The 288,358-nt window shown below is 39.4% G+C and overlaps 4 protein-coding genes, 1 long non-coding RNA gene, 1 other non-coding gene and 4 pseudogenes across 8 annotated transcripts in view; 4 read left to right on the plus strand and 6 right to left on the minus strand.

Moving 5' to 3' along the window:
• The window catches only part of DYNLRB1 (dynein light chain roadblock-type 1), a 20,479-nt gene extending 12,198 nt beyond the window's left edge, over positions 1–8,281 (minus strand). The window contains exon 1 of the mRNA XM_054573865.1: positions 8,174–8,281. Within this exon, the coding sequence (XP_054429840.1) occupies positions 8,174–8,176 (3 nt within the window). The 5' untranslated portion in view covers positions 8,177–8,281. The remainder of the gene's footprint in view (positions 1–8,173) is intronic.
• On the plus strand, positions 3,506–3,645 carry LOC129070988 (small nucleolar RNA SNORA29). Its single transcript, XR_008529159.1, has one exon. It is a non-coding gene; the product is annotated as a small nucleolar RNA SNORA29 (small nucleolar RNA).
• A 5,932-nt stretch (positions 8,282–14,213) lies between the features above and the next one.
• ITCH (itchy E3 ubiquitin protein ligase) lies at positions 14,214–136,001 on the minus strand. Of its 2 annotated transcripts, none has more exons than XM_054573867.1 (25): positions 135,914–136,001; positions 132,059–132,142; positions 90,088–90,178; positions 79,517–79,658; positions 76,502–76,626; positions 74,563–74,700; positions 67,066–67,111; positions 59,900–59,946; positions 58,473–58,662; positions 56,765–56,860; positions 55,446–55,620; positions 51,773–51,842; positions 46,261–46,345; positions 41,522–41,650; positions 38,038–38,110; positions 37,145–37,216; positions 34,369–34,457; positions 33,483–33,642; positions 33,094–33,227; positions 32,673–32,813; positions 25,661–25,781; positions 25,128–25,232; positions 22,927–23,023; positions 19,073–19,145; positions 14,214–14,569 (listed from the first exon to the last, which is right to left on the minus strand). In XM_054573867.1, exons 3-25 carry the CDS (start codon positions 90,155–90,157, stop codon positions 14,470–14,472), a joined length of 2,478 nt encoding a protein of 825 aa, XP_054429842.1. In that variant the 5' UTR covers positions 90,158–90,178; positions 132,059–132,142; positions 135,914–136,001; the 3' UTR covers positions 14,214–14,469. The 2 variants fall into 2 exon arrangements, with proteins under 2 accessions (XP_054429842.1, XP_054429841.1); XM_054573866.1 differs by having other exon boundaries at positions 59,900–60,057.
• Positions 80,739–81,351, minus strand: LOC129070563 (40S ribosomal protein S8-like; annotated as a pseudogene).
• A 4,049-nt stretch (positions 136,002–140,050) lies between the features above and the next one.
• LOC129070470 (BCL2/adenovirus E1B 19 kDa protein-interacting protein 3-like) lies at positions 140,051–140,756 on the plus strand (annotated as a pseudogene).
• Positions 140,757–145,754: 4,998 nt separating this feature from the next.
• Positions 145,755–150,950, plus strand: LOC129070925 (60S ribosomal protein L9-like; annotated as a pseudogene).
• A 5,676-nt stretch (positions 150,951–156,626) lies between these two features.
• On the minus strand, positions 156,627–177,423 carry LOC129070471 (uncharacterized). Of its 2 annotated transcripts, none has more exons than XR_008529135.1 (5): positions 177,364–177,423; positions 173,404–173,500; positions 159,903–160,051; positions 158,469–158,553; positions 156,627–156,868 (listed from the first exon to the last, which is right to left on the minus strand). It is a non-coding gene; the product is annotated as an uncharacterized LOC129070471 (long non-coding RNA). The 2 variants fall into 2 exon arrangements; XR_008529136.1 differs by having other exon boundaries at positions 159,903–160,055.
• Positions 177,424–186,312: 8,889 nt separating this feature from the next.
• Positions 186,313–201,128, plus strand: AHCY (adenosylhomocysteinase). The gene is made up of 10 exons (XM_054573868.1): positions 186,313–186,469; positions 190,368–190,558; positions 191,641–191,716; positions 193,051–193,200; positions 194,330–194,442; positions 194,894–195,101; positions 195,192–195,279; positions 195,378–195,495; positions 196,302–196,496; positions 200,233–201,128. Exons 1-10 carry the CDS (start codon positions 186,442–186,444, stop codon positions 200,362–200,364), a joined length of 1,299 nt encoding a protein of 432 aa, XP_054429843.1. The 5' UTR covers positions 186,313–186,441; the 3' UTR covers positions 200,365–201,128.
• Positions 201,129–206,746: 5,618 nt separating this feature from the next.
• ASIP (agouti signaling protein) lies at positions 206,747–211,217 on the minus strand. The gene is given in 3 exon segments (XM_054573431.1): positions 206,747–206,866; positions 209,850–209,911; positions 211,028–211,217. Coding segments are annotated over 3 exon segments (372 nt in total).
• A 34,653-nt stretch (positions 211,218–245,870) lies between these two features.
• On the minus strand, positions 245,871–247,161 carry LOC129070473 (tubulin alpha-1C chain-like; annotated as a pseudogene).
• Positions 247,162–288,358: the final 41,197 nt, after the last annotated feature.

Below are 288,358 nucleotides of genomic sequence, written 5' to 3' on the forward strand. Positions count from 1 at the left end.
GTTCAGAGTGGTTCCCAAGCCTCCGGCCGCACCTCAATCATCTATTCACGCCCCCGCATGGGGCTGGGCTCCCCTTGGCCCTTTGCCTGCCAGGCATCATTACCCCTCCTGCCTCAGCCACTTGGGAGCAGAGTAATAATACCATTCCTGGGAGCAGAGACACAGCCATGACTCATGTTATCTGGTACCCCTAAAGGGCAGGACGATGATGATGGTATGAAAAAACCCAAACAGTGGTGTCTAACAGGAAGGAGACACACTGTCATTTGCGGCCCAAACAACACAGCTGAAAACATTCCAAAGGAAGCAAAATGACCCCATGAGGACAGACTCAGTGACTTAATAAGCTAGCTTCTGAGGTAGTATGACAGAAGGCTCAGCCACAGGAAATGTGCCTGGGGCAGGGGGTCATCAATCCTGATTCTCCAGAAACCTGTCAGGGCGGGACGCTCTGGCACGTGGAGCTTGTAAACCGAGGGGACAATCAGGGGCTTGGATCCCTGCCCTGCAAGGCCTTCTCTATTATCACTCGCATCTCCTACCCAACCCCCCACTCTCCATCTACATGCCTAGGCCTCTCTGTTTCCACATCTTTTTATCTTAACAAGGCCTCTTCTCTGCTGAAATCCAACAAATTCTTCTAGACCATTTAAGACATCACCTCCTTCAAAAAACCTTTACTGATCCCCAACTCAATGGAGTCTACCACTCCTGAGACGGCAAACTCTTGATTGTACCTCTGTGGGGATGCGTAGAATGGTCTGCAGAACAGAAACTCAATAAACAACTGCTCAATTGAACTCCTCCTGTGGATGGAAAACTGGCTTTGAAGTTGTGCTTGTTCTCTGAAGACCCCTTCCAGACGGGTCCAGAATCCAGCCAGAACTCCCCAAAGGCTGAGAGTTGGACTATGCTGGAAATAGAGGCTCCATTCTCCAAAAGAGAAAAAAGTTCCACACCCCAGAAGCTAATGAGTTGGCCTGGGAGGAGCTTCTAAACAGTGGATGGAGATAACACAATGAATTATTGTCTTTCCAGTAGGCACAAGGCTAACATTCCAGTCGCTGCCACCCACTCCCCTATGATGTAAGAATACTCTCCAATGCTGGAGGGAAGGGCAAACAAGTTCCTCCTACAAAATAGCCTGTCGCCTCTAAAATCTGGAGCCTGTGTAAAAGAACAGGCTACATGAGAGCACTATACAGTGGGTCATGCATGTATCAGATCACAGTTCATTCAACAGACTGTCACTGAGCTCCCACTACATAGTATTCTGGAGTGGAGTGAAGTGAGAAATGATCAATACCACACAGTATTCAGTCTGACCTGGTAACCTTTCTGGAAATCCATCCTAAGGAAATAATCCAGAGAACTAGAAGCAAGATGCAGTGACATCAGCATTCGTGAAAAGCAGAAAAAGGAGAAAATGGCCAATAATTAGGGAAAAGGCCAAGTAAATTATGGAACGTCCATTCACAGGAATATATTGGGTTAGCCAAAGAGTTTGTTTGGTTTTATTCCATAAGATGGCTCTAGTAGTGCTTAGTTGTCTTTAATTTCATTTGAAAGAGTTTTATTAGATTGTATTGTGACAGCTGTCATATCACCATGCATTCAAAATAAAACTTATCAAAACTGGTGAACTTTTGCGTAGCCATTTTAATACTGAAGATGGAAGAAAATAAGCAACATTTTCAGCATATTATGCTTTATGATTTCAAGAGAGGTAAGAATGCAACTGAAATGCAAACAAAGATTTTTGAAGTATATGGAGAAAGTGTCAAAAGCGGTTTGCAAAGTTTCATGCTAGGCAAGGTCAGGTAGAACAGCTGAAGCTGATAGTGACCAAATCAAGATGTTAACTGAGAACAATCAATGTTCTACCACACGGGAGAAAGCCAACATATTCAAAATATCCAAATCGATCAAGTAATTGGTAAAAATGAAATACATATGTGTCTTTTACGGAAAAAACACATGGACTTTTTTGGCCTACATAGTAATACATACATTAACAATTATGATCAGAATAAACCACAGAAGGTTTATGATATAATGTTAAGTAAAAACAACTAAATGCAAAACTGAAGTGCTTGGTGACTACAACCACATGAAAACAAGGTTAGATGGATTATGAAAAAAAATTAAAAACACACTAAAAGCAGGGAATTCCAGATAAAGTTTTTTTTTTCTTTTTTAAAACAGCCTCTTTTTATTCTATTGTTTCTATGTAAAACCTTTTTTTAACCCCTCTCCTGGCATCTCCAACAGTGACATCTCTGATACAGGACCACAGGGCTCTGACATGCACAAAACTGTAAGAATAAGACTGGAATAATAAGCTGGATGACAATTTAGGGTAGCTCAGTAAATCTGCAATCAACCTGAGGATGAGGGAAGAGCTAAAGCTAAAGATGTCAGAATCAAGGCCCAAAATGTCTCCTGGAAAATGGAAAGTGGGGCTAAAATGAAAAAAGGATAGAATCGCACAAAACTGCTCTTTATTCAGTAACTTATGGGTGCCTTCTATGTGCCAGATGTTGTTTTAGGCCTGGAGATGCCATAGTGAACAAAACATAACAAACATCCCTGCCCTCATGAAGCTGGCATCTAGGGGGTGGAGAGCCAGACATTAAACAAACAAAAAAGTAAACTATAAATTTACTCAGACAGAGTAAGGAAGGGGGATCTGGAATGTATGGGCTGATGACCATTTTAAATAAAGTGGTCAGAGAAGTCCTCACTAAGGTGAGATTTGGGTCAAGATTTGAAGACTATAAGGCAGCTAACCATGCAGAGATTTCTAGAGAAAGTGTTCCAGACAGCACAGAGAACAAGCACAAGAGCCCTGAGGTAGGAAAGTGGCCCGCTCCAGGAAAAGCTAAGGAGCCAGTGTGGCCAAGTGCAGTGAGTTCCAGGTGGCCAAGTGAGCGGTAACCAGGATCAGGTTAGATTTCAGAAGGCCTGGCAGACTACAGTAATGCCTTTGGTGTTTAATAAAGATGATCGGGGAAGCCACCAGCAGGTTTTGATGTTTCAAAAGGCCGGCTCCGGCTGCTGTGCGGAGGAGGGACTGCAGGGGGCAAGCACAGCCTGCTTGAGCAAGGTGCCCAAGGCACACGATGCTCCCTCTGCAGGAAGCAATCTTCTCCCTCCCTCACTACCTGATCTAACTTCCTCCCAGCTCTGGACTCAGCTCATGAGCCTCCCTGGGAGGCCTTCTCTGACACCTATATTCTTCTAAGCATCTAGGGCACCCTGCCTTCATAGCACTTACCACAATGGGGTGTAAATACCTGTTTCATACCTGTCTGCCCCAGACCCAAAGCACCCTGGGAGCAGGGACGTAGACTTTATAGGCCTAGCTGCTGGCACAGTTTAGGCTCAATACTTAGGGAACAAATAAAAAGCATTTCTACAACTGTTTGACAAAAATCAACCTTTCTAAGTACAGGGCAGGGGACATGGCCTTACAGTACCCAGTGTAAATAAGAGCTAGGGTTTTTTTCCCATTTGACTACCACATTCTCTCCTAATAGTAGGTTTTAGTGGCTATGCTTATGGGATAGAGTAAAATTGCCATGATCTGAGGGGGGAGGGTCTATTTGTGCCCTCCCCCTGTATGAAATGGCCGAACAGAAAATTGGTGGGGGAAAAGAGAAAAAAAAAAAAAGAGCTAGGGTTTTAGGTGATCGTAAGTTTAATAAGAACCAGCCACTGAGATATGGTTGCTTAAAGGAAACACACTTACAGAGAAAGGAAGTACAAGGATACGATGACCTATTCGGTACCTGCTACAGGTCTGATACTGGGATGAATGTTTTCAGATACATCTGTCCTCTGACCCTTCCATGGCTAGTATGATCTCCATTTTACATGAAGAAACTGAGGTTCAGAATGAAGAGATTTGCCCTAGGGCACATAGGTCAAGAGGGGAACTGAATATACCTTTGACCACAACTGACAGGTCCCTCCCCTCAGGGAGCTCCTGTTCTGGTAGAAGGGATCTTTAAATAACACGTGACCAAGATTCCTGCAGGGGAGGGGAGCAGGGGAATTATAATTTGGCCAGTGTGGTCAGCAACACTTGAAGATGTAATCCGTTAAACCAAGAACTAAATGAGGGAAAAAAAGCACTCCAGGCAATGAAATAAAAGGAAAGGCAGTAAAGTGTGAACAAATTTGGCAGGTTCAAGGTACAGACATGACCGTATTGCCATGTTTTTTTGATTCTTTGCTAATCTGATAGGCAAAGACCAAATAATAGAAAGCCAACCTTTCTTCAATTTTTAAGAGTTATCAGTGAAGTTAAAATGGAATTTACTGACTGCATCTCTCTTCTTTTGAGTCTTATTTTTCTACAAATTTATTGATTTTCAAAAAATCTTGTATTGGGTTGGCCAAAAAGTCCGTATGTTTTTTTCCATAAAATACATTTTTCATTTCACAAACAAGTTGATTGATTTGGATATTGTGAGTATGTCGTCTATCTCCAGTGTGGTACTGTTCTCAATTAATGTCTTCAGTTGATTGTTAGCAACATCGATTGGTCTACCTGACCCTGGAGCATCATCCAGAGAGAAATCTCCAGCATGAAACTTCGCAAATCACTTCTGACAGGTTCGATGAGTCACAACACCTTCTCCATACACTTAAAAAACTTTTTTTCCATTTCAGTTGCTTTTAACTTACTTGAAATAATAAAGGATAATATGCCAAAAATGTTGCGCATTTCCTTCCATCTTCAATATTAAAATGGATATACAAAAATTCACCAATTTTGATAAGTTTTTTAAACGCATGGTGGTATGACAACCGTCACAATACAATCTAACAAAATTGTTTTGAATGAAGTTAAAGACAACTAAGTACTACTTGAGCCACCTTATGGAAAAACACACACACTGGTTTTTGGCCAACCCAGTATGTTAGAAATAATACTTTTGTCCATCATATAAATTATACTTCTCCCACTTTTTTCATTTAATATTTTGATTTTTTTCAGTAATCAGGAATTAAAAACTTTTTATGTAGTCAAAATTTTTTGTTCCTGTAAGACCAGGGAAGAGCTCTTCTACCTGACCCCAACCAGTAGGGTAGGGCTAAGGCCTGGGTGAGTAGGAGCCATGAAGTCTAGAGAGCTCTCCATGAAGCACAGGGCACCAGCTACCTGTCTGGGTTCAGGAGAAACTGCTTAAAACAAACTTCAAGATCAGTGCTAAAGGAGCCAAAAAAAAAACCCCAAAAAAGAAAGAAAACAAATGTTGCCCCAAAAATACAACCTGCAACAGGGACATTTGCAGAAGGAAAAGGACAGCTCCATTCAGGCATCCAAGTCATGCCAGCTCTGCCTGAAATTCAAAGTTTGTCTTCCCTTCAGTGCTAGCCACCTGGTACCAGAAATGACCGATTAGATGTGCAGCCCTCCAGGGTCAGCTCACAGAGAGAGCCCAATTGGTAGCCTCAGTATTCTGGGTATGTAGTACTGTCAACATGGATGTCTGCCACTGGGAAGGACAAAGCTCTGGGGTTATCAGTTTCCAGGGTGCATGTTGCTGACAGATGGAAAAATAAATAGCAATAAAACGCCAGGATTATTTACTGGTTCAGCATAGGAGAAATTAACCATCTGAAGCAAATGATTCACAATGGAACTGTGGCCAATTTGACTACTAACCATAAAAATTTGAATTTTTATAAAAAAAGACTCAAAAGGATAGACAAACATTTCCATCAAACAGAAGAGACAGAAGAGTGATTCTAAAACATCACACAAAATGATTAAGAAAAACAGCAAGTCTCTAAAAGTGGGCAAAAAGAATACTAGTAGAAAATACAACGAATAGAAGTTGAAAACACATAGAAAAATGTTCATTGTTCCCTGTAAACAAATGAAAAATTATAGCAATACGGAGGTAATTCTTTTCATGTTGACTATGTTACAGCAAAACTGGTACAAAGGCAGTATGACTTTTTGGGATAGCTATAGGATAACACTATTGCAAGAACCGAAAAGTATTGGTCCTTTTGCCTCAAAAATTCTTTTCTTGAGACTTTTGCCTAAAGGAATAATCTGATAAACTTTATTTTTATATTTTTTATAAACTTTTTTTAAAAAAGAAAAATAAACTACACAGAAGCATTCATTATAGCAGTGTCTCTACTAATGAAGAACTAGAAGCAACACAAGTGTATACCAGCGGAATGTTTTGGCAAATTATGGTACAGCTATTTCACTGATTATTACACAGCACAAAATATTCATCACAAAGATGATGCAGCAACAAGGTTAAAACAAACAAAAAAGAAAAAGCTATCATATACATCTTGAGAAATACACATACGTGAACACAGAGAAGGGACAAGGTACAGAAATGAAAACAGTTGTGTGGTGGAGTAAAACCAGATAAGAAATATGGATGATCATTATTCCAAAGGGCAACTTGGCAGTTTCTACCAAAATGTAGAATATGTATGCCAGAAATACCACTTCGAGGAATCTATCCTACAGAAACAGTAATCACTAGCATAAGTGGGGCGGGGGGAAGACGAGAACAGTTACTGCAGCATTGTCTGAAGTGAAAAACTGTAAACCACTTAAAAGTGTATACTGCAATACTATACAGTCCTTAGAATAAAGTGGATCTGTTGTACTGACATGGAAAAATATTTGGTATTTTTAAATGAACTAAGGAAGTTGCAGAATGAGATGTCTATACATAGCCTAAAGTAAACTTAGTATCTATAAACAGGTGCATTCCAGTTTCATGCAGTGAACAGCTTACATGTAAGTGTGCTTATGCACTAAACCAATATGGAAGGAAACACCCAACTGCCACCAGCTGTTACCATAGGGGAATGAGATGGGACTACCTGCACTTCCTACATTGTATACTTTGGTACGCTTGAATTTTCTAAGTATGTTTTGCTTTTATGGCTTTAAACTCAACAGCATGGTAAAGGTTGCAGTGAACTACAATTTGTGTAAGAGAAAAAAGAGACACATTGCTTAAATAAGGCATACAAGAAACGTTTCAGAATAGACTGAGACTGGGGGTCAGGGTTCGCTGGGTGATTTATTTTTCACTTAGATCCTTTCAGATTATTTTTTACTGTATACCAGTATTATGTGTTAAAACTATTTTTTACAGTTTATAATGTGAAATAAAAAGTGGTGTGAAAAACGAAGTTACATGTTTAAAGCATTATCACATATTTTTAGCGACGTGAAGACATTCTTTGTAGTGTAATAAATGAAAACTCAAGAGTCCACAACTGCACATTCGGTAGGAGCTAAATTAAACCCTACACAGCAAAAACTGAACAGGAAAATCACCAGAATATGCCTAATTTTACTAGGTTGCCTCTAGGTTATGGCACTGTTTCTTTTTCCTTTTCAATTTTTCTTATAGGCTTTAAATTTTTAAGATTTCTGAAAAGTAACCCACTCATATGGTTAAACAGTTAAAAGGTCTTTTCAAGTTATTTTTTACAGGTTGGGAGGATTAAAAACATGAAGAAACAAACCTGTAAAGGGGTAAGGAGCCCACAGTTCCAGCCAGCAAAGCAGGGATCCCCCAGGGTGGACCCGCCCTTTTCTGATTCATGCACCAAGTCCCAGCGGCATGAAAGAACCACAAGGACAGAAAGGCAGGAGTCAGTTCCTAGGGTTCCAATCCACTTCCGCCATTTCCTGGGACAAAGCATTAGGTTTCCCCGGCTTTTGATTTCAAGTGTGTAAAAACGGGTACAATGCCGTCCCTATCTCAGAGATGTGATGAGGTGGAAAACCAAACTACATACAGCGCTTATTAGTGCCTGAAACAAATTAAGCTTCCAGGAGCTTTTATCGCTGCTGTTGTAATCGCGCAAAAGGCCCAGGACAGTAGCATGCACGGGCCGCTGAGCCAGCCTCCGCATCCCCATCAGACCCTAGCCAAGGCCTGAGCTCCTACTTCCGGTCAAGCGGCAAGCGGGATGCCCTCGCCCTGCTTGCGTCCCCTCCGCTGGGGTCTGAAGGCCCATGCCGCTCGTGTTCCGCCCTCCGTCAGCTCGGGCCCAAACCAGCCCGCCTCACTCGGGCACCCTCGGAGGATGGAAGGCCAGAGGCACTGTGTGGGGCCGCCTTGCTCGGACACGTTCCAACCGCCAGCTACGAGTTCCAAACACTCACCATAGCGGACCGATCGGGTGGCTCGGGTCTTCACAGCACAGCCCAGTCCGGATGCGTTTCCGCGCCTGCTCAAAATATTATGTCAAAACAGACACTTTCAGTAGCCAATCAGGAGCCAGTGTGAGGCGCACGGGTAGGCGGACCTTAATCCCCCAGGGCTCGTGGGATATTTGCCCTACGCCGCCCGAAAGTGAGAAGCAAGGGAGCACTTTAATTATGGAAAAGTCCCAACTCTCGCTGTGCCGAAAAGGTGCTGGTTCGCGGTGTCGGAAGAGGCAGGCTTTCAAATCTCAGCGGAGGCCAGAGCTGGCTCTGAAAGCCCTGGGTGGAGGGTGGTGGGCAAACACGAAGGCGAGGAGTGGGGGTTGCTGAGACGCCCCCACCGCCTTGGCGTGCAGATTGAGGCAAAATGAGGCACGGAGCCACAATGCGCCAAAGCTGTGGGAAGTCCGCAATTGGGTCTGTCTGGACTCAAGCATCTTTGGGGTCTCAGAGCGACCCCGTTGGGAATATGCAGGCTCTGAGATGAGGCTAGCCCTGAAGGGCTAGCTTGGGAGTCTGCAGACGTAGGACTGAGTTCAGCCCCGCTGAAGAAGCCACTTCACATCTCTGCACGCCCTCCTTTTCTCACCTTTAAAAGGGGGACCCTTCTTTCTAAAGCTCCGTGTTATCTTCTCCCGCCGTCTTTAGCCTACTACTCCAGCAGACCACAAAAATTTCTGGGTTTTTCTAGCGGAATGTTAAAACAAACTGCCATTTAGTGAACCTTGTTCCTCATTGCTGTCCTGAACACTTATGCGTGCTATGTCAAGCAGCCTCAGCATCTTTTTACAAATGCTGTTTCTTCGAGGCACTGGAGGTTGCTGTATTCAGCACACGACTTAACTCCAATTTTTCACTCCACCCTAGCTTCTTGTAACTGGGGAAGGAGTTGGTGCTCCTTCCAGAGGTGTCTTGTACTATAGTGACTTCACAGTGAGGCCATCTGGCAGACACTGTCGTAACTGTAGGATCAAAGATAACATTACTGGTAATGGGATATATTGATGTGTGTCCCCTACATCATGCACTAAGGGCACATCCACCTCTGTGGTATTTTTCACAAAAATCCATGACCTTATTTCGAGAAAACATTAAACCAAATTTGAGGGACACTTTACAAAGTATTTAACTAGTACTCTTCAGAAAAAGCCAAGGTCATGAAAGGATGATGAACTGCCACAGACTGGAGGAGACTGAAAAAATGTCATTCGTAGAAAAATCGGTGAAATCTGATTAAGGTAGTTAGTGTTACTTTACCTATGTCAAGTTAATAGTTTTGATAACTTGTGGGAGGGACTTTTCAGGTCCCTGTACATCCCTGTTCGGGCACCAGCTGAGGAAGGGATGCCAGACGCTTGATCTGAGGGTCCCTGTCTGGGGTCAGCTGAGGTGGGAGCGTGGACTCTGAATCCCGCAGAGCTCGTCGCAGGGTCGTCACAGATAGGGGGAATATAATAGATCACTCCAGACCCTTCTCTGTCTGCCAGGAGAGGGGTATGGCACTTCCCTCTAGTGGAGAAGGCCCTGAGCCCGTGTCCAAAGGCTTTTATTGAAAGGGTTATCAATGGAGGATAGGTAGGAATATACAGGTGATCTTATTACATCAATTATGTTAATGTTTACATAGAATAGGTGATGTTTTGAAGAAAACAAATGGCAGGAACACACCGATTTACATGGGTCCGAGAGGAGACAAGTAAACATGAGAGTGTAAACATAAAGGGCGCCAAAGGGTTTAGGATCAGGGTCTGTGAATAATGTCAATTTCCTTCCCAGCATGAGTTGGTTATCATACCTTTTGAGGGAAAAACAAAGCATGCTTTTAAGAATTTACTCCTAGGCCTGATTTCCCCTGGCAACTGCCTGATCCAGTTTAAGGCTGTCCCCAGTATTGTTTCAAACCTGAGCCAGGTCGAGGGAGGGCAGGCAGCCAGGAAATAAAGAGACTGCTTTCAGATAGAATGAGGACCTCGGCCATATCAAACCTGAGAGTTGAGGGTCTTTCTGCCCTTTCTGTGTCCCCCAAGCTTTCCCTGATGCCCATTGTGGCTGTGCCCGTCTTAGGTTGCCCCTTCCATCGAGGGGTCTTACCCATCACTGACTAATCAAATATCCTCCAGAGCCAAGCAGGGTGATGTGAGGGAGGCAGGGGCTGTGCCCCCGCCAGGGACACAGGCTTTGTCTCCTCAGTGGCCTGTTTTCCCAAGGCCTCCGTGATTAGCTCCAGCCTTGGGGCCCTCTTGCCTGTCAGCGGGGCTATAGTTCCTGAAACCAGATGGGGCATTTCCCAACAATTACTGTACCAAGTTATATAGGATGTTAACACTGGGGAAAGTTGGGTGAAGGGTGTGCAGGATCTCTTTGTACTCTTTGCAACAGTTCTGTCTCTGTAAGGGCTGCAGAGACTGGATTTCCAAACATCCTGGAAAGTAAGTACACAAGGGCTCATCATCCTCACATATAAAGAACCAGGCTGAGAGGGGTGAAGGGATTTAACAAGATCACAATCACAGAAGCAAAACAGACTGGCCAGTAGTTCATGTGACTGGAGCCATAATGAGGGGGAAGGAGGAGATAACTGTTAGCTTAGAATCACAGGCTTCTGAGTTCTGGAGTTTATTCTGTGCTGACGGGGGAATCATTGTAAGCATTTAAGCAGGGAAGAAGTATGAGACTAAGGTCTTCCACAGATCATTCTGAGACTGCACAGGTAGACCGAGGGGAGAGAACGAAAGCAATGCCAAGAGGGTGTTACAGTCAACCAGAGTACGGATGAAGATGTGGGCTGTGACAATGGGAGCGGCTCTGGGAAGTGATTCAAAAGGACTTCTGAAGATGGATTTGACAGGATTTGGAAAACAATTAGATCGAACAGCTGAATCAACTATGGAAGACTCCAAGGGCTGCAGTTTGTGAGTAGCAGTACAACAAAATGTTTAAGCATGCAGGCTTTGGAGTCACTCCTGACTCGTTTGCCCTCTCACCACTTAATAGCTCTGGACATTTCAAGCTAATCACTTTGAGCATTATTTTTTAACCTGTAAAATACAGATAATTATCCCTCTCTGAGAACTGCCAGGAAGATTAAAAGATTGCATGCAGCGTATCTATGTTGGGATGTAGTAATAAATGTTGACAGCTGTCCTGAGACAAGTGAACATAGGCATGGTATTTACTGGTTGCTGGCGCCTCACAAAGAGACCAGCAATGTCTGAGGTCTCCACTGAAGAGCCGCCTCTCCTTGCCAACCAGGATGTTTCCTCTGGATCCTCCCCACAAATGTCCTGACACAAAGAAGCCCTGTAGACACACAGGAATTGACAACTGAAATGGATTAAGACAGCTTTCTGTTCTGGAGTTATATGATGGGAGACACTCTTCCTAGAAGTTCAGATAACAGCAGCACGTCAGCAACGGCTCAGTCCAGGTCCCAGTTTGGGGCTGGAGAGTCAAATGGTCAGTAAGATTTCCCTATGGAAGATTTTCTCATGCTGTGGGGAACACCTCTTCCCCTCTTTTCCTAGCTAAACTGAAGCTAGAGTTTTCTAGATGCTTTTATGGGACAGATTAGAGAGAGGGTGTACTACTTTTCAGCACTGGTGATGAACCTGCAGTTTCTGTCCTCCAGTCACTGTTAGATTATGTATTAAGAAATCCTACTTCCCTTAGCCTCTCTCCACTGATTCTGTTTTAAATGAGAGCTTCATCACCTTGTTTTCCAGTAAGAAAAAGGTCTATTGAAGCTAGTGAGCAGGAAAGCTTATTAAGAGCAGTAAATCTTGGTAGCTAGCTGGTGGTTCTCTACTCAGCATCCGTGGCTAAGGTCCTGACTTAGAGCACCTGTAGCTGTCTCAAGAGAAGCAGATGCCTTCATCTTGGTTCTCTTTATGATAGACACCAAATCTCACCTTGGTGGATCTTTCCAGTTTGTTGCTTTTTCCTATCCCTTCCACAATACAGACAGGCTGTAACCCGGCCACTTACAAAAGCAGTCAGAAATCTGTAAGATCTGGTCTTTTCTACAGATGGGGAAAACCTTAAAAGACTAACAGAAAAATGTGCAGATGAAAGAGCAAAGAACTTTAATTACAAACAGTCTTACATCTTTTAAGGAAATGCAAGTGAGGCAGCCCCGAAAGGACCTTTATAAGAGCACTTGACTCCCTGTGATATCTGTAGTTACCTGAGTATTTGAAATTACAGTTCAAGGAGGGAAAAAAAAAAAAGGAATGCAAATACAGTAATATACAATCCAGTGTCCAGTGCTGCTATTCCCTGTTTTTAGTTAATGAAAGCGTAGCATATATACAAATAATTCTGTAAATAACTCTAAAAGAGAAACAAACAAAAAAAAAAAACAAAAAAAAAGAGGGGGCTGGAGATACCAACTATTAAATAGAAATAGTTAATCTTAAGGAGTTTAATAGGATGGGAGTTGCATCCAAACCGAGGAGGGATATAAATATAGAGAAGTCTAATTCTATGAGTCATCCCTGATAACATTTCAGATTATTAACCAGATAAAGAAAAAAACGGCAGAGTGGGAATGACTGAAATAGCTCATTTAGCATGAGCTTTTTGTGGGCAGGTGAATCATGTTTCACTTAAATTTCTGATTGATTGACATTGGTATGTCAATCTTTTGGTGGAAAATTAGTACCTCAATCTTAAATAGAGTTATTGTAAGTCTTACAAAATTAGATTCTTCTGCACCATATAAGATCATAAAAGACAAGATTAGGAATTCATTATTATGAGCAGCTGGATCAGTTTTAAACCACTCTATCCAATGAAACAAGTGAGGTCCTTACCCACTGACCCAGGCTGTGAAATGCTGCTTTCCCCAACCCCCAAAAGAGCAAAAGAATAAGGCAATTGCTCATTTTACTTTGTTTTTATTTCAACATAACATGCAGTTTAAAAAAAATTAACAGAATTTATTAGCATTTACAATGCTTACAAAGAAAAAGGACTCTAAAAGCAATTTAGTTCATATTTAAGAAATCGCTCTAATTAAACACTTACAATAAATCTATTTCCAAATGTTCAGTTTGGACCAAAATTTAAGATAGTATTTGGTAGATATTTATGTCTGCTGTCTATTTGCAGTCTTTTTATAAAACCTCTGATTCTTGGGATATCCAGCCCCCATTTTCCTAACACAGCAGGGAAGACATATACATGTGGCCATTTAAATTAAAGAAAGAAATGCAGTAAGGGAGATCCCAGGCTGCAAAAATATATACAAGCATTTACCTTTTCCAGAACTAAATGTTTCTTGCATAAAAATATTAAATAGCCAAGCCCTATAGAACTAGGGCCGGGGCTACTTAAAATATAACTATTCTGTATTTTAAAAATATATAGGGCAGAGAGCCTTTTGGGTGATATTTATACATTTTCACACAATATTTCTAGGTCCCTAATTAATCATCAAGCATTATGTAGAACCAAAAAAGTCTACTTTCTTACATTATCTCTTAATTTAATCTCATAAATCTCTAGTAAATATTGCAGGTAACTACATTTCAATATGAGAATTCACCTCTATAGGAAGTCTTTATAGAAGGCTTAATTTCCATAGCCATACGTTACCAAAGGTCAGACTTATACAATGAATGGGCAGGGGCAGACATTCGCTCTGTAAGACAAAGCAATTGTATTTTTTCCCCTACCAATAAAAAGGTGGAGTCTCGAGTTTGGGGAAAAAAACTAGGGCTTTAAGAGACCATACTACATACATTTTCCGGAGTACATGGCATAAAAAAAATCGAATGCAGGGTTGGGTGGAACCTAACCGCCCCCTTTATGCTGACAATTTCTGGATGAGGTGATCCTATCACTTGCATCAAGTCTGCTATAGGAGGGCAGTGTGAGAGCAGACACATGAGGTTAACAGTGTTTCTGTTACTGCTGTAGGATGTAGAAGTAAGAGCGAGACTTCTGATACACATATACATAATTAAGGAAACAATCTAGTGGAATAAGACAAGGCAGATTTCATTGTTGTGTTAAATCTCATGTTAAGTAAGGTTCTGACTAGTCATCTGCAGATTTGATTTCTGGAAACATTTGAGTAAAAATCCAGAAACAATGGGAGATAAACCTCAATGATAACATTAATTTACTTACACTCAGATAACTCTCTAAACAGTCACAGTCCAATATTACAACTAGATGTGCAAAGGCAGAGAAGGAAAAGGACAAACATTGCAAATAAGTTCTTGTCCTTCAGTGGTGCAAGTTTCCAGAAGTTACTCTTGTCCAAATCCTTCTGTTTCTTCAATTGCAAATAACAGCTTTTCTTTCAGTTGCTCATAGCTCTTATAGGGTGGCAGGTCCAGGCGGTTAAAACTAAAAGAAAGAATTACTAGTTTGAGGAAACAAAATGTACATAGAATCTCATACAGGCAGTGTATTATACAACAACACCGTTTCCTGTTTTTTTAAAAAAATGATTTAGAGAGAGAGGAAGGGAGAAAGAGAAAAACATCAATTTGTCGTTCCACTTCTCTATGCATTCATTTGTAGGTTGACTCTTTTATGTGCCCTAAGTGAGGATCAAACCCATAACCTTGGCACATTAGAACAATGCTCTAAGTAACTGAGCTATCTGGCCAGGGCGCAACACTGGTTTTCAAAGTCAGGCAAAACCGAATTGAATCCCAGCTCTGTCACTGGGCCTTTGAACAAATGCCATTATCATTCTGAGTCTCAGTTTCCTCTTTGGTAAAATGGGAATAACAGTGTTTACCTTTCAGGGTAGAGTGAAGAAGAAACAAGCATACATATGCAGCACAGTGCCTGGTGTTCAGCAGTAACTCAGTAAAATGCTAGTCCTCTCATGCTCCCCCATCCACTCTAATCTAGATCAGTGGTCAGCAAACTTTTTCTGTAAAGGACTGATAGTGTATATGTTAAGCTTTGCAGACCACAGGTCCCTTACCAAAAGGTTTTAAATATACCACTTTAAGATTAAGTAAAAATTTTCTGCTCTAATTCTAATATTATGCTCCTACTGAATGAATTTTTCTCTGTCCCATTCTTAGCTGTGAGGTTTTTTAAAGGGCATCCTCTAACTTTGGGCTGTATTAATATCACCCTCATAAGGTAACAGGTAGTAAATCCACCCTAAAACTTTGGACCTCTGCCATATTTTTAGCATAATGCCTAGGCAAATGTTTGGCAACAGAAGAAATGATATTATCCACAAAGGAAAAATACATTTACAATTATAGCTTCTGTTCTTACAAATGGAAACATGGAACTCAGCAAAGTAACTAAGTAACGAGGCTGATTCTTATACATAACTGAGATAAGTTGTTTACAACAGTGTAATGGCACAGTCTGTTCTAGATTTCAGGGGAAAAAAAGGAAGGGACAAGAGGTCAAATCAAAATACATGTACAAGATACATATACAAAAGTCAGTTGTGTTTCTATACACTAGTAATAAAGAATCTGAAATGAAATTGAAAAAACAATTCCATTTATAATAGCTTCAAAAAGGATAAAATACTTAAGAAATTGAACAAAAGAAATGCAAGGTTTGTATAATGGAAAACTATAAAACATTGTTGAAATAAAGACCTAAATAAATGGAAAGACACCCCATGTGTATAGATCAGAAGACAAAATACCGTTAAGATGCAATATTCCCCCAAACGGACCTACAAATTCCTAGTAATCTGCATCAAATTGCAGCTGACCTCTCTGCTGAAACAGATAGGCTGATCCTAAAATTCACATGGAAATCCAAAGGACCCAAAATAACCATTTCAAACAATCTTGAAAAAGCTGGAAGGCGCACAACTCCGAAGCTGAACACTTACTACAACGCTGCAGTAATCAAGGCAATGTGGTATTGCCATTAAGGATAGACATATGGGGAAATGGTGGAAAGAAGGAGAAGGGATGAGTCAAAGAACATGTATGACTGACCTATGGACATGGACATGACCTATGGAGGACTGACTGCAGGAGTGGTGTGTGGGCTGGGCAGGGGACGGTAAAGGGGGAAAACTGGGACAACTATAAAAGAACAAACAAGAATTTTAAAAAAGAATACTTCAAAAACAATAACAACAATGACAGACATATAGATCAATGAGAATTGAGAATCCAGAAATAAGCCAGTGCATTTAACCATCAATTAATTTTCAACAAATGTCCCAAGTTATTTTTTAAAAAAATCACATGTACAGATTTCCAGTCAAGATGGAAGCATAGGTAGACATACCTGGCCTCATTGCACAACCATAAGAAGGAACACAAGTACTTAAAAATGAGAAACACCCAGAGCTGCCAGAAAATCACCCAGAAAAACACACAGAACTGCCAGGAAAAATTACCCAGAAAAATACCCAGAACTGTATGGAAGTCCAACAACCAAGGATCTAAAGCTATATTCATCCAGGCAGGTAGGAGGGGCAGAGATGGGGAGTGGGGTGGACAGGACTCGGTGCGGCAACAATGAGGTAGCGGTTGGCAGAATGGGCAGCCCCACATTCACATGTAATGGATAAAAATTAGGGAGGCACCTCACGAGTCCAGTCCCAGGCCAGACTCCACAGCCCAGGGTTCCAGCGCAGGAAAAGAAGCAGCCTCATAAATTCTGGCTGTAAACCCAGTGGGGGTTGGGGTGGCAGAAGAAACTGTTGGTTTCTCAGGACAGCAGTTGGAGGGGTGCCAGTTGCAAATGGGAAGCAGGTGAAGTGACCAGAAGGTCACTTGGGGTGAGGGCCAGGCAAGCACCCAGAAGTCAGCCAGCAGTAGCACTGTCCCCTCTTCGACCCCTTCCCCCCACATGGAGCCACAGCTGCCACGCCCTGGTGGAATACCCAAGCCTCTGCCCCATATGACTTAAAAGGTACCCTAAAACAGAATCAAAGCGGTTCTACCTAGTACACAAACACAGGGAGGCTACCAAAATCAGAAGACAAAGGAATATGGCCCAAATAAAGGAATGTAACAGAACAGAACAGAACTCCAGAAAAAGAACTATGCGATGTGGAGATAGTCAACCGATCAGGTGCAGAGTTCAAAACACTGGTGGTTAGAATGCTCAAAGATCTCATTCAATATGGCAAATGAATAATGGAAGAAATGAAGGCTCTACTAAGGGAAATAAGGAAAAATCCACAGGAAACTTAACAGTGAAGGGAAGGTAGCCAGGATTCAAATCACTGATTTGGAACATAAGGAAGAAATAAACATTCAACGATAACAAAATAAAGAAACAAGAATTTAAAAAAAACAACAAAAAACTGAAAATGAGGTGAGTTTAAGAAAACTCTGGGGCATCTCAAAAGGGCCAACATCCAAATCATACGTATGTCAAAAGGAGAAGGAAAAGCAAGAAATTGAAAACTTACTTGAAAAAATGATGAGTAGAACTTCCCCAATCTGGCCAAGGAAATAGACATACAAGTCCAGGAAGCACAGAGAGTCCCAAAACAAGTTAAATCCAAAGAGGTCCACACCAAGATACATCATAATTAAAATGCCAAAGGTTAAAGATAAAGGGAGAAAGGCAGAAAGTTACCTACAATGGAGCTCCCATAAGAGTATCAGCTGATTTCTCAAAAGAAACCTTGCAGGCTAGAAGGGGCTGGCCAGAAATATCCAAAGTCATGAAAGGCAAGGACGTACGACCAAGATTACTTTATCCAGCAAAATGATTATTTAGAATGGAAGGGCAGATAAGGTAAAGGTGAGGTAAGGTAAGGGTGCTTCCCAGAAAAGGTAAAGCTAAAGGAGTTCATCATCACCAAGCCCTTATTTTATGAAATGTTAAAGGGACTTATTTAGGAAAAAGAAGATCAAAACTATGAACATTAAAATGACGACAAACACAACTATCAACAAGTGAATCTAAAAATCAAAAACAAACTAAGCAAACAACTAGAACAGGAATAGAATCATAGGTATGAAGATCATGTGGAGGGTTATCAGCTGGGAAGAGGAAGGAGAATGGGGGGAAAAGTATAGGGATTTAGAAGCATAATTGGGTAGGTACAGAATAGACAGGGGGATGTTAAGAACAGTATGGCAATGGAGAAGCCAAAGAACTTACAGGCACAATCCATGGATATGAACTAAGGTGGGGAGACTGCAGGAGGGAAGTGGAGAACTGGGCAGAGGGGCAAAGAGGGAAAACTGGGACAACTATAATAGGATAATCAATAAAATATACTTTAAAAAACCCCCACATATATGAGTAAGAAAATAAAAAGAACAAACAATTAAACAATCAAAAGGACAGATGGGGAAAATAAAGAAATGTCCATAAAAGACTACATATGACCACAGAAATGTCTCACAAAATAAAGTTCAAATACTTCTGAGATTTAGGTCAAATTCCAACATCCTGTATTAGAGTTAAGAGTACAGTTGGTTTTTCGTTTTGTACATATTTTGAAATGTGGTTAAACTAAATTTATGAGAAAATAATATTTTTGTTCACCATGTTAGAAAGTAGCTCTCCCAATAGCTATCTAGAATTGACTTCTTTCTGTGCCTTCAGAGAAAAGTTAAAAGCTTTCTAACTATCACATTTAAAAAATAAACTCAGGGATGGGAAAAGGGATTGACTGCAAATGGGCAAATGGCTTTGGGGTAATGAAAATACCTTAAACCTGGACTGTAGTGATGGTTACTACTCTGTAAATCTACTAAATATCACTGAATTAAAATGGGTAAATTTTGTAGTATGCATTACAAATTATACCTTAATAAAGCTGTTAAAAATAATTTAATACAATCAGAGAAATATTTCATTTCCAATTTCTAATAGGTTTTAATATCTACAAAACAACTGGAAATGGCTATTTTCTCTAGTCTTTCTGTTTTTACTTACCAGGTATGACTCCTGGGTAACCAATTTTCTTTCCCAACTTTTTCAATGCAGAATTTTTGTGGTCCGTTGCTCCCTAAAACATAGTAAAATCAACAGTTTGATAGTACAATAGTTCTCAAATTGTGATCCCCAATCCAGCAGCATCAGATCAGCATTACCAGGGAACTTGTTAGACTCACAAAACTACCTATCAGACCCCACTGAATTGAATCAGAAACTCTGAAGGTGAGGCTCAGAAATATGTTTTAATACGCTTTCAGGTGATTTTGATGAGCATAAAGGTTTGACGACCATTTTGCTAATGTATGCACACAAGAGGAGAAAATGCAGTTTAACATTCTTTAGTCAGAATAACGGAATGTTATAATCACATAACAGAACACACAAAAAGCTTACTTTTAGTTTTAAACACAGTAGGGAAAGTACAATCCACTGCCTTATATGATAAAACATGATTAAATATAAATGGTTAAAACTTTATAAAATGTAAACAAACAACCTAATGAATTCATTATTAACATTGCTTGTGCATATAGGTCCTGTAGGGCATATCCCTACACACACCCGATTCTTGCTTCTCATTTATCTTGTTGGAGACAGCTGTGAATAGCGATCTTAAAACAATGGTTTTGTAAGAGGCCACTACTGCTTCCTCGGAAGCATTTACTGGTGGTCACTGACTGGTAGTGCCACTGCACTTACTCGTCAGAAGGGATGAGGCATAGTAAATGTTCTGCAATGTGTCAGGACAGCTATACTCAGAATTTTTTCATGTCCCACCAGAATAAACCTTGTAGAAATATAAATTTGTAGTATTTTTGTATCTAATAACATCCAAGTATTTTCACAGGTAGTTATGTGAAAAGCCCAGTAATACAGGAAATGGTTATTATTTAAAAGGATAAGTAATTAAGTTAGAAATTATCAAATAATTTATTCACACTGCACATTTTCTCAAGATATTACAACATTTCTAATCACACAGATGAAAAAGTTTCATTTAACAGTGCTAATTAATATGGAATGGTAAAACACCAAGTTGTAAACATTATATACTGAAATTATTTTTAGGTTGCCTGTTGTTTTCATTCTTACTCTGACACTCTCCCTAAACTACACCACTTCTATGTAGACTCGTTCTTACGTTCCTATTTTCAACCTATTTAAACTTTCAAATGACATGGTCTCTGAGGCCTTTTTACATATCAGAACCTTGGACTGTAGTGTAATTTCATGATAGACACTACATCTGAAGATGTTTGTATTATCTTAAAGAGAGAGGAGCAGGGGAGAGAACGAGAGAGAGAAAGGGAGAAACATTGATTGGTTGCCTCCCATATGCACCCTGACCTGGGACTGAACATGCAACCTAGGACTATGCCCTGGCTGGGAATCAAACCCACCACCTTTTGGTGCACAGGGCAACGTTCCAACCAAATTGAGCCACCTGGCCACGGCTAGACACTACACTTTGAGATCTACCTTATTTTTCTCCACTTTGATTATTTATAATTTATTCTGGCAGGTATATTATCCCTACTTCATTTAGGTTATTTCCCTCTTTTTCTTACGGTATTTATTTAAGTCTATTTTTCTTACCTTTTCTATCTGTTCTTTTATATTCCAGTGCTTGTTGCACAGAGGGGCCTCTGATCTTCCCTTAAACCCAAACCTTTTAAGTATAAACAAGTATCTGACTACTTATTTGTGTCTTCTAACATAGCTGTTCCCAAATATACATGTATTGAAATAAATATTATTTCATTATAAATTACTTAATTTTCCCTTTATATTACAGTTAGTGCTATGTATATGTATTTCTTGGGAGATGAAAGATATATTATTTCACATCCACAAATTTCAATCCAGAATATTAAAGGGGAGATCATAAATATTGTTATAAAGCCCTGGCTGGTGTGGCTCAATGGACTGAGCACTGGCCTGTGGACCAAACTGTTGCCAGTTCAACTCCCAGTTGGGCACATGCCAGGTCCCCAGTTGGGGGTATGAGTGAAGCAACCAATCGCTATTTCGCTGAAACATCATGTTTCTTTCCCTTTCTCTCCCTCTCTTTAAAAATAAATAAATAAAATCTTTAAAAAATATTGTTATAAAAATGGAATGTTAGATCTAATAAGTTCAAGCACCACTACATTACATTATTATATACATCACTCTTACAACTTTATCCTCCTACACTGGGTGGATGGTTAAACCAGATGGCTTCTAAAATTCTATGAACCATTATCTTGCTCTCTTTTGCCTTCCACAGGTATCCTTCTGTGTTGTTTTAGACAGCCCCACCCAACCCCAAATATTATTCCCAAAAGCAGACCTAGTTCTCATCTCTAATAATCAGATTTCCAGTTTATAGTGAGAAGCTAGAATCATTTTCTTTCCTCATTGTGGCCACTACTCCTTAACTTCCTAACCCCCAACATGTTCTCTCTTTTTCAAACTAGAAAGCATTCTCAAAGGTGTCCCTAATAACTTACTTAAAAATCGTCTTCTGTAGGACTGGATTAAAAACCTCCCTTCTATATTCCTTATGAGAAATTAGAATATTTATTTCTCCTCTTCACTCTGTGGTCTCTCTTCTAAGTGTGTTTTTAAGCTATTTGTCTCATCCCTAAATACAGATGTCTGAAATATCAACTATTTTATTCTTTTTGCATAAGCCCATTCTCACAGTTTCAAATGTCAGACTCCACCTTCCCTGCCTACTCTTACCTCTAAAGTCATACTGTAGTAACAGCTGTAAAATTAGTCCCTGCCTCCTGACTATTTTCTACTTGGTTGTCTGGCAGTCGCCTTAAACTCGGTAGATTTTAAGCAACTCATTATCCTCCCCAACACCCCCAAACCATGTACTTTACGTGCCACAACTTCTCAATTTTTCCAGATTTCATAACGTATTATCTTCGACATTATTCCTTCTTATCTCATCTTTTAATCAAGTACTGTTTCTACCTTTGGAATTTATTTAGCATTTACATCCCTTCTTTTCCATCTCTACTTTCATCTCCTAAGATTAGGTTCTCATCACTGCTCCAAAAATTTCTTCCTATCTCCAGGTTCTCCTATCTTTTGATGCATACTATGCCTTGCCGTCAAACCTTCCTAAAATGCAGCTTCAGCAAGTTTTCCTCTCTTCAAAAAGTTTCCATAGCTTACAATACCCTCAAAGTAATGTCCAACTTCTTTTGGTCTGGCTTTTAAAAACATTTAAACTGGTTGTACACTTTATCCAAAATTGCCTAGTTCTTTTTATTCTGAAGCTCTTTGTTTTAGCTGAACTAAGTTTAGGGATCAAAACTTCTCCTCTATCCTCCTGTGGTACTTGACATAATACTGGTGTTAAAAGAAGACTTGAATTTATTATTTAGGAGCAAAATAAATATTCTCATGATCATTCATTTCAAAACAATGCACTTTAATCTGGCTACTATGTAATAAGCATTATGCTAGGTGCCAGAAATAAAAAAAGATGAAGATCTATATCTTAAGGAACTCTAGGTATTAGAAGAGTGGTAAAAACATCATTAAAATACAGTATAATACAAACAATAGTGGCTCATAGGAGACACAAAAATGTTTGCCAAATGACTGAATGAACAAACAGATTTACAAATAGAAGACTCCTATCCTACTGAGTTAAAATGTGGGGTCTAGTCTAAAGGTTTAAAATTTCTAGAGGTAAGGAGTACAAAGTGATTTAAAAGTTTATACAAACCTACATTAATTATGACTAAGAAAATGGCTACACTTATCTTTCTTATTTCTGATATGTATACACAATGATGTAATAGTAGTGTGATAAACAATTTTCAGGAAAAGTAATCCTATGCACATACCCATGAGGTCAGCAAATCCTCCAACTGGTAATCGGCAGGTTCCAGTAACAAACTGTAGAAGTCTCATTCTCTTCTCATTATCAATTTCTTTAACGAACTGTTAAAGCACATTTAGAGATATATAGCCCATATGTTACATTTAGCATACTAAACAAGAAAAACAATCATTTCAAATCGTAAATGATCTCCCAGTGTCAGATGCACTAGATAATGACTGCACCCACTACTGTGGATTGAGGAGCTTCTCCATGTTTGTCAAAGCCCCATCAATCTTTCCCTATGTAAATCTTAATGCCACATTCTTATAGGGAGATAGAAAAAGAGGATGCCCTGGGCCCAAGAGCCCCTACTCATACAGTCTCAAGATCAGTTCTTCTCAGGCAGCAACTCCTTCCCCAACCACAGATATGCCTATCTTACAGAAGTTTTATATCATTACCTAAGACACAGAGCTTAAGGCAGTATAGACTTTTGGTTTTATGAGCAAATGAAATCAAACTCAATGGAATTCTGATCCAGATATACCCTAATAAGCAGTATCAGAATTATGTGGCTTTTAACTCCTACATAATAACTCTGACTTAAAACATTAGGTTTCTGGCCTCGCTGATGTGGGTCAGTGGATTGAGTGCTGGCCTGTGAACCAAACGGTCGCTGGTTCAATTCCATATCAGGGCACATGCCTGGGTTACCGGCTAGGTTCCCAGTAGGGGGCACCTGAGAGGCAGCCACACACTGATGTTTCTCTCCCTCTCTTTCTCCCTCCCCCAATCTCTAAAAATACATACATACATACATACATACATACATACAATCTTCAAAAAAAAAAAAAAAAAAAAAAAAAGGGTTTCTGGAGGATGCTTTTTAGCCTGTAGCACAAGTATTTTGGCGTAGCCAATTTTTTTTGGTAAAGAATAACTTTTATCCTATTGTACTACTGTCAAGTATTTTTAAATGCTAATCTGATTTGTTACAGAACCTCAGTTCATCTGAGTTTCTTATGAATTTAAGTGAGCAGCAGAAATGTAAATTAAAAAAATTTTTACTGTGATATATGTAATATACTTAACATTTTAAGTATACAATTCAATGGCATTAAGTACATTAACTCTGTTGTGTAACTATCACCACTAATTCCTGAACTTTATCACCCCAAACAAAATCTCTGAATGCATTAAATTTATCTTCCCGCTGTCCCTTCTCAGCTTCTCCCCAGCCCCTGGTAAACCTCTATTCTACTTTCTGTTTCTATGAATTTGCCTATTCTAGATACCCCATATAAGTGGAACCATACAATATTTGTCCTTTAGTGGATGGCTTATTTCACTTAGTATAATTTTCTCAAGGTTTATCCATGTAGTAGCCTATGCTAGAATTTCCTTTCTTTTAAGGTTGGATAATATTCTATTGTATGTATTATCTATACCACATTTTGTTTATTCATTCATCTGTTGGTAGATACTTACAATGCTTCCATCTTTTGACTATTGAGGTTAATGCTGTTATGAACATAGGCTGAATCCCTGCTTTCAGCTCTTTTGGGTATACCCTAGGATTAGAACTGTTGGATCATGCTAATTCTAATGTTTAACTTTTTGAGGTACCACCAAACTGTTTTCCACAGTGGTGCACCATTTTACATTCCCAGAAAAATGCAGGAGAGTTCCAATTTCTCTACATCCTCACTAAGGATGATTATTATGTTTTCTTTGGTAATAGCCACTGTAATGGGTGTGAAACAGAATTTCATTGTGATTTTGATTTGCATTTCCCTAATGATTAGTGACGTTGAAAATCTTTTCATGGACTATAGCAGATACTTTTTGAAGAGAGACCATTATGATTCCAAACCAAGTATCTTTCTTGTTTGCCTGCTTAACATTATGTACTTCTTCATGAGGTATGAATGATAAAAACCGTACTTCCATTCTATAAAACTTCAAAGCATTTAGATTAAATGCAGAAGAATCTTGTTATTTGGAGTTATCCTATACTCTGGGCAAAGGTGCAAGGTATGTGTAGCTTACTAGTCTTAAAAAGATGCTGTTATAATCTGTATTCATTTATTAAAATGCATAGGATGGAATGAGGAGCTTGAACGTAACTGGTACATTTTTTCCTGTGATTTGTTTTCACATTTGGTAAAAAAATTTTCTAAAAAATTATGGTGTGTTTGTACATAGAAAAAAACTGGAACAAACCTGCCAAAACCACATGATCTGTTTGCTTGTCCTAGTGTAATGACGGTAGATGGCATGTCTTTGCCAGTCATTCAAATCAATCTCTTGCATTCCACATAAAAGGACCTTTAGGTAGGAAAACAAACAAATGATTTCTATAGGTAATTTTATAACCTATACAGTAATACTAGACATAGATAAGAAAGGACTAATATTAAACAACTTTCAAAAGCAGATTAATAAGGAGGCTTTGGCTTGTAAACTGTGTATCAAGAACTGTATCTATATTTCTTAAGGCTGAGTTTTCAATGTATGGTGTCACATATACACAGATTAGGGTAAATAAGTCATTCATTGCACAGAGGTTCTGACAGTAATACTTTTATATATTTGGGTAAGTTATGGACCTTTTAAGCCACAGGGGATGCTTCAAAACATTGTGCCTGCATAAAAAATACTACTGCCACGGGAAAGATAGGGAAGTGAGCTGAAAACAGACAACTGAAGGCAGTATTTATCAGCATGCTACAGAGGAAAGAAGAAAAACTCATTACCTCTAACTCCTTTGCATCAAAGTATTGCAAATACTGCTGGGGGAGAATTTCATTAAAACCCTCAAAGAAAGCTTGTGTCTGTTCTTCAACTCCTCGAGACAACCTCCATTCAGCTACCATTCTGGTAAATAAATACAAAAAAAGCTATCAGGAAGTATAGATTTTATGTTTAAATTCTGAGTACAAAAATAATTTTTTAAAACTTTACTATTAGGAAAAACTTCATATACAAAAGAATATAGGCCCTGACTGGGTAGCTCAGTTGGTTAGAGTGTTGTCCCAAAACACCAGGGTTGCGGGTCTAATTCCTAGTCAGGGCATATAAAAGAATCAACCAATCAGTGCATAAATAAATGGAATAACATCAGTATTTGTTTCTCAAATCAATATAACAAAAATAAAGAATATAATAAACCCCATATATAGATATCCCAGCTTTAATACAATACCAATCTAATTTCATTATGTCCATATCTATACTCAAGATATAATTTCATTTTAAACATAATTATTTTAGTATGTATCTCTGTAAGATGGGGTCTCTTTCTAAAAACAAAATTACAATTCTATTATCACTCAAAAAAGTGAACAATAATTTTATATCAAATATTCAGTGCCTAAATTCCACTGATTGACTGATTTTTTAAACGTGTATTTCCTCAACCAGAATCTAAAGAAAGTTCATACATTGCCAAAGTCTCTTAAGCTTCTTTTAAGTTATAGGCCTCTTGTTGCAATTTTTTCAATGAAAATATTTTAAAGAAAATTCTCCTTTATTAAATATTGTAGATTACAACCTGTACTTTCTTCTAATCTTCATATACATAGCTATGTAGCTAAGACATAGAAAAAAGTTAAAATCACAGCAAATATAAATTTTCCCATTTTATTACAAAATATTTTTTAAATATTTAATGAACAAACAAATGTGATTACTTAATGGCAACTTAAGGCAACTAAAGACCTAAAGTTTACTTAAAACTCTGAAATTCTGGAAAATGGCAGCATATGTTGTGTTAGACTAATCCTCCTGGTAACTTCAATTATAAACTCTCGAAAAATTATTTAAAAAGTATTTGTTTAAAGTCATCAGAGAAAAACCAAAGGCAGGCAACAGCTGGTGGGGATGAGATTCTTAAAGGATGTTGGGACACTGGAGCAGATCCACATTTAATAGGCTTTTTCCCTAAGGGCACTTGCCAGTTTACACAGAACAAAGAGTAGCAATAGTGTTACATGTTAGAGGTAACATGACTTTGCAAGCTTGAAGCTGCCAAAGCTACTCTGGCAATATCCCAGGGAGAAAGAAGACAAAGAAAGGGAGTTCCCAAATCTGCACAGAAGAAACGTACTTCAAATCCTTAGCTGAGCTCTAGCTGGTATGGTTCAGTGGACTGAGCGCTGTGCCTGCAAACCAGGAGGCTGCGGGTTCAATTCACAGTCAGGGCACATGCCTGGGTTGTGGGCCAGGCTCCCAGTTGGGGGTGTGCAAGAGGCTACTGTATCTCTCACACATTCATGTTTCTCTCCCCCTGTTTCTCCCTCCCTTCTCTCTAAAAACAAATAAATAAAAATCTTAAAAAAAAATTCATTAGCTGACTCCTAAATACACATGTATAAAATGATGAGATTCCAAGGAATCCCACACAAAGCAGTAAGCCAAAGATCAAAGCAGAAATTTCAGCAGCTACCTAATGCTAGAGGGAAAGAATTTAAGTGTTTATATTTCACAAAATTACATGGTAAGCACCTTGGGCTTTCCACAGTAAGAAGGACCATATTCTAGGAATAAAGGTTATGTTTTAGGATTAAAGGCAAAATGGAAATAGACCAGTTCTAACTAGCTTCCACAGGATCAATTTAATTTCACTGCTTGTCAAAACAAAACTCAACGTTCTTATAGAGGAAGAAAAAATAACCCAGAATCTCTACCAAGTACCACCCAAAATAAAAAATGTCTATAGACTTCCACTCAAGATGGCGGTATAAAGGCAGTACTCGTATCCTCTCACAACTACACTGAAATACAACCAAGCTACACAACCATTATTTAGAACCAAAGAAGCCACATCAAGACTGGTAGGCAGGGGAGAGAAATGAAATGGGCTGATCTTACTCATACACTGTGTGGCAGATAAAAACCCAGAGGGATATCTCAAAAGCAGAGGTCTCCTGTGAGAAGGAAGCGGCCCCAGCCCCACACAGGTTTCCCGGCCCAGAGAGAGAAGCCCCCATATACTGGCTGTAAAAACCAGGGGGATTGTGGCTGAGTGAGATGGGGGGCTTCTGCAGTCCCAGGCAGTTCCTCTGAAAGTGCCTGTACATGGACTTATTCAGAATCACTCCCTGTGAGTTCCAGCACTGGGGCAGCAGCCTGAAAGGCACCAGGGACATACAGGGAGGAACTGAACTATCTGGTATCACGGTGAGAGCTCGAGGGGCAGCTTTCTGCCAGACAGAAATGCTGGTGGGTGGGCACCATATCTGGGTCTCCATCAACTGAGCTATCACTGCACCCTGACCTGGTGATTCCCTGAGACCCCACCCCATCCAAACTGTGTGCCCCTCCAAACCCGTTCCAGTGGCTTTTCCATACAAATCCTGTTCTTGGCTCAAGCTTCAGACTTTCCTAAAATCTATCAAACAAGCAGCATCTGGCCTCAAAGTACCCCATACCTCTTTGTAAGCAACTCCAGGTCTGGTACTAGCATCAGCCAGCCCTGGTTCACAGCTTGGCATCCCCTGGGTACCTCCAGCCCAGCACAAGTAGTAGCCATCTTCGGATAGTTCTGTATTCATGCCAGGTGGCCCCAGACAGAACAAGGGGGTAGATGACCTTGGCCTACCTCCTCGGAGGTCCCAGAGCCAGTGTACCCAATGAATAGCTTCAGACCACATTGAAGCACCACCCAACCACCCCACAAGCAACATACTCAAGGGTAACCAGAGCTCTGCTGAAGTAAGTCCTGCTCCATGGGGTAGGTCTCTGCACAGCTGATTTGTCACGACCAGTCCTTGCAGGCCCCCTGGCCTGGGAGTAAATCCTTCCCAATGACATGCTAACAACAATCAAGACTCAACTACAACAGGAAGGTGTACACAGCCCACATGGGGCGAGAAAAGGGATGCAGGGTACATCTGGAGTGTGCAGCTCTGGCAAACAAGGAGGCTGTGTCCCTGGACCCTACAGAACACCTACTACATTAGGTTACTCTACTAAGCCTGGGAGACATAGCAGCTCTGCCTAATACATAGAAACAAACACACAAAGGCTGCCAAAATGAGGAACAAAGAAACATGCCCCAAATTGTAGAATAGAACAAAACTGCAGAAAAAGAACTAAATAAAATGGCAACAAGCAATCTACTTGATACAGAGTTCAAAACACTGGTTATAAGGATACTCAATGAACTTAGGGGAAGAGTAGACAAATTTAGAACTTTAATAGCATAAAAAAGGACATGGAAACCATACAGAAGAAGCAGTCAGAAGAATATGTTGTAAGGAATAAAGAGTCAAACAGATGAAGCTGAAAATCAAAACAGGAATTTGGAATATAAGGAAGCATAAAACACCCAATCAGAGCAGAAAAAAAGGAAAAAGAGTAAAAAAACATGAGGATAGTGTAAGAAGCCTCTGGGACAACTTTCAAGCTATCAACATTCACATCATGGGGGTGCCAGAAGGAGAAGAGAGAGCAAGGAATTGAAAACCTATTTGAAAAAATAATGAAAGAAAACTTTCCTTAACCTGGTGAAGGACATAGACATACAATTCCAGGAAGCACAGAGAGTCCCAAACAAGACAAACCCAAAGAGGTCCACACCAAGAAACATTATAATTAAATGCAAAAGGTTAAAGACAAAGAGATAATCTTAAAAGCTGCAAGAGAAAAGCAGGTGGTTACTTATAAGGGAGCTCCTGTAAAACTATCATCGGAGTTGTGAATAGAAATTTTGCAGGCCAGAAGGGAGTGGCAAGAAAAATTCAGGGTTAATGAAAAGCAAGGAGCTACAACCAAGGTTACTCTATCCAGCAAAGCTATCATTTAGACCTGAAGGACAGACACTTTCTCAGAGAGAGAGAGAGAGAGAGAGAGAGAGAGAGACACACACACACACACGAAAAAGGAAAAAAAACCCCCAAAACTAAATGAGTTCATCATCACTAAACTAGTATTACATGATATGTTAAAGAGTCTTCTTTAAGAAAAAAAGTACATAAAAAATACGAACAGCCCCAACCAGGTGGTTCAGTTGGTCAGAGCACTGTCCTGTACATCAAGAGGTTGCAGGTTCAACTCCCAGTCAGGGTACATACCTATGGGAGGCAACTGATCAATGTCTGTCTGTCTCCCCACCCGCCCTTCTTCTCTCTCTAAAATCAATAAACATATCCTTGGGTGAGAATTAAAAAATAAAAAAAGCTATTAAAGACATATTAAAAATATACAGAATAAGATGGACAAAATGAGTAGAGATGGAGATTCTCAGCAGAGAAACTCTTAAAAGAACCAAATGGAAATTACAGAACATCTGAAATGAAAATTTCATTGAATAAGCTTAAGAGAAGTGAATTCAAAATGATCCAAACTGAAGGACAGAGAAGATAAAAAAAATATATGCAGCATTTGAGAACCACAGGATGATATCAAAGGATAAGTATATATGTAACTGAGGTCTCTGAACTATGTAGAGAGAGAAATCAAGGAAAAGGAACATCTACAGAGATAAAGCCCTAAAATATTCCAAGACTACTGAAATGGCATCCTCTGCAGATTCAATAAGCTCAGAAAAGCCAAGTAGGATAAATTTATGTACAAGAAATCACAATTTACATCAGAGTCAAAATGCTAAAAACCAAAATTAAAGAGAAAATCTTTTAAAAGCCACAGGGGGGAAAACATGTCATTCAGTAAAAACAATGGCTCACATAAAAACCAATAAATGTCAACAATGAAGTGACATTATTGAAGGTGCTCAAAAAAGGCAATGATATTGAGAGTGCTCCAAAAAGGTGAAAATACCCTTCAAAACTAAAAGTAACATAAATATGTTTTCAGGTAAAACCTGAGAGAATTTACTGCTAACTGGTATACACTAAGATAAATGGTAGAGAAAGTTTTTAAAGCCGAAGGGAAATTACCCCATATGGAAAAACAGATCCGTGGGAAGAAATAAAAGGGAATTGGAAACGGTAATGTAAGTAAACATAAAAAGCTAGTTTTTCTTAATTCCCTTGAAAATCTACTGATTACTTAAAGCAAGGCTGCTAATAAGGTATTCTGGGTTTGTAACAGAAGAAATAAAATATGACAATAGTACAAATGGCTGGCGTGAGAGAAATGAAATTATATCAGTATGAGCCTCTTATACTGTATAAGTAATAGAGTGCTATTATATTATTATACATTATTAATTTTAATAGAATATTAATTCTAAGTGATAAGGATGCGTATTTTTATAACTGTTAGAGCACTCACTATAAAATGAGAGATCATTAACCAACAGAAGAGATTAAAACAGAAAAGTAAAAATTACTCTATTAATTCAAAAGAAGCAGAAAAGGAGGAACAAAGGAAATTGGGAAAAATAAGAAACAAATAGCAAGGTGGCATACTTAATTCCATCATCTGTTACAAAACTAAATGTAAATGTACTAAACAGTGAAATTTAAAAGTAAAAATGATCAGAATGGATAAAAATAACAAGACCCAAGAACATGCTGCTGTTAAGAAATATATGAGTATTTTAAATACAAAAACATAGGACTGAAAGTAAAAGATAGAGGAAGATACATCATGCAAATACTAACCATAAGAAAGCTGGAGTGAATATATTGATATTTAAAAAGTAGAAAAGCAGGCAAAATACCCAGAAACTGGAATGCAAGAAGCAGATATGTGAAATCTAACCTTGAACTGGTGTTAAGAATATATGAAATGAACCAAAAATTCTTGAGACTGAAGTATGAACCAATGCAAAGCATAAAAGAGGATATACTACAAACCATCATTTTACTTACAAATTTTACCTGCTCTTATAATATCCCCCATGAAAATAAATGCATATAAATTTGAGATTGTTTTCAATGACATGTTACATGGCACAGCGGATAACAGAATTGGTTGTTTAAAGGAGTGATCTAGTACTATTTTCTACCATTAACATTCCCACTTTTGGAGAAAAAGTGTAGGTTTTATATAACCAAAATTCTTTTCTATCACTTCATACATCTTCAAAATTTTGGTTAAGTTAAAAATATAACAAAAAGGGTATAAACCCATGAATACCAAAAATACATCCTTTGTAGGGTTTAGTTTGAATTACCTGCAGGATGGTCTCTTTATCTTGCTGCCTCCACAAAAGTCTGTCCTACCTCTCTCTCATTGTTTTGTTGCCAGACTTGTCGAGGACAAAATTTAGACTGTCTATTGAATTTAGTCCTAATTTCTTATAATCTGACCTCTAAACTACCATTTGGCTAACTGTTCTCAGTATTTTCTTAAGGGTTATCGCAACTTATTAGCCTCTGCATCTTCTCAAGATTCTTCCTTTTCTTTGTATTCTGAAATTCAGGACAGGACAGAACGGGATATCAACTCTGAACTGACTTCACACACCATGGATACTCTTCCCTATTACTGAGTGTGAATTGTGCTTTCCAGCCTCCATCTCTCTGTCAAAACTTTTGCTCTCATGTCTACACAAGTGAAAGGCTCAACCTAAATATCTTCAACTAATTGCTCCATGATTACAACTATATGAAATGATGTCTTGCTCTTTTGACTTCCCATAGCACTTTCCTTATTCTTCTCTCAATACTTACAAGATAGAAAAAGGGATCACTCATGTCCTTAATAACACATGATCAGTTCTCATGATTAGTTTTTACTTTTTAGGCAAAAATTATTTTTAAACATTTTCTGTACTAGTATTACTAGGCAATTATCAACATGCTGTAGTCCAACAGAAAGGCTACCAACTATGTCAAAGGGAGCATTCTCTCTCACCTGATATATTCCTCTTTATTTTCTTCTGTTACAAGAATATTGCCGCCATTGGGTTTCAAATCATGACTCTTGATTTCACCTAAAATTTCTTTATCGACGGAGAAGTACATTTCCAAACCACATTCCTCAATATTGTTTTCTCTGCACAAATGAAATTCGTATTATTTGTTATACTAATTCAATTGTTTAAAAAGTTTTTAACTAAAGGACTATGTTCTTAAATAACTAACACCAAAACAACAAGAAAACTAAAAAATTATGTTCTAAGGTCATCACATTTTGCCTAATATCTTGGGTATATTTCTGTAAAATTTATCATGTTGAATAATGAGAAGGTTTAACACAGACCATGCTTACAGTTTACATATCAATGCCATATATACAAACTATATTTTGATAAAATAAATGGAAACAAACTTACTTAACCCAGATGAGAGAATTGTAAAATTCTGGATCTATAGATTCTAAGTCCTTAAGTCCAACTGGTTTGTTCAAGATACGCTTGTAGAATGGCAAAGAAAAACCTGTGTCTATGAATTTCCCATGGAACAGAGCCTATGCAAGAAAAAAAAGTACCATTTAAGGTAATCTTATAACATTCATTGTATTTCAGAACGTTAGATGAGTTCTTCATTAAAAAAAGGCTCCCTTGATATATGATCCTGTTATACCTGTCCTTTTTCTAGAAAAATGGCAAATAGGACAAATCCAATCTTAATGATGAGAACATTTCAAATGAGAAAGTTAAAGAAACAATGCTTTAGTATTGCTGAATTGGCAAAGTAAACACAGTTCTCTAACTGTACTTACCATAGCAATAAACCTGCCAATAAAACGAAAATATTTCAGGTGATCTGGATTGATATAAGAAGCGGGGTTTATCTGCAGGCAGTAGTTGTCCTTCCCTGCATATTCAAACAGGCAATACATTGGGTTCAACACCTCATGTGACAAAAGAAAGAACCACTCTCTGAAAAGAAAAGAAAATTTTGGGTAAAAAATTGTGTAAGTGACCATGCCAAAAAATCAGAGGGCAGTGGTACAAAATTAAAAATCTATGCTCCTCAGCTGGCGATAGTTACCTAATCTATCATGTTGATTTTACTGCTTGTGTTCCAACTGACACCTATTTTACAGAGATGATATCGACACACTGCTTATCATTATATTTAAAAGATCTACGATACCATCAACTTTAAAGACACCATTATTTGATGAACCACTAAAACTTTTTCCCCCAGTTATAATTGTGATGCACATCCCAATTTCAGAGATGTTAAAAAACAAAAATGTTAGTCTTAGAATTAATAAAATACTATACATAGTCAAGTTTAAACTTCACTGATTGACCCATGTGGTTAGAGCAGCTGAAACAAGTCTAATATTAATCCAGCTATTACTAAGTCCCACAGTGATCCTCATCAGATACCACTGCTCTCTAAATCTTAGACAAATATGAAAAACAATCCAATTTCAAAGACTGATGTGGGTGAAACCAACTGGCAGTAGTACCTCAGAGTTACCTTCTGAATTAATGTTGTTGAAATTCTATAGCTGCAGGATTATAAAGGTACAATAATGTCCTACATTTCATTTTCCTGAAATGTAAGATTTGAGAAAATAGTACTTGCAAGCAAACTATAATGATACGTTTGAAGGAATGAAACTAAGTTCTGAGTATTCAAACTATCACTACCTTGCTACACCTCCATAATCTAAACCTTCTTCTCCTGGAAAAATCACCCACAAACGTCTTCGCAGATCTTGAGGACTGAAGCTCATTATCTACAAAAAAATAAAGTAAAAGAATTGGTAACAGCAGTTGGTGAAACGCCATTCTACCACTTCCAGGTTTGAAATCTTCATGATAAGTACTTAAATTCCCCTTGACAGAGAATGGTGTTTGTGGTCTAATCAAAACCACATATACAGAAAATACATTAACACTTCATAGTATTTTTTTATATTTTACATATCTATGTACTTATATACTTTATACATATTAATTTTTTTGCAAATGAGTTTAATACTGACATAAAGTTACTTCTCTCACTTGCTTAGAGCAGAGTAACTGTGGGCCTGGCCAGAGGTTAGGTGCTTAGTTTTTTGTTCTGTTTTGGTTAAGTCTGGGTTGTTTAACAGTCAAAAGGTATACATCATAGCTAACTGGCTAACTTGGAAATGAAAACCAAGGGCTGCAGGGAGAATATAGTTAACTTTGGAAACTCACTCTCAGTAGAAACTTATAAATACCTAGAAAAACTACTCAAATTTTGTGTCCCACTACAGTGGTTAATAACATCATCTTCATCTTTGAAGGACAATACCATTACTGAGCTACAATAAATAGGTTGTTTGGGTTCTTTCTTTGTAAAACTACTTACCTGTCAAAAATTGGGCCAGTGAAACATTACAAATATTAATTACCCTTAGAAAAATGACAGGGCCTGGAGAGAGAGAAGCCGATACAATGCCTCTATTTTATGAAATGATAGGAATGAACTCTCACATTTAAATATCCAGAGAGGCTCACTAAGTAACTTGCTTATGCCAGGGCTTCTTTTTCCCTACTCATATTCATATCCCACTCAAATTCATATCCCACTCAAAAAAGAAAATCCAAGACATAACAAAAAATTCATGCTTATTTCAATGTTTATGACAGTCTATAAATACCATAGGCTAGATACATAGCAATGCAAGACAAAGAGATTAAAAATATCTTTTACTGTTGCCCTGGCCAGGGGCTCAGTTGGTTTGAGTGGCATCCCCTACAGTAAAAGGTTGTGGGCTTCATTCCCAGTCAGGGCTCATACCTAGGTTACAGGTTCAATCCTCTGTATGGGAGCCAATTGATTGGTGTTTCTCTCTCTCTCAAATCAATAAACATATCTTGTATTGCCTTACTTCCTCTGGTTATTCTTTTGTCCTCATGGTTTCTCCCCAAACCCGAGAGCTATACCTGATCTCTCTTGAGACTGTTCCCCCAAATCTGAGAATGCTCTCCTCGAAATCCTGCTTGTTCCTTTGCCCTGTGCCTGATATCTGGGGATTCATTCTTCCCTGGAAAAAATATCTTCAAATATTATCCTGCAATTTTTATCTTGCAATGTCCCTGACAAACAGCTGTGCCATGTTAATAAAAACACTATTATAAAACAACTTTATCCAACAGTTACAAAAAAAATCTGATGCTAATTTTGCTATCTGATTTGTCATTCTTCCAAAGCAATCAAAGTTTTCTCAGATTTTAATTTCACATTTAATTCGATAAATGTCAAATCTAAGATGACAATTTTACACAACTGTTTTAGTACCATCTGGTCTGTCATTCTGCAAAAGCCTCTGGTTTCAGAACCCAAAAGATAAAGGGACATTTAAACACATTTTGCATCTTTTCAGCACTGGCCGCCCACCAGAGACTGCATACTCAGTAACTACACAGTGGTTACAAATATGAAAATTAGAAAAAGACAAAATGGAGTAGGGAATGGCCTTGGGAGCACACATTATATCAAGGGAATGACTCATAATTCTTTAAATAGCCTTTAGTCAAGCTCTGCTGCTAAAAAGCTAACTGCTGCATTTCCCCCTTTCAATATTAATAACCAAGGTTTCATTAGGAAATGAACATAACTGTTTCTGAAATGAAGTAGGCAGCTACTTTCAACTATCTCAGACAATCTCTTTTTCTTTTGCATTCAGGGTGACACTCTTTGAAGCTGTAGCTATTACAATTATTGCAGGGACTTGATAATAAAGAATCACATCCACATCTGGCCATAAAACAAAGACTAACTGCATGTCTTCATATTAAGGCATTTTTTTCCATTGGTCATTTAATCTTCCCTATAACAAAATCACTTAACATTTAGTTGCATTTGGTTGGTAAGTAAAGTTGCAAAATAAAGGTAAGGAATAAATTAACTCAGGTTCTGAGAAAAACTGAAAAAAAATTGGCAACTCCTGAAAACATGTTTTTTAAGATGTCACCAACGACCACTTTTCTTCCTACATAAAACATTATTTTTAATTATAAGAGTACCACGCTTATTGTAAAAATGCAAATATTACAGAACTATAAAAACTACAAAGTTTTCCTCTACTCCTTTTCTACCTATTCAAGAACATTCATATGAATATTTCCAGGCTTCTGTCTACCAAAAGCCTATTTTCTTACTTAAATATATATTTCAAATAAAATACTAAGCTTAGAAATGGAAACTTGAAACTCATTAATTACTTTAAGTGACTCTGACATTTCAAAAATACAAAACATACACATACACAAAACACACAGAAAACTACCTGCATGTTCCTAAATTTTAAGCAATAAAGTAGCTGGCAATGAGATTAGACTTAACAATTCAAGGACTCCCACTCAAAAAGTTCTAAACCCTGTAAACTGCCAATACCAAAAGACGGTTTTGGGCTGCAGCCAGGGGGCAAACTACTGAGTGGATACACAGTACCTGCTGAAAGGAATCCTCAAACAACGTTTTTCTTGTCACTGTAATCTTTATGTGTTGTGGCATGGCCAGTTGCTGAAATATAAAAATGACTTAAGTCAACTCTCACCATTTAAAATGGCCTATCAAAAACCAAAAGGATAAAGTTTTATTTACTTTTATCTCTGCTTACAGAAACAAGTAGACTTTGAATATGAATTTATATTCAATAATGTTTAACTATGCATTTGTGAGCCTTCATGATAATTATAGGTCATTTGGTATATAAAACACAGAGGAAAACAAGATCTCATAGGCACAGCTTACTGAGTCAAATCTTTACTTAATTTTATTTTCAAAACACTAATTCAGGTTCTTCTGCTTGTCTAGTTGATTACAAATATGAAGTTTAGAAATATTAATCACAGTATTTCGAATAGTACATTGATTTTATTTAAACCCATAATGAAATTATTAATTCAGTAAATATTTATTTATACATCAGAAATAGTTGATCACATCTGAGAAAATTATCCTGAATAATAACCATATATATGTATCTGTTAAAGTCATATATGTATCTATCAAATGCATAAGTATGAAAAAGGACAGTTATAATTTATACATCAGAAAATGTTTCAACTCATTTGAGGATTTCTGCAATCTGAACATAACGGATACTGGAAAGAAAATAACAATGTTTTCTTATTTAAATGGTTTCAAATTTATTATTCTGTACAAGAGAGGTGACAAATTATCTAACTGATAAATCTATTTCTTTGCCTTAAAATAGGAGAGACTCTGATGCATTCCATTTTACCTGTTTTCCTGTGAATTATGTTCACAATCACTGACTGTGTAATATAAGCAACAAAAACTAAAGAAAGGGAGTATAGAAATACAGTCCTAATACTAACCTGACACCAGAACCGGAAATACTGAACCTTTGCCTTGAAGTCCCGTACATAGGCTATCTGGGGTCCATTGTCTCTGAGGAAGAATGGTAATATGACATAAATAGCTGTCTGTAAGATAACATTTGGAAGAAAAGCAAAATACCATACCCCCTCACTACTCAGCAGTGAAATACAAAAATACCCTAGCACAAAATATTCCTACTACCTACCACCTTTTAAAGTTTTTATTTCCCAAGACTATTTTTAACTAAAGGACAGAAATAAATTTCCATCTTTTTAAAGCCACTGTTGTGGGCTCTGACCAGTGTGGTTCAGTTGGTTGGGTGTCGTTCCTCAAACCAAAAGGTTGCCTGTTCAATTCCCAGTCAGGGCATATGCCTTCGTTGTGGATTTGGTCCCTAGCTGGGGCGCATGCAGGAGGCAACCGATCAATGTTTCTCTCTCACACTGATGTTTCTCTCCCTCTTTCTCCCTACCTTACCCTCTCTATAGAAGCAGTAACAGAAAAAAAATTAAAGCCACTGTTGTGGCATTTTCTCTCACATATAGACATATCTAACAGGCCTAGGTAAAGTAGATTTCATCTGAGAATGTTGTCTATTCCCCAAATCCATTCTCTCCTTTGTCCTTAAATCATACTCTTGATATTCACCTAAACAGTATTTATGCAAATAAAAGTATTTGATAAAATTCAACATTATTTCATGATTAAAAAAACACACACACAACCAAATACGACTAGAAGGAAACTACCTTAACATAATAAAGGCCATATAACAAAATCCTACAGCTGATCACACTCAATGATCAAAGAATGAAAACTTTCCAAGATCAGGAATAAGGCAAGGGTGCCTGCTTTCACCACTTATATTCAGCATAGTATTGGAAGTTCTAGCCAAAGCAATTAGGCAAGAAAAAGAAATAAAAAGTCATCCAAATTGAAATAAAAAGGAAAAATGATCTGTTTGAAGATATGATCTTATATACAGAAAACCCTAAAACTTCCCGACATAAAAACCCATTAGGTCCTGGCTGGTGAGACTCAGTGGATTGAGTGCTGACCTGTGAACCAAAGAGTTGCTGGTTCAATTCCCAGTCAGGGCACTTGCCTGAATTGCAGGCCAGATCTCCAGTAGGGAGCGCATGAGGAAAACACACATTGATGTTTCCCTCTTTTTCTTCCTCTCTCTGTGTTAAAAAAAAACCCCCACTAGAACTAGTAAGTAAATTCAGCTAAGTCAGATATAAAACAACACAAAAATCAGCTGCAGTTGCATTTTTATAAACAATCAACCATCTGAAAAGAAAATTAAGAAAATAATTTAATTTACAAATAGCACCAAAAACAACAAAACATTTAGGAATTAACCAAAAGGATAAAAGCCTTCCATACTGAAAAGTACAAAACACTGTTGAAAGAAATTAAAGAAGGCAAATAAACATAAACATAGTCTACGTTCATGGACCAGAAGACTAAGATGTCAATACTAACCAAAGCAAACCACAAATTCAGTATAATCCCAATGACTTCTATTTTTTTTTTTTTTTTGGCAGAAAGAGAAAACCCACCCTAAAATTCATATGGAATCTCAAGAGACCCTGTAAAGCAAAAACAATCTCAAAAAAGAAAAACAAAGTTGGAGTGTTCACATTTCCTAATTTCAAAATTTAATACTGAATACGAAGCTCAAGCAATCAAACCATTGTGGTACTGGTACTGGAATAAGGCCAGATATTATTAGACCAATAGGACAGAGTGCCCATAAATAAACCCTCACATATGTGGTCCAATGATTTTCAAAAAGGGCGCCAAGACAAATTTGATGGGGAAAGGACAGTCTTTTCAACAAATGGTGCTGGGACAGCTTGATATCCACATGCTAACACCATTGCAAAAATTAACTAAAAATGTATCCAAGACTTAAATGTTTAAAACTCTTGTAACACAGAATGGAAGAAGCTATTTGCAAATGACATATCTAATATGGTATTAGTATCTAGAATATATAAAAAATTCTAAAACTCAACAACAAAAAAACCCCCAAGCAACTCAATTCAAAAATGGCCAAAGGACTTAGGCATTTCTTCAAAGTCATACAAATGGTCAATAAGCGCATGAAAAGATGTTCAACACCATGACTCATTAAAGAAATAAAAATAAAAACCACAATAAGGCACTACTTCATACCCAAAGGATGGCATTATAAAAAAGAAACAACTAAAAAACAATTGTTGGCATGGATTAAAAAAAGAAAGAAAGAAAGAAAGAAAGAAAAAAGGAATCCATGTGTATTGCTGGTGGGAATGTAAAATGGTATACCTGCTGTGGAAAACAGTATTGCAGTGACTCAAAAAACCCCCACAAAACTACCGTTTGATCCAGCAATTCCACTTCTGAGTATACATACAAAAGAATTTAAAGCAAGGATTCAAACATTTATTTGTACATTCATGTTTACAGCAGTATTATTCATAATAGCCAAAAAGTGGAAGTAACCCAAATGTCCATTAATAGATGTATAAAAAAATATGGTATATACATAGACTAGAATATTATTCAGCTTTAAAAAAATGAATTCTGATACAAGCTACAACATAGATCAATTTGGGGGACATGATGGTAAATGAAATAAGCACCAAAGAAGAAATATTGTAAGCTTCCATTTATACTGAGTAGTCAAATTCATAAAGAAAGAAAGCAGAACAGCAGTTATCAGGGGCTGGGGAGGAGGATTGGATAGTTGTTGCGTAATAGGTACAGAGTATCAGTATGGAATGATATGGTTGCAAAATAATGGGAATGTAGTTAATGCCATTAAACTGTACACCTAAAATGGTGAATTTTGTTATGTATGTTTCACTGTAATTTTTAAAAAATTTTTAAAAGACTTATTTATTTTTAGAGCGAGGGAAAGGGAGGGAGAAAGAAAAGGGGAGAAACATCAGTGTGCTGAGAGAATCATCAATCAGTTGCCTCTCACATGCCCCCAACTAAGGACCTGGCCCGCAACCCAGGCGTGTGCCTTGACCAGGAATCAAACCGGTGACCTTTTGGTTTGTGGGACGACATCCAACCCATTGAGCCACTCCAGTTAGGGCTACCATAATTTTAAAAAACCCTAAACAAAACAAAGGGTGTTTTTCAAAAAATGAAAGAGAAAAACGAAGTTAAGGGAGCTTTTAAGTTAAAAGGTAAATAGAAATCAAAGAAAACAAGCATCAGAAATCAGGGATTAATTGTTGAGGAGTACTGTATGGATAATTTCTAAATAGTCTCATTAGTCTGTGTGCACAGATGGTAACAAATATGAAACGTCTATAAGGGAAAATATTCAAGAGACTAATGGAAATACAAAACATTTAGGGAACAGAAATCTATAGGCAGGCCAACTCAAAAAGAACTGCACTTCTTGCTAAATCAGATCTTTACATCAAAATCTTGGAATCAGTTTTTCTTTTAATGTACAATGTTTAAAGGACTTACAGGGCAGATTTTCCAGTGCGGGGATCTATATAGGTGGTTGTTCTTCTATTGTGGTCCACAAAATATGGAATACCATCCACTGTGAATCTCATTTCCCAGCCTTCGGGTAAGGGCTTTTCATTTAATTGACTAAAGAACGGAGGGAAAAATATAAACAAACAAAAAAAGTTAAAAAAGAGTTACTTGTCTTTCAAATACAGAAACAAAAACCAAACATAAAAGCAGTGGAAATCTTCTAGAAAACTGTTTATTCCAGTGATATATCCAGTTGTTTACAAGACCTCTTTACCTATATCCTCTTTATGCTAAAGCATGTTTATTAACATGTCAACAGGTCCCTCAGCCACTACTCAGTCTTCTCTCACCTACGTGACTTGTACTCCCCATCTATCTAATAACCAGCCTAAACATCCCATGGCCACCAAGTTCTCCCCATTCTGCTTTGGAAGTCATCATGTTCATCGCTATTTTCAATCCCCAGCACCATCTCTATTCTGGCTTTATTCATCTCAAACTTTTGCAACAGCCACCTAACTGGTTTTTCCTGCCTCTAGTCTCACTCTGGTCCTACGCTTGTTTATTTCATGTTGCTGACAGAGTACTAAAACAGAGGTCTGATCCAATTTGTTCTCTCCTTAAGGTGGTATCACTGTTCACTACTACCAATGATAAGATCTAAACCTAACTTACTACCTACCCACACCTCACACTCAATCTGGCTCTATACTCTGCCCTCAAACCCCTTCCCTGAACTCTGTGATTTCGTAGTGTTTAATAACAACATCACCATTTCCCTAAACATGACATGATCTGTCACACCTCCAAGTGAAGCTTTTTCTCTCGTCCAGAATCTCTACTATTTCTCTGTTCAGACAACTCAAATGTTCTTTACCAAGGACTCCTATCTACTTCCTGTTAATACCTATCTTTAGACCTTGCTTCATTTCTCTAAACTTCAGTTTCTTTGTCCATAAAATGGAGATAATATCTATATAATAAGACTATACGAGCATTTAGGCAATACAAGTAAAAAGCTTAGCACGTAGTTTTATGTCCAAGATGGGGAAGTACGGCGAAAAGCTGTTCACGTTCCAAACCTGAGCAACTCAGGGGAGGCCTGCATGGAGGCCTCACAAGCTCAGAGACAGAAAATACCACACAGGATGGTCTGAAATTAAAACTAACTAGAAGTGGTTCATGGTGGGGGGCAGTATTTTTCCCTGTCAAAGGTCAGTTTTTACCTTAACAGAGCCTGTCGTGTTTTTGCATCTGTGATAACAAACCTGATTAAGTAGCCTTTGGAATAACAAAGCAATTTCCGCCCCCACCCCCATCTCTTAAAGCACAACCACACCAGAGAAGGAGACCACAAATCCCCTTAGTATAATTATTACCGAGTTAATTGTTGGCTTTCAACTGTCCTGTACCCGCATATGCAAAAGAAGTATGTGTAAGCCCTTAAACTGTTATTATTCCTCCTATTATATATTGAGCCTCCTTTTCAGTCTCTGAAAGTACTTTCTTCATACTGCTATCACAATATTTAATCAAGTATTTCAGCTTGTGTTATCTGGCAACAACTTCCCTCCCTGAAAATGTTATTATACATGAATTTTAAAACAGGAACTACATTATAAAGCAACAATGACTTAACCCGATTTTCATTTGTTATATATTAAAATGATTGAGGTATTAGCACACATATTCAAAACTGCATATTCATTGAACCTAGGAAATTTATTTTTACATTTCAAAATATTACTACAATAGAATACTAGAATGAGTGGGGAACTACTGAATACCTCCAATGGGTTTGGTTAGAGACAGAACAACGGAAATATTCAAGTTCACAGTAGAAAGGAAGAAATGGTGGAGTTGGAGGCATTTAAGTTCACTGTTTCAGAGAGGCACAGTTATGGACAGGAATGTCATTTTCCTCAAGTGTACTTTAGAAGAACAAAAGTCGGAGAACCATTGCACAGAACAGTTATTTTGTAAACTATCAAGAGGTTAAGAACATTTAGTTGTATTCACAGAACTGAATAACATGTCAGATAAAACAGACTACCAAAATTTGTAAAAGTAACACTTATCATTTGTTCGAAATACATTTTCAAGACAGACTTAGTAACAAGTTGTTGCCTTAAAAGCAAGCAAATAAAACTGGGTTATTTGTATTATATATTAAAATATGATTCTGACTTTAGCTCTGAAACTTTAAAGGTCCAAGGGGGAACAAAAAATGGTAGCAAATTACAATAAGGTGGCATGGTCTGCTTTATTCTTAGAGATAGAAATTTTTTCCCTAATCCTCACCAGAGGATGTTTATTGATTTCAGAGCAGGGCAGGTGGTCACAGAGGGGGAGAGGGAGAGAGAGGGAGAGAGAGGGGGAGAAAGAGGGGGAGAGAGAGAGGGAGAGAGAGGGGGGGTAGGGGGAGGGAGAGAGAGAGAGAGAGAGAGAGAGAGAGAGAGAGAGAGAGAGAGAGAGAAACATTGATTGGTTGGCTCCCATACATGCCCTGACCAGGCTTTGAACTTGCAACCTATGTATATGCCCTGACTAAGGATCAAACCTGCAACCTTTTGGTGCACAGGATGATACTCCAACTAAGCCCCCTGGCCAGGGATAGAGATGGAATTTTAAAGAGGAATTAGGAATGTTACTTTTGAAATTCTTAATTCTTCTTTTTAGGGAAATTAAAAATATTTATATAAATACCATAACTCCATTAAAAAAAATTTGTGATTTGTAAGTACCCACAAATAGATTTTAAATTTAAAACATGCCTTTAGAATAGTTTTATTGTTGTTTTTTTTTAGATTTTATTTATTTATTTTTAGAGCACGGGGAAGGGAGGGAGAGAGGGGAGGTTCAATGTGTGGTTGCCTCTTGTGTGCCCCCTACTGGAGACCTGGCCCTCAACCCAGGCATGTGCCCTGACTGGGAATGGAACCAGCAACCCTTTGGTTTGCAGGCTGGCACTCAGTCCATTGAGTCATGCCAGCCAGGGCTAGAATAGCAGTTCTTAAAACTCTGAGCCATGAATGTGTTAAGTGAAGAATTAATCATACCTAAAGAGAGGTCTGGCCTTTGCCCTCAGCTATTGGGAAGTAATCTCTAGGCCCCTGGAATGTGCTTTATGATGGAGAATTTGGGATATTCTGTATTGATTCCAACAACTGAAAACTACAGGTTTTAGCCCAAACTCTGGGAACAGCTGGAGACTAAATGTTAGTCATTCACACAGTACACGATGGAGCCTTAATAAAAACTCTCTGGATACTGGAGACTCAGGTGAGATCCCATGATTAGCAATACTCCATACATACTATTCCACATCAATTCTGGATGTTTGGAACCATCTCAGACTCTGGCCTTTCCATCTCTTCCTTCTGTTGGTTCTAATTTGCAGCCTTTCCCTATAATAAATGTGACTGAGTATAAGAGGCTTCATTTAGTGAGTTCTAGTCTTTCTAGTGAAAGTGGTTGTGGAGACCCTGAAATTTGTAGAATTTGTAGCCAGTTGGTCTGAAGTGAGAGTAGTCTGGGGACCTTTCAGCTTATGACTAATATCTGGTGTTAGGGCAATCATGTGGTGACTGTGCTCTCTGACTGTCTACCTTGACAAATTCCTTGAAGAATGGAATCATTCTGGCAGCCTGATACATGCACAGTATTTACATATTGTTATGGGCCAAACTATGTACCCCCTGCAAATTCGTATGTTGAAGGCCTAATCCTCAGCACCTTAGAATGTGACCTTATTAGGAAACAGGATCATTGCAGATGCAATTAGTTAAGATGAAAATGGTGGGCCACTAATATTATGACCTGTGTCCTTATAAGAAGGGAAAATTTGAACACTGAGATACATACACACAGAAAGAGTGCCATTTCAAGATTGGAGTTAAACTGCCACAAGCCAAACAACCACCAGAAGCTAGGAGAGGCTGGGCTAAGTTCTTCCCTACTGCCTTCAAAAGAAGCATAGGCCTCCCAACAACAGCCTGATCTTGTAGTCTCCTCAACTATGAGATATATTTCTGTTGTTTAAGCCACAGGTAATTTGTTAAGGCAGCCCCAGAAAATTAATACACACACCATTACATACTGTTACCAAAAAAAAAAAAAAAAGGAATTACATATATATATAGTAATCAAAACATTAAAAAGACAAACTTATAATACTGTGTCTCTATTAATATATTAACTAGCATGATATATGTAAACAATATTTGATATATCTCCAACTCCAAAATGATATTAAAAAAACCTGTGATTTCTGCTGGTGGCAAAGTTCTAGGCATTGCTAATTTTACTATGGTTGTAGCCTACAATCACAATGGAAGAAAACACTCAATTTTGGGTCAAGTTTAATGAAAACGAATGTTTGATTTTTTTCTCCCTAAGTCATATACTCCCTGAAGTTTATCCAGTGGATCTCAGGTTGCAAAACCTTGCTCTAGAATTACTTATCTGATTTATTAATAATAAGTAGGTATTTTTTAAATATTCAAATATATTGGCATAGATCAGTGAGGTTTTTTTCCCTTTACTTAAGAAACCCACATCTATTATAAGAAATAGTATATTTTTTTCCTCTTTATAAGTATGTGGGTGACTAATGTTTAAGGCCTTTGGGAAAAGAACATGTCATTGATCTTTAAAAAAACTGAATCGAAATAGGGTACAATTTTTAAGAGGTTATCTATAAGCTAGTAACTCAAAGCTCTTACCCTTGACTTCTGGGGTCTTCCCATTGGGTAATACGAGTGTTGTGGTTGACAAAATATACTCTACCATTGGTGTCCGTTCTCTTCTCTTATATTAAAAAAAAGAAAGAAAGAAAGCAAAGCGTTAGAGTTGACGTAGTCTTGTTCCTCAAACTAAAATAATAAAATGAAATGAATTTGCCCATTTCTTACTGTACTGTTGGCTTTGTAGTTTTTTAAATCACAACTTTAAAAGGTTTAATACATTCTTTCACTATTAAATTCACATACTTGCTAAAGTTATAAAAATATGGTTACTTCCTAGAAGCTAAGTAGATTTAATTCATAATGTTCTACCCACAGAACCTTTCTGCTCAATCTAACCAACAACAGCATGATTGACTACTTTAACTTTTCATAGATGACCTCATTAATCCTTAACCAGTCCCATGGGGTAGGTGTTTTAGTTTATTTTGATAATAAAGACAGGTTAAAGGTTCTGCCCAAAGTCTCAGAATTAAGTGGCAGTGACAGGATGGAAACTCCAGCCTTTAGTCAGGGATATTTTTTCATACCAGACCATTTCATTTCTTAAAATGTAATGGGGGTAATACAACTTAATTGTTTGTTATATGCTTGGCATTATTCAATTGAGGAAGACATTGTTTCAAAGTATGTCCTGTTCCTTAATATGTCCAGGTCCCAAATCCTAAATATCTTATAGTAACCTTCTACACAAGGGAAGGTCATCTGAAGCTGCTGCTTGTCCTACCCACTCCCTCTTACTTTAGGAGTCTCCTTATTTTCTTGTTCCCTTTCTAAAAAATTTCCCTGCTTCCCTGTGCTTTCTCATTAAGGTCCAGAGACAGGCGAATGCCATTTCCTCCTTTAATAACCAAATAGTTTCGAAAACTTTTAAAATCCTCACCTGAGGATATGTTTATTGATTTTAGAGGGGGAAAGGAGGGAGAGGGAGGAAGGGGAGAGAGGCATATCACCATGAGGGAGAAACCTCTATCGGTTGCCTCCCGTACGTGGTACATGGTACATGGTACATGGTACATTGTACATGGTACATGGTACGTGCCAGACTGCCGATCAAACCCACAACCAACTGAGCAGCCCAGCCAGAGGAGAGTTTCAAAATTTTAATATTGTTCCTGTTGTTCTGAGCTATTGACTTTTCTGCCCCATTACCACTGATTCTTCAAAAGACGAGTCTCTTCCTCTACGTGAATTTTAAAAATTTGGCCAAGATGTCTTAAAATAACTGAAGTATTACAGAGTATAGAATGCATTCCAACTTTTTAAAAAGGATTTTATAAAAACAATTTTCAACCAAAATTTTAAACTGAATTCCATGCTGGTAAAACCAGTTTTTACTTCCTGTAGTTTGAAAAGTTTTATCTTTTCCAAATAACATTTATTTAGATCCTTTGGATCTTTCTTTAAGCAAGATATTCAAGAATGAGTCTTAGGCCAAATTATATAGCCTCGTCAAATTAGTATTTGTTAACTTTTAACTATTTCTCCAGCACTGACTCCATGATTTCAAGTAGCAGTGATGATATGGGGAGATTAAGGAATAGATTTACGAGTATCACGAACCCACTCCTGACATATCAGCTTATTTCTACATCAGCTGAGACTAAAATGGAAACAGAACTCCAGGTGTGCATGATATACAAAAAAATGGGACTCCGCATCCTGTGACACACTGAATATTAACGCTCGCTTCGCTGATCATGGCATCTTGAGTGTGGAAACATGTAACCAACTTTAAGACCCATCCCGAGGCAAAAAGAAGCACCCAGAGTGCTACAGCTGGCTACATAATAACAAAGTAAGTTCATGTTCTTGGCAGTCACATTAAATTTAAATTTCTAAAATATACTTGAGAATCTATATATTTCTTGATTCCAAAGAATTTTACAGAATAATTTTTATCATCTAAAAATAATACCCTTAGTGCATAGCTAAGCATATATTCATATTTTATCTGCCATGTAAGTTCAGATTTCAGAGCCACAGATTTTCTCTTCAAAAGCTAACATGAAGCAAGATAAAGTTAAAAGAAAACTTATTTTCTATTATGTTCTAAGTATATGCTGTTAATATCAGTTTTTATTGGAAGATGCTATAAAAAACAAAATTTCAAAGGTGGGGGCACTTGCAAACTGAACGCTCATCTGCTCCATGAGAGCAAGAACTATGGCCGTGCAACTGATTTTTTACTTTGTAGAAAAATCACATGATAAACAATACTGAAATTAATGAACATCAAAACTGAATGCACATCAGAACACTTCTTGACTTGATGAATAAAACAGTAAGAAGCAGAAGCTTCTTGTTCTATGTATTTTTTCATAGTAACTCTGAAAATAAGGAAATATCTTTATACTTGATAGGTAAAACCAGCTCTACAAAGGCCTATTAGACTACATATTTGAACTAAAAATATTCTGTTATCTCCCTATCGTTTGCATGTGCTAAAAAATTCTTCACTTCAAGGCAGTACTGTCTAGTCCTAGCATATAAAGGCCTGAAAGGGTAAAAAAATTGGATTTAAATATATTTGGTGTCACAAAAATAAAGCTGTCAATTCCATAACATAAACACAATACAAATTGTGATTTTATTTCCTGGGTCAATCCTGAGAGTATTATCAGTTGGATCTCATCTGTCACAGTACCCGTGTCATCGCTGGTTCTACAAATAAGACATATGCCCCCAATGCAGAAAGTCATAAGCAGTGCTTAGTCTGAGTAATACGATGTTTATGAACTCATTTGGGAAGGAGGGCACACTTCAACTTGAGGAGTGTGACTCCTAAAAATAAGCAGGCTGTACATAAAATAAGCAAGGTAACACTCTTATAATCTGGGTAAGCTGGGACTAGGTCTTTAGAGGAGGTATTTTAGGGAGATGTTGGCTAATGTGAAAATGAGAAAGACCTTGATGATGATAATAATGGTAAATAATGGCAGGACCAGCTTGCAAGAAAAGCTTTTTGAATAAAGGCAACAATGCTTGCAATTTCTATGAGCAAGAGGCAATTTTTCTTACAACTACTCTGGAGGAGTAAAATGGTCTGTGTTTCTAACAAAAGCCAGTTGGATCATGGCTTTTCCATAATAAAATCAAAATTATAAATACATAACCTTCACATTTATCCCTTCAGTGCATCAATTTCTCCTCTGTAACATGACAAAGACAACTCAAGAAATAAAACTGAGAAATGCATCCATGTCAGGGAATACAATCTGACCAATCTGGTTCAATGTGCCTCCTAAGGGCAGCATCTCTTTTAAAAGAAGTTAATGTTAACCATACACTGTCCAATCTGAGGCTCCAACAGAACCAAAAGAGTCCTTACCAAACTACCAGGCTTTGATGAAGACAGAAATTTACAACATTTTTATGGTCTCCTTTTGCTTCAAGCTAGTAACAATAAGTTAGAAGTATGACTTATTATATTTTTTGACTCACAGGAGTATTAAGGATAAATAACCTCTTAAGAGCAATGGAGTTTCTCAAAGGTATGTTTTCTACAGCCCATATCATTTATTCCCCAGATTCATGTGATCTTCACATATCAATGTTTTCCCTCCATTTCTCAATAAAGTAATGTTAAAGCAATCTATCTTGAGGACCAGTGTTTCCCAACAATGCTATCTATAAATATCACTTTCTGAACTGATCCCAATATTATGAAATATCTGCAGCTCTGTTTCCATAACAGGCCTTACTTTCCTGTTTTCCACTTTCTATATTCTCTTTGGTGCCCATGAAAAATTGTTTCTGTACTGCCAGACAGTATATTCTGGAAACCTGCTCCAGTGCTATGATACATAAAACAGAATCTGGTGTATCAATAAAGTTTTAATAATTAAGGTATCAAATGTACTCAATAACAGAGCATGCTCATGTGCTCTGTGATACAGGACACAAAGTCACCACCCTTACATGTTCCCCTTCCACTGTTCTTTCAGGTAACATCAATTCAACCACGCTCTGAACTGTGTTTTGAAGGCACTGATGTGATCAAAATATTTTTTAAGTTTAAAAAAATAATTCTTATTCACAGACTGTGGCTAAAATCATTCAAAGAATCTCATATACCCTTCAACCAGTTTCCCTCAATGGTGACATTTTATATAGCTACAATATCAAAGTCACAAAACTGACACTGGCAAATATTCACTATAGAATTTATTCAGTTTTCACCAATTTTTAAAAAATTGATTTTAGAGAGAAACGAAAGGAGGAAAGGAGGAAGGGAGGAAGGGGAGGGGAGAAATACACAGATAGAGAGATACATCGATCAGTTGCCTCCTATATGCACCCTGGCCTGGGACTGAACATGCAACCTAGGTATGTGTCCTGACCAGGGGTCAAATCTGCAACCTTTTTGGTTCATTGGATGATGCTCCAACCAACTAAGCCACTTGGCCAGGGCATCAATTTTCACCAGTTTTTAAAGCTGAATCCATTTATGTCAACGTATAGTTTTATACACTTTTATCCCATGTACAAATTTGTGTAATCACCACCATGGTCAAGATATAGAACTCTTCAACCACCACATAAAAACCACTTATCTTCTGTATGTGTACTAAGTTATTACCATTGGCTCTGTCTCCTGGTCGCTATTAATCTGTTTTCTATCTCAACAGTTTTGTCATTTTGAGACTGTTATATAAATTAATTCATACAGTATATAATCTTTTTTTTAAATCCTCACCTAAGGGTATATTTAGTGATTTTAGAGAAAGAGGAAGGCAGAGAGAGAGAAACATCAATGTGAGACACAAACATCGACTAGTTGCCTCCTTTACGCAGCCCAACTGGCTATTAAGCCCTCAACCTTTTGGTACATGGAACGATGCTCCAACCAACTGAGCCACCTGGCCAGGGCACAATATGCATAACCTTTGAGACTGACTTTTTTCACTATGCATAATGCCCTTCAAGTCCATCAGATTGTTAAAAATAGCAATAATCCATTTCTTTTTATTGCTGAGCAAAATATTTTTTAAACTTTAGAAGAATAAAATAATTCTGGACTCCAATACAAGTTTACTATAATAAAGGTCAACTTAGAACTTTGGGAAATTTAATGCCTATTCAGCACTCTGAATTAAACCAACACACCCAAAAATATTCCAAGAGATTCACTCAAGCAAGAGCAAGATATCATTCATAAATACCTGGTTTTAAAATGACCAAATTCGCCCTGGCTGGTGTGGCTCAATTAGCTGGAGTGTCATCCTGTAAACCAAAAGGCTGGGGGTCTGATTCCCAGTTAGGGCACATACCCAGGTTGCCAGTTCAATCCCTGGTTGGGGCACGTATGAGAGGGCAACCAATCAATGTTTTTCTCTTACATCAATGTTTCTCCCTCACTTTCTTTCTCTCCCTTCCTATCGCTCTAAAGGCAATTTAAAAATATGTCCTCAGGTGAGGATAAAAAAATTTTTTTAATAAAATAAAATACAAATCACAAAATTCAATGAAAAAAATTCAAGCGACTTACCCCATCCAGGTGGCAGGGGCCCAAGGGGATCAAATTCTTTATTTTGTGATGTAGCAAACAAATCTTGAGTCTAAAGAGAACATCAAAAAAGGCGAGATGCTGAATTTAGACAACTAAATTTTGATATGCCTTCCCTGGCCATGTGCAACATAACACACTCTTAAGAGTTCACATCTTAGAGAAGTGTCACACCATCATGGATAAATGCCAAAACACGCTGGTGGAAAAAAAAATTGCTGCAAACAATATTTAATGGCTGAAATTCAAATATTACAAATAAATAATCCTCATCCCAAAATTCTGTTTTTATCCTTCTTAGCTGTAAGTCAGTTAAGTTATAGAAACAGGGGTGGGCAAAAGTAGGCTTAAAGTTGTGAGTACATAAAACACAGTTTATTCTTGTATTATTCTTTATTAATTATTGTATTATTTTCCATATGAACATATGGATACAGGGGTGGGCAAAAGCAGGTTTAACAGTAACATGTTTAACCTATATATAACCCTCCAAAAGTCATTTATAAATAACTGTCAATGGAGAACTGAGAAAAATCTTGCAGTTCTAACTCAAAAAGAGAGGATCACATAGAGAACATAGTATACACAAAGAACTGTAGGAAGAGAATTGGGAGAGCAGCAAGAACAAGCTGTCAGGTGAGTAAAAGGAAAGAATTGCAGGTGAAAGGAGATGACAAGCTTAGAACTACGTAGAAGACTTCTTAAATTTCTGTTTGTAATTATCACAGTGGTGGAGAGAAAGGTTTGGCTAGATAAAAGCAGGAGTCAACCACTGGAAAAAGAAATGCAAATGTAATACTGACTCTGTGTAAGGTTAGTGAGTGTCTTTGCTTTAAATGTATAATGAAGTACGGATAATTTGTGGTGTCTTATTAAGATTTGGTTAAGCCCTTTCTCCTTAAATAAGGCAAATAAATAATAGACTCTGCTTTTTTAAAAGAAAATTATTACAGGAAAAAAATACACAAGTAAAAGAGGACAGTGCAGCCTATATGTGCAGCACCAAGATGCAACACATTTCCTTATTTTTGTTTTCCTTTCTTTGCTAAAGAAAATCTGCCATCAATTCACCCCTATGTATTGTAGTATGCCTTTCTAAAAGGTGTAAACATATTCTTACATAACCACAATACCATTACTACATCTAACAAAAATTGATGTTGGTTTCATCATCTAATACCCAATCCCTAATTAAATACCTCTAATTGCTTATTTGTTCACATTGGAATTCAAAGTTCTCCATTACATTCAATGCAGTCCCATAAGTCTCAGTCTATATTAGTTCCCCCCACTCTCACTGACTTATTGCAGAAACAGAGTTAACAGATTAAAAGTTTTAAAGCATATGACAGATATTCTCATTTCTGATTAATAGTTCTTGGAAGACAGACCTATCAAGAACTGGCCTTACTCCTCCTGATAGACACAATTATGAGAAGGAGTAAGAGTAGGGAGGCCAGGAAGGAACACAATATAAGGTTTGAACCCTGATTATAGAACAGGTCTGAAAAGTTTGGCATATGACAAACTGTTTTGATAATTTTCTAATCCAAACCTTTCCCTCTGGCTCTCCCTGGACAGATAAGCTGCGAAGCCATGGACTAGGAAGAGCTATCATACGGTGTTACATCATCAACCCTATACATTCTGAAGCTGAACATGCTGGTGTGTAAGAGCTTATTGCCCTTTAATCAGAGTCAGAACAAAGGCCATCTCATATGCCAAATAAACAGATTTTCTCAGCAACACCCCACCACCCCAAAACTTTGTAAGTAGCTGGTATTAAGAATGTTCAATTCATTCAATTAATATCTCTGGCCAATTTAAGGGTAACAAATTAAGTTCTTTATGATTTAAAACCATTCTATAGCAAGAGCAAAAAGGTAAGAGTTTCAGAAAATTGGTCAGATTATTTTGGATAGGGGAAAAGGAAAAAAACAACAACAAAAAACAAACCGTGGACAATGAGGTAAAAGCGGCAATTCAAGAAAAGTTCCAAAGACTCTGGGTATCAAACTGGTCAGTTTACAATGAAGCAGTACGCTGTAGGTGCTCCAAAAATTTGCTAATCTTCCATCAATAGAACATTTTAAAAGACTATGCATTGTAAAAGTGAGATAAACAGCAAATTTACAATTGTGGATATGAAGGCAAGAAAAGATGAAAACTAATACTTCTGTGCACGTAGTATGTGCAGAACATATAAGAAACTTTATTTTATAGAATCCTCAAGAAAGCCCTCTGAGGTAATTATATGTAATTTATAAGGTAATGAGTCTTGATAAGGTTAAGTAACTTACTCAAAATCATACAGAGCAAGTAACTGTGGAACCAGGATTCAAACCCAGGTGTGTCTGGCTCCAAAGCCCATGTTCTTTCCACTGGACACTCATGTGGAAACTAGCTTTAAAGAAGGCAGGCAAATTAGGTATTCAAATCTTAAAGAAATTTGTCCAAGCATACCAAAGGTGATTAAAATTTAGAAAGAAAAGATATAAAACAGCATAGGGAAAAAAAGGTAAGGTAGACATGAGACAAAAATTAGCCTCACCTCTAAAACCACTGGGAAGTGGCTACAAAAGGTGACAGGAAAAATTGTTATATGAAAAAAGTTATCTTAGTCATAACAGGGAAGGCTGATAATAAAGGTGAATGTGTCAGTGAGTGGTCTCTATTATGGTGATGAGGTGAGAAATACACATGAACATGGAGAAAAGAAAATAAGGTACTGCCTAGTGAAAACAGATGAACTTACTCTGATGGATTCTAACAGGAATTGGACCGATGGTGGTGGAGGGGAGATAGCAATGGAGAGGGTCAGCTTCTCTTGAACTCTTGGAGAGTTGAGTTTCTTCTGTTTCAGTTCTACATACTACTCAAAATAAATCCCTCTTGTTTGGCACATAGAATCGAATTTCTCCAAAGACTAGCTTCCTTTCCCCAGACAAAAGATCTGTGATAATTTATGACTAGAAAGACTGTAAAATTCCTAGCACCAAATATTGTGTAACAAACCATTAATACCTTTTGGTGCATATCACTATTGTTGCGATATTACTCTAAAGGAAAATATGTAAAATTTAAACCGTTTCCAAAATGGAAATATTTTTATACCAAAGATAATTTGGTTTCAAAGCCAGAATAATATATTTAGCATAATCCTATAAGGAGTTAAATTTCTGTAGTATCCCAGAGGACCAAATAATTTGAGGTATACTTTACCTTTATACAATACAAAGTGATTCAATTCTATCATTAGTTCCATACAACCACTCAAGAGTCAGGTGTTCTTGGACTCAAGCTTTCAAATGTTCTGCTAAGTTGGGCAGTACTAAATTTAGAACTATTCTAATTCTTTTCAAATTGCTTGGGTTTGTTTTTACTATTCTTTTGACCATCGATTTTAAGTTACACTAGTTACTTTTATTTTTGACATTAGACAAAACAGAACAGTTGAACTTAAGGAAATTTCAAAGAGGAAAAAACATATCACATGCACAGGATACTCGAGATAAAGTCTAAAAATATTATCAACAGCAACAACTGGGTTGCCATCCTACTTATACCTTCCTTGTACTTAGCGCTTTACATTTCATATGCAGAAGGTTAAAAGCCAAATACTCTTTATTAAGCTTATAATACAACAGGTTCTCACCCCATAAATAAATCTCTGATTAAACTGCTGTATTGCTCCTTGACGCTGACTACGGTGGAGCTGCCATTGTTCATAGTTCCGGACGGATTCCAGTGTTGGCCTCTGCCACGTTGTTGTTCTTGTGAAATGGTCAACATAATAGATACGTCCCATGTTGTCAACCCTGCGTTCCCAGCTAAATCAGAACAAAAACAACCTAATTCAACAAACACTTGTGAAACAGGTAAGAATTAAACAGGACTTTATCTTGGTCCTGGTGCATGTTTGGTAACATTTTACCTTGAGAAACTGCTTTTTATTTACCTGAAGCCTTTTATTTTATGTATTCTTAAATGGTATACAAGTGAACTTAAACACAATGTCTATTTAGTAAGTTTCAAAGAGTCATTAAGGAAAAAGTTCTCATTTTCTTTCCAAAAAGCATTTTCCACAGGAATACAATGATCTAATTTATCATTCCAAATGGGAGCATAATATAAACACTGATACAGTAACTTTGTCATTTCTACCTGGCTGATTGTTTCAGGTTCTTTCCAATATTCTGATGATCGCAAATAGTAAAATAATAATGTATCATAAATTTTTTCTTCCTTTGCATTATTTCTTTAAGATAAATTTCCTGGAAAGAATTACTAAGAGTATGTGAATTATCATGGTTATATACACTCTCTGCAAGAACCATAACTATCACAAGCAATGTTTGAGGTAAAGTTCATCTACAATTTCACAATGAATATTATCTGATAATTTAACAAGTAAAACAGCACCTTTTAGGTATGTATTTAAGATTACTAGCAAGATTAAATATTTCCCCATGCTTGCTGACTTCCCTTGAATAAAAATATTTTTCTTCCAATTATATAATGTAAATGTTCAATGCTTAGCACCCTATATTAATATAGTTTATTCCCAACTATTTTGCATGACTTCATTTTTATATACTGAATTTTTTTTACTATAATAGGGACTTTATCCTCATATATATGATATGGGCTACAATTCTTATTCAGTTAAATAATTACTCTTGAAGAAACTAATCCTAAAACCCTACGGTTTGAGGTGGTTAAAATTCAGAAAGGAAAATTTTGGAGTAGGAAGACCTATATAATCTTTAGGTCAGAAATGAGTGAAAATTAAAATCATTCATTATGCTCAATCAATTCCAACTCTCTTCTTTCTAGTTTGTACCTCCCACAAAACAACGTGGATAGAGAAAAGACTGACAGGAAGCGTAAGAGTAAGAAAGGAGTGAAGATTTGGTACAGACAATCTACAGTTCTGAATAAATATATTTTCTCTTCTTTAATTCAGATACTTACTTAGGAGGTAGAGGTTCTGGTCTATCCCACGTTGTTCTTTTTTCAATGTGATCTACATAGTAAACTCGCCCATGCTGGTCCACTCTCTGCTCCCAACTTAAAAACAAAATTTAAAAGGCTGGTATGGTAGTTGCATGAGTAGCCTGGCTCTTTAATCCTGTCCTTGCCTTTTTCTCTTATATGACTATATTATAGAATGGAGACAAATAAGCATGTCTGTATATAAAAAAGGTACAAAAAGAATTTAGGAACAAAATCAAGAAATGTTATCCTGAGGGTGACACACAGTGGATAAGTTTACTTCTGCAGAAATATAAGCTCTAAGAGGGGAGTCCAATCTTTTGGTGCTGCTAGGCCACATTGCAGAAGAGTAATCTTGGGGTACACATTAAGTACACAAACACTGATGAAAACTGATGAGCAAAAAAAAGGTTTTAAGTAAATTTACGATTTTGTGTTGGGCCACATTCACAGCCACCCTCAGCCACATGCGGCCCGTGGGCTGTGGCTGGACACCCTTGCTAGGCGAAGCCTTGTATTTCTAAAGAGGCTTGAGGTTGAAGCACTCAGTAGACAAAGTTTGTCTCAATCTGATCATGGTATCTGCAGGGCTTGCGTGGAAAAGAAGGCTGTAATTAATGCTATGAAATCTGAAGGAAAACTAAAGAATTACTAACTGCAGGACAAAGAATTGTTTGAGTTCTAGAAACGTTAAAATCAAAGAGTAAGACTTTATCAGATACGTTTCTGCACAGTGCAAATTACAAAGTCATTCTAAGTATTTTAGTCTTGGTAGGTTATCTCCAAAGTGAAGAATACTTGAAGAATAGTAAACCATCACAGCTTAGAAGTACCAATCACTTCTAAGAGTACCCCGTTTCTCTTTAGTAATCCCTTGCATAAACAACTTTCTAATTTGGCTCCCCATGGAGACTTTCCAAAAGGAAAATGGCCAAAATACTCACACAGGTATTATATAATCTATTTAGCAATTAAAATTCTCATCATGAGTTTATTAATATAGGTGCCAGCTAATGTGGATTAGCACTAAGCTCTAAATTAATTTTAATAACACAATGTATATACATATGTAATCTATTAGAGTATTACTAATTTAAAAAATAACCAGTAGTGATTAAAATGGGATTATGAGCCCTGGCCAGGGCACATTCAAGAATCAACCAATGAATGCATAAATAGAATAGCAAATCAGTGTTTCTCTTTCTCTCTCTCTAAAAGTAAATTAAGAATTTAACAGCAACAAAAAAAATGGCATTGTGAGTACCAATTTTCTGTTTCCTAAATTATTATTACTTTGCTATAATGACTTTACAATGGAAATTTTTTTTATTTTAAAAAGTGATTTTTCTTGCCTTAAAAAGAAGCAATATAGAATTAGGTGACTATTTCACTACTTGACCTTGGTTAATTTTCTATGGTCCAGTGCCTTTCATTTAAAAAAATTAAAAGAATAAAAGAATTCTTCCACTTTTCCACTTTTCCCTGGAAATGAGGGAGAAAGTTTCAAATATGGTGAGTTTTTTGTTTCTTGTTTTTTGATTCAGTTTGATTCTAGGTCCCCAACAAAATCAGTTACAACTGCTTGAGGGCGGATTTTTAAAGAATGGAGCTTAGTATTATTTTCCTTATTAGTAAGTATATGAAGAAACCTGAAGAAAACAAATGTTAACCAAAAACAGTTACTCACCCAGGTGGTAAGGGAGCTTGGGGTACAGGGTTTAACGGCCTAGGGCCAGAACCTCCAGATATAGTAAGAGGAATTATTAACCCAGACGTTGCTCCCTCAGATGTATTTGAATTTGTATTTGTTGCAGGCAGAGAGCCTGTACTCGATCCATCACTTTCAGAAGTGGCAGAAGGTGAACCATTGACAGATGCTATAAAAGATTTGGGAAAAACAGGAAAACAATCTTTTATTTTCAAAAATCAAGATAAAATTTTAACTTTAAGAAATAAAAAGGCAGATAAAAATATAAAATTTAGTATGTGGCTATGCAGGTGGAAATTACTTAAATAAAATAATGAGAAATATAGCCAATGGTCCAACTAAGCAGGCTTGTTCACATTTTTTTCAGTTCTGTCTACCCCATGCCCTGTTATTAATTATAAAGCACAGATTCTGATTTCTGATGCCACAGGAAATAAAAACTTTTAGAATAGATTAAGTGCTGGTATTCCATGATATTTTAAGTTCATTTAATAATTGTCCAGATCCTTAAAATTATCTTTCCTATGAGAGCTTACAGATCAGAGACCAATTTTTGATGTTATAATATGAAAGATCTGATAAACCAATAATATTCTTATAAGTAGTTATTAAGTACACATTACATCTTCAAGAAGTATTTGACAAAAAAATTCATGAAGGAAGTCACCAATATTTTGACAAAGTAGTATTTGATCTTAAAGAATGGGAATATACTGTTAACAAAATTATCTACAAAAAAAGGGGGAAGATGCGTAAACACAAAGTCATTTACTAAAATAATTTGTGAACAGCCAATTTACTTTTCTAGTAATATCTGGTTTAATTATTTTACATTCCCTGTCCACATACTAGCAGAGGAAAATCATAAAAGATTAATGATTTGTTCTGGCTAATCAGGAATAAAATGGATATTCTACCTGTAGATGTTTACATTTTTACTCCATGAAGTATGTTCATTTGTTGTAATAATTTTTGCTTCAAAATCTGAATATCACTTAGCATCACTTGCCACTTATTAATTACCTTTCTAAAGGATATAATGAGACTAAGCAACCAGATCCTTGACTCTATGGCATACTTACACCTACATAGTTATAAACCCTGACAGAAAGATGCAATCTTATCTGTACTGCCTATACTTTATATAATGCACATGTGATTTTTCACTCTGAATTGAGCACGCGCCTCAATAACTTCACCCCTGGATAAAATAACTCAGGGAAAAGGCACATCTTAATTATCTACAGAAAGATCATTCCTGGCCAAAATTTTAAATGTAAGAATACATGTAGACAACCAATCTAAAAGGTGCTCTTGACACTTACCTGAGGATCAATTCCCAACAGAATATTACTTACAATCACAGTGTAAGAGCTATATCCCTACTGTATGGCTGGAATACACACCTGGTCTACGTGGAGTAGGTGGTGGTGGTCGTGAAGGTCTTGGAGGCCTAGAAGGTTTAAAACCACCATTTGAGAGTGATGGAGAATTATTCCCATTGACCCTCCTATTTTCACCAGACCCTGCTTCCTCAGGGTCGTCTGATCCATTTGTGTTCACTCTGGGTAAGAAGAGGGTAAAGAAAAGGGAAATGGGGGAAATGCTCTTTGAATTTAGCAAAAACCAGCACAAAGACCAAAACTGAAAAGTTTTAGGAGTTTGAGAAAAGCTATCTAATTTCTGGCTAGCCTTAAAGATATAAACAGCCCTTGGGTAGGGTCTTATATATAACCCTCAGAGCCCATCCAGAAATAGAATAAGGAATCAGGGCATAGAAACACTTGGGACCATTAAAAACCATTAGGTACGCTGGTTCAGATTTGAAATAAGTATACAGAGGCCCTATATAAGCAGAAACTTAGTCAAATTTTAAAAATCCCAAATGCCTTAGAAAAGGGCACTATTTTATCACAAGCACAGATAACGTCATAATTTTCTTGATTCCCATTGGCTTTTAGATTTGGGAAGACTGTCCCATGTAAGGAGTAAAGAAGTACACTTATTTCCCAGGGTATGCACTCCAATTCAAATGGTATAGAAACTCTTCAAAGTTAATGACATCGATTGCAGGGAAAGATAAAGGGAAAAAGGGAAGAGAACACTAATAGGAAATGTCATTTTGAACTTTACTACTACTGCCAGCTAAATATTGATTCTTTTTCCCAAGGGGAATCTAGTCATGAATTAGAAAGTAGAATGTGAGTGCCCTAGTCAGGTAGCTCAGTTGGTTAGAGTGTAGTCCCAATGCACCATGGTCTCAGATTTCAATCCCCAGTCAAGGCTCATGCAAGAGTCAACCGATGAATACATGGATGGGTGGAGCAACAAATCAATGTTTCTGTACCCCAGCAAAACAAAAAAAAACAACAACAAGAAAACAAAAAAAGGCACACCATGAGTTAGCCAGTTTGCAGATGTCTCAGCTAAGGCTGAGATCTGATATCTACTATTTGATAAGTAACAAACCACTATACAGTATTAATCCACAATCCTAGGCCATGACACAGAACAAGCCTCAACATATTAAAATAGTAAATGTTTTCAAACTATGTTCCCAGAAGTAATTCAGAACCTTTCTTCTTTTTGAAAATTTTTAAAAAATCCTCACCTGAGGTTATGTTTATTGATTTTAGAGAGAAAGGGGGGAGGAGGGAAGGAGAGAGGGAGACAGACAGACGATATGAGAAAGAAACATCAGTTGCCTCCCATATATGCTCCATCCAGGAATGGACTCGACAACCTAGGTATGTGCCCTAACCAGGGACTGAACCCACAACCTTGTGGTATATGGGACGATGCTTCAACCAACTGAATCACCTGGCCGGGGCTAGGGCCTTTCTTATTAAAGTATGGTCTTTGAACCAGAAGCCAAGGGCAAAACACATGAGCCTGTTAGAAATACACAATCTTGGACTCCACTCTCAACCTACTATATCAGAGCCAGCATTTTAACAAGATCTCCAGATGATATGTGTAAATAATAGGGTATTACAAACTACTTTGGGGATTCCTCAAATGCTTATTTTGAATAAAGAGAAAAGCTTAGTAACTGGCATTCAGCACCTGGTTAGTGTTAACTGCCTGAAGGAAGGCCAAGCCACCCCTGGCTTGATTATTCTAACACCTTACTTTCTGCTGCAGTATTTCAAAGTGTTAAATAACCCATCTTTTAGAAGCATTTTTCTCAACTTCTGTGACAATACTTTTCTAATCTTATACTCTAACCTCTAACCATTCCTTCTTCAGTTTGTCCTCTTCCTCCCATTCATTAAATATACGTTCCTAAGGTACTGTCCTTGTCTTCCTTCTCCTTCTCCATGGATTTTCCCCTACCGTCTCAAATTCCATGATTTCAAAGATTATCTCTAAAATGATCCCCAAATCAGAATCTCTAATCTTTGTCTTGTTCCCATACTCTGGTACCAAATAATCAACTAAATGCAGGAGATACTGGTTCTGTAGGTGATACTGCTATCCTCCCAGGCAACCTGACTTTTTTCTCTCCTGTACCTCTTGACACTCACTAGGTCCCACTGATTTTACTTCCACATTCTCTCTATTCTTCTACCACCACTGCTCCAGTTTGAACCCTCAGTGGATTACATAACAGCTTCCCACATAGTTATTCCCACATTCATGCACCACCACATAATCCAAGTTACATACTGCTAGCAAATAATTTTTGCTGTAGAGTTTTGATCATACTGATGTCCTACTCAAATATTTTTAGAGACAGTCCTCTCTACAGAAAAAGATTCTATAAGCTTATACTTGCAAACCAAAATCACCATCTAGCTCCAACCTCTGTAATACTAGAAATAACTAACACTTATTGAGGGCTGAACATTTACATGAAGAAGAAAGGAAAAAAAGCATTCCATTTTAGTCAGCAGTAAAGCATGATAGGTATGAGCTCAGGCTTTGAAGACAGTCTCAGGTTCAACTGTGCCACTTAAACCATAAACTCAGGCAAGTTCTTTTCCCGTTTGGAGCCTCAATTATATCATCACCTATAAAAACGATGCCTATGTACCTCAGAGAAATGTCTATGTCTTCCAGGTCTCAGAAACCTAGAAGACACTGTCCCTCCTATTATTTATGGTAATCTGATTCTTAATTATACTATTAGTTGATTGATACTAGCCTCGAATTCACCAACTGCCATTTCCTACTTTCATTATTCTTTCAGCCGAACACTGACTAAAGATTTCCAACACTCTGCATTCTTCCCCATCTCTGTGATTGTTCTTCTTCCTTCCATCTAGAACTTCTTCCTCTCTCCAATTCCCCCAAGACATGCACACCCAAATAATAACTATGCTCTATGATCTCAGGTCAAATGCTATTTCTTCCATGAAGCTTTTACACATTTTATGCAACTTGAATTTTTAAAAACAATCCTGTGTTATTTTTTAACAAAAATAAAAACAGTTCAAAAAAGAAAAAAGATTAAAACTAGCTCTGAGGTAAAAGTATAGGGATTAAGATGGAGTGACATTTCTGGCACATTCCTCAAGCCTGAATTTTTGAGAAACACTTTGTGAAGCAACTGAATAGATTTTCCACAATAGCTTGTTGTAATCTAAGAAATGTCTTTATCCTGGCCTAGTAGCATCAGCATCACCAGGAAACTTGTGAGAAATGCAAATCTTGAGCTCTACCCCAGAAGTAACAAATCAGGAACTGCAGATAAGATTTAGCAATCTGTGGTTGAACAAGTCCTCCAGAGGACTCTAATGTATGCTAAAGTTTGAAGAACATGCCTATACGAAAATAGGACTATTGGTTTGTTTTAGTTCTTTAACAAATAGATGTGAAACTTAAAGCCTGAAAGGGGATCTTGAAAACCAACAGGGAAACCAATACACTAAACGGAATTGTCAGTGTGAACTCAACAAACTATTGTCTTTTAAAGCAGTTAACTATTTGCTGTGGCTGATGTGGCTCAGTTGTATCATCATCTTATAAATCGAAAGATGACAGGTTCAATTCCTGGTCAGGGTACATGCCTGGACTGAGGGTTCAGTCCCTGGTCAGGCACGTATGGGGGGTCTCTTAGAGATGTTTCTCGTATCTCTCCCTCTCTCTCCCTCCAAGATCAATTAATGTATCCTTGGGCGAAAATTTAAAAAAAGAAAAAGCAGCCCTGGCTGGTATAGCTCAGTGGGTTGAGCACCAGCCTGAAAACCAAAAGGCTGCCGGTTGAATTCCCAGCCAGGATACATGCCTGGGTTTCAGGCCAGGTCCCCATAAGGGGTGTGTGAGAGGTAACCACACATTGATGTTTCTCTCCTTCCCTCTCCTCTCTAAAATAAATAAAATGTTTAAAAAAAAAAGATAAAAGCAATTAGTTACTAATTATGTGCTACTGTAGCTTTGTTCCTTTGTTCCACAATCTTACAAACCTCTGCTTATTTCATCATACATAATATATCTGACCTATACATAAGATGGGTAGGATAAATAACCCTGGAGAACCAACATGCTAATACAATAAGCTCATAAGAAATACACAAATCAAGAAGTAATAGTCAAGAAGGCACATCTATCTAACAACAAAATCTTGAACATCAGAGACCAATCATCTTGATACTTTATAAAAATCACAGAAGACAGCACTAAGAAATATAAAATATCCAAACATGCATGGGGGAAAGCAGACTAACAAAACTACATTCACGATACAAGGAGGGCCCCAACACCCCCACCCCTGGGATTATCTTCTGGAGGATGCACAGGCTTCCCCGGCTAGATGAGTGATCTAGGAACCCATCTGTAACAGTATACCAGCTGGCGTTGTTCTGAGAGGCTGCTTTTTGCCTCAGTGACTTTTTAAAAAAGTTCTAAACACTCTTTCATCGTGTTTGCCCATTTCATGATGGGTGATTTACGGGCTCACCTACCCACACTTAGCTAAGTATTCAGCAGTTTTTGACCAAAAGCAGCATGACATCCTCATGCCCCACCCTCCCTATTCACCAGATCTTGCCCCAAGCAACTTTTTTTATTTGTTTCCCCTGAGGAAGAAAGTCCTCAATGGGAAACCTTGTGCTATTGTGGAAGAGCTGAAACAAAAAAATGGCAGAAGCACTAAAAGGCAACAAAGTTGACAAGTTCAGAAACTGTTTTGAGCAATGGAAAAAACATCTCGATAGGTATACTGCATCAAGTGGAGAGTACTCTGAAGGTGACTGAAGTTTAAACATGCAAGAATAAAATACACAATTTTTTAATAAACAAATTCAGGGTTTTTTTGGGTGCCCCATTGTACACCCAGTGCTTGAAGTAGGACAAAAAGGTAAAATAACACAAAGTTGTTCAGTAAACTTCTTAAATGATAGCCAGGGCAGGGGAGGAGTGGAAGCCATTAATCACTGAATATATATTGTCCTGCTTTTTAGTCATACAGTTATGAAGTCTGCAAATAAAAGCAAAGGGGAAAAGCCAGTCATGGTCATAATTATTGTGTAGCAACATTTATACAGCATTTTGACAGGTTACAAAATGCTTTTCAAATCAATTATCTCAGAAATATGCTCTCTGAAACAAAAGCTAATGCAAAGGAATTCGTGCTTAACATGCTCAGCTCTGGCCAGGTGGCTCAGTTGGTTGGAGCATCATCCCACGCACCAAAAGGTTTTGGATTCCATCCCAGGTCACGGCACACACCTACGGTATAGATTCAATCCCTGGTTGGGGTGCATATGGGAGGCAACAGATCAATATTTCTCTCCTTCTCCCTTCCTCTCTAAGGTCAATTGCAATTTGAATATGTCCTCGAGTGAGGATTAAAAAAAAAAAAAAAAAAAAAAAACATACTCAAAGACTAGTCTAGCAGTCTTAGAAACCCAGAAGACACTGTTACTCAGATTACTTATGACAATGATTCACTTGGGATGATGTGGCAGGAGTGTCCAACCCACAGGCCCAGGATGGCCATAAATGCAGCCCAACACAAAATCATAAATTAACTTAAAAATAGTATGAGATTTTTTTGTTGTTTTCGTTAGTGTTTGTGTATTTAATGTATTGCCCAAGATAACTCTTCTCCTTCCAGTGTGGCCCAGAGATGCCAAAAGGCTGGACACTCTGAAACATTGATTAAATAAATGGCATGAAGTTAGACGTACAGCAATGCCTTCACAAGAAATATACAGATGTCTAGAGTGATTTCATAAAAGTACTGTAAGAAAAAGATTTGCAAGAAAGAAACAACAGAGTGGCATAACAGAATCTTTCAATGGGCATACAAAATTCTGTCACATTATCACTTATTAATGGAAAAATACAGGTTTATTACACAAAAGAGGAATTATTTAGCCAAAGCAAACTGAAATAGTAAAACATTTTTAGGGGAATAACTTCAGGAATTCAAGAAATCTTCCATTAAACATAAAACTAAAAAGAGGCACGAGAGGCATAAGTTGTTTTCCCACCAGTCCACAGAAACATTTATGTAATTTTAAAAACCATTTCGCCCTGGCTGGTGTGGCTCAGTTGGTTGGAGCACTGTCCGGTAAACCAAAAGGTCAAGGATTCAATTTCTGGTCAGGGTGCATGTCTAGGTTGTGGGCTCAGTCCCTGGTAGGAGCAAGGCAAGCAATCAATGTTTCTCTCCCTTTCTCTCTTCCTTCCCTCCCCTTTCTCTCTCCCTCAAAACACACACACACACACACACACACACCCCACCACCACCTCCACCACCGCTGCCCCCCCCCGTCCCTTGCTGTTTTAATCCCAGTGACAAAGAAAATAGGTTTTTTCCCTCTGGCCAAGAAGCTGTTACCCCTTATTACTCTACCCTTCTTGTGAGATTAGTATAGGACATGATTCTTTGTTACAGGGCTGACTTGGTGAAGGAAGAGCTGCATATGGTAAAACACAACAGCTTTATAAACTGATTTTCCTAAAGACTTTTTAAAAAAGATTTATTTAGAGAGAGAAGGGAGTGGGAAAGAGAAGGAGAGAAACACCGATGTGTGAGAGATACATCGATTGGGCTCCCCTTGCATGTCCCCAACTGGGGGTCTGACCCATAACCCAGGCATGTGCCCTGACCAGGAATCGAACTGGCAACCTTTTGGTTTGGAGGCCGGCATTCAATCCACTGAGCCACACCAGCCAGGGCCCTAAAAATCTTAATGAGTTGTCATTTAAAACTTTTTATTATGAAATTTTTATACATTACAAAAGTAAATAGACAAGTACAATATTTCCCATATCCCTATCAACTCAGCTTCAACTACCCTCATTTTGTTCTACTTGCTCCACCTTGCAGTATCTGATGCTATAACAACTCATCTTTCTAGATATTTTCCTTTATGTTCTGTGACACTGCTTTGCCGGTTCTCCTCATCCTCCTCTGACTACTGCTTCTGTGGTTCATCTTCCTATGGCTAAAAGTCCTGAAACTTTTATAAATACTACCTTTCTTACCTTGAGCCCTGATTTTTTTTTGAAACATTTATTCTTATATCAATGTGAACTTGAAGTTTTGAGTAAAGTAAATATTTATACATTTTCCCTGTCTCTTTTCTGCTTTCTTGATGAGCAATAAGTAAACGCTTACCTTGTTTCATCCTTGGGTCTGGAGCCATCATCATTCTGAGAAGCACCTTTAACATCAATAAAATTTAGATGGAAAATGAGTTTCAGAAGTAGTTTTCATGGTTTTTCTAAGCATGCTATGTAAGCAAAGCCTTTTATTAAATCGTTCTAGTGAAGAAGAAACCAGAACTTAAATTCCAATATGACATTTGAAAGGAAAACGTGATAAATGTTCATATGGTTGAAATAAAAGTTTTACCAACACTTTTCACAAATGATTATGTGTAAGAGATATTAATTAGTCAAGGTATGTAACTCCTGGGCTACTTCTGCCTTTCCTGAAATATATATTTGCTTGACTCTAATATAAATCTAATTATTCTAGCCATTTTTGTAGTCCAAATACCTTTCAAAAAAAGTGCTGATCACCAGCAGAATGATTAATAAAACAGATTCTGAAAACAGAAAACCAGTAACATCTCTCTTATACTAGGGCCTGGAAAACAGCTTCAAGAATGGAAAAGGCACAGTGAGTCTTAAAGCAACCAAAAGGAATGCCACAATATTAATACTTTCTTCAAATTTTATCCATGGGTAATATCCCTAGAATTCGGGAAGGGCCTGTATACTACAAAACATTAGGAGGAGGCGGCCAGAGATGGGCACATTGCCACAGAAACAGAGAAGGAAAAACTATAAAATGCAGAAATAAGAACTCAAATTTAATAGTCTAGGTCCATTTAAAGAACAGCCCCTTATAAAAAGTCATAATTTCAAAAAGTGAAATCATTACTATATTACTTGAAAGCATAATTAATAGGTTAACTCCTTAAAGAGATGCTGAGTCGCCACTATACTATACTGTACAGCGAGGTTGGCAAATATCTCATCTAGTCTAGAAATATTACATTTAAAAAAAAAATGGTAGAGGTGAACAGAGAAAATACGGTATATTTACGCAATGGAAAACTATTTAGTAATAAAAAGGAGTAAACTAATGAAACATGCTATCATGGATAAACCTAAAAAACATTATGCTAAGTGAAAGAAACCTGACACAAAAAACCACATGTTGTATGATTCCATTTATATAACACGTCTAGAAAACACAAAATTTTAAAGACAAAATACATGAGTGGTTGCCTGGAGTTCAAGGTGAGAACAGAATTTCCTATAAATAGTCAAGAAAGATCTTACTGAAGAGATGAAAATGTTCTAAATTCAATTTGCAGTTAATGGTTGGATTACTCAGTTAAATTACTAAAAACCATTAAATTGTATACTTGAAATGGGTGAATTTTTGAAATATAAAATACATCTCAATAAAACTGTTAAAATAGTTTTTAAAAACATGACACAATGAAGAAAAGGATACAATTTGGTCCTATAAGAATTATTTTTATATGGAATATATTCCCCTAAAATAGCTGATAAATAAAACATAAATGAAATCACAAACCAAAATATTGACCATAAGTTACTAAAATAGGTCAATTAGTAGCCTACTTTTCTCAAAAATTAAGAAAACTATTTTGAATAATCCATTTAAATCTAACAGTAACTGCTACTTCTAAACTTTCTCACTTACTATAGTGAAGCATAGTATTTAATCACATGGACTCTGCGGCAAGACTGCCTATGTCTGTATCCTAGTTTCCTCATGCACTAACTTCATGACTTTAGAAAGTACACTTGGCTTTCTTGTGTCTCTTAACTTATGCACAAAATGGGGGCAATAATGGCACCTACTTCATAGAACAGTTGTAAGAATTAAACACATAAATATGTAGAACACTGGCAAACAAATAAACACTCCATAAATATTTGTTATTATAATATTTCTCACAAGTTACATTTCATCAGCAGTTTAAACAAGGGCCATTTATGTTCAATCTTTTATTTCACTTCAATATGAAGCCATCACTACGATTTACAGCATGTTTATTTAGATCTAGTCCTATGCTTTCATCCAGAGAACAGTTTAAAAACACACATGCACGTATAAAATACCTGACACTTATACAAAGAATATCTGAGAGAACAACGCCTGTACTAAAAGTTTGCATTTTATTGCTCTTTAAAGTATTCCCAATCAAAATTTCCTCAAGAAAAACTGATCGGATTTCTAAATGCACACATTTTACCCACAGGACACTGGAAAATCCACCAAGATCTCTTCTATTCAATGAGCTACTACTACTCAAAAAGGCTCTCGGGCCACAAAGTAACTAGCTTTTAGATGAAGTAATTTAACACAGTGTTCTTATTTCCTGGGTACCTAGCAATCTCAAAAGAAAAACAAAAAAGTGAATTGATACTAGAGCAGGACCAGGGTGCACTAAGCAAATGTGAAAGAAAGGGGTGCTTTGAGTCTGAGGGCTATTATCAGCTCTGAGATGGATCAGGAAGGAGAGCTTGGATTAGCAGCAAAGTGAGGGGCCTGAACCACAGACAGTCACATTAGGCTAGGGATCCTGGAAAGGAGCTGAAGTTTTCCCAGGGAGATGGCAAACCCTGGCACTAGCAGATGCAAAAGAAATTTTCTCTGGAGCAAAGAATCCCCAATTGAGGCCCTTAAGATTCCCACACACTAAGATTAAATAAAAACTGGCAATCAAAGAGCAACAAACACATAAGAAAACAAGCCTAAGAGACATGTAACATTTGTATCTCCAAAGATTTCTAATACTTGAATTTTCAAATAGAGAACATTAAAAAAAAACAAACCCCTATATAGCAAAACAAAATTATCAAGAAACTGTCAAAAACAAGTATGAGCAAATCCACTCCTAGGTATATACCCAAGAGAAATGAAAACATGCACAAAGAATCTTGTACACAAATGATTATGGCAGAATCACTTATAAGTCCTTAGTAGACAAAAAAATGGAAATGAGACAAATGTCCATCAGTGGATGAATCAATGAATAAATTGTGACATACAAACATGCACACACATACACAGGAATACTATTTCACTACACAAAGGAAGTGTACTGATATATGCTTCGATTTGGATAAAGTTCAAAAACAACATGCTAAGTAAAGGAATCCAGACACAAAAGGTCAGATACTATATGGCTCCATGTTTATGATATATCCAGACTAGGCAAACCCACACAGACAAAAAGCAGATTAGTGATTACCAGGGGGTGGAGGAGAGGAGGGAATAGGGAGTAGTCTCTTTTTTTTCCTGCGGTGATGAAAAAGTTTTGAAATTAAAGGTGGTGAATATACATTATTGTTAATACACTAAATGCTGCTGAAATGTTCACATTATAAGGCTCATTGTATAATATATAAATTTCACCTTAATTAAAAGAATCACAACAAAAAAAGTATATTTGAAGAAACAATGCTATAAAGCTGAAAATACACGTATCATCATATCCCAACAATTTCAGTCCCAAATATATATATATCCTACATAGACCCTTCAACCTGTGTATCAGAAGACACAGAAATATACAATATAAATGCAAAATTGTCCAATATATCACTATATGTTCATAAGGCAAAAAACTACGAACAATCCAACTATTCTTTGACACAAAAAAATGGGTAATTATGGTATATTCACCCAACAGATTCATATACAGCAGTGAAAAGTTACATATACAATAATATGGATATATCATAAAAGGGAGCATCGATATTTTTTCATAGAGCTCAAGAAATACACTGTTTAGGGTCACATACGTGATTAAAAAGTTTTAAAGCAAGGAAATGATAAATTCAAAATTCAGAGTAGTGATTATCTTCGGGGAAATAAAGGAATGATAGAGGGAGGAAATTACAGGTGGATATAATAATGTTAATGTTCTAATTCTTAAGCTATGTGGTAGTTCATGGTGGTCATTTTATTATGCTGGTTTATATCTTAAACATATTAAGTACAAAAATATCTGCTGTATTTTAAATATGAGAACATAAATCAAAGCCCTTTCTAAATTGCAAAACTGAATGAACACGGTATTGTTAAAACCAACAACCACCTTATTATAGCCTTAATATTTGGATTTTTAAAGTAGCACTGATAAAGTAAGGTAAAATAATAAAAGTGTGGAAGGGACAGTTTACTGGCTTTTGGGGAAAGTAAGTTAATATTATGGGCCTACTGGTTCAAATGTAAGTCAAATTTTAAAAATACCACTATAGAAGAGTTTCTCTTTATGAAACAATTAGCTGGGGCCCTGGCCCGTAACTCAGTCGATTTAGAGCGTCTTCTCAATACACCAAAGTTTCAGGTTTGATCTCTGATGATGACAACCAATGAATGCATAAATAAGTGGAACACCAAACTGATGTCTGTCTATCTGTCTCTTAAATCAATAAAAACAATTAGCTGGTACCCAGACTCAGTTGAGATCTGATAATTTCAAGTAATATTTAGTGAGTCAAAAAATCTAGGCTAGTTTCTTAGATTTTATTATACTGGTAAAAAAATTACAGATATATTCACACATGAAAATGGTTAGTTAGCCAAAAATTAATGCAAGAAAGAATGAAATAAAGTCAAACTGAAATGGAACATACACAACAGGAACCAGAGGTCATATATGCCAAGACATATCCCTAAAATAATTTTAGATACATTTCCAGAGTATACATGGTATAGAACATAGATCTTCACAAGAATATGTTCCTATTTTATAATAATAAATTTAAAAGTAAAATTTCTCTTTAGGAAAACTAATGTCTTTGACAATAATAATTTTCGGTGTTTCTTGCTGGATGTCATATTTGTGAAGACAGGTATTAAACTAATGATCCACTACCACCCTCTCCAAAACTAAAAATAAATGAATGGGAAGTTGTTGTAGATATGAACTGTCCATACTCAGTTTGTTAAGTTAATTTATTGATATATCTGAGGGCTTCAGCAGTGAGTCTACCAACTTGCTATTTAATAAAGGCTTCTTCCCAGAGACTTACAAAAGCAGATTAACTCTACACTTAAGTAGAGGAAAACATCTGAGCAAATTATGTAGTGACTTTCTAAATCAGCAAAATAAGAAAGAGCATCAGAACGTTACAACTGAGACTCTCCGCTGAATGTTAAATTTGTTCCCTGAGTGAGGGTCAGGGTAGGGGAGGTGAGGACATACAGTTCTCTGGTTTTTAAATAAAGTTTGAAGAAAAGTGGGAAGAATAAACAAAAATGCTGAGTAAATTTTGTTTCACTTGGAAAAGGTTTAGTTATATAACTGCCATTTTTAGAAAATTTATCCACTGAAAAGAATGAACCAAAAATCCGTAAGTACCAAAAGACATAATATTGTCTCACTGGGAAAATCCAGTGTTCACAGTCTATCCAAATATACTGCAAGCTATATTATTTGGTTATTTTTCATACCAAAATTCAGACAATAGTTCTTTTTATAAAGATTACTTAATTAACCAAAAATATCAAAGTCTACAAGAATAGATTTTATTATAAGAACCAACCAAGTGCAGTTCCCACCACACTGCTTATAGGCTGAACTGGGTTTTGTCTGCTCACAACTAACTCGTGATGTAATTTAAAGTTGCTGGGTTTTAAGTGGGGAGGGGGGGAGGGGGAAAGCAGGGGGAGGGGGAAAGGGGAAGGAAGGGGGAAGGGGGAAGGAAGGGGGAAGGGGGAAGGAAGGGGAAGGGGGAAGGAAGGGGGAAGGGGAAGGAAGGGGGAAGGGGGAAGGAAGGGGAAGGGGGAAGGAAGGGGGAAGGGGGAAGGGGGAAGGGGGAAGGAAGAAGGAAGGGGGAAGGGGGAAGGGGGAAGGAAGGGGGAAGAGGGAAGAGGGGAAGAGGAACGGGGAAGGGGGAAGGGAAGATAATGCTTTACAAGGCTGTGATGGTTAAACGAGCATACATATAAACACCCAACACTGGGCCTGGCACATGGTAAGCATTAAAAAAAAAAAAAGAAAAAAGAAGTAGCTATTGTATCTGGCAACTCTAATCCTAAAATCCACTGTGACTTTCCAGTTAAAACCTTTTTACTTCAAGGAATCATGTTAAATTCTGCCAACTATTTTCCTACTTGAGCAGAAAACATATGACATAGATGACATAGAAATGTCCACTTCTGTAGAACATAAACAATAACGTTATAAATATAAATAAGCAGCTTAGATCCTACTCTGAAATATGAAGACTGACATATCTTACTTTTGTTAATTGTTACTATTCTGCATTAATAATAGTTTCCAAATTTTAGGGGAAACAACTTAAAAACTGAGGTTTAGAGCAGTTTAACAATGTAATTTAACCTGTGTATTCTAGAACTCCACTTTATAGAAAAATGTAACTACCATAGAGTTCCCATAAATTGCTGTCAAGTAAAATGAACGTATCAACTGTGAAGCAGTATGACCATTTCAGAAACATCTCTTCACTCTCATTTACCCCAAAGAACCAATCTGGAAGATACACCAGCACTATCTGGAAGGTCCTGCTATTAAAAAAGGTCCTAAGTTAAAGAAGTAGGAAGTCTTCCAAAGCAGAAACAGGAGAATAAGAGCACCTAACAACTGCAAAATGTTTCATAATGCAGTTTCTAAGTAAACAAAAAGATCTTTTATCAGGCTAATCAAGGAAATCATAAATCTGTTCTCTCTGCTGTGGCCTCTAAAATCAATGTTTCAAGTGAAAATACAGTTAACACATGAAAAGTGATGGAAATATCTAAAGAGAATCCACTAGGAAGTAGTTTTATTAAGCATGAGAGCTCATCCAGCACAATTTGGGTGCCATCAAACTTCTTTCAGTTTAAAGCTCCCTTTATAGTCCAATGTTCATTCCCTTTAACAAATACCAGTAAATCATAAATTCTAAGATATGTCAGCATACCTATAATGAATTGACTTTGTCATTATTATAACACAAAAATATCTCTGTAAATTTAACCTACAGAAATAGAAGACAAGTAGCAAATAAATTTAAGCTTGTATTGGCTGTCTGGTACCAAGAAGGATTTTGAATCAAATTTAATCTCGACCACACTGCTACAGACAGAAAACTATGTCTGCCACATGCCACATTAACTGCCATTGTCGGCCTAGAGAATAAATACTTTATAAATCAATTCATTACCCATAGGACCAACTGTGGTTCAACTTTTATTTGGCTAGCCTTTCAACTTAGAGAAAAATGAAAAATGTTGTATTCACAGAACAGAGCACTAAAAGGAAAATGTTTAAAATTATCAATTTCTCTTTTTAAAAGGAAATTATTTAAGGTGAAAAAAATAGTAAAAATTACGTATAGTATACTAGAGTGGCTAATGTAAGAAGGATCATTAAAGACGCTATACAAAAAATAATTATGTACATCCTGGCTCTTGTGGCTCAGTGGGCCTATGAAACAAATGGTCACTGGTTCAATTCCAGGTCAGGGCACATGCCTGGATTGCAGGCCACATCCCCAGTTGGGGGTGTGCAAGAGGCAACTGATTGATATTTCTCTGCCTCTCTTTCTTCTCCCTTCCCCTCTCTCTAAAAATAATTTTTTTTCTTTAAAAAAAAAAAAGGTAATTACTTACTTTCTGAACATGTAGTTTCACCATTGGTAACAACTTCAGACTCTAATTGCAGCCCGTCAAGACACACTGACAAGTCTCCTATTGTTTCTGTTGGCTCTCTGTCTCCTACAAGCTGTAAAGTCACAACTACTTCCTCAACTGGAAGAGAATAAATTATAGAACAAATGGTCATTATTTTTTCTTTAAATCATATTAACTGTTAAAAAACTGTCATAAAAGTCTACATAATGGTCACTTATTTTTAAGTCATCCTAACTGTTAAAAAACAATGGGAGAAAAGCAATACATTTGTCTTAATATCTTCACCCAAGGTTTCTGGGCTTATGACAAAACATTGTAAAAGTATAAGAGAATTTGGTGATATTTAATATTCATAATGTAAAATGCTAAATAGCTCAATCATCTCATTTATTATACAAAGGAGGACCCAAAAACCTGGAATTTATTTACAAAAAATCATGTATTTATTCTTACATGTTTAAACTTCAGTCACCTTTAAACTACTCTCCATTTGATGCAACATACCTATCGAGACTTTTTTCTGCTGCTCAAAACGGTTTTTGCATGTGTATATTTTGATGCCTTTTAGTACTTCTGCTGTTTTTTTATTTCGCCTCCTCCACATGAGCAAAATGTTTCCCACTGAGGACTTTCCTCATCCCAGGGAACAACAACAATAAAAAGTTGCTCTGGGCAAGATGCGTAAATCACCCATGATGAAAGCACTGAAGCCAAAAGCAGCCTCTCACAATAATGCCAGCTGGTACACTGATACAGATGGGTTCTTAGAACACTGACCTAATGAGGAAAGCCTTTACTACAAAGGGCCTACCCTCCAGAAGATTTGAGTATTATATTATGAAACCTCAGGTTTCACACTGCTGGGTTATTTGGGGGGTGGCCCCTTGTATAAATTCCATCCTTGTATAAAATGAGCCAGCAGGACAATCAAGATTATTCAGCAATATGCCTGAATAATACTAGCTGAAAATTTATCACTTAACAATGGATTGCCACTGGTTGATGTGGCTCAGTGGACTGAGCGCCAGCCTGCAAACTGAAAGATATTTCGTTCAATTCCCACACAGGGCACATGCCTGAGTTACAGGCCAGATCTCCAGTTGGGAGTGTGAGAGAGGCAACGAATCAATGTATCTCTCGCACAATGCTGTTTCTTTCCCTCTTTTCTTTCCTCCCTTCCCTTCTCTCTAAAAGTAAATAAATAAAATATTTAAAAAAAAACAAACAAAACAACCCAGAATGGATTATATCTCTCAAGTTCTAAATGAGAAAGAAAATTCTTACATGTTTTAGTCAAGGGGTTGAAAACATCTGTTTTAAAAATCATAATATATTAGTCATAATATATTAAACAAAAACAAGCATGTTTCAAGTTTTTATATATCTCTATTTTACATTTACAAAGTAGGTTCCCAGTTGTAAGTTTTTAGAACAGAGTTTATTCTTGTATCATTATTTAATATTTTATTATTTGCCATATGAACAACTGTAAACCCACTTTCCTTCACCCTGCATAAATTTTAAAAAAAAATTGAAAATGAGGGAGTTTTTAAAATTAGCATTTGGAAAAGGAAGTCTGTCAAAATATTAATTATATTTGTCTTAATGAAATGGGATTTTCCCCTCCTCATCTCTGCTCTTTATTTTAGTTTTCTATAATTAAGTATGTAGTATTTGAATAAATATCTATTTACTAATTTACTATTTAATATTTATTTAAAATATTGGGTCCAAAATGAACGGCCAAACCAAGGTTACTCAAAATGCTTTAAATAGTTCAAGATTCTTCTCCCTGTTAATATATAACCAAGTAAGCTCAAAAACAAACAGTAAACGTAATCATTCTATATGTTTGGCACATGAATTTCCTGCAGGGGGAAAAAACTGAGCATAATTTCTATTACTTTTACATACATACGTTTCATATTGTTTGACTTTAACGTTTCATAGATATCTAATGCAGCAGTTCCCAACAAAACATCAGATTTCAGTGTTTGGTGACTCCATACACGAAAATGTAATTTACTCACAGGGGTGACAATACTGAAAATGAAGAAAGGTGAAAAAATTTTTTTCATTAAATATCACAATGGGATACTACATAAATAACTTATTACTACATTAAATTAAACTTTAATGTATAAAATCTTACTGCACAACTCATAGTTTACTGGTCAACTAATATTGCCTATATTCTACAATATTATGAAAAACATCTGAATGCTACAATGCTGGAAAGATCATTTTCCCTTGTGACTGAACTGTAGGGGCAACTTCATCCATGTACCATCAACCAAAGTGAAACTGCTTATTGTTCAACAAACCACTGGGAACACTATATAGTGCTATAAAGAAGTGAATTTATAGATTAAATCCTTATTTTATGTAACATAGTATGCTGAGCTGGAGGTTACTTCATTTGATTTTCAAAACAACCCTATGAGATGGGACTTGTCACCCCCATCTTCAGATACAGAAACTGATACTCAGACTGGTTAAGCAAACTGCCCAATGTTACAGTTAGTGGCAGACTATATAATCTGAACAAAGGTCTATCATTAAAATTTATGTTAAAATGTTACTCAGTCAGCTACATAATGATTTGAGTATTATGTTATGAAACCTCAAGTTTCACACTGCTAGAGGCAAGTGTCCAGGACAACTGTCAAATATTGCTTTACTCATACCATGGTAAATGCCAATAAAAAACACTATCTGTAATGGTAATTTCCAAAGCAAACTTTGGGAAATTTGTACTAGCAATAAATTGTATTCAAGCTATTTTAGAGTCATCAAATAGAAAAACAGGAACTCTATATAAATCTACCACAGTCCTATGGTTCAGTGCTATAAAGGCAAATTCTTGAAACTTTCAATTTCTCTATACCCCATTCTCTCTAAAATGTGATCCAATATGGGGTGACAAATAAACACTTTCCTTCTTTTAAGTCCACCTATGCCTATAACCCTGTCATCATATTTTCACCATCATTTTAATAGTAACAGGTATTTTAAACAAACTAAAAAATTTTCACTTTCACATTGCCTCTCCTTTTTTTTTGGTGGTGGTGGAGGGAGTACAATGTATTCATTCTCTTCAAAATTCTCAAATGTTATTTTCAGTAATATAGAGTAAGGAAACATTTCTCTATTAGTCATCTGGGAAATCATTAAGGAGATGGAATAAAAAAGCTGATAAATTTAATTTGAGAGAGGACAGAATATACTGTCACAGATGGTCTCATCTAAATTATTTTAATTCAACTCTAGACAGAAGTCTGGGAAGTCTGCTATACAGCAATGGAAGTCGTGTTAAAATCACAGGCCAACCTGCTGCAAATTAAAAATTCAGGAGAAGAATGTGAACTGTCTTCCCCCAAACATCTGGACTCAATAACAGCACTACCATAAGGGGCTACAAGGAGAGTTTCTTTTTTCTTAACTTTTCAACCACTAAGAAATTCATGTCATTACAGGCTTAAGAGTCTCAAAGTGAATATCTAGTGAGCACAGATAGCAGCTGATAGAAAGCCGATGAGCACTCAATCTGCTATTCTGCTGAACATCTCTAGTCATGGTGGCTGTGACGTTTTAAAGATTTCATTTGATTTTTTTGAATTACTTATTCATATATTGTTTAATTTAGATTTAATCTCTAATGAGCCACTAGTTAAAAACAAAGCCTAAGAAAATTAATGTTGAAATGAATACAGATGAGGAACATTAGAATACTTCTGCAAATAGGCCTCAAAATGATCTTCAGGAAATTCTTGCATTTTACTCATTTACTCAAAATCATCAGGAAGTACATTAAGCTGCCTCAGACCTTCAAAAATCCATGTTAAAGAGTAATATAGGTCTCTCCAATTTGTTTTGTCATTTATTAGGAATAAATGCTACTCACATAAGCATGTACCATGTGAAGAAAAGAGCTTATAATTTCAAATGTCTCATCTGACCACTTAGAAGTAACTTCTTTTTTTTTTAATTAGTGTTTTATTTATCTGAGGGGGGAAAAAATGCAAGAACTCCAAATGTTAGGTAATGAAAGCAATTTGTGTATATTTGATGTGACAACTAGTTCACTTGGTCCCCAAACCAAATATGTGCTATTATTTTAAAATTCATTTGTTAATAAGTCATGTTTTTTCTTTCATTTTAATAAAAATTAAAATTCACCTGTAATTTCCTACAATGAGTACTCAATACCAACATTTGGGGCCTTGTCAATGAGTGCTAAAATTGAGCTATATCCTACTTTTATGAATCCATACTGGAGAGAACGCCAACATATAGACATATGTACATGGATATATGTTTTAATAATGTCTAAACGCACATTAGAAACCAACTGATCAATAGGGAACTGGTAAAATAAGAGATAGTCCATCCATATTAAGGAATATTATGTAGCTATATAAGAGAAATCAAACCTGTATGTACTCAGATAACCATGTTATATATGTGAGGTATAAAAACAGAATTGTAGAATAAAATACATATTGTAATTTATTTTTAAAGGAAGAAAATCCCTGTGTAGGTTCTGTGTGGACATTATGATTAAGGAACAAAAACAAAAACCAAATTATTTTAAAAAATTAAAAATTAAACTGAGTTATTCATGGCCCTCTATTTCCTAGGTTAAGGAAAAAGGTACTAAGAACGGTCCATGACCATGGACTCTCCCACCTGTTGTCCAGGGGCAATAATGATATCATCTTCAACTAAACTGGAGAAAGTAAAAAAATAGGAGAGACCAGAAAAACAGAAATATCTGAAGAGAAACAAAAAGAGGGCTAGAGGAAGAAGTTCTAAGACGGGAAAAAGATGAGAGAAGGAAGAAGCATGGAAAACAAGTGAGGAACTTTTTTGAAGCTACGTTTCTGCTCACATACTAAACAAAATATACTGTAGAAAATACTTTCAAACCTACACTGTAAGGGGCTGCTTCCATTTGGGGCTGCTCGTATTGTTACATTTTTCTGTCTTCTTTGACTGTCCATCTACTGTGACTTCCACATAAGGACTTGGTCCAAACCAATTCTTTTTATTTTCTTTAAGTTTTGCTGAAATGACTAAAAGAAAAAGAAAAATAGTTCAATATTTGAGATGTTAGTTCATCTTCAAATCACTTTAACTTCATAAAGGGTATATAAAACATTATTATTTTTACTCAGAGAAGCAGCTTTACTCTAAAATATTTACTAATTTTTTTTCTCTCATGACCCTTGGATTTCCTCCCATTGTAGTAAATAAATATTGGTCTTCCCCACACCATCCTCCCCAATTCCCAACAGTATCATCAGTATAATTGCCCACTATCATAATTAATTGTCCCAGAACTCCAAATTCAATTAAAAAGGACATTGACAAACTTGGTCAACAAATATTTAAACGCCTACTATGTATCAGAACTGTGGATAGAGCTATTTACAGTATAGAAAAGGCACTGGCTCTCAAGGAGATAAGTTAGAGAAAAGTCCTTGTGATGAAAAACAGGCTAATATGGCAGAATGACTTGACAGTAAAGGAGGCCTCTGAGGAAATACTTCTAAGCAACCTTATAAATGACAAGTAGCTAGTCAGGTGAAGACTGGAGTTGGAAACAGACCAAGCTTGACATGAGAAAAAGTAAAGAGACCAAGGAGGGAGGGTAAATGAGGTGAGATTATCGTTAGCCAAGACAAGGAATTTGGATTTTATTCTAAGTATGCTGGAATGGAAATCCACTGGAGGAAGTTACAAACTAAGATTACTTTCAGCATCTCATATATCTCACATTATCCTAGCAAAATCTTCCTACATTGCGCATGTTAAGATACTGACTCCTTAGCGTTGACCCTTGAGTTAGTCAGTTTTGCCATAAAACAGCCTGGCTGGGTAGCTCACTTGATTAGAGCGTTTGTCCCAATATGCCAAGGTTGCAAGTTTGATCCCATCAGGGCACATACAAGAATCAACCAAGGAATGCATAAATAAGTGGAACAACAAATCAGTATTTCCCTCTTCTGTCCTCTCTCTCTAAAATCAATAAATAAAAAACATTTTATTTTTATTTACTTAAAAAAATTATTTTTTAGATAACCCAAGAATGAACACCTTTTAATTTTTTTTTTTTTTTTTTAATCGTGAGCTTTAAAGCAAGGAGGGAAGATTTATTTGCCTTTCCGGGCCTTAATTTTCCTCAGCTAGAACTCCAGTTCCTTGCCTTCTAGCCCATAGCCATCTGCTCGGCTACACCGGCCTGGTCTTGAAGCGATGCGTGCAAGAAGCTTGCCCTGCTGGAACTGCTCCTCTAGAAGACTGCTGATTTTGGCATTCTTTTTCCTTTCATCATATTTCTTCTGAATTTTCTTTGATCATTTTTTGTTTAAAATCTCTTCCTCTTCAAGAGTCAGCTTGGCCCCCTTCTTGTGGCCCAGGGGCAGTGCATAATGGGATTAGTACCACTGTTGGTATGGTGCACTGTCAATGAGCACGACACAGTTCTTTGCTAGGGTCTTGGTATGACCAGTTCATTGTTGGATGCACTGCAGACAACATTGATAATCCTTGTTTTGCACGTACAACACTCTGAGCCCCAGGAGAAGTTGCCTACATCTAGCCTCAAGGCTCGGTACTTCTTGTTGCCTCCTCACACATGAACTGTGTGTATGGGACGGGGATCAATTTTACAGGGCGCCGCAGCTCCTATTTTCGCTTCTTGTGGCAGGGCTTCCTCTTACCCCCAGTCTTGTGGCGCTTGTGCCAGCTCGAAAGAGCTACTTTTAATTTTTTTTAATTTAATTTTTATTATATTTCCCCCCCATTACCATTTAGTCCCCTTATACCCTCCTCCCCCCAGCAACCAGGACTCATGGACATGGACAACTGTGTGGTGAAAATTTTTTTAAATAGCCTTCTCCAAGCCCTGTGGAAGGTACAACAAATAGATTTCAATCTAACAGAGTACCCCATGGTTTCCACATGTGACAACTCACTGCTTCCCTATAAATGACATGATCACAGCCAAGGAAAGAGTCTACCATCTGGGTATCTACTCCAGCAGAAGAGTTCAGGGGATGCCACTGCCTGTAAGGTTAAAGGACCCTTAGAGTTGCTAGAGGAGTTTGCATAGTGGCTACCCAAGCTCAATCAATATACAGTCAAAATCACTGATAGTCTGGACATCTTAGCAGGCAACAGTTCCAGTTGGCAGCCGTGAAGCTATTAACTTCACCTAGATCAAATATCTCTGTCCTTTTGTGCTTCTGTGTCTTTTTGGTAGGATTCAAGCCAGCTATTGTGGACTTGCTATTCTAACAATATATGCACATTCTATAAATTAGAGCTTTGTCATTTTTTGAAATGTGTGCTATAATAAAATTCAATCTGATTTGAAATCAATATGAATTACCCCCTGCCAAAAAAAAATCTGTCAAAAGAAAAGAAGAGCTGCTAGAGATAGTGCCAGACAAGAAGGCAATAAGGAGCCACAGAGGGCATTTAGGTAAAAGAGTGCTATTCGACAAATTTACTGGGTGCCCACAACATACCAGGTATTGTTATGGGCATTGAGGAAACAGATGATCAAATTAACACTGAAACATTTACTCTACTGCTGTGGGAAAAATAAGTTGAAAGAGAGACAAAAGTAGAGGTTAAGAGGCTAATAGTCATCTAATCAAGAAACTGATGGTAGTTTGGACTAGGCTGGTAAACATGGATATGGGCAAGAATAACTATTTTCTAAGGAGAACCAAGAGGATTAGATTGCATGAGGAAGTTGGGAAAAGCAGCAAGGATAAGGCCCAGGGCATGAATAACTGCATGGAAGATGGTATCATTTAATAAGATGGAAAAGAGTAAGTTTGAGGAGGGTGGCACGGGAAGGAAATCAAGAGTCTATTATAACGAATGTACAAAATTTAAGATGCCTGGAAGGTATCAAAGTGGAAACACTAAGAAGTCTTTTTCAGAACAGAATGTATTCGAGTGGGGACCAGGCCTATCTCTAATTAATGTGCACTATAAAGTGCTAGAACTTAATACAGAGCCAAACTTAATCACAGGCTTGCCATAGAAAAATGTAATATCCCTATTTTCAATTCACGTCTGGTCTAAGGGGAAACAAGTCCAAACAATTATGCGTAAACCCATTATACTTCTGGGGTCTTGTGGTCCTCTCAAACTGATTAAATCTAGAACAAAGAGCAACTGCAGTCCTGACAGGAAGGAAATAGTCTGTCCTCAATGGCTTTTTAGGGTTCAAATTTTTGAAAGCTACTTTGCCACATAACACCACACAACCCCAAAAAGCCATTTCAAGAAGCTTTAAATTGGGAAATAAAAGAGGTAAGGGAAACTAACACCAATTATTAGTGTTTACTATGTGTCTGATGATTAAATATTGTCATTTCAATACTCATGACTGTTCTGTGAGGTAGGTATTACCTTAATTTTTACACATAAAAAAACAAGCTCATCAAAATTTAAAAGTTTGCCCGAAGCTCACTGCAAACTCTGGACAGTACAGTCCTAATATTATAAAATACATCAATGTACTACCTTACTGAAATTTAAATTGTCATAGTAAATTAACAATAAAAGAACTGTAAAATTATAAACTGGAAAAAAGGAACCAGAAAAAAGTCAGTATTATCTGTCACTTGGGCCAAGGCAAGAAATCTCTAACAACTGTCTGTTTTTACTCTCATTTCTAATCCAACCCCTCACAGCTCTTAGAATTATTTTCCTAAAACAGATGTGATTATGTCAATACTTTTCAATGATTCTCTAATGCCTGAAAAACAAAGTTTAAACTCTTCTGGAGCATTTTACATTTTTTACTATGTACTGTTCCAGCCTCCTCCTCCACCAAATTCCATCCAGCATCCTGGCATTCTAACCACCACTAGCTGTTTGTTGTACTCACAAGTGCCATGCACTTTCATGCCTCTGTGTGCTCTCTACCTGTTAGAGACCACTTTGTGTGGTATTGGGAATTGCAGCCCCAGTAGAACCAGGCCTTCAAAGAGGGGCAAGTCTCGACCAGAAAACTGGAAATGCTGTAAGGCAGACATGATCCAATGCTAACACCAAGGGTTCCTGTGGGAGATTTGGCCTAAAGAATGCACTGTATCCACTGAAGCTTGCTCTGCTTTGCACGGCCCTGATAAGGAAAAACCAGATGATTAAGCTCCAAACAGAAGGAGTGAATTCCTGAATTTAGGAGCCATACTTTAATGACCATCTGACTACCATTTGATGTCAGCATGTCTTACAGATCCTGATTTGAGGCAAATCTCTGTGTTCCTTCAATTGTTATCCATGATCTCTATTTGTTTTCTGTAAATATAGCTTTTAGGCATTGATTGATAAGCTTGGTATGCATGCTATACATATTGTTCTCAATAAAAGCCACTTCAGAGAAGGGCCCCAGACATTCTCCTCTAGAGGGAATCGCCTTCCCCTTTTCTTGACAGCTCTTGGTGTCTAGAATGACTTGTTATTTCATCTGCTGCAAATCGGTGGACTGTGAGATGGTGTCCACCACATCTACCTTTCCCCCTTTTCCACCCAATAAAATCCTACTTTTTTTATCGTCAGCCAAGGACTTTTTTTTTTCACTGCTGAGGGGTAGGGGAACTGGGGGCAACGGGAAAGAGAGATCAATTGGTTGTCTTCAGTTGTCTTCTAAAATGCGCCCCAACAGAGGATCTAACCCACAACTTGGTTATGTGCCCTGACTGAGAATTGAACCTGCAACCTTTCGGTCCATAGGACAACATTCCAACCAAACCTCATTGGCCAGGGCAAAAAATCCAACTTCTTAAAAGACAAATGGTCCCCTCTCTTTGGTTGAATGCTTCTGTAAACCTACAAAGTTAATTGTTCCTGTCTCTAAGCTTCCATAGCATTTTCGTATTTATGTGTGCCTTCTAGAGCTTTTCATTCCTAGGTTTTTAGAAAGTTTGTTAGTTTAGACTTGTTTAATTCACCCTGTAATAACCTTCATGGCAAGGATGTGTAGTCAGTCTTTGTAACTCCTATAGCATTTAGTGACTTCAACCTCAGAAACATTTAACACATTCGTTGAACCAAATGATTAGTCACAGTAGAAAACAAGTTTTCCTCCTTTATAGTCAGTTTGTCTCTCTCTCATACACACACAATATATATTTCACATATATAGTTTTGTGGTACACATTAGTGTTGTTTTGATCAATCAGTGCTTTGATCTAATTTTCAGTTCTTCATCTTCTCCAATACAAAATAAAAACTTTAATAATTTAAATATAAAGGAAACAAAAGTGACTCCTTAACTTATCCAACCTATCTTTGGAACCAGGAGGCTACAGTATACAAGGTAAAACAAAGGTGCTGAGACTAGGTAAATTACCCATATGATGAGCTGGTAAGACATAAAACCGATTAGGCAAACGCTATCTCTGCTGTCAAAAGACAGGACAAGCCTCTGTGGCAGAATTATGTCTTGGCTGGGTAGAACTGGATATATATTCTTGACTTTAAATTTTAATTATGAAGGACCAAGCAATCAGAGCTAAATATATGGTATTCCAGTAAATTTGGGAAAATATAGTAATATTTAATTTCAATTAGTACTAACTAAAATAAGATTGTTTCTCTTCCTCATATGAGTTTTGAGCCCTGGCCGGTGTGGCTCAGTTTGTTGGAGCACTGTCCAGTACCAAAAGGTTGTGGGTTCAATTCCCGGTCAGGGCACATACCTAGGTTGCATGTTCGATCCTTGGTCCCGGCACTTATGGAAGGCAACCAACTGATGCTTCTCTTTTGCATCAGTGTTTCTCTCTCTCCCTTCCTCTTTCTAAAAAAGCAATGAAAAAAATGTCCTCAGGTGAGGATTAAAAAAAAACAACTGAGTTTTGAGTAAAGACAAAGAAATTTCTAGAAAATATCAAAGTATTTATTTTGTCAACATAGTATAACAATAGCATACAGCAAATATCAAATAAAAAACACAGATAAATTCAGTATAGCTGAGGTTATGTATAAAACATAATTAAACAGGAAATGGCTAAAGACAGAAAAGGATGTAAGAAAAGAGACTTACATCCAAGGTAAGGGATCCACACAACAGGATTAGGAAAAAAGAATAGATGATTCAGGAAGTGCAAAAGTAAAAATCAGCATAATCTAATGATGGACAGGGATGTAAAGGGTAATAAAGAAGTAAAGAAAATATAATTTTCACATCTATCTGCCAAATTATACAGGTAAGATATTGCCCAACACCAGGACAAAACAGGTACAATACCAAACAAAATGTTAAAATATTATTTAAAAGCCAATGGAAGTTCCAAAAGGGGATACCTCAATGAATTGCCTTGATCCATGTGAAAGTGTAGCAAAAAAGACAATCTTTCCTACTCAACTCAAACTTGAACAGCTAAATGGTTATTCGGCTTATGTCCATATATTAGATAGATTCTATAACTTTTTTATGTAAATTCTAAAAACGGAAAGGTAAGGCTGCCTTTCGTTTGATACGCCTATAAAGAATTTAGGGATATTAAAGCTCAACCAACTTTTCTAAACAATCCACTGATCAACACCACTAAGAATTATTTTTTTTAAACCTCTATTTTGCTACAATTTATAATCGATGTCATTTCTCTGAAATAAATGTCTCACTTGCCCTTCCTTAATCTGGTAAGACGAATTAACAAATATATATTATAAACGAATAACAGGAATATATAAGTATGTGTGTATGTATGACAGAGTTAAGGAAATAAATCTGATTAGAAACAGAGTAGAATTTTAACTTCTAACCCTAAATTCTATCAATCTTTCACATCATCTTTATAAACACACAAATCTGAATGATTGTTCTTTGTTAAAAACTCTACTTCCCATCTCCCTCAGCAATGATTTTTTTGTAGCCCTGACACACCTGAAGATGATCCACTCCCATTAATTCTCATGACACCCCTCTAAGCAGCAGTGTCTTTTGGGGGCATAACAGGAAAACCTGTGCATTTCTTTCCATCATGCCTCTTTTTCATATTCTCTCCTGAAAGGATTCTTTTCTAAATCTCTACATTTAAATAGTATCAATGCTTCAAGCACCACCTCTTTTGCGAGCTACTCTGGCCAAATACTGATTTCTCTCATAACCAAACCTATTATCTCTTCTTGTCATGACCATCCACCATGGCAATTACATTTTACACCTGCATATTTATGCTTTCCTCAATTCTAAAAGATGTCAAAGCAGCTTATAATAATAAAAAAAAATACTATGATCCATTAACACAGAATAAAAAATACAATGTCATTAGGGGGATTTGTGCAAAAAATCTTAGATCTGCAGGTTCTAGCATTAAAACCAAAGAAGTAAACAATAAATATTTTTCCTACTGTGATAATAATGATAGTAAATAATACAGCCATGTTATGCAAAGAAAGTCTAAAGGAATACAAACAGAGGGACTTCCAGTCAAAATGGCAGCACAAGTAAACACGACTGGCCTCCGCACACAATCACATCAAAATTACAACTAAAATATAGAACAACTATCACTCAGAACTGTCAGATCAAGTTGAATGAAGTCTGACAACTACTGAATTAAAGAGACCAAATCCATCCAGACTGGCAGGAGGGGCAAAGATGAAGAACGTGCTGGTCCCACAGTGGTGGATAAGAGTTCAGGAGAGAGAGCTTTGAAGCAAGAAGTCCCAGCCACACACCAGGCCCCCAACGTAGGGTTCCAGTGCCAGGAAGTTTAAGTACCCATAACTTCTGGCTGCAAAAACCAGCAGGGACTCAGCTGATGGAAGAAACTTCTGGAGTTCGCAACAGTTCCTCTTACAGAACCCACACCGGATTTATTCAGACTCACTGCTTCTAAGCTTCAGCACCGGGGTAAGCTGCTTAAAAGGCAACAGTGGCATATAGGGAGGCCTGAACAGTGTGGCATGAAGGTGAGAGCTGGGAAACAGCTTTCTCCCAGACAGAAAGGTGGGCAGAGTCCATTGTCCATTTTCTGAACCCTTCCCCCACAGAGCCAGCAGGCTAGTGCCATAACAGACTCCATCAATCTAAAACAGTTTGCCCTGGCCTTGAGATCCCCAGAGACTCTGTCCCACCCAACTTATGGGCCCACCCAAGCTACTTTTCAATATGAAAGGCTGGTCTTCGCTCATGCTTCATAACTTCCTAAATCCTATCAAACAAGCAAGAGCCAGCCTCAATAAGTACACAGCCTCCTACCTCTTGCTAAGTGGCCCCAGGCCTGGCACTAGCAGCAGACAGGCTAGATTCACAGCTTAGCTTCGCCTGGGAATCTCCAAACTCAACACAAGTAGCAGCCATCTCTGATTGCTTTATAGCTCAGGCAAGGTGGCCCCAGGCAAAACACAGGTGGGCTGACCTCGGCCTGCACTACTCAGGAAACCACAGAGACTGAGCACCCAAGTGGATGGCTAAAGACCCCATCGGAGCACCACTACCCAGCCCCTACACAGCTGATCCTCCAAGAAGGGCACAAGTTGTTAGTCAGTGGTTTCAGCCAGTTCTCATAGCTGCCTGGCCTGGGTAAATCCATCCCACTGATCTGCCAACAGCAATCAAGGCTCAACTACAATAGGAGGTTGTACTCAGCCCATGTGAAGGGTGCACCCCAAGTATCCAGCTTGGGTGATAGGGAAGGCTTTGCAACTTGAACCTACAGGTCACAAAACTAAGACAGGGAGTCTCAGCAGCTCAATCTAATACACAGAAACAAACAAAGGGAGGTTGCCAAAACAAGGAGACAAAGAAACATGGCCCAAATGAAAAAACAGATAAAACTTCAGAAAAAGAACTAAACAAATGGAAACAAGCAATCTATCAAATGCAGAGTTAAAAATACTGGTTACAACAAGACTCAAGGAACTAAGTGAGGACCTAAACAGCATAAAAAACATCCAGTCAGAAACAAAGGATACACTAATTGAAATAAAGAGCAATTTACAGGGAAATAATAGTATAGTGGATGAAACCAAGAATAAAATCAATGACTTGGAACATAAGGAAGCAAAAAATAACCATGCAGAACAAGAAGAAAAAAGAATCCAAAAACATGAAGAAAATGTAAGCAGCCTCTGGAACAACTTCAAGTGTTACAACATTCACATCATAAGGGTGCCAGGAAAAGAGAAAGAGCAAGATACTAGAAATCTAGTTAAAAAAAAAATGAAAGAAAACTTCCCTAATTTGGTGAAGGAAATAGACATGCAAGTCCAGGCAGCACAGAGAGCCCCAAACAAGATGGATGCAAAGAGGCCCACTTCAAGACATATCAATAATTAAAATGCCAAAAGTTAAAGCTAAAGAGAGAATCTTAAAAGCAACAAGAGAAAAGAAGTTAGTTACCTACAGAAGAGTTCCCATAAGACTGTCAACTTATTTCTCAAAAGAAACTTTGCAGGCTAGAAGGGATTGGCAAGAAATATTCAAAGTCATGAAATGAGGGACCTACAACCAAGTTTGCTCTACGCAGCAAATCTATCATTTAGAATTGAAGGGCAGATAAAGAGCTTCTCAGACAATAAAAAGTAAAGGAGTTAATCATCACCAAACCATTATTTTATTAAATGTTAAAGAGACTTATTTAAGAAAAAGAAGATCAAAACTATGAACAATAAGATGGCAACAAATATATACCTATCAATAATTGCATCTCAAAAACTAAGCAAATAAGAACAGAGACAGAATCATGTATACAGAGAGTGTTTTGATGACTGCCAGATGGAAGGAGGTATGGGGGATTGGGTGAAGAGGTGAGGGGATTAATAAGTACAAATAGGTAGTTACAGAATAGCCATGGGGATATAAAGTACAGTATAGGAAATGGAGTAGCCAAACAACATGCATATGTATGACCCATGGAAATGAACAATGGTGTGGGGATTGCCTGAGGGAGTGGGGGATGCTGGGCGGAGGGGGGCAGAGAAGGAAAAATTGGGACAACTGTAATAGCATACCCAATAAAATATAATTTAAAAAAATAAAGGAATAGCCCTGGTTGGTGTGGCTCAGTGGACTGAGCGCGGGGGGTGGGGTGGGGGGTGCCTGTGAACCAAAGGGTTGCCTGTTCGATTCCCAGTCAGGGCACATGCCTGGGTTGCGGGCCAGGTCCCCAGTTGGGGGTGCGCGAGAGGCAACCACACAGGTGTATCTCTCCCTCTCTTTCTCCGTCTCTCCCCTTCTCTAAAAATTAATTAATCAATCAATCGATTGATTTTTAAAATGTGGTATGTCCAAACATGAACCATTATTTGGCAATAAAAAGAAATGAAATACTAATACATGATACCCAAGAATATCCTGAAATAAAAATGTAATTTTTACATTTGTACACATTTTATTTGTTCATTCATTAAGCAAATATTAATTTAGCACTTGATATGAAGCAGCCACTAAAGATTTTCTTCTCTTAAGATTATTTTTTATGTTTGAGGAAAAAAAGTAAAGTAGTAGGTCTTTTTAAGACTTACCAGTGATCTGAAGTTGTGATTTCATGGTCAGGCTACCCATTGAACCAAGTTGTGATCCACTGTCAGACATACCACCAATAGGATGGCAAACCTGAACATGGCAAAGAAAATACTTATAAACATCAGAAATTCCCATTAAAAAAGTATGTAAATAGTGCTAAGCAGGCCATTTCCATGTCCCAATGAAGGCCACATAATTACCAGCAGCTTTCACATGGCTAAATATATTTCGATTCTAGTATTTATCCTGCCTAACCTATCAGCAAAATCTGACATGGCTGACCATTCCTCCTCCCAAGGTTTACCTTCTTCCCTTGAGTTTCCAAAACACATTCTCCAAGTTTATGTCCTACGCCACTGACTGTTCCTTCTTAGTCTCTCCTGACAATTCCTTCTCCTCTCTCCAGTCTCATAATGTTGGAGTAACCTAGGGCTCAGTTATTCGTTTCCTCTTATCTATTGATACTCATTTCCTTAAAAATATCATCCAGTGGACTGGCTTTAAATATCATCTATGTAGAGTTCCAACTTTATTTCCAGACTTCATTCCTCAACTCTGAACAACTTTACTTGGTATTTAAAGGTATACCAAACTTAACACATCCAGAACAACAACTCATCTTCCCTATAAACTATCTCAGTTGATGGCAACTCTGTCCTTTCAGATGCTTGGGCTAAAACCCTTGAAGTCATCCTTGAATCTTTTGTTTTGTATTTTTTCCCTTCCAACCTACAGGCAAATTTTGTTGTTTCTCTTTGCAAAATGTATCCAGAATCCAACCACTTCTCACCACCTCTACCACCAATCTGTTCAGAGCTGCCTCTGACAGCCATCTTTTTCCTAGGTTATGCCTCTCTCCTAGATTACTGCAGTAACCTAACATTATACCCTTGTTTAGCCTCAGTATCTATTCTCAACACAACCAGAATGACTTTCAAAATACTGCAAACCCATTAAAGGTTTCCCTTTTTATTGAGAGCAAGAGCCTAATTTCACACAATGACCTAACAGACCCAATACGATGTGCTTCCCCTGCTCCCAACTTCCTGATCTTATTTCTATTTCCTTCTATTGCCCTTCCCTACTCAGGCACCTTACTTCCTTGTTATTCCGGAATGCTCTAGGGACCTTTATTCTATTTGATCTCTTGGCAATTTCACAACCTGTTCTACCTATCCAGGTCATTTTCACCTCCTATGGAATATATCACCTTCTGACCATACTAAGTAATTTAGTTCATAGTTTATGGGTTTTGATGCTCTAGTCTAGACTATAAAGTCTGTGTGAGCAGGGATTTTGCACTGTTCATTGATGAAATCCAGAAGCCTAAAACAATACCTAACACACAGCAAATACTTAAATATCTGTTCAATAAAATAAACAAAGCAATAGCTATTACCATAAATCATATTAAGTGAAAAACTAACATATCTTCTTCAGTCCCTAATAAGGCAAAAGTTAATCCCCATGTGAAAACAGCATGATTTGTTTAACAAAGATTTTTTAAAGAGTAGGAATACTTGGGCTTGATTCCTAGCTCAACACTTACTTTATGATACTGTTTGAATTATGTACCCTCTCCAGGTTCTGGTTTCCTACCAGAAAAATGGGGCTAATACCATATCTAACTCAACAGGGTTGTTGTAAAGATTAAATTATTATGTAATTGAAAAAAAAAACCTCTATGTTTCATGACATTTATCATGAAATAGTGTTTGAATTAAACTAAGTATGTTTTAATATAAAAATCTGTTCTTAGGCTTTTGGGGACTAGATAAAAATATTAGAAATATTTTAAGTAGGCCAAGGCAAAGATTAAATTCAAACAATATGTACTTGGTACTTACTACTTCCCAGATGCTATAAAAGTATACAAATACAAAAAAGCAAACAAAATATCTTTAAACTGTAAACACTGCCTTAAGCTTTATAAAAATCAGACTTACATTAAACATTTTAAATAAAAAACAATTCTGATGTCTTCTCAAATCTCCCAAAACAAAATGGAACAATAATCCATACTGAAATGAACTCTAGAAAATCCAATGTTTTATTCCTTGACTTACACATGAAAACACTCAAAGATAAAATTGTGGTCTTATTACATACAGCTCATTCCTTGGTCTGGTATATATATTCTTCCCTTCACCTTCTTTGTTTATTTAAATTATACCAATTCAGAGGTTTTATAACCTACAATTTACCAAAAGAGCCCTTTATTTTAAATAGGAAAGGCATACACCATAGTTGAAGTCATTAGTAGTCACCCAGAATATAAAGAAAATGAGATGTTAACAGAAAAGCTTTAACACTGCACTGCACAGGATATTCTTCTCATTCAAAGTGGGTGTTATAGAAAGGGCCCCCAAAGATATTACCACATTCTGTAATTACCTTCTGTTATTACCTTCGCCTCAATACCCAAGGACTGTCTGCCACAGAACGACAACATCAAGAGATCCAAGATGGCGGAGAAGTAAGTGGAAGCTACACTGACCTCCCTCCAAGACCAATTTGGAATTACAACTAAATTATAGAGAAATGATCCTGAATAACCAACTGAACACTAGCTGGAACACTAGCCTTATAATCAAGGACAGACAGAAGAAACCACTTCAGCACAATGAGACTGGTAGGGAGTGTGGAGGAGGTGCAAGAGGGCTGGTTGGGTTCCCGTGGGCAGCAGCTGAAGTTGTAGAGGAGTATTTCAGCAGGTGAGGGACTCCCCCTGAGAAATGTGGGGTCTAAACGCCAAGCTGGGCTCCTCAGCCTACAGCATTAGGGCCAAAAATGAACCCAGATAATATCAAGCTGTGAAAAGCAGCAAGGTTTCTGTTTGCCTAGGAGAGACGGCTGGAGGCTCAGAGAGCCTCTTAAAGGGCCAATGCACAAAATTTCATTTGTCACTGCTTACCCTGGACTCTGGCAGAGGGAGGGCAGAACAGACTAGAGATGCTTGAGGGGAGTCTGGGGTTGGTGTTTCTAGGGAGAGAACTGAAGGAACGGCCGCCAGGATCCCTGTGCTGAGTCATTCTCCATACTGCAGAAGCTGTCTTTCTCGGCCAGAGCACTCTTCCCAAGTGGCATCAGCCTGAGGGGAAGCAATAGCCCAGCCTGCAGGAACTACTCTGCCACACCCCGTGGAGCTTAAGTCAGGCTGTTGATTACAGCTTGAGACTGTTTCACTGAACAGTTTAACCATTAAGGTAGAAAATAGAACTGAAGCAGTCAAAATGGGAAGACAAAGAAACAGATCCCAAATGAAAGAACAATAGAATTCCCCAGGAGAACTAGATAAAATGGAGGAGAGCATAAAAAAAGACATAGAAACCATAGAAAAAGAACCAGTCAGAAATAAAAAATGTAATATCTGAAATAAAGAATACACTGGAAAGAATAAACAGTAGGTTAAATGAAGTAGAAGATCGAATCAGTGATTTGGAAGACAAGATAGAAAAAAACCCCCAGGCAGAGCAGCAAAAAGAAAAAAGAATTTTAGAAAATGAGGAGAGCTTAAAAAACATTTTGGACAACATGAAGCATAACAACATACACATCACAGAAACACCAGCAGGAGAAGAGAGTAAGCAAGGGATCAAGAACCTATTTGAAGAAATAATGATGAAAAACTTCCCTAATCTGGTGTGGGAAAAGGACACACAAGTCCGGAAAGCTCAGAGTCCCAAACGAGTTGGACCCAAAGGGGCCTACATGGAAACACATCATAATTAAAATGACAAGGAGAGAATCCTAAAAGCTGTAAGAGAAAAACAGGTAGTTGCATACAAGGGTGCACCAATTAGACTGTCATCATTTTCTCAACAGAAACATTTCAGGCCAGAAGCAAGTGGTGTGAGATATTCAAGGTGGTGAAAAGCAAGGACCTTCAAACAAGGCTACTTTACCCAGCAAGGCTATCATTTAAAATCTAAGGAGAAATAAGGAACTCCCAGACAAGAAAAAGCTAAGGGAGTTTGTTAACATCAAACCAGTATTTTAACAAATGTTAAAGGGAGAAAGGAGAAGGGGAAGGAGGAAGAGGGAAGGGGAGGAGGAAGAGAAGGAAGAGTAAGGGAAAAACCCCCCCCACAGGGAACTAGTCTAACAATAAAATGGCACTAAATATGTATCTATCAATAATCACCTTAAATGTAAATGGCTTAACTGCTCCAACCAAAAGACTTAGGATAGCTGAATGAATAAGAATGCAACACCCATATACGTGCTGTCTCCAAGAGACCCATCTCAGATCAAAAGACATACGCAGACTAAAAGTAAAGGGATGGAAAAAAGATATTTCATGCAAATGAAGAGAAAAAAAGGCTGGGGTAGTATTACTTATATCCAACAAAGAAGACTTTAAAACCAAGGCTATAGCAAGAGGCAAATGAGGGCAATACATAATGATAAAGGGAACAATCCAACAAGAGTATATAACCCTAGTAAAACATTTACACACCCAACATAGGAGCATCTAAATATGTGAAGCATATCTTGCTGGACATAAAGGGAGAGATCGACAGAAATACAGTCATGATCAGGATTTTAACACCCCATTAACTTCAATGGACAGATCTTCCAGGCAGAATATCAACAAGGAGACAGCGGCCTTAAACAACACGCTAGATCAAACAGATTCAACTGATATCCTCAGAGCATTTCATCCCAAAGCAGCAGAATATACATACTTTTTAAGTGCACATGGAACCTTTTCTAGGATAGACCACATGTTGGGACACAAAACAAATCTCAATAAATTTAAGAAGACTGAAATCACATCACACATCTTCTGTGACCACAATGCTATGAAACTAGAAATCAATCACAAGAAGAACACTGAAAAACACACAAAGACATGGAACCTAAATAACATGTTACTAAACAATGAATGGGTCAAACAATGAGGTCACAAAAGAAATCAAAAGATACCTTGAAACAAATAAAAATGAGAACACAACAATCCAAAATCTGTGGGGCATTAAGAAAGCAATCCTAAGAGGGAAATTCATAGCATTACAGGTGTATCTCAAAAAACAAGAAAAAGTTCATATAAACAACCTAACTTCACACTTAAAGGAAAGTAAAAAAGAACCAACAAAGCCCAAAGTGAGTAGAAGGAGGGAAATAATAAAGATCAGAGCAGAAATAAACAAAATAGAGTCTCAAAAAGGAGATAAAAGATCAATGAATCCAAGAGCTGGTTCTTTGAAAAGATACACAAGATTGACTAATCTTTAACCAGACTCATGAAGAGAAAAAGAGAAAGGACCTAAATACATAAAATCAGAAATGAAAGAGGAGAAATAACAACTGGCACCAAAGAAATACAAAGGATTGCAGGAAAATATTATGAACGACTATATGCCAACAAACTGGACAACCTGACAAAATGGATAAATTCCTACAAATATGCTATCTTCCAAAACTGAGTCAGGGACGAATCAGAGAATCGGAATAGACTGATTACACCTAATGACATTGAAGCAGTTATCAAAAAACTGCCAACAAACAAAAGTCCTGGACCATATGGCTTCACAGGTGAATTTTACCAAACACTGAAAAAGAACTAACACCTCTTCTCAAACTATTTCATAAAATTCAAGAGGAGGGAGGGCTCCAAAACTCACTTTACAAGGCCAGCATTATCTTAATTCCAAAATCAGATAAAGACACTACAAAGAAAGAAAATTATAGGCCAATATCTCTAATGAACGTAGATGCTAAAATCCTCAACAAAATATTATTAGCAAACCAAATACAGCAATGCATCCAAAATATCATACACCATGATCAAATGGGATTTATTCCAGGAATTTAATCAATAAATGTGATTCACCACATAAATAAAATGAAGGATAAAAACCATATGGTCATATCAACAGAGGCAGAAAAAGCATTTGATAAAATCCAGCACCCATTATTAATCAAAACTCTAGACAAAGTGAGAATAGAGGGAATATTACCTAAACATAATAAAGGCCATATATGACAAACCCACTGCCAGCATCACATTCAACTAGTAAAAACTACAAGCGTTCCCCTTAAGATTGGGAAGAAGACAGGGATGTCCGCTTTCACCTCTCTTATTCAACATAGTACCGGAAGTCCTAGCCACAGCAATCAGACAAGAAGAAATGAAAAGCATTCAAATTGGAAAGAAGTAAAACTCTTTATTTGCAGATGACATGATACTGTATATAGAGAACCCCAAAGAATCCACAAAGAAACCACTAGAGCTGATTAATGAATTCAGCAAAATAGCAGGACATAAAATGAATATCCAGAAATCACTTGTGTTTTTATATGCCAATAACAAACTAACAGAAAGGGAAATTAAGAAAACAATCTCATTCCTAATTGCTACAAAAAAAAATAAAATACCTAGGAATAACCCAGACCAGGATGTAAAAGACCTGTACTCAGAAAACTGTAAGACAGTGAAGAAAGAAATAAAAGATACAAATAAGTGGAAGCACATACTGTGTTTATGGATAGGAAGAATTAACATCATCAAAATGTCCATACTACCAAAAGCAACCTATAGATTCAACACAATTCCTATCAATATTCCAATGATATATTTCACAGAAATAGAATAAATATTTCAAAAATTTATAAGAACCACAAAACCTCCGCATATAACAACAGTGATCCAGAGAAGACAAAGGTGAAGGAATCACACTACCTAATATCAAACTATACTATAAGGCCAAAGTAATCAAAACTGCATGGTACTGGCATAAAAACAGACACACAGATCAGTGGAACAAAATAGAGAGTCCAGAAATAAACCCGCACTTTTACAGTCAATTAATATTTGACAGAGGAAGCAAGCACATACAATGGAGTAAAGGTAGTTTATTCAATAAATGGTGTTAGGAAAACTGGACAGATATGTAGAGAACAATGAAACTAGACCATGTTCTTACACCACACACAAGAATAAATTCAAAATAGCCCTGGCTGGTGCGGCTCAGAGGATTGAGTGCCGACCTGCAAACCAATGGGTCACCAGTTTGATTCCCGCTTAGGACACATGACTGGGTTGGGAGGGCAGGTCCCCAGTGGGGGGGCACGTGAGAGGCAACCACACACTGATGTTTCTTTCCCTCTCTCTAAATAAATAAAATCATTTTAAAAGAGAATAAATTCAAAATGGGTCAAAGACTTAAACATTAGACCCAAAACCATGAAAATCGTAGAAGAAAACATAGGCAGCAAAATCTCAAACACTGCTCAGAAGAACAATATTTCATCTGCTGTATCTCCACAGATGAGGGAAACACAAGGAAAAATTAAAAAATGGAACAACATCAAACTAAAACGTTTTTGCACAGCAAAGGAAATCATCAACAAAATAAAAAAACAATCCACAGAATGGGAGAACATACTTGCTGACACATTTGATAAGAAGTTAATATCCAAAATTTATAGAGAACTTTGAAAAGTCAACACCAAAAAAACAAACAATCCAATTAAAAAACAGGTAGATGGCCAATAGACACATGAAAAAAAGCTCAATGTCACTAATCATCAGAGAAATGCAAATTAAAGCCATAATGAAATACCATCTCACACCTGTCAGAATGGCTACCATCAATAAATCAACAAACAACAAATGCTGGTGAGGATGTGAAGGGAGAACCCTTCTGCACTTTTGGTGGGAATGCAGACCGGAGCATCCACTGTGGAAAGCAGTGTGGAGATACCTCAAAAAATTAAAAATGAATCTGCCTTTTAACCCAACGATCCCACTTCTGGGTATATATCCGAAGGAACCCAAAATACCAATTTGAAAGAACATAAGCACCCTTATGTTCATTGCAGCCTTATTTACAATCATCAAGATATGGAAGCAGCTCAAGTGTCTACCAGTAGATGAGTGGGTAAAACAACTATGGGACATTCACACAATAGAATTCTACTCAGCCGCAAAAAAGAAAATTTTACGCTTTGTGACAGTATGGATGGACCTGGAGAACATTATGCTAAGTGAAATAAGCCAGTCAGAGAAAGACAAATACATACAATTTCACTCATATGTGGAATCTAATGAACTGAACTAACTGAACTAACTGAACTAACAAGGAAAATGCAGACAGACTCATAGAGAACAGATGACAGCTAGTGGGGGAGGAGGTGAGCAGTGGAGGGATTAAGCAAAAAGGAAAAAGGACTCATGGCCTTGGACAACAGTGTGGTGATTGCTGGGTCGGGGGAAGAGCAGGTATAATGGACTGAATTGTAATGGAAAAAAATGAAGTAAAGATTTAAGAAAAAGAACTACGCCATCAAGACAAGTAAATTGAGGCAGTGGTAAAAGTCCTATAAATGGGTGCTAATTTTATACATGCTAAAGTATTTTTCTATTTGCTGATCTTTTATCAACAGCTTACTGGTAGAAAAATAGAACAGTATAGGTTATTTATTCTAAGTTAATGTTAATTCAAAGTTGCAAAGAAAATCTAAAATCTCTACAGAAATAAAACATTTTAAAAACTCAAATTGATGTCTCTCTCTCTCTCTAATCAATAAATTTAAAAAACCCTCAAATTAACTTCATATAAAAAGATTAATGAAAGAATATATAGACTATAAACATTTTTAGGAAAAGTGATTCTCTCCAGATAATTACAGTGAATCACTGAAAAAACTGTGAGATGCTCTGCAAAAATCTACTGGTAATTTTAATAATTTATATATTTATACATATTAGTTTTACATAATCAAAACTTAAGTATTTTAAACTCTTGAATAAAAATTACTTTGTATTAGAGTAAAAAAAGAAAACTACAGAAATGGCCTAAATATCAATTGGCAACCAATTAAATAAATTACATATTCATACCACAAAGTAGAGTACTATGCAGCCTAAAACAAATAACTTATTAATGACTAAAGTGGAATAATTCCATGAATTTTTTTAAAATAATTTGATTTGAGAGAGAGAGGAAGGAAGAAAGGGAGGAAGGGAAGCAAGAGAAACACATCAATTTGTTGTTCCACTTATTTATGCCTTCACTGGTTGATTCTTACATGTGCACTGGTTGGGGATTGAACTTCACAACCTAAACATACCCAGACAATGCTCTAACCAAGCTACTGGCGAGAGCCCATGAACATTTTTTTAAAGTTACCAAATATAGACAATATGATGTTACTTTTGGAAACAAAAACAAACTATATATTCCTATAGGTACACAGACTCAAATAAATGCAGAAAAAGTATATATCCCAAACTAGTGGAGGGAGGTCTATGTACTAAAGATGATCATGGAGAACTTTGGTTTTATACATACTGTTTGAGGTTTTTAAAAGAAAATGCATATCACTGATAATTTGTGCAATTTAATAAACAGTTAAGATAATGTATTTTGTCATGGGATAACTAGACTTATTGGGGGAATCTCTTTGAAGGTTCTATAACTGCTCTAACCACTATGATGTACACCTGAAACTAATATACTAATGAATGTTAACTGTAATTGAAAAATTAAAAAAAAATTTAAACAAATGACCTAGAATATAAAATATTGGAATGGGAAAAAGCAAAAAAACCAAAATAAAAACCCCCCACAAAATCCCAGCAAGACAGAGTAGATAGAATAGAGAATCTGCACAAGTCCCATTTTCTCCCCTGTGATCCAGACTCAGGTTTGACTATTATTTACAACTGCCTACATGGTTAAAATGACTAAATTGAAACTCTCTACACCAGGACACGCTCAATACCACTCATCCAGTTACTCAAACCAAAGATACAGGCATTATCTTTCCCTTACCAACACGTTTTTAGGATTCTACCTGCAAAATATAACCTACTATGTACCCTAAAATATATATCTACTTTTTTCCTTCTCTTCTTAAACATCTTAGTCCAAGTTACAAACATCCCTTCCATGTCAACAAATTACAAGTCATGAAACTGGTTTCCCTGCTTTTCTACTTGCTCCCATTAAAGCTCCCTTTCCCTCCCACCATCCATCCATTCCCCATATAACCATTAGGGTACTTTTTTTTTAAAGATTTTTTGTTTTTATAGAGAGGGGAAGGGATGAAGAAAGAGAGGGAGAGAACACTGATGTTAGAAAAACACTGGTTGGTTGCCTTTCACCCCGATGGGGACCAAACCTGCAACTCAGGCATGTGCCCTGACTGGGAAATCGAACTGGCAACCTTTTGCTTGGCAAGAAGATGCCCAACCAACTGAGCAACACCAGTCTGGTCAACTAGGGTACTCTTTTAAAAATGAAAGTTACATCATGCTCTACTCTGCTTAAACACCAAATAACTTCCTATCTCACCTGAAATATAATCCAAACTCATTATCCTGGCTTACAGAAGCCCCACTCCATCCTACCCATGACTGACTCTCTGATCTCATCTCATATCATTCTCCTCACCCTCTGAAAATCTGGTTTTCTTCCTATTTCTCAAACACACTAGGTTATCCCAACCTCAGAGCCTTTGCACTAACTGTACCCTTTGCTGGGAGTGCTTTTCCCTCTACCTTTAAAAGCTAAAACTTCTTGTATTCAGGCCTTAAGTTACATCACCTCTTCAGAGAGGTCTGCTCTGATTATTCAACCTAAAGTAACCATCCTATTACTTTCTAACACATCATTGAAAACTTCCTGGTTTATGGACTGTAAGGTTCACAAAAGTAACACCTTATCTACCATGATAACCAGTGCCTGGATAGTCTACAGTTTTTTTCTCAATTAACTGAAGTCCACAATTTATATTAAAGTTCACTCTTCGTGTATAGTTCTATGGGTTTTGACAAACGCATAAGGCCATGTATCCATCATTACAGTATGACACAGAAAGAGCTTACCACCCTAAAAATCCCCTGTGCTTCAAGTATTCCCCACTCAGAACCCTTGGCAGCCACGGATCTTTCTACTGTCTCTGAAGTTTGTCTCTTCCAGACTGTCAAATATGTGAAAACATAGAATTTTTAGGGCTCGCTTCTTTCATTCAGTAGTATGATTAAAGGTTCCTCCATACCTTACCATAGTCGGACAGCTTTTTTTTTTAAATTGCTGAATAATACTCCGTTGTGTTTGTACCAAGTGTATCCATTTGCTTACTGAAAAACATCTCAGTTGCTTTCAGTTTTAGGCAATTCTTTAAAAAAGCTGCTATAGATATTCACGTGCATGTTATTTGTCAACATAAGTTTCCATCTCTACTGGGTAAATAGGAATACAATTGCTGGGTAATGGTAAGCCTATGTTTTAGCTCTGCCAAATGGTCTTACAAAGTGGCTGTAACCATTCTGCCTTCCTACTAGAATTCCTATTACTCCATATCCTCACCAGCAGTTGGTAATGTTAACTTTTTGGAATTCAGTTAGTCTAATCAGTAGGTATACAGTGCATTTCACTGCTGGTTTAATTTGCAATTCCCATATAACATATGATGTTATTAGTATCTTTTCATATGCTTGCTTGCCTTCTATGCATATTGTTTGGTGAGGAATCTGTACAGATCTTTTGCTTGCTTTTCGTTTTCTAGTTGCACTTTAAGAGTTCTTTCTATATTTCAGATACAAGTCCTTTATCAGATACGTTTTACAAATATGTTCTCACAGCTGGTGGCTTCTCTTTCCACTCTCTTAACAGTGTAAAGGTTCTGGTCACCAATTCTAATGTGCGGGGGGTTCCCCATACCAACAAGCAATTCTCCAATACCAGCTGGGTGTCCTACAGTTTAACTCAGTTCTGACACAGTCTACCTGGAGATAGTGTCAGATCCTACCGTCCTACAAGACTGCCTCCCTCTTTCCCCAAGCCCCACTTCAGATGCCAGTCACAAATTCCAGGTTGTCACTTATGCTTCTCACCAACCAGCTACAGATTAGACTTTCCAATGACTCCCACCCCCACTTAAATGCGATTAATTTGCTAGAGTGGCTCACAGAAGTCAGAGAAACATTTTACTTAAAGGATTACTGCTTTATTATAAAAGGATATAACTCAGGTATAGCCAGATGAAAGAGACACAGACAGCAGTGTATTGGGAAGGGTACAGAGCTTCCATGTCCTATACCAGCATATCACCCTCCCCAAATCTCCAGTGTTCACCAACCTGGAACCTCTCTAACCCCAACGCTTTGGATTTTCATGGAGGTTTCCTTACACAGGTGTGACTGATTAAAACATTGGCCATTGGCAATTGAACTCACTCTCCAGCCTCCCTCTCCTCTCCCAGAGGTTGGGGGCAGGGGAGGGATCTGAAAAGTTCCAACCCTCTCATCATTTGTTTGACTCCACTATCATCCTTAAGTGATTTCCAAGAGTCACTTCATGAACATAACAAAAGTACTCTTACAATTTAAGAAATTCTGCCCTGGCTGGTGTGGCTCAATGGATTGAGCACAGACCTGAAAACCAAAGGGTCAAAGGTTCGATTCCCAGTCAGGGCACATGCCTGGGTTGTGGGCCAAGGCCCCCAGTAGGGGGTGCATGAAGGGAAACCACACATCGATGATTCCCTCTCTTTCTCCTCCACTTCCCATCTCTCTAAAAATAAATCAGTAAAATCTTTTTTTTTTAAAAAAAAAGAAATTCTAGGATTTTTGAAGCCATGTCAGGAACAGAACTGAAGACCAGGTATAATTTATTTCTAATTATAAATCAATATTATACAGTGCTTTTTGTAGGACAGGAGATTTAATTTACTACAGCCCAACTTACAATTTTGTCTTTCGTGAATTATGCTTTTCATGTTGTGTCTTAAAACTGACTGTCATCTTGATACACGGAACAACCTGAGAAATGTCAGGGTGGGGGGTGATGGAGGGGACTGTATAAAGAAGGTGAAGGATTAGCTAAAGAACATGTATGCATAGCCATGGACACAGACAACAGTGTGGTGAAGGCCAGAGAATGGGGACTGGGTGAAGGTGGGCAAAGGGAGGCAGGGAATGGGGGACATCTGTAATAGTATCAAAATGAAAACAAAACAAACCTCACTGCCATTTCTTCAAAGAATGATGCTGGAACAACTAAATATCCATATGTAAAAGAATGAAGTAGGACCCCTACCTCATACCACATACAAAATCTAACTAAAAAATGAATCAAAGAGAGCAATGTGGAATTTATTCTCAAAGAATTGTGGTTCTGTGTTTTGGCCAGTCTAGGAGTTCTCTGAGGAACTGGCTCAAGGATTTGTCTTTGTTTTTCCTGCCTGGGAGCCTCCTCAGGGCTGAGACAGGTTCCCAGGCAATGTTTGTCAAAAGCATTTAAAACCAGTTGTATTAGCCACTATTACCTGGGGCAAGGGGTAACAAGCGGAGGCACACAATATACTGCTAAGACAGGAAAACCAAGGGTAGAGAAAGAGACACTTAGGGATATAAGGGCTTTGAAAAACTCCTGGGTATTATGGAGAAGGTAGAAGGCCATGCATATGCCCGGGGCTCAACGTATGCTCAAAAAATATCTGAGAAGACCCCAGCTCATAACTGTGGTTGATCATCAGGCTCCATACAAGCAGGAAATGAAAGCTAAGGCATAATTTTAAAATGCCAGGCTAGGCACAGGAGTACCCCAACACAGAGCCAATTTGCAAAAGCTGGAAGGGTTTGGGGTTATTCTCGGCAGGAGTGGGGGGGGGGGGAGGGTGTTCCTAGAAGCTTAAAGATATCTGTCAAATCACTAGCTGACTACTAACCTACCAGAACACAGACTTCAGTGGCCACACATGATAAAGAACACAGGCTATGCAAAATTAGTTTTAAAAAGTCATCAAACAAGCTAACAACCACCACAAGCAGTAGCAGGAAACCTTGAGGGGGGAATTTCTTTTTTCTTTTTAAAAAGCTTTTATTTATTTATTTTTAAAGAGAGGGGAAGGGAAAGAGAAAGAGAAGAAAAATTCAATGTGTGGTTGCCTCTTGCACGCCCCCTAATGGGGACCTGGCCCACAACCCAGGCATATGCCCTGACTGGGAATTGAACCTGCAACCCTTTAGTTTGCAGGCCAGCACTCAATCCACAGAGCCACACCAACCAGGGTGAATTTCTTAAGTTTTAAGAGCACTTTTGTTATATTCATGAGGCGACTCTTAGAAATCACCTAAGGTGGTGGGGCGGCTGCGGGGTGGGGAGTGAATCTGATTTCCAGACTTGCCAAATTATAACATTCCAAATGTTCAGTTTTCATACTAGCAAGCTGAATTCAACAGCACATTAAAAGAATTAATACACCATGACCAAGTTGGGTTAACTGCTGGAATGCAAGGATGGTGGGACCACAGAACCATTTCAAACTGGTCATGTCCTGTTTCTAACAAGATCCTGGGTTGCTTTTCAGAGACAACAGACCAAAACTACTCATCACGCAGCTGAAGCACATACAGGAGAGAACTTGGACCTCTAGCTACACCTAGGACCAAAGTCTTGTCTCCTGCTCCCACAGAAACAAAGGAGTCAGAGAGGATGAGAACTTAAACACTGGGAGCCTTGCAGAAGCAAAGGGTCCAATGTCCAAGAAGATCTGGTGCTAAAGCCCCTTACCGTATCTTAATGATGGGGGGCTCAAAAGTTAAAATATTTTAGTTTCAGGAAATAGATAAGCCTTTAGTAAATGCATGTGAAAAAGCTGTTGTTTCAGGAGCTGCAGATAGGGCCCACTCTGACCCAGGAAATCACAGTTACTGATCTTTGCACTCCTCAAGAAACTGTAAGTAATCAAGGTGATGTTCAGCCACTGTGCTCCAGGGAGAGACTGCTGACCACCTGGGGAAAAGCTAAGGCAACTAAAGACGACCGACTGCCTGGGGCACAACTGGAGATATGTGGGACTTTGTGTTCCAGCAAGAGACAACTGCCCAGGGCAAGAATGCTGCCGTTTTCTCTTTATCTAATTTTCCTTGAATTCCAAACCCCTCACCACACTTTTTCTATTATAAAAAGGCTGGCTTGCAAGGAAATGCAGGGACCATCTGTTAGGGTGCAAACCCGACATCCTCTCAGATCCCCAGCCATCTGAATAAATCGCACATAAAGGTTTAATCCCCGTCTCTGTTTACTGGGTCTGGTAGGGTAACAGGCAACCCAAATGCCAGCTTTTCCAATTTCATTACCATAAATGGCCAAGTCCCAAAGCTCTCCAGTCAAAATCTGCCCCCCTAGCACTTCTGCATATCAGCCTCTTCTCCCTACCCCTTAAAACTCAGCCTGAACCTTGGACTCGGGAGACAGATTTAAACCTTGCCTCCTGTCCCCTTGCAGGTGACTTAGCAATAAAAGCTTTTTCTTTTCCCAAAAGCCAGTGTTGTAGTATTGGGGCCTATGCACATTAAGCAGTGGGCCCTTCCTTGGTAACAATGGGTTAACATATAAAAATCAGTGTTATGCCACATTTAAAAGATTAAGAATTAAAAAAATCACATGATCACAATTGAAGCAAAAAAATTAAAAGCATTTAACAAAATTCAGTAATCTTTCATGATGAAAATTGTCTAACTTGGAATAGAAGGGAATCACCTCAAGAAAATAAAGGCTATATACGTGAAACCCACAGCTAACATCCATTCAATGGTAAAAAATGGAAAAGATTTTTGTCTTGACCAGTGTAGCTCAGGTGCTTGGGCACTGTCCCACAAAGCGAAAGGCCGCCAACTTGACTCCCAGTCACAGCACATAACTGGATTGTGGGTTTGGTCCCTGGATGGAAGGCAACCAATGGATATATCTCACATCAATGTTTCTTTCCCCCTCCTTTTCCCTCTACCTAAAAATAAATTTAAAAAATTTTTTAAAAATTGAAAACTTTTCTTCTAATACCTGGAACACATCAGAATGCCCACTCGCATCATTTTAATTCAACATAGTACTTACTAGCAAGAACAATCAGGCAAGAAAAAGATATAAAAGACATCTAAATTGGTAAGCAAAAAAGTAAAAGTATTTCTGTTCCCAGGTGACATGATCTTATATACAGGAAACCCTAAATACATCACACTAAAACTATAAAAAGCTTGCCCTGGCTGGTGTGGCGCAGTGGACTGAGTGCCAGCCTGCGAACCAAAGGCTCACCGGTCCAATTCCCAGTTAAGGAAACATGTCTGGGTTGCAGGCCAGGTCCTCAGCTGAGGGTATGTGAGGGGAAATCTACTGATGTATCTCCCACACATCAATGTTTCTCTCTCTTTCTTTCTCCCTCCCTCTCTTTCTCTAAAAATAAATAAAATCTTTTTTAAAAATAAAAAAATAAAAAAAAAAGCTAATTAAAAATTCAGCAAACTTATGAGATACAAAAGTTAGTTGCATTTCTAGACCCTCACAATTAACTGTCTGAAAAAGAAATTAAGAAAATAGCCCTGACAAGTGTGGCTTGGCTGGGTGTTGCTGTGCAAAGCAAAAAGTCATCAGTTTGATTCTGGTCAGGGCACATGCCTAGGTTGTGGGTTCAGTCCCCTGCTGGGTGCATACAAGAGACAACCAATAGATGTTTCTCTCACATCAATGTTTCCCTCCCTTCCCCTCTCTCTTAAAAAAAAAAAAAAAAAAGAAAGAAAGAAAAAGAAAACAATCCCATTACTAGCCTTATCAGGTGATCACTTTCCTAGTTATATAAATGTCTAATCATTATGTTGTAAGTTGAAAGTAATATAATATTGTACATCAACCATAATTGAAAAATTTAAAATGTTTTAATTAAAAAATATTTTAAAGGTCCTTTATCACAAAAGAAAATATATATATTCAACTGGTGGTCAACAGGGTGCCAAGAATACACAATGGGGAAAAGATAATCTGTTCAACAGATGGTGTTGGGAAAACGGGACATCCACACGGAAACAATGAGGTTGGACCTTTATCTTACACCATACACAAAAGTCAACTCAAAATAGATAAGGAGAAAATATAGGAGAAAGCTTCAATGACATTGGTCTTGGCAATGATTTCTTGGCTACTGCACCCAAAACACAAGCAACAAAAGCAAAAATAGACAGCAGGGACTCCGCCAAAATAAAAAGCTTCTGCTCTTAAAGGAAACAAGCAATACAATGAAAAGGCGACCTATGGAAAGGGATGAAATATTTCCAAACCATACAGTTAATAAGGAGTTACTGTAATATCCAAATACAAAAGTATCAAAAACCTAAAAATAATATCTGAAACAATAAATTACATAGAAAAAAATAGGTACTATACTCATGGACCTTAGTTGTGGAGAAAATTTTATGAATTTGACCCTAAAGGCAAGGAAAGTAAAAAATAAATGAGGAGGACTATATCAAACTAAAAAGCTTCATGAATATTGCTGAATTGAATAATTATTCAAAGACATTAGGAAAATGCAAATCAGAACTAAAGATGCCACCTCACACCCACTAGAGTGGCTGCTGTCAACAGGATGGGTGCTGGAGAAGGGGCAGTCCTCATTAACTGCTGGTGGGAATGTGGACTGGTTGCAGCCAATGTGGGGGACAGTAGAGAGGTTCCTCAAAAAATTAAGAGAGAAGTGGTTGTGTGACCCCAACAATCCCTCCTCTGGGTGTCTACTCAAAGTCTGAAAGCCATTTATTCGAACGGATATATGCACTCACATAAAAACTGAAACTCATGGACACAGATGGCAGTACGGTGGCTATCAGAGGGAAGAGGGCGGGAAAGTAGCAAAGAGTGGAGGGGGCCAAGTGTATGGTGACAGAGGATGGTTTGTCTTTGGACGGTGGGCACACGGTGCAACATACACATCATGTGTCCTGGGGGTATACACTTGAAACCTATGTGATCTCACTGGCCAATGTATTTAATTTAACCCCAATAAATATAATAAAAAAATTTGTTTTAACCCCAATATATTTAATTTAAAAAAATTTTTAATACACGAGGAACTCCTACAACTCAACAGCAAAAAACAATAACCCAATTAAAAAACGTCCAAAGAAGGGTCACTGGTTCGATTCCCAGTCAGAGCACATACCTGGGTTGCAGGCCAGGTCCCCAATAGGCAGCGTGCAAGAGGCAGACACACACTGATGTTTCTCTCCCTCTCTTTCTCCTTCCCTTCCCCTCTCTCTAAAAATAAATAAAATCTTTAAAAAAAAAAAAAAAAAAAAAACAGCCAAAGACCTTGAACAGGCATGTCTCCAAAAGACATACATAATGACCAGTAACTACATCAAAAGATGAAGATGCTTGACAACGTTATCAGGAATATGCAAATAAAAACCACAAACCTGTTAAGATGGCCCCTGCAACTCCCACCCACCAAAAAAGGTAACAACTGTTAGAAAGGATGTGGATAAATTTAAACTTTTATACAGAGTAGGTGTCACTGAATACAAATGCAAAAAGTAACAAAATACTACCAAATTCATTCCAATAACATTCCATGACCAAGTGGAATTTATACCAAGAATGCAGAGTTGGATAACTATCCAAAACTCAATTAATGTAATATATGACACCAAAGAATGGAGGAAACCACATCATCATCTCTATAGACACATATAAGGCATGTGACAAAACTCAACAACCCTTCATGATAAAAACACTCAAGGAACTGGGATTAGAACTTCCTCAACCTGATAAAGGTAATATATAAAAAATATCCACAACTAACATCCTACTAATTGGCGAAACACTGAATGCTTAGCCCGTAAGATCAAGAACAAGAGATGCCAGCTCTCACCACTTTTATTCAACGTTGTACTAGAAGTTGTAGCCAGGGTAATCGGTGAAGAAAATAAAAGTTAAACAGAATGGAGAGGAAGATGCAAAATTATCTCTGTTTGAAGATAACATAATCTTATATGTAGAAAATCCTAAAGAATCTTAATTAAAAACTATTAAACGAGTTCAGCAAGGATGCAGGATATAGGATCAATTGTAAAAGCCATTTTATATATGGTAATAATGCAAAATCTGAAAATGAAATTAAGAACCTATTCTGCCCTGGATGGTGTGGCTCAGTGGATTGAGAGAGCTGGCCTGCGAACTGAAAGGTCACCAGTTCAATCCCTGGTCTGGGCACACGCCTGCGTTGTGGACCAAGTGCCCAGCTCGGGGCATGAAAGAGGCAACTGATCTATGTTTCTCTAACAAGTCTATGTTTCTTTCTCACATTGATGTTTCTCGCGTTGTTCTCCCTCCCATTTGCTCTGAAAATAAATAAAATCTAAAAAAAAAATTCCATCTACAATAGCATAAAAATGAAAAAAATACTTAGAAATAAATTCAACAAACAAAAGTACAAAACTAAAACTAGAAAAATGTAAAGACATCCAAATGCAATGTTCATGGATTAAGAGTTGACAAGGTCACAGTTTGATTCTCAGTCAGGGTACATGCTTGGGTTGCAGGCCAGCTCTCTAGTGGGGAGTGTGCAAGAGGCAACTGAATGATGTCTCTCTTCCTCTATTTCTCCCTCCCTTCCTCCCTGTCCAAAAATAAATAAATAAAATCTAAAATAAAATTTAAAAAATGGTGCTGAAACAGCTAAATATTCACACGCAAAAGAATGAATCTAGATCCCAACCCCACAAGCATGGACAAAAATTAACTCAAACAATATACCTAAATATAAAAGCTAAATCTATAAAACTGTTAGAAAAAAGGTGCAATTCTATGTGACCCTGCATTAGACGATGGTTTCTTAGATATAGCACTAAAAGCAAAAGCAACAAAAGAAAAAATAGACAAAAATTGGGTATAAATCAAAATTTTAAAATTTAGTGCTTCAAAAGCACCATCAAGAAAGTGAGAAACCAGCCTTGACTGGGCTCAGTTGGGTAGGCATCATTCTGCAAAGCAAAAGGCTGCCAGTTTGATTCCTAGGAGGGGCACATGCCTGCATTGTGGGTTTGGTACGTACAAAGGCAACCGATTGACGTTTTTCTCACATTGATGTTTCGCTCCCTCTCCTTCTCTCTACCTTTCCCCCCACCTCAAAATAAATAAATAAATAAGTTTGGAAGGGAAGGAGACAAACTGGCCCTGGCCAGTGTGGTTTAGTTGGTTGAAGCACTGTCCTGTACACAGAAAGGTCACAGGTTCAATTCCCTGGTCAGGGCACAGACCTTGGCTACAGATTTGGTCCCTGGTTAGGGCACGTACTGGAGGCAACTGATCAATGTATCTCTTTCTCTCTCCCTTCCTCTCTCTCTAAAATCAATAAATGTATTATCCTCAGGCAAGGATTAAAAACTGGTAACTGCGAAAAAGTATTTTTAAAAGTGAAAAACCAACCCACAGAATGGGAGCAAATTTTTATAAAGCATGTTTGACAAAAATATCTAGAATATATACAGAACTCTAACAACTCAACCAAAAAAAAGATAAATAATTGTCAAAAAAAATGAGCAGGCATCTCTCAAAAAAAAAAAAAAAACCCACACAAATGACCAATAAGCACATGAAAAGATGTTCAACATCATTAGCCATCTAATCATGCAAATGAGATTATCACTTCACACCAACTAAGATGGCTATAATCAAAATGACACCAAAAAAGTGTTGACAAGTATATGAAGAAATTAGAACTCTCATACACTGCTCATGAGAATGTAAAATATTACACACTGAATTGCCATATCATCCAGCAATTCTATTCCTAGGTATATATCCAAGAGAAATGAAAACATATGTCCACACAAAAACCTGAACATAAATGTTAACAACCAAATGTCCATCAACTAACAGATAAATAAGTTGTGGTATACTCATACAATGAAATATTATTCAGCAGTAAAAAGAAATGAAGCACTGGTAAATGCTATATCATGGATAAGCCTTGAAAATACTATGCTAAGTGGAAAAAGCCAATCACAAAGAACCATATTTTATTTTCTAGACTAAAATATTTTACTACCAATGGAATCTCACTAGAAGAATTTCTAAAGGATGTAATACTTCAGGATTAAGGAGAATGATTCCCAAAGGAAGTTCTGCAACTCAAAATACAAAAGTGACTAAGAAAGTAAATATTAGGTAAATCTAAAATACATAAAGCAATGTTTAATTTGGGGATTTAAAAATATGAAGTATTTATATATTAAAGTCAAGAATGAAGGTAACTGGAGTTAATTGTCCAAGATCCTTGTATTATTCAGGACAAGGTACAGATACGAATTAACTCTTGTAAAGTTAATATGCAACTTAAAATTTCAAAGGTAAGCAGAAAAAAATTAAAAAATTTAAATGTGCACAAATTCAAAAGAGTATGTGGGAAAAAGATCTGATAGAAAAAAATGTATGAATCCAAAAGTAAACAAAAACAAAAAAGAAAAATGAAATACATCGAAAATGAACTTCCACAAAAAGACTATAGATTTTACCCAGGTGTGTTTGAATCCCCTTTCAAATTCCCTGTACATTCTGGTGAAGGAAGTAAAATAAAAATTTTAAGTAGTAATAGTAAAAGTCAGGAAAAATAGAAGGAGAGACAATAACAAGCAAGTTCAATAAGCTACTAAAAGCATATAATAAACCAAGGCTAACTGACAGCACACTCAAGTTGACTCCTGTGTTGGTAAAAGGGAAAAGCCAAGAACCAAGATGGTTTACACTGTAGCATCCTCAAGAGGCACCAGGTAATTCTAAAAGTAGGGAGTAAAGTTGGGACATAATAGCAGGATTGGTTGAAGAATACTTACCAAGCGTTTTGATTCCTAAATTCCCTTACTCCACACCAGAAAACTCAGGGGGTTTTTTTCCTAGAGAGGGTAAAATAAAGCATCTCTGGAATGGAAGATGCCCGGTATAGTTGTAGACTAGAGAATAGTATCAAAAACAGGAGAATTAAAGGAATACAGGGAAATTGAATAACAAAACTCCCCATCTTCTTTTCCCACTTGGCTCACAGTCCACTACAGCCAAGACGTAACCAAGAAGGCAGGAGACAGGACAAGTCTTTTTACGAAGTTCCCCTAACAGTCCACCAGATAACCCTAAAATAAGGTTCTCAGTTGGCAGGCCCTCTTCTCCCTACATGCACAATCAGAGCTCCCTGTCAGATTTTTAATCTTCCATCCTTAAATAAAGTATTAGCTTAACATATTAAAATAAAAGCTTTTAGCATGAAAGGTGATGTGAAAAAAAAAACACCTTTAAAAACTATATTAATACCCTCAAAGAGATGAAAAGATATGTTCATGAAATAAAAAAAACCCAAGATACCATACAAAAAAATATATATAGGGAAAAGAAGGAACATGAAAACTTTCCCCAACATGAACGGCCTATAATATGAAGACAGGTCATGCCAATTTGAGCAGCTTTTGAGTAGTATGAAACTGCTCTGTACATAGATACCAGTTTGTCAGAGAATGTGGAAAAGAGATTAACTGATACCTGCTGCTGCCAGACCGACGAAATAACTTGGTTGCCAGATCTATGAAGTAATATTAAATAATCTTCCAGCTTTAAACAACTTTTGGTCCTTGTGAAGACTAGCTAACAACATGGCCTGTTTTTCCTACGAGACTTGACTGTACAATTGTGTTTCTCATTCTTTATTTTCATAAATACCTTTTTTTAAAGATGTTATTTATTTTTAGAGAAGGAGGAAGGGAGGAAGGAGAGGGAAAGAAACATTGACTGGCTGCCTCTCCTATACACCCAGACAGGAAACCAAACCTGCAAACCAGGCATGTGCCCTGACCAGGAATTGAAGCAGCAACCTTTAGCTATACCAGACCACACCCAGCACCTGAGCCACACCAGTCAGCGCTCACAAATATCTTTGTATGTAAACTCCCACCACCTAAGAAACCTTGCAATTTTAGAGAGGCTAATTAATACAACTTCCTAATATATTTTGGGTGGATTCTGAATGACTTATATGGCCAATGTCACCTAATTACCAGTGACAATTATAGTATTAAGTACTATAACATTCACTTTAGTTATCAGTTATCAATCTGATGCTCTGAAATAGGGTTCTGCAAAATTTTTCTGTAAAGAGCCAAAAAGTAAATATTTTTAACTTTCTGGGTCATATGATCTCTGTCACAACTTCTCAACTGCCACTGTAGTGTTACAATAGCCATTGACAACAAAAAATGAATAAACTGGACTGTGTCCCAGTAAAACTTTACTTAAATAGGAAAAGGACCACATTACTCTCATGGGCCACAGTTTACTAAACCCTGCTCTCAAATATCAAAGTGAAAAAACTAGGTACTATTTGAAAATATCCTACACACATCACTATCACAGCTAAAAACTGGAAAATATGGAACAAACAAAATTCCCCAAGACAATAGAATAAAGCAGTTGGATATGGGTAGAAACATTAATTTTTTTACATCATTCTCATTTGGCTCTCCCTGCATTATGATGGTAATTTCAACACTTCTCCTTGCCTTAATCCTGATGTGTCCACACACTGTTGTAAAAAGGATATCTCAGAAGAATTCTCTACACCTCTGATGATCTCCACGATCCGGGCTTGCCTATTGTCTTATCTCACCTGTCAGTCTCCCATACACACCCCATGCTCCAACTACATGGAATTCCTCATAGTACTCCAGCACACCATCTGTTTAATACTTCTTTGATTTACTTATACTGCTCCTTCTGTTCAAAATTTACTCCATTTATGCCCTAAATTCCCCTTCAACTGGTCTTCTCTTATCCTTCAACATTCCGCTCAAGCATATCATCTGGTAACCTTCCCTAAAACTCCACAACAGAAATAATGAATTTCTTTTTCTCATCAACCCTATAGCATATATTCCAGGAGATATTATAACATGCTAACTAAGTATGCAGGCTTTGGAATCAGATAGATCTAGATACACTCTTAGCACTGTTAATGTGTAAACCTGAGCAAGTTACTGAATCTCTGAGTCACACTTTATCCATAAAACAAGGATAATTTCATTTTGAAGACTGAGATAATAAATATGCAGTGCTAAAGACAGTCTTGTGTTCAATAGCTGTCTCTTACCTGCAAATGTTTTCAAACTGTTTTCTTGAGGTCAGGAGCAATCCCTCTTTGTATCACTAGAGCCTAACACAGTGTCTGAAGCATATTAATAATAAGCCTTCAAATATTTGTCAAATCAATCAATAAATACACAAAAAAAGTAATGATATTCAAGGTAAATTTTTCTCTAACACCTCAGAAAAACTTGAATTTAGGGTATCTTTCTTATCAAGACACAAATAAATGGACATCTTGTGTTTATGGATTGGAAGTCTTAATTGTTAAGATGTCAATACTGCCCAAAGTGGTCAATGCAGCCTCTATCAAAATTCCAATGATGTTCCTTGCAGAAATAAAAAATCCATCCTAAAATTTCATGGGGAATCTCAAGAGACCCTGAATAGCCAAAATATTCTTGAAAAAGAACAAAGTTGGAGGACTCATATTTCCTGATTTTCAAAATTTAATATAAAGTTACAGTAATCAAAACAGGATGACACATAAAAACAGACATACAGACTTATTCCACTGGAAAAGAAGAGGCACATGAACCAGCAATTCCACTTCTCTGTATATAACCAAAAGAATTGAAAGCAAGGTCTCAAAGGAGTATCTGTACACCCAGGTTCACAGCAGCATTATTCACAATAGTTAAACTGAAGAAGTGATCCAAGTGTCCATCAGTGGAGTAATGGATAAGCCAAATGTGGTATATACGTACAATGACATATTATTTGGCCTGCATGAACAGAAAACTCTGACATATGCTACAACATAGATAAACCTTGAGGACATTATGCTAAGTAAAACAAGCCAGTCACAAAAAGATGATTCCACTTGTATGAGGTACCTAGAGTAGTTGAAATCAGAGACATAAAGAATGATGGTTACCAACAGCTCCGCGGAGGAGAAAATGGGAAGGATTTTTTTTAAGCCCCCAAAAGACATTTCAGGTAACACAAAAAACTGGTGAGGAGAAAAACTGGTTACTGAAGCAGAAAGTAAAAAGTTCAGAGTTCAACTACACAGTGGTATTCAAAAAACAAAACCTAATTAAGTCAAACCTTCAAATAGCTTTATTAAAACACTGAAATATAAATGGTAACCATAAATACTAAGCAGTCTCCCTTGAATAGGGCCACTCAACCACGTTTCCAAACCACTACTCAAGTGAAAGAGTTGTGTATCAAAGGATCTATTTAGAAAAATCTGTCTTCGTTCACCAGTCACTACTGTGAAGAACCGATTACAGCATCACTCAAGTTGGAAGTGAAACCAGAGCTGATGGTGGTTTTTCCGTATGCAAAGAGTAGCCATCAATACCCAGTGGTTGAAAACTAGATTCTGTTCCCTAGGGCCACAGTAACAGAGATTGACGAAAAGGAAGAATGTTTAGATCCTGTTCTCCACTACCTGTAGCAAAGGAGCTGACCTTGGTATATGGTGTTCCTGAAGGTATCATCATAGAGGGTAAGAGTTCTTTGGGTTGGGGTAAAAAGGAAATAAATGCTCATTTCCATAACTTAATTTCTCAAATAAAGAGAAAAGAATAAACTCAAACCCACGCATGACAGAACAAAAGTTGCTTTCCTACTTACTTGAAAAAGTTACCTTAACATGGAGGCAGGATGTGGACCATCCTCTCTCCCCTACAACAGTGACATCTTAGCTCTGAATATCACATGTCATTGAAAGCTCCTTTCCCATTTTTCAACCTAATGTATCACCATGGATTCTAAAGAATATGCATAAAGAGATGACTATTATATTCAAAGTGAAACACAGGACAGTACAACTTTCAAGGTTCAATAGTATGAAACAAAGTTTACGGAAACTGGCACCAGAAGTGAACTTTCAGCATTCATTTGCTGGTTTGAACTCTGTACCCAGTATTCCAGAAGTCAATTTTTTTCCCTGTTCTCCCAAATGGCTTTCCAACAAACATTTTAATATTAACTACTTTTACAAGTTGTTTCCTGGCTTTCACTATTTACTGCTAGAATTTAAAGGATGTGACATGCCACAATAAATGTAATTACTGTTGTGCTACTATAAATACTGTTCTTTTGTAAACAATGCTTGTGTAGTAATATACAACCTCATTATATGAGAAATTTAATTTCTTGGCCCCCAAAAGACTCTTATTTCTGACCATCTATCTCTCAATACCCAGGAATTCTCAAAATATAAGACCCTGAGAGCATCTGTCCCCAATCTTCCAGCAACCCTTTCTCATATAATTTCTAAACACTTAAGAACTATCACGTAAACTAGATGTCAATACTAATACAGTTACTGAGTAACATACGCACACTTTAGAAACAAATTCACACATTTTTATTAAATGGAATTAAAAAAAGTTATTCAGATTGTATTTAAAACCAGGAAAAAAAAAAATCAAAGAGAGAATCATTTACACTGAGAGCCCTAAATACTGGGGGAGAAAATATGGGACAAATGATCACTTACCCATTAGAAAACAAATAGGATTATAAAAGCAAAGCCAACCTCACACTAAAAAAAAAAAAAATTGGGTCTGCTTATTTTCCCCTTACTATTTATTCTATTTCAAGACTACCTCCTCTACTTTGACTGAATCTAAAACAAAACTGAATGAAAATATTATTCCAATGAAGGCAAAATACCACACACATCTTTTTTGTTCTCACAAGTAAACAAACTGAAATCAAGGAAAGTTAAGTGGATTGCCTAATTAAGCAAAGAATTGTTTTTATATTTTATTTATTCATTTTTTAGAGAAAGGAAGGGACAGAGAAAGGGGGGGAAGAAACATGTGCAAGAGATGGTTGCCTCTTACATGCTCCCAATGGGGGACCTGGCCTGCAACCCAGATATGTGCCCTGACCAGGAATCGAACCAGCGATTTTTCGGTTCGCAGGCCAGTGCTGAATCCTATTGAGCCACACCAGCCAGGGCTGGGCAAAAAATTCTTACATAGGACACCAAAAGTACACCCCCCCCCCCACACACACACAAATTAAGCCTTGTCAAAATTAGGAACTTTTACTCTTCAAAAGACATTACTAAACTGGGGAAAAACTGAGACAACTATAATAGTATAAACAATGAAATATAATTTTAAAAAAGGCAAGCAAAAGGCTGGCAAAATATATTTTTTAAGACGCATATCTGATAAAGGATTTGTAGCCAGAGTTCTCCTACCCCCACCCACAGAAAAAAAACCCCTTACAACTCAAAAATAAGTCAACGCAATACAAATGAACTGTTCAAGGTCAGAACATATAACAAAAAAACTGAGATCTCTAGCCTTGCTCAGTGTTAATTTCATGATTTAAAATCACGGTTCCATAAAGGAGCCAAAAAAGAAAAGGGAAACAAACAAAAAACACTTATTGCTGTAGTTGAATTTATTCAGTTTAGTCCTTTTCAAAATTATTAAAATATGTTGAGTCTAGGATCACACCAACCCTCTCTTGACAGAGACAAAAAACCCTAATAAATACCAGAGTCTCAAAACTTCGAATTATCACACAATAGAATCATGTTAAGAAGTGAATCACTGTCATGACTGAAAACAGACTTTCCCCCCTCAGAATTACAAAAGGTAAAACCCTTGTTTGAGTACTTCAGGCTGACTTGTATTTTCTTAGGCAAACAGTAACAACAGCAATAAGAATCAAATTTCTTTTAATAAGATCCTACATCTTCCTTCCCTAAAATAAAATTTAAATGAGACAGGGGCACTTCCTTGCCTAAAAGCTTAATCCTTTATAAATGTTTACCCCACCAAGTAAATGGTTAAAAGAGAAAAGGAGAAATTCAGACTTTGAAAATGAAAATGTAATGAAGGTCCTGTCCCAACCAACCTTCACCTCTTATCATCAAACATTTACCAAGGGACTATATATTGAGAATGGTTCTAGCAGCTTTGTCAACAATAGGAAGGGAGAAGCAGCAGCAGTAGATCCAGAAGCAAAAAAGATATGAGCAGCAACCTGGAAAATTATTAAGACACCAAAAAAAACAAACAAGACAGCTTTAAAAATGGGCAAAGCGCCAGGCTGGGTAGTTAAATTGTTAAGAGCGTAGTCCCAATCCACCGAGGTTGCAGTTCGATTCCAGTTAGAGCACATGCTAGAAGCAACCAATGAGTGCATGAGTAAGTGGAAGAACAGACAGATATTTCTCTCTTTCCTCCCCTCCTACTCACTTAAAAAAAAAATCAATAAATTAAAAAATTTTTACTTAAAAATAAAAAACAGGCAAAGGACTTATGTAGACATTTCTCCAAAGACATACAAATAGTCAAAAGAACATAAAAAAGTGCTCAGCAGAAAAATGCAAAGCAAAACCACAATGAGGTATCACTTAATCCATTAGGATGGCTTATTAAGAAACAAAACCAGGCATGGCAGGGTGCCTGTAGTCCCAGCTATTGGGAAAGCTGAGGCAGAAGGATCGCTTTGAGCCCAGGCTGAGGTAGGGAGGCTGAGGCAGGAGGATCGCTTGAGGGAGACCAGGAGTTTTGGGTTGTAGTGCACTATGCCCATAGGGTGTCTGCACTAAGTTTGGCACTTTTCCCCTGGCTAGTGTGGCTCAGTGGATTGAATGCCAGCCTGCAATCAGGGCACATGCCTGGGTTGCAGGCCAGTCCCTGGTGGGGGGGGGGGGGCGCTGGTGGGGAGCATGCAACAGGCAACCATACACTGTTTCTCTCTCTCTCTCTCCCTCTCTCTAAAAATAAATTAAAATTTTTTAAGGAAAAAAAGAAACAAAAAAAGGGAAATCACCATGTTGACATGGGTGTAGAAAACTGAAACTCTTGTGCACTGCTGGTGGAAATGTAAATGGCACAGCTGCTGTGGAAAACTGTATGATGGCTGCTCAAAAAATTAAACATGAATCACTTCATGTTCTAGCAATTCCACTTCTAGGAATATACCTAAATGAGTTAAAAAGGACACAAAAAAGATATTTGTATACCCACATCTATAGCATCATTATTCATAGCAAAAATGGCCAAAAGTGGAAATAACGCAAATGTCCATCAACAGATGAATGGATAAACAAAATATGGTATATACATAAAGTGGAATACTATTCAAGCTTAAAAAGAAATGAAATTCTGATATATGCTACGGAAATGTTCTTCAAGACATGAGACTTAGTGAAATAAGCCAGGCACAAAGGGAAAATATTGTATGATTCCACTTACATGAGGTATCTAGAACAGTTGAATTCTATAAAGAGACAAATGGTAGCACAATAGTTACCAGGAGCCAGGGAAGAGTGTTGTGAGTTATTGTTCAATGGTAACAGTTTCAGTTTGGGATGATAAAAAAGTTCTGGAGATGCATAGTGGTAAATAACAATGTGAATACACTTAATTTCACTAAACCAAACACTTAAAAATGGTTAAAATGGTAAATTTTATGTACATATATTTTACCACAATAAGAAACAAGACAAAATAATAATCAAGACAGGCAAGTTCATCATACTTCGTCCCTTAGAGATGAAAGCAGCAATTCATATGGTTAAAAAGAAAACACAACAGACTTCCGGCCAAGATGGAGGCATAGGTAGATATACTATGCCTCCTTGCAAAACCAAAAAAAGGACAACAACCAATTTAAAATAAACAGAACTGCCAGAAAATTGAACTGTATGGAAGTCCAACAACCAAGGAGTTAAAGAAGAAATATTCATCGAGACCAGTAGCAGGGGTGGAGATGGGCAGCCGGAGTGTAGAGGACATGTGGCAAGGCAGGGGCTGGAGGACCAGGTGGTCCCATATTTGTGTGCGGATAAATTAGGAGGAACAGCTGGGGAGCGAGACAGACCATGCAATCCAGAATTCCAGTGCCGGAAAAGAAAGCCTCAAAACCTCCGACTATGAAAACCTGTGGGGGTTGTGGCAGCAGGATAAACTCCCAGCCTCACAGGAGAGTCTGCTGGAGAGGCCCACAGAGTCCTAGAATATACACAAACCCACCCACCTGGGAATCAGCACCAGAAGGGCCCAATTTGCTTGTGGGTAATGGGGGAGGTGACTGAAAGCCAGGGGGAGAGCAGAGCAAGTGGCACTGTTCCCTCAGGCCCCTACCTCATATACAGCATCACAACGTAGCGAGCTGGGTTGCCCTGCCCTAATGAATAACTAAGGGTCCACCTCTTCCCAATGTAACAGGCGCACTGAGACAAAGAAATAAGGTCCAAATGAAAGGACCGATCAAAGCTCCAAAAACAGAACTAAGCCATGAAGAGATAGCCAACTTATCAGATGCACACTTCAAAACACTGGTAATCAGGATGTTCACAGAAATGGTGGGGTATGGTCGCAAAATAGAGGAAAAAGTGAAGGCTACGCAAAATGAAATAAAGAAAAATATACAGGGAACCAACAGTAAAGGGAAGAAAACCAGGACTTAAATCAACAATTTGGAGAAGGAAGAGATATACTTGACCAGAACAGAATGAAAAAACAAGAATTCAAAAAAATGAGGACAGGCTTAGGAACCTCTGGGGCAACTTTAAACGTCCCAACATCTGAATCACAAGGGTGCCAGAAGGAGAAGAGGAAGAGCAAGAAACTGAAAACTTACCTGAAAAAACAATGAAGAACTTCCCCAATCTGGCCAAGGATATATAGACTTTCAGGAAATCCAGAAAGCTAAGAGGGTCCCAAAGAAGTTGGACCCAAGGAAGTACACACCAAGGCACATCATAATTATATTACCAAAGATTAAAGATAAGGAGAGAATATTAAAAGCAGCAAGAGAAAAGCAGAGAGTTACCTGCAAAGGAGCTCCCATAAGACTATCAGCTGATTTCTCAAAAGAAACCTCGCAGGCAAGAAGGGGCTGGCAAGAAGTTTTCAAAGTCATGAAAGACAAGGACCTACATCCAAGATTACTCTATCCAGCAAAGCTATCATTTAGAATGGAAGGGCAGATAAAGTGCTTCCCAGATAAGGTCAAGTTAAAGGAGTTCATCATCATCAAGCCCTTATTATATGAAATGTTAAAGGGACTTAGTCTAAGAAAAAGAAGATCAAAAACTATGAATAATAAAATGATAACAAACTCACACCTATCAACAACTTAACCTAAAGAAAACAAAAACAAACTAAGCAAACAACTAGATCAGGAAGAGGATCACAGAAATGGAGATGGGGCAGGGGAGGGTGGGGAGAGAATGGGGGAAAAGGTAGAGGGAATAAGAAGCATAAATAGCAGGTACAAAATAGACAGGTGGGGGGTTAAGGATAGTAAATGGAAATGAAGAAGCCAAAGAACTTATACGTATGACCCATGGGCATAAACTAAGGGGGTGAGGGGGCATTCCTCTGGGAGTAGGGGTGCAGGGCAGAGGGGAATAAAGGGGAGGAAAAAAAATGGGACAACTATAATAGCATAATCAATATAATATATATTTAAAAAACCAATGCAGACTGAACACATGTACTCCATCTTCATTCCCTCATGAAAGCCTGGCAAAATGAAATAAAGGAATAAAAAAATATAAACCCTTAAGGGGCAGAGACAAAGGAGGAGGAGATGACTGCAGTTAAATGTCAGCAACATTCTGGACAATAAAAAGCAGTAGTAGTTACATTCTGTACATTTCAATATACATAAAATATCATTTTCAATTAAGATCTGTAGTAAATATCTTTCCTCCAAAAAATTCAAGAACAAGAAAGATAATCTGGTCTTTCCCTTTAACTACTAACATTTCACAGAAGCAAATGCAGCTAATCTCTCTCCCATGTCCCCATGTTCCTTTCCTTTCTACTTCCAAAGCAGATGTATAATTAAATGAACCACCTGAAAATCCCTTTTAATATTCAAGACAAATGAACTCCAAAAACTAGGTTAGGCAGTGATTCAAAAAAAGAAAAAGAGCAAAAGCAAAAACAAAAACAAAACAAATTCCTTCTAATTAAATGAGATTTAGCTCAATTTGACCCTATTGTTGCATCTCTATGATGGCAGCAACTCTATTTTTCAGAGGCTCAGTTTAGTACTCTTATTCAACAATGAGGGAAATGTTGCTATATCTCAAATATTCTTTTATTTTATTTTTCTTAGATTTTATTTATTTATATAGGGAGAGAGGGAAATATCCATGTGCTGAGAGAAACATCAATTGGTTGCCACTCACACACCCCAAACCTGGCCTAAAACCTGGAACCTGGCCTGCAACCCAGGCACGTGCCCTGATGGGGAATCGAACCTGTGACGTTTAGGTTCCAGGCTGGCACTCAATCCACTGAGCCATATCAGTTAGAGCTCAAACATTCTTAATACTCAACCTATACCTAACACACCATCTTTTCAGTTTACTTACTAAGAAAAACTACTTACAACACTGCATTTTTAATTTTAGCTATAAATAAGGAATAACTTTCATGTGTATGTCGAGAAAGTTTTCACAATAAAGCAGAAAACAAAACAAAAATCCTGGTAAAAATAAAATCCTAAAACTCACTTTCTCAACATTATACAGAATTAACACATTTCACCTTTCTACAACATTTATCAGTTTCTTTAAACATTCTAAATCATAAATTAATTATTGTGTCAAGTTTCTGCTGCAAAACTCTACATTTTTTCTATGAGCAAACCATTTGTCAGTGTTTCCAAACCTTGGTAGATACAAAAACTCCACATATAAACAAGCCTAATGAAATTTATCAGAGGTTAACTGAAATTACCAAAAATCCAAAACCAGAAATGTAATAAGCAGTTGAACAACTTTGATACTTCCTTTTTCTTTTTTAAACAAGGTTACTAATAATCATTTAGTCAGCATTTTTTAAAATTATTTTTATCTGTTTAAAGATTTATTTATTTATTTTAGAGTGAGGGGAAGGGAAGGAGGGAGAGAAACATCAATGTGTGGTTGCCTTTCACATCCCCCCGCCACTGGGGGCCTATCCCCACAATCCAGGCATGAGCCCTAACTGGGAACTAAACCAGTGACCCTCTGGTTTCCAGGCTGGTACTCAATCCACTGAGCCACACCAGCCAGGGCTTAGTTAGCATTTTTAAAATGTGTAGTCTCACAACAACCATGGGAAGTAGAAATTATGCCCATTTTTGAGAGGAAAGAAAAAATGAGAGTCAGAATATCTATGTTTACAGCTGGTAATCCAAATCCGATGCTTTAAAACCATCACATTAATACCATTTTTTCAAAAGCATAATCTTTTCAAATCCTACTTTCATAAAACAAAAAAACCCTAAGTGCATATTTGTAGATAAAGACCTCACTATTTGCCTAATTCATCTAAACACTTTATAAAATTGTCTGATAGAGACTGGCAGCATTTATATTTAGTTATACTGCTAATTAACCTTCAACTATTTGTATTACACTTAAAACTTCCTTGTCTTTCTATTCTACTTGTGCAAACTGGAAAATCATATCACCATGTATGTGATCCATCATCAAGGAGAGTCCTGGAGCTGAGAGAGTGATGAAGAAAGATCCACAACATGAAAAAAAGAAGGACAGTCTGTCCACACAGTGTTATTATCCTCACATACCCCAGTTTTTACAAAATGAATAGGAAAAAAATCTTTCAAAATTGGCCCTCTTTACCTTTGCAGGGTTCCAGTGTCGCAGGGTGACCCAGATACAAGCTTTTGTCCCTTCCTTCATATTCCCATTACCACCCCCTTAGTCTGGTCTCCCCACCTCCAGAAACCAACAACCCTAGTAAATATTGTAGACCTCCGTACTATCAAATAAATCTTCATAAAATCCCAATTAAATTTGTCACCCAATAGGACTTAAGGTTATCCCAAAATAAGAAGGTCTCTTAATTTTTCCAAACTTTCTCCTATTACCATGCCCACACAAAACCTCTTCAGACTGATCTAAACTCCAACTAATCTATTCACTGTACTTCCACCACCTCAAGTTCATTCCTGCCTCTTCACCCTTGCCCATTCTGAATCCCAGTCTTGAATAACTCACTTTTTCTCTCTGCCTTAATAGTTATTCTGCATACCCCTCATACAGCCCTAGACTGCTTTGAGGTAATACTTGAACTGTCTTAAATCTTTATGTGGGTAAGGACTTTCTTCCTAGAAGACAGGGAACATGGGCTATGCTGCAGAAAGTCAAGCCTCACATCAGAGGTTGCAAAGCGGTAGCCCACAAGACAATTTCAGCCCACAGTGGTGATTTGTTTGGCCCACAGTGTTTATATTATGAATTCATAATTTGCCAACATTTAAAATTAAAGAGTTCTCACAAAATCTGAATTTCCAGCTTCTCTTTAGAAAAAAGTTAAGATGTTCAGACCACACTCAGTCTATACTCCCCACTAGATCAATATTGAACCAACACTGAAGTACATATTTTTAAATGGTTAAAATGGTGAATTTTGCCTCAATTTAAAAAAAGAATGAGCCAATGCCCTGATCAAGTAACTAAGTTGGTCAGAGCATCGACCTGATACACCAAGGTTGTGCGCTCCATCTCCAGCCAGGGCACAGAAAAGAATCAACCAATTAATGCATAAATAAGTGGAACAACAAATCGATGTTTCCCTTTTTCTCTGTTTCTGTTTCTCTCTCTCAAAAATCAATAAATTTTAAAAAGAGAAAAAGAAAAGTGATTCAAAGCTGCCTAACAGCTGTCTCATTAGAGAGACATAAATTCCTTATTCACTTCAGTCCCAATCTGATCTTTCTTTACTATTGAAAATGTTCATCTAGCCCTTATAGGCTTTTGAATTTACAATGCTCACCCTGGGTAAGCTTACTAAATGAATAAATTGATGATAATTTCAAGAATGACAAGGTTGGTGGTAGCGATAACAACAAAGTAATAGTAATTAACATTTCACGCTTACTGTGAGCTAACTATTGTTCAAAAAATACTTTATCTCAGACTTCCAGCCAAGATGGAGGCATAGGTAGACACACTTCATCTCCTCACACAACCATAGGAGAAATGACAAGCAGATCTCAAAATAAATACCACTGAGAACTGTCAGAAAATCAAGTTGTATGGAAGTCCAACCACCAAGGATTTAAAGAAGCCACATTCATCCAAACAGGTAGAAGGGGTGGAGTTGCAGACAGAAGCAGAAATGCGGTGTGGCATGGAGAGATGGCGGCAGCAGAACGATGGTCCCGCATTCATGTGTGGTGGATAAAAACTAGGAGGAAGACCTTGGGAGCGCGCAATCCCAGCCCCAGGCCAGACCGCAGAGCCTGGGGTTCCAGCACAGGGAAAATAACTCCCCATTCCCCCTGGCTATAAAAACCAGGGGTTGGGGGGGCAAGGGAGTGGGGCTAGGGCAGCAGAAGAAACTGCCAGATTTTCACCAGTTAAAGGCCCCACAGGGACTTAGAATGTAAACAAACCTACCGACTCTGGGTTTCACCAACAGGGCAGCAGCTGGCAGGGTGCCATTGCATATGGGAAGTGGGTGAAGTTGCTGGAAAAAGAGCAAGTGCCAGGCAAACCTCCAAAAACCAGGGAGTGGCGCTCTCCCCTCTCTAAGCCCGCCCCACAAAGAACCACAAAGTCACCCTGCCCTGGCAAATACCTAAGGCTCCAGCCCATACAACTTCACAGGTGCGCTAAGTCAGGGAGTCAAAGCAGCTCTACCTAATACACAGAAACAAACACAGGGAGGCTGCCAACTTGAGGAGACAAAGAAATATGGCCCAAATGAAAGAGCAGAACAAAAAAGAAAGAAAGAAGAAACTCCTACCTCTTGCAGCAACATGGATGGAACTGGAGAATATTATGCTCAGTGAAATAAGCCAGTCTGTGAAACACAAATATCATATGATCTCACCTATATGTGGAATCTATTCAACAAAATAAACTAATGAACAAAATAAACCACAGGCACAGAAACATGGAGCAGACTGAAAGTGATCAGAGGGGATTGGGGAAAGAGGACAGTGGCAGAAAGAAGGAGAAAGGACTAGACAAAGAACATGTATGAATGACCCATGGACAAGGACAAGAGTGGGAACTGAATGTGGGAACAGGGGATGGGTGGGTTGGAAGAGTGGAAGAGGGCAAAGGGGTAAAAACTGAGACAACTGTAATAGAATAAATATGATTTTAAAAAAAAAAGAACAGAACAAAACCCCACAAAAAGAACTAAATGAAATGAAGATAGCCAGCCTATCAGATGCAGAGGTTTAAACACTGGTGATCAGGGTGCTCAGAGAACTCATTGAGTACAGCAAAAACATAAAGGAAGAAATGAAGGTTACACTAGGTGAAATTTTTAAAAAACCCACAGGGAACCAACAAAGAAGGGAAGGAAGCTAGGATTCAAATCAACAATTTGGAACATAAGGGAGAAATGAACATTGAACCAAAACAGAAAGAAGAAACAAGAATTCAAGAAAAATGAGGATAGGCTTAGGAACCTCTGGGACAACTCTAAATGTACCAACATCTGAATCATAGGGGTGCCAGAAGAAGAAGGGGAAGGCAAGAAATTGAAAACTTATTTGAAAAAATAATTATTTCCCTAATTTGGTGAAGGAAATAGATATACAAGTCCAGGAAACACAAAGAGTCCCAAACAAGTTGGATCCAAAAAGGACCACATCAAGACGTATCATAATTAAAATGCCAAAGGTTAAAGATAGAGAGAATCTTAAAAGTAGCAAGAGAAAAGCAGAGAGTTACCTACAAAGGAGTTCCCATAAGACTGTCACCTGATTTCTCAAAAGAAACTTTTCAGGCCAGAAGGGACTGGCAAGAAGTATTCAAAGTAATGAAAAGCAAGCACCTACAACCTAGATTACTCTATCCAGCAAAGCTATCATTTAGAATGGAAATGAGGATGAAGTGCTTCCCAGGCAAAGTAAAGTGGAAGGAGTTCATCACCACCAAGCCATTATTACATGAAATGTTAAAGGGACTTAAGAAAAAGAAGATCAAAACCATGAACATTAAAAAGGCAACAAATTCACAACTATCAACAACTGAATCTAAAAAAAGGGACAGGGAAATAAATCTTTTCAAAGATGGTGGCTTAAGCAAACATGGCTCGCCTCTTCACACAACCACACCAAAATTACAACTAAAATATAGAACCACCATCACTGAGGAACATCAGAAATAGTGCTGAATGGAAGTCTGACAACTACGGAATTAAGGAAACCACACCCATCCAGACTGGTAGGGGGGGCACAGATACAGAACAGGCAGGTCCCACATCCACATGTGGTGGATAAAAATTCGGGAGGGATATCTCAGAAGTGAGGAGTCCCAGATCTACACTAGGACCCCCGGCCCAGGATTCCAGTGCCAAGAAGGTAAGTCCCCACAACTCCTGGTTGCAAAAACCAGTGGGGATCCAATCAGTGAAAAAAACTGCTGAAGCCGCAAGCCATTCCTCTTAAAGAACCCACACACAGACTCGCCTACTCAGACTCACTCCCTCTGACCTCCAGCTCCGGGGTAGCAGCTTGAAAGGCACCAGTGGTATACAAGGAGAAACTGAAGTGTCTGGCATCAAGGCAAGCAGAGGCCATTCTCCCTTTGCTAAACTCTCCACCCACAGAGCTGGCAAGCTGGTGTCACAGCTGAGACTCCATCATCCTGGCTAACACTGCTTGACCCACCTTGGAGATCCCCAGAGACTCTGCCCCAACCAGCTTACGGTGCCACCCAAGCTGCTTTTCTGTAAGAATGGCTGGTCTTGGCTCCTAAATCCTATCAAACAAGGAACAGCTGGCTTCAGTGAGCCCTAGCAGCAGACAGATTAGATTCATATCTTGGCTACACCTAGGAATCTCCAAGCCCAGCACAAGCAGCCATCTCAGATTGCTTTACAGCTTCGGCAGGGTGGCCCCAGGGAAAACACATCCGAGGGCTGACCTTGGCCTGCACCATCCGGGAAACTCCAGGGCCAATGCACCCAATGGACATCTACAGACCACCCCGGAGGACTACCCTGCCTTGGCACAGCTGATCCTCCACGGAGGGCGGAGATTGGTCGTCAGTGGTCACAGCCAGTCCTTGCAGCTTGAGTAAATGCCTCCCATTGATATGCCAACAGCAATCAAGGCTCAACTATGAGGGAAGAGTGTACTCAGCCCACACAGAAGGCAAACCTCAAGTACCCAGCTTGGGTGATAGCAGAGGCTGTGACTGGACCCTACAGGGCACCTACATTAAGCCACATTACCAAGACACAGAGTCAAAGCAGCTCTACCTATACATAGAAACAAACAGAGGGAGTCTGCCAAAATGAGGAGACAGAGAATCATGGCCCAAATGAAAGAACAGATCAAAACCTCAGAAAAAGAGCTGAACAAAATGAAGATAAGTAACCTATCAGATGCAGAATTCAAAACACTGGTTATAAGGATGTTCAAGGAACAAAGTGAGGACCTCAACCGCATAAAAAAGACCCAGCCAGAAACAAAGGATAGACTAATTGAAATAAAGAACAATTTATAGGGAAACAACAGTAGAGTGGACAAAGCTGAGAGTCAAATCAATGATTTGGAACATAAGGAAGCAAAAAAAACAAAAAAACAAAACAAAAAAAAAAAAAAACCCCACACAGAACAAGAAAAAAGACTCCAAAAAAAATGAGGATAATATAAAGAGCCTCTGGGACAACTTCAAGAGGTCCAACATTCACATCATAGGGGAGCCTGAGGGAGAAGAGAAAGAGCCAGAAGTTGGAAATCCACTGAAAAAAACACTGAAAGAAAACTTCCCTAATTTGGTGAAGGAAACACACATGCAAGTCCAAGAAGCATAGAGTCCTAATTATGATGGATGCAAAGAGACCCACTCCAAGACACATTGTAATTAAAAGGTCTAAGGTTAAAAATAAAGAGAGACTCTTAAAAGCAGCAAGAGAAAAGAAGTTACCTACTAGATGGTTGACAGATGGGGGCAGGGAGGAGAAGAATGGGTAAACAGGTGAAGGGATTAAGTACAAAAAGGTAGTTACAAGAAAACCATGGGAATGTAAACTGCAGTACAGGAATTGGGGTAGCCAAAGAACTTACACCCATGACCCATGGACTTGAACAATGGTGGGGTTATTACCTGAGTAGGGGGCACTGGGTGAAGGGGTGCAACGGGGGAGAAATCAGAACTGTAACAGCATAGTCAATAAAATATAACTTAAAGAAAAAAACAAAACTTAGCAAACCAGAACAGAAACAGCACCATAGGTATGGAGATGATTTGGAGAATTATCAGCTGGGAGGGGGAGCGAGACTGGGGAGAAAGGGGGAAATAGTTCAGGGACTAAGAAGCGTAATTGGTAGGAACAAAATATAGGAAAAGTATAGGAAATAGAGAAGCCAAAGAACTTACACGTACGACCCATGAACATGAACTAACCGTGTTCATGGGTCGTGAAGGGAAGGGGAGTACCAGATGAAGGGGGGCAAAGGTGAAAAAATTGGGACAACTGTAAAAGCATAATCAATAAAATATACTTTAAAAAAAAGGACCCTAAAAAATATATACATTATCTCATTTAATTCACACAACAGCCCTATGGACATATGTTTTTACTATTCCTAATTTACAATGAGGAAACTAAGGCACAAAAAAATTAAGGAACTTGGTCAAAGTCATACTGCCAATACACTGTAGAGCCAAAATTCAAAATCGGACAATCTAACTCTGTTATACGTTATTAATCCCTACAAAATGATTCCTTCAGACTAGCATTCTTTCCTCTGTGACCAACTACACGGATTCTCTGAAACAAAGAATCAAAAGACTAAATTTTAGAGTCTACTTTTTCTTTGCACTAATTGTCAAGAAGCAAACCAAAGTCCACCTAAATGCAGATGGCAAAAATGGATTTTTCCTTGTTATCTGTAATTGACAGAGAAAGGGTTTTAGAATCCAATAAAATGTATTTTCTCAGAAAGCATGTATCTTATTAGACATTTCTGGAGTGAGGTAAACTCCATGCAGATAATTCTTAGTTTAAAACTTTACAGTAATGATACGGTACAAAACTTCTCTTTCTATCTATCAGGGTAAACAGTTTGTAGACATGAAAACAAATTGCAAGTTTCTTAAGGGCAGGGACTGTTCTTTCACCATGATTCCCTGTAATGCTTAGCAGAAAGCAGCACTTAATATATATATTCAGTCATATTTCAAACAAGAAACCCGAAGTTAATATCTTAAATTTCTATTCAATGCAATCCTTGTAATCATCTCGCTCTTACAATAATTACTGGTAAGTAAGTTTGTTTTCCCGACAAAAACAGAAAATACTTGAGGCAGGGGTTTTATATTAAGCAACCCTTGGGACTTAGTACAATAGGAGCTCAATGAATGCTTGCTGAATATTACAAACTTAACATTTCTTTATCTGGGTTTCCTCTAAGTCTCTCTTTCTACTCATGTTTAAAGTAGAGCTTAAAATGCTTCTCAATTATAAAGCACTAGATATTATGAAGTGCTATTATAAGATATTTCTGAAACCAGTCATATATTGTGATATCAACAGAGCCCTGAAAAATTAGTATACTAGCACATGAAGTACTACGTATAATCAAAGAGTGAGCTAGAAGGAACCTGAGAGATCATGTTCAATACTTTCAATAAACCAGTGAGGAAACAGAGGCCCAGAGAGATTCAAGTGAATTGCCCAAGATCACAGAATTTAAGTAACATGCAATCCAAGGCTAGAACCCAGGTCTTCTGAATGTTGGCCCAATTTTCTTTCCACAAAGTACTTTGTGAGCTCAGAATGAAGTGGATACTTGTAGACATATTTTAAAGAAATTTGGTATGGAGAATGATCTTTCCCAGAATGTAAGTTTTTGTGAGGTATTACATCACCATTAAATAAATGAAAGCTGCCTTGTTCCTTTACTGCAGATAACGCCATCACCTTTCCCCTTTTTTTTGCTCTACATATTTTTTTTTCATTTTCATGTCTTTCCTTTTACTGTCAGATTCTAAGAATTCTTCTTTCTACCATTTCTTATCCACTTCACTCATTTGTTTTCCTAGTATCTCTCACAAAGCACCCCACCATCTCGTTTTCTCTCCACAATTATAAAAAAGAACAGGTTAAGAACACGTTTGATGATAACACTTGGACGCCATAATAAGCAAATCACAGGTTTGGCAATTAGTTAACAAAAAATAAAATAAACACAAAGGGTCACACAGATGAATGAATAATAAACATTGATGTTTACAGTGGAGACAAGAACATTTATGTAAAGGGAAGTGGTAATGACAGTGACAAAAAATAGTAGCAAGGTAAAGGTTAGGAAGTGAAAGGGAGCACTGTCTTCCTACTCAACTTCCTCACCAGCCAATTCATCTACTCTACTTCATTCACTCCCTATTCTCTTACTACTGCCTTTTTATACGTTCTACTCTTTTTTTTTTAATTCCAATAGTCTTCCTTTTCTCTCTCCTGATCTTTTAAAGTGAATCTGTCCTGTCCTCGTATTTTCTTTTCGAATGTTACTGCCAACTTCTTCTCTTTGTAGATCTAGATAATGTCTTACATTATAAACTCTTTTCTATAGATTTAATATATATTATTTTATTTGATCCTCACAATGCCAGGGAAGCAGGTAAAAGCAACACATCTATTTTACAAATATAAACTGAGTCCCAGCAAGATTAAATAATTTGTGAAAAGTCAGTTTTTCAGTGGTAAAAATCAAATGAGAACCCAGACCTATTCTTCCCCATTCCTCCATTTTTTTCCCACTGCACCATGTTACCTTCTTTTTAATTCCTGCACTTTTTTGCCATATACATGCACATGCCTAGACAAGTTTACAAAGATAAATGTTTATGAAACAGCACAAATGGGAAAAGTGTATGTATATCTACAGAAGCTAGGAAAACAGAAAAGTAAGAGGGCCATATTAAGAGCATAGTGTGGCTCACACGCTAATTCTTATAGAGGGGACTTTGGGTTTCAAATCTAGGTCGAAAATATTTTTCAACCGACTGATATAGCCAGCATCAACAGTGCCCTCCCACCACACCTCCCACAGCAGCTCTGTGACCAGGGCTCACCCTCTCTACCATTCCTGTGCCACAGTCTCTCTCACAGGCATGCCATCATACCTGGAGTTCGCACTGTTCAAATCACGAGTCACTTCTTTGGGTTAAGGCGTTGTCTCCAGAAGGCCACTGTTAAATGCATGTTACCTGAGAGGAGAAGAAGGGTACATTAACACATTGCTCTTATGGTTAAATGCATCAAATCAGCAATGACCTTGGGAATCTGACAGAACAGTATCTTTTAAAGTTTCACTGGATAAATAATTGTTGATGGGGCAGGCAGGAGACTCATACATAGTAGGTTATTCTGGGTATGATGGCTACATGTCAAAAAATGAGAATAGCCATAGAAACACATATTCTACCTATTGGAGTCAGAGTTAAGGACAGTCCTTACAATCTGGAAGCTCCTAGGGGGAAAAAACACTCTAAGGATCTGACTATACTCAGTTCTGAAAAGAAGCAAAAGAGCCGAGCTGGGAGCAGTTTTCCAAGGATAGTCAGTATGCTACTAGCCTGAAGGAGGATAGAAGCAGAAACAGCTTCTGGTTAACTAGGTACCTTTAGTTGTGAGGCTAGTTTCCAACCAAACATTTTTAGCTGAGTGCCTACCTCCCAACCAGAGAATACTGCAATTCAACTCCGCAACTCCCCCCTTGTTAATTTACACTGACTCAAAGCCAGTATCATTTACAGCCACAAAAATCAACATGCCTTTACTGAGTGCTTATTATGAGCCCAGAATTTGACTAGGTGCTATAAATACAGAAAGGAAAAAAAAAAAAAAAACACCAAGAAACTGTATACACTTTATTAACTCATATAAAGGAAACCAATCCCCAAAACCCAAAACAGAGAAACAAGAATAAAAAACCAAACAATTAACTAATCTTATCAGCACAAACACAAATTTCTTAAGCCAGAAGAAAATTTATTTCTAGGCCAAAGTTCCTTGTTAAACTCTTGCCTAAACAGTCAAAAGGCACAGACTAGAAAAAGGTTTTCTTTTCCTTTTGGTCTTATACCAAAAGCTCTTTAGTAGCCACATCCATCTTGATACACTGGAGAATGACCCACGAGGAGTCACAAAACATGGCTCTACTTCGAGCTCTGATTCTTAAGTAGTTTTAGGTAAATAATTTAACCTGCTTAGGACTTTATTTTAAAAACAAACAAAAAACCCCCAGAAAACTAGGAGGATGGACTGGTCTGAGACTAGCATATGCCCAGTACATATATACCTCCTCCTATGTACATAGAAAGTATCAGCAATGGTAATTCCCTTTCCCAGAGAACCCTTATGACAAAAATCCTTTCTCAACGCATTGCTTCTAGAAGCTACTTCAAAGCAGAGTTGGCCCATCAACCAAAATATACTTGCCACTGTGGACTAGATAATCTCTGCAATTTCTTCCAACTCCAAATTGCTAATAACAAGTTTCTGAGGGTGCAAGAAAAACACTTCCAACAGGCTTAAATCAATAATGCTGACAGTTATAAATTTCAGTCTAATCTCCACGTTCTCCTCCAAATGGAACCCAATCTAGTTCTTTCTAATTTTTGAAAGATGCTAATAAACAATACACTCTGATACCATTAACATATATAATATATAGCCTGGCAGTATTATTCAGATTTGCTAACGGGTTCTTATGACAGAAAAGGAGCCCTTTACCGAGACTGGCCCTAAAAAGAATCCTCATCCAAAATTCTATCAACATTGCACTAGTAAAGAACTAAACGCAACCCCTTGTTCATCCCCACAGCCTCTCTCCAAGGTCAAGACTTTTCACCTCTCACCTAGACCTCTGCAACAGACATTCTTCCATCCTTTCATTTATCAGAGCCATCTTTCTAAAACACACGTGTTCATATCATGTCCTTGTTTAATAATTGATATTTACTGCTAACATCATATAACTCAAGATTTTTTAGAATTATACTTAAAACTTTTCATGTAATTGCCTCCTTGTACCTTTCTGGCCTCACATCTCATAATGCTCTCCCCCATCCCTCTCTGTTCCCCAACCTTTCTCTTCCACAATCCTCTGCATTTACACACAGCATTAAGGTGTTTCCTCCACCTGCTGTGTTCTTCCTTTTCTCCATCCCTATCACGCTTTTACTCATCATCTATCAATACGACCCAAGTTAGGAACACAAGCAGGTCCTTGCCTCCTTCTCTTGGCCAACCTCAGACAGACCTGGTCACTGCCTCTTCTGTCTCAAAGCTTTTTTGAGCTGTCCTTGGTATATTCCCAGTATTGTTTTGCCTCAGTGGTTCCCAATTCCATCAGAACTGCTTGAGGCACGTTTTAAAAGGAAATTCTTCAGGTCCAACCCCTCTAGGTACTAAATCAATCTCCGGAGATGAAACCCTGAAATTTCTAATTTTAAAAAGTTCCCCTAATCATTCTAATGGTCAAATTTTGGGACTATTTGTTTATCTTTTCCAGTAGGTGTAAAGGGCGGGGGCGGGGGCCGGTACGCACACGCACTTGTAAGAAAAGTAGAAATGTTTTACATTACAGAAGTACTCTGCACTTGTTTTGGTTTTGTTTTTTTTTTTCATATCACATTCTTGTTGATTCAACTCATGCTGAAAATGAAGTAATTCCTTTTGGACACACACCCCCAAAATTTACATTTTATTGTTCAAAAAAGCAGTTGAATTTCCACCTTAGTATCTAAATATTGAAAATGAAGTAACTGTACCTTGAGTAAACCCATGAATACACAATGCAGGCTCTCTCACCAAAACTGCCATAAGAACTTTATTTCAGCTGAGTAATAAACCCTTGGCCGATTCTGAGGGTGGAAATATCCACTGCCTTTACATACTTCTGTAAGGTCGATTTGCATTAGGAATAGATGCCGAAGACCTCAACTTGGTGTAGTGTTAGGTGGCTGACTCCACTGCCTCAGTAATTTTCAAAGAAAAATTCCATTCTTCCTTCCCCCACCCCTCACTCACTTCCCCCAAAAGTAAAATGTAACAACATTAAGATAGAATATAACCAAGAAGAAGAAGTTGAGTTGTTACTGTGGAATCATGAATTTCGGGTAGTTTGCAAGTTCCCTTGCTTACATCTCTAATTTCAGGCCCAACCTCGGGGCACAGACCGTGTGTTTTCATCGCTGTAAATCGCAGCTCGGAACTAAGTCTGAAAACTTGAGTTCCTCCAAAGTCATGTCCTCATCCTGTTCGACCCTTAGAATATATTCACGGTTACTCTTTTCTTTTCTCTACTAAAGAAAAGGGCACTATGAGGAGGTAGGGCAGTGACAGTTCCACGTCTGCAAAAGTTAGAGCCGGGAGGCGCCGGTGGGGCCGCAGAAGCGGGTACCGAGGAGGTCGCCCGGGCCGGGACCACCACGCTGGAGGACAATGGAGGGAGGAAACTGATAGAGACAAGGGGAAGCAGCCGCTGTGCTAGGCCCCCCTCACGACTGAGGGATCCAAACAGTCTCGATAAGACTAGCCGGGTGGCAGGTGGGCCCAGCCACCGCCCCTTAAAGGGCCACGTCGCCCAGGCCGACTGCTGCCGCGGGGCCCCACGTAAAGGCCGGGCCGCGAGAAGGTGGCCCCGAGCACGACTGCAGGGCGCGGAGCTGGACTCTCACGGTTCTTGCCACGGCCCAGCCCTCTCATAACTTGCAGCTCGCGGGCCGAGAAGCTCCGGAGTGTCAGCCCGACGGTGGCCCTTCCGCGCGTCCGGCCGTCCCACCCCCCACCCGGCCCCAGCCACTAGCCCGAGGTCTCCGCGCCCCCAACGGGCACCGGCTCTGAAGGAAGAGGGAGCAAGCGCAGCTCTGGGTCGCGGCTTGCGCGTCGCACTCCTCCATTCCTCATTCTCCTCGGACACTCTCTTCCCCCCTCTCCCCACAACTGCCCCCATTCCGCCAGTGGGTGTTTACCGGGACTCGGGGCGGCGGCGACTCTTCAGTCCCACGACTAAGATGGCAGCCGGTCCCGAGCCCCGACTACCGCGACCAAAGCGAATTGGCGGCCAACGCGCAGGCGCCTCCGAGTCAGGAGCTATTCGCACTACAATCCCCAGAAGGCCTTGCGCGCTAGCCAGCCGCCCTCCAGAACTGATAAGGGACTGGTGAACGCGGCTAGATGGGTTTGCTTGCCTCTCCAGGTGAGACGGACTCTTGGATTGCCCCCAGCACCTCTAGGCTTTTTTTTTTTTTTTAATCCTCCCCCACCTCGCCACCAACAGCACAACCTCTAAAGACTGTAGCTGTGTTCCCCAAACTACAGTGTGAATCAGAATCATCCGAAGGACTTGTTAAATCTTAGACCTCTGGACCCCACCGCCAGAGTTTGTAATTCAGCAGATCTGGGATAGGTTCTATTGCAATAATTTGCATTTCTAACAGGCTCTGTGTTGTGCTACTGGTGGAGGAATCACACTTTGAGAAACACTGGATTATAGCTTAGTCCTTAAGAAAGTACACTCCTGGGTTAACATTGATTGAGTTCAAATCTACCTTTTACAAGGGTGCATTTAGGGATGATGAAAATAGCTTACACAACCTGGCAGGTGTTCTAAGAGCTGATCAATAAGCTTCTTAAATTCTCACAACAAATCTACCAGGGAAGTACCCTCATTATCCTCACTTTACAGATGCATAAATCAGGTAGTCTGGCTTCAGAGTCCATCCTCTGAACTTCCTTCATGGATTCTTTGTGAGAATGAATAGACTGCTCAAGTAGACTCAGAGATACAATTAAGTGCTTAGTAATTAGTGACCTTTGCTATTGTTTAGCATGTTTCCTCCTAATGAAAATAATCTCTTACCATCTGGAAAATCACTTACCCTTTTCAAAATACTTTTAAATCCTCCATGTTATTGTTTCCTGAAATGTCTTAGGACGCTTGTTAAAGATCCAGATTCCTGGACCTGCACCCAATGCAGATTCTCTAGGGCAGTGGTTCTCAAACTTTAGTGCCCACCAGAATCACCTGGAAGATTTGTTCAACAGTTGATGGATGGGCTCCACCCCCATAATTTCCAATTCAGTAGGTCCCCCTAGGGTGGGTCCACCCTAAGGGCGTACATTTTTAATCAAGGACCACATCTAGAGAATCACCGGTGAAGGGCACTGTCTCTCAGATTTTTTTCCAATTACAGTTTACATTCAATATTATTTTGTATTAGTTTCAGGTATACAGCATAGTAGTTAGACAGTCATATACTTTGCAAAGTGGTATCAGGTCCACCCCCTCATACTTCAAGTACCCACCTGACACCATACCTAATTATTACAATGTTATTGACTGTACTCCCTATGCTCTACTTCATATCCCTGTCTATTTTGTAACCACCAACGTGTACTTCTTAACCCATTCACTTCTTCACCCATGCCTTCAACCTCCCTCACCTCTGGAAACCGTCAGTCTGTTCTCTGTGTCTATGAGTCTGTTTCAATTTGGTTTGTTCATTTACTTTGTTCTTTAGATTCCATATATAAGAGAAATCACATGGTATTTGTCTTTCTCTGACAGACTTATTTCACTTAGCATAATACCCTCTAGGTCAATCTGTGCTGTCGCAAGTGGTAAGATTTCATTCATTTTTTATGACCAAGTAATACTCCATGGTATATGTGCACCAAAACTTTTTTATCCACTCATCTATTGATGAGCACTTAAGTTGTTTTCATATGTTAACTATTGTTAAGTAACATGCAATAAACACAGAGGTGCACATATTCTTTCAAATTAGTGGTGGGGGTTTCTTCCAATATGTACCCAGAAGTGGAATCAGTGGGTAATAGGACAGTTCAATTTTTTAATTTTTTGAGGACCTTCCATACTGTTTTCCACAGTGGCTGCATCAGTCTGCATTCCCTCCAACAGTGCATGAGGGTCTCCTTTTCTCCACATCCTCAACACTTGTTCCTGGATTTATCGATGACAGCCATTCTAACGGGTGTTCAATTTTTTTTTAATCATCTCTCTAAGGAACATTTTTAGACACTTTTTTCCCTAACCATTCCCCCCATGACATTTTAAAACTTTCATTTTTTCAATTTTTTTTAGAGAAAGAAACATCAATTTGTTATTCCACTTTATTTATGCATTCATTGGTTGATTCTTGTATGTGCCCTGACAAGGGATCAAACCCACAACCTTGGCATATCAGGACGACACTCTAACCAACTGAACTACCTAGCCAGGGGCCTCCCAACATGAAATTTTAATATCACAGATATACTGGTATCTATTTATGTACCATATGTACACCTGTGCTTTTACATAAAAAAGTTTTTACAAATATCCTCTCCACCTCCAACCAATTTTTGTCCCATTAAAAATGTAGTCTCAAAGTAGCTATAGCTGTACTTATATCTGACAAAATAGGTATCAAGATAAAAAAGGTAATGAGACAAAAATAGATATCTTATAATGACAAAGGGGACAATACACCAAGAAGACACAACGCACCAATAGCTATGTACCAAATCACCCTGGCTGGTGTGGCTCAGTTGGTTGGGCATCATCCTGCCAAGCAAAAGGTCATCAGTTCCATCCCAGTCAGGTCACAGGCATAGGTTGTGGTTCAGTCCCCACCCTGGAGGAGTGTGTGAGAAAAGCAACCTATCGATATTTCATTCCCTCTCTTTCTCCTTCCTTCCCCCTCTCTCTAAAAAAATAAATAAATAAATATTTACAACAATACATTAAAAAGATACTACATTACGATCAAGTGGGGTTCTTTCCAGGGGCACAAGGATGGTTCAGCACATGCAAATCAATCAATGGGATACACCACATTAACCATATCAATAGAGTCAGGAAAAACATTTTGACAAGATACCAAATCCACTTATGATTGGAAAACTCAATAAAATTTGTATAGAAGGAAGTACAGCAACATAAAGGCCATATATGACAAACCCTCAGCTACTATTATACTCAATGGTAAAAAACTGAAAACTTTTCCTCTAAGATAAGGAACAAGACAAGGATGTCCACTCTCATCACTATTATTCAACATAGTACTAAAAGTCCTAATCAGAGCAATCAGGCAAGAGAGAGAAATAAAAGGCATCCAAATTGGGAATGAAGAAGTAAAACTGTCACTTCTTGCAGATGACATGATTCTCTTTTGTTTAGATTTTATTTATTTATTTTTAGAGAGAGGGAAGGGTGGGAGAAAGAGGAAGAGAAACATCAATGTGTGAGAGATACAACGATTGGTTTGCCTCTCACATGTGCAGCAACCAGGGACTGAGCCCACAACCCAGGCATGTGCCCTGACCAGGAATTTCAAACCAGTGACCTTTTGCTTTGTGGGATGAAATCCAACCGAGTCACAAGGTCAATGCAACATGATTCTTTATATAAAAAAACCATATGCCCTGGCTGGTGTGGCTCAGTGGACTGAGTGCAGGCCTGTGAACCAAAGCATTGCTGGTTCAGTTCTCAGTCAGGGCACATGCCTGGGTTGCCGGCAAGGTCCCAAGTAGGGGGCATGCCAGAGGCAACCACACATTGATGTTTCTCTCCTTCTCTTTCTCCCTCCTTTCCCCTCTCTCTAAAAATAAATAAAATAAAAATCTTTACCAAAAAAAAACAAAAAACAAACCCTAAAGACTCTACCAAAAAACTATTAGAAACAATAAACAAATACAGTAAAGTTGTAGAATACAAAATTAATATACAGATCTCGCCAGGTTGCTCAGTTGGTTAGAGTATTGTCCCAATATGCCAAGGTTGTGGGTTCGATCCCCGGTCAGGGCACATACAAGAATCAACCAATGAATGCATTAATAAACAAGTGGAACAACAAATTGACTTTTTTCCTCTCTTCCTTCCTCTCTCTCTATCTCAAGTCGATAAATTAAATAAAGATTAAAAAATCAATGTACAAAAATCCATTGCATTTCTATATACTAACAATGAAATTTCAGAAAAAGAAGAAAAGTAATTCCATTTGCAATTGCAAAAAATAGAATAAAATAGCTAGAAATAAACTTAACAAAGGATGTGAAGGACCTATACACTGAAAACTACAAGACATAAGAGAAATTGGGTGTTGCTCTCCGAGAACCTGAGTCAGTCCAGCAACAGGCAGAGCTCCTCCAGCTGCCAGACAATGTCGCCTCATTTAGGGGAGCAGCTGCCGCCCCTGCCCAACAACAACAACTGCGAACAAGTGGAGCAGCCTTCGCCCCCACCGGTGAGCCAGCCTCAACAGTTCCTGGGTGGAGCTCCCCAGGAACAGCAGCAATGACAATGATAATGGCAATGGGAGAAATGGGGGGCTGAAACAATTCCCTTCCTCATCCTCTATCCACAATGGGGACATGGAGAAGATTCTTTTGGATGCACAACATGTATCAGGACGAATTCAGTCTGTCACTGTGACTGCCCTTCCCCACAAGAAGATGGGAAAATTGCATTTGATGTGGAAATGCACACCAGCAGGGACCATAGCTCTCAGTCCGAAGAAAAAGCTGTAGAAGGAAAGAAAGTTGATGCTTTGAAGAAAAGTGCAGACGGGGTATCAGACTGGTCCAGGAAGCTTGAGGACATTCCACCTATGGAGCTCCACTTCCAGCACCCAAAAACTTTCTGTTTCTTAAAGCATGAGGAAAAGAGGAGCCATGAAGAAAGGGGGTATTTTCTCTGCAGAATTTCTTAAGGTGTTCATTCCATCTCTCTTCCTGTCTCATGTTTTAGCTTTGGGGCTAGGCATCTATTTTGGAAAACAACTGAGCTTGTTTTCTGCCAGCACCTACTGAAGGAAAGAAGCCTCTGGAAAAGTGTATGAAGTGGTGTATTGCCACACTAGTTTATTTGAACTTGAGACCACTGTAAGCATGACCCAACCTACAACCCTATTTTTATATATCCAAGCTCCAGTAATTCTCAAATCCAGTATTTTATTCAAACTCTGTTGAAGCATTTTACTAACCTCATTCCCTTTTTGGCCCGTGAGACACTTTAGACTTTCCTAACAGAGTTCACTGTTGTTTAGAAATTAGCAAGGGCTTCTTTTCCACAAATGCCACAAGCAGATAATAATTTTGTCAATAATGCTGTTGTCTCTATTTAGTACCACCAGACTGAGACCTGAATCATTCACGGTATAAATTTTACTCTTGCAAGATGACTACTGTCTCTCTCTAAAAACAAGATCAGGTTAGCAAATGATATAAAAGCTTTGTTGTTTTGTTTTTCAAGACAAAGGCAAGCTTCCCTAAGCTTGAATTTATTAGTTATTAAAAAAGAAAACAAGAAAAAAAAACACAAGACACAAGAAAAAAAAATATCCCGGGCAATAAACAATTATTTTAAACCATCTTTGGAGCCACTCTTTGTCTAAGCACCTGATGGCACCTTTTCATTTGTAGCAGGCGATCTTGTAAATGACAGGTATGAAATGGAATAAGAACTCAAATACACCAGCAGATTTTACTACTAGTATTTTGTAATGCTGTCTTTTCTATGGTGTAGAATCTTTATTTCTGATGAGGAACGTCGCAGGCCTAGAAGTATATGAAATTGCTTTTGGGAAAAAAATAGAAAAATGAATTGAAGACACAAAGAAATGGAAAGATATTTCATGTTCATGGATTAGAAGAATCAACATAGATAAAATGGCCATATTACCGAAAGCAATATACAGATTAAATGCAATTCCCATCAAAATCCCAATGTCATTTTTTAGAGAAATAGAACAAAGAAAGTCATCAGATTTTCATAGAACCACAAAAGACTCCAAATAGCTAAAACAATCCTGAGAAAAAAGGAACAAAGCCAGTGGTATCATACTCCCTGACTTCAAATTATTCTACAAAGTGACAATAATCAAAACAGCATGATATTGGTAGGAAAACAGACACACAGAACTGAGAGCCCAGAAATAAACCCATATGTATATGGACAATTAATTTTGACAAAGGAGCCAGAAACATACAGTAAAGAAAAGAAAGCCTCTTTGATAAATGGTGCTGTGAAAATTGAAAATCCACATGTAAAAGAATAAAACTTGACTGCTAATTATCACCATACACAAAAATTGACTAAAAATGGATCAAAGACCTAAATATAATACCTGAAACAACAAATTACGTACAAGAAAACATAGGTACTAAACTTACGAACCTCAGTCTTAGAGAGGATTTCATGAATTTAACTTCAAAGGCAAGGGAATAAAAGCAAAAATAAATGAATGGTACTAAATCAAATGAAAAGACTTCTCTGCACAGCAAAAGAATACCTCAAAACAACAACAAGAAAACATATGGGAGAAGATATTTGCAAACAACACCTCCAATAAGGGGTTAATACCCAAAACACATAAAGAACTCATACAACTCACCAACAAAAAACAAATGAACAATCCAGCCTGGCTAGTATGGCTCAGTGGATTAAGTACAGGTCTGCCAACTGAAAGGTCGCCGGTTTGATTCCCTGTCAGGGTACATTCCTCAGGTGCAAGATAGGTCCCCAGTTGGAGTGCAGGCATCCAAGAGGCAACCAATTGATGTTTCTTTCCCTCTCTTTGGCCCTCCCTTCCCCTCTCTCATGCCCTCTGTCCCCCTCCCTCTGAAAATAAATAAATAAAATCTTTAAAAAAAAAATCCGACTAAAAAATGGGCAGAGACCCAAACAGATACTTCTCCCAGGAAGACATAAAGATGGCTAACAGATATATGAAAAGATGCTCAACTTCACTGGCTATTAGGGAAATGCAAATCAAAATAACAATGAGATACTACCTCATGCCTGTTAGAATGGCTATTATCAACAAGACAAGTAATAGCAAGTGTTGCAGAGTTGTGGAGAAAAAGGACCCCTCATTCACTGCTGATGGGAATGTTAACTGGTACAGCCACAGCCACTATGGAAAACAGCAAGGAGGTTCCTCAAAAACTTAAGAATAGAATTACCATATGATCCAGCAAACCCTCTTCTGGGTATCTAAAAATTTTTCAACATTTATTCATAAAGATATATATATCATGTTCACTGAAACATTATGCATGGTGGCCAAGACATGGAAACCACCAAAGTGTCCTTCGATAAATGTCTGGATAAAGAAGATGTTGTGTATATATACAATAGAATACTACCCAGCCATAAGAAAAGATGAAATACTGATATTTGTGACAAAATGGATAGATCTTGAGAATATCATGCTAAACAAAATAAGTCTGATGGAAAAAGTCTCTCCCGTCCTCTCTCTCTAAAATCAGTAAAGCATATCCTTGGGTGAGGATTAAAAATAAAAATAAATTATTTTCTATTTTCAGTTAGATTCAAATTTAACTAGGCATCCTGCATTTTATTTAGCAACCCCACTCTCAGTGCTTTATACATTTTCTCCCTCAGGGGTAGTGAACATAAATTCCTCCAAGGGCCAATAACATGAAAGAAAAATATTCAGCTGCTTATGTTTACTTTCTACATTGTAACTATCAAATAGAGTCCTAAGTATTTTACATACACTATCTCATCAAACACTCCCAGGGCGCTCAGTTTGCCCACCTATAAAATGGAAATAGTAATATATCTTATGGTCATGGTGAGGATTAAATGAGTATGTAAAACACTTAGAGGAGTGACAGGCAAGCACACAGCAAGCACTCAATAAGCAATAGCTATAATTTTCTCCATTATGCATATGAGAAAACCGAGTCTGAAGGTGGCAAAGTAATCAGCCAATGGTCACACATCTATCAAGTGGCAGAGTTAAGATTTGAACTGAGGTCTAAAACACTGGCAACCATTTCAAAGCGTTTAAAATTCCTGTTTATCTTGACATGAAAATGGATAAACTGGTATGTTAATTTCTATAGTGGAATGCTACTAAGCAATAAAAAAGAACCAATTACTAATATACAAAATAATATACATAAATCTTAAATATTATGCTAAAAAAAGCTTTGTGTAAAAGAGTAGACACTATATAAGTCTATTTGCATGATGTTCTAGAAAAAAATCAGAGATGAAAAAATCACAATTGTGGTTGCCTCTGAAGGGGGGAATTTTCTGGGATACTAAAAATGTTCCTTTAGTAACTTGTCAGGGGTGAGGATTACACAGTTTTATGCATTTGTCAAAACTCAGTAAATGGTATAACAGATCACTGTATGCAAATTTAACCTCAAAAAACACAGTTTGGCCTTGGCTGGTGTGGCTCAGTGGACTGAGCACTAACCTGCAGACCAAAAGGTCACCAGCTTGATTCCCAGTCAGGACACGTGCCTGGGTTATAGGTTCAGTCCCTAGGCACATACAAGAGGCAACTGATTGATATTTCCATCTCTTTCTCCCTCCCTTCCCTTCTTTTTAAAAATAAATAAAATCTTTAAAAAGTACAGTTTGAAGTCTAGTTAATTATAGGTATTAAGTATTTAGAGGAAAAGTGAACTCTGCAGTTTCTTTAAAATGCATCAAAAAGTAAGATGAATAAATGGAGGGATGGAGGAATAGATGAATGAATAAATGTGACAAAGTAAATGTAGCAAACTGTTAACAGCTGTAGAATCTAGGTGATGGGAAATGATGTTCACTGTATAATTCTTTCAACTGTTCTACATTGTTTAAAATTTTTCATAATAAAATGGTGGGCCCTGGCCAGGTGGCTCAGTTGGTTGGAATGTTGTCCCACACACCAAAAAGGCTGCAGGTTCCATTCTGGTCAGGGCGAGTATGGGAGGAAATCAACAGATGTTTCTCTCACGTCAGTGTTTCTCTTTCTCTCTCCCCAGCCCCCACCTTCCTCTCTCTAAAATCAATAAACATATACTTGGGTGAGGATTAAAAAACAAAGTTGGGTAAAGAGGGGGACACTCTGCAAAGGAATATACAGCCCAACTTCAGAGCTGGATTTGTAACCCCTTCACCCATTCACACGCATCTCCATCTTCCACCTGCTCCTCTCTTTTGAATTACATACCAACATGATTTTATTTCCAGGGACTCTTATTGCTTCTGCCTCAATGTGCCTCCTAAAGGGGTTCCGGTTCCCTCCATACTATTTAATATGTGCTGTATGACCTGGCCTTTATTGCCCTTTGTTGACATCTGGAAAGTGGAGTCACATGTGGTTTTCTAATCCAAATGCAGTGGACTAGGCCATTTAACCTTTAAGATTTCCTTCCTCCCCACACCATAAGCCCTTGAAAGGCAAAGAACTACTCTTATCCATCACTGTATTTCCTCTGGCATGTAGTAACATCTTTTTTAAGATTTTTTTTTAAATTTATTTTTTTAGAGAGAGGGGAAAGGAGGGAGAAGGAGAGGGAGAGAAAGATCAGTTGCTTAACTCTCATGAGCACCCCAACTGGCTATCAGGCCACAACCCAGGCATGGGCCCTGATCAGAAACTGAAACCAGTGACCTTTCTCTTTGTGGGATGATGGTCAAAAAACTGAGCCACGCTGGTCAGGGCTGTAGTAACATCTTCAGGGTGCTTGGAAAATGCCTGTAAGAGGAGACAGGGACATAGTTATTGAGTGCTCCCTGTATGCCCTAAACTAGACGTGCCTATATTCACCCCCAATGAGGTAGGATGTATTGTGATTACCATCTTTCTAGAGGTGGAAACAGAATTGCAGAGAGGTTAGGCGACTTGCCAAAATTCACAGAGAATGCAAGAAATAAACTTGGGGTTTAAACCCAGAACTGTGTCTTTCAACTACTTCATAATGGCCTCTTCTTGAATCAATGTAAAGACTGAATCCATGTAAAGAAGCGACCATGTGCTCTTTGCCACATCCACTGTGAGGATGAGGACCATTCTCAGCAATCAGACTGTCAGCTCCGAAGGAATGCACCGTTATTACGAAGGGCCCCAGAGGCATTCTGCAGAGGTCCTTCAATTACTTCAACGTAGAACTCAGCCTTCTTGGAAAGAAAAAGAAGAGGCTCCTCCTGTTGTAAGTGGTGGGGAAATAGAAGGGCACTGGCCACCGTTCGCACCACCTGCAGTCATGTACAAACCATGGTCAGGGGAGTTACAGTGGCCTTCCGTTACAAGACGAGGTCTGCGTATGTTCACTTCCCCATCAATGTCATTATTCAGAATGGTTCTCATGTTGAAATCTGAAATATCTTGGGTGAAAAATACATTCACAGGGTTTGGATGAGCCAGGCATTGCTTGTTCAGTATCTCAAGCCCAGAAAGATGAGTTAATTCTTGAAGGAAACAGCATTGAATGTCTATCAAATTCAGCTGCTTTGATTCAGCAAAGTCACAAGTTAAAAACAAGGATATCAGAGAATTTTTGGTGAAAGAACATAAGCACCCCTATGTTCATTGCAATGTTATTTACAATCGCCAAGATAAGGAAGCAGCCCAAGTGTCCATCAGTAGATGAGTGGATAAAACAACTATGGAACGTTTACACAATGAAATACTACTCAGTCATAAAAGAGAAGAAAATTTTACTATTTGTGACGGTATGGATGGACCTGGAGAACATTATGCTAATTGAAATAAGCCAGTCAGAGAAAGACAAATTCCGTAGGATTTCACTCATCTCTGGAATCTAATGAAGAAACTGAACCAACAGGCAAAATAGAGACAGACTCATAGATGGAGAGCAGGTGACAGCTAAAGCAGGGCAAGGGAGGTTAGGGGGTAGAGGGATTGAGCAAAAAGTAAAAAAGGCTCATGGGCATGGACAACAGTGTGGTGATTGCTGGGGGAGGAAGGGTGGTACAGGGGACTGAATGGTAATAGAAAAAAATACAATTAAAAAAAAGCGCCAACAAAAATTTTTTTCGACAGTATCTATGTTTCTGAGAAAGAAAGGTCCAGCACGCTGATGAATAAGATCTATGTTGTCCAGCTACAGCAATAGCAATATGCCTTATGATTCCTCAGACTTATCTGTGATGTTTTAAAGATTTAATAAAAGCCATGTATTGATTGGTGGGGGGAGACTTTGTGCTTCTCTGAACCCTTTAGGTTTTCTATAATGAACATAAAAGTATTTTTTTAAGTGATAAAAATAAATGACCAAAACTGAAGAGGAGGAGGAGCCTTTAGAACCATGGAAAAGCTTCCAGTTTGCAGCTCTGTTAACATCCTGAAATAACTATTTACTGGATTTAAAAAGGCCATTGTGTCTTTAAATATGCAGTCTCCACAGTAACAATATTTATCATGAGATACTAATTTCATGACCTAGAACAGTATTAGCAGCCAACCTCAGTGAGGAGCAGCTCTACAGTGAGAGTCACACCTGAGGTTTCTATGCAGCCCTTCCTTCTTGGTGAACTCTCTGCTGTTATACTGGAAGATATTTTTATAAAAGCCACAAATTTTTAAAAGTTACTAAACATGGAAACAGAAGTTCTGTGATGTGTCTCTTCCATTCTTATTCTAGAATGTTCATTGTAAGGTAGGTTCAAACAATCATCCTTCATTTCACGAGTAGAGAAAAACATTAGTGGATGAAAAAGGGCCACATACTAAACCTGACAAGCTCAGAGGAGGCCTGTGTGATAACCTTACAAACTCTGAGACCTAAAGTAACCCCAGCCCTGGCCTGGTAGCTCAGTTGGTTAGAGTATCATCCTGGTATGCCCAGGTTGCAGGTTTGATCCCTGGTCAGGGCACATACAGGAATCAGACAATGAATGTATAAATAAGTGGAACAACAAAGCAATGTTTCTCTCCCTCAGTATCTCTCTCCTTTCTTCTTCTCTCTCTAAAATCAATAATTTAAAAAAAATTTTCAATAAAAATAAAGTAACCACATAGTATGGTCTGAAATTAAAACTTTCTAACTAAAAGCCGGTCATGGTGGGCAGTCATGTCCTAGGCTAGAATCTTCTCTGACAAAAGTCAATCTTTACCTGAATTGAACCTATTTTGCATCTATGATAACATACCTTTGAAATGTCAAATTTCCTTTTTCCAGACCCCTCAAAGCACAGGCACCACACCAGAGGGAGACCACAAATTTCCCCATTGTTATTGTTATCATGTTAATTGTTGACTGTTAACTATCCTGTATCCACCTATGTAAAAGAAGTGTCTATCATTTTACTTTTTATCCAGTCCCAGAGGTTCCCTCCCAAACCCTCTCCCTTTTCTTTCTCTGGCCTTCCTAATGTATCACCAATTGATTTCATGTAAACCACTTACATCTTCTTTTTTGAGTGTAACGTGTAAAGTAACATACAAAAACCACCATTTGGCCATTTTCCAGAACATTTTCTCAACCCGCTGAGGTTTTGCTTCCAAGCAATTGTCATCATTTGGCTCAAATAAACTCATGAAAAGTCTTAAGGTATGGCTGTTTCTTAGGTTGATGCACTAAATGAGCTAGAATTCAAACGATGGCCTTGGACAGACACTTGTGCGTTTTTGCCATCGCTCCGTGCCCTCTCCAGCTCCGTCCACTGCTGCAGCCTTCACAGGGGGCCTCCTGCAACTGGCGGCCTGCGTGTGGACCCTGCACGTGGCGGATGCTGCCACCCTCCCTCGGGGACCAGGATCGGCACAGGTTCCATACTGGGAAGCTACCGAAGCTCACCTTCTTAGAGGCCTTCAGGTTTGAAAAACTGGTTTTGGCCGGAGGGTTTTGATACACATTCCAAGCGGCCTTTTGTACAATGGAGTTTAGAATTCAGGAATTCAGAGGCTGCGCAGTCTTCCCAGGTTAGCATCGGGTCTCCCAGGTTGCCTTTCTAGCTACTTTCGGACATAGAGAAGTATATATAACATGCACTCCTTTTTTGGCTGTTTTCCTGTATGTGCTGTTGCTTAAAATAAATTTTCCCTCTTGTTCAAACTGACAGCTTTCTTAATAAATTCTAAAATTCAAATAAATAAATAGCCATGAGGTGCTCTCACCTCTTCCGGCAGTATTTGGGAGAACTGAGAGTCAGCTGGGCAATTGCAGGACTGAGGAACTCCCTTAGAAACTGAAGAGCGCGGCAGAACTGGTAGTCCTGCTCATGACCCGCAGTTCTCTCTTTTCTAGCTTTCAAACCTAAAGTTGTCCTTCCCCTAGGAAAGACCCACGGGTCCATCTCTGCAGACTGCAGATCCAAGTCCTTCCTTGCCTACAGTTCTCACTGGAAATTAAACCAAAATCTACACTCTTAAAAAAAAAAAAGTTAAATTCCTTCCTTCAAATTTCTCAAGCAAAGATAGAATCAAATGACAAGCATACAGGTCACCTTACGCAATATGCAAGCTGGGAAGGTGTGTCAGACTTAGAAATGCTCCAAAGAATCTTAGAACTCATCCTTGATTCAGGTAAACATCTCTTGAGGTCGCAGGAAGTGTCATTTGAAATACAAAGGGATGTGTGACCTTGTTTCTAGTCCCTGAGCACCTTCTAAACTTGGAGGAGAGGCAGGTCACTCAAGGTCAAATGGTCCAGTCATCTGCATTCAAGCTGTTTCCTCATCTGTAAAACAAGACTAATAGCACCTTGCCTCTGAGGGTTGTGGGGGGGATAAAATGAGGAAACATTGACACAGCACAGAACCATTTTAAGTGTTCAATTAAAGTTAGCTCTTCATTTTTCAGATTCGGCAACTGAGTCCCAGAGAGGTTTGATAACTTGCCTGAGATCAGCTAGAGACTGGTGGAAGCAAGATTCAAATTTGGTTAGTCTGAATCTAGAGCCCTTTTTCTTAACCTTAGAGCCAGTGTCTACCAAGGACTTATGCATTAATGGACGTACACAAGATGATTTTCAGGTGGTGCAATCAATGGCCATTAAAAAAAACAACAACTTTTCATTATGAAAAATTTCGAAGATATCTAAAAAAAAAAAAAAGAAAATAGTATAATGAATTTCCACCTTCAGGTATCAACTCATTAACCACTGCTTTCATCCATTACCTCGACTAATACCTTATTTGGAAGCAAATCCCAGACAGCATATCATTTTATCTGTAAATATTTTGGTAAATTGTATGGTAACTTTTTTATCTTAGTAGTTGTGTTTTTTAGTATGTATACTGAAACAGTAGGCAGCTAATATTGTACATTGAGTTGATCATTTCACAGATAATGCTTAAGATGTAGCTAAGGTAGACACTTAACAAATTAAAACCCTTGAGATGCTGTTTTCACTGTTACATTGGCCAAGAACAAAAAGTTTGATATCTCCATTGTGTTAGCAAGGGTATGAGAAAGAGCCAGGCTCACTGCTGACTGCTGTGATGCCAGCTGTGTGGTGGGAAGACAATTTTATCATCTCTATTAAAATTAAAAATAGCCCTGGACAGGTAACCCGCTTGGTTAAAGCACAGTCCCAATACACCAAGGCTGGGGGTCAATCTCCTGTCAGGACACATGCAAGAATCAACCAATAAATTCATAAATAAGTGGAACAACAAATTGATGTGTTTTTTCCCTCTCTCTCTCTCAAATAAATATAAGAAATTTAAAGATAAATAAATACATATATCGAACTATCCACATATAGAAGGAAGAACTTATATCCCTATTTCACACCATACACAAAAAATAACGCAAAATGGATCAGGAACTTAAAGAGAGGAGTCAAACTATAAAATTTTTAGAAGATATTGGGGAAAAATCTCTAAGACCTTGGGTTAGGCAAAGATTTCTTAAATATGACAGCAAAAGTAACAGGACAAAAGCCACTTTCTCAGGCCCTCTTTCCCAGAGCTAGCTGGACCCCATAAAGCATATGACCCTAACTGTTTTATGAGCCTTTATCCTCAGGACTAGAAAGTTTCTGGAAGCGCCCTGAAGGCTCAAGAGGCTCCAGGAACTTATGGATCAGGACACACCACACCACAACGACCACCGGAGCCTGCACCCAAAGACAACATCGGAGCAAGTTGCAGCGCAACTGAAACATCCTGCTCTGCAACCGCCCCGTTACCCCTCAGTGCTGGTGCTGGCGTCGGTGCTGGTGCTGGCGTCGGTGCTGGTGTGGGTGCACGTCTCCACACCGAGCCCTCTCCCTCCCTGGGGAAAGTAAAAATAAGACCTTTACTCTCTGCATGTTCTTCTCTTTGTGAATTCTTTCACAGCTCACATCACCAACCACCCTAAAAAAAAGCATTAATTGATTGCTTTAAATTGATAAATTAGACCACCAAAATTCAAAATTTTGTGCTTCAAAAGATACCATTAATAAATTATTCAATTTTAAATGGTTAATATTATATTATGTGAGCTTCACTTCAATAACATTTTTTTTTAAAGACACCGTTAAGAAAATGAAACATAAGCAAGAGAGCCCCGGCTGGTGTGACTCAGTAGGTTGGGCGTCGTCCCACAAACCAAAAGATACTCAGTCGGGGCACGTGCAGAAGGCAGAAATCAATATTTCTCGCACACATTAATGTTTCTCTCCCTCTCTTTCTTCCTCCCTTTCCCTGTCTCTAAAATAAAAATAAATTAGAAAAAAGAAACACGAGTGACAGACAGGGAGAAAATATGTGCAAAACACATGTATAATAAAGAATTCTCCCCTGGGTGGTATAGCTCAGTGAATTGGTGCCTGCCTGAGATCCAAAAAGTCACCAGTTTGACTCCCAGTCAGGGCATATGCCTCGGTTTCAGGCCAGGTCCCCAGCTGGGGGTGTGCAAGAGGCACCTGGTCACATAGACATGTTTTTCTCCCTCTCTTTCTCCCTCCCTTGCCCTCTCTCTAAAAATAAATTTTAAAAAAAGAATTTCTATCTAAAATATACAAAGAATTCTTTAAACTCAATAATAAAGACAAAAGATTTCAATAAACATTTCACCAAGGTATGGCCAATAAGCACATTAAAAGATACCTAACATCATTAGTTATCAATGAAATGAAAATTAAAATCACCAAGAGATGCCATTTTTATACCCCCTACAATGGTTGTTTAAAAAAACAAACAAACAAACAAACAAAAAAAAAAAACAACTCAGGACATTAACAAAGATTGACAAGAATGTGGAAAAACAGGAAGTCTCATACATTGCTGGTAGAAATCTAAAATGGTATAGCCACTTTGGGAAACAATTTGTTGGTTTCTTAAAGAGTTAAACATAAATTTGTCAGAAGATCCAATTCCACTTCTATGTATCTACACAAGAAAAATTAAAAAATATGTCTTCCAATGACATACCTATAAATGTTCCCAGCAGCATTATTCATAATAGTGAAAAAGTGAAAAAAATTTACTATGTGAAATGTTAAAGGGACTAGAGAAAAAGAAGACCAAAACTATGAATATTAAAATGACAATAAACTTACAACTATCAACAACTGAATCTAAAAAATACAAACCAAACCAAACCAAACTAAGCAAACAACCAGAACAGGCACAGAATCTTAAGTATGGGTATCATTTGGAGGGTTGTCAGCAGGGAGGGCACAGGGGGAGAAAGAGAGAAATGGTGCAGGGATCAAGAAGCATAACTGTTAGGAACAAAATAAACAGGGGGAAGTTAAGAATAGTATAGGGAAGGGAGAAGCCAAAGAACTTAACACACACGACCCTTGGACATGAACTAAGGTTGGGGGGTGGGGGGTTGCTGGAGGGAAGGGATTATCAGGCGGAGGGGGCCAAAGGCAAAAATATTGGGGCATCATCAGTAAAATATACCCCCAAAAAAGGTGAGAAAAAACCCTCAAAAGTCCATCAGCTGGTGAATGGATTAAAAAATCTGCTATATCCAGCCCTGACTGGTGTGGCTCAATTGGCTGGGTACCCTCCCGCATGGCAAAATGTTAACTGATCGAATTCCCAGTCAGGACACATGTCCACGTTCCAGATTCGACCCCCAGCTGGGGTGTGCGTGAGAGGCAGTTAACTACTCAATGTTTCTCTTTCTCTTTCTCTCTCCATTTCCTCTCTCTAAAATTAATAGGTCAAATTAAATAAGTAAAAATGTGCTATAGCCATACAATGGAATATCATTCAGTAATAAAAAGGAGTAAGTTATTGTTATATGCTATTGTTATTTTTTACCAAATGTTCAGACTTTATTTTCTAAATAAAATAAATTGCAGACTGTTTCATACCCATACATGTACTAGATCTGACTTGCTCTTTTTTTTAAGGCTGCATAATTTTCCAGCATGTAATTTATCTCATCCCCTACTGACAGACAATGACCTTATTTCCAATCTTTTCCTATTACAAACAATGTTGTGATAAACAATAATCTTTCTCTGCTATTTTGTTCATTGCATATTTATCTAAAGAATAAATTCTTAAAGATAGAACTGCTGGAACAACTGGCATATGTGTTTTTAGAAACAACTTTATTGAGCCTTAACTGACACACCATAACATCTACCCAATTTAAGGTACATTTCAATGATTCGTTGTAAATGTATTGAGTTGTGCAATCATCATCACAATCTATTTTTAGAATATATTCATCACACCAAATAAAATTCCTCATGGACATTTACAATTCTTGCTTCTACCCCCTGCTCTAGGCAACCACTCATCTACTTTTTATCTCTACAGATTTGCCTTTTCTGGTCATTTCATATACATGGAATTATACAATATGTGATCTTTTGTGTCTAGCTTCTTTCATTTGTCTTAATGTTTTTTACGGTTCCTCTCTCTCATATTGCCGTTTTTCTTTCCTTGTCTTACTCTCTGAAATCAACTTAAAAATATCCTCAGGTAAGGATTAAAAATAAATAAATAAATAATGTGTCCATTTGTTTATATACACATAGGACATCTTTGGAAGACACAAAGAAATTGAATAAGACTGGCTGTTTCTTAAAGGAATTGGGTGGCTAGGGGACAAGGTAAGGAGGAAAATATTTTCATTCTATCGCTTTTCATACCTTTTTTAAAAAGATTTTATTTATTTTTAGAGAGGAGAAGGGAGGGAGAAAGAGAGGGAGAGAAACATCGAGGTGAGAGAGCAACATCAACAGGTTGCCTCCTGTATGCACCCCGATGGGACCGAACCTACAACCCAGGGCATGGCCCCTGAGCGGGAATGAAACTGGTGGCCTTTGGCTTTGAGGAAAAATGGCCAACCAACTGATCCACACCCATCAGATCAATAGCGCTTCATACTTTTTGAATAGTGTATCAGATGCCTGTATTAGCTATTTGAAAAACAAATTTTTAAAAATAACTGAAATCATTTAAAAAAGTGATTGACTTAAAGAAAAATGTAAGTCATGTCATAGAGTGTACACAGAGAAAGACAAATCACTAAGGTAGGATGGAGACAAGTTTGGCTGGGAGCCCACCCCAGGCCATCCAACAGTACAGCTGGCCTGGGTCTGCCTACCTGGTGACTCCACACCCTGCTCTGCCTGGCTTGGTGAGGGACAGAGCTGGGCCCAAGAACCTTGGGCCTGTTGACCAGTACAACAGATGTAAAAGGATCTGCTAGGTACTTGTGACTGCTGCCTGGGAGGGTGAAAATTGGCTCATGTCAAACACAGAGTTCCCAAAGCCCTGGCCAGGTAGTTCAGTTTGTTGGAGCATTGTCTTGCTATACCAAGGATATGGGTTTGATCCCTGGTCAGGGCACATAAAGGAATCAACCAATAAATGCATTAATATTTCTCTCTCTCTCCCTTCCTTTCTCTCTCTAAAAATCAATCAATAAATTTTTTTAAAAACCCTACAGAGATCCCACACTGCATACTGATGCCAGATCTTCTGGGCATCAGGGCAATCCCTCAGTCCCAGAGAGTCTTCTGCAGCTGAAGTGCAACTCAGGATGTGGAGTCAATTCTGGTTCTGCTCATTTGCTGTGTGACCTCCTACAAATCACCTAACTTCTCTGAGCCTCAGTTGTAAACATGGAAATGATGCTTTTCAAAATACATATATATGAAACAAAGAAATACACAAAAGATAGCAAGGGAACAACCCGAATGTTACCAATGGGAGAATGAATAAAATAAAATAGTATATTCACACAACAGAATACATAAAGCAATAAAGAGGACAAACTACTGCTACATGCAAAAACATAGATGAACTCCACAAACAGAATGAGTGAGATAAGCCAAACAAACAAAAAAAAATATACCATAAAAAAAGTATACCCTTTTTTTTAATGTTTACGAACAAGTGAAAAAAACATAAAGTGATAGAGGTAAAAATACTGGTTACTCTGGAATGGCAGGAATTAGCTAGGAGGGGTCATGAGGGAGCCTTCTGGGGCATGGGAAATGCTCTACATGTCAATCTGATTACACAAAAATCTATTTACATATACACATATAAATTGTACACTTAATATTTGTATCATTACTGTGTATATGTTATAATTCATACACATTTTTGATAACTAAAAAGAGAGGCATGATAAACAGGATTTGGGAGGATGGTTGTCTTGGCCAGGGAAACGTTGGCTGGGGAGGAGAGTATGAAGTTCAATGCAGGTTATTGTGAGGTTTTGTGCTTTATTTTGGGATGATGGATTCACAAGCACCCATATTATTTTGAGAAACAAATTGAATAACTCAAAAACAATTTAAAAATAATACAAGAGTTGCACATACCTGGTAGAGTTATTATGAGATATGTCAATCAGGATTCTTAGTTGCAAATAAGAAACCAACTCTCTTCAGTTTGGGTAAGAAAGAAATGTATTAAAGGACGTTAAGTGTCTCTAAGAATCTCTGTGGGAGTCAGATCTCCAGGCTTGTGGGCTGTGTACAGTTAGGAACAACCCCCAAATTCACCGCGAGGATCCGGGCAGGCTAGGAGAGGTGCCAGGTCACAACTGCAGGGCAAGGACAGTACAACTCACTTTGCCCGCCCTGAGCTCGGGATGTCACCAATAGCTGCCACCCTCACTTCTTTGTGCCTCATTTGTGAAGTAGATGTATACCCATATATTTTAGGGGTGTGTGGACACCTATGGGAAATCATGTGTCAAGGGCTAGACCAGATGCCAGGTACACTGTAAATGCCTATTTAATTAGGATTAGCAAAGGTAAGGTCATGTGGCAGCTTACAGGAATGTAGGTAAGACCCATTGGAATTCTGAGGCATTCTCGGAGGAGACTTGACATGGAGTGCCAGCATGCTTTGCCAGATGAGGTCCAGGGAATATGGAATTTTTTAAAAATACTTTATTTATTTATTTATTTATTTATTTATTTATTTATTTATTTTAGAGAGAGGGGAAGAGAGGGAGAGAAACACCAATGTGAGAGAGATACATCAATTGGTTGCCTCTCGCACGCACCCCAAGAGGGAACCAGGCCTGCAACCCAGGCATGTGCCCTGACCTGGAATCGAACCAGCGACCTTTGGCTTTGTGGGATCATGCTCAACCAACTGAGACACACTGGCCAGGGCTGGAATTCTTTTAAAAGTTATTTTAATAAGAATGTGTTATACTGGTGCAAATGATACCCTGTCCATTATCTTATTTAATTTTCATAGTTTGCAAAGGGCAAAGGCTACGAGAGCCAGAAATACTCAGAATTGACTTTAGCCCTGCAACTTCCTGGCTGTATAGTTTTGGGCAAATGACTTAATTTCTCTGAGCCTTTGTGCCTTCATACGTAAAATGGGAAAAATAATGCGATGTCATGAGGATCAAATGAGAGAGGATACATGCCAAGACGGGCATAGAATATTTGCTTGATAAAGGTAATAGAAACAGGTATTATTTTTAAAAATTATTTATTAATTCATTTTACAGAGAGAGGAAGGGAGGGAAAGAGGGAGAGAGGGAGAGAAACATCGGTGTGTGGTTGCCTCTCACGTGCCCCCTAGGGACCTGGCCTGCAACCCAGGCATGTGCCCTGACTGGGAATTGAACCAGCAACCTTTCGGTTTGCAGGCCAGCACCCAATCCACTGAGGCACATCAGCCAAGACTAGAGATGAGCAAGATTTAAAAATACACTGGACATTACAGAAGAAAAGTCTGGTAAACTTGAAGATACAGCAATAGAAAATATCTAAAAGAAAACACAGAGAAAAGAGAATTTTAAAAATAACGAACGGAGCACCAGTGAGCTGCGAGATAACTTCAAGTAGTCTAATACAGGTGTAATTAGTGTCTCTGAAAAAGGGGGTGGGATAGAAAAATTATTTGAAATAATAATAGCTGAAATTTTTCCAAATATGATGACATAATGGTATATTTAGAAAGAAAGTCCAAAGGAATCTATTTTTAAAAGAAAACTACTAGAACTAATAGAAAGATCAATATACAGCCCTGACCAGTGTGGCTCAGTTGGTTGGGTGTATCTCACCCACATCAATATTTTCTCCCTCTTTTTCTCCCACCCTTCCCCTCTCTCTAAAGATAAATAAGATCTTTAAATAAAATAAAAAACCTTAACTTCTCAAAAAAAATTTCATTTGTCTCTAGAAGTTTGACTTCTTTTTATATCTTCCATATCTCTGCTTATCTTTTTGGACATGTATAATAGAGTTTTAATAATTGTTTTAATGTCTTTGTCTGCTAATTCTAACAGCTATGTCAATTCTGGATCAGCTTCAATTCATTTTTCTCCTCATTATTTCCTGCTTTGTATGACTGGTAAATTTTTTTTATTGGATGCCAGATATTATGAATGTTACCTGTTGGCTGCTAGATATTTTTGTAATTTTATAAGTATTCTTAAACTTCATTCTAGAATGTGGTTATTTTTAGGTTTGCTTTTAGGATTAGGTGGGACCAAATCTGTGCCTAGTCTAGCAGGGGTGTCCAACCTTTTGGTGTCCCTGGGCCACACTGAAAGAATAAGAGCTGTCTTGGGCCACACATTAAATACACAAACACTAATGAAAACAGATGAGCAAAAAAAGGTCTGTGCATAATTTTTGTGATATCCGCCACCACAGATAAACAAAAAAGCCACCACATAATAACCCTAATTATGCAGTGGCCCTTTTGATGATCTTTTAAAATCTTCAAGCAGGTCCCAAGTTTGTGATCACTAATATAGAAAATGTACATATCTAAGTAATAAAACAGTATAAAACTTAATAATAAAACTAAGTGATGCTTTAAGTAAATTTACGACTTTGTGTTGGGCCGCATTCATAGCCATACTGGGCCACATGTAGCCCGTGGACCGTGGGTTGGACACTCCTGTCTAGGGCTAATTTTTCTCTACCACTGAGTGTTGTGCTCTCTACTAAATGCCCTATGACTCACAAAGCTTTTCAGTCTGGCTAGTGGGAACAGGCACTATTCCCAGCCCTTATTGAGCAGGAACAGTTACCTCTAATCTTTTTGGGTGGTTCTTTCCCAGGCCATGAGTAGTTTCTTCATGTGCATGTGCTAGTGAGTACTCAGCGGAATATTTGAATAAATCTCCAGAGTTCTCTCTATACAACTCTCTCTCCTCTCTGATACTCTGCCAACTCCAGTGTCTTTGGTTTCTCCACATTCTCAGCTCTGTCTCCCCAACTCAGAGCGTCTGTTGGGCTCCACCTGGGTTCACTCACCTTGCACCATAGCTTGAAAACTCTCAAGACAGTAATTTTGGGAAATCATAGGTCTCACCTCATATGTTTCCAGTCTCAGTGATCACTGTCCTTCATTACCTGATGTCCAGTGTCTTGAGAAGTTTTTTTCATTCAAGGTATAAGGCAGAAACGCTTTTAAAATTCCCAATGTCCAAATCACACCCTAGAGAATTAAATTCAAATCTCTGGAGGTGGGGTACAGGCATCATTAACCAATGCACATGCAAATTTGAGGATCAGTATTCTATAGTCTGAATTTATTTCTTTGCTGAAGGTACTATGGCGTATTTTCAACTTACAGCTGAGCCCATGATTAAAGAGATCAAATCTCTTTTAAGTTCCCCTGATTAAAAAACAAAGTTGGTCTCAAGCCCAGAGCAAGGCAGAGCCTGCATATGAGAGTTAAGTAGCTCTACCTAGAGGGAGGATGGGCAGAGTAGGGAGCTGGGCAGAAGACTGGGGGCATTTATTCAGTTGACCCTTGAACAATTAGAGGGTTCAGGGCACTGGCACCCATGCGGCAGAAAATCCGCATGTAACTTTAGACTCCCCAAAACCCTGACTACAGCCGCTCAGTATCTGAGGGGGATTACTTGCAGGACCCCTGCAGATACCAAAATCTGCAGATGCTCAAGCCCCTCACATAAAGTTGCAGGGAACAATGCATACAGGCAGCCCTCCACGTTCACGGATTCCCAGCTTGAACAGAAAATAGTTTTCTGTTCGCAGTTGTTGAATCCATGGATGTGAAACTCAGGGTTAAGGGCCAACTGCATATATTTATTTAAAAAGCCCATGTATAAGTGGACCCATGCAGTTCAAACTAGTGTTGTTCAAAGGTCGACTGCAATTTATTATTTCTATTTAACGAAGCTTTCATGCTGTCTTGCTTCATTTTCTTCCCCCAACAATAGTGAGGCAAAATTTACTACCTCTGTTTGGCAGATGAGAACACAGTGCTCAAGAGGTTGGGTGATATGACAAAGGGCAAATCAGTTGCACAGTTAAAATTTAAACCCAGAGGTAGTTAAGGACAAAAACAATCCTTAGGATAGCTGCCAGGGATAAGGGAGCATCCCAGCAAAGCGCTGAGTCAAAGCAAATTCCCTTGTTAGGGCTTCCTAGCAATGCGCGTCTTGAGCAGTGGCGAGAAGATATGGATATCCTCTGCACAGTGTGACAAGCATTAAAGAATTATAGAGCCCTGACTGGTGTGGTTCAGTTGGTTGGGTGTCATCCAGCAAAGCGCCCAAGGTTGTCAGTTCGATTCCCAGTCAGGGTACATGCCTGGATTACAGGTTCAGTCCTTCGTAGAGTGGGTATGAGAAGCAACCCACTGATGTTTCTCTCTCACGTCTCTGTATCTCTTTCTCCCTCCCTTTCCCTCTAGCTAAAAATAAATGAATGCAGTCTTAAAAAAGAGAATTGTATAGAGCTGGGCAGGATGTACAGGGTACTGGTATGTGACCAGCCCCCCCCCACCCCGCCCCCAGAGAAGAGGAAATCCCTTACTTTGCAGCGCAGTGGCCTGTTCCAGGAACCAACACATCATGAGGCACAGGGGAGGATCCATCGGACAGTGTCTGAGAGGGTTTACGGGAAACCGTTTCTGTTCTGTCGGCAGCAGTCTCCTCATGGAACAGTCTCTCCTCCACAGACTTCTGCCTTGGAAGAAAGCATACAAGTGTACAGTCAAAGCTGAATTGCAGGGAAAAAGAAGATACTAGGTGTTACTTCATCCTCCCTACTGGCCCTTACTCGCCCAGTACTTAACCTCTGCTCTCAATTAATGAAGATTGTAAAATAATATGGCACAATTGGTTCCCATCAACAAGTGTTTGCTATTAGCCAGACCCTTTCCAGACATCATCTATTGAATCCTCACTATGATTCTATGAAGCAGGTACTACCGTCATCTCCATTTTAAAGATGAGGAAAGGGAGGCAAAGAGTGACTATATTTATTATCTATTGCTGTATGACAAATTATCTAGCTTAACACTGCAATAAACATTTATTGTCTCACATTTTCTGTGGGTCAGGAATTTAAGAGCAGATTACCTGGGAGATTCTGGCCGGGGGCATCTCAGGAGGTCCCAGCCAAGATGTCAACCAGAGTTGCAGAAGACACATTTTAAAGCTTGACTAGGGCTGCAGGATCTAATTCCAAGGTGGCCCATGCACATGGCTGGCAAATGATTTGGTAGTCAACAAGGAGGTCAAGGAGAGCTCAGTCACTCGCTGTGTGGATCTCACTATAGGGCTGCTTGAGTGTGCGGAAGGAAAGGGGGCCACATACTAAACCAGACAAGCTCAGGGGAGGCCTGCATGGTGGGCCTTACAAACTCAAAGACCTACATTAACCATGTGGGATGGTCTGAAATTAAAACGTCCTAACTACAAGCAGGTCATGGCAGGTAGTCATGTCCTAGGCTGGTATCTTTCCTGACAAAGGTCACTCTTTACCTTAACTGAGCTTATGTTGTTTTGTTTGTTTGTTTTCATCTACAGTAACATACTTTTGAAGTGCTAGGGTAATTTCCTTTTTCCATACCCCTCAGGGCACAGTCACTGCACCAGAGCACGGATCACAGAACCCCTCATTGTTACTGTTATGTTAAGTCCTTTTTTTACACAAGTGTGAAAGAAGTATGTGTCTATTGTTTATTTTTTATCGAATCTCAGAGATTCCTCCCTCCCTTTGCTTTCTCCCACCTACCTAATCTATCACCAGTGGATTTCAGGAAACCCCCTTAAGACTTCTCTTTTGATTCTAACATACAAAATAGGGTGCAAAACTGCCATTCTCTGGAGCATTTTCTCAATCCGTTGGGATTTTGCTTTCTGGCAATTGTTGTCAATTTGGCTCAAATAGGCTCACAAAAATTCTTACAGGTTTGAGCACTTCTTACGTCAACATGTGTCTTGACTTCCCCTTGAGCAAGTGATCCAAGAGAGCAAAGTGGAAGCTGAAATGTCTTTTCTGACCTAGCCTCAGAAGTCAGATTATCATTTCTGCAATGTCCTAGTGGTTACACAGGTCTGCCACGACCATTGTGGGAGGGGACTGGCTATACAAGGATATGAATGCCAGGAAGTGAGAATCACTAAGTAATTTATCCAAGGTCAGAAACATGGCAAGGATTAGAGGTGGACTTTGAACCCAGGTAGTTGTTATGTCCCCGTAAATACTGGTTTGAAGGAGTTGAGGCAGGCAGGTATCCACAGGTCTCCCATATCCCTGAGGTATTCATATTCAAGGTCACGTGCATCTCATTCCAGTGATCAGGTACATCAGACACTCTATCTAATGCGTCAGACAGACACTTGTCAAACCAACACGACCTGGGCATGTTTATAGAAGATTGCATAAATCATCACTTGATAGTAAACTTGGTGAGTCAAAAGGAACCTGGATTCTGTCTCCATCTTTACAACTGACTTATTGTGTGACCTAGGACAAGTTGCAGCCTCTTTGAGGCCTTCCTTTCCTGTCCGTGCAATGGAGCATCTTGATTAATTCCATGGGCCCTGAAGTCCTCTGATTGAGAGCTTCTGGGATCCCCTGTACACTTAGTTATCGGGAAGGCCGAAGGGATTTCCTCTCCATTGTCCCTGGATCGCTTAGACTTTTGCCCAAGTGAAGTGGAACCCTCAGGTGCAAGGGTTGCTTTCTGGGACCCAGGCCAGGCCCAACCAGGCTGCTCAGCTCTGCTTCACCCGCAGCTGGCTGGCACCATTGTTCCCCCCATAAAGCTGGGCCCATTTCCAGCTGCTGCTGTAGGGGAGAAACTCAAAGAGCTGTTGTGTGACTTTCCTCCTCCCCCAGGGCGAGCCTGGGTCACCCAACAGGCTGACTCAGCCCTTGCAGGGGAACAAAGGGGATGGGCTATGGTTTAGGAAAAGAATTTGACATTTACTATTCTCCCCTCTTCTATTCTCCCCAAAAAACTTCAAAGTAATCATCACGGGGAAAATCTTCTTATACTTATTTTACAGTTTAATGGGATAATAAAAAATTGAGGGGGCATTATAATCTTTCAGGGCCCTAGGAATCCATATTTTAATGATTCTACAATGCACAATTTGTTTGCCTTGAATTTATTTATTTTTAATATTTTATTTATTTATTTTTAGATAAAGGTTAAGGAGGGGAAAAAAAGAGGGAGAGAAACATCGATCAGTTGCTTCTTATATGTGCCCTGACCAGGGACTGAACCTGCAACCCAGGCCATGTGCCCTGGGTGGGAATTGAACAAGTGAACCTTTTACTTTGCAGAATGATGCCCAACCAACTGAGCCACATGGGTCAGGGCTGTTTGCCTTTTAACATCTTTGAAATTGGGATGCATGTAACAGCTGATGACAAGTCATAAACTAATTGCAGCATTTCAAAAATTATGTATCACATAAAATAAAATAATCATGCATATTAGAATGGTGCATCCTAAATTTGATGAAATATGGTAATTAAGTGCTGTTTTTGGAGCCTGGGCACTACTGTCTGCGTCCCAACCCCTCTCCTCCTCTGGCAACACCTTTCCACCACCGACAGGCTTGTCCTTGTCCTGCAGCGGTTGTCTTAATCCTATTAAGACGGTGTTGTCTCCAATACAGTCCTTCAGACTTTTTGAAGTTTTTCCCTTGCATAAGACCCTGGAGGAATTGAGTGGGAGGCTGACCAAGACAGAGAGGTTATTTAGACCAGTGAAAGGGCACAAGAGAAAAAAGAAATTATTTCCATGAGTAATAGCTAACAATGATCTTACATTGCATAACAGGCAGGCACTATTCTAAGTGTTTTATGTGTGTTAACTCATTTAATTCTTACATCCATTTTTCAAGTAGCTACTAGGGTATCCCCATTTTAAAGATGAGGCACTATAACTTGATCAACATCACACAGCTAGTAAACGGCAGGGACCAGGGGTAAAAAAGCAAAATGCCTTCTTTGCTCCAGAGGTAACACTGTCATAAATGTGATGTATATCATACTAGATCTTGTTTTTATGTATAGGTGGCATAAATACACAGAAATCTATCATTCTGCTATTCGGGTGGCACTATGCTATTTTAATACTCATGTCACCCCTGAGAGGTATATGTGTGTGCAGACACTGGTTAGTGGGTGACTTTATCAACACATTACTTTCTAGCTGCCTTCCAGCTAAGGAGAACCCTGTGATATAGTTCTGGACAACGAGATAGGAAAGAATGTCCGTTACGTGAGACTTCTGGGAACACACTGGCTTTCCTGAAAGAAGAGACTCAAGCCCTGGCTGGTATGGCTCAGTTGTCTGGAGCATCATCTTGTGCATGAAAAGTTCACTAAATCAATTCTCCATCAGGCACATGCCTAGCCTGCCAGTGTGATCCCAGTCAGGGCATGGACGGGAGGCAACTGATGGATGTTTCTCTCTCACACCAATGAGTCTGTCTGTCTCCCTTCTCCTCTCTCTAAAAATCAATAAATATGTCCTTGAATGAGAATTAAGAATAGACTCAGTTTGCTCATCCTTTATTCCTGGAACATGGACATGATGTCCTCCATGGAATTTGTTCCATAAGGCTACAACATGAGGAAAAGGCCAAGAGAATCACAAAGACATTGGCCGTGATGTCGCCAAGCCAGTGAAACAATACAAGCAGCTTCCTGTGTTGTGACTTCCTGTAAGACAAAGAAGTCTCCTAATCTACTATTGGTCAGGTTTTCTATTACTTGTAACCAAGAGCATTCTTTAGCAATATTTTTACAATCTCCACTTTATAACCAAGGAAACAGAGGTTCAGAGAGTTCAATTGACTTGGTCAAAGGATTCAAGTCCAAATCTGTCCAACTCCAAATCATGAATTTCTTCTGACTTCCTGGCAGCCCAGAAAAAGGAAGTTTGGGTTATAAGAAAGATGTGGCAATCCTTTGCAACTGGCTGTGGTCATACGATTAAGTCTGCCCAGTAAAATGCAGTGACCTCTGGGATATCTGGAGGAGAGAGGGGCGGGATGATGTCATACCTTCCTTCTTCTTCCTTTCTTCTGCTTAGAAAGATAAGATAATGCAATGACTGAAACTCAAGCAGTCCTCTTGAACTACCAGATGACCTCAGTAATGGAAACCACTAAGAATGGTGGAGTGGAAAGATAAGCTTCTGGGTTTCTGATGATACCATAAGGCTGCCATAACAGCCCTGGACAGCCTACTTCCGGTCTACCTCCAATCTTTGTACATGATAAAGTTGGTTATTTTTTGAGGGTTTAAAAACATTTTTTTTTTAATTCATTGATTTGAGAGAGGGAGAGGAAGGGGAAGAAAGAGAGAGACAGAAAGGGAGAAAGAAAGAAACATTGATTAGTTGTTCCACTTATTTGTGGCTTCATTGGTTGATTCTTGCATGTGCCCTGACTGGGGATCTCCCCCACAACCTTGGTGTATCTGTACAATGCTCTAACCAACTGAGCTACCTGGCCAGGGCAAAACTTAGTTCTTTTTAAGCCAATTTTTCCTCTCTGTTCTGTGCATGTAAGTCTAATTCTTGCCGATACACCAGCATTTAGTTTAGACATGAGTAGGTGATGCAGCTCTGGTCACTGGGGAAGTTTATTGCCAAGTGGTGGGAGCGGGAGGTGGAGAACACACTCAGGAAAGTTTTATTTTCATCTTGCAAAATGACATAAGGAAGAGAAGGTCCCTTTCTTCTTCCTCTTAACATTGTCATAGGATGTGATATTTGGGCCTGGGGTAGCCATCTTGTGAGCATGTGGGGAACTGGTTTAATGACAGTTAATACCGGAGACAGCAGAATGGAGAGAAAGGAAGAGCCTGGGTGCCTGATGAAGTCATGGAGCGGCCACTGAATTAATGTGCCCTAGATCCACTCTCTCTCCAGATTCTTATTACATGAGGTAACAGCTTCACTTTATTGTTAAACCCATTTTATTTGGGTTTTATGTTATCTGCAACCAAAATTGTAACAAATTCAAGCAGCATGATAAAGGCCTAGGATGTGGCCATTGGCGTAGGTGGCCGATATGAAGTGCAGATGAAGGCCATTGATAATCAGGAGGATGAGGAATATGGAGGCCAGCGCGTAGGATGGGTTAGCTTTATATAATGTGAAATTATGCCTGGAGAAGGCAGGACTTGCAAGGGAGAAGAAGAGTGTAGGGCAGGGGCCAAAACCTTCAGTGAATGCAGGGGAGATGGATAGACAACAAAGCAAGTAGAGGGGAGTGTAGTGGAGTAGCACAAACCCCAAAAGGGTTGGGATTTGGATGCGAAGAGGAACAGTGTATCAACCAGGATGGTGTGGGTTATAAGCAACAATAACAACAACAACAAAATTCTGGCTAATTAAGCAGAAAAATTATTTATGAAAAGAGAATAGATAACTCAGAATTTCCTGGATGAGCAGAGACCCAGGCTTGGAGATTACCTAGCCAAGGTTAGTGCCCCAAAGCATAGACCATAACTGGCCCTATGAAGAGAAAGAACACTGATGTCACCAGCAGCCCAGACATAGCTGTCCCCACACAGAGTCTTTGTGGACCTGTGAGTGTCTGTTGGTGGAGCCTAGGTCACATAACTATACACTAGCAGCAAAAGTGGCATTTCTAGTGTGGAAGGAGGGCTCTGTCTCAGAGGCAGAGGATTTTCCCCAAACATGGCAAAGGAGCTCAGTTGCTGGATATCTAAAAGGAATGTTCAACACCCACTACAAGCAACAACGTGCAAGGAGCACTGGGGATTGAAGGAGGCTCTGAGATGCATATGATTGTCAGGAACTTAGGGGACTTGCCTTTGAAGGGCTCAGGAGAAGAGACAAGCCACCATAAAAGCCTTTGTAGAGATTAGGATATCTCCCTGGGCACATTTTACAAAGCACCCCTCCTCCTAGTGACGTCAACCTGGTGTCAGGCCCCCCATTTACTCTTGTACAGAGGCCCTGAAGGAAAGAGACATTCTCAGAAGGTCAAGAAGTATACTTTGTATGGAAAGACTGGTTCAGAGGCCACAGCGGAAATATCTAAGATGGACCAATGTCGGGGGGGGGGAGGGGTCCAGCAGTAGGGAACCTGGAGCAGGAAGGGTGGCCGCACAGTTAAGGGTGGGAGTACGCCAGGCAAGGCAAGGGTGGGGCCAGGGTTGGGAACAGAGTTACGATCCCAAGAGGAGGAGAGTCTTAGTGGAAGAGCCTGGCGCCAGTGTCATCACTCTGCCCCAACCCCCTCTGGTGGCCTCTGCTGAGGGTCCCTGAGCAATCCTGGTCTGGTCTCAGAGGGGTGGTAAAGGTGTCATGCGATTTGTAATGGGGCAGCATGGCGGCGAGCTGGGCACAGGACACCCAGAACATGATTGCACTCACCCCGCCATGTCTGTGCCTGTAGCTCCTACAGAAGCATCCTTTTGCCACCAGCAGCCCAGATACAGCTGGGATTAAATCTAATTTCTCTAATTTCCACCCTCTTAGGTTCAAAGGGGTGAAGATAAGCTTGGTTTCCCCTTGTTTTTGTTGTCAATTTGAGTAATATCCAAATGAGCATTGTATTTGGTCCTTGGTAAATAAAAGCTTAGTATTTTGTAGATGGATTAGTAAGAACAAGTTATATGTGTGTGATTATGTGTTTTGTTATAAATAAATTTATTTGTAATATTTTTGGGGAAAAAACCCAAACAAAATAATTTCCTTTTCTATCCTTATGGGTGAATGCTGGATTGGGAGAAAATTTAGGCCTCGCCTGACTTGTTCATTAATTTGCTGTGTGGCCTTAGGCAAAGCAGCCAGCTACCCTGGGGCTCAGTTTCACTGTGTCTAAAACAGAGCATGGACTTGATCTCCGAGGCCCTCCTCTGTCTGCGCCCTCTGGTTCTCGTACCTCTTCTCTCTAACCCACCTGGAACATAGTACTACATTACATGAATACACCACATTTTATTATCCTATTGATGGACCTTTGGCTCTCTTCTAATATTTTGTATTTACAGTGATGCAAAGAACAGCACTGTACATGTCCTCTTGTGAGTTTCTCTATGTATAAACTTGGGAATGAATCAGTGGGTCAAAGGGCATGCACAACTTCAACTTTGCAAGTTATTAGCAAATGGCTCCCCAAAGTGGTTATATCCATTTACTCCTCCCTGCCAGCAAAGCCTGAGAAGCCCTGGTGCTCCTTATCCTTGTCAACATTTGGCACTGACAGACTTGTTAATGTTTTGGTTGAGAAATAACATATGTACAGTTAAGTAAATAAAATGCAATTGTCCTAAATGTCCGACTTCATCCATTTTTACATTTGTTAAACCCATGCAACCTCTTTCCAGTTTATTTCTGCCCAAGTTGAGAGTCCTCAGTTTCCCAGCCAAAGTAACTACTATTCTAATTTCTATAAGCATAAATTAGTTTTGCCTGTTCTTGAACTTTATACAAGTGGAATTATACAGCATGTGCTTTTTTTGTTTGGCTTCTCACACTACTCAGTATCTGAGATTCATCCATGTTAAGGGAGAGAGATTTATTTTGAGGAACTGGCTCATGTGATTATGACAACTAAGAAGTCCCATGACCTGCCATCTGCAAGGTGAAGACCCAGGAAAGCTGGTTGTGTAATTTAGTTCTAGGGCACGAGAACACCAATGTCCAGCTCAAGCAAGCAGTCAGGAAAGGAAGGAGTGCTCCCATACTGTGTTTTTGTTCTATTCAGGCCGTCAATGGATCAGGTGATGCCCACCCACGTTGGGGAAGGCAACCTACTTTAATGAGTCCACTGATTCAAATGCTAATTTCACCCAGAAACACACTCACAGACACTCCCAGAAATAATGTTGAATCTGGGCACCCTATGGCCCAGTCAAGTTGACACATAAAATTAACCATCACAAAGTGCGGGGGTGGCAGGTACCCTTTGCTGAGGAGAGCAGCTGCAGGAAGGGGTTCCTGTGCTGGGCCTGCCCCTTCTCTTTTGACTCTCATGGTGCCTAGTAGAGGCTCCGTACTCAAAAGCAGCTCAAAAAACTTGATCAAGTGACCTAATTTCATGGGGACATTACTCAGATAATAACAATTTGTAATTGAGCACCTATTATTTGTCAGTTGCTGTTGAAAGTATTTTACATTCCTGATTATATCTCTCCCTCTTGACAATCCTAGGAGCCTAGGCTACTGCCTTCTTTTACAGAGATGGAAACTGAAACCCAGGCAGGCCACAGTCGGCTCTGCCTTGGATCCTGCAAAAATGAAGTGCAGTGTTGAATCATGATGACTCCCCCACCAAAGAAATATCCATGTCCTAACTTCAGAACCTGTAATTGTGATCTTATCGGAAAAAAGGGTCTTTGTAGATGCAATTAAGGATTTTGCGATGAGTTGATCCAGGCGGACCCTAAATCCTGAATACAATAACAAGTATCCTTAAAAGAAACAAAAATGGAAAGAGGCAGAGGAAGAAGAGGCGAAGGCCACATGAAGAAGGAGGCAGAGACTGGAGCGATGCAGTCACAAACCAGTAAAATCCTTGAGCCACCAGAAGCTGAAAAAGGCAAAAATGGATTCTACCCTGGAGCCATTGGAGGGAGTGTGGCCCTGCTGACACACTGATCTTGGACTTCTGGTCTTCACAGCTGTGAGAAAATAAATTTCTGGGTTCTAGCCCTGGCTGGTGTGGCTCCGTGGATTGAGTGCCAGCCTGCGAGCCAAAGGGCGGACAGTTGGATTCCCAGCCAGGGCACATGCCTGGGTTGCGGGCCTGGTCCCCAGTAGGGAGTATGTGAGAGGCACCCACACATTGATGTTTCTCTCCCTCTCCTTCTCCTTCCCTTCCCCTCTCTCTAAAAATAAATGAATAAAATCTTTTTTAAAATTTCTGGGTTCTACACCACCAGTCCATGGTAATTTGCTATACCAACCCCAGGAAACTAACACATACGGGGAGCAGAAAAGGGAAAGGAAAGGAAGGCTGGTCATTCTCCCTGCAAAACCTCATGGTTCTCCAACCCCTGGTGGCTTTATGACCGAATTTCTTCCCCTTTTGCCCCCAGTTCATTTCACTGCAGCCTCAGCTGCCTCCTTGTCATCCTCGGAATGTGCCAAACACATTCTCATCTTAAAGTCCCCATGTTTGCTGTTCCCTCTGCCTAAAATTTCTTTCCCCAGACACTCTTAAGTTCTCTGACTCTCAGAGAAGCTGCCCTGACCTCTTCTCTAGAGTAGCTCCCACCTCCCAAGTCACCCCCATCACTTTTACTTTTCTTCATGGCACTTGCCACCTCCTGATGCTATATTTGTTCATGACGCATGTGTTTATGTGACATATAATGTTCCCAGCTAGGACATTAGCTCTTCTAGGATGGCAGTTTTGTTCACTGCTGTATCCCTAACCTCTAGCATAGTGCCAGGCCCATAGTAGGTACTCAATAGATATTCAAATAAATGAACAAATTATCTACTACTTGCAATGGGAATGAGGAGGAAGAAGGCCGTGATGCTAAGCTGTCATCCGAGCTGAAGAGGCAACTCTGTGGGAAGCAGCTGGCCCTAATAGGAACTCTGGCTCCCAGCCCAAGCCTGATTACTAACCTCAGAAAAGCCTTTCCCCATATCCCTCCACCTGGCTCGCCTTGTCTTTCCAGTTGGTCGTAGTTCCCAGGGGTTCATTTGATTCGAACATCCCTGGGAAGATCTGAAAGGGTTCTTTGTTTCTACATTTTCTCATTTTTCCAGGCTTCAGGCATGGACAGACAACTTCTGGAAAATATACACACTTGTGCACACATATACACAAAATCTAACATACGTGCTTGGCTATATCCACACTCTTGTACCCCCTCATGTCTCAATCTACCCACACTCAGTACTAATTGCGCACACCTGTGGACGCATGCTCACCCTTGGCCTCAGTCATTCTCAGTCCCCTGTCCCACACACTCACACACATCAAAGTCCTGCATGTGCCCGCATGTACACCGGCAGGCCTCCACCCAAGTTCCCACCCGTACACTCGCTAACACCAACAGACACACACTCATTTCAGCTCCCGTGGGTATGTGCACATGGACCCACTTGCACACACACCCTTGAACACACCTCCAGGCTTCCTCACACGTATACAAACAGGTGTGATGGACCACATTGATCAGAACTTTAGTGTGATGATCCACCCCAACAACAGTGATACCCACGGAGCACCAGCCCCGTGCCAGGTATCTTGTACTTTGGTTCTTAACTTGTTTAATCCTCACAGCAATCACATGAAGTGCTATTATTAGCCTCACTTTATAGATGAGAAAAATGAGACTTAGAATCATAAATGGTAGAACTGGGATTCTAACCCACACATCTGACTCCAGAACTCACCCCTTGTTTGGTGTGGCAGAGTGTATTTTTAAAAAATGATCACAATGATGGGGATGTAAAGTGCTGTAGAGGGAATGTAGTCAATAATATTGGAACAACTGTGTACAAGGGGGGACCCAAAAAAACCCAGAATTTATTTACAAAAAATTGGGTCTTTATTCTTACATGTTTAAACTTCAGCCACCTCTAAAGCACTCTCCATTTGATGCAATACACCTAACGAGATGTTTCTTCCACTGATCAAAACAGTTTAACTCATTGATTTTAATGCCTTTTAGTGCTTTTGCCATTTTTCATTTCACCTCTTCCATATCAACAAAATGTTTCTGTTGAGGACTTTCTTTATCCAGGGAAACAAACAAACAAAAAAATGTCACTTGGGGAGAGACTGGGTGAAGAGGGAGGGTGGGACATGGGAGTCATGCCGTTTTTGGTCAAAAACTGCTGAACACTCAGCACAGTGTGAGCAGGTGGGCTTGTAAATCACCCATCATGAAATGGGTAAAAGCATTGAAAGAGTCTCCCCACAAAAAAATTAACTGAAGCCAAACCCAGCCTCTCACAACAATGCCAGCTGGTGCACTGATACAGATGGGTTCCTAGAACACTCACCTAGTGGGGGAAGCCTGTACTGTAAGGGGCCCGCCCTCGAGAAGATAATTCTGAGTTTTTTGTGTCCCCACTGGTGATAGGTAGGGACTGGAAATATTGGGCGGAACACTTTGTAAGGTATATGATTGTCTAACCACTATGCTATACATCTGAAACTAATACAAAATTATATTGAATGTAAACTAATTGAAATTTTTTTTTAATTAAAAACATTTAAAAATGATCACAACCATATCTCCTATCCTTCATGCTTTTCTAGAACCTTGAGACTTTCCGATCAGAGGTCAAGTCTATGGTCCTTTCTCTAGAACTTCATTGGTTTTTTTGTGACTGCTTCAACTATCAGTATGGTACCACATGAATTCCAAGGCTAGATCATAAAAGGTGACACAGCCCTGACCAGTGTGGCTCAGTTGGTTGGGCATTGTGCTGCAAAGTGAAAGGTCACTGGTTCAGTTCCCTGTCAGGGCACATGTCTGGGCTGTGGGCTGGTTCCCAGTTGGGGCACGTGTGAGAGGCAGCTGATAGATGTTTCTCTCACTCACTGATGTTTCTCTCCCCATCTTTTTCCCTCCCTTCCCCTCTCTCTAAAAATAAACAAAAATCTTTAAAATAAATAAATAAAAATAAAAGGTAACACATACAATAGCCAAGACATGGAAACAATCTAAGTGTCCATCAATGGATTAACAGATACAGACAATGTGGTACACACACACACACACACACACACACACACACACACACAGGAATATTATTCAGCCCTAAAAAGAAGGAAATCCTGTAATCTGAAATAACGTGGATACACCTTCAGGGCATTATGCTAAATGAAAAAAGTCAGACAAAGACAAATACTGTATGATCTCACTTGTATATGGAATCTAAAAAAGCCAAACTTATAAGAACATAAAATAGAATGGTGATCGTCAGGGGCTGAGGTGTGGGGAAAATGGGAATATGTTGGTTAAAGGGCACAAACTTCCTAACATGAATAAGTTTTGGGGATCTAACATTCAGCAGGGCAACTATAGTTAACAATAGTGTATTATATACTTGAAAGTTGCTAAGAAAGTAGACCTTAAATGTTCTCACTACCACCATCACCACCTCAACAAAAAATTATCATTAATTAAATGAGGTCAATGATATATTAACAACTAACTTTATTGTATTAGTTATTTACTATATATGTGTATCAAATCATAACATTATATATCTGAAACTTACACAATGTTATATGTCAACTCTAACTCAATAAAGTTAGAAAAAATTTTACAAGAATATGTATTTTTAAAAAGTGATGCTATTTGCCCTGGCCTAGTGGCTCAGTTGGTTGGAGCGTGGTCCCATGCACAAAGAGGTTTTGGGTGAGATCCTTGGTCAGGGAACATACCTAGGTTGTGGGTTCCATGCCTAGTTGGGACATGTACAGGAGGCAACTGATCAATGTTTCTCTCTCTCCCCCACCTAAAAAAATCAATGAAGATAACCTTGGGAGAGGATTTTTAAAATAATAAATAAATAAATAACACATGTTAAAAAGTGATACTTCTGCTTGGCTCTCTCTTGGGATATTCGGCCATGGAACCCAGCTCCCATGCTGTGAGGAAGACTAGGCTGCATGGAGAAGCCATGTTGAGGCTTCCTGCTGACAGCCCCACTGAGGTCCCAGCTGGCAGCCAGCATCCACCGGCAGCCATACGAGTGAGGAAACTTCCTTCAGGATGACACGGGCCCAGTCACTGTCTGACTGCAATCACACAGGAGGACGTGGGCAAAAGCCATCCAGCTAAGCCCAATCAACATCCCAAACCAAAAAATAAATAATACACGATTATTGTTGTTTTATGCCACTAGCATGGGTGGTTTGTTACGCAGCAACGGATAACTGAATGACAGGGCAGAGAATTCCCCACAATTAGCCTCAGACCACCATGTCAAGCTCTTTGTCCTCCTTCTGGACCCTCCTCTTCTACTCCCAAGATCCAGAATCTCAGAGCACAACCTTCATCATGTCATTCTCATACCACATGCCCATTAGGACATCAATCTGCTTACCTGAGTTTGAGTTCTTCAAGCCCTAGGCTCTCATCCACTACTGATTCTGTGAAGCTTCAGGAAAGTACTCATCCCTCAGTTTCGTCTTCTGTAGAATCTGTAAGGATCCCAGTTTGAAAGCTTGAATTTAAGGGGTTATTATTATTTATTTTTAAAAGACTTTACATATTTATTTTTAGAGAAAGAGAAAGGTAGGGAGAAAGAGAGGGAGAGAAACATCGATGTGTGAGAGAAACATCGATCAATTTAACCTTGCATGTACACCAACGAGGGACTTGCCAGGCACATGCCCTGACTGGGAATCAAACCAGCAACTTTTAGCTTTGCGGGATAACACCAAACCAACTGAGCCACACCAGTGAGGGCAAGGACTTATTATTAATGCTTGCATTTTACGACCCAGATCAGCAACTAGAAGATAGGTAAATTATAGCCAATAGATGAATTCAGGAAGTCCTGCAATGTAGGACCAAACAACTCAGTGGGTGCTATGCAAACGAGAAAGACAACCAATGTTCATTGAGATGATTCTGTTCCATTGAGAAAACTTTAAGTCAAAGAGCAGGCTGTCAGAAGACTGAAATGGGTCAGGGGTCGGGATATATATTGGTCTGGAGAAGTTACACCATCTAAAGAGGGTAGCTAACACCCAGCTCACCCACACTTTGTCATAGGACAGTGTAGGCTCAGTTGCCAGATTTGGTCATTTTTTCAAGAGAAGTTGGAGATATGAATTTCCTTGTGACCTCTCCCAATTTAAAAAAATTGGATGCTAATTCAAAACAGCAGAAAACATGAGCTCTGGGGCAAAAATTTCAAGGACTATCACTTTCTGACTTCTGCTCTAGCCCATTTATTATCCATGCCAGTCTGCAAACCTTAACCAGGCAGCTACCCTGGGCCAGGCCTGGAGCTGCATGCTGGGCTGCAGAGAGGCCCAAGGTTTGGTGACTGAGCTTTCAGTCCTCCATGAAGGACGTAAGGGCAGGTATCACACATTTCACAAAGACGTCTGCCAAAAACAAAACAGAGCTGTGTGATCCTTCAGGACACACTGCCTGAAAGTTCTTGGGCAGAACGGCACACTGGGTACAGAAGGAGGCACCAGGGTACTTAGACAAGTTGTGGACGGAGTAAGGAGGGTGACACTGCATTGGTGCACCCTGAGCAACCCCTTCTGTAGCAGAGGGAGACGGGGAGGGTGCACGTGTGTGCAAAGCAGAAGTGCGGATAGTCAAAGCAGCAGAGCCCTGGGGCCATGAGCCTATACCCTGGAGACCTGCAGATCTTGGTTCAGATCCTGACTCTGCAGCTTACCAGCCGGGGCTGCCTCACCCTTGGTTTTCTTACCTACAAAACGCAGTTAATAATCTTTTTATACCATAATGTTGTTGAGGGGGTTCAATAGGATAATCTAGAAGGAGGGTTTGAAACAGTTCATGATATTGGCTATTTTTAAAATTGATTTCAGAAAGAGAGAGAATGAAACATCGAGTTGTTGTTCCACGTATTTATGCATTCATTGGTTATTCTTGCATGTGCCCTGACTGGGGATCAAACCTGCTACCTTGGCATATCAGATGACACTAACCAACTGAGCTAACCGGCCAGAGCCAATATTGGCTATTTTTCCTCTCACTTTTTAACGCTGCTATGGCTGCCAATATTGTCCCCCGACCTGGGTAGGTCTCTTTCTGCTTTCTTAACCCCTTTCAGGTGGGAGCCTTTTACTCTGAGAATTCTGCCACAGCTCCCAGGACAGTGCCTTCCGGAGTGGAGCCCCTCTCTTCATTCTAGATGCTCTACTCAGACCTGCCCTGGCATTCATGGCTGTGGCAATCATTGGTGAGTCTTTTATCCGCCCCTCACCCCCCAGTAGAAAGTTCCTTGAGGGCAGGGGCCAGGTCTGAGTCATCTGTGCTCCCCGGTAGCCTGCCCCTAGTGGGCAGCTGGCAACGTTTGTGGAATGAGTGGAATGAAGGGAAGAGGAAGAGAGGGGTGTCATGGTCAGCTCACGGATCACAGGTTGAACCTAGGGCCCCACGGCCCTGGCAATTAAAGCACAGGTCTTGACTAACACCTAACAGTGTGCATGTCTGAATATGAGTGATTGAGTATATGAGAATGTGAGTATGTGTGCATATGTATGAGTGTGAATATATGTGAATGTGTACATTTGTGATGGTGGGGAAGGTGTATACTGTATGTGTGGATGAATAGGCATCTGAGAGTTTGTGTGACTGTATTCATGTGTAAACACACATATGTTCATTAAGATAGAGCTAGAAGCAGGGTCTTTGTCTTCTTCCTTCTCGTGTCTTTACATCTAGCTCTCTCAGATGAAAGTGTGGTGGTGGGTATAGGGGAGAGTATGATGGGAAAGCAGAGTAGCACTGTGCTCACCAACGGAAGTTCTAGAATCAGATGTCATTGGTGCTTCCTAACATTGGGCCAATCGACCACAACAAGCCTCATTTTTCTTTCATCTGCAACATGGATATAATAGCAACATCTATCTTATAGGGTGCAGCATAGGAAGTACTTTATAAATTGCAACTAATATCATTATATTGTCATTATCAACACCCAGAGCTGATGCTTCCATGGGCTAAAGGCCCTTAAAACAAGTCAAAAGACTACTGGCTAGTGCTGTCTATTAAACTTCTCTGAGTCTTAGTTTCTTCTAGGAGAGGTAGCAATTAAGTTGCATTTTGCCTGGCTCAGGGCAGCTGGGAGGTTAGTATTTCACACAACAGCAGCTGGCTGAAGCCAAACCTAGGAGCAGGGTGCCCCCTCCTGGCAGTATCGGGTAACCGTTGCCTCCCGCCCGACAGAGACGGACAGCAGAGGTTGGGGGTTGCTGTCAGGACACCCAGCAAATGGAGCCCGCTGCAGAGAGGCAGTGAGCTGGGGAGGGGACTGTTACAACTTCACAGAAGGAGCTGCCTCCTCCTTCTTTGCCTGCTAAACTCCTTCTCCTTCAGATCTCGTTTCAGGATGTCTTCCCTGACCCTCAACCAGACTGGGCCAGGCACCCCTGCTACAAGTTCTCAGAGCATCCTCTGCGGGACCATTTAGGCAATGTCTCCATGAGGGAAAGGATCATCTGAGAAATGAAAAGGAGTGGCAGCACCCCAGACCGTTGAATTCCTAGTGTCCCTGGACTATGCTCTCAGCAAATGTTAGAATAAAAGAATGTGGAAGTCCTGACTCCAGTGGGAATTGGCCAGACCCCTTGGGGAAGACTCCAGCCTCATCCATGGACATTTGAGACCTGGATTGGAGGACATCCCGACCTCCACCCCAAGGATAGCCAGGTCTGGTGGCTGAAGCCAAAAGACACCACAACATGAGCTTCTGGGCAAACATCTGGGAGCATTAATTCATTCTACAAATACTGGATGCCTCCTATATGCCAGGCACTGAACTGGACATTGGGAATACAGCAACAGACAAAACCAGAAACATTCCTGACCCTCCCAGAAGTAGTGGGGCAGTCAGACACATAATTAGATAATTTTGACATAATGATACATAATCACACACAGACCCACTTTACAGGTAAAAGATTGAGGCTGAGAGGGCACTCGGCTTGTGGGGATCATTCCCTTTTATTCTGTGAGTCTGGGGGACTCCTTCAAGGGGAGAAGTGTGTTGCTGGTGAGTGTGACCAGCTCCTGAAACATCTGTGGGCTCCCTCACCACCCACAATGGAGCAGTATAGGATGAGAAGGGTTTGGAGGGAGAGGGAGCCCTGTTCAAAGCTCTGTAAGAAATCCTCCTACCTTTGTACTCTACTGCCCAGCAGTAACATGAAGGCAGACTCAAGGGGCAGTTTATAAATACAAGGGGGACTGGAGGGAGGGGTATAGAAGGAGTTGAGGAGCAGGGTAGACATCAAGATAGAATTGGAATACTGGGGGTTCTTCCCAGAACTTCATTATTCTCTCACAACCTTACCAGCCAGTGTCTTCGGCATCTGGACCCCATTCCCCTATCTCACAGCGTCCAAATTAATCCAAAGTCTGAGTGCTGGATGTGGGAACGAGGCCAGTCTAGATGGTCCCTCAGCCAATGGGCAGGCTCCTTCCCTCTCCGCCCCCTCCTGCCTCCACACTGGGGACCTCAGTCTCTACAAAAGCAAACACTGAAAGGGCAGGTTCAAAGGGTAGGCAGTGCAGTCACATGCTTGGCCTGTCTCTTCCTATTGTTTTGGGGAGCCTCCCACTCGCAGCCACCCTATAGTCTGCTGCCGGTGCCTGGGCTGGAAGAAGGCCAGGCTGACACTTATTTGTCCACTGTGGCCTTCAGCAGAGTGGCGAGGTGGGGGGCGGGGGTAAACCACGAGAAAGTGCTGTTAGAAGTTGCCTGTGTTATCCAGTCTGTTGGCATATATAGGCAAATATCTATTTGTGTTTTTTTTTCCTTTTATACAACTAGTTACATAGTAGACATACTGTTCTGCATGTTGCTTTCTTTTTTCTTCACTTGACATTTTCTCTTGACAATAGATCATTCCCTACCAACATTTTTATTTTTGTTCCCTACCAACAAAAATAAAAAAGAGATGTTTATCTCCTTTTTATTTTATTTTTTAAAGATTTTATTTATTTTTAGAGAGAGGGGAAGGGAGGGAGAGAGGAAGAGAAACATCGGTGTGTGAGAGATGTATTGCCAACCACATCAGGAGTCTGGACTCTGCCCTATCTAGCACTACTAAGAAATCCCTTCCCCTCTCTGATGTGTTTTTATTTTTTTGTCATTGTTTCTTTTCCATTATATAATGATAAAAGGGTCAACCCACCAAGAAGACAAAGTATGACAGGACTGAAAGGAGAAATAGACAAATTTATAATGATGATTGGACACTTCAACATACCTCTCAATAATTGGCAGAACTAGACAGAAAATCAACAAGGATATAGAACCCAACAACACCATCCACCTAATACTAATTGGCACATATAGAACACTCCAGCTAACAACAGTGGAATGCACATTCTTTTCAAGTGCTCAAAGAACATATGTATATCATGACTGACCATATCCTGGGTCATAAAACAAATCTTGCCAAATTTAAAATAATTTAAATCATACAGATCATGTTCTCTGATCACAGCGGAATCAAACTTAATAATCAATAATGAAGGCCCTGGCTGGGTAGCTCAGTTGGTTAGAGCAGCAATTTTCAACCTGCGTGACACAAGAATTTTTACAACAAGCAATATCTGGCTCTTTAGTCAGGGGTACTGACCTCTTTTCCCTTAGATTGCCCCCGCCCAAAAAAAAGTGCCTGCAGCCAACACAATAGCTATCCAATGAGAATGAATCAAAATTATACTTATTTTTTTTTGTCAGATCAGCAAAAAATACATTTTTGGTGTGCTGCAGAATTTTAGTAATTACTTTTTGTGTGCCATGAAATGATAACGGTTGAGAATTATCAGGTTATTGTATCGTCCCCATATGCCAAGGTTGTATACCTGTCAGGGCACATACTAGAATCAACCAATGACCCTGGCCAGGTGGCTCATTTTGTTGGAGCATCATCCCATGTATCAAAAGGTTGCAGATTTGATTTTTCCAACTGGGTACATTCCTAGGTTGCAGTTTTGATCCTGGTCAGGGTGCATATGGGAGGCAACTAATCGATGTTTCTCTCTCTACCTTCCTTTCTCTCTAAAATCAATTTAAAAAAACCAAAAACATCCTCAGGTGAGAATTTTTAAAAAATCTGAAAAAAAAGAAAATCACCTTGACCAGTGTGGCTCAGTGGGTTGGGCACTGTCCTGGAAAGCAAAAGGTCACCAGTTTGATTCCTGGTCAGGGCACATATCTAGGTTGTGGATTTGATGCCTGGTCCAGGGGGAAACCTTGCATCAATGTTTCTCTCTCCTCCTTCCTCTCTCTCTAAAAGGAATGAAAAAAAATGTCCTTGGGTGCGGATAAAAAACAAAAAATTAATAAACACTAATGCCTGTTGCTGGGGAATCTATTGCAAAGTTTTTTCACCTAATAAATTAGAAAATATTTGACTTACATAATGATACTCATTTTCAGAGAGTACTGAACCAAATTTCCTGAGAGTAATTAATTTGGCAAGTTGGATCAAGGCTTTGACAAATATTCATATTCCCTAAGCAAGCAATTCTATTTCTTCAAATTTATCTGAAGCCAAATTTATCAGACGGGTCAAATTAATGCAATGATTTTCAACTTTTTCCATCTCATGACACACATAAACTAATTACTAAAAGTTTACAGCACACCAAAATATTTTCTGCCGATCTAACCAAAAAAATTTTGATTAATTCACACTAGATGGCTATTGTGTTGGCTGTTGTCATTTTTTTAACTGATTTTAAGTATTTGAGAGAGAGAAAAAATTCCTTCATTGTTCTACTTACTCATTCACTGATTCTTTAAAAAAAAAAATTATTTATTTATTTATTTTTAGAGAGAAGGGAAGGAGGGAGAAAGAAAGGGAGAGAAACATTGATATGCAAGAGGTAGAATGATCAGTTGCCTCTTGCACGCCCCACGCTGGGGACCTGGCCTGCAACCCAGGCTTGTGACCTGACTGGGAATGTAACCAGCAACCTTTGGGTTTGCAGGCTGGCACTCAATCTACTGAGCCACACCAGCCAGGCCAACTTTGACTGATTCTTGTACGTGCCCTGACTGGGGGGTTGAACCCACAACCTTGGTGTATTTGGTCAATGCTCTAACCAACATGAGTTAGCTAGCCAGGAACAGCTGTTGTCTTTCTTTCTTTTTTAAAAATCCTCACTAGAGGATACATTTACTGATTTTAGAGAGAGAAGGTTGGGGGGGAGAGAGAAAAACATGATGAGTTGTCTCCCAAATGCGCCAGGACTGGGATCCAACCCGCAACCTAGATACGTGTCCTGACTGAAGCAAATCTGCAGTCTTTTTTGGTGTAAGAGAGGATGCTCCAACTGAGCCACTCGGCTACAGCTGTTGTCATCTTTTTAGTTAACAATTTAAGAGAAAAGAGGTCAGTGCCCCTGACTAAAAGGCCAGGTATTACATGTTTTCAAAATTCTTGCCGCACACCAGTTAATAAATTGCTGCACTGATGTGTTATTTATAATAGTCATACAGAAACAATAGGGGCTTGGTTATATAAATTCTGATACATCCATAAATGGAATATTCTTTTTTTAAAGCTGAAATGTTCTATAGTGGGAGAAACTGCATAAGATAGGAGTTAAGGGTGGATTCTGGAGTCTGACCACCTGAGTTCAAATTCTAGTTACTCTACTTACTGTGTAACTGTGGGCAAGTTACTTAACTTTGCTGTTGCAGTTTCCTCATTTTCTATATGAGGAAGACCTTCTTAGTGAGGATTAAACAAGTTACTATTTATAAAGGATTTTTCATGCAACCGGGCACAAATTAAGAGCATTATAAAGCTTGCTAATGTGATGTTAGATGGAAAAAGTTAGGTAAAAGAAAGTCTCTATACATTATGATTTCAAATATATAAAGTGTGTATGTAAATGAGACCAGAAGGAAATTAACCAAAATGGTAATAGCAATGATTTCCAAATTAGTTATAGTTTTCTTAAAGACTTTATGTATTTATTTATTTTCAGAGAGAATGGGTGGGAGAAAGAGGTGAGAAACATTGATGGGAGAAACATGGATCGGCTGCCTCTGGCATGTGTGTCCCAGTGGGGGACTGAACCCGCAACCCAGGCATGTGCCCTGACTGGGAATTGAGCTGGTGACCCTAATGCTTTGCAGGATGATGCCCAACCAATGAGCCATACCAGCACGTGCTAATTATAGGTTTTTAAATACTGTTTTTTTATATTTCATACAATGTATCTGCGGAACAAAAAGTTATTAATTTTTCAAAGTGAGAAAATGGACTGGACAGTGCTTTATAATCGGAATAACACGGCAGTCATGTGAAAGAAAGTATTTTTTGATTAGCACTAACCCTCTAAGTTGATATTATTATTATGATTCCCATTTTGCAGTCAAGAAAAAGTGAAGTTAGAGAGATTAAATGCCTCCCCAAGGTTCACAGCAAAGTAGAGATAAGGGACTTGAGAGACAATGGGACGGGTGGAAGTTATCCCCACTAGAGAAGTGTCACAGTTAGTTGGGAATGAACATCACCTCTTAAGAAACAAAGAGGAAAATAAAGTATCTCACATTGTACTGCACAGAATCCTAAACTTTCAGTGGATGTTCTCACCAGGTTTATTCTGGAGCAGGAAACTTTTGTTCCAATGGTAAGAAAAAAAAGAAAAGAAAAGAAAAGGTGTACTACTAAATTTTTATAATTTTTATTTATTAAATTAGCAAAAAAAGATAATATACACATGTAGTAAGATAAACTCAGAAACTGTGGATGACTTAGAAAACAACATGGCAGCATAATCAGGAGGATACTTAAAAATGCTTATGTCCTTTCATCAGGTTACTCCAAATTCTAGGATTTCCCCCCCCCCCAAAGAAATGATCCAAAATATATGGGATATTTTGCATGAATCAACAATTCATTGTAGTCTAATAGTGGAAAAAAATGGAAAAAATCCTATTATTCCATGATAGTGGTATTATACCGCCACTCCATGTACACGTTTTTAAGTATATTTTATTGATTATGCTATTACAGTGGTCCATTTTTTTCTCTCCTTTATCCCCTCCCACCTGCATCTGCCCCGCCTTGTCCATGTCCATGGGTCATACATATAAGTTCTTTGGTTTCTCCATTTCCTGTACTGTTCTTAATTCTCCTCTCCCTGTCTATTTTGTACTTACCAATTATGCTTCTTATTCCCTGTACCTTTTCCCCCATTCTCTGCCTTCCCCCTCCCCGTTGATAACCCTCTATGTGATCTCCACTTCTAAGATTCTGTTCCTATTCTAGTTGTTTGCTTAATTTGTTTTTGTTTTTTAGGTTCAGTTATTGATAATTTTCAGTTGGTTGTCATTTTACTATTCATAGTTTTGATCTTCTTATTTTTCTTAGATAAGTCCCTTTAACACTTCATATAATAAGGCCTTGGTGATGATGAACTCCTTTAACTTGACCTTGAATGGGAAGCACTTTATCTGCCCTCCCATTCCAAATGATAGTTTTGCTGGACAGAGTAATCTTGGATGTAGGTCTTTGCCTTTCATGACTTTGAACACTTCTTTCCAGCCTCTTCTTGCCTGCAAGGTTTCTTTTGAGAAATCAGCTGACACTCCTATGGGAACTCTTTTGCAGATAACTGTCTCCTTTTCTCTTTCTGCTTTTAAGATGTTCTCCTTATCTTTAATCTTGGTAATTATGATGTAATGTAATTATGATGTGCCTTGGTGTGTGCTTCCTTGGGTCTAATTTCTCTGGGACTCTGAGCTTCCTGGATTTCCTGGAAGTCTATTTCCCTGACCAGATTGGGGAAGTTCTACTTCATTATTTTTTCAAATAAGTTTTCAATTTCTGGCTCTTCCTCTTCTCCTTCTGGCACCTCTATGATTCGGATGTTGGAATATTTAAAGTTGTCCCAGAGGTTCTTAAGCCTCTCCTCATTGTTTAAAATTCTTGTTTCTTCATTCTGTTCTGGTTGCATGTATATTTCTTCCTTCTGCTCCAAATCATTGATTTGAGTCCCATTTTTGTTCCCTTCACTGTTGATTCCCTGTGTATTTTTCTTTATTTCACTTTGCACAGCCTTTACTTCTTTCTCTATTTTGCAGCTGTATTCAATCATTTCTGTGAGCATCCTGATTACCAGTGTTTTGAACTCTGCATCTTATAAGTTGGCTATCCCCTGGTCACTTAGTTCTTTTTCTGGAGTTTTGATCTGTTCTTTCATTTGGGCCATATTTCTTTGTCTCAGTGCACCTGTTATGTTGGAAGTGGTGGAGCCTCAGGTATTCACCAGGGCCAGGTAACCCACTTCTCTGTGTTGTGGTGCTGTACGTGGGAGAGGCTCCACAGAGGGAACAATGCCACTTGCTCAGCTGTCACCCCACTTTCAGTCACTTTTCCCACTACGCACAAGTAAATTGGGACCTTCTGGGGCTGATTGCCAGGTGGGTGGGTTTGTGTACGTTCTAGGACCCTATGGGTCTCTCCAACAAACTCTCCTGTGAGCTTAGGAGTTTACAACCCTCACAGGTTTATACAGCCAGAGGTTTTCAGGCTTCAGTTTCCCACATGGGAACCCTGGGTTGCATGGTCTGTCTCACTCCCCAGTTTTTCCTCCTGGTTTATCTGCACATGAATGAGGGATATCCCAGTTTGCCAGCCACAGCCTTACTTGCCTGGTCCACTGCCTTCCCATGCATCCTCTCCACCCCAGCTGCCCAGCTCCATCCCTCCTACCAGTCTAGATGGATGTTTCTTCCTTAACTCCTTGGTTGTTGGACTTCCATACAGTTTTGCTTTTCTGGCAGTTCTGGTTATTTTTTGTTTTTAAATGCTCTTTTGGTTGTATGAGGAAGCAAAGTGTATCTACCTATGCCCTGATCTTGGTCAGAAGTTGAAGAGCTCTCCATGTGCACTTTTAAAAAATTATCCTCATATAGCCCTGGCTGGTGTGGCTCAGTGGATTGAGTACTGGCCTGGGAACCAAAAGGTTGCTGGTTCAACTCCCAGTCAGGGCACATACCTGGGTTGCAGGCCAGGCCCCTGGTTGGGGGCTTGTGAGAGGCAACTAATTGATATATCTCTTGCACATCAATGTTTCTCTCCCTCTCTCTCTCCCTCCCTTCTCCTTTCTCTAAAAATAAATAAATAAAATCTTAAAGAAAAATTATCCTCACACATATTCTCTTGCTGTGGTATAGGTACATGGGGATATGCATTTGTCAAAATTTATCTAGATAATATTTAAGTTCTATGCATATCTCTGTATACAAATCATACCTCAAGTAAAAATGCAAAGAAGGCCACATATTGTATTGTTCCATTTATATGAAATACCCCAAGCAAGATATTTTTCTCTCACATTGATATTTCTTTCCCTTTCTCCCTCCCTTCTCCTCTCTCTAAAAATAAATAAATAAAATATTTTAAAAATAAAACTAATTTTTGAAAAACTAAGAATTTCTATTTATCAAAAACAACATAGCTCTTGCTGGTGTGACTCAGTTGGAGTGTTGTCTCATAAACCAATAGGTTGCAGGTTTCATTCCTGGTCAGGGCACATATCTAGGTTGCTGGTTCAATCCCCAGTTGAGGAACCTACAAGAGGCAACCAGTCTATACTTCTCTCACACTTTGATACTTCTCTCTCTCTCTCTCTCTCTCTGTCTCTCTCTCGGTCCTCTCCTTTCCCCCTTTCTCTCTTTCAAATAAAAGCAATGACAAAAATCTCCTCAGGTGAATCTTTAAAAAAAAACAACCCAACATTAAAAGGGTGAGAAGATAAGCCACAGACCTGGAGAAGATATTTGCAACACATATAATTAGCAAAGGACTAGTATCCAGACTATGTAAAGAATTCCTATTAACTGAAAAGAAAAAGCAAACCACCTACTTTTAAAATGGGTAGACATTAATGGAACTTTTACAGAGAAAGAATCCCAGATGGGTTATAACATATGAATAGACGTTCAACCTCATTACTAGTCAAATAAATGCAAATTAAAACTACAAGTTATCATTTCAGATTAACAAAAAATAAATTAAAATTTGGTAATAGGAAGTGTTGGTAAGGGCATAAAACAGGAATTTTTATCACTGTTGGTGGGAATGTTGATGATGCAACCACACTAAGTTTCATATTACCTAGTTAAGTTGGACATGAGCACATCTGTTCAAGCAACTCGACTCCTAGGTATATATATGCCCCAGAATGTTAGAGAGCAGTATTCTCTGTAGTAGCAAAAACTGAAACAACCCGAAGTCCATCAATAATAGAATGAATAAATAAATGGGTTATACAAAAATGAAAATAAATGAACCACAGGTTTCAGTATCAACACAAATGACTCTCAAGAGTAAGCTGAAAGAGAAAAGCAAATTGCAAAAGAATATATACAGTACGGTTTCATTTACAAAAAGGCAAAAAAACAAACTAAACAGTGTATTGTTCAGTGATGGTGAAATGATTATAACAAAATTCACTGTAGCAGTAAGTCCAGGGTTGGGGAGAAAAGGCATGTGATCAAGATGGGAAACAGGTGGCTCCTGGGGTAAAACAGTGTTTTATTCCATGAACACTTGAATCACCTGGGTATATGTGCCCACAGCCATAAGTGGGCGGTGAGACGTCCCAGGAAGATGGACCAGAATATGAGGAAAAGGGAACATCAACACTTGAAGGCATTAGTGAAGGAGGAAGTCACTAAGGCCTGAGAAGGAATCCTGTGAACCGTGGGAGGGAGAGGTGGGAAAGTGGAAGCCAAGGGCACATTGGCAGGTCGGGATGCAGGCCGAGGTACATCTGCTGGATTCAGCCAATACAGAATGGTACTATTTACATAAAGGTTTTAAACACAAAAAATTCTACGAAGCGTTTAATGATTTATACATATGTAGTAAAAGTATAAAAACGCATACACACCTACCTAAACTCAGCATAGTGGTTAGGTTGGAGGAGGGTGGAAGGTCTGGAATTCTAGGTACTTGACATATTGCAAATTTACTTATAATCTGTGTGCAGATAACATTCGGCACATTTTACAGGTGAGGAAATTGAGGCTCAGGGAAGTGAACTGGTACGAATTTCAATTCCACTAGGTTTTGACATCGCCTTCACTGGCTGAACGAAAGAAAGAACGGCTTCTCATTTGCTCTCAGATTCCCTTCCTGACCCACGAGGTTACCTTGGTCTCATAGCAGAGATCGAAGCTCGGCTCTTGGTCCCGCCCTTGCTCTTTGGACCCCGCCCCGGAGGGCTCAGTCCTAGCGGGATCATGAATATGCAAGCAGAGGGAGATATTTAAAGGCGCTGGCGCCAGGCGCAGTTCTCTTACCGGTGCAACCCGCCCCGTTCCGGCCCCTAGTCTGAAGCCCGGCCCCTTTCGCCTGTCTCTGTCACTCCGTGCGGAGTCACCGTCAGCATGTCGGACAAACTGCCCTACAAAGTCGGTGAGTTCCAGAACATGCAGCAGGTTATTTCTGCCGCGCCCCCTTGGGCCTGTACGGCGGCGGCCCCGGGGGCGAAGGCGGGAGCCCAGGACCCCCTTGAATCGCCTGGCTCGGCGCATTCCTGGCCGCGCGAGGCCGCTTGGGAGCTGGAGTTTTCGCGTCGCGTTGAGCTGGTCGTCGTAAGCGGCCGCGAACTACAAATCCCGGCATATCCCGCGAGGCCCAGTGCTGCGGCGCGGGCTGCGGAGCCGCCAAGTGGCGGCGTGTTTTGCACAGAGCCCGTTAGGGCAGGCGGGGAGTGCGCACCTTGCCGCGGAGTGGGAGTGCTGGCATATGCCAGAACTTACACTAGGAGGTCCGAATCCCACTTCCGGGGCCTGAGCCGGCCCCTTGGCCACCTGGGTGGTCCCGGACAAGAGCTGGCCCCTCTTCCCTACAGGGAATGCGAGGGCACATGAGCCTGAAAGGGCGAGTGAGGGGAGGCCTGGAGAGCGAGCCCAAGGCCGCTCTGATCTGTTCACAGGGGACTTTGGGCTTGTTACTCAACCCCTGGGGTCACCCGCCTGGCCAACGGTCAGTCGTACAGAAAATCTCGAAAAACCCGTCCTGCTGTTTTATGGATTGAAGCTGATAGTTTACCTTTATTGGTGTTTACTGGGGGACGGGCTCCACCTTCTACCTTTCTTCTAGATTACTTCATTTTATTCTCGCTGCATTATAGGGTAGGGAATTTACTCATTTTATGATGAGTATACTGAGACACAGGCAACAAGCGTAGCTTGCCCAAATCTTGCAGCTGTAACAAGGTAGAGCAGTATATGAACCCAGGCCCTGTAGGCCTCTGAGTACACCTTTTCACCAGTGCATATTAGTGAACACACTTGGAACAACACTAATGAAGTTTCAGCAAAAACCGGTTCAGGCTAGCTAGCAATTTTTTTTTAAAGTAAATTCAAGACACCGGTAAATTTGGAGTAAGGCATCAACATTTATGGAGCACTTGTGTTTCTGGTGATTGGCTTTTAAGAGGTGGATTTTATCCCATTATACTATACAGAGAAAGAAGCTGAGGTTTTAACAGGAAGTGATTTGCAGAGATTCTGTGAAATACTGTTGACCTTTGAACATGGGTCCACTTATATGTGGCTTTCTCAATAAATATACAGTTGGCCCTTCCTGTCTCTGGGTTTCACATTCGTGGTATTTTCCCTCAGTAGTTGGTTGAATCTGGCCCATGCAGAGGGCTAACTATAAGCCTTGTTCTATGACTTTTTATATGAGGGACTTGAGCATCCATGGATTTTGGTATCCACGTGGGTGGGTCCTGAAACCAATCCCCTACGGATACCAAGGGATGAGTGAAGTTTGGGGGAGTCAAGTTATACCCACATTTTTGACTGAGCAGGGCCATTGCCCCTATCTACTGCATTGTTCAAGGGTCAATTGTAATAATTTATCAATAGTAGCTCATGAAGTAGTGGCTAGAGTAGACTGTTGTCTCCATTTTGTGGATGATGAAACTGAAGCCCAGAAAGGTTAAGTCAAGGTCACATTCATGGCAGAGTTGGAATACAGGCTATGAAGAGATTGATGGGTCAGGGTTGAGGGCATCGGGCTGTGTGGAAGGAGATAAGGCAGCATTTGGAAGTGGGGAACTTGGCTGGGTAGGGTTGGAGGAAGCCCCCACTGAGGAGGGCATACTGTGCTAGACCTTGCCCATATGACATCTTTAATCCTCAGGGCTCACCAAGGTTGGGGATGATTATTCCCACTTTATAGATGAAGAAAGTGAGGTTCGGAGAGGGTCTTGCTATTCCTCTTGGCTTGTCCTAGCACAGGTGTTCCTGCAACTTCTTCAAGTCCCCAACTCCTACAAGACCAAAAGCCCCAGAGCTTTGAGCACCAGAGCCCTTGGGGTTGAGGGATCCATGGAAAACCTGGGCCTGGCATAGCTGCCATGAGGGCAGTGGAGTTATTTTTAGCTAGAGGGACAGGTGGTGATGGAGGAGGTGGAGCTTGGCAGGATAGGACAACATCCATTGTTCACTACTGCTGGGCCTCTCAGGAGCCCAGAGAAGTCCTCTGGGTCTAGCTCCTCCTGGCTACCCGTCCGGCATCTGCTACTGACTGGCTGCCGAACCTGGGGCAAACCCCTCTTTGGACTCTTTCCTCATTAGTAAATGCTGATGGGTTTAGATTTATTTATTTTTTGCCACACGTCTTGTGCCAGCCCCTTTCATGGACCTTCTCTCATTTAGTTCTAACAACAGATATGGTCAGTAAACATTTGCTGACTGCTTCTCTATGCCAGGCCCTGTTGGGCACTGGACATACAAAAGTGACTCAGGGATGAAGTTGGGACAGACATGTACACAGGTAATAATGGATTATCATTGTCTCCATTTTATAAGTGAGGAGATCTGCCCACTTCTATCTCCATAGCCATGGTCCCAGTTCTGGTCAACCTCCTCACAGGTCTTTCTGCGTCTCTTGCTCCATAGATACATGTAACAACCAAAGGGGTCTTTTCAAAAGACAAACTGGTCATGATATTATATACTACTTCCCCTTAAAATTCTGTAGTCTTCCCACCTTACTGGGAATAAAATCCTGACTTAACCTTATTCCCTCTACTAGGGCCACCCTGGTTCACTCTGTTCCCCCAGCAGGAATATACCAAATTCTGTCTGATTTCCAGGTTTTTGCTGAGCAATACTGTGTGCCAGGTCTGTATCAGGTGTGTGGGAAGGAGCCATCCAGGCTAAGAAAACTGCTTGGGGTAAAGTCCTGAGGTGGGAATGAGTTCAGCTTGCCTGAAGGCCACCAGTAAACAGATCCCTGTGGGCTAGGAAGGGGGAAAAGAGGGTGGAGACGTGGGTGGACAAACATAGGCAGTCTTGTGGGTAGGGCCCTGAGGCCATGTGAGGAGTGGGGATTTTATTCATGGGTCAGGGGAAACCATTGAAGGTTTGTTTTTTTTACTTTAACATAAGAGTGGAGGTGATATAACGCAAATTTTATAAAACTCATAATAATATCCTTTTTTCCTGCCTGAGAAGTTGGACAAATTTGAGATATTTGGGTGGCAGATAGAAGCCAAAATCAAACTTCATTACTAGTAACAGTGAAGCCAGAGGATGTAGATTAGTGTCAAAGTCTAATGATCCTGCTAACTGAATGCCCAAATTCAGTTACACATCTGTTATTGTGGAGGTGGGCCTGGATAGGTCTCTAGGTGGAAGAACATGCTTCTTGCAGACTGGGTGGCTGATGCTTGCTAAAGAAGGAAGAGCTGAACTGAGCATGCCCAATTTATTCCTCCCAAGTTTCCTAATCAGAGAAGTCACTCCACCTCCCCTGGGGCAGAGAGGAGCCAAGAGTGTCACTTGCACAGAGGACCTTTCTCCATGTGAAAACATCAGGAGTGGGGAAGAAGCATTTTCATACATTTAAGGAGATCAAAGAATTGTGCTGAGTCCAAGGTGTTAAATAATATCACTTAGAGTGTTGAAGTCAGCAAGAGTGATGACCTGGAAGAGGGATGGACAGCCAGGAACAAAAATCGCTAGGGAATGAGGAGATTGGTAGGAGGCAGCAGAAAGGGTAATGGGGCAGGGGGGATACACACACACACACACACACACACACACACACACACACAGAGCTATTTTTCAAGTGGGCACTTACCTGTGTTATTTACATGTACCTGTGTGATTCTTTGATTTAATGTATTTTCCCCCAAGACTAAACTGAAGTTACGCAGGGATCGTGCCTTTCTTTTTTGACTGCCTCAGCTCCATAAATCCTTGTTGAATGAGTGGGAGTCAGTGACTAGATTGCTCAGCCTGGTTGGTGGGATGGACTGCTCATGGAACTGCCATCCATCCTGCCTCTGCAGCTGACATCAGCCTGGCCTCTTGGGGACGCAAGGCCCTGGATATCGCCGAGAATGAGATGCCGGGCCTGATGCGCATGCGGGAGATGTACTCAGCTTCCAAGCCACTGAAGGGTGCCCGCATCGCTGGCTGCCTGCACATGACTGTTGAGACAGCCGTCCTCATTGAGACCCTCGTTGCCCTGGGTGCTCAGGTGAGGCCTGCAGCTGTTCTGTGTAAAGTGGGAAATCCAGGGTGGTGTCCCCCCAGCTGTGGCGCCAGTGTTGTCACAGTGCTGTCACTTTTTGTGGTGACTGCTGTGAAATTTTTTTTCTGACTGGGAAGGTAGCATCTGACTGCCTTCAATTCACATTCTCCTGATTGAGGAGCTCTGGTAGGAAAAATTCAGCCTCAGTGACCCACTGAGTCATGGAAGGACTGGCTCTCCTAAGGTTGTGCACCTGCCCTGGGCCAATCATGGCTGCCAGAAGGATGGTGTTCTGATTGGTTCAGCCTGGGTCATGTATAGGTGATTGATAGCTCTTCTGTCCTCTTTAGGAGTTTTGGAACTTGACAGCTTCCTAAAGAGGGCAGGGCACAACAGCCAAAACCAACTAACAGACTATAATAGAGATCAGTCCTTGGACCTCTTCTTTCTTTCCAACATTCACACTCTTGGTGATTTGATCTTATGGCTTTAAATCCTATCAACATGGTGATGACTTCTAAAAGATAGTACCAGCCTAGACTTCTCTCCAGAACTCCAGGCTTGTATATTCCGTAGCTGATGTGTCATATCCACTTGGAGATCTAATATCAACTTCATCATGTCCAAACGAATTCATGATGCCATACACCCCTTTCTGCGGTCTTCCCCACGTAAGCAAATGGAAATTAAGCCTTCCAGGTTTTCTTAGTTCAAGAACCTGGGGTCATCACTGACTCCTTTCTCTCTCACCCCAACAACAAATCCTGCAGCAAATCTGGTCAGCTTAGCCTTCAAAACATACCCGTTATCACCTCTACTGCTACTGTTACATCTCTGTTTCACTTGTCTCCTCGCTACCTTGTGGAGCCCTTTCTCCTCCACAGCACCAGAGTGATGTTTGACAACGTAAATTGGGTCTTGTCACTGCTTTGGCTCCCACTCACTCCCCAGGGCCCCCACTCTGTGTTCGCTGAGCTGGCTGGGCCTAGATCACAAGCCTGTCACGTCTAGCTCCAGGGCTTTTCCTTATCCTTGTCCAGGGACCCTAGTGCTTCTGTGACCACAGTCTATCTTGCTGGCTCTTCTAGGTGCAGTGGTCCAGCTGCAACATCTTCTCCACCCAGGACCATGCAGCAGCTGCCATTGCCAAGGCCGGCATTCCAGGTGAGTCCTGCTTGCTGCTGGGGTAGGCGCTCTGCTTCTCCATGTGTCCTTCACTGAATCCTACAGTGACAGGCTTCCCTGCAGCAGGGGAGAGGAGTCACAGCCACACAATCCTAGAAACGACCCATAGAAAAGAGCTGTTTTGTTCCACTGTCATCTAAAATTCTATGAGAGGCACTTATTGTCTCAGCTTAAGTCATGTGACCAAGAAGGACAGGATTTTGTGGTTGGGAACCACTTGGTGTGGAGGGGAAGTTCCTTAGAGAAAGGAAATGGGTCTGTTTCCAAAAGAATTGGAGAGGAAAACTGGTCAGAAAAAGAGCCCCAGAGGTTCATTGCCTGGGGTGTGATGGTCTAGGGGGCTGGGGAATGACCAGAACTGGGAGGAAGAACTTCCATGTGTCTTCCTGAGCCTGTGGAGGAGACTGGTTAGCTCTGATGGTGATTACGTAGGACATTCATGAGTCCTAACTAGCCTCAGGTGGAGAGGACAGGGTCAGGAGGATCCCTCCAGAGACGGACTAGAGCTGGACAGGCATGTCTACCATTCCTCAGCCTTTGGTTGGGCTTCATGGCCTTTTTCTGGGAAATGTTTTGTTTTCAAAACCATTGTCTGCCCCAGTTAGGTGGAGTGGCAGCCTCCCCTGCTTGGCTGGGTGACCTTTGCTCACAGGAGGTTCATGGGAGCCCCACACACATGTCCCAGTCATACCATATGATGGGAGGAGTCTGGACTGGCAGTAATGTCTGGCACAGAGAAAGTGCTCCATACATAGTAGCTGCTATTAGTAATTTTTTGGCTAGACTTTGCCCGAGACCACCCACCACAGAGACTGCTGGGCCCTCAAGTCATGTCAGTGCAGAAAAATCCTTGGATCTTGCCTTGTGGGTCCACCTGAGTTTGCTGCCCTGTCCCTGCAGCATCCTGTCCCAGCATTTTGAGTGGGAACTTGGTCCCCGGGTTGATGCGATGCTTCATTCCTTGGGGCCCAGACAGAAGGGGGTAGGGAAGTAAATAGTTATTTCCAGTTACCTGTATCTGGCCTCAGTCTCACCTAATCCATACTGTTTTCCTCATTTACAGATGAGGAAACAGGCTCAGAGAGATGAAGTGATTTACTGAAAGTCACACAGCTGGCGAGTGCAGAGACAGGATTTGAACTCAGATCTCTCTGGCCCCAAGTTATGTTCTTACCACTGCTGAGGCCTCAGAGGGGCTGGACATAGCTGGGCATGGGAATTAGGAAGGAGATAGTATTGGCTCTGCCCTGGTGGTTTCCCTGGAGCTGGTACCAGTGAGGAAGGCAGACCCTGATGTGCCACTCACCCCCCAGTGTATGCCTGGAAGGGTGAAACAGACGAAGAGTACCTGTGGTGCATTGAGCAGACTCTGTACTTCAAGGAGGGGCCTCTCAATATGATTCTGGATGACGGCGGTGACCTCACCAACCTCATCCACACCAAGTACCCACAGCTCTTGTCAGGTGAGTTGGGGGAATGGGTAGGCTGGGTGTTGGCAGTTTAGATGGAGCCGATCTGCCCATGCGGAGCAGTAGGCCTGGCAGGATTCCCAGCACTTCACATAGCAGATTCTGTGGAAGATGGGAGGATGCCCGATCCCTGCAGGCATGCTGGGGCCTGGCCTCCTGACTTCTGATGGCGAGGGGCCGGGCGGGGGAGAGGAGGCCTGGCTGAGATGGTAGTCCAAGAGGAAGCGTAAGCCAGGTCTGGGAATGAGTCTGCTTTGTTAACAGCAGGGCAGAGAGGATAGTGGGGTGAGGGAGGCAGCGAATGCAAAGGCCCTAAGGCAAGAAAGGACTGATTCTTTAGGAAACAGGAAGTGAGCATGGCGGTTTCCTTCACTGGGAGGGAGTATTATGGGATGTGGCTGGAACTCTAATGAAAGCCAGTTGTATGAGTACTTAATAGGCTAAAAGAATTTGGCTTGAGCCCTGGCCGGTGTGGCTCAGTTGGTTGGAGCATCATTCCATAGACCAAATGGTCACAGGTTAGATACTGATCAGGGAGCATACCCAGGTTGTGGGTTCAATCCCCAGTCAGGGTGTGTACGAGAAGGCAACCAATTGATGTTTCTCCTTTATATCAATGTTTCTTTCTTTCTCTCTCCCTTCCTCTCTCTGGAGACAATGGAAAAAAAAAGTCTGGGTGAGGATAGATAGATAGATAGATAGATAGATAAATAAATAAAAGAATTTGGCCTGATCCTGAAAGCAAATAGAAATAATTGGAGGGTTTGAAAAGATTCTCTGAAAATGTACATGTTCAAAATGCCTGCGGGGTGGAGGATGGGTTGTGGCTGGGAGTTCAGGCGAGTAATGATGGTAGCCGGGACTGGGGCAGGGGCAGTGGGAATGGGGAGTTCCGGAGGGCTTGGGCAGTTTGGGAGTGGCCTGGTGATGGATGATTGGGTGGACTGTGGTATTAGTCACAGATAGGAACCCAGAAAGAGGAGTGGCTTTAGGGGGCAAAGATGAGGGATTTGGGTGAGTTAAGGTATAGGCTCTTGGGGCTTCATTCCAGAGGCTCCCCTCCCCTGGCCAGTCCCTTGGGCAGCCCCTTCCTGGCCTGAGACTCACCCCTCTTTATGTTCAGGCATCCGAGGCATCTCTGAGGAAACCACGACTGGGGTCCACAACCTATATAAGATGATGGCCAACGGGATCCTGAAGGTTCCTGCCATCAACGTCAATGACTCCGTCACAAAGGTGAGCCTGTGGGGCAATGAAAGTTCCAGTTGTTGGCTCCCAGTGCAGCTCAGAAGTAGGCCCCTGAGGAAGGAGCCCAGGAAGGCTGCAGGCTAGGGACTTGAAGGCCTCATCGGAGGGGAAGAAGGAGATTGTAGACTGAGGGTAGTTAATGTAATAAAGAAGGGAAGAGCTACACAGTGAGAGCTGGGCATCAAGAGCTTTAAAGTGGAGATTCTTTGACTGGACAATGTCTCCTAGTAATTGATCCCGAAGAGGCCTTCTGGATCAGCAGAGAGGCTAGCAAGAAGGCCTTGGGGCTGATCAGGGTGAGAGGCATATGGGGGCATTAGCTGGTGGGAGAAGTCATAGATGATCAGCCCAAAGCCCACCAGGCCTATATGCTGAGAGAGGGTCTGAGGCCCCAGGGCGTTGCCTGCCCCCATTGTCCCCTTGTCCCCTCTCCTTTCAGAGCAAATTTGACAACCTCTATGGCTGCCGGGAGTCGCTCATGGATGGCATCAAGCGGGCCACAGATGTGATGATTGCGGGCAAGGTGGCGGTGGTAGCGGGATATGGCGATGTGGGCAAGGGCTGTGCCCAGGCCCTGAGGGGTTTTGGGGCCCGAGTCATCATCACCGAGATTGACCCCATCAATGCACTGCAGGCCGCCATGGAGGGTATGACAGGGCAGGGGTTGGCTGTCAGCCCTGGGACCAGAGGAAGGGCAAGGCCATCCTGGATGACCCATGGCCACTGTCTCTGCACAGGCTATGAAGTGACTACCATGGACGAGGCTTGTCGGGAGGGCAACATCTTTGTCACCACCACAGGCTGTGTTGACATCATCCTTGGCAGGTAGGTGCCAGGCAGGAGTTCCTGGGGAGCGAGGGAAGGGGGCTGGTTTGGGGCTGCTTGTTGTTCCTGATGGTCTCATGGGTTTGGGCTCCCCATAGGCACTTTGAGCAGATGAAGGATGATGCCATTGTGTGTAACATTGGGCACTTCGACGTGGAAATTGATGTCAAATGGCTGAATGACAATGCTGTAGAGAAAGTGAACATCAAGCCCCAGGTGAGAAGCCCCAGCCCTTCCAGCAGGGTGGGCAGATGGAGGGCTGAGGGGTCACGCTTACGGGCTGGCTACCAAGGGAGGGCAGACGAGGAGGCTCTGGCAACCTGGGCAGCAGGATGAGGAGGAGAGGGCCTGGTTTCAGGGTTACTTAAATCAGTCTTGGAGTGAGGCCAGGGCATCCTGTTTTTTAAAGGTCCCAAGGTGATCCTGATGTGCAGCCAAGGTTTAGTGCCTCGCATTCAACTTTTACTGAGCATGGTGATTGAAAACATGGGATCTGTCCTCAGACTCTCCAGGCTCAAATTGCAACTACTTCTTAGTGTGTGACTCTAGAAAAGTGTAACCCTTTAAATTTTAGTTTCTTTTATTTGTGAAATGAGGATAATAGTAGTACTTAAATCATAGGGTTGTTACTAGTTGTATGTATATGCATACATATAGTTATACATATAGTTCTGTGTATGCTCTTAGCCCAAGGGCCATGGCAATAATAATAATAACAACATTAGCTTAATACTGAGTACTTAGTATGTGCCAAGCCATGTGTCAAGTGCTTTACATGTGCAGCTCATTAAATTCTCACAGCAGACCTGTGAGATCTATAGCTCAGAGTTACTTGATAAATATTGCCTATTACTAATTGAATGTGCCAGGGCCTGTGCTGGAGGTTGTTTGAGGGTAGTCCAGGCCCTTCACAGGTGCTGTTGGAAGCAGGGAGGCCTGCTGGACAGGAGGGTAGGATGAGGCGGGGTGGACATTGGGAGCATTGCCCCGCCAGCCCTCCGTGATGCTCTGCCCGCCCGCAGGTGGACCGCTACCGGCTGAAGAATGGGCGCCGCATCATCCTCCTGGCCGAGGGTCGTCTGGTCAACCTTGGCTGTGCGATGGGTCACCCCAGCTTCGTGATGAGCAACTCCTTCACCAACCAGGTGCTGGCGCAGATTGAACTGTGGACCCATCCGGACAAGTACCCCGTTGGGGTCCACTTCCTACCCAAGAAGGTGGGTACCCATCTCCAACCCTGCGCTCACCACACAGGGCCTTCCAGAGTTCACCTCTCTCCCCTCTTAGAGATCCTCACAGGGTATTCCACAGAGCAGAAATCATTTTCTTCATTTGACAGAGGAGGAAACTCAGGCCCAAGGTCAGAAATGACTCCCAGAGTGGCAGGAGCTGGCTGGCGAGAGAAGCATGGGCTTTGTAGTGAGACACACCTGTGTTTGAATCTCAGCCTTACCACTTAGAGGCTGTCTAGCTGGGACAAGTTGCTTCACTTCTTTGTGACTCTTATTTTCTCCTCTGCCTCCTTCAAGGATTGTGAGGATTTCTGTAGATTGGGGGTCACAAACGCACATACCCACAGGGATTGGGCAGGTGAATGAGTGGACGGGGCTTGGCAGGGAGTCCAAGCCCATTGGAACAGGTCTCCCGACTTTTCAAGAGAAGCCAGATATTAAGATCTTTGTATGAAATACTCAATTTTTAAATATAGGCAACTTATTACAGTTTTAAAAAATAACCAGGTGGGTCATCTTGGATATGTCTGTAAGCCATATGCAGCCTGCAGGCTGTAGGACTGTGGCCTTGGAATGAGATACCACTAACATACTCAGCATAGCACCTGACATGCTATGGATGTGTGGTCAAGGTAACCATGGCAATGAGGTTTCCTGACATCAAACGCAGTGTGCATTCTAACACCCCATGCAAGGTGCACACCCCCAGTGATCAGAATTACTGTGTTTTAGATCTGGCTTTTTTTTTTTTTTTTTGCCAGTGTCATGAGTTAGCTTGGCTTTGCCACATAGTCTGTCTGGGCCTCAGTTTCCCTATCGGCTAAATGTTAAGAGTAGCTCTTGCTCATCTAGCATTTGGCTACTGGAGGGGCTGTGATGGAGTCTCCATTACCACTGCTCTCACTCCTTGAAAGGCTGGCTCTGCCAAATGAAATAGGAAGAGGTCCAGTGTCCTCTCCAAGGCCTGGGGCCTCTGCCCCCTGAGCCAGGCAACTCCTTTCCCCCTTATCTTCCTTGGGCACTTCCCTTGGATCAGATGTTTTACCCATAAGGGCCTCAAGGACTATCTGTTCTGTGCAGCCTGCCAGGCCCCAGCCTTGTTGTGGGGTTAAAATTGTCTTATTTGACCTCCAACTGATCCCACTTGGAGGAAAGATGGCTGTGAATATGGTGAGAAATTGGGCAAGCCTTTGAAATGAGATCAGGGTTGGAAGAAAAAGGCAAAGATCTCATCTCCCACCCCAGAACATGGTCCCAACCTTACCTCCTTCATCACTGGCAAGACCTGAATGGGGGACAAGACATCCTTGGCTTCATGCCTCGCATGCGATGTGTGGGCGAGGGATTAGACACCTTGGTTAACAAGGACAGAGAGAGCAGTCCCCACTTACGAAGCTATCTACTTGCGTGAAGAACTCTATCATTGATCTTTGTAATGGCCATGAGAGATCCATCCTACAAATGAGGAAACTAAGGTTCAGAGATTGACTTGCTCCCACAGCTGTTGAGTATTGAGCAAAGAGTTGAACCCAGCTCTACTGTCTGTCCAAGTTGGTTACCATTATGACACACTGCCTTTTGAGTGTGGGTACAAGAAGGAAGGAAGAAGTGTGTTCGGGGCTAGGCCAGGCCAAGTTAAGGGAGGATTCAATGTATACTCTGGGAATTGGAGACCTTCATCTGCTTCCAGAACTAACATGAATTTGGGGCTGGTCTCTGCTCGTATCTTTGCCTGCCTCTCCCCAGTTTCTTCATTTGTTAAATAGAAGAGTAAGTCCTGCCCCTCTTAGGGGTATTTGTGAGGTTCTAATGAAACAATGGATGTGAAACCACTTGGAAATGTAAAAGTTCTCTGGCTGGGCTGTGGTCCAAGTCTGTTGTGTCATCATAGGATGGGACTTGGGGTATTAGGGATGGAGAGAGGCCCCACCCAGAGCCAGAAGCTGAGAAAGTGAGTCATGTCATTCCCCTGCCACTGCCCACCATTGACACTTCTCTAAGTACGAGCACATTCCCTTCTTTTCAGACCCCTTTTATGCATTTCAGTTTCAGCACTGGAGAGACTTAGCAATTGACTTTATCTAACCCTAGCCTCTGTCCTCCTTGGTTTCTGTTCCATCTTTTCAAAGCTGCCATGGAGACCATAAGTTGAGGTGCTTGAGACAAGTTTTGGGGTTTTGGACCAGGGTTCAAATCCTAGCTCTGTCAATAACTAGCTATGTGCCCTTGGGCAAGTGATTTTACCTTTTTTAACCTTGATTTCTACATTTGTTCTAAAGGAGGATGGCAATGGTTTAGTAGTCAGGATCCTTTTGGTGGCAAGTGGTACACAGAAACCCTGTTTAAACTGATGTGTTAGTTATCTATTGCTAGATAATTTAACCCCAAAACTTATGGCTTAAACAATAAACATTATGTTTCTGTGGGTGAGGAATTTGAGAGCACCTTACTGGGGTGGTTCTGACTTGAGGTTCTTCATGAGGTTGCAGCCATCTGAAGGCTAGACTGGATCTGGAAGAACCACTTCACTGTTGGCAGGAGATCTTGTTCCTTGCCACATGGGTATCTCCATAAGGCTGGTTAAATGTCCTCATGAGATGGCAGCTGGTCTTTCCCCAGAGTAAATGGTCCAGGAAAAGAAAGGAGGTAGCTGCAGTGTCTTTTAGGACCTAGTCTCCAACTCACACACCATCACTTCTGCTTTATGCTATTCATTAGAATTGAGTCACTCAAGGGGTAAAGAATTAGGCTTCACCTCTTGAAGGAAGGAGTATTAATGAATTTCTAAACAAAGAAGTTAAAACATTTTAAAACAGCCACAACCAATTTAATCTAAAAAGAAACTTTGTTATACAGGGTTAGGCAAAAGTAGGTTTACAGTTGTCTATATGCAAAATAATTAAATAATAAATAATACAAGAAAAAGCTGTATTTCATGTACTCACAACTGTAAATCTACTTTTGCCCCATGCTGTATAATAGAGGAGTCTGACAGTAGACCCAGGGATTCAGTGTTACTAGAGCTCTGTGTTTCTCTGTCTCTTGGCTCTTTTTTTTTTAACATTCACTTCACTTGACAAATAGACTTAACATTAGCAAGCTGATACTCATACCCTTCCCTGTTTAGGAATCCCAATGAAATTGGAGAGACCCTGTCTCTTCCTACTGTGAAAACTGCCCTGGCCCTGGGTGGTGTGGCTTAGTGGATGGAGCATTGGCCTGTGAACCAACAAGATGATGGTTCAATTCCTGGTCAGGGCGCATATGCCTGAGTTGTGGGCCAGGTCCCCAGTTGGGGGTGTGCAAGAGGCAACCAATCCATGTTTCCCTCCCTTTCTTTCTCCCTCCATTCCCCTCTCTCTAAAAATTAATAAATGAAATCTTTAAAAAAAGGAAAGAAAAGAAAAATGCCCTGTCCATAGATAAATTCCAGAGAAGCATTTTGGTTAGCTTTTTGGGTTGGAAGGTGAGAAAGGAGATGTAATTGATGATCTCACCAGGGTTACTTGAAGGGGAAGATGTAGCATGACTCCCTTTTGAGGAAGGGGACAGTCAAAAACAACACATCCACTGAGGGTGACTGAGGGTAAGATGAGGTAATATGTATAACACATGGCAGATACCCCAGCAGAACAGTTCTTGCCTCTATTGGCAGCTGGCTGCAAGGTAAGGGGTTCCAGAGCACAGTCCTAATTCCACATCTTCCTGTGTTTCTCCCCAGCTGGATGAAGCAGTAGCTGAAGCTCACCTTGGCAAGCTGAATGTGAAGCTGACCAAGCTGACTGAGAAGCAGGCCCAGTACCTGGGCATGTCCCGTGACGGCCCCTTCAAGCCAGATCACTACCGCTATTGAGAACCAGGCCTGCCCTTTTTGCCTTCTAGCTGCTGTCCTTGCCCAGGTCCCATCTCTCCTCCCCAAGAGCAAATGGCGCCAACTTTGAGAATGGTTTGTTAATGTCCCCCGTTGACTCCCTGGAGCTGGTCACTCAGTATGGCCATCCCTCATACTGTTCCATGTGTGGCAGGGGGAATTGTGAAGTCCCTCCGCAAGCCCTGGTCAATGTGGTATACATGGGGACCATGAGCTCGGAGGTTCTGGAACTGCTCACTCAGTCTGTCCTTCCTTAGGCTGAGAATTAGAAGTGGCAGTCACAATGCCTGTGCACTTTACTGTCTTTCACCTGACCTACGGATGTTGTACCCACATTCTTGGTGTACAGGTTCACTGGTTCCTCAGCCCACGAGAGATGAGAAGGAGCTACGTCAGTGGGCAGGGAGGAACTGTTGGAGTTTGAATGCTCCTGAGAGCCTTGCTTAGCGCTGGGCATTCTCTTAAACCTCAGAACAGTGAGGTTGGTACTTTCAGTCCCTATTTTACAGGGGTTATAAAATATACCATTAGGGGACAGCCAAGAAAGGACAAGAGAAGTGACAGCCAGAGGTTGAGAGGGGCCAGAGAATCTTAAAAGCAGACATAGATCTGCCACCACTTTGTAATGGTTCTGTCACAACCCTGGATCAAAAAGAGGTTAATTGGGTTTATAATGTTTATATGTATAATGCTTATAATGTTAGAGCAGGAAGGTAGGTAAATAAAAATTTTGGTGCCTAAAAGAAGTTTGAGCCTTTATTATATAGATAATCCACTGCCAATAATTTTAGCAATGAGCAAGGGGTAATATTTGTGTACTGATGGAGATACGGGGTGTGTGGTTATAAGGGCAACAGGCAAACCCTTGGGCTTGGAAGGGTGGGTAAAGTGAACTTTTATCGCTTTAGGCCTGTCTCTTGTAATCAGCTGTTTTTAGCCCAATCTAAGACTGTCATTTAATAGGTAAACTTAACCCTTTATATTTATTGTAATTCCTGTTTGCATTTATTTCCTCTACCTTAGTTTTTGTGTCCTAATTTATATATTCTTTTTCTCCCCATTTCCACTTTGGATTGATCCCATGCTCCATGGGGAACTATAAGTTGTTGAGCACCTCCTGGGTGCTGGGGACTTTGTAATTGATTTTCTTTATTCTCACAACAAGATTAGTACTAACATCCTAATTTTATAGATGAGAATGGAGACTCAGAGAGGTTAAGTGTCTTTCCTAAAGTCTCACAGTTTGTAAGAAGCCTTTAGCATGAATGAAATAACAGAAAGGTGGGTGGAAAGTTGGGCTCCCTCCTATCTGCCTAAATGGTAATTTATTAAACCCCCGTTCTGGTCTTGGAAATCAAAGCAAAATAAGAACCCACTTGGGGAAGGTAACTGGAAACTACTCTGAGGGTCATCTGCTGGATGGAAGGCCTGATGGGGGGGGTTGACACCTGATGCCAGCCTGCTGGGATCTCAAGCTAGAGGGTGAAGGCAGGCACACAAACAGCTTTGCCATCTCCAGGAACGTCTTTATCTGCCCAGTGTTGGGAGCAGTAGGAGAAAGGCAGCAGGGAAAAGATGATGCTTGAAATGGATCCTGACAGAAAATTTAACAGAAGATACTGAAAACAAGGGTTTTCCAGGCAGTGAAGGGGGTATGGGGTAGGACAGTCGTTTGGCTGTAGTTTAGGTCAAGAGAGGACTAGAAAGGTGGCCTTGGGGGTGGGAAGGAGAGGTCTTAAACATCAAGGTGAGACCTTTAGTTTTAACCCTTGATCCTAAATTGTAACACACACCCCCCTTTTTTTTTTTTAAGATTTTATTATTTTTAGAGAGAGGGTAAGACAGGGGAAAAGAGGGAGAAAAACAGATCAGTTGCCTCTTGCATGTTCCCAACTGGGGACCTGGCTGGCAAACCAGGCCTGTGCCCTGACTGGGAATCACAGGAATCAAACCTGCAACCTTTCAGTCTGCAGGATGACGCCCAACCTGCTGACCCACACCAGTTGGCAAAATGAAGGGTCTTGATTGAATATCCCACACTTGTGGCTTCTTCATTTTTGTATTCTCAGCTTTTGATTATGAGGTAATATTATTAATCCTATGCTACTTATGAGGACAGAGGTTCAGAGAGGCCAAATTAGCTGATCCTAAATTATATAAGTTGTATGCATATATGACATGACTGCTGTAAATAATAATACAAACTTTGGTAGTTAAATGATTATTAGTAACAAATGACATGGCACCCATTTCTTAATTGATCATGACACCAGTGGTCAAAAGTGACCAAGATTCATTACCATGCCCTCTATTTCTTGCACACTTAATTGTGTGCCTGGCTTTGTGCTAAGAAGGCACTTATTTTATTCCTCATGATAACCTTGTAGAGACTTGTAAACTCCAGTTTTACAAATCAGGAAACAGGCTCTGAGAGACGGCATGAGAGTGAACTGGCTTTTGTACTAGGCAGAAATTCCAGCCTCAAATCCAAGCCCTTTCTTCACCCACAGGCCCTGGTTTAGAAGGAAGGGAGACTGGTTTTGGACCCTCCAACACTTGGAGCAGTAACTCTGGAACTGTAACCCAAGCTCCCTAAAGGCAAGACTGCCACCAGAGAGTGCTGCCCACAACGCCCACCTCAGCCACTCTACCGTGATGGTGTTTGGGACAATGACTTCTCAGTAGAAAAGTGGGGGAGGAGGGAGGCCGCTGTTCATCTGAGCCAGAGGTTAAATACCTTGTGTCTCATCGCAGCCATGCTGCCCCCTCCAAGGGGCCCCTGCCTGTGTGTTAGCGCACTCCCTTCCCTTGTCCATCTCCTTCCAGACACACAAAATACCTTTCCAGACGTTCCCATCTGTGAGAGCCCATGTAGTCCCCCAAGGATTCTCGTTTTTTATCCAGGCCCTTTCCCCTCTCCTCTTTGGAGATGTCCTGCCAGTCTGGTCTCAGCCTTACCTCTGATCTCAGGTCTGCTAATCTGTCAACATGGGTGACACTGACCAGGTACCCACTATGGAAGATGGTATGTCTCCTAAGCCTCCAACCCAACCCTGACTCCTGATATCTGGGCTCTGCCATCAAATCTTCATGGGGAAAGAAGGAACTATACTATCTAGCCTGGCCATGGCTGGGTTGTTTTTTTTTTCCCCCAGGAAAGGAAACCACTCCTAACAATTGTTCTAACCTCTGCTAGGGCCAATGGTCATGCCCACTGGACTATAAGTTCTGTAAGAAGAGGATCCATATTGGACTTGTTCACAGTATACATAGCACCTAGCACATAATAGGTGCTCAGTACACATTTGCTGAATGGATGAATATGTTGGTCTCGCATGTAGTTATCTGGACCCAGCAGCTAAGTGGTTTTATCACTAGTGGACTGGGCCTGTCTTTGGCTTTGTGTCCCTGGCCTCATCCCTGGGGGACGAATGGTGCCTGGGTGGTGAGCAGTGTCTGGTAAACACAGGAGCAGTGGCTGCAATATGTTCCCAGTATTCTCATTAATGATGACATTTATCAACAGCAGCTGTGGTACAAGGTACAAAAGGTTCTTGTCCTGTGGGCTTGCAGCCTAAATGATAGAAAACAAAACAAGCAACTTGTAGTTCCTCTCCCCCACAATATTTCCTGTTAAGGCACAAGAAACATCACTATCTCAGATTTATAACAAGAACAGCAAGAATAATAGTAGGAACTTCCCACTTTATAGACAAGTAAAAGGAAGCCCAGAGAAACACAGACTTGCCCAGTGTACAGAATTGCGTTGCTAGCCTACGCCAGAGCTTCCATATTTTTTCTTGTACTATCCCAGTGGTTCCCCACTCTATCCAGTCCAGGTTATGTCACTGCAGGCACAACCTGGGTGTTCAGTTGGGACATGGTCCTTGGAAAGGAAAGAGTTTTAAGGAATTTGAAAGATGGAAGATTGTGAGTGGACAAGTAGGCTAGGGAAGGTGGCTCCAGCTGTGCTGGCCCTGGAGCTTCAATGTCCTCACCTCCAAGGACGGAGATACATGGCAATTATCAGGGCTGAGGCAAATGCTCCACAGTTTTCTGTCTCAGCCTCTAGATACTTTTTTGTACACATGCCTTTTAAAAAATCATCTTACACCAGTTTGTAACTTCCTGCGTATAGTGATTCTGCTGGGGTGCGCTGACAGGTGGCATCTCAGCTTTTCTCCCTCCTGGCAGTTCAAGTAGATGTCATTTGCAGCCCTTGTACCTCAAGGTGGTGGGAGTTTCTATGCAATCCCTGACCTTAGCTGGTCCTTCCTCACAAACCCTGCTCCTGCCTCTATCCCGTCTCACCAAAGTGGTATGTCAGGTGCTGCCCTTTCCAGGGTCCTTCCAAAGATAAAAGGATGCAATCAGTTTTTCACACACTCAGAGAGAATCTCTAAAAATTAAATTTCAGGCAACAGCTTGGGACATTTTAAGTGACAGTCCCCCATAATTCAGGACAAAGGCTGCTGCCAACTCACTTTTGACCTTAAAAATAAAATTCAGTTGTTTCACCTGGCAAGGTAGCTCCATTTGTTAGTGCATTGTCCTGGTTCACCAAGGTTGCAGGTTCCAGCCCCAGTCAGGGCACATACAAGGATCAACCAATGAATGCATAAAGAGGTGGAACAACAAATCGATGTTTCTCTCCCTCTCTCTCTGAAATCAATAAATACAAATACAAATACAAAAAAAAAAAAAAAAAAAGGCAGCCCTGGCTGGTGTGGCTCGGTGGATTTAGTACCAGCCTGCAAACCAAAGGGTCGCTGGTTTGATTCCCAGTCAGGGCACATGTCTCGGTTGCCGGCAAGGTCCCAAGTAGGGGGCATGCCAGAGGCAACCACACATTGATGTTTCTCTCCCTCTCTCCTTCCTTTCCCCTCTCTAGAAATAGATATATAAAATCTTTTAAAAAAAGTTTTTAAAAGTTACTTTTCCAGCAAAAAAATGGGCTTATTTGGGAAGAGCAAAGAGTTTCAAATCAGGACAAGCATGCTATAACCACAAAGGCAAACCCAAGAAATGAAGGAAAGGAACTTTATTTTATGGAGAAAGAGGAAGTTGGGAGGGGTTGTTTTGAACCAAAGCCCATTGGAGAAAAATGATATTTCAGGGAGATGATGATTTCTCATTGACCAAGTTGCTGGGGTAGTCAATTTCTTATAGGAGATGCAATGTACATCCTTTCCTGTTGGGGCTTATAATTGATTTTCCTTTTCATTCTGTTGAGGTCTGTAATTGAGAATTCTTCCCCAGTGGTAGTACTGTGTTAAAGCTCCCCCTTCTGGCCTTTGGCCTCCATTTTAGCGCTTTGCTTTTATTTTCAGATCAGCAAGCCCAAGCCCAGTGCGTGGTTACTACTAGCTGACAGAGCTGAGGTATGACTAAGGAAGGATTCTTGAACACCTGCTTTTTATTTGTGAGCCCCAACTCTAGGCTATCAGCATTAAAATGCTTGGGGACCAATAGTCAGTGTTTAGCTTGGGAGTCGGAGAAACTCTCCCAGGTCCTTGTACCTCAGGGAATCCCTGGGAGGAGGGGGCACAAGTGGCTTCTTTGTTTGGGAGCCTCCTAAGGCACAACCTTCTGGATAGAGGGACCCATGACATCGCCCAGTCACAACCAGCCTCCCGTTTTTATTGGGAGCAGTAGGAGAAAGGCAGCAGGGAAAAGAAGCCTCTAGATTCCCCCGGGGACAGGCCCAGTAAGATTGTGTATGGAGTTGTAGCCTTTCCTGTTTTTCTTGGGGGTGGGGTGGGGAGCTCTTTAGAAGGGTGAAAAGGTGAAAGACTGAATGGTAGTTCCTTATTGCTGCCTTTCTGTCTGGAGGTCTGCATTCCCTGGCTTTGGAGGCAACTTCAGGTGTTCCCAGGTAGAGGGCTGCCTTGTCTCCTCCAGCTGTCAGATCAGGAGAAACTCTTAAGAGAAGCACAGCTTAAGTGCTGGGGTAATCGGGTTTCCCCCAGACCCCAGAGAGAGCCACTGGCCTGAGCAAGCCACTGGACTTCTGATATGGGCTCAGCGAAGGGAAGAGGAGCTTTCAGTTCCTATAAACAGTCACACACTTTCAGATCAGCCTGCATATATAATATTTTGGATTTTAGCCCAGCCCAGGCCACCTTTAAGTCCTGCCTTCTAAAAGCTATTCCCTGACCTCGGCAGCCACACCTGTGCCCAGTCCTAAGAAGCCACACCTACTAGAAATCACCAACCCACCAGGGTCCCCAGGATCACGCGAAAGCTACCTACCTGAGAGCTGCTCCCTGCAGGCGCAGGGAGGCTGCCCTCAGCAGTTGTGGTTGAGCACACGCCAGGAACAGGCGCTGCGGAAGAAGTGGCCCTTGCAGGAGGCGCATGGGTCTCAGGAGGCGCAGGGGTTACTGCAGGCGGGCACCAGCTGAGTGCAGCTGTTGCAGGTGGCTACACAGGGAACCGGCGACAGGGCCCCGGGCCACACCACCTTCATCATCGAAGCCTTTTTCTGTGGGGAAATGCCTGGGCTGCCCATGTCACCCACTCCTGCCCCACCAGTCCTCACCTCTGCCTGGGAAATCTTTGGGCTGTGGAGTCCCTGGGCCAGACATCCCCACCCATTGCCCGCTGCCTGCTCCACTCCTGCGTACCGGGCACCCCAGGGGGCCCTGCCTGTCACAGATATCACGTCCCTCCTCCTCCATCCTCATCAAAATTGACCTGGCCCTGCCTGGCCCTCTTCGCTCCCCAGGGGATGCCACTTAGCTCCACAGTTTTTAAGTACCAATTCTGTCTTTTCCTTTCCTGTGTATGCGCAGTCTCTCTCAGTTCTGCCTTCACAATAAATCCGGAGTCCACCACTTCACTCCCTCTGTCCTGCGCCAGCCAGGCCACTGTGTTCTGTCTGCTGCTCTGGCCCCCTCGCAATCCACCCTCCAGTGCTCCAAAGGAACCTCCCGGAAGACCTACGATGGCATCCCACTCTGGTTTAAAGCACCCCCAAAGGTTTTTCTTTGCACTTAGAATAAAACTTAAACTTTACTTTAGCCCTGACCCCACCTCCATTACCTGCCTTCCCCAACCACTGCCCCCTTCTTTACCACACTTCCCCACTGGCCTTCCTTCTGTGCACCCAGCACAGAAAAAGTGTTACTGCTCCATGGACTCTGAATGTTCTTTGCTGTGCTGCCCCACACAGGTAGCCACTAGCCGTATGTAGCTACTGAGCCCTTGAAATGTGTAGTGCAACTGATGAACTGCATTTTCAAATTTAATTTTAATTTAAACCTGAAGCAGTGTAAAAAAATTTTTCACTAAACACTTAAAAAATTTTTTTTTTATCCTCACCTGAGGACATTTCTTTTCCCTATTGCTCTTTAGAGAGGTAGAGAGAAATATTGATGCCATTGATTGGTTGGCTGTCTCCCTCCAGAGCATAAGCATGGGGAGGGAGAATCAGGGATCTGGGATCCAACACACAACCTAAGTGTGTCCGGGCTGGGAATCCAACCCGCAGCCTTTATTTTACAGGATGACATTCTAGCCAACTGAGCCACACCAGCCTGGGCACTTCATTGTTTTTCTAGAACTACATTTGACTTCGTTAAAAATTAGCATCAGAATTGAAATGTAAGTGTAAAATATGAACTAGGTTTCAAAGACTTAACGCAAGAAGAAAAAAATATAAAGTATCTCAACTTTCATATTGCTTACCTACTAAGATGATATTTTGGATATATTGGGTTAAATAAAATATTAAGTTAATTGCATGTGTTTCTTTTTACTTTTAAAAAATGTGGCTACTAGAACATTTGGAATTATATATGTAGCTCACATTAAATCTCTATTGGGTGTTGCTGTTGTTTGAGGATTACTGAATTTTTCAGTCTTATGTTTACTAGACAGGCGCTTTAACCAGCTAAGCCACGGAGCCAGCACTTCAGTCTTATGTTTAATTGCTGCTTCCTTGGAGACACCCTCCCTGACCATTCTTCCCTTCACTGTCTCATTACCATGCTTTAATTCCTTCAGTGTTTATCGTATTATGAATTTATTTAACATAGTTATTGGTTTACTTGCTGTTTTTCTCACAAGAATGTAAACTCCATGAGAGCGGGGATATGTCTCCCTTATTCACTTCCATATTCCCAGTATCTAGCATATAAATATATTTGTCAATTATATAGTCTTATCTGTCAATCATCTGATTTGCTTGACACTTTACAGAAGGCCCAGAGAAGAGCAGGGACTTTCTCAAGATCAGACAGACAGTGCCAGGTCCTACTTCCTAATTTCTAGTCCAGAACTCCTTGCTCTTATTACAGCTGATCTGATAAACTGAGGCCTACTAAGAGAGGAATAATGTGTGCATTTCAACAATGCCTTACTCCAGTATTCCCCAAAGCATGGGAATCTGTACAATAGTCATATGATTTTAAATGAATATTAAATAATGCTGAATCCCAGTGAGAAAGGATTTTTTTTTTCAATTTCATTCAACTTGAAAGGCTCAGTTGGGTGACATGTCCCTAATGCCTCCCCAATCTTCCTTTTAACACAGAGAGCAAGCCGCAGATTTAGAGCCTTTGGCAGGAAACACTATTCAGCTAGAATACACTAACAACGTTTTGTTTTCATTTAACTTAAGGTTACCTTCTACTTATGACAAGTGATACTGGTTTTCTATCATAGTTATATGATTTTTTTAAGTTTTAACTTTAAACAAATATATTTAATAAATAGATGAAACACAGATATGGCAAAAGTTGTGGGGATAGCTAGTACAAGGAGATGCTTCTCAGTATGTAAACAATTTTACTCAGGGAACCTCAGTTCCTTAGGCTTCTTTGAGAGTCTAGTTCAGGGCTCAAGGCCAGGAAGGCTTTCTTTTTTTTTTTTTTTTTTTTTTTTTAAGATTTTGATTATTTATTTTTAGAGAGAGAGGGGATAGGAAGGAGAAAGAGAGGGAAACATTAATGTGTGGTTGCCTCTCATGCGCCCCCTGCTGGGGACGTGGCCTGCAAACCAGGCATGTGCCCTAACTGGGAATTGAACCAGCAACCTTTTGGTTTTGCAGGCTGGCACTCAATCCACTGAGCCACACCAGCCAGGGCTATTTTTTATTTTTATTTTTTGTCCTCACCCAAGGACATTTTTTCATTGCTTTCAGAGAGAGAAGAGGAAGAGAGAGAGAGAGAGATACTAATGAGAGAAAGAAGCACCGATTGGTTGCCTCCTGCATGCACCTAGACTGGGGATCAAACCCACAACCTAAGTATGTGCCCTGACTGGGAATCGAACCTGCAACCTTTCAGTTACAGGATTATGCTCCAACCAGCTGAGCCACACCAGCCAGGGCCAGGAAGTCTTTAGGTAGCTGTCAGCTTGTTTTGTACATGTAAGCTTGGAAAATCATTTAGTTTTTGCAAAAGCATGGGGGTTCTCCTCTTTTAAGTGTGGTCCCACCCCATAGTGGGAACTGCCAGACCTACCTTGGAAGATCTCTTCTTTTCTGCCTCTTTTCTGCTGATGTTCTTGGATTTCTTGTTTAGTGCTTCAAATAGAGACAGAAAGAGAAAAGACAGTTGTTTCTGGGGTCCCTGAGCTGCAGTGAAGTGGGAGGAGTTGAGGGGCCTCTGGGATGTCCCAGGATCGGGGAGAGGCTGAGAGGCTAGCTGGATGAATCACATGTTGGTACTTACGCCATCAGGTTCTTGTTAGCCTGGCTGCTGACCTGGAGCCAGGGACTAGGAGCAAAGTGTCCTCTGGGGGGAGGCAAAGGGAAAATTCCAGAAGGCCCTGGAAAATGGGCCTCGTGTCTTATACACAGGTGGACCTATGTTTCCTGTAGTCTTATTTTCCATTTCGCAGAGCTTTGGAGCCAGGCAGACCCGATTTAAATCCAGACTCTGCCATACAACAACTGTGTAGCCTTAGCCAACCTACTTAACCTTCTTAAGACTCTATTTTCCCTTCCCTTCCTTTGCCTTACTTACTTCACCGATACATCCAGAATATCCTCTTTTCCTAGTGAGAAGTAAGGCAGAAAGGGATTTTAGTTTTGAGTTTAGGTTCTGGAGTTAAACACCTGTGTTTGAATGGTGGCTCTGCCAATTGAAAATTGTGTGACCTTATGTTAGTTACTTAACTTTTCTGAGCTTCAATTTCATCAACTGTCAAGTAGGAATAAAAGTAGTACTCACCTCAGAGTGCCTGGCATACAATCAGTATGTTTGTTAGCAGATGAAGTCAGAACAGAAGCTCTCCAGTGGCTCTAATGGCCCTGATATATTATTCCCTGAGCAGTCACTGTCAACCCCTGGGATGGCAGAACTGGTTCATCCCAGACTGTTATATTCTACAGGATTTCCTAAAGTTTGTTACCATTGATAGGAGTGCTGTGATTCAAAAGTTTCAGAAATGCTAAGTTAAACCAAATTCATCAAGTGTCTTCACCTCAGGCTTTCTCAGATCCTCTAACATGCTCAGCTGCATTTTGGATAGGTGGCATGCAGGGCTTTCGCAAACCAAATGAGCCAAGAGATGCGTTAATATTCTAGAATTATTTCATGGAATGAACAAGAAGGAGCCCTGACCTATGGCAATGGATCATGGTATCAGCCTGGGGAGCATGTTTGACATCTCAAAGCCCCTTCTTATGGGCTAGAACCCAGAAGCTGGGCCCCAGGCCAGGCTACTTACCCACGATAGAGAGAGGGGGAATCCAACAGGTTCATGGACAAGTTGCTCCTCAGGCATCTGTCATCTCTGGGCTTCTCCTCTGTTGTCACGTGGCTACACGCAGTGAGGAAGCACAGGCAGACCAGCAGGATGGCCAGGAGCAGGTGGGTGACATCCATTTCAGGAGACCTGAGTGGGAAAGAAAAGGATCTATAAACTTAGAATCACTCAGCTTCTAGGAGCTAAAATGGAGGCTCCCCCTATTTGTATATTATATTCCCACAGCCTGAGTCAGGCTCACCCAGAATCACAGGCACAGGAGAGCAGAGATTGTCAGATTCTTTCTGTTCAAGCAAATTCAGTTCTAGAGCTGGGGAAGTGTGCTTGTTGGAGCGGGCACGCCGTTGCATACTAGTGCTGATTTAGAATATATTTAATGCAGGGAAGGAAATGTAAGGGGACTAAATGGTAATGGAAAAAATACAATAAAGATTAAATAAAATATATAAAAAAATTAAATACAACATTGAAGCAAACCGAAGACTATAAACAGTATGGTCCCATTTGTGAAAAATATCAAATCTCTCTCAAATGTGTATATGCCTACATATGCCAAAAAAAAAGCCTGGAAGGACACACATTACAGTTTCAGTAACAATTACTTCTCAGGAGTGAAATTGAGGATGTGACTGAGGTAGAGTCATTCACTTCTTCATGTACTTATGTATTTGAAATTTTTTTACAAGTGTGTGTTTACTTTGTAATAAGAACAATGAGGAATTATATAAATAAAATATTGGATGCCACCTGACATATCAAAGGATTTAAAGAAGCTGGATAAAGCGTTATATTTGATTAGTGACAATGAGGGTAGGCAATGTGCAGAAACTTCCTCCCTCTTTGTACCTCAAATCCAAGGTTCAGTTTGCTCTCAGCACCTATTGCTTTGTCACCAAAAAATAGGACTTTCTCTAAGTGTATCATCTTTTTACCTGAGGCCCCTTAACTGCCTTGAAACACTCTCAAAGCCTGTTATTCTACTGGTTCATCAGCCATTGTTTCTGATATGCCAAAACCTGGAAGAGGTAACACGATTTTTATTGTGGTTCAGTTTCTCCGCCAAACAAGCTGTACCAAATAATGAAGGTCAGGGCCAGAGAAAAAATACCTCTCATTTGTAGTTGCCTAGATTTCCCACACCGGATGTTCAACGGCATCATAAGGATCCTACTGCTCCACACATCTTTCATCTACTTGGGCAGCTGATGATATGCATCCATGATAAGTGCAGCTGGTTTGATCTTAGGAGGTTCCAATGGGGCTACTGGCCCATTCCTTAATGTTTACTCAGGTTTATCTGTGACAATAATTTTTGGAGTAGAATGAGGGTGGTTATATATTTTATCTACTTAGTTTTGTCTTGGAATAGGCAATCAAGGAACACATTTTTTTGAATGCTGTGGGAAGCCTTCCATGATCCCCCACTCCAGGGAAGTTAATTATTCCTCCTCACTAAACACATTGTACTGCAGTGATTTGTTCAGTTGCTGGTCTCTTTTAGACTGAAGGGAAGGGCTTGTGCCTTATTCATCTCCATGCCCACTCCCTCCCCTCTACCTCCTGGCCCTAGTGCCTAGAATTATGTGCAGCACAAAATAGGGTCTCAGTAAATGTTTCTCTTAAGTGAATTAATTCACTGTACACTCAATATAGATGAATAACAGAGTCCCTGTCTTTAAATGACTTTTGGTCCTTCAAGGAAGACAAATAACTAACAAAAAAGGGAGCAGAATAGTGCTAGAGCTAAGGTACAACTGAAATGAATGCCTTGGGTAGATAGGAGAAAGAGGGTGGTTAAACAGTACAGTGTGTTGGAAGATATGGTGAGTTAGTCTCAAGCCAGGATCTCTCGCATTTCCTCAGCCTCCTTCCAATTTTGGCTGCAGCTCCTGGAGTACTCCCACACCCACCTCTGTGCTGCTTTTGCAGGGTCTTTCCTCTCTCACATGGTTCTGTGTAGCAGACGGCGTGCCTTTCTGCTCCATCCTCTGCCACCTTCCCCTTTGGAAGTCTCCTTGAACTTCCTGCCCTGGAAGTTGGCTTCCATTTATAGCCATCAGGCCAGTGGTACCCAGATGAGCATAGCAAAGGCCAAGGACTGAAGTTTCCATCCATCCCATTTTAATCAGTTATGTTGGCTGGATCTTTTCTTAAGAAGCCAAATCTCATATTGTAAAGATCTTTAGATCCTACACATCCAAATCAGGGGAGCGGCCTGGGGTGATGGAAAGTAGTGGGTGGTCTGAGCCAGGGGTACAGGTGCCAAATTCCTGATCCTCTCACCAGGAATAATTCTAGGCATTTCATTACCTCTCTCCCAATAAAACAGGGAGACCAATTTCCTCCTCATTCCTGTCTCCTAGGATGTAAGTTACAGGCAGACTACCTAATTTGCAAGGGGCTCTATGCAAAAGAAAAAATGGGACCACTTGTTGAAAAATTAAGAATTTCAAGAAGGGTACCAGAAAACATTAAACTAATTGTGAGGCCTTTGAAGTGCGGAGCCTGTGCAACTGTACAAGTTGCACACCCACGAAGCCAGCTCTGATTTCAAGGTTGAGAAGGGTGACACTGATGATGTGCTGTGTTGTCTATGAAGAAGTCTGTGGATTGCAGGAAACATTAAATTACACTTAGTAAGTGTCAGAAGTAGGTTATGTAATAATGGGACTGCTTATAGGCATCACTTCCAGCTGTTTAACCAGTGCCCCAGGCATCAGACATCTCAGTGGAGCAGGTGCCAATGAATGTGATTTGGGTCATGTATGGACAGCCTACTTCAGGATTCTTCTGAGACCAAGGAACATGTGGCAGGCCCAGGCTCTGCCTAAGGGACAAAAACACACAAATCATCCAGGTAGCTACTTGTCAGTGTGAAATCTGTCTCCCTGTTCCACTGAAACAGGGGTCAGAGTTCAGGCTTCCCAGATAATTGTTCCCACAATGTACAGGGAATAGAACTGCTGAAATTGTTGCTCTCCTGACATCATTCCCTTCAGCCTGATTTAGGGTTCTTCATTCAACAAAGACCTTCATGCTGGCTTTGTCAATTGTGTTTTTACCCTCCAGAAACAATTCCTCTCCCTTTTCTTAGCCCCAATAATTATGATGTCTTCTGATTTTCTGAATTCCTTTTATTTGGGGGTACATTCTGCACTCACTATGCTGGGCCTGAGGCTGAGCAATGGTCTGCTACAGCTCTCAACAACTTTACACCAGAAGGAAGGGAAGAGGCTTTGATGTCAGATAAATTTTCTGTAGAAAAGGATCAAAGCAGAACTAAGGAAATACACCTTAGCAAACCTTAAGACTGTGCATGAATTAGTTTAGGTTTAGAGAAAGTAGAAACGGTTTTGAGAGAGACGCCAATTAAAGTGTTTTTCAGATGCCACAAAGACCTCTCCAAATAACCAATTGAAACAAAAAGTGACTCCAATGTGCCATCTCTGTAGCCTCCTGGAACAAATGTACAATGTTGCTAAAGCAGAGCAAATTCATCTACAATTGAAACCATTGTCCCAAGATTTCCTCTAGTAGTTATTAAAATGTGCCCAAATGGGTATCCATTCTGAAAAATAAAAAACTTAGAAAGGAAAATGAGGATTTGCAAGAAAAGGAATTTTGTTCACCTGTTGCAGCTCTAACAATTATGAAGTGAACCAATTCTACACAGGCAGACTGATCCCAAATCCTAAATCCTGTTTTGTAAAAGTCATTAGAAATCTGGTACCACAAGTGACTTTTCTGAAGACATTTAAAGAAGAGCCAAAATGTGACTTGTGTCAGGGATGAGATTTTGAAGTAGTACTTCTTTCTAAGAATTTTATAATTTACTGCTAGAAAATGGAAAAAGCAGGGTAAAGAGAAATAAGAAGTTACTAGTTAGTGAAAGGTAGCTTGCTTCCTTTATTCTAAATTCCTAACTATTCTGACCCCCCAAAAGTGAAACAAATAAATCTGTTTAGCTTTCCTGTAAAATAAGAAACGAGAGGTAACTGACAAGGTCTTTAAATTGTCCAAAGTAACAGCAGCTTCACTCACTCTGAAAGCATATTTAAGTTGCCAACTAAATTTATATCCTTCCCCGCAAAGAATAGAGGCCAAAGGAACTTCCTTTATCACTGCAGCAGAGGAGGCTTACTTCTTGCTTGTCTGTAATTTCAGAGAAAAAGAACACAACTAGCCATACTACAAAAATCAAACCTCACTCTGTCTCACAGAAGTGAGACAGAGTCTCACGGAAGTTCTCATCGACTCAAAATGAAAAGAAGAAATATTCCATCAGTTGAAAAGCAGCAGTAAGCAGACCAGGAGAGCAGCAGCTTTTATAAAAGAAGCAAAAGTAAAGGGAAGCATTTATTTTTACAGAAGGGATTTCTAGTAACCCAAGTCATTTGAAAATCAAACCTAAAGAAGAAGAGGATCTCTATGACACAGGAGATAGCATAGGAAGAGCTCTGAGACAGTGCTCCTGTTGCTGGCCAGCAGCTTTCCTGGTTGCCAGGCAACACCTTTTAGCAGTTAGGTAGCAACTAGGAATGAGGGGCCAGAGGGGAAACAAGGTCAGGGTCCTCACCATTGCAATCTAACAAAGAACTTAATACAGGAGGCTCAAAGCAAAGGAAGGCACGTCTCACCCATTGACCCAGTAGTCCTGAGCCTGGCTCGATAAGGCTGCCAGGCATTCCTGGCAACAAGCAAAACTACAATAGTGCGGGGTGGCGGGGAGCCTTTGAAAGTCTGTATGTATCATCTCCACTAGCTGGGAAAAGGAAAATCTTGAGACTATGTATTCATTCCAAGGCCTAGAAGGGGGAATGGGAGGGCCTACAGTGCCCAAAGAGAGAGCCCATAAAACAACTTTGGTTGACTGCCTGTCTCCCATCACGTATGCAATATGAGCAAATAGAGTCTGGAGCAAGATAAGGACTCGGGCTAACAGACCCCCACACATACCTGTGTTTGAGTAGTCACGTCTCCCTGGGGGAAGCTGGCACCACCTTCACTGTCAATGAATATGTAACTCCCTCACCCTCATCCCACCCACTATACAAGTCCTCAGAACAAAGGACTCACTCTCTAGGCCCTCTTGGCCCTTTCTTGCCACACTGGGGGTGGTGGCGGCGGGTGCTGGCCAGGGGGCCCTTGGCCACCCAGGCTCTGACCACCCTGCTCTTGCCGCCCTTGCTTTTGCTCTCCCATCAGGACTTAGCACTAATAAACTTTGCCTATGCACTAATAGGCTTGCTGATCTGTAATTTCTTACTGTGTCAGCCTAAAGAACCAGGTTTCTCCTATTAACATCTATAGGCAGCAAAAGAAAACAGTTTTCCTTCTACTTAGAGGACCATTTATCAGCCTCTCTAAGGGAAGCCAGAGCTGAGTGTCTTCCCTGTCCTTAGGCAGCAGAGGCCAGGTGTGCTACTGAGATTTTTAAAAGACCCTGGGTGCTACCAATTTCCTCAGCTCATCTCTTGGCTTTTAAGAGATGGCCACAAATCCCATGCTCTGATCTCCCTATATTCCTTCCCAGTCTTTAGAATTGGAATTGGCGTTGACACTCAGGTCAGAAGGGGTTGGGAGGGAAGTAGTTGCACTGAGGATATTCATGTGCAGGATTTAAGAAGAAATGAATAGATCACAGGAGACGGCATAAAACTTTGGCCTAATGAGTTAATCTGGAAAAACAAATCCTGCAGGAGAAGGGTTTAATCAGCTTCTTTCAGAGGGTTAGGGGCACTCAATAGAAAAATTAAACTCTGGGTGGACAGATTGCTGAGGCAATCTTATTTATCTTGTTAATAAAATCTCTTTGGGGACTTTCAATATTGGTCTCATAATTTTCAAATATCTATGTAAATTTCCATCAGTTGAAGGGGTTGCTCTTCTGCTGGCTCTGTAAGTTATCAGGCTGCGGTTCTCCTCTTCCTACTCACTTGGATTTTACTTGAATGAGCTAGAATTTACAAGATCACAATTTATGACCCCCTGAGTGATGTGAAGCCTAGAGGCTCTGTAGAGGGGAGCAGTTTACTACAGGGCCCTGCAGTAAGCAGTGTCTGTTTTTGTGGGGACGGTGGTGGCAAAGTATGACACAACACTACACTGCTTTATCCTTATTTCTAGGCACCAACTTCTTGGTAGCTTGTAGAGACAGGGGCATTTGGAAAGAGAACTAAGGCATCAGGAGACCTGGATTTTAGATCAAGCTTTGTTACTTTCTAAACCCACTATCTCCTCTGCCTACTACCCTGGGATCAAAGGAGACCATGTAGACACCTTGAAAACTGTGAGGCACTCCAAAAATGTGAATGTTTTCTAAAGTTTAATTTGTTGTATGACCTCCTGTTATGGGATAAACTCCCAGAAACTTGGTTCTTCTCACCGATGCAGTAAAGAATTGCAGGTCAGTGAGCCTACTAGCATGCAAGCAACGTTTATTAAAGCTAAGTTCTAACAGGAAAGCAAAGTAAAGGTGGGTAGAGCAGTGGTGGTAAAAGGCGGCCGAGGCTGGGTGGCCAAAAGAGAGGCCAAAGGCCGCCCCTTTTGGCTAGAGGCCAGGTAGCCAGGACCATTCCCCCTTCCTTGTGACAAAAAATGGAGAGGGCAAGAAAAGAGAGTCCTTTGTTCTGAGGACTTATATAGTTGATGGGGTGAGGGTGCAAAAGTTACATTTTGATTGGTGGGTAAAGGTGGTGCCAGCTTCCCTCTGAGGAGATGAGACTACCCAAACGTAGGCAATTCTTATCTTGCTCTAGAGTCTATTTGTGCGTTTTGCATACATGACAAGGGGCAGGCAGTTAACCAAAGCTGTTTTATGGACTTTTTTTCCTTTGGGCACTGTGGACCTCCTCCCTTTCTCCCTTCCAGGCCTTAGGATGGACATGCAGTTTTGAGGTTTTCCTTTTCCCAGCTAGTGGAGATGATACATACAGACTTTCAAGGGCTCCCCGCCACCCCGCACTATCGTAGTTCTGCTTGTTTGGAATGCCTGGCAGCCTTATTGAGCCAGGCTCAGGACTACTGGGTCAATGGGTGAGACGTGCCTTCCTTTGCTTTGAGCCTCCTGTATTAAGTTCTTTGTTAGATTGCAATGGTGAGGGCCCTGCCTTTATTTCCTCTCTGGCCGCTCAAAGAATTCAAATTTGGAGTTGGGAAGAGAGAAAAACATCTTGTATCCGATGGACATTAGGTGAATGGGAATACAGGGTTACAGGAAGTGGAACTAAGCAGGAAAGAAGACGAAAGAGGAGAGGGAAAAAGGCATAAAAAATATCAAATTCCTAGAGAAAGCCTTGGCTTTGGTGCTGATTGGGGCTTATGACCCTAAAATATAATCCTGTTGAGTATGAAGCAATGGAATGAATTACTTCCTTAAAAGTAATCATCCCATAGGGCAAACACGAGGTAGACAATGGCAAAACCATGAACCTTTGGGGGAAAATCGAGACATAAAACAGATTGTATAAGAATGGCAGGATGTGGGTAGACATGGTGGGTAAGGGTGAAAATTGCCTGGAAATCTGGGTCCTGGCTTCTTCTACTGTCTTGCAGGAGGCCCCTGAACAAATTACTTTCTGGTTGGTCCTTTAATCTATACAGACAGACTCCAAATCATAAATGAGGGAATTAGACAGGTGACCTTTAAAAAAAAAATGTTACTTACCATATGTGACCTTGGAAAAGTCACATAACCTGTGTTATGATCCAACCATATGCTTATCACAAATGTTAATATTTTCCCCACATTTGCTTCAGAATTTTCGAGAAATAAATATATAGCTCCCTATTCATTTCTCCTCCTTCCCTCAGAGGTAACCACTATCCTGAGTTGGTGAGTACCACTCCCATGAATATTTTTACGTTTCTACTATATGGTTTTGTAAGAACACAGAAATGTTTTAAGTGTTCTAAACATTTATGTAAATGGTTTCATTCTATGTGAATCTTTATGCATCTTGATTTTCTAGCAACATCTTACTATTGAGAAGCAGTACAGCCTGGTGGTCAAGCATTAAGACTCCAGAGTAGGCAGCCTGAGTTTATATGCTGTCTTCCCCATTACTAGCGGCATGATCTTAGGCAAGTTGCTTAAACTCTCTGAGACTTAGTTTTCCCATATGTAAAATAGGAATATAAATAGTACTGACCTCAGAGTGCTTTCTGTGAGAAATAAGTTAAAACATGTAAAGCCCATGGAATAATCACTGCACATAGTAAGCACTATGTGTTTGCTACTATTTGAGATTTATCTATGTGGATACTTAAAAATTTAGTTCATTCATTTTAACTCTAGGATACTAACTCCTATAGAGGGGACAGTTAGGTCAGTGACCATCCTTGAATATAATCTTCCTGCGCACAGATGTGAGTTTCTCTAGGGGACTTAGATAACCTCCTTTAGGTCTGATCCAGCTCTAACATGTTATGAACAAATGAGACCTGTTATGATCTAATAGCTCAGCTTCATTCCCATCTTTTGTAGACCTCCTGGATTATGGTCATTTATCAACTAGATAACCATCACCTATTTATTTTAGCTGAAATAAAACTTCTTATTCAAGAGAAGTATAAATAGCTAATTCCCTTAGTTCTATTCTGTCTCTATTTGAATTGTCAAGATTGTTTGCTTTTATGATACCTTCATTAAATCCATAAATACTCAAAGATAAGTAAAAGTGTAGTTATATTTCCATGATCCATTTGATCTGTTTATTAGAGAGTTAGAATATTTCTTTGAAGTAACATGTAATCAAAGCATAAGTTGACTTACAATCACCTATGAAGAGAACACAATAAATGAAATCTTATATTTTTATAGTTAATCATTTATATATATATATATGCATTACCATATGTATATTAGGAAGCTATTCACTATCAAATGAATACATATTTGAGATAATTAAAAAATCCTACAATTAGTGATTTTGACTTCAGGCTATAGATAGTCTTATCAAGAGGAAACACTGTTTTCCTTCACTACAATTCCAGCTCTTCAAAGGCAGTGGGGTATGTTAAAAGGAAAGAGCGAGTGCCAGAAAACCTTGGTATGAATGCCAGCTCTGCCATTTGTTAGTCATGTAATTTTGGACAAGTCATTAAACATCTTTGAATCCCTCATCTGAAAATGGGGATCTCACAGTGTTACTGTGAGAAATTAATTCATTTAACAAATAATTATTAAGCACACATAAACAGCTAAATACAGTGCCAGGCACATAATATCTGCTTAATAAATATTAATTTCCTTCTCTTTAAGTTTGGCGCGGTCTTATGGATATCTTCTAATACATTCCTTTTTTTTTATTGTTCTTGGTACAAGTATAGGTAATTAGTCTCTATTTCCAAGGATAATGACATTTCAGTAAGTTTTGAAGACCCTCCTGGTTTTCTCATACTGGGCAGAGTTGAGTGACTCATCTGTCAAAAGTCTATCAGCTGGTTTTCACAGGTCTTATAAATGTAGGCGACCAGATGACTTTTAATAATTGTATGGTTTGAGAAGTTCTCCAAGGTCAAGGGCCATGTTACAAGGTTGTGAAGATCTGATGAGGGGATGCTTGTGAACTGTCTAAACACTTGGAAATGCTGCACAGCATTTCCATAGAGATTCTGAAAAAGGTCATTGGCAACTTCATTCAGGAAATAGCTTTCTGTCTGGGGTGAGGTAGGCAGGGGCCATGTGGCCTGCCTGAGGTGGTGATGACACCATTTCTGAACCACATCTGGAACTGGCTGAAATTTTCCTAGGGGCAGAACTGCCTTGAGGGCTGTACTCATCTTTGCTGAGTTGGAAGAAAGTAACTTTGAGAGGTAAGGCTTGAATCACCCTTATGGGGGCAAGGTCCTAGATCCCCTCTGGTCCTATCTAAGAGGTCCCAAACCCTTCTATACAAAAATATCTTCCTTAATGAAATCTTACTTTTATCTGGAATTAGCACTACCCTTTTAGGATCTTCTAGAGACCACAAAATTAACTTGAATTTCAGCTGAATAATTCTCTTGCTTGCTTTTATGGTTTACTACATCACTGTGAATCTCTAAACAACAAATAGTTTAATTTAGCCTATTTTTGAACTTTTTCTAAAGGAATAATATAGGACTTGCTTCTTTTGTTTAACCAGTTAGTGTGTGAAGTTGGGGTTTAATTATTTTTGGTAGTATATGGTATTAAATTTTGTGAATATCCTGTAATTTATTTATTTATATTTTATTGTGATGGTCATGTGAGTTGCTCTCAGTGTGAGCTATTAAGAAAAATGCTGCTCTGCCCTGGCCAGGTGGCTGAGTTGGTTGAGTGTCATCCTGTACACCAAAAAGTTGCAGGTTCGATTCCCAGTCAGGGCACATTCCTAGGTTGTGGGTTCAATCCCTGGTCTGAGAGTGTACGGGAGGCAACCGATCAATGTTTCTCACACCTCTTTCTCTCTCCCTCCCTCCCTCCCTTCCTTCCTTCCTTCCTTCCTTCCTTCCTTCCTTCCTTCCTTCCTTCCTTTCTCTTTCTTTCTTTCTTTCTAAAATCAATAAATATATCCTTGAGTGAGGATTAGGAAAGGAAAGGAAAGGAAAGGAAAAGAAAGGAAAGGAAAGGAAAAAAAGTGCTGCTCTGAACATTCTTATATAAGTCCCTTGGGTACACATGCAGTGGTTACTCCATATACTTAGGAATGGAATCAATGGATTATAAGGTCATGTGCATGTTCAACTTTATTAGGTAAAGCCAAATTGTTTTCCAAGTTAATTTTACCAATTTAACATTCCAGGAGTGCATACGAATTATTCTTGCTCCATTATGTCACCAATGTGAATATCCTGTAAAAAAAAAAAAGCATTTTTTTTTACTTTAAAAAATTTTGCCCGTTTGGTGTAAAACAGTATTTCATTATAGTATTAACATATATTTCCTTGATTACCAAAGAGATATGGTGTCTCCATATTTTTATGGCATTTGAATTTTCTGTAAAATTCCAGTCCATGTATTTTCCCCCATTTTATCAATTGTCCTTTTTTGGATTGATTCATAAATATGTACTAATTATTCATTTCTTGGTTATATGTGTTGCAAGTATTTTCTCCCTATTTGTGGCTTGCCCTTTCACTCTCTTTATGGTGTCTTTGGATGAATCAGAATTCTTAATTTTAATGGATACATATAAAAATTTATCAGTATTTTTCTTTCTGTATGTTTAAGAAATCTTTCCCTATCTCATGTTCACAAAAATATTTTCTTATATTGTTTTCTGAAAGATTAATAGCTTTGCCTTTTGCATTAAAATCTCTTTACAGTGCAGAATTTTAAATATATACAAAATTAGAGAAATAGTATATTAGTCTTATATTTTCTTCACTCAGCTTCAAAATGTTAAAGTCAGAGCCAATCTTGTTTAACTCTTTTTTTTCAATCTTCACCTGAGGATATTTTTATTGATGTTAGAGAGAGAGGAGGGGGGTAAAGAAATGGAGAGAGAAAAGCATTGATGTAATAGAGAAATGTTGATCAGTTGCCTCCAGTACATATCCCAACCAGGGATCGAACCCTCAACTTACGTATGCGCCCTGACTGGGGATCGAACCCACAACGTTTTGGTGTATGGGACAGCTCTCCAACCAACTGTGCCACCTGGCCAGGGTGCCAAACTTGTTTAATGTATACTTCTACCCACCACACCCCCAGAACATAATATTTTACCCATTAATATTAAAAAATGTATTTATAAAATCTAAGAACTACTTTAAAGAACAAAACCATGGAATTAATATCATACCTAAAATACTTAAATTTTCTTAATATCATCAAACATTTATTCAGAGCTTTTCATACTGAAATCTTTAGTCAACCTGCAATTAATTTTGTATATGGCATAAAGTAGAAATCCAAAATAACTTTTTCCCATATCATAACAATTGTTTCAGCACAATTTATTGAACAGTTCATCTTTTCCGTTGCTTTCTGCAATGCTATCCCTGTCATAAATCAAACTTCTGCATATTCTTGGGTTTGTTTCTAGGATTTCTATTCTGTTTCACTGATGTATTTGTCTTAATATATTGTCTTAATTACTACAGTTTTATAACCCTTGATATCTGGTAAGTCAAGTCCTGTGAATTTGTTCTTCAAGAATGTCTTGACCATTCCTGGTCCTTTGCTCTTCCATATAAAATTACAGAAACAGCTTGTCAAATCCCACAAAAAGAAAAAAAAGGCTGTTAGGATTTTTATCAAAATTGTATTAAATCTACAAATCAATCTGAAGAGAAATTTCAGCTTTACAATACCTTTTTATGTAACCATATCTCTCCACTTATTTAGGTATTCTTCAATGTCTTTTGATACAGTTTAAAATTTTCTCCAAAGGGCTTGCATAACTTTTGTTAGATTTATTCCTAAGTATTTTTTATTTTTTGTGCTATTGTAAATGGTATGTAAACTTTATTTACTAATTGTTGCTGGCATATAGACATGTAGTAGACTTTTATAAACTGATTTATACTTATAAACCTTTTAATACCCGATTGATTTAAATTTTTATTTATTTATTTTAAATATTTTATTTATTTTTTAGAGAGAGAGGGAGGGAGGGAGAGAAGGAGAGAAACATTGATGTGTGAGAGAAATAATAGTCTTTTCAGTACATGATCCTGGGTTATTTTTTCTTCCATATGGATAATTTTCTTCTATAAAGATAATTTGACCTCACATGAGACCTCCAAATTAATTGCAGGTGGACAATATTGTCAGACTACATTGCCACTAGCCACAATTAATTAAATTAAAAATAAGTAATATTTAAAATTCAGTGCATCAGACATACTAACCAAATTTCAAGTGCACAATAGCCACATGTGGCTAGTAGCGACCATATCTGGACAGTAGAGATAGAGAACAGTTCCATCATTGCAGAAAGCTCTATGGGAAAGCACTGCTCTAGAAAAATTATAGGAGACTTATCTTCATGACTTTAGGTAAGAAAACATTTCTTAAACAGAACTTTTTAAAAAAGACATTAACTATAAAATAAAAGCTTGAAAAATTGGACCTTGTTAAAATTAGGAACTCCTTTTCAACAAATAACACTATAAAGACAGTGAAAATGCAAGCCACATAATGGGATAAGAACCAGGATCAGGGTGAGGCACCGAGGCACTCAGCTTGGATACAAATTTTTAAGGGTGTGTGCTTAAAAAACTCCATAATCAAGACAAGATGTCAATGCAATATTTTTTAAAATTAAAATGCAAAAAATCCATGATGAACAAAATATCACATTTTTAACTAAGACAGGTCTCAATATTTCTGATTTTTCTTTTGCCCCAGGCTCCAATATGACTCAATGGCATTGTGGGAAATGATATTCACAAGATGTACACAACAAATATCTATAATATTTAAAGAACTCTTATAGATTGATTAAAATGTCAGGCAACCAAACAGAAAGACAGATTTGAGACCTGTAAGGTATTTCATAAAACAGGATAGCCAAGTGGCCAATAAATATATTCAGCTTCATTAATCATCAAGGAAATGAAAATTTAAATCAAAAAGCATTCCACAACATATCCACCAAAAAAGTATAAAAGACATAATACAAAGTATTGGTGAGGATGTAGAAAAAACACATCTCAGAAATGACTAGTGCGAGTGTAAAATGAAAGAACTACTTTTAAAAACTGGCAGTATCAATTAAAGCAGAACTAATACATGTGCCATGATCCAGCAATTACACTTCTAGATATAGTCAATAGGAAAACATTCATATGTTCATCAAAAAACTGTTCAAGAATATTCCTAGTAGCAGTTTTCATAACAGCTCAAATGCCCATTAAGGAAATGGATAAATAAATTGTGGTATATTAATTCATAAAATACTATAAAGCAACGAGAATAAAAAAATATTACTACACACAACATAAATGAGTCTCGCAAACCTAATATTAAGCAAAAGAAGTTATACATAAAAGTACATACACATATGTAAAGCCCCCCAAGCAGGCAAAGCTTAATTATGGCTGTGTTGCAACTGTTCAGGGCTGGACAGGTTCATGGGATTCGTGCATATGGAAGAATATTCATGGAGCTGTTGGGATGTCTGACATGCCTTTATTCGAGGGTGCCACAGGCCACACAAGCCTGTGTCTATGTGCACACACTAAGAAGCCCCTACCTTCGTAAGTACCAGAAGGAACAAAGCCAGCTACAGGCCAAATGGCTAGTTAACTATAGCATGAGCCACGCATGTGAGCCAACTTCATGATATGGGAACCTTTTATTGGACCTAGACAGAAGGCTGTGAGACCCAGTCTCAAGGCTATGAGAATACTACTTTATCAAACCCCTTCAAGGTTGTGAGAAACTGCTTCCCTTAGTTACCCAGACACATGGGTGAGGAAGCCAGACTGCCTCCACTTACCCTACAATAGTGTTAGAAGTCAGGTTAGCAGTTAAGTCCCTTGGAAAGAAAGGGACTTAAAGAGGATATGATGGGCTCTGGGTGCTGATAATGCCCTATTTTTAGATCTATGTTCAGCTTTTCAGGGTGTGTTCACATGGTGAACGTTCATCGAGCTGAAGACTTTTTTGTTCACTAAAAACAGAAAAACTTTCAATAAAAACTTTACTTAAGAGAAAATAAAAGCGTGTTCAGATCATTCACAGGGAAGAGGGAGACAAAGATTAAAAAATTAAGCAATCAAGAGAGAAAGTCAGTTACCACAACGCACTTTTTCTCTGGATCCACTCCCTCTCCCCCAGCTATAACAGATACTTTCAGTTGTCATCTTATCCACAAAGACTAGGGGAGGCTAGCCTTTGGTTTTCTATTTGATCCACAGGAAGGTGGCAGCTCTGAGAACTAGATTAAGCCTCGCAGGCTATTAGAGGTGAATGCGAGACCAGAAACTGGCCTCCTAATTCCTGCTCCTGAGTTTTGTGCACCAGGCCCGCTGCTCCTATAAGTCAGGCCACCTGGCCATGCTGAGGCTAGGCTTTAATCAGCGAACACTTGGACTCTGTCTCTTTAATTTATAGTGACGCCAAAGATGGAGATGGTGTCCTAATCTATTTCACAGTTTAACTGACAAAACAGATATCCAGTAAGTCATCACTGTGTACACTTTCCTGGAAGGAAATGTCAAAGGGTGCAAATAGAGGACATAAAGAGCCAATTTTAAACAACCATTTCCCCCCTTCTTAAAGCCCCATTGCTGACTGAGTATTGAATAAGGCCTGAAGGTACTTGAGCGCAGACCTAACCAAATGAAGAGTGAAACACGCAATGCCTGGAATCCTGTTTATAACAATTATTTCTAAACAAGTGAGTAGAGTCATACTTCTCATCCTTTCATCTTTTAAACAAGATTCGAATTGTAGTTCAGAATGTTTTGTGTTTGGTATTTTTGTTCCAAGCTGAGTCTTCTTAAAAACAGCTGAATATAAATAATGAAACTTTAAGCATGGGTTTGGGGAACAGATGGAGACAGAACTAGTGGGTGTCTAGCAGGCAATTTATGTCTGGATCTTACCTTTGTGGGGGCCATCAGAGGGAGTTATGGAACTCTTCTCCCTCTGCAACACCCCCCTTCTCTGATTTTTTCTCAAGACAGCTGCCCTATCAGCAAAATGTGGACCTTTAAGGGCTCTAGAGACTACTTTGGCCCCCAGACCCAACTACTTAGGTATGTAAATTGGATACAGACTCTAACTTTATAGCTCTTTCCAGTATCTTCCTCAAAAATGTGAATAATCTTCCCTACCCAACTAAAGTCAGTTTTCTCTCAAAATACAATGTATTCTTTGTGCACTTCCCCTGAATTTTATTCTTATCTCAATCAAAGATGACACCCTACCCTACTGCACCCCTCTTACGCCCATATCTAATCATTTGTGTTCCTACTTTCTATTTCTCTTTTTGACTTGTGTCCTGGCTCTGGCTGTTCCTTACCTCTCTTGCCCAATTCTGAACACTTAGTTCCCTTGCTTCCTTCTGCGGGACTGTAACAGCATCTTTGCTACAATGCTTACCATGTACAAAAGTGCTTGGAAGAGGAAAATATTTATGGTATAATGACAGATGGCAAGTTTAATGTTACAATAGTCTCTCTTATCTACATTGTCGCTTTCCATGGATGGCTTCAGTTACCCCTGGTAAACTGTGGTCCGAAAATATTACGTGGTAAAATTCCAGAAATAAACAATTCATAAGTTTTGAATTACATGCCATTCTGGGGCAGCGTGATAAAACCTCCTGCCATCTCACTCCATCCTGCCCGGGATATGAATCACCCCTTAGTCCAGCATCTCCACACTGTATACTTTAACCTACCATTAGTCACTTAATAGCCTAGCCCTCTTGGTTATCAGACTGCCACGGTAACACAGTGCTTGTGTTCAAGTCACAATTATTTTACTTAATAATTGCTCTAAAGTACAAGAGCAGTGAAGCTGACGATTCAGGTATGCCAACAAGAAGCCATAAAGTCCTTCCTTTAAGTGAAAAGATAAAAGTTTTCAGCTTAATGAATATTATCACCTCACATCATCATCAGAAGGATGAGTACATGCAATAAGATATTTTGAGAAAGACCACAGTCACATAACCGTTATTACAGTATACTGTTTTAACTGTTCTATTATTAGTTATTCTTGTTTAGCTCTAACTGTGCCTAATTCACAAATTAACTAGGCATGTATGTACAAGGAAAAAACATAGTATATTTAGGGTTTGGTACTATCCTCAGTTTCTGGCGTTCACTGGGGGTCTTGGAACATATCCCTTGCAAATAAAGGGGGACTTCTGCATTTTAACTTTTGAGATTTCTCCAGACTGTCTTGATGAACCAAAAACAACCCTTTGCCCATACTGCATTCCGACCCAGAGCCATTTTTCACAAGATGGGGGTTACCACACTCAACAGCAACACAATTGAAAGTAATGGCAGTGCTTTGGGTTATACATTTCTTTATATCCTTGAATTCGCAGAGCTCCAATGCTGTTATCATCTGGTTATTTGGTTTTCTAGATTCACAGATCTTTTTTTCAAACCTGACAAACACTGAAACTAAATACTTCCGCCTACAATTTACTTTTTTTGAGGTAAGGGTCGGTCTCCTTTCTATATCTTTCTATCGACAGGATGTTTAAGTGATCAAATCAAAAGGCTACAATGCCTCCCACCCCTATTCCTGGTGATTACCTTTGCACAGGGCCATCCTGCTGAGGGCTGTGCCCAAAGTGAAACCATCAGTGTTAGTGCCCTGATCCTTAATGAGATCCCTATTGTTAGCAGAGGAGACACAGATACACTACCTCCTGTCAACGTGAGTCCATTTTTAAACATTTTTCAGAGCACTTTGACCAAAGGAACTCTCATTCTCAGGGCTCAGCTCGGTTGGGAGATTTGTAACTTCATGGTTCCAGGGTATGGTTCCATTACTCCCTGAATTTGATCTTCATAGTGTCTGTGTTGGCAGCTTATTGCAACATGGCTGCTGCCTCCACAAATGTTCTTCTTTCCTAAACTTACCACAATAGAGCTCTGCATGTACAGTGAAGGGTACAGACCTGCAGCCTTCTCATCTCTGGTACCATCTCAGCAATGTGTCTACAAGGTATGGGGCATGGCCAGCTGCCTTTGCAATAATTTAGGTGGTTATATATTTGGGAAAATTCTGCACTGAAATAAGAAAGTGTGATTCTGAAACTCCAATTAGCAGAATGTACCAGGCAAAAATCATCTCGGCACTGACAACTTGGGGAGATTTTTACAATATAAGAAGCAAACAAACAAAAAATAGAAGATGAGGACAAAGAAGGAGGAGAGAACATGAAGGATGAGGAAGAGATGGCAAAGGAGAAGAAATTGAGCCCAGAGATAGCATACTAAGCATAACTATCATACTGTACAAAAACACCGCTGAGAAAGAGAGATTTCTTCTTCCCACACTGGGGCTTACCTCTCACTATACAGGGCCTTCTCCCAGGAATTGTAAGTTGTTGTTCTCTGTGGTCAATAACAGATAATTCCAGATCAACAGGGTTCTGAAATCAAGATGTTTTTAGATCAATGGTTCTCCAATGGAATCTGAGGATCTCTAGCAGGTCTTCAAAGATTCTTCCAATTGTTCTGTGGGCTGAGTTAAAATGCAAGGCACAGAAGTGTGTTTGGTGATTTTTCCCCCCCCATTGAAACATATTTTCCCCTGCAGATTTCAATCAAAACTTAAAAGTAAAAAGGAAGTATGTTTAAAAACAGATTCATAGATATAGAGATCAGACAGCTGTGAGAGAGGGGTTGGGTATAAAAGGTGAAGGGATTAAGCAAAGAAATAAAACCTCGTAGACACAGACAACAATATGGTGATGTCAGAGGGAAAGGAGGGTGGGGGGAGCTAGAAGAGGGCAAAGGGGATAAATGGCAATGGAAGGAGACTTGACTTGGGGTGGTGAACACACAATACAATATGCAGATGATATATTATAGAATTATACCCCTGAAGCCTATAATAATTTTATTAACCAATGTCACCCCAATAACTTCAATAAAATTTTTTTAAAAACCAATGTCACCCCAGTAACTTCAATAAAAATTTTTTTAAAACAGGTGAAATTTTTTAAAAGGAGCTACAAATAATCACAGGGATTCAGCAAAAAGCACCTCAAAAGGATTTTGTTTGTTTGTTTCTTTGCTGGCTTGTTTATTTAATCTAGTAAATAGATGTAAATACATCTATTCTACCCCTGGACTTCCATATGAGTCTTCCTATGAGATGACCCTTTCCTGGAAGTGGGAGACCAGGACTTAGTCCTTCTGAAAGAGGGAGGGAAGTACTGTATGACATAAGGGACCACACGAAGCTTCTAATCCCACAGATTGGTGCATCAGTCCTCAAGATGACCATAGGAAGGTAAACTTCAGTAGGAAGGTGAGCTTCAATGGGATTCACTGGAAGAAAATTCTGTGATTTGAGCAGTAGGCAAGACAAAGTCTAGAGGAAGTCAGTCATTTCTCAGAAGGGATCGTGCTACTCTTGAAATGAAGAGTATGAAATCCCCATCGTGTATGAAAGGGGTGAATGATGGTGACAGACTATGAAAGAACTTAATCAGAATCAAGATGGAGGAGGAGTGGGTGGAAGTCACGCTGATCTCCTCCGAGGACCAACCTGGAATTACAACTACATTGTGGAGAAATCACCTGGAACAAACAACTGAACAAGAGCAAGAGAGGAGCCTTGTACCCTTGGAGCCAAAAGAATTGGCTTTAGCGCAATCTGACTGGTAAGGAGTGTGGTAGAGATCTGAGAAGGTGGGCGGGGGGCCCACAGGTGGCAGCACCGGAAGGATATTGAAACGGCCAGTTGGATCCCCCTGAGGAGAGTGGGGTCTAAACCAAAAGCAGGGATCTCTAGCCCACAGCAACAGAGCCCAAAAAGTACACAGAAAATAGCCAGCTGTGAAAAGCAGCAGGACTACTCTCTACCAGAGACAGGCAGCTAAGACACAAAGAACTGTTTAAAGAGCCAACACATAAATTTTTATTTGAAGCCACTTGCCCTGGTCTCCAGCAAAGTTGGGGGCAGAGTGGGCTAGAGACACCTGAGGAGAGACTGGGGACGGAGGCTTTGGAGAGAGAATGGAGAGAGTAGCTGGCGGGATCCCAGTGCAGACTCCTCCCCCATACAGCAGCAGCGTGAGAGGACCCAATAACCCTGCCCCCAGGAGGGACTCCTCCCAACCCTGAGCTGTGTAAGGCGCCCTGATGAGTGCAGAGTGATTAGATAAACAGCTGAAGGAGACAGGCACAAACAGTAGGTTACTGGAAGTCTCAAACAGACTGCCTAAGGGCAGACAGGGACGACATCTGACATCATCAGAGACAGATCCAGAAAGTAAAAACAGTGGTCTACTACAGAAGTTCACACCACAAAGTCAGGAAATCAAGACAGATCAACTTAAGAATCAGAAGCAAAAGAGAAGAGTCTCACAAATAATGGGAAGATAAAGAAATACGCCCCACTCGAAAGGAAAGGAGGAATCCCCACAAAGAGAACTAAATGAAATAGAGGCCAGTAAACTATCATATATTGAGTTCCAAACAACAATTCTAAGGAAGCTCAATGAGCTCAGTGAGCTCAGAGAGAATTACAAAAAACTGCAGGGAAACTACGAGGAACTTACTGCAAACTATATCAGCATGGAAAAGGACACAGCAACTATCAACAAGACACAAGAGGAAATGAAGAATACAATTTCTGAATTAAAGAACACAGTAGAAGGAATCAAAAGCAGGCTAGATGAAGCTGAGGACCGAATTAGCGAACTGGAGGACAAGGTAGAAAAAAGCTCCCAGAAAGAGCAAGAAAATGAAAAAAGACTCAGAAAGAATGAAGAGGCATTGAGGGAAATGCAGGACAACCTGAAACGTAATAATATCCCTATAATAGGGATGCCAGGAGAAGAGGGTGAGGAAGGGATAGAGAACCTGTTTGAAAAAGTAATGATGGAAAACTTCCCTAATTTGGTGAGGAGAAAAAGGCACACAAGTCCAGGAAGCACAGAGGGTCCCATTCAAGAACTCGATAAGGCCCACTCCAAGACACATCATCATTAAAATGGCAAATATTAAAGACAAACAGAGAACCCTAAAGCAAGCAAGGGAGAAACAGGTAGTGACATATAAGGGAGCCCTGATTCGGCTAGCATCTGACTTCTCAACAGAAACACTGCAAGCCAGAAGGGAATGGCAAGAAAAATTCCAAGTCATGAAAAGCAAAGGCCTGCAACCAAGATTGCTCTACCCAGCAAGGCTCTCAATTAAAATGGAAGGTGAAAGAAGGAGTTTCCCAGACAAAAGAAGGCTGAAAGAATACACCTCCACCAAACCAGCACCACAAAATATGCTAAACGGACTGCTTTAAGATGAAGAAAAGTTTCTATGAATACCCAGTTCCTTTCAGAGTTGCCAATACTTGATATTACCAATATTTTTAATACTCATTAATCTGATTGTGACAATGATGTTATTTTAATTATTCCTTTATTATTTGTTGAAACTAAACCTGTTTTAATGTATTTCTTGCCTATTTCTATTATTTAAAAAAACCTTTAAATGACTTTTTGGTAGTCTTTATCCATTTATTGATTAAAGGTTTGTAGAACTTCCCCCCACCCAAAAAAAAACCCCTATTAACCAGGTTTTAGATGGGTTGGAAATACTTTTCTATTCTATTCCTTGTCCTTTAATTTTTTTTATATGAATATTACTATATAGTTAAATGTTTAATATAGTCATATTGTTAATATTTACTCTATATCTTCTGGGTTTGAATAGTTTACTTAAGGTCATGAAAAATATTAGTTCTATTTTCTTCTAAAACTCCTTAGATTCTACATATTGATTTTTAACTCACCCAAATATTTCTTGCATAATGTGTGAAATAGGGCTCTATATTTGTTTTATTTCAAGTAATAGTAGTCCATGCACCTTATTTGTTGAGTAAGCCTTACTTTCCCCATTGGTTTGAAATATCAACTTAATCATATATTGTTAAACAGATATATACATTTGTCTCTAGAATACTCATTATATTTCATTGATCTACTTGATTATTTCTGTGCTGGTGTCATGTTGGTTTAATTGCTGAGACTTTATAATAGTTTTACATTTTTTAAATATTTTATAATTAACTTTGACATTTAAAAAAATAAATAAAATCAATCTGCATTTTAGAAAGAGAGAGAGAGAGAGAGAGAGATGGAACTCCTACCTTTTGTGACAACATGGATGGAACTGGAGGACATTAAGCTAAGTGAAATAAGCCACTTGATGAAAGACAAATACCGTATGATCTCACCTATAAGTGGACTCTTTTCAACAAAATAAACTAATGAACAAAATAAACCACAGACATGGAGACATGGAGCAAACTGAAAGTGACCAGAGGGGATGGGGAAAGAGGACAATGGTGGAAAGAAGGGGAAGGGACTAGAAAAAGAACAGGTATGAATGACCCATGGACATGGACAACAGAGTGGGAATTGACTGTGGGAGTGGGAGGGTGGAGGGGGGTAAAGGGGTAAAAATTGAGACAACTGTAATAGAATAAACATGATTTATAAATTTTAAAAAAATAAAAAAGAAAGACCTTAATCATTTTGTTTATTTATATAATGCTTTATAGTTTTCAGTCATTTGTTCTTGTCTTTGGGCCTGTGCACTTGCTGACTTTTCCACTTGAAAGGTTTTTGCAGCAGATCCCCATACGGCCATCTCTTGGTCCTCCAGATTTCAAATGTCTCCTCCTCAGAAAGGGCTTACCTGACTAAACTCTAAAAGAGTTTGATTCCCACCTCACTCCCTACCACATCACTTTATTCTCTTCAGATAATTTATCATTATTTGAAATTATCTTGTTTGCTTACTTGCTTTGGGTTACTTATCCAACCATAACGTAATCTCCATGAAAATATTCTATCTGTCTTGTTCACTGTTAAATCCTCAATGCCTAGGATAGTGCCTGCAGAACAGCAGGTGTCCAATAAGTAAATGCTGAATGAGGAAATATATGAGCAGAGCGTTAGGGTTGGGAGAGCTAGCCAAAGAAAGCTAGGTAAAATTGGAATGGGACACATATGGCTAGAAAGAAAAGAAATAATCAGGAAAGGAAATTGAGAGCAGTAACCAAAATCTTCTGAGAAGTGGAAATAAAAAATGAAAATAAAAGAACAACCACATGTTGTTTGATACCTTCCAGCTTTCGTATTCAACAAACCTTTGTTAAGTACTTACTGTGGGCCCAGAATTATACTGAGAGCTACAGAGTCAAAGATGAATAAAGTCGTAGGTTGAAGAGGATGGGGAGAGGAAGTAAGGTCAGGAGTTGCTCTCTCCTGAGTTCTCAAGCCATTCACCAAGTTCACCATCTGATAAGGAGACATACAAAAAACAGCAGCTATGTAAAAATGGAGCAGGGACTATGAGGAGCGTTGGTGAATTTCAATAAGAGGAACATGTCAGGGGGAACTACAGAAATGACATTTGATTTGGGCCTTGAAGATAAGAAAAGAGTTCATCAGGCAGAGAGGAAGGAAGAGTATTCTAGGCAAGGAAATATCATGAGAAGAGGCATGGAGTCATGAAAGTACTTATTATGCTTGGAAAACAGCAAGCAGACCAAACTGTTTACTGTGATGAGAGCAGAACGTGCATGGTGAAGTGACTACACATGAGGCTAGAAACATGGGTGGAATGAAGTAGTGAAGCATTGGCCTATTAGGGGACATGCTAATGAACGTGCTCTTAGCTAAATCAGAACAATCTAAATTTTGCAGTGAAATTCTTGGATCCTCATATGATTCCTGATGAATAGTGGTATGTTAGCAAATTCTGTCTATGACAAATATCAATCAAAGAACTCTTGGCTTGATGCCCAGAAGTCTCAGTGTACCTCACAGGTGTGGCCTCAAATACAGTCCAGCTGAGAGTCTGGGAGAAGTGTTAGACCAGGATGTTGGGCCCCTAACTCTTAACACAAGGATAGGTTCAGATGCTTTCATCCCACCAACAGTCTCACACAGTGAGGCCCAGGCTATTCCCCACATGCTGCAAACCACAACAGCTCCAGGTAGCTAATGCAGTGGAAGCCATCCAAGGAGTAAGGTGAAACAAGGAAGGCATGCATCTTGCGTGCAAAATTTAAGGGGGTGCTAAAATAATGATATTTTTAAAATCTATGCAAATTAAATCAATGATCAAGGGAGCTCTCTTCTATCATTTTATCATCCAGTTTATTTTTCAAAGGTTATATGTGGACTTGGAGTAATTCTCTCATTGGTTCTTTAAACTACTCTTTGAGATTAGAAAATGAGAAGCCTAAATAAGGCAGCCTTAGGGAATTGAAATCTGGATGTACCAGCTCCACCCACCCCAGTTAATCTGGGACCTACACAGAAGATGGGGGAGCCTACATTTGCTGCTTACTTGAAGCACTCCCCAGTCTGAGGCTGGAATATTGTCAGTGTAGCTCTTCATACATAGTTTGGCCAACTGCCTCTTCCTGGAGAGGCTCCATACCCTGGGAACAAGGTATGAGATAAGCATTACTTCACTGATGGACTAACCTGCTTGAGGATTAACTGTTTTTATTTTCTGTGGTGTCAGCCATTTCTGTTCTTTGTGAAAAAATGAACTAGTCATATCTTCCTCTACACTCCCCCTCCAAAAAGAGTAACCACTGCCTTTTGTTCTGGAGATCAAACCTTCTCTCATTTCGGGGGGAAAAAAAATCAAGACTTGTTTTTGAAAGATGCCCAGGATCTCGGAGGTAACAAAGTTGTGCTGTTTGAGAGATAAAAGGGCTCTTAAAATTAAAAGAGGACAGAAGGAGAATTTCCTGAGCCAGGCTCTGAAGGGGATGGTGCTAAAGAGTCTCCTTGTACAGCCAGATCCTGCTCCTGCTCTTTCACAGACCCCTGGAACAGTAAGACCTTAACGCAGATACTGCATGCTCAGGGAGGTGAGCAAAGGCACTGCTATTTGAAAGTTTCAGTAGAGGTCTCTAAGACCCCGGTAGGCCTAGAGAAAGTGATCTAGAATAGACCATTATCACTGACAAAGTGCACCAAGGGTGGCAGTCACTGACTAACAGACATCCTCTCTGAAATACCAGTACATTACTGAAAAAGGACCAAGGTTGGATTTTCCACCCACTCATGAGTGGGAGCCAATGGTATTTAATTTAGACAACTAAAGAAATCTTCTGACCAAGATGCGGTACTTGAATACTGCCATACCACATCAAAGTTACAAGTAAACTACAGAACCATCATTTAGAATTACCTGAAATCTAGCTGAATGTTAGTCCTACAATTAAGGATTTAAAGAAGCCACATTGAGACTGGTAGGAGGGGTAGAGATGAAGACCAGGCTGGTCCTACACCCACGTGTGGTGGTTTAAAATTGGGAGGGACATTATGGCTGCAGAGGTTCGATCCTCCCCGACAAACAATGGGTCTCAGCCCCAAACCAGGTCTCCCAGCCTAGGGTTCAAGTGCCAGGAAGAGAAGTCCCCATAACTTTTAGCTGCAGAAACCAGCAGGATTGTGGCTGAGTCAGAAGGAGGGCTTCTGGAGTCCCAGTTAGGTCCTCTTAAAGGGCCTGTGCAGACTTACTCCGACTCGCTCCCTCTGAGCTGCATCCCTGGGACAGCAGCTTGAAAGGAACCAGGGATTTATGGTGAGGAATTGAATTGTCTGGAATTAAGGTGAGCACTCTGGGGCAGAAAAAGTGCTGGCAGAAGCCATTATTCCTTTTCTCAGACACACTCCCATACACATACACAGTGCTAACAGGTGGGTGCTATATCTGAGTCTCCATTAACTTGGTTCACAGTTTTAACCAGCCCTAGTGATTCCCTGAGACCTCATCCCACCCAACTTACTGGCCCATCCAAGCCATTTCCAGTGGCTTTGGCAAACAATTGGTTCCTCTTGCCTCATGCTTTTGGACTTTCCTAAAATCTCTCAAACAAGGAGCATCTGGCCTCTGCATACCCTGCACTTCTTTCTAAATGGCCCCCGGCCTGGCACTAGCAGTAGTGTGCCTTGGTTTGCAGCTTGGCCTTGCCTTGGAACCTCCAAACCCAGCACAAGTAGCAGCCATCTGAAGGTCGTTCTGTAGCTTGTAATGGGTGGCCCCAAGCAGGTCACAAGCAGTGGCTAACCTTGCACCACTTGGGAAACCCCACAGCCAGTGCACCCAGTAGACAGCTTCAGACCACACTGGATTACAACCCTACCACCACCATGAGTGGTACACTCAAGGGGCAGACTTGGTGAGCACCAAAGCCCCACAAAACAAGTCCTGCTCCATAGGGTCAGCTCCTGCACAGCAGCTCCTCCAACTGTAGTTATAGCCAGTCCTCACAGCCAGTTGGCCTGGGGTCAATCCCTCACAGTAATGCCAATAGCAATCAAGGCTCGCCTACAACAGGACAGTATACACAGCCCATACAGGTATGGACCTGGGGCACCCAGCTTGGGAAACTGAGGGCCTGCTCCACTGTGCCCTACAGGACACCTGCTACACAAGGCCACTCTACCAAGTTTGGGAGGTGGAGCAGCTCTATCTAATATATAGAAACAAACATAGGGAAGCAGCCAAAATGTGGAGATAAAGAATCAAATGAAAGAACAGAACAAAACTCCAGAAAAAGAACAAATGAAATGGAGGCAATCAAAATATCAGATTCAGAGTTCAAAACATTGGTTATAAGGATGCTCAAGGAACTTAGTGAGAACTTCAACAGCATGAAAAAGGACATAGAAACCATAAAAAAGGACCAATCAGAAATAAAGGCTACATTAACAAAAATGAAGATTAATTTACAGGGAATCAACAGTAGAGCAGATGACACTGAGAATCAAATCAGCGATTTGGGATATAAGAAAGCAAAAAACATCCAATCAGAATAGCAAAAACGAAAAAGAATTTTTAAAAGTGAAAATAATAAGAAGCCTCAGTGACAACTTCAAGTGTACCAACATTCGCATCATGGGAGTGCCAAAAGGTGAAGAGACAGAGCAAGAAACTGAAAACCTATTTGAAAAAATAATGACATAAAACTTCCCTAACCTGGTAAAGGAAATAGACTAAATCTAGGAAGTGCAGAAAGTCCCAAAAAAGATGAACCCAAAGAGGTCTACATCAAGACACATCACAATTAAAATGCCAAAGTTTAAAGACAAAGAGAGAATCTTAAAAGCAGCAAGAGAAATACCGTTAGTTACCTACAAGGGAGTTCCCATAAGACTGTCAGCTGATTACTTAACAGAAATTTTGTAGGAAAGAAGGGAGTGGCCACACATATTCAAAGTGATGAAAAGGACCGACAACCAAGATTACTCTACCCAGCAAAGATAACATTTAGAGTCAAAGAACAGATAAAGGGCTTCCCAGACAAGAAAAAATCTAAAGGAGTTCATCACCACCACCCAGTATTACATGTTTTAGAGTCTTTTTTAGAAGAAGATGAAAGAAAAAGATAAAAATATGAATAAAATGGCAATAAATACATATCTATCAATAGTTGAATGTAAAAATACAAATAAACAAGAAGAAACAGACTTATAGACTGACAGTTCCCAGGTGGGAAGGGGGTTTGGGGATGGGTGAAAAAGGTGAAGGAGTTAAGAAGTACAAATTGGTTGTTAAAGAACAGTCACAGGGATGTAAAGTCACAGGGGTGTAAAGTACAGCCTATATCAATAATATTCTAATAACTATGTATAGTGTCAGATGGATATGAGGTTAATAAGTTATATGATGTTTAATCACTAGGGTGTATACCTGAAACTAATATAATATTGTATGTCAACTGTAATTGAAAAATAAAAAATGACTTAAAAAAAGAAACCTCCAGCTTGAATTGTTTAAACCTTGCTTCTCAGAAGTGAGAGGCTAAAAGGTTATGTGTATATGGGCACACATGCTGCTCTGTGAGTGCGCCTCATGACTGAGCAACATTTCAGTCCTTCCATTACAAGGTCAATGGGAGGCTGGGTCAAAGGTAAACGTGGCAAAGGACATGTCCTGGAAGTGGGAGGAAAGGAAGCTGGGCAGAGTGGCACAGAAGACTAGGATGGCTTAGTACTGGGGCTCCCCCAAACTTGCTGTGAAACCCATCTGCAACTCTGCACTGCCCCTAGGTTGTCACACCAGAGCTCTGCCCCACACTTTGGGGAGAAAACTATCTGAGCTGTGTGTGTCTCTTCTAGCTGGAACTCTCTTGAGAAGACCCAGTAACAGGAAACAAGGAGAGAAGCTAAGACCCACAATAACCAAATTGGGCACTGGAATGTTTAAGAAATGTCTTTCTCCAGTGCCACTTTGTAATTTTGGCATAAACTTAAAATATATTCAGAAAAATCTATTCAGTTCACTAGCTAAAATGTTCGGGAATTTGGGGCAAGAGAATGCTAAGTAACTGAGGTTTAACTAAAATAATTTTTCAGTTTTTACCACTGAAGACCTATTTTAAAAGCTGTTTACTTTTTGGACAGTCAATCATTCAAACAGTGATTAGGGGCTTAGTTTATGCCATGCACTATACTAGAAATGGAAGATATAAAGGCATTGTCTTTGCCTACAAAGACTTAATAGTCCAGGAGAAGAGATGCGTAAGCATAATATAATTATACTAAATAATAATAAATGAGGTCTGTGCACTGATAGAGGTATCCATAAGATATGTAAGCACCTAATGAACTGGGGGATGGGGCTACTGAGTGAAGGCTTCCTGAAGAAGTGATATCTGAGTTGAATCTTACATGAAAATAGGATTATCTTTGTGGGAATAGGGAGTTGACAAAAGAAGGAGACCACATTTCGGATAGAAAAGCCAGCAAAGACATGGCGAGAAACAAGGATAGGGGTGGGAGGGACCCAAGGGTCAGAAGAAGCAGACAGGAGGGGCCTTACATATATCAGATTAAGGAGCCTGGATGATATCCTTGGTGTCACTGAAGTGTTTTTTTTAGCAAGGGAGACATATGGTCAGATTTAATTTTACAAGTACTATGCTAGCAGAGGTGTGAGGATATATTGATGTGACCCATCTGAAGACACAGATCCCAAAGGAAATAATCTAGGTTAAAGCAGAATAATACAGGAAAAAGACAAAGGAGCACCTGAGTTAGTCAGTTTGGGGAAGAAGCAACAGATCTAAGGGCCTTGGATGCAAGGGGATGAGGGCAAAGGGAACATTGAGGCAGGCGCTCAGTGTCTAGCTCAGGTGACTGACTTTGTGGCTGATTGTTTCACCAGTTAGATGCTGACTTCAGAAGGAAGACCGGGGCTTAGTGAGTGAGGGGGTAAATTTTGTTTACTCCAATGTGGGATACACTGAAATAGATATATGTAAGAATCTGTTAGAAATAAAAACTAAAGTTCTGTGGAGAGATCTACGCTAGACATGCCAATTTGGGTGTTATTGGCATATAGATCATAATTAAAACCTGGGGAACAGAACAGATCACCCAGGGAGAATAAGGATAGAGAAAAGGACAGAGATCCAAGGACTAAACTCTGGAATAGGCTAGGAAAGCTCTGGTAGTATCATCTTGCACATTTTTCTGGGCTTTGGAGTTTATGAACCACTTTCATACCTATTATCTTACTCAATTCTCATCTCAGGGGTTCTGTAAACTAATTGCTAAAGTCAGGTGGGCCTGTGATGATGCCAAGGCTAACTTTGATACATTGGATGGGCAGGAGGTGGGATTCAGCATTCCCTCCTTACATAATGCCACAGAGGACATTCCAGTTGTTGACTTGAAGCCCTAGGTTAACATGACATAAGATTTCCTATAAGGACTTGACACTCTTGCCTGGACTCCTGGTTAAGAACACAGCCGGCTTGTGATCCCAGGTTAGAAGGGACAGTAGCAGAGCTGACAAGAGCTCTGCAAGGGGCTCATCTGCCTGCCTCTGCATTGTCCTGAAAGCAGCAGTCTACCAGCCCCAGCTGAGGAAGGGCTGCAGTCTGGGAGGAAAGGTATCCTTTCCAGAGACATAAATAAGGCAGCAAGAGCACTTGCTCCTTCCTGTGTGCCTGAAGTCAGCAGGAGGCAGAAAAGTTGGCCTGGCCTTACAAGGAGGTGTGTGAGCCATGTGGCAGAAGGCAGGGCAGAGATGAAAGCAATGAGGTGACTCATTATTCCTCTGATAGAGCCCTCACTTCATCCAAGTAGTCTCACCCACTCTGAACATATTTCCACGGTACCTCAATTTCACTGTTACATTATTGCACACTGTTTACATGCTCCCTTGAATTCCTCAGACTTTTCATCTAAGTAGATTTTCTAGGGTTTGCCTTATGCTTAAGGGGGAACATATAGGTACCCACGTGGCCAAGGATTCCAGGCACCAAAGCAGAAGGCGTAGTGGAAAAACTTTGGCCTGAATTTTGGCTCTGATCCTTTTTGGTTGAGTGACCAATAAAAAGTTTTGTTTAACCTCCCTGTGCCTCGGTTTCTTCATCTGATAAATGCTTCATGGGATTGTGAGGATTCGAGAATGCTCAAAAAGCCCAAATAAATGGCAGCACCCAATATTATCATTGTGAAAGTTTCATTTACTATAAATATTTTTTTATGAAAAATTTCTACCATGAAAGTGATTTCTTTAGGCCCAAGACCTGAAAGCCCTGTTACAATATTTATAGGAGAGACATATGAGTCTAACCCACTGTCAGTCATTATCACAATCTTGATTTTGTTTAGATCAAACAAAGGGCAGGAATGGATCATAAAGAGTAACCTTGGTTGGACTGGAGGTGAGGAAAAAATGTGTTTCCCAAACTTCAGTCATTTGGATAGCAGCATCAGGATCTCAACCATATCCCCATACTGCCTAAATTATTATTTACTTAATATTTTTCTTTAAATCAACTAACTTTTCCAAAAATGTAAATACATTCATGTAAAAAGGAAAATTTATATCAGTGTCATTGCTCATCAACATACTATAACACTAGAAAAGAAAATGAATAAAACAGTGGTAGCATTAAATTCTACCTAATTTCTTGGTTAAAGAGGAGATTAAGACTATGTTAATGACATATTAGGCCCAATGAGTCTTTCTTCTATATGTAATCATGCTTGAAAGAGAACTGCAAAAGGAATTACTTTTTCATGATATAACTGTTATTTTATGTTTGCCCACTTACCACCTAAAATCATGTACTGTATAACTTAAAGTCATCTCATGTTCAATCACTGGTACATGTCCTAAATGTTTTGAAACAGAAGGTCTGGTGCGTGAGGGTAAATCAGGCCTGGAACATGGGGGATAAAACTAGGGCTATTGAGTACTACAAGTAAATCAAAAAAATTGGAGAATCTTCAAAGGCCCACTTTACTTTCTTTACACGCCTGTGTAAATGCTTTTACAACCTTGTGTAAGATTTCTCTTTTTGCATACCCTCTAATACCTAGATAGGGTGACATACATAATAGATGTTCAATACGTACCTGAATAAAAAGGTATTATTAGAACAATTCATCCAGGCTGGACTCTGGGAGCCCAAGAGGAAAACAGCTTTCCTGAAAGGTACTGCCTGTCCCCGCAGATCGTCTGTGCTTTCAGGGCTAAGGGGCTTCTATACAATCCTGCTCCCTGTCTTCCTCTGCCTCATAGACCTCCACCTCCCAGGGTGTTGCCAACTCAGCAAGACATTCCCTGGTGTGAGTTCTTTCACTTTACATCAGTTGAGCTATCACATTTCTAATCTGAGAGCAGGCTGAAATTAAGGTGCAAAAACCCTTAATTTTGGAAACCAAAGAAATTTGGTGCAATTAAATTTCTGGTGCTGTCTGGGGCTCCCTGGGATTGAGCTTGCTGTGTGGGGGCCTCCTGCCCATGGCTTTGGAGCAGTTTGACAATTAGCATCACTTAACCATGACAGATCCCTGGTGGAGTCAGAAGCTAACAGATTTCTAAACTAGGACTCCAGCCAATGCCATTCTCCAAGCTGAATCAATACCACTTACTAGCTATGTGACACTGGACAAGTTATTTAACCTCTTTGGGCCTTAGTTTCCTCAGATATAAAATGGGGGCAATGATATTTCACATAGATGAGATATGTCATGTGTAATATATGGTAGATGCTCAATGAATTTCAGTTTCCTAACCCTACTCTCTACATTTTAGAGGCAATCTTTTCATCTGCTTCACCTCTTGCTTAGTAGGCAGGATGGGGCTTGGGTAGGAGTATTTCTCAGGGGCACCTCTAAGAAGCATGTGGGGTAAATACTCTAGGAAGTCACAAGGATTGGTCTCTGTCTTTCTCAGATCCTAAGTTATAATGGTAAAACCAAGAAATCCTCTGAATTTAGCTCCACTTCAGAGAATGCTTACAATGTTCATTTCTGGGACAAGCCTATTAGTAAGAATGAGAGAACTCCTCATTAATATAGCCCAGCTCAGAACCTTGGAGATGGTAGTAATTTTAATCTTACAGTATAAGGTGGAATGTACCAGGCCATATATCTGGCTTTTACAGATGGCTCTTAAGAGCAGTATTGTCACAATAGCATGACATTATCAGGCTAATATACTAGATAATTACTTATATGACTCTCAACCCTTTAAAAGAGGACTCCTCTCTTAGTCGAGTATATTTTCCTTAAATAGTTACTATAGTGGTTTGTACATTGAAGATGCTCATTAAATTGGATTGAATTGACTCAGTATCCCAGAACCTGAAACTGAAGGAAAAAAATGGAACTTAATATTGTTAGAGGGCAACATCCAAACTGACTAAAAGAACCAAGAAGAGCCCTGGCTGGTGTGGCTCAGTGGATTAAGTGCCAGCCTGTGAACCAAAGGGTCGCTGGTTTGATTCCCAGTCAGGGCACATGCCTGGGTTGTTGGCTATGTCCCCAGTAGAGAGCATGTGAGAGGCAACCACACATTGATGTTTCTCTCCCTCTCTTTTTCCCTTTCTCTCTCTCTCTCAATAAATAAATAAATAAATAAGAACGAGGAAGAAACCAAAGCGGGGCAGAATCTTTTCTACGAACCAACCTTTGCTCATATAACTTTTATCTACGGACTTTCATCATCTGCTAGAAAGTTATCATTGCAGTAAATAAGACTGTCTTAGGAATATGTTATTAGTAGCTCAACTGTCTAGAACAGTGGGTGGAACAGACCGTCTTGTTTCTATAGCCATGTATAGTCACCAGCTTAGTAATAAGAATTTTCTTCCCCCTGTGGGATGGGGTAAGACAGCAGTGTGCCACCAGCCATTCTGTAATGCCACAGGGCTGGGAGCTTGGTTCAAATTCCCTCTGCCTGGGAAGAGTGCTATTGCTTAGGAGAATTTAATTTTCTCTATCAATTGTTAACTCCTCTGTATTTTATCCTTGATGCTTATAGATTATTTGCTACTATAATTCATTAATTAAAATTCTCCTTTCCCTTAAGGCTTAGTTTTGCTACTTTCAGGCTCATTGGTTTGACTTTTTTTTTCCAGCCTAAGAGCTGAAATGGGAAAGTGCCAAACTAGAGGAGAGAGAGCTATTTAATCTTAGAATGGATTGGAATGTTAATAAATTGCTAATGGGGTTGTGTCCTCCACTACATTTTAATTCCTAAAGGCAGGGACTGTGTTTTATTCATCTGTGTATCGCTACTGCCTAATGGGGTTCCATGGTGGCTGTTCAATAATTGCTTCGTGATTAACACAAATCGCCCTAGCTGGTATGGCTCAGTGGACTGAGCACCAGCCTGCAAACCAAAGGGTCGCTGATTTGATTCCCAGTGTAGGGCACAGGCCTAGGTTGCAGGCCGGGTCCCTAGTAAGGGGATGTGCACGGTGCAACCACACACTGATGTTTCTCTCCCTCTTTTTCTCCCTTTCTTCCTTTCTCTAAAAATAAACAAACAAGTGATTAAATAAAATCTTTACCAAAAAACCAAACGAGTCAAATATAACCAACATTGCAAAAAGTTATAGATGTGAAATTGGTAGTATAGATAATACACAGTAGAGAAGCTCAGAAGAAGAAATCATTGTAGGCCAGGATGGCCAAGGAAGGTTCTATGCAAGGAGTAGGATGGTTCCATGGAAGAATTTGACTAGACAGAGATGGGGTGGAATATGGAAAGAATATGGGCTTCCAGTCACTTAAACTCTGTGAACCTCAATTTCTCCTCTATCCAAAAATTTAAATTAAAAAAATGGGGACAGTGAATCTACAACACATGAAAAGAGTAAATGAGATAGCTATATAAAGTAATTAGCACAGAGTGTGATGCACACAAAAGAATTTTCTTTCCTCTGTAAGTTATCTTTCTTTTACTGATATGTATAGTTATCTTATTGGATTTGAAAGCTGTCCTGACAGTATTCTGGAGTTCATGATGCCATTTCCTACACGAACTAAAATGCTTTCTAGACACCACAGGTATTCCTCTGGTGAAAGGTATTCTAGGGGAGCTTTGATCCCTCCCTAAAGACAAATGAAATAAAATAAGCATGGCAAGTACTTTCTATCTTCTATCCTTGAGCACATATGACCATGTAGGGCATGGGAGGCCTTTACTAAGCAATACTTCTCCAATTTTACCTTTCCATCTTAAAAAACTTTATTGGAAGAGCTCTTGAAAGTAATTTAATAATAATTTTGATTTTATATATTAAAAAAAATTAGCCCAGAGCAATTAAGTGATTTACTCAGCTGGTTAGTGGCAGAATTGTGAACTTTACTTGGGCTCTTTTGATTTCTTCTCCAGTGCTCTTTCCCACGTATCAGGCTATTTCTCATTTCCATCACAATTGTCAACCAGTTTTTATTTGTTTGTTTGTTTGTTTGTTTTGGGGGGGATTCAGAGATATCCGAGATGTAACATCTGGTTTATTTATCAAATGACTAGGAGGATCAAGTGATTGATATAAATATAAGATATTCCTGCTAATTAATTCATGATTCCTGACTTCTAAAATATTGGTTATTCTAGGTAACTTCTTGGTCCTGAAATGATTATATCTGGAGCAAGGTGACATTTTGTTATTTCTCAAGATATTCACTTTTCAAGTTTGAACACATTGTTAACAGCCTCTAATTTATTATAAATTTATTTATTTATTAATTTATTTTTAAGTAAAAAGTCACTTTTATTAACAAGTTTGGGACACAATGGACTCCACAGAATAATGGAAATAAGACAGTCCCAAGACACCGGAGTGTAACACTGCAGCAGACAAGTTAATACTCTTCACCCTCATCCTCTCCTTCAGCATTATCTGCTCCATCTTCCTCATAATCCTTGTTAAGGGAAGCTGTGTCCTCATGGGCCTCAGAAAACTCCCCTTCCTCCATCCCTCATTCATATGTACCAGTGGACAAAGGCCCACTTGGCATATATCAGGTCGAACCTGTGGGGAGCCCAGGCCTCAGCAACATCTGTCGTGTCGTTCGGCATACACACAGCTCACTGCACTTTGGCCAGGCTTCCATGAGGTACCATAGTGAAAAGTTGGTAATTAATGCCAACTTTGAAGCCAGTGGGACATCAGTCCACAAACTGGATGATATATTTGGTCTTGATGGTGGCAATGGTGGCACTTACGTCTTTGGGAACCGTGTCACCATGATACAATAGGCAGCAAGCCATGTATTTACTGTGGCAAGGGTCACATGTCACCATCTGGTTGGCTGGCTCAAAGCACACATTGGTGATCTCTGCTACATTAAGCTGTTCATGGTAGGCTTTCTCAGAAGAGGTGACAGGGACATATGTGGCCAGAGGGAAGTAAATCCAGGGCTAGGGCACCACACTGGTTTGAAATTCGGTCAGATCAATATTCAGGTTCCATCAAACCTGAGGGAAGCAGTGATGGAGGACACAACCTGGCCAATAAGGCCGTGAAACTTAGCGTAGGTTGGGGACTCAACATCAAGGTTTCTATGACAGATGTCATAGATAGCCTCATTTTCAAACATGAATGCACAGTCAGGGTGCTCCAGGGTGGTGTGGGTGGTGGGGATGGAGTGGTGGGGTTCAACTGCAGCTGTGGAAACCTAGGGGGGCTGGGTAAATGGAGAACTCCAGCTTGGACTTCTTGCCATAATCAACAGACATTCCATCAGCAGGGAGGTCAACCCAGAACCAGTTCCCCTACCAGAGCTGTGGAAAACCAAGAAGCCCTGAAGCTCTATGCACTGGTCGGCCACTTTCTGAATTCAGTCTAAGACGAGGTCAATGATCTCCTTGCCTGTGGGCATAGTTATTGGCGGCATCTTCATTGCCTGTGATGAGCTGCCCAGGGTAGAAGGGCTGGCAGTAGATAACAGTGTGAACTTCATCAATGATGGTGACAAACACTGCCCTAGGCACATGCTTGTCAGTGCCTGTCTCACTGAAGAAGGTACTGAAGGTTATCTCCCTGACTCCAAAGGTTTTGTCACTTGGCATCTGGCTATCGGGCTGGATGCCATATTCCAGGAAGTAGAACTCCCAACAGGCATTGCAGGTCTGGACATCAGCCTGGCCAATGTGAATGGGGTTGCACTCACAGGTAACTGAGACTTGTAGGGCTCCAGGGGCTGGAGGAAGCAAGGGGACAGAGAAAAGGACCTCTCACTGACAGACTACCAAGGAGTCTGGGGAGAAGTCTATTATAATTTTACATTCCAAATTCCTATTAATTTTTTTCTGAATTTAATTTCTATTATAAAATGAATTAAACATTAACAATTTAAAAGCATTTTTTTCCTTAATAATTTTTCCCAGTGTATATATCAGATTATTCCAAGAAATTCTGGAATACTTCTTTAGGTAAACTGGATAGAAGACATGTTACTCAATTATGTTCTCTGCATTTACTAAAGAATTATCTTTTCCCTTCTACCCTCAGAGGACAATTTGTTATTCATTCAACAAATATTTATTAAGTATGTGCTATATGATAGACTCTGTGCTAGGCAATGGGAATACGGTATTAAACAATGAAAACAATAAAAAAAATGGAGGTAGATGAAAAATAAAAGAGTGAACAACAAAATAAAAAATAAAATCAGCAAATAATGAGAGTGCTAAAAAGAAAATAACTAGGGTTGCCAAAGAGTAAATAGAAGGAGCTTACTTTATACAGGGTGGTCAGGAAAGGGTTCTCTGAGGACGCAATGTTACGGCTAATACTTGAAGAATGAGTCTGTGCCAATTATGCAAAGAACTGGAAAATGAGAGCTCTAAGCGGAGGAGGTGGTAAATACCAAGATCTTGAGGCAGAAAAGGAGTCAACATGTTTGAAGAAAACAAGATCAGCCTAGTTATAACATAGTGAATAAGGGGAAGAGAATGTGAGATGAGACCAGATGATGCAAGGCATAGTAAGCCATGGTAAAGAGTTTAAATCTTAGCAAGTGAAAGCAAAGAGTTTTAAATAGGATAGTAACATAATCTTTTTTCCTTTTTTTTAAAAAAAAAGGAGGTATTTACATACAATGAAATTACAGATTGCATGTGTATAATGAGATGAGTTTTGAAAATGGAATAGGCTAGTATAACTCATATCTTATTAAATAGAGAACATTTCTATCAACCTAGAATGATTCCTCAAGCCCCTTCCCAATCATTCCTCACCATCACTCCTAACAACTGTCAGATTTCTTTCATCACAGATTAGTTTTGCCTATTCTAAAACTTTATAAAATTGGAATCAATTTTATGTACTCTTTTGTGTCTGGCTCCTTTCACTCAGCATAATGTTTCTGAGGTTCATTTATAGTGTATTTTGGGTACCTTTAAAAAAATTTCTGAGTAGTATTCCATTTAATGGGTATACCACAATTCATTTCTCTGGTCATGTATTGATAAACATGAGTCATTCATTATGAATAAGGCTGCTATGAGTGTTCTTATACAAGTCTTTCTGTGTACATATATCTTCATTTCTCTTGGGTGAATACCTAGAAGTAAAATTGCTGGGGCATTGGGTAGGTGTGTGTTTAATTTAATGAGAAACTGCCAGACTCATTGCCAAAGTGGTCAAACCATTTTACACTCCCATCAGAAATATATGAGAGTTCTGCTTGCTCCACATCCTCGTCAACATTTAGCAATCCCTCCCTCCCTCCCTCTTTCTTTCCTTTTTCTTTCTTTTCCTTCCTTCCTTCTTGTTTTTCTAGTGAGTGTGAAATGGTATCTCATTCTGGTTTAATTTGTATTTCCAAAATGAGGTTAAGATTTTTTAATAAGTTTATTGTCTACCTGTGCATCTTCCTTTATGAAGTACCTATTCAAGTTTTTGTCCCTTTTTAAAGTGGGCTTGTTTGTTTTTTGATTACTGAGTAGGAGTTATCTGTATACAAGTCCTTCGTCCTATATGTGTATCATGAATATTTTCTAGGCTAAGATTTGCCTATTCATTTTTTTATCAGTGTCTTTTGGAGAGAATTTAAAAATGTGGGGGAAAGGAACAATTTCAAATTTATGGAAAAATTGAGAAAATACATATAGTACAAACCTTACCTGTATTCCCTTTATCCATGTTTACCTGTTAAAATTTTTACCTATTGATTTTATCATTTTCATGGCCTGTCTCTCTCTATAGATACATGCATCATGTATGTATACATACACCACTTGAGACTTACTTTTTAAGCTTTTGATTATTTAGAAGCATGGTTGTTTAATATCCATATTTTTGGAGATTTTCCTGTTATCTTTTTGGTTTTGATTTCTAGTCTATTTCCATAAGGTCAATAATCATGTTTTGCATGACTTAATGTTAATTTTATGACCCAGTATATGATCTATATTGATTACAATGTCCACGTACACCTATTTTTTCCATACACACTTGAAAAGATGTGCATTTTGCTATTATTGGATGGAGTGTTCCATAAATATCAATTACATATATTTGGTTGAGTTCTTCTATATGCTCGCTAGTTTTTTGACTAGTAGTTCTATCAATTATAAGAGGAGTGTTGACACTCTAACTATAATTATGGATTTATCTATTTTTCCTTTCAATTCTATCAGTTTTTCTTCATGTATTTTGATATTCTTCTATTTGGGGCATACACATTTAGGATTATCATATATTCTTGGTAAATTGACCCTTTTATCATTATGTAATACCCCTCTTTATCCCTGGTAATTTTCTTTGTTTTGAGACTTCATAATTCTTAGCTATTACTTCTTCAAATAAAACTTTGTTTAATATTAATATAGCCACTCAGGTTTCTTTTGATTTGTACATTCATATCTTTTTTCTATCCTTTTAGTTTAACCTAGCTATCATTATATCAGAATTTTTTTTTGTAGACAGCATATAGTTGTGCCATTTACAAAAAATAAATTCTGACAATCTCTGTGTTTTAATGGTACATTTAAGACCTTCTACATTTAATGTAATAATATGTTTGGATTAAGTCTACCATTTTATAGTATCCCTTTTTATCTACTTAAGAGTTTTTAAATTTTTTCACTGCACTGTACAGTTTTCTTGGGGGAGCGGTTTTTGGTGTGTGGTTGCTATAGGGATTACAATATACATACTTTACTTTTTTTTTTAAGATCTTATTTATTTATTTATTTATTTATTTATTTATTTATTTTTTAGAGAAAGAAAGGAAGGGAAGGAGAAAGAAAGAGAGAGAAAAGGCAATGTGTGGTTGCCTCTCATGCACGCCATACTGGGGACCTGGCCCACAACCCAGGCATGTGCCCTGACTGGGAATCGAACCAGTGACCCTTTGGTTTGCAGGCCACCACTCAATTCACTGAACCACACCAGCCAGGGCTCTTAACTTTTCACAGTCAACTCATAGTTGGAGTTTTACCGATTCACTGGGGAAACCTCACTACTAAACCTCACCACTATTCCCTTTACTCCCCACCCTGTTTTCTGATGTGGATACATTTACATACACAGAAAACCCTATCAGATAATTTGCTTTCAAGCATCAAACATTTTAAAGAACTCAGAGGACAACAATGGTCTTCTATATTTACCCCAGATATGTATAATACCATTTCTATTGCTTTTCCCTCACCAAGGGAAAGAAACATCAAGTTGCAAGAGATACATTGATCAGTTGCCTCTCCCACACACCCAAATGGGGACCTAGCCTGCAACCTATGTATGTGCCTTGACTGGGAATCGAACCAGTGACATTTTGGTTCACAGGCCAGCCCTCAGTCCAGTGAGCCACATCAGCTAGGGCTTTTAGTAATTCTTTTAGAGAAGGTCTATTGGCAATCTATTTTGTTGGTTTGACTTTCATTTGATATTATCTTTATTTTACCTGTATTCCTCAAGAATATTTTCTTTGAATATAGAATTCTGCATCGACACTCATTTAGCACATTAAAAGTGTTTTACTTCCTTTTGGCTTCCATAGGTTTTGATGAGAATTCAATGGTTATTCAAACCATAATTCTTTGAAGTACTATGTCATTTTACTCTGTCGCTTTCAGTATTTTTTCTTTGTCTTTAGTTTTCAGCAGTCTGACTGTGAAGTACATATAATGGATTTCTTTGAGTTTATTCTGTTTGAGGTTTGCTGAGCTTCTTGAATTTGCAGATGAATGTCTTTCACCAAACTTGGTAAGTTCTCAGCTATTATTTCTTCAAACACGTTTTCTGTACTGCACTCTTTCTCCTCTTCTTCTGGAACTCCAGTAACAAAAATGTTAGACCTTTGATATTGTCTCCTGAGGCTCTGCTTATTTTTAAAATCTTTTTTTCTTTGTTGCTCAGATTGAATAATTTATATTCAAGCTCACAAACCCTCTCTCCATTTATCTTCATTCTACTTTTGAGCCCACCAATGAGTATTTTATATTGGATATTATATTTTTCAATGGGGTCTGTAGTGATATCCTTTCTTTCATTCCTGGTATTAGTAATTTGAGTATTTTCTTCTTTTCTTAAGCTGTGTAGCTAGAGGTTATCAATTTTGTTAATCTTTCAAAGAACCCATTTTTTTATTGCACTAATGTCCTCATATTTTGATTCATATTCTATTCCATTGATTTCCAATTTTACATTTATAATGCTTTCTTGTGCTTACTCTAGGTTTAATTTGTCTCCTCACCCAGCTTCTTAATGTGGAAGTTTAGATCATTTGATTTTAAATCTATTTTTTAAATATAAGTACCTAGAGGTATAATTTTTTCTCTAAAGACAGAAATAACTATAGTCTATAAATTTTTATTTTATTGTATTTTTAAAGATTTTTTATTGTTATTCTATTACAGTTGTTCCAATTTTTCCCCTTTTCCCTCCTCTGTCCAGCACCCCCCCACTCCCACAGTCAACCCCCACACTGTTGTCCATGTCCATAGGTCATTCGTACATGTTCTTTGACTAGTCTCTTCCTTTTCTTTCCACCATTATCCCCCTCACCACTCCCCTCTGGTCACTGTCAGTCATTCTATGGTTTTTTAAATAAAACTGTATGACCCTTATTTACTGGGAGAGAAAACTTCAGGTCATTAAACTAAGTATACTTACAAATTCTGCTTTCTAAACTGATCCTAAAATTCATATTCCAAGTTGTGCACGATAGCTACAGTGTGCAAAATGTAAAGTCATCACGTTGACATTTCTCTGTTTACATATGCTATGAAAATGCCTCCTTAAGACCATCTTGATAGCCCTTGCTGGGTGTCAATGAATCCCATAATAAACTGGTACAGTTTATTTTTCTGCTGCAGAGTTTCTCAAGATGGATGGAGGAATTTTATTTATTTATTTTTATTTATTTATTTTATTTTTTAAAGATTTTATTTATTTATTTTTAGAGAGAGGGGAAAGGAGGGAGAAAGAGAAGGAGAGAAACATCAGTGTGTGAGAGATACTTTGATCAGTTGCCTCTCACATGCCCCTAACTAGGGACCTGGCCCACAACCCTGGCATGTGCCCTGACTGGGAATCAAACTGGCAACCTTTTAGTTCATAGGCCATTGCTCAATCCACTGAACTACACCAGCCAGGGTGAGACACGTTTTAAAAACCTGAAAAAATGTCATCCTGAAGGATTTTGGCCATTTTTCACAACCTCCTGTTTTCAAAAATATAGTTTTTATAAAACTATAATATCAATGTCCTAGGCATATTATTGTTATTTTTAAATAAATAGGTAAGTAAGTAAATAAATAAATATTTAGACAATTTCCCGTTCTCAATTTCTAATATGGCACATATTAATAAATAAAACTCACATGAACAAAAGCTCTTTGGGATCCTCCAATTCTGCAGAGTATAAAGAGGTCCTGACACCAAACGTCTAAGAATTTAAAGAGGGCAGGAAGCAGGTCTTATATCTCTGAGTCTCCATTGCCATGCACATTGTAAGATTTCAATAAATGTTAATTGATTGTGAAAATGTGGGAATTTGGGTCAATAAGTAAAAGTAATTTTCTAGGGGAATATTTTGCCATCATCATAAATTTCATAGGTACATTTTTATTTCATAGGTACAACTTCCTAACTATACTCTACCTGTTTCTTCTACTGCATGTTCATTAGTGAAATAAAAAATGAATATAAAAATAACACTTTATTAAATCTGAGGGAGCTCCTAGGCTGTCAATTCAGGAGAGAAGATACTATTCAGAAAAGTTTGAACCCTACAAAATGTTCACTGGGGATGTTAATTTGCAGATACCACCATCACAGAATGAGAGAGCTTTAGTTAAAAGGGAAAACAGTGCCATAAAAAATGCCCAAGATTAAGGAGAAACAGCTGCATTAAAAAGCACAAACTACTTGATTTTAATTGCATGGCAGATAATAGGACCCAAATGGTTTGTGAAAGATTCACAAACCAAAGAACACCAGGGGGTATGGGGAAAACAAATAATGGCTTAAGAACTGTTAAAGCAAGACAATGAGATTTATTTCAACCTAAATTATTCCTTAAGGCACACTCTCTGCAAACTAAGAAACATTTCAATTAAAGTTTTTTTCTAAACTTGCCTTGGAGCTTTATTTAAAAATCTGTAAACATATATTTTTTAAATGGTCTTAGATAAAACTTTAATTCTTGTCCTTATTAGAGGATTTTATATTTCCCTATGCTTTGGCATAAGAATCTCATTATTTTGCTGTGAAAGCTTCTGAAAATATGCAAAATCTTAGATCAGCTTTTAGCTTATGGTCTTAAACTGACTGAATCAAAGCCTTTCTCTAAAATCCTACTTTCATCAAGTCTTTACTATCTCAGGGACCAGAAAACTGTCTGTAAAGGCTTTGTGGGCCATAGGATCTCTGTGGCAACCCTGTCTTTGCCAGATAGCAGCCACAGAAATATGAAAAGCAGTGGGCACAGTTGTGTTCCAATAATACTTTATTGACAAAACCAGAAGACGGGCCATATTTGGCATGCCAGCTTACTACAGTTTGCCAACCTCTGGTCTATCTGATCAAATCTTAAAGCCTCACTCTGGCATCTCAGCAGGGCATGTTATCATTTGCCTTTGCCTAATTCTTCTTTTGTTCCTCAACATTAAGTCTAATTCCGGTCCAAGTGTCCCCCTTTCCCCAAATGCTATGCTCATTTCTACCTTCAGGACTTCGCATACGTGCATGCATCCCTTACCAGGAATAGCCTCTTCTCTTCATTCTGCCTTTCCAAGTCCTAAGCATCCTTTGAGGTCTTGGCTACACTTTTATGAAGCCTTTATGGGTATCTCAGACAAACATTTTTCTCTCCGTTTTCTCAGTGCTTAATTATTTTCATAGCCCTTAAGTATAGCAAAATATTCTGAAACTATTTCAGACCACTTAGTCAATGACAATACTAAAATACATCAATGCATATATAGGTCTCTATCTTCTTAAAGGGAAAATCTTGCCTGGAAGGGCAGGAGCTAACACAATTGGATTTACTGAAAAGCTAATTAAACCTCCACTTTAGGGACCTTCACTAGCTCAGGTCACTGTACTTAATTTTGTATCTATAATTCCAGATTATTTTACATAAAGAAGGCCTCCAAATTTGTATGTTTCAGGAGCCATAAAACCTGGATCTGCCTCTGGGCTCACCACAAGGTTGGTACAGCAGGGACTCTGTCATCTCTCAATATCCATTTTCCTTGCTGGAAAACTTGTCTTCCAGGTTGTTGTATGAGAGAGAAATATACATCTGTCTTATGTAAGTAACTGTTTTTTGGGTCTTTCTGTAATAGCAGCTTAGTACTTTGCACTAAGAGCTGGTCACAGTAATTGCTCAAAAATATTTCTACAACTGAAAATGGCCATTGTCTAAGAAATAGATCAAAGAAGACTTGCTCTTAAGAGTCACTCAGCTTCTCATGTTCCCAAAGAATTTGTGCCACATTTGTATTTTATCAAATGTAGAGTGATAGGATATAGCTACACAATAAATATACAAGTGGTTATAACTGCATTTTCTGTTTTTGGTAAGGTAAGTTCCTTTTGGGACACCTATATAAAGCGAATTAGAGTAGTGCACCACTTATTTCACTTGTACCCAACTCTTCAATACTTTCCTTACCAACTTCTACCTAACTTCTGGCCCCCAGGGCCAAAAGGAAAGCAATCAAAGCAGTAACTCAGGTGGGCCTATGTGCTGGAACATGGGGAGATGGGAGTGGAGGTACAGCAAAAAGACTGTTGTTCACAGTTACACAAGTCCTGAGTCCAAGTCTGAGTCCTGTAATTTCACCAAGGGAGTTGTGTTACTTATTGAAAAAGATCAATGAAAGCTACGAAAATCACTTCACTCCTTTTTTTTTTAAAGCCATGACTCCTGTGTCATTGTCAGATTTATCACATATTGCAATCCCCTCTTTTCTGCTACGAACCTCTAAAACGACAGACAGAACTGTATATATATAAAGATTTTATGTCAAGAGTGTGTGTGTGTGTGTGTGTGTACCTTTGGTTACCCTCAAAAACAAGATGATGAAAAACGTTCAAGGACCAGAAATGGAGAAATTTGCCTTAAACAATAACATCCAGGAACCACAGTACCAAATGAAAGTCAGAGCCTCTCAAAGCAGTACACACAGCAATGAAAGCTGAAGGGCCAGTAGCACTGCCCACTCATGTAAACAGTTCCAAAAGAAAAGAACCTACTCCGTGCTTGGAAAGAAACAAAGTTACCTGCCTAATGACTCTGCTATTAAAAAAAACAGCCCTGGCTGGTGTGGTTCAGTGGGTTGAGTGCTGGCCTGCCGAACCAAAGGAGCGCTGAGAACCAGTGGAGGGCACATGCTGGAGTACAGGCCAGGTCCCCAGTAGGGGGCGCATGAGATACAACCACACACCGATGTTTCTTTCCCTCTCTTTCTCCTTCTCTTCCCCCCTCTAAAAATAAATAAATAAAATCTTTAAAAAGAGAAAACAAAAGAAGGTAATAGAATAGATGATAGGGGTGAGGAGGAACAAATTAGATTGCACAGCCTGAGAATGCCTAAATGATATTTGACTTGAGTGACAAGAAGTTGCCAGCGATGTGAAGATTTAGGGGCAGAGGAAGGAGCTATTTGGAAGGCCCCTGGGCAGGAAAGAAGTCAATGTAGCTAAAACTTATTGAGAGAATAGAAGAGTAGTAAGAGATGAGATTGGAGGAGACAGGTTTAGCATATATGGAACTTTTGGCAAATTTGGCAGTTTAAACCAAGGTAGGAAGTCCTCTTGCCTTCTCTCAGCAACATAGACATAGTTGATTTTAAAAAAAGAAATAATGGGTAAAATTTACAAAAACATCTTAATACATGTTTGGTTTCTCAAACCACAAAAAGAAATCCTTGGGTGCTAGAAATAAATATCAAAGTGGTAAAAAAAATATTGAAACACAAGCTGAAGCCAGGTGTAATTGAAAACTGTATAACCATCTCAGTATGTGTAAAAAAATTAAACAAAATTCAACACCCATTTATGATTTTAAACACCTATCTGCCATTGTATAAACAATAATCTTGAGCCTTCGGGGAAATGATATATCAGTGAGATACACACAACCTTGTAACCTGAATGGAAATGGGAGCATAACTTCATAATTTTTCCATGATTGAAGTAGACAGATCTTTAGTGTAACCAAGATTTAGCATGATAATGGTTCATCATTATGCTATTTTATCATTTAGAGATAAATGCTAAAATATCTGCAGATGAAATATAGTAAATAAAAACAATAAATAATATAACATTTCAAAAGAGTCCACTGGCAGAGGCTATAAAAAATACAGAAGAGACCATGAGTTCTTAAGGTTGTGTGATGGATACAATGGGATTCATGATATTAGTTTCTCTGCTTTTTGTGTAGCATTAATATTTTTCATAATAAAAGCTTTAAAAATTACCTGGAGCATAAGTAAAGTATTTAGATGTCAGGTCCCACCCTGTCCCAGAGACAGGTGATCCAAGAAACTACAATGTTAACAATCTCCATCCTTGCCAGCTCCCAACCTCTAACACCTCTACTTCCTCGTGCCATTGTTCTTCAAACCACTCTCTGAGAAATACTCTAATAGAATGTCTGTTTAATTTCAAGTGATACTTTGAAATGAAGATGTTCTTCATTACAGACAATTGCTTTGATTTTAAAAAAACATCCTGGAGAGATCACCACTGCCTTCCAAAATGACTGAATATGTTCACTATAGGTCTCTCCCTCTGCTCTAGAGGGAATTAAATTTCCAAGAAATTTGTCAATGGACACATTTAGAATACATTTGATCCATTGCCACTGTACACAGTGAGGTTCAAATCAGGATTTGAGAAAAACACAGGGGTTTTGGCTATTTTAATTATCTGCCCTGTATTTCTGAAGTATATGTAACCTGCTCTTGTGCCCTCTTCACATTTTGCCCTCCTCCTTTGTTCTTCCATAAACCACCTTATTCGGCTCTCCTTCAGAGAGAAAAACCCCATGCCTAAAATCTAAGGCAAGGGTCCATTTTGAGAGCCTGGGCACATAGCTTTTTTTTTTTTGCAAAAGAGAAGGAAGACTATTAGAATATATTTTCTCCAATTTTTTCAGCTCTGACTTAAAGGCTTCAGCAGATAAAGTCAGAAGATCAGAGGACATCATTTTGAATGAGTGGTTATGACCCATGTCACCTTTCCCTCCTTCTTCAAGCACCCTGCCCACCCAATTTATAGCATCCTACTTTTAAGAACAAAAACAAGTAGTTAATTACCCTGCACTCTTTCTATCTCTTCTATTCCTTTCTTTCAACATCACTTAAAGAGTTTTTCCCGACCACCCTTTCACTAGACTTCTTGGTCACACCTTCTTGTACTATCTTGTCTCTCCCTGCTATACTTAGCATCTTTGTGGAAATAGGACACTTTGGCTAAGCTCTTCAGTCTTATCTTTTCTGTTTTTTTTTTCTTTTCTCCCTTTCCCTACCATTTCCTGTTCAAGTTTCACTCTATTTCCCTTTCTCATAGAAATTTTCCCCCTACTCGCTGCTGTTCTGCATATCCCATTCTTTCCGTGACCCTTTGTAATATGTCTCTCATCTTTCCCTCACTACTTGTTCAAAAATATGGTACTGCGGGCCCCCCACTTCCCAAAACACTATCCTGCCTTGGTTTCTATCGCAACAAGTCCTCCTCTTTCTGTTTCTCTGGTGGCTCCTTTTCAGACCCACTTGATAGAGCATCCTTATCTGCCAGCTTCCTAAACGTTAGCATTGCCACAGTTTTGTAGGGTTTTTGTGAAAGCTAAATGAGCAGTGCATATAAAGTACTTGGCACTATGTCTGGCCCACAGTAAAAGTCATTCAGTCAGTGGTTGGCATAATGAAGATGATGACTTCACTATTTTCTTCCAATTTCATACACTCTCTTTGAGTGATCTCACCCATCTTCAGTGCTTCAATTACCAGATACAAACTGATGACTCTTAAATTACTGTCTCCTATTTGAAACCGCTTTCAATATACTTATCTTTCACTGCTTGTCAGACATTTTCTTCCCACTACTCTTATCAAGTAAAATTAGTTACTCTTTTAATACCTGTTACATGGCCATTAATGTTATAATTTTGAGTTAACATCTTGGTCTCTCCAACTAGAATGGGTTAGATGTGCAGCACATTCCCATCAGAGAGCAAAGCCCATCTCCCACACCATCAGAATCAGGGTGGATAGGGTTATTCTTTGGTAACTGGTCCTTGAAAACTGTAGTGCATGTCTTCATAAGGACATATGCCTTCTCCAACCCCACTTAGAATCACTGCTTGACTGGGAGCTCACTAATGGCAGGGATTGTTTTATTCAACTCTGTATCTCTAGCATCTGGCATGGTAACTGTTATACAGTGGATTCTTAGTGAATGTTTCTAAATAAATTAATGTATGAAATTAGAGCTTGCTCATATGGGTTCCCAAACCCTCTCATGTGCAGAAAATTAAAGCTGGGCATAGGATTTCAAAAAGTTAACACTTTATATGAATTTCAATCCACTTACTTTAAATACATTTTAGTGACACCATATTTCTACCTCATTACAGCTGGTCTTAAACACTAACTTTATTAATTTATAAAGCCCTAGTCTATGCCTTCTCCCTCTACATGGGCATGTACCACAAGCCCATTGGCAGTGAATGGGCCACCACTTTGCATGCAGGCCCTAATACCTATGTGGACAGTCTCTGAATGTATATAAAAAAAATTGTTTGCAGGCAGTATATATAACTCGGGGTGATTTTTTTTTCTGGTGATTATAAAAAGAACACTTACCTTTTTTTTTTTTTTTTTTTGTAGAAATGGGATATGTTAGGTGCTCATCTATCAAAGAAACTGTCATATATTTAAGATATCCAGAAAATACAACCATTCTTAGGCATATTAGTGAGTATTATTAGTACTAACTGACACCATTTGAATAGCCTTCTTTCTAAACACAATCATTAACTGAAATTTTTTCATGAAGCTCAATGAGTTAAAAATTAAATTAAGCCAAAAACAAATGTATCGACAACCAGCAACAATTTGTATTGAAAAGAAACTTCTGGCTTCTGAAAATAAAGACAATTTTTCTTCGGTCTTGATATATAGGTGTATGACAACAGACTTCCCAGGCTGTTGGTCTGTTATTAAGTAAAAATAATTTTAAATGATAACATTGTTCACTGGAAAATATGCATTGAACTGTATAGCAGGCACTGCAGAGAGGAAAGACAGTCCCTGCCTTCCAAAAGTTTAGAAATTACTGTGGACCACAGATTAATAAACCAAGTAGGGAGGAAAGCATTCCCAGGCAGAGGCAACAGCATGTGCCGAACCACAGAGGCCAGCAATAGGACATCTCTTTCCACAAATAGTTTCATGTGGCTACAGGATTAGAGCTGATGTGGATGGGAGGAGGTGTTGAGGTTGAAGAGAAAAGAAAAAGTGAGATGTCATGCTGAGGAGGCCTTATTTGCCATATTAAGAATTTGGATTTTATTCAGTGAGCAGTGAAGAACTCTCTCATAGCAGTGAAAGGGAGAAGACTGATGGGAAAGTAAAGTAGAGGTAGTGAGATTAGTTATAAGTTATTATAAAAGTCCAGCTAAGACATGAAGAGGGCCAAACCTAAGGCAGTGAGGATAAAAAATGGGGGTCAAGACTTTCTCTTTATAGAGAGAGAGATGGAACTCCTACCTTTTATGACAACATGGATGGACCTGGAGACTATTCAGCTAAGTGAAATAAGCCAGTTGATGAAAGACAATTACCATATGATCTCACCTGTAAGTGGAATCTATTCAATAAAATGAACTAACGAACAAAATAAACCATAGGCATGGAAACATGGAGCAGACTTAAAGTGACCAGAGGGGATGGGGAAAGAGGACAATGGTAGAAAGAAGGGGAAGAGACTAGACAAAGAACATATATGAATGACCCATGGACATGGACAACAGAGTGGGAATTGACTGTGGGAGCAGAGGTGGGGGTGGGATGGGTGGAGAGGGGGAAAGAGGGAAAAACCGAGACAACTCTTAATAGACTAAACATGATTTACAAATTAAAAAATAAAAACTTTATTAAAAAAAGACTTTCTCTTTATAACTAGCTTTAAAAAATTTGATAATTATGAACCTTGTTGTAGTTTTCTTTATGCTTCCTGTGTTTAGGGTTTGTTAAACTTCTTAGTTCTACAGTTTTATAGCTTTCATCCAATTTGAAAATTTTTGGTCATCATATCTTTGAATATATTTTATTTAATTTTAAATTTTTAAGTCTTTTCTCTATGTATTTCACTTTGGATTGTTTTTATTGCTATATCTTAAAGTTCTTTAGTCTCTTCTTCAGCAATGTCTAATTTGCTGTTAATCTCATCTGGTGTATTTTTTCATATCCAATATCGTAGATTTCATCTCTAGAAATTAGATTTAGGTATTCTTATTCCTTATAGCAATATTACTGAACCCATAGGCAATTAATTATGAACACAGTCATATTACTTCAGCTTGGCATGTGTTCATGCCATAATCCTTCTTAGCTGACATTCTTTAACAAGATCACTTTGTCACCTGAATTACCTAGACTGACAGTAAGGAGATTTTTAAAAGACCCTTGTTGGTGAATTTTACATCTTTTTAAAGAGCTTCCATTACAAACACACTATGCTTTTATAGTTATTCCCAAGTTCCTGTCCACTCTCAACTCATACCAGAATTCCCACATGTAACTCTTCTAGTCATGACAGAACTAATTTTTTTTCCCCAAACTATGTCCCACTGCCATTCATAACTTGTGGGTTTAAAGGCCCTCTTCAGAGTCTCTTGAATCTCAGCTACTAAGGCACCACTTTGAAATCTCCTGAAAAAACGTCCAAACTAGCTTTTTCCTTCCCTGTCATACCATTTGGCACATCTGTTCCCACCACACTCTCAGTTCCTTTTCAAGTCTCCCATACAACTTTTTAAAAAATACCTCCTTAAGCACAGAGGTGTATATATTTTGTTATTCTTACTGTTTATCTATTCAAATATTAGGATAAATACCAGTTAGGACAAAACTTTAAGGCCAGTTATATTTTAATAATCCCAGCCTCAGACAGACTAGAATTAGTCACAACCCATGTAGAAATTATATATGACTGGGAGAATAAGGCCATTGTGACACAAGAAGAGAGGCAGCAGAGGGAAGGATGGAATTTTGTCATCTATTCCTAAATTTAGGCTTCTTTTGCTAAAATTGCATAGAAGCATGTGTCAAGAGGACTCAGAGCATGATTGTCCTGGAACCTGACAGCACGACTATACTTTCTCATTTTGGGCAGCTCAATTTGGGAATTACCACTGGAAAAATGTCTTTGTTCTAGCCCTCTTCTTTCTCACAGGCTTCCTCTTTGGAGGGGAAGTTTGGGTGGAATAAAATTTCTAAGCAAATTGGGAAAGGCCTACAAACAAAACACTTTAACATGCAGACCATATTTTTTTCTCCTGATGTATTAGATTCTATAAGATTTAAACTTTTTCTTCCCTGAAAGCTGGTACTAGTTTTGTCCCTCATAGAAGCTTCAGCTCTTTAAAAAGATACAGAAATTCACCAACAAAGCTTTTTTAATAATCTCCTTACTACCGGTGTAGATAGTTTAGGTATCAAAGAGATATTGTTATAGGATGTCAGCTAAGGAGGATTATGGTATGAACACATCATTAAATATTAATTACAACAGCACCAAACTGGGAGATTTGGGCAGATGGCAGGGAAAGGCATGTAAAGGCAGAGGAGGGAGAGCCTTTTCTGGGCTTTCCTCTCAGAGGAGTGGCTGGCAGAGGCCTGAAATAGATTGCTCATGCCAGAGACAGCACAGACGCCAACAGATATAGCGAAGACAGGGAAAACACATGTTTCTCTGACCCCAGCGGCTCTAGGGAGTACGTTTAGGTTCCACTTTGGTCTGCCCGGGGAGAAGGTGAATATGGAATTGTATAGCTTGACATTCTGATTTCTGATATTTCTTTTGCCTCTGATCTTACTATTAGGAAAAAAAAAAGATGTAAAGTTGCAAAAGCTGACTAAAATGAAATTATTAAAAGAAGCAACCTCAAGTGTAGATCATTAGTCACCAAGCATAAAGATTAATAGGTAATATCCTTTCCAGTTTTGTTGATGAAGGCTGAGTATGAAGAAAGCTGGTGGTTCTTTAGAATCTGAATTAAGAAGAGATTTTAAAAAGTGGGTGCCTCCTCATTGACTCTAAACTGTATTTAAACTCATTACCCTGGTATTCAAGGCCTTCCATAAACTGTTCTTAACTCTCCAACCTATTTTTCTTTCTTTTTTTTTTTTTAATTTTATTTTTATTTTAGAGAGGGGAAGAGAGTGAGAAAGAGAAGGAGAGAAACACCAATATAAGAGAGAAACTTTGATTGGCTGCCTTCCATATGGGCCCTGATTGGGGACTGAACCTGCAACCCAGGCATGTGCCCTGATTGGGAATTAAACTGTCAACCTTTTGGTTTGCAGGATGCTGCCCAACCAACTGAGCCACACCAACCAGGGCCAACCTATTTCTTTTTACTACCCTAAACTAGAACAATGTGTTGTGGCCCACCAGCTTCCCAAACTAATTTTAAATGCACCCTTTCAGCTTGAAGGGTCTAGGAATTTAATCTGCTGTGAAGGAATTGTTCCTGTCTTATTCTGGCTTTATCTATTTCTTTGGTTAAAGCTTTACCCTCCTTTTGTGGAAATGTGGGCTCCACAAAGGCAGAGACTATATCTATCTTGTTCACTATACATCTCTGTTGCCCAGCACAGTACTCAACATATAATAGACGCTCAATAAATAGTTTGAATAAATGGATGAATGAATGAATGAATGCCTTAAAGCATCAGTTCCCAACACTTTTTAGCACCAGGGACCGGTTTCATGGAAGACAATTTTTCCACGGTCTGGGAAATATAAAGACATGGTCTGGTGTCCTTATAGCCTGCCACCAGTTACAGCTTAATTGTCACTTGCCACTCACTAATACGGTTTTGATAAGAGTCTGCAAGCAATTGATTTATTATGGTCTCTGTGCAGTCAAACGTCTCTTCTAATGACAATTTGTATTTACAGCTGCCCCCCAGCACTAGCATCACTGCCTCAGCTCCACCTCAGATAATCAGGCATCAGATTCTCATAAAGAGCACACAGCCTAGGTCCCTCGCATGCACAGTTCACAGTAGGGTTCATGCTCCTAGGAGAATCTACCGCTGATCTGACAGGAGGCAGAGCTCATGTGGTGGTAATGCCTGTAATGGGTAGTGGCTGTAAATACAGATGAAGCTTTGTTTCCCCTTCCCCGCTCCCCCTTCCTCACCATTCACTTCCTGCTGCACAACCTTGGTTCCTAACAGGTACTAGTCCATGGCTCTGGGGTTGGGGACCCTGCTTTAAAACACTGGAAGACTGTAGGATTGGGATGGCCAGAAAGTGAGTGAAGGATAGAACTACTCTAGATATAACAAGAACAAAGGTTGAGGTAATCTGAAGGATGATGCTTTCTGAGGCATCATAAGGAATTTGCTTGCAAAACAAAAGGTCAGAGCTAAGAAAGGAGCAGAATTAAAATAGTACTCAAGGAAGATTAACACAGCAGTAACCTGAAGTATGGATTCAGTTGGATGAAGCTGGAGCCAGGGAACTGAGCAGGATAGCTTGGCATAGTCAGTGGCCGTGAGAATGGATCCAAGATAACTCATTGGATGTAAACTGGAGAAGTGGAATCTACTGTTCTTGGCAAATGACAGAAGAGTCAAAGATGGCTCCAAGGTACTGGGCCTGGGAAACTGTCAAAGATGGTGGTGATGGCAGGAGCAGTAACAATAATAGAAATAGGGAACGCAGGAGCCACATCACGAGAAAAATTAACATAGTAAAAAAAAAAGATTGTGGTAAAGTGTCCAAAAAAGCCCCCAAACATTTAAATTTTAGGTAGTCCACCTATGATAATATACTAGAATAACTTTTATGCTGGATCCTTAAATTCTGTTGTCTTTTTCCCCCCCCCTGAATCTCTTTGTCCTTACCAGGGGCAGAGTTAGCCCTGGTCTAATGGAGAGCCCTGTTTCAACTATTAGCAGTTATTTCAGCCAAGACACTTAGCAATTAGTCATCATGAACTGTAAGGACAGGAAAAACAAGAGAAAGATCTTTGTAAGTGAGCTCTGCCTAAACCAGACTCCCGAGACCTACCACAGGAGCCTGCCATGATGTATTCTTTCCTGACTCAGTGTTACAAACATCATTTCCCCTGCCAAGACTACTTTCTCCTCAATCTTTTCAGGACAGTCTGCTGCCCGTCCTTCAGGCTTCCGTTTAAATGTCACTTCCTCAGCAACCCATAGCTAAAATCTTCAATGTTATTCCACCTCAAAACGAATTGTTCTATTCCTTTATAAAAGTTACCACAATTTGTAATGATATGTTGATTTATGCACTTATTTACTATCTAACCCCCCTGCCCACATAACTGTAAGCTCTACGAAGGCGGGGACTATGTTTCTTTCCCCCACTCTAAACACAGCACATGACAGAAAGCCTCATATTCAATATATACCTGTTGAATGAATTAATAAATGATCCCTGGTCTCATATGGGGAACAATTCTTGCCATCTTTTCTAGTTTCTTTATAAGAGAATTTGGTGAATTATCAAGGCAGGTTGTTAATACTCAGCTTCAGGATTAAGAAAAAGTTTTCTCATGTGAAAACATGTCAGACTTATTTGAAGAAAAATTCCTGTCTGAGGTATGGTTTTTGAAATGCAGATCTGTTCATGCCCTTCTCTACTTAAAATCCTTCAAAGGCTTCTGTTAGGGGCTGAATTGTATCTCATCATATCCACATACTGAAATTCTAACCTTTAGTACCTCTGAATGTGACTGTATTTGGATATAGGATCTTTAAAGAGATAATGAAGTTAAAATGAGGTCATTAGAGTAGGCCCTAATCCAACAATGACTGATGTCCTTATAAGAAGAAATTCAGACATGGACACATACCATGTGAAAAGACTGAGCGAAGACACAGGGAGAAAATGGCCATCTGCAAGCCAAGGAGAAGGGACCTCAGAAGATACTAAATCTATTGACATACTTATATTGGACTTCTAGCCTCCAGAATCATGAGAAAATAAATTGTTGTTTAAGCCCCCTAGTCTGTGGTACTTTGTTAGCCCTTGAAAACTAATACAACATCCCAGTGCCTACAACATAAAATGTAAACTTCTTAGTATTATAATCAGGGTCCTTCATGACCTGACTCATACTTCTCAGTATTATTTTTGGCTACTCCCTGTCTTTGACTATATACTTTATACTTGATCTTAGCCAAAAGGCCAAGAAGAGATACCATATACTCTAGAACACTAAATGTTTCTTGTCTCTATACCTCGGCCTATAGTACTCTTGTCTCTCATTTTATCCTTTAAGATTTAACTCCTTACTCTCACCTCCAGGCTTAATGAGTTACCTCTCCTCTAGTTATGCGTGAGGTCCTGAAAGGGAGAGACTCTTTTATTCATCCTTATATCTCCATACTCCATCACACTGGTCCATTCGCAGGCAGATATCAATACATATCTGTTTAACTGAATTGAGGATGGGTGGAGAGGGAAGGGTGGTAGGGAAACAGCTCTCTATCTTAGTGTTCTCCTTACTCCACAGTAAGGAGTCTACTTACTCCTCTTTGTCAAGGTCTCAGGCTGGCACTTCTTTGTCTAATTTTAAAGTGAAGAAAAGGTTGGCACTATGGAGCTCAGGGTATTGAGAACATCATTCATGAGTTTCCGTTGTCCTCACTAGTCCTTCTCCTCTGGCTTCCAGTTTCTTCTTTATTAGATTCTTTGGTTTCCCAATTCTGTCCAGATGTGAGTATTCCTGCCAGGCATAAGTAATTCCTGAAAGATATATGGATTCCCTTTCTCTCATCCCCTACCCCATTTCCACCTATGCATTCATTATTCTTGTTCTCCCCCACCATAAAAGAGTTTCCTCGATGCCAACAAGGAGGAAAGGTGTTGCACTTTCAAGCTTACATAGTCCTATTTTAAGCAATCCATGTTTAAAAAAAAAAAAAAGTTTTTTTTTCCTTTTGGAAAAAGATTGTAATCTTTTTTTAATTAATTTTTTAATTTATTTTTTTCCATTATAACCTTTCTTTAGTCTCATGCCTGCTCCTTTAAACAATTACTGTTTCAGGGAAATGAGGTACTATAATTGTCCTGGCAAACACAAATTCTCCATGCTTCTCTCCCTCCACTCCCAGCAACTCATACAGATACTTTGGTTAGTAGTGGTATGGTGGTCTTTCCAGACAAATTTATTAGCTACAACACATGCTAAAGTAAGTGCTAGCAAAGTATACACATTTATAGCAGTTTTATAATGGCCAGAAACTGAAAATGACTCAAATGTCCACCAGTAGGTGATTAGATATACAAAATATGGTACATAAATCTAATGCAACCTCATCAATAAAAAAGAATTAACTACTGTTATACACAACAACATGGATGAACCTCAAAAACATCATTTTAAGCAAAAGAAGCCAGACACAAGAGTATATACTAAATGAAAATCTTTTGCATAGCAAAGGAAACCATCAAAATGGTTGCCAAAATGAAAAGGCAGCCCACTAAATCAAAGAAGATATCTGCAAATGACCCACCAAATAAGGGGTTAATATTCAAAATATATAAAGAACTCATATAATTCAACATAAAAAACCCCCTAAACCATCCAATTTAAAAATGTGCAGAGGACCTGAATAGACATTTTTCCAAAGCAGACATAAGAGATGGTGAGCAGATACATTAAAAGATACTCAACATTACTAATTGTTAGGGAAATGTAAATCAAAACCATATGAGATACCACATCACACCTGCCAGATTGGCTCTTATAGAAAAAAAAAAAAAAAAGAAGTGTTGGCAAGGATGCGAAGAATAAGGGGAACTTTTTGCAGTGTTGGTGGATTACAAATTGGTGCAACCACTATGGAAAACAGTATGGAGTTTTTTCAAATAATTAAAGACAGAACCACCATATGACACCACAATTCCACTACTGGGTATCTATCCAAAGAAAACTGAAACATTAATTTGAAAAGATAAATGCACCTTTATGTTCACTATAGCTTTGTTTACAATAGTCAATATATGGAAGGAACCTAGGTACCCCACTGACAGATGAATGGGTAAAGATGTGGAATATATACACATGGAATATTACTCAGCCATAAAAAAACTGAGATACTGCCACTTGCAACAATATGGATGGACTAGAGGGTACTATGCTAAATGAAGTAAGTCAGATAAAAAAAGATAAATACCCTACAACTTCACTCACATGTGGAATCTAAAAAAACAAATGAACAATCAAAATAAAACATAAGCAGACTCACAAAGAACAAATTAATGGTTGCCAGAAGAGAAGAAGGTGAGGGGAAGGGTAAAAAAGGTGAAGGGGAATAAAAGGTACACATTTCCAGTCATCAGATAAATAAGTCATAGGGATGTAATGTACAGCATAGGAAATATAGTTAATAATATTGTAATAACCTTGTACAGTGTCAGATGGTTACTAGACTTATCATGGTGATCACTTAGGTATATAAATGTTGAATAACTATGGTGTATACCTGAAACTAATAAATGGTGTATATTAACTACATTTCAGTTAAAAGTATATACTATATGATTCTATTTAATTAAAAGTTTAGAAATGACATATCTACAATGTTTGCTTAGGTCTGTATGTGCCTAAATTGAGACGGAGGCACAAGGGGACTTTTTGAGGTAATGGTAAAATTCTATAGATTGAATGGTGGTGGCTAAATTTGTCACAGGTGTATAAATTTGTCAAATTACCAAGATGTATACTTAAAATGGGTACATTTCATTATATATAAGTTATTCCTTGATAAAAGCAGTATTAAAAATATATAATGTGAGTGGTGAGCTACTGTGATAACAAAAATATTGATCTTTCAGGATAAAACCCAAGATCCTTGGCACACAAATCCTTTTTAGTTGGACTTCTAACTGCCCCTCCAGCCCTGTTTCTCACTGTATCCCTCTCAACTGTAGTTCCCTATAAATTCCAAGCTATTTTCCCCCCTCTTTACACATGTTGTCCCTTTGCCCATAATACCAACAGGTAAACAACTCTTCTTTTAGGCTCAGGTCAAGCATCAGCAGCATTGTTTTTCTAGATTACTTGGGGTTGCGTATACTAACCCACCATCCCTTGCACATTCTAGTGCTTCCATTTGTTTGTACACTGACTCCTCTACTAGACTGTGAATTCCTGAGGAGAGGTATGAAAGAAGTTTGTTCCATCGAAATCAGTTTAGGAGTGTTTGAAACACTTGGAAAATAGAGATGAAGCTAAAATTTATTAAATGCTTACTATATGCAAGAAATTGCTAGACTTTTTCACTTCCTGGTTCGAACTATTTGGTCTATGGCTGTAACATCAGTTTCAGAGAAAATGTACGAGCTGAGACAGTACAATCAAGCAACATTTAGTATTTCTCTAACATCTCAAAAATTACTCTATTTTTTTTAATTATAAAGAGCTCTCCTGCTAATTATGAAACCCATATGTATTTCAAGGAAAATTTAATCCCTGTTTTATTCATTCACACTCAACCCATCACAGTTTTATTTTTAAGAGCTATTTGATGTTAAATAAGCCATTAGAACCCCATAATGCCCATTTCTGAGGAAAAAAAGAATGTGGGTAAAATTAGGCAAAACCAAATATTAACAAAGTCCTCAAGAATTAAGTAGAACCTTAATGAAAAAAGTTATGCTACACCATTTTGATCTTCCAGGCTCCAAATAAGTCTGTGTTGACTCAAGAGGCCTTCACGTCTTTATAACATATTTTCTCCAAGAGAACTGTGATGAGATGAGAAAAGGGATAGTTTGATGGGTACAGGTATGTTAAGCATTGTATTTCCAGCAATATTTCAGTCTAGATTTTCTGAAATCCTCTGCTACAAAACACCTAAAATTACTGACTAAAATACCATGAACATTTTTTTAATGAATTTTTGAGCTCCTAAGAAAGTAAAAGTCCAAGATTCTTTTTCTTTTTTTTTTAAAGCCCAGGGACTGAAAATAAAGAGGGGACTAAAACTGTAAAATAACCATGAATTGAAGGTATAGATGGGGGAGTGGAAAAGGTTGATTTCTTTGGTAATCAAGGACCTGGTGTTTCAAAAGACACATGAACAGAAAATGAAGCAGGAAAAATTGAGGCTTTCAGTCAAAGAATGAACCAGAGTTTTCGCACCACTATAGAAAAATAACAAAGACATACATCTTTTAGACTTGTTCTGCATGAAAAAAGTCTCCCTCAAGAATTTGTAACCATAGGCCCACTCTCAGGTGGGTTTGAAGATCACACTTATATTTTTATAAATATAAAACTACATATTTTTAGGTTCTTAAAACCAAAACATTAAAGAAAAAATATGGTCCTACATTCAGACATTAGGCAACCTCAACCCAGACAAAATTCACACAGAAGGGGGGGGAGGGTGGTTAACAGAAAAAGAAGGGGAAGGGTTATCAAGAAACATGTATAAAGGACCCCTGGACAAAGCCAAATGGTGTAGGATTCAGGCAGGGAGGGGAGGGGGAAAGTAGTGGCAGGAAAATGGAGACAACTGTACTTGAACAGAAATTTTTAAAAAAAAGAAAAAAAACCTGTAACTGATGGAAAAAAAATTCACATAGATAAAGCCTTGCCAAAGATGAGCTTTAAAAAAAAATACAAAATGTAATATAAAAATTATAAAATGTGATTTAAAAATTACAAACTGAACAACATATATTCCATATAAGCAAGAGTTAGCCTATAAGCTCATCAACATATAAGATGAAGTAAAAAGGCAAGCAAACCACAGACTGAATGAAAATATTTACAACATATATATCTGTCAAAGGGCTTATATCTATAATACATAGAGAACTACTAATATAAATTTTAAAAAGGAGATGACAACTCAATAAAAAAACTGAGAAAAAGATTTGGACAATCACATCACGAAATCTATTCAAATGGCCAAGAAATATAGGAAGATGTATTTAACATCATTACTCACCTAGGGAATACAAATAAGAACCAAAATGATATGTCACCACACGTTCATGAACTTGGCTACTATTAAAAGACTGACAATACTCTAATTTGGTGAAGGAAACAGACATACAAGTCCAGTAAGCACAGAAAGTCCCACATAAGTTGGATCCAAAGAGGACCATATCAAGACCCATCATAATTAAAATGCCAAAGGTTAAAGATAAAGAGAGAATCTTACAAGCACAAGAGAAAAGCAGAGAGTTACCTACAAAGGAGTTCCCATAAGACTATCAGTTGATTTCTCAAAGGAAACTTTGCAGGCAAGAATGGACTGGCAAGAAGTATTCAAAGTGATGAAAAGCAAGGACCTACAACCTAGATTACTCTATCCAGCAAAGGTATCATTTAGAATTGAAGGGCAGATAAAGTGCTTCCCAGACAAGGTAAAGCTAAAGGAGTTCATCATCACTAAGCCCTTATTATATGAAATGTTAAAGGGACTTATTTAAGAAAAATAAGAAGATCAAAATTATGAACAGTAAAATGACAACAAACAACTAACAACTAAATCTAAAAAAAAAACAAAAACAAAAAACCCTAAGCAAACTACTAGAACATGGACAGAATCATACAAATGAAGATCACATAGAGGTTATCAGTAGGGAGGGAGGGGGTAAGGGAGAGAAAGAGGGATATAGTGCAGGGATCAAGAAGCACACTTGGTAGGTACAAAATAGGGGGATGTTAAGGATAGTATAGGAAATGGAGAAGCCATAGAACTTATATATGCATGACTCATGGACATGAAATAAGGGGAGGGGGTATCAGATGGAGGGGGGAAATAGAGAAAAAACTGAAACAACTGTAATAGCATAGTCAATAAAATATACTTAAAAAAAATAAAAGACTGACAATACCAATTGCTGATGAATATGTGGAGTAATTGAAATGCTAATACAGCCCTGGCTGGTGTGGCTCACTGGATTGAGTGCCGGCCTGCAAACCAAAGGGTCACCGGTTCGATTCACATGCTGGGGTTGCAGGCCAGGTCCTCAGTAGGGGGCTCTCCAGAGGCAACCACACATTGATGTTCCTCTCCCTCTCTTTCTCCCTCCCCTCCCAAGAAATAAATAAATAAAATAAAATAAAATAAAAAAGAGAAATGCTAATACATTGTGGATGGGAGTATTGTGGATGGGAGTACAAAAGTATAGAAATACTTTAGAAAACTAATTGGAAGTGCTGGCCTGCGAACCAAAGGGTTGCCGGTTCAATTCCCAGTCAGGGCACATGCCTGGGTTGCAGGGCCAGGTTCCCAGTAGGACGCGTGTGAGAAACAACCACACATTGATGTTTTTCTCCCTCTCTCTCTCTCTCTCCTTTCTCCTCTCTCTCTAAAAATAAATAAATTTAAAAAAACTGGTTGGAGTTCATAACGAAATTAAACATTTTTCAAAATAGATACAGGGAAAAAAACTCTCAGATTTAGGAAGTGTAATGGATACTGCATATAAATAAACTTGAATCCATATCAAGATACATTACAGTGAAAATGCCAAAAACTAGGGAAGATTCTAACATAACCAATAAGTTCTAGAAACAATGACCTATTCACTAGTAATAAAAATCACTAATTTTCAGATTGTGCTATTGAAATGCCATTTCCCACTAAAAGAAAGTAGGATGTCTTAGATAAATAGTTGATCCTAGCTGTAGGGCAGGAAAAGTATAAGGTGAATCTGGAACATTTTGTCATAACATCTAGCAAGGAAGCTCTCAAAGACCACTGGTCATGTTAAAAGGACTCAGGAAACAACTTGAAGCAGCTCTCACTAGGCAAAAATGGGACAACTAGAGTGTCAATATAAATCATTGTATAATCAGAAGTATCTCTTTATAGAAGTATTTCAGCAAATAAATTAAAAAAAAAAGGATTTTAAAAACTCAATGAATTAATGGATGTAGGCAAAGAACATCAATGGCTGCTAACATCACCAAAAATAAAAGGGGATGGGGCAATCAGGCAACCACACATAATGTATAGATAGTCTCATCAAAGGAATCATATCTGAGTCCTGGCCAGTGTGGCTCAGTTGGTTGGAGCATCGTTCTGTGAACTGAAGGGTTTAATCCCCAGTTGGGGCACATGCAGGAGGTGACCACTTGATGTTTCTCTCACAACAATGTTTCTCTCTCTCTCTCTCTCTCTCGGCAATTAAAAATGTCTGTGGGTGAGGAGAAGAAAAAAAAATCATACCTGTGTCTGATCAAGCCTCTGTATCCAGCTGCTAATTTGCAGGTAATTCAAAGGCCATAGGACAATGCTGAACTGCACCTTGAATATGATTCGTAAAACCCAGACTTTGTTATCTCATTGAGATAAAGAAGTAAAATCGATGGGTCAAAATGTGTGACATTTAAAATTTGGTAAGTTATTGCTAAACTGCCTTCACAAAAATTTAATCAACTTACATTTCCATTAACATTTGAATCAGCTTATACTTTCACCTGCAGTACATGAGAATGACTTCAAAAAATTCACCAGCACTGGTATCACTAATAATTTAAAATTTTGCCAACCCGATAGGCAAAAACTGATGTTTATTATTATTTTAATTTGAATTTATTTAATTATCAAAGAAGTTCATCACTTTCTTTTTTACAAATTTACTGGTCATTTGTATTTCTGTACATGTCCTTTGACCAATTTTCAGTTTTAAGCTTCAATTTGTTTTCTTATTGTTTCAGAAAACTCCTTATAGATCACTGTATTAACCATTTATCTGTGTGTATGTCACAAGTATTTCCCCAAGTTTACAAAATTTTTAATGCTTTTAAGATATATTTATCCACACAGATTATTTTTCTGTATTCAGAGCAATCTTTTCCTTTATGGTTTATAGCCTTTGTGTCATTGGTCAGGTTTAAATAGTGTGACTGAGAGTTTCTTGTGTGCCTTTACCCTACCTTCTGTATAAATAGAATATGGAGTCGAGATATTTCAACAATGCTATCTACTTCTGCTCGCCATTTCTTCTTGAATTTACTGCTAGGTGCATTTTCCTTTTTCATAAAGTATGTAATTTGATAGTTCTTTCAATGAAAGTCTGCTAGTGGTAAACTCTCTTCATTTTGTTTGCTTAAAAATTTTATTTTACTCTCATTTTGTATGCTAAGTTAGCTGAATATAGTTTTCTAAGTTGACAGTTATTTTACTCAGTCTTTTGAAGATAGTGTTCCATTATCTTCTATTATTACTCTTGAGAAATCTGTTATAGTGTGTCCTTCCTTTGTAGATCAACTGATTTTTTTCTCTCTGGTTGCTTTTTTTTTTATTTTTAACTCTCTAATTTGATAGAATCAAGATGGTGGAAGAGTGAGTGGAAGTCATACTGACCTCCTCCCAGGACCAACCTGGAATTACAACTAAATTGTGGAGAAATCACCTGGAACAAACAACTGAACAAGAGCAAGAGAGGAGCCTTGTAACCATGGAGGCAGAAAAATTGGCTTTAGCACAATCTAACTGGTCAGGAGTGCAGTGGAGACTCAAGAATGTTGGCTGGGCGCCCACCAGTGGCAGCACCAGAAGGATATTGAAACGGCCAGTTGTATCTCCCTAAGGAGAGTGGGGTCTAAACCAAAAGCGGGGATCTCTAGCCCACAGCACTGGAGCCCAAAAAGTACACAGAAAATAGCCAGCTGTGAAAAGTGGCAGGGTTGCTCTCTGCCAAAGACAGGCGGCTGGAGACGCAATGAACTGTTTAAAGGACCAACGCATAAATTTTTATTTGCAGCCACTTACCCTGGTCTCCAGCAGAGTCGGGGGCAGAGTGGGCTAGAGACACCTGAGAAGAGACTGGGGAAGGAGGCTTTGGGGAGAGAAAAGAGAGAGTAGCCGGCAGGATCTCGGTGCTGACTCATCCCCCATGCAACAGCAGCCATCTTGCTCAGGTATAGACCACTCCACCTGAACAGCAACAGCGTCAGAGGACCCAATAGCCTCGCCCCCAACTGCGACTCCACCCCACCCTGTGCTAAGACGCCTGCTGAGTGCAGAGTGGCAGCCACAGATAGTAAGATCCCTGGCTAAAGAGGGAGCAGAGAATTCTGGAAATACTTGAGGAGAGACTGGGGATGGAGGCTTTGGGGAGAGAAAAGAGAGAGTAGCTGGCGGGATCCCGGTGCTGACTCCTCCCCCATATAGCAGCAGCGTGAGAGGACCCAATAACCCCGCCCCCAGGAGGGACTCCGCCCTGCCCTGAGCTATCTAAGGCAACCAGCTGAGTGCAGAGTGATTAGATTAACAGCTGAAGGAGACAGCCACAAACAGTAGATTACTGGAAGTCTCAAACAGACTGCCTAAGGGCAGACAGGGATGACATCTGACATCATCAGAGTCAGATCCAGAAAGTAAAAACAGCGGTCTCCAGCCATAGAAGTTTATACCATGAAGTTGGGAAATCAAGACAGATCATCTCAAGAATTAGAAGCAAAAGAGAAGAGTCTCACAAATAATGGGAAGATAAAGAAATACGCCCCACTCGAAGGGAAAGGAGGGATCCCCACAAAGAGAACTAAATGAAATACAGGCCAGTAACTATCAGATATTGAGTTCTTGAGTTCCAAACAACGGTTCTAAGGAAGCTCAATCAGCTCAATGAGCTCAGAGAGAATTACAAAAAACATCAGGGAAACTACGAGGAACTTACTGCAAACTATATCAGCATGAAAAAGGACATAGCAACTATCAACAAGACACAAGAGAAAATGAAGAATACAATTTCTGAATTGAAGAACACAGTAGAAGGAATCAAAAGCAAGCTAGATGAAGCTGAGGACCGAATCAGCGAGCTGGAGGACAAGGTAAAAAAAAGCTCCCAGAAAGAACAAGAAAATGAAAAAAGACTCAGAAAGAATGAAGAGGCGTTGAGAGAAATGCAGGATAACCTGAAATATAAACATATCCGTATAGCAGGGATACCAGAAGGAGAAGAGGATGAGGAAGGGATAGAGAACCTGTTTGAAAAAGTAATGATGGAAAACTTCCCTAATTTGAAGAGAGGAAAAGTCACACAAGTTTAGGAAGCACAGAGGGTCCCATTCAAGAGGAACCCAATGAGGCCCACTCCGAGACACGTCAGCATTAGAATGGCAAATATTAAAGACAAACAGAGAATCCTAAAGCAAACAAGGGAGAAACAGGTAGTAACATATGAGGGAGCCCCAATTCAGCTAGCAGCTGACTTCTCAACAGAAACACTGCAAGCCAGAAGGGACTGTCAAGAAATATTCCAAGTCATGAAAAGCAAAGGCCTGCTACCAAGACTGCTCTACAGAGCAAGGCTCTCAATTAAAATGGAAGGTGAAATAAGGAGTTTCCCAGACAAAATAAGGCTAAAAGAATACACCTTCACCAAACCAGCACTGAAAAATATGCTAAAGGGACTGATTTAAGATGACGAAAAAGAGTCGATGACTACCCAGTTCCTTTCCCAGTTGCAATACCTGATATTACCAATATTTTTTAATATGTATTAATCTGATTGTGACAATCATGTGTTATTTCAATTGTTCCTTTATTATTTGTTAAAACTAAACCTGTTTTTGTATACTTCTTGCCTATTTCTATTATTTTTAAAAAGCTTTAAATGACTTTTTGGTATTCTTTATCCATTTTTTGATTAAAGGTTTGTAGAATTTTTTTCCCTAAAAACAAACAAACAAAACAATTAACCCTTATTAAGATGTATTGCAAATACTTTCCTATTCTAGTACTTGTCCTTTTCTTAATATGTAAATTACTGTACAGTCTTAAATGTTTAATATAGTCATATTGTCAATACTTTATAGCTTCTGGGTTTGAATATTTCACTTCAGGGTAAGAAAAATATTAGTTTGTATTTTCTCCTAAAACTCCTTATTGATTTTTAACTCACTTGAATATTTCTTGTATAATGTGTGAAATAGGGCTCTATATTTGCTTTATTTCAAGTAACAGTGGTCCATGCTCCTTATTTGTTGAATAAGCCTTATTTTCCCCATTGGTTTGAAATATCAAGTTAATTATATATTACATTGTTAGAGAGATATATATGTTTGTCTCTAGAATGCTCATTATATTTCACTGATCTACCTGATTATTTCTGTGCTGGTGTCATGTTGCTTTAATTGCCAAGACTTTATAATGGTTTTAAATTTTTTAATATTTTATAATTAACTTTGACATTTAAAAAAATAAATAAAATCAATCTGCATTTAAGAAAGAGAGGGGGAGAGAGAGAGATGGATATCCTACCTTTTGTGACAACATGGATGGAACTGGAGAATATTAAGCTAAGTGAAGTAAGCCGGTTGATGAAAGACAAATACGATATGATCTCACCTATAAGTAGAATCTATTCAACAAAATGAACTAACAAACAAAATAAACCATAGGCATGGAAAAAATGAGCAGACTAAAAGTGACCAGAGGGGATGGGGAAAGAGGTCAATGATGGAAAGAAGGGGAAGGGACTAGACAATAATGTAGACATGGACAACAGAGAAGGAATTGACTGTGGAAGGAGGGGTAGGGGTGGGATGGGTGGAGGGAGGTAAAGAGGGAAAAATTGAGGCAACTGTAATAGAATAAACATGATGTATAAATTTAAAATAATAAAATAAATTTAAATGTACATTTTAAAAAAATGAATTCTCTAATTTTACCAGAGGGAAAGGGGGTTGGGGAAGGTAGAAGAGAGTAAAGGGAGAATAAATGGTGATGGAAAGAGACTTGACTTGGGATGGTGAACACGCAATACAATATACAGATGATGTATAACAGAATTGTACACCTAAAACCTACATAAGTTTATTAACCAATGTTACCCCCATAAATTCAATAAAAAATTTTAAAATTCTCTAATTTTTATTCCTTTCTAAAAATTTCTTTGAGATACAACTCACATAACATAAAAATTTAACATTTAAAGTGTATGTTTAGTGGTTTTAGTATATTTACTATGTTGTATAACCATCTATAATTGCTTTTTATTTGCTTTTAATGGTTTTTATTGTAAAATAATACAGATACAAAAAACTACATACACACATAATCTAATGAATTATTACCTTCTCCCAATCCCAAGCACCGGACTTTCATAGCAATAATTTTCTCAAAAGTAACCACTATCCTGACTTTTATAGCAATAATTTTCTATATTTTTTATCGTCTTTATCACCTGATGTGATTCTGCAGTTTAGTCTTGACTTTTAATTTTTTTAAATATATCCTTTTCTTTGCTCTGTGTTTTAAATGTATTAATTAATTTTTCCCCATATTTCTTTTCCTTAGAGTTTATTGGTAAAGAACCTGGTCCATTTGACTCATAGTCCACTGTGGAATTCCCACAATGGACGTAGGACTCATGCAGACCATCCTCTCTGGGATTCAGCACCGATGCAACAGATGGAAGAGCACCAGTGGCATATGGGGAGAAAGTGCAAGCAGGGAGACGGCTTCCTCCCAGGCAAAACTTGAGAGGCCAGTCAGTCTCTTCTGTGAGCCCTCCCCCACACAGAGCAGCAGAGTGGTGACACGCTGGCATTTACTTAAGGTGCTGCCCCATACAACTTAACAGGTGTGCTAAGACAGGGAGTCAAAGCACCTCTACCTAACACACAGAAACAAACACACAGAGGCTGCCAAAATGAGGAGAAAACAAAATATGGCTCAAATGAAAGAACAGAACAAAACTCCAAAAAAGAATTAAATGAAATGGAGATAAGCAACCTACCATATTCACAGTTCAAAACACTGGTTATCAGGATGTGCCAGAAGCTCATTGGTACTTCAATGGCATAAAAAAGACCCAGACAGAAATGAAGGTGGCATTAAGTGAAATAAAGAAAAATCTACAGGGAACCAACAGTGGAGAGCATGAAGCCAAGAATCAGATCAATGATTTGGAACACAAGGAAGGAAAAAGCATTCAATCAGAATAGCAGGGAGAAAAAAGAATTAAAAAAATGTTGAGACATCTTTAAATATACCAACAATCGAATCATAGCGATGCCAGAAGAAGAGGAATAGCAAGAAACTGAAAACATATTTGAAAAAATAATGAAAGAAAACTTCCCTAATTTGGTGAAGGAAATATATATACAAGTCCAGTAAGCACAGAGAGTCCCAAACAAGTTGGACCCAAAGGAGACCACACCAAGACACATTATAATTAAAAAGTCAAATGTTCAAGTTAAAGAGAGAATCTGAAAAGCAGCAAGAGAAAAGCAATTACCTACAAAGGAGTTTCCATAAGACTGTCAGCTCATTTCTCAAAAGAAACTTTGCAGGCTAGAAGAGACTTAAGAAGTATTCAAAGTGATAAAAAGCAAGGACCTACAGCCTTGATTGTTCTATCCAGCAAAGCTATCATTTAGAATTGAAGAGTAGATACAGTGCTTCCCAGACAAGGTAAAACTAAAGGAGTTCATCATCACCAAGCCATTATTACATGAAATGCTAAAGGGAATTATATAAGAAAAAGAAGATCAAAACAATGAACATTAAAATGGCAATAAATTCACAATTGTCAGTAATTGAATCCAAATAACAAACTAAGCAAACAAGCAGATCAGGAACAGATTCACAGGTATAGAGATCATTCAGAGGGCTATCAGTTGAGAGGCAGGGAAAGAGAGAGAAAGGTGCAGGGATTAAGAAGCACAAATTGATAGGTACAAAATAGACAGGGGGATGTTAAGAACAATATAAGTAATAGAGTAGTCAAAGAACTTATATGCATGACCTTGGACATGAACTAAGGGGGAATTGATGGGAGGGAATGGGGGTACTGAATGAAGGGGGGTAAAGGGGAAAAACTGGGGCAGCTGTAATAGCATAATCAATAAAATATATTTTCAAAAATCAGATAGACACTTGCCCTCCTTGGTTACTTTTTCTGGTATACAGGCTCATTCAGTAAAACCAAAGCCAGAATCATCTGAGAAAATACATTTCAATGCATGTGTAGGGATTGATGGAAATACTGAATTTATGTACTATGTTAATAGCATTTTTGTACAGCTCATTGAGCTATACATTGCTAATGAAGGATAACACATTGAACATATCATGCATTGTAATGTCATATTGATAAATCAGTTATGTGTTTACCTATTTTTCCACACTTTATGGTTCACTTTAGTATGCAATTTTAATAATAAAAAGATAGATCTGTTAGTACTGACATAGAAAGAAGACAACAATTTATGCATTTATTTTACTTTCAATGTTATTTTGTATTGGTTTTAGGTGTACAGCACAGTACACTGAAACTTAGTTACACAATTATATAATTTAAAAAGTGTTCTGCACAGTATTTGCAGTCCCACCTGGTACCATATTATTATTGCAATATTATTTATTATTGATTATACTCTCTATGCTGTACGTTACATGCTTGTGACTGTTTTGAAACTGCCTCTTTGTACTTCTTAATCCCTTCATCTCTTTTACTCAGTCTCCCAACCCCTCTACCCTCTGGCAACCACCAGTACACTCTCTGTGTCTATGAGTCTGTTTCAAGTTTGCTTGTTCATTTATGTTATTTTTTTAGATTCCATATATAAGTGAAATCATATGGCATTTGTCTTTCTCTGACTAATTTCACTTAGCATAATACCTTCTAGGTCCATCCATGTTGTTGCTAATGGTAAGATTTCATTCTTTTTATGGCTGAGTAATATTCTGTTGTATATATATACACCACATTTTCTTTTTTCCAGTCATTTCTTGATGGGCACTTGGGTTGATTCTGTATCTTGGCTATTGTAAATGATGCTGCCATGAACATAGGGGTTCATACACTCTTTTGAATTAGTGTTTTGTGTTTTTCAGATAACACAAAGAAGTAGAATTGCTGGGCCAAAAGGCAGTTCTATTTTTAATTTTTTGAGGAACTTCTACACTGTTTTCCATAGTGGCTACATCAATCTGCATTCCCACCAACAGTGTGTGAGGGTTCCCTTTTCTCCACACCCTCTCCAACACTTGCCATTTGTGGACTTATTGATAATAGCCATTCTGACAGGTATGAGGTAATATCTCATTGTGGCTTAATTTGCATTTCTCTATTAGTGACATGAGCATCTTTTCATAGACATTGGCCATATGTATGTCCTCTTTATAGAAGTGTCCATTCAGGTCCTCTGCCCATTTTTAAATTAAATTGCTTAATTTTTTTGGTGTTGAGTAGTATGAATTCTTTATAAATTTGGCATATTAATCTGTTATCAGATGTATCATTGGCAAATATTTTCTCCCATTCAGTAGGCTTTTTGTTTTGTTGATGGTTTCCTTTGTTGTGCAGAAACTTTTTAGTTTGATATAGTACCAATTGTTTATTTTTTTTCTATTATTTCCCTTTCCTGGGAATATACCAGAAAAAATATTGCTAAGAGAAATGTCAGAGCCCTGGCTGGTGTGGCTCAGTGGACTGTGTGCCAGCCTGTGAACCAAAGGGTCGTGGGTTCAATTCCCAGTCAGGGCACTTGCCTGGGTTGCAGGCCAGGTGCCAGCAGGGGGCATGCAAAATGTAACCACACATTGATGTTTCTCTCCCCCTCTCTCTCCTCTTCCCATCTCTAAAATTTAAAAAAAAAAAAAAGTCAGAGATTTTACTGTCTGTCTTTTCTTCTAGGATTTTCATGGTTTCAAGTCTTATATTTAAGCCTTTAATCCATTTTGAGTTTATTCTTGTATATGGTGTAAGAACGTGATCTAGTTTCATTTTTTTCCACATGCCTGTTCAATTTTCCCAGAACTGTTTATTGAATAGATTGTCTTTACCCAATTACATGTTCTTGCCTCCTTTGTCAAATATTAATTGACCATATAGGCATGGGTTTATTTCTGGCTCTCTATTCTGTTCCATAGATCTGTATGTCTATTTTTATGCCAGGACCATGCTGTTTTAATTACTATGGACTTATATTATGGTTTGGTATCAGGGAGCATCATACCTCCAATTTTGTTGTTCTTTCTCAAGATTGCTGAGACTATTTGGGGTCTTTTGTGGTTCCACAAGACCAAAATTTATTAACTGAAAAAAAATTATATAGTGGAATGCAAAAGCATGTATGTGTATATTTGTATGCCTAATAAAAATTCTGGATGGCTTGTATTTTGAAATTTCTGTATTGTTTCATTTTTATGAGTATTTATTTCCATTATGCCAGAAAAACAGTAATACAAACTTCCACTTTGGAAAATCTGAAGTTAAGGCTGTGTTTGGGGTTGCATGAGAGTTTCTAATGCTCATAAACTGGTCAATGCTTTATTCTAAGCTGTTTCTGTGTGAATGCTGGGACTGGCAGTAGAAGGGAAAGCTGTTAGAAAAAATTCAGAAAGTGAGGATGAAAGACTCAGGTCTTAGATAGGGAAAGAGGTGGAAACTTAGAAAAAAGAAAGTTCTTCTCTTTGTAAAAGTGAGTGGTAGACTCAGAATATAAAGAATTTAGATCTACCTAGAGGAAAGGTAAGATTACCAAGGTTCTGGATTCCTCTTTTTTCACATTTCGCTCTGACCCAGAATTGTGCATAACCTCACTGAAGGATGGAGAGGAGATGCTACTCTTCTAAATTTTTTATCTTCCTTTCATTTTTCAGGCCCCAACTCAAAACCAATGTAGTATAAACTGTTGAGAGGGAAGAGAGAGCACGGTATTTCTATCTATCCAGTGGTCATCTCAGCTATGGCTGTATAGTTTTCAAGATTCTCATCCTTGTTGATGAAAGGAACATGTGAATCTGGACAAAGGTCTATAGTAGTGGGCCACACTTGGCCTTGTCCCTTCAACATTTTTTATTAACTAGAGAAAAGTATATAATCTATACCTATAAAATTAATGTATAACATAGAGATAGGAGATATAACTATAATGGTAACAGAACCAGGCTAAAAAAATTCTCCAAAGGCTGAAAATCAGTATGATACAGTTACTATAAAGTGAAAAATGTTGTCACAGTTAAAGGAGGTACAATATTCAGGAACTGCTCAGATTATATCTGGAAGATATTTAATTACTTAATCCCTTTGAATCCATTTTCTTATTTGCAAAATGGGAGTAATTATAGTACCTATTTCACGGGGCTGTTTGATATAGGAAAATAAGGTAATATATTAAGGATCTTAGAAGAGTGTTCAAAAGGAAGCACTCAATAAATACTAGCTATCATACAATCTTAATTGAAAAATCAGTTTTCTAAAATGTATGAAATGGTTTGTTCTATAACTTTAAGATCTACTAGCTATAGGGCATTTTAATGTTATTTTTATTCTCCTAAAGTAAAATTTGCAAAGGTGAGTTGAAGTTTTAAAATGCTAGGTATTGTTTAAAAAATTAAGCCTTACTCTTTTTACACTTTTCAAGATCATAAAAACTCTCCTTATATGAGGGGGGACCCAAACAAACTGGTATTTATAAAAAATTATATATCTTATTCTTTCATGCTTAAACTTCAGTCACCTTCAAAGTACTCTCCATTTGATGCAATACATCTATCGCGACATTTTTTTCCAGTGCTCAAAACAGTTTTTGAACTCATCAATTTTGATGCCTTTTAGTGCTTCTTCCATTTTTTGTTTCATTTCTTCCACAGTAGCAAAATGTTTCCCTCTGGGGGCTTTATTTGTTGGGAAAACAAAGATGTGTCGCTCAAGGTGAGATTGCGTGAACAGGGAGGGTGGAGCACAGGGGTCACACCATTTTTGGTCAAAAACTGCTGAACACTCAGCATGGTATGGGCAGGTGCACTCCTTAATTACCCATCATGAAATGGGCAAAAGCATTGAAAGAGTCTTCACAAAAAATTCACTGAAGCTGAAGACAGCCTCTCACAACAATGCCAGCTAGTACATTGGTACAGATGGGTTCCCAGAACATTCACCTAGCAGGGGAAACCTGTACTTCAAGGGGCCCACTCTACAGAAGATAATTGCGGTTTTTGAGGGGCCTGCCCTCACGTCTCCCTCATTAGGCTTCATCTTTCCATGTTATAGTTTTATTTGTTTAGATAGGTCATGGTTTTTTCTGTTAATACTCATAAGAAAAGGGATAGAAATGAGAATAAGAATTAAGTTTACCAAATCTGTGGTGTATTCCAGTGTCTTGGATAATCTTTCTTTTTTTATATAAAAATATAAATCATTAAGAAGCTCTTTCTTTGAAAGAAAACAATGTCTGGTTTTTACTTTATTGTTTAGCTCCAACTTAGGCCTAATTTTAACAATGAAGATAGAATTTTCCTGGAGCATATGGAACTTTCTGTCTTTTTCAGAGAATTACAGGAACATTTAATAACAAACATGACCCTCAGAATACCAGTCAATACATTTCTGCAAACATTAATTTGGTGCCCATTAAAAGCAGAGAACAGTAATAACACGACATGTGGGAAATTTCAGAAGCAAAGACGTACATAATTGGTACTTTAGAAGTTCTTCAAGTTTAATAGAGGAGACTGAATAATCCCTAATAAGTACACTGGAGCATATTTACTATTAGATGAATTTGGCATGAAGCAGTTCTTTTTGAATGTTATTCATTGCAATTTAGTTTCTGGAGTAAATAGAAGAAATGGGAAGGCCAGAAACAATAGTATAGCTAAGGTCACATAATGGAGACTTAAACACAGGTTTCCTAATTTCTCACAATATTAGTTTTGAGGGTAACATCTTCTTGAGAGTCCAGAAGATCTATAAAATTCATTTAATTCATGATTTTTTTAAAAAAATCAGCCAGTAAGATTGATTAGAACTCAGAAGATAGCAACGCTCTACCATTACACCTTATTTCATTTTGGGGAGAGGAGTACCTGTGACACCCCAAACTAAATGTGATACCTCAAGGAAAATGGTCTAAATAGTTAAGGTTATATTCTTCACAAATATCTGAGGTTATTATTTTCTAGTATTCCTCTAGGACTTCTCTATTAGGAAAATTCATAAGGTCATTTTATACTATAGGTCTACTAGATTGACACAAAAGATGTTCTCTCTCTCTTTCTCTCTCAAGGTAAGACATGTAAATACTTTAAAAGTTATGTGGAACTATAAGGGTCCTAAAAACCAAACCAGGAGTATATTTTCACACACAGTCTCAGTAAAAACAAAGAAAGCAGTGGCCTCCCCAAAACCTGAGACTTCCTCCAAAATCTTTTATTTACTTCTTTTCTTTTCATATTTACCAACCTTTTCCTAAATAAAATATTTATGCTATTTCTTGATTTGTAAATTCAAACAGCACCTAATATAAAAAAATCAATATCCAACACCTTTTCCTTTCCCTCCTGTTGGGAAACACCCTGTCTGGTTTCAGAAGCTGTAACCCTGCCGACAGGCTGGAGGGCCCAAAGGCTGGAAATAATCAGCAGGCCTTGGAGAAACAGGCTCCTGAGGAAATACAGCCTGTCCCCTCTGGCAGGGGCATAGCTCCTGCCTCTCTGCTTTGCCCTGTGAGGGTCCTTGTCAATGATGGGTAAGACTCCTTGAGGAAGGGGCAACCTAAGCTAGGCACTGACCAATTATGTGCAGCAGACAAGAAACTGGAAGAACACAGAGAAGGGGCAAAAAGGCCCTCACCTCTCAGTTTGTCTTGGACATGGCTGGAGTCCTCATTATAGCTGAAAGCAGTCTCCTTATCTCTTGGTGGTTCCCTCCTCTGACCTGGCTCAGGCTTGAAACCGTGCAGGAATCAGCCCTAAATCAGATCTGACGGTTCCTGGGGAAATCAGGCCTAAAAGTAAATTCTTTAAAGTGTGCTCTATTCTTCCCTCAAAACTCTGGCCAGCTCATGTTGAGAAGGACATTTACATTATTTGCACCCCTTACCCTGTATCCTTAGGCACCCTTACATCTACTTTACCCTTATCTTTAGTCTCTCACTTGTTTATACTAGTCTCCTCTCGGACCCATGTAAATCAGTGTGTTCTGCCACTAGTCTTCGTAAGAGCATCATATATTCTCTGTGAAACTTAACATACTAATGTAATGAGATAACCTATGCATTCCTGTTACCTAGCCGCACTGATAAGCTTTTAAATAAAAGCCTTGGAACAAAGGGCAACGGGGCCTTCTCCACTAGAGGGATGAGCTCACGTCTGCTCTCCTGGCAAACAGAGAAGTGTTTGCTACGATTCATGTTTATTCCCCGCATCCATGACAACCCCAGGACAGGCTCTGCAGGATTCAGAGCCCTGCTCCCACCTCAGCTGGCCCCCGATGGTTTCCCTCAGATTCAGGGAGCACTGCGCTCCCTGTGGCACGCTCCTTCCCCCGGCACGGTGGTTGCTGCCCAGGCAGGGAGGAGCAGCGACCCCAGCGGTGCTCCCCCGCGGCGGTGCGCCCTGTTTAGCTGCCGCACAGCCCAACGCCCTCCCTCTAGCCCCCCAATATTGTTATATTACAATATTTTAAATTAAATCAATGTTGCATATTAACCTTATTATAGCTGTACAAGTGTGGTTTACTTATGGATCAATTAGTTGCATTATAATTATACAGGTCTGGCACAAGCAACACCCCTTTTTATTACAAAATCTCACAAAATCATAAGCATGTAATTCTGTAACATAACAATATCACACTCAAGCACACCGTATGACATTTTAGGTGAAATTTTCAAATTAAAACTATAAATTATTACACCCATATTCTTACCCTACCAACCATACTCAGTCAGGCCTTACTTCTGCTGGACCCTTCTTATACAACCTTTTGTTCTTCCTGAAATTAATAATTGACTCAGTTTTTTGTTTGACATATTTCCTTTATCAGTATCACTAATTCTTCTAGACTCAACGGAAATGTAAAACGCCTATATTATTTACAACACTGCCAAACAGGTCAGTTTCACTGAAAATACTTCCTTGGTGCACTCCTTTATCTTGGGACCTCCTTTTACCTCTATTGTAGGTTGATCCTGTTTCCTAAAACCTCTGTGATTTTACTTTATTTATTTTTAGAAAGAGGGGAGGGAGGAAGAGGGAGAGAAACATCAATGTGTGAGAGAAACATTGACTGGCTGCTTCTGGCATACCCCCAACTGGGGATGCTTACAATCCAAATGTGTGCCCTAACCAGGAATTGAACGAGCAACCTTTTGGTCCATAGGCTGATGCTCAGTCCACTGAGCCACATCAGCCATGGCAGTTTCTTTTTTCTTTTCCATTTCTATTTGATGCTGTCATTCTTGGTGAAGGTTTCTCTCAACTACCTGGTGATCCTTTGCTGTCCCTTCATATTTGAGAGTCACTACAAAGGTATTTGGAAACTTTGTGTTAACAAGAGTTTGTCAATTGGTGGGCTTCATTATAGGATGATTTGTGGGGAGACCCTCAAGTATCAGTGTCTATAAGTCTTTCTTCTGCAGTTACTCAATTTTAAGTTTCTCCCAAAATTAATTCTCTGCTATTCTGCCTGGAGAATGTCTTGCTATTGGAATTTTTGGAGTAAAACAGAGGAAGAGGACTGGGTGAGTCCTCTTCAGTACATAGACATTCATCTGATCTCTGCTTTCAGTGTGGTATCCACCCTCCCCAGCTATAATCTTTAGCTGTGTCTAGGATTATCAGTCTGAGTCTTCTCTAGTTCAATTTTTTTTCACAGAATAAATCCCCAGGGTTCTGCAAAGGAGATAGAGGGATAGTTGCCTAACTAAGCAGAATGAGGAGGGGAACTGGTAGTTTAACTTCTTATATAGAGTTTCAGCCAATGTCCCTCTTTTCAGCTCATTACATATCTTTGCTGGTGCAGTATCTGCTCCTTCCAATTCCTGCAATTCTAGTATTCTGCAATATGAAACTGCTAGCCTCCTGTTAGAATACCCCTCTCAAGCATTTGGAATTGTTTTCTCAGCTCAACTTTTTATCTTCTAAAAATTTGATGATATCTTTCATTTGCTATTATTTTTCTTACTCTCCTTGTCCTCATGAGTGAATAACTTTAAAATATTTACTCACCGTGATTTGAGAATGAGAAAACATAGAAATGAACATGTATTTAATCTGTCCATGTAAAACAAGAGTTGCAAGGCTATCAAGATGCTCGCTCTCTTGTTCCCAAAACAAGTGTCAAAACCAGAAAATTCAGAAGTAAAATTCTAGTCTCATGATGCCGATGTGGAAACAGCCCGGGTCCGAGAACTGCAGTACTTGTTTTCAAGTTCTGTTATCATTTCTTTGTTGGCTGATGTTAGGTAAGTTAAATTTTCTGACCCTCTGTTACTTCATCTGTAATGTAGTGATAATCATCCCTACACAGCCTATCTTACTTGTAATGACCAAATAAGATAAATGATATAAATGTACGAATATATTAATATATCTATATGTTATTTATCATTAACTCTATTACCAACAGACAAAGTCAGATACGTTTTGAGAGGCAGTGTAACAGAGTAGAAAGAGTATGTGTCTCAGAGTCACACAGACCTGGACTCGAATTCTGTCTCCATCATTCATTGTGTGATACTGGGTGACTTAACCTCTCTGTGCTTCATTTTCCTGTTTATAAAATGAGTATAATATTATTAACCTGACAAGTCTGTTGTGAGGATTAAATTAGATAATGTATGTAAAACATCTGCTGTAGGGCCTGACACTTAGTATGTACTCAGGAGATATTTGTTCTTCC

Source organism: Pteronotus mesoamericanus, unplaced genomic scaffold (genome assembly GCF_021234165.1).
Source record: "Pteronotus mesoamericanus isolate MK-2021 breed Mesoamerican mustached bat unplaced genomic scaffold, CSHL_Meso_final contig_25, whole genome shotgun sequence".
Lineage (NCBI taxonomy): Eukaryota > Metazoa > Chordata > Mammalia > Chiroptera > Mormoopidae > Pteronotus > Pteronotus mesoamericanus.

Excerpts from the sequence above, each read along its gene's own strand:
- ITCH (XM_054573866.1), bottom strand. The coding sequence starts at position 90,157 with ATGTCTGACAGTGGATCACAACTTGGTTCAATGGGTAGCCTGACCATG. Across the intron at positions 51,843-55,445 it reads ATCAGAGATTTATTTATGGG|ACTCAAGATTTGTTTGCTAC; the intron begins GTGAGAACCTGT and ends TGTTCTCTTTAG. Across the intron at positions 38,111-41,521 it reads CGCACTGGAAAATCTGCCCT|AGACAATGGACCCCAGATAG; the intron begins GTAAGTCCTTTA and ends ATTCTTCCTCAG.
- AHCY (XM_054573868.1), top strand. The coding sequence starts at position 186,442 with ATGTCGGACAAACTGCCCTACAAAGTCG. Across the intron at positions 190,559-191,640 it reads TCGTTGCCCTGGGTGCTCAG|GTGCAGTGGTCCAGCTGCAA; the intron begins GTGAGGCCTGCA and ends TGGCTCTTCTAG. Across the intron at positions 195,496-196,301 it reads AAGTGAACATCAAGCCCCAG|GTGGACCGCTACCGGCTGAA; the intron begins GTGAGAAGCCCC and ends GCCCGCCCGCAG.